At 45.7% G+C, this 226678-nt stretch overlaps 6 protein-coding genes across 12 annotated transcripts; 4 read left to right on the plus strand and 2 right to left on the minus strand.

The window, feature by feature from the left end:
- Nucleotides 1-42869: 42869 nt before the first annotated feature.
- Nucleotides 42870-101894, plus strand: HS6ST2 (heparan sulfate 6-O-sulfotransferase 2). Its single transcript, XM_039354781.1, has 2 exons — nt 42870-43499; nt 98471-101894. The coding sequence occupies exons 1-2, from the start codon at nt 42952-42954 to the stop codon at nt 99168-99170; spliced, it is 1248 nt and encodes a 415-aa protein (XP_039210715.1). The 5' UTR covers nt 42870-42951; the 3' UTR covers nt 99171-101894.
- A 7251-nt stretch (nt 101895-109145) lies between these two features.
- Nucleotides 109146-150427, plus strand: MBNL3 (muscleblind like splicing regulator 3). Of its 3 annotated transcripts, none has more exons than XM_039354784.1 (10): nt 109146-109383; nt 124316-125469; nt 135012-135176; nt 135922-136122; nt 136587-136823; nt 141712-141862; nt 142919-142954; nt 145248-145342; nt 146995-147064; nt 147155-150427. In XM_039354784.1, the coding sequence occupies exons 2-9, from the start codon at nt 125296-125298 to the stop codon at nt 147049-147051; spliced, it is 1116 nt and encodes a 371-aa protein (XP_039210718.1). In that variant the 5' UTR covers nt 109146-109383; nt 124316-125295; the 3' UTR covers nt 147052-147064; nt 147155-150427. The 3 variants fall into 3 exon arrangements, with proteins under 3 accessions (XP_039210718.1, XP_039210716.1, XP_039210719.1); XM_039354782.1 differs by having other exon boundaries at nt 109146-109338; XM_039354785.1 differs by lacking the exon at nt 142919-142954 and having other exon boundaries at nt 109149-109338.
- An 11273-nt stretch (nt 150428-161700) lies between these two features.
- On the plus strand, nt 161701-166916 carry RAP2C (RAP2C, member of RAS oncogene family). Its single transcript, XM_039354786.1, has 3 exons — nt 161701-162091; nt 162726-163043; nt 164475-166916. Exons 1-2 carry the CDS (start codon nt 161819-161821, stop codon nt 163002-163004), a joined length of 552 nt encoding a protein of 183 aa, XP_039210720.1. The 5' UTR covers nt 161701-161818; the 3' UTR covers nt 163005-163043; nt 164475-166916.
- A 4014-nt stretch (nt 166917-170930) lies between these two features.
- Nucleotides 170931-184450, plus strand: FRMD7 (FERM domain containing 7). Of its 4 annotated transcripts, none has more exons than XM_039354787.1 (11): nt 170931-171674; nt 176184-176226; nt 176643-176721; nt 177602-177699; nt 177990-178104; nt 178614-178761; nt 179831-179926; nt 180674-180837; nt 181100-181168; nt 181355-181430; nt 181951-184450. In XM_039354787.1, the coding sequence occupies exons 1-11, from the start codon at nt 171618-171620 to the stop codon at nt 182986-182988; spliced, it is 1983 nt and encodes a 660-aa protein (XP_039210721.1). In that variant the 5' UTR covers nt 170931-171617; the 3' UTR covers nt 182989-184450. The 4 variants fall into 4 exon arrangements, with proteins under 4 accessions (XP_039210721.1, XP_039210722.1, XP_039210723.1 ...); XM_039354788.1 differs by having other exon boundaries at nt 176688-176721; XM_039354789.1 differs by having other exon boundaries at nt 171599-171674; nt 176604-176721.
- Nucleotides 183307-202776, minus strand: STK26 (serine/threonine kinase 26). Its single transcript, XM_039354791.1, has 12 exons — nt 202668-202776; nt 202285-202375; nt 193880-194110; nt 191249-191305; nt 189131-189239; nt 188877-189034; nt 187573-187758; nt 186487-186635; nt 186216-186309; nt 185769-185831; nt 185540-185676; nt 183307-185276 (listed from the first exon to the last, which is right to left on the minus strand). Exons 2-12 carry the CDS (start codon nt 202324-202326, stop codon nt 185255-185257), a joined length of 1248 nt encoding a protein of 415 aa, XP_039210725.1. The 5' UTR covers nt 202327-202375; nt 202668-202776; the 3' UTR covers nt 183307-185254.
- Nucleotides 202777-207820: 5044 nt separating this feature from the next.
- Nucleotides 207821-219222, minus strand: IL13RA1 (interleukin 13 receptor subunit alpha 1). Of its 2 annotated transcripts, none has more exons than XM_039354796.1 (10): nt 219019-219222; nt 216328-216497; nt 215160-215289; nt 214420-214540; nt 212800-212963; nt 211778-211914; nt 210539-210686; nt 209740-209839; nt 209411-209538; nt 207821-208725 (listed from the first exon to the last, which is right to left on the minus strand). In XM_039354796.1, the coding sequence occupies exons 1-10, from the start codon at nt 219077-219079 to the stop codon at nt 208703-208705; spliced, it is 1182 nt and encodes a 393-aa protein (XP_039210730.1). In that variant the 5' UTR covers nt 219080-219222; the 3' UTR covers nt 207821-208702. The 2 variants fall into 2 exon arrangements, with proteins under 2 accessions (XP_039210730.1, XP_039210729.1); XM_039354795.1 differs by having other exon boundaries at nt 212785-212963; nt 219019-219220.
- Between the last annotated feature and the right edge of the window lie 7456 nt (nt 219223-226678).

Below are 226678 nucleotides of genomic sequence, written 5' to 3' on the forward strand. Positions count from 1 at the left end.
CGTCCACAGCTGAGCCCAAAATTTCTGTCGCTAAATGAAACATTTGTTAAGGGAGTTTTGCCCCATTTTATCACCTGCCTTAACGGTTGTTAATTGAATCCGGCTTCCTCATTTACTTTCTTCTCAGAAAGTCGCAAAAGGGGATCACGTGACCCCAGAACGCTGCGACCGTCATAAATAGGAGTCAGTTGCCGTTTTGAACACCTGATCATGGTGCTGCAAAGATCATAAGTGTGAAAAATGGTCACTAAATGAACGGTTCAGTGCTGTTGTAACTTTGAACGGTCACTAAATGAACTGTTGTAAGTCAGGGACTGCCTGTACTTGTGAGATTGTGATCAGTGGGAAGAGTTGGAAACGCTAAGACGAGTGTCGGACAGGATAAAAGTGGTGTGGGGAGAATCTGACCGTTGGTGGGGCAGATGAGGGCTGTGGGGCGATTCCCACATGCAGTCCATCGCTTGGCAATTTTAGCATGTGTGGACGTGCCAAGAGCAATGCAGCAGCACCGCAAGCTTGCAGGAGACTCGGAGGCAAAGCAGTCAATTACATATATTTAAATTGGATGTACTTTAAGTACCATCCATGGCCAGGAATAGTCCCCTCCCCCCAAACTTTCACAAAAACAGCCTTTCCCCTTGGGGTGCTTTTCCTGAACTTCCTCTTTAGCGTTTGTTGGCAGCATCAAGCATGGAAAGATGAACTCCATTGTAGGCGTGGTTGGCTTCCAAACTCTGCTTCCTGGAAACCAAAAGATCTCCTCCTCCTCAGCCTCTTGAGAACTGCTTGCTAGCTCTCTGCCCCAAAGTTTCCCAACCTCGGTGACTTTAAGAGGCCTAGACTTCAACTCCCAGAATTCCCCAGCCAGCATGGGGAGTTGAAGTCCAGACCTCTTAAAGTCGCCGAGGTTGAGAAACTTTGGGGTGGAGACCTAGAAGTTGGCTTGGTGGGCCAACCAGGCTGACCAAACGATGCTGTGAAGTGAAGAAGTCCTGGTCCTGGTAAACTGGGGTACGCTGGTACCCGCTGGTTTTCTGCTGCTCCAAACTCTTAAGTAAGTGTTGGGACTGGATCTCTAAATTGCTTTGGGCTGGGCTGCATATCTGGTGTCCATCGCAGGAAACATCTGCAGGGTGGTTCTTGGTGACGCGTCTTCGCACGGGTTACTGTTTTGTGCTGTCTTGTGCAATGTTAGGAAAGGAAAGGGGCATTTAAGGAGAGCTGGCATTGCCCCTGGAAGGATGGGCACGGAGTCGGTCTTTCCAAATGGCAAAGCCCTTCCCTCTGATTCCAAGCTAAAGGAATAGTTTCAAAGCTGCGTCTTTTTTATTATTATTATTTATTTACTCCTTGAACCGGATGTCCAAGAGAAGCAGAGATCCTGTAATCTGAACTGTTGTGTATCCACAAAGAAGCTGCAGCTTTTTATAGGGAGCAGAAAAGGAAAAAAATACACCTATCAGATACATCTTTATCTTGGGAAAGAGGATTGATTTAATCACGCATGCATTTATATTTCTGCAACTCTAAAATAGGGTGGATTTTCCTTGCATTGAGATTGCCCCCCCCCCAAACTGTGGTCACAGGTATCATTTTAGCACATTTTTTCTTCTTTAAAAGAAGTTCCTTCTTTAAAAAGGAGCTAAGTTGTGGGAAATGTCCCATTCCAGGGCAGGCTACAACTTTGTTGCTGTTGGCTGTGATCAAGGCCAGTGTGCCTTGTATGCAGATAGGATAGCAAGATTTCTTCTGTCTGGATCCTTTATGACATTTTGGAAAAATTTTAGGGATGCTGAGCAGAAATTCAGACAGGACAAGAAGCAACAGATGGAAACACATTGAGGAGAGAAGCAACCTAGAAATAAGGAGAAATTTCCTGACAGAACAATTAACCAGTAGAATGACTTGCCTCCAGAAGTTGTCAAGTGTTCCAACACTGGAGATTTTTAAGAAGAGATTGGAGAGCCTTTTGTCTGAAATGGTATAGGGCTTCCTGCCTGAGTAGGGGGTTGGACTAGAAGACCTCCAAGGTCCCTTCCAACTCTGTTACACTGTTATTCTGTTCTTTTCAATATCCCAAGATTAGAAGGCACCAGAGTAGGGCTAAACTCTGCTCCGTGGAAGAAGTCCACCCCTGGCTTTGGTTCCTCCAGCATTTCTGCTTAAGTGCCCATAAGGGACAACTTATTTTCTCAGTTTAGGCTGAGCAAACTTTTAAATCTGCCCCCCCCCATGTTTTATGTTCTGCATCCACTGCATTTTAAGCAGATGTGCAGAAGGTAGACCGTTCTTTTATTTCTGTGATGGTGGCATGGTATAAGTTTACTAGATTTTGCCAGCGAAGGCTGAGATGGCAGCCCTTGAGCTGATACTTTTCTGAAAGTCTGGGACCACTCAGCCAGTGCCTTGGTGTGACATTTCAGTAGACACTCCTGTATATTTTTAAAAAGTTATTTTTAAGAACGAGGGCTAAAATCTGTAGTTTCTCCTACCAAAACAAAACTCCACATCTGAAGTTCTACTTTCTTCCACAAAACCCCCTGATGGTGCCCAGTCCAGAAGATGGGAGTAGGCCGGCCTAGGTTTCAACCACAGGTTTCTTGGAATAAATCAGAAGCTGAACCCCAGTGAAGGTTGGTGGTGCAAGCAAAGATAATCCTCCTGTTTTGGCTGACTCTGCAGTTCCCAAAATACTTCGGTCCCCGTCTCCCTCCATCTGGGTTGTGGTTGCTGCTTCACAGAGGGCACTGGAAGGAATTGTGTGACATACATTCTGAGCGTGCAGGAAAGCCAACGCGTCTGGTTTCTTGCATGGCGACGTGGATGAGAGCCCAGGCTGTGCCACAAAGGAGTCCAGCTAAACCGATGTCGTAGCCTTGCCCTCTTCCTGGAGACGGGTTTGAGCCACGATGGGCTGGCTCAGCCCTTTTGACGGTCTTGAGGTTGGAGCGAAGGAACACCTGGCTGCCTGCATGTTTCATTTCCTCAAGGTTTTTCTCCTAGTCAGCTTCAAACTTCAGCTGTGAAGTCTGGAGAAGCCTTCTTGGGGGAGAATGTTGGAATTTTCATCAGTTTAATTTGATTCTCAATCATCCAGGTCTTGGTTGTCTCAAAGGTGCTTTTCCAAAAGGCAATTGGGATTTCTTGTTTTTTGTTTTTTTTTTTTTGAAAACGTTTTGCTTCTCATCCAACAAGCTTCTTGAATGAGAAGCAAAATGTTTTCCAAAAAAACCAAAAAACCATAAATTTAATTTTGGAAATTTGGGGTGGGTTATTTTTCCTCTTTGCACCCTACTCCAGAGTAGCAGAGCTGACAAAAGGGTCTCCTGGTGGCACCTTAAGGTGAACCAGTCTATTTTAATCTGATGCAGATTAAAATCCCACCAAGTTTTCCTTCTGGGTTGACGTTCCAGCCTTTGGAAGAGAAGCCATAGCAGTGAGTTGCATCTTTTGAGGAGGAACAGATGTTCAGTCCAACCTAGTACCACGGAGGAGAAAGTGTCTTAAGAGAAGAAAAGTGAATGTTTTCTAACAAAGCTTTCAGGAGGCAAAACATCACCACGGTGATCTTGACTGTGGAATGTGGCAGTTTAAGCCAAAAGAATTTTGGAAACTGGTTGTGCATTTGGTCAGAAGAAATGACTCACCCCAAGACATTTAAATATGTTTCTGTTTTGGGCTAGATGTCTGGAAATCTGAATCCTTGTGGCCATGTCAGCCCTTTGAGGTAGGCCAGATCAGGAAATGGGTGTTGCAAGGATTCCAGGAATGCTAACTTATTGTTGTAGGGTATGATAACAGAAATTTGAAAGGCTGCTGGAGTGTGTCTTTGTGTAGTGAGAAATGCTTATTTTGGCCACATTATGTGGGGGGGATTCACTGGAGAAAAGCAATTATGTTGGGAAGAGTTAGCAGTAAAAGGAACCAGTCTGACAAAGGACACACTGGCCGGACACCAACGAAGCTGACACTAGCCGGAGTATAGAACAACTCAAAGTAGTACGGCTAGATTGGAAGATGCGGAGAGACCTGGACCATAGAATCGCCAAGAGTTGGACACGGCTGAATGGATGAAATCACCATTGTCATCACCCTGGGAAAAAGGGAAAAAGGCCTTGGGGGATAGAAGAACTGCATCCAAGACAATTTGTCTATAGAGAGTCTCGGTCTTCCAGGTTATAGTTAATCCCAAAGGTGCTTTTTCATGAGGCAACTGGACTTACAAGAAAGTCCAGTTGCCTCGTGAAAAAGCACCTTTGGGATAACCAAGACAATTGTTAAATAAGAGAAACTTGAGTCTGGGGCAAAACTAATCTGAGATGGCGTCAGAGTGGAAGGAAGCGTATTGAGACTTGCAAGAGCTTTATCATAAAAGCTTGCATGACCTTGGTTTCCTAGACTGGTCTACCTTGCAGGGCTGATACTCGGCTTCCTCTTATACCAAACTGAACTAAGGTTGGGGTTATTTTGGATTTCTTTCCCGCAGTTCTGCTTTCCCAGCTGTCATTTATTCTTTCTTAACAACTCCTGCATAACTTACTTAGGGTTATCTCCATTCCTCTGCGAGTTGGGTTAGCGGCCTTGGAGTGATTTTGGACCCAGACAGTGCAGCTGAGTGCTTCCAGAAATACTGCTGGACCAGCAGGTAGCTGAAGGGCTAGCGGCTGCCCAGCATGCTGTCTGGGGAATTCTGGGAGTTGAAATCCACAAGTCTTAAAAGTTGCCAACTTTGAAGACCCCTGATTTAAAGGAGTGCTTTTAAGCCAAACTGGATCCAGACCTTCAGCTAAATCATTTTACTGAGTGCAGCGTGAAGTAGGTGTCAAGCAAGAACATCCGAAGTTAGCAATTAAAAAGATTCTTTAAGGTAAACAATGCCTCAAAGTTCTTTGAAGAGCTTCTTCTTTCGGAACCACGACAGAAGGCATGTTTGCAAAACCACAATCCAGAGTTCACAAATCAAGAGGGATGGTTCCACCCGATGTGGCAACCAAGTTTTGTTCTGCCCCGCTGCAAGGGATGAGCCCAGGACAGGCATTAGAATTTTTTTTACCCACACAAAAACTTGGAAATCTTTTGCAAATATTTCTGAATTGAGTAATTGTGATGGAAAAAGGCAGAATTGGGTGATCTTGGCTACAGACAGAATAAATCTCATGTCACCAACAGTTTCAATGAATTTTGACTGCCTTGAGATGCATTAGACCTGGAGTGTCTAACCTTGGCAACTTTTAAGACCTGTGGAATTCAACTCCCAAATTTCCTCAACCACCCAGCATGTCGACTGGGAAATTCTGGGAGTTGAAATCTAGACATCTTGAAGTTGCCATGGTTGTAAAATGCTGATTTAGGTATAGAAACTCCTTCCTTATATCCTTAAAAAATGTAAAGGCAGCCACAGGGAAAGCTTAATTTGTTTACAGTCCATCGTGCAACTTTAAATCGAACATTGAACCTAAAAATGCCTTGCAGGAACACTTTGTGGCCACTAGATGGCACTCCCCTGCCAATTTTCTAATTCAAACCAGCCCAGCCTGGCTTGAAAACTGTCTCTCCCTCCCCCGGGAGCAAATAATAACCTTTTGTAATGGGAAGAGTTTAAAGGCGTTGAATGCAAACTCCCAGGTCCCCGGAGGATCTCAAACTCAGTCTGGAGTTTTTCCACATGGTTCTGTCTGGCTTGTCTGTTAATCGTTGTCTTTGTAGGAAATCCTGCTTTGCATCTCATCTGGGCTTGCATCAAACGGTCTGCCTGCCTTGGGGACTTGGAGAGTCCCCACATTTTAAGCAGCAGGACTAAGCCATAAGCGGAGGGGGGACTTAAAGGAGGATGCAGACCAGGGCTCTCCAAACTTGTAAACTTCAATTCCCAGAATTCCCTAGCCAGCAGCACTGAAGTCCACAAGTCTTAAAGTTGCCAAGTTTGGAGACTCCTGGTCCAGACCAATCATTCTTCCAGCAGCAGCCTCAAACTGAATTTTGAACCCAGCTTTTGGCTCCAAAGGGGGCAGAACCAGAAGGCCAGGGCCAGACCCGTGGGGGCGTAAAGCAGGAGGAGGTTTGATGGAGAAGGAAGAATCTCTTCCCATTTATATTAGCAACTTGAGCAGATGGAACTAATTATGGGGTAAAACCATTTTCATGCCCCCCTCCTGGCTTTATTTCATTTTCTGCTCCCCAAAGAAAAAAGAACGTGTAGCTTGCAACAAGCACAGTCATGCCGGATTTGGGCAGAAAACTTGATCAGGCTGCCAAAATGGATGCACCTCTCATGACAAACCCAAGGGTTGTGTTTTGCATGCTTGTGGATTGTGGATACCATATAGGTCCTCGCATTAATGACCATTGCAGCATTGCCTGATCAAACTTTGGGTGCTCGGCAAATGGCATGTATTTATGAGGGCTGCAGCTTCCCAGAGTCCTGTACTCACCTTCTGCAGCCTTCCCAGGGGGCTTCTGACAAGCAGGGTGAATGGGGGAAGCCAGATTTCCTTAATGATGGCATGATTTGCTTAATGACCATGGCAAAAAGGCGATAACTTTAGTGGGGGCAGAGAAACAAGGAAACAAAAGGACAGAGGGGGAATCCGTTTATACACACACGTGAATAAAAGAATAGCATTCGCCTGCCATCCCTCTCTGATTAGATCCTCTCCCTCCCTCCCTCAGCTGAAAGTAAAATAAATTTACAAAAATCCCATCTTCCTCCTTGTCTCCAAGATATACAGCTGAATCTGGTTTATGGGTTGATGAAAACAAATTGACTTGATTGATGGCTGGAACAGTCTTTCTGGTCTCTGCTTGGCCTAATCCAGGCTATGAAATTGTAACACCGGCTCCTCACTGGTGTAAAATAATATTTTAAGACTTCAGTTGGCTAAAGTCATTAAAGACGGATGCTATCTCGGATGGACTTTTGGCCCCTGGAGCTGCAGACATTCTGGGGCTAGTCATTGGGAGTGTGTTAAGACCCTTAGTAGGAACAGCTGAAGGAATATTTGATGCCTCCAGAGATGGTCTCCTCCTGAGGAAAAGATTGGGCTTGAATGAAAACAATCTGAATTTTGCAGCACTGAAGTCAAAAGTCTGATGTGATTAGGGTACATAAGATCCCATTTCCTCCTAATGCCACGTTTAACCACAATGCCAGAGGCTGTTGCCGGTGTATAATTGCCTTGAAATGCAGTGACCAGCCTGCACCTGATTGGTAAGTAACTCCAAAGTTTTTCACTTCTAAAATAATAGGCTGTGTCCTTTATACCCTTTTTCTTCTCTGGGCTGTAGATGCATTCATGGCATCTGACTTGCTTTTCATTCTCTCTCCCCCCTCCCCCCCAATGTTTGCAAAACCGGTTCATGTTTTCATAATGTTATTCCCTCAGAAGCATCTGGTTCTCCTGCAGGTCAGTGTGCAAGTTGCATCTCTGCAGCTGTGTGTATTAAGGGCTTTGTCCCTCTGGCTTCTGTGCCTTTCAAATCTCAGTGCGATGGGGCCGTTCAAGCTGTCAAGAGAATTTCTTATCCCTTTCTGGAAAGTTTGATGGAAACTGCAAAGTGAATTATATTGGATTCACCTGTCAAACCAATTTATTTGCTTTTTGCCATGTGGCTAATACTTTGCTGTGTCTTTTTTTTTTTTTTCTTTTGGGAGAGAATCTCTAAATGCTGGTTGTGCCCTTCCTTCCTTCCTTCCTTCCTTCCTTCCTTCCTTCCTTCCTTCCTTCCTTCCTTCCTTCCTTCCTTCCTTCCTTCCTTCCTTCCCTCCCTGTCCCAGATCTTGGAAGCAGAATTTGCTTATGCCAAAAATGCTTCCTATTTTAAAAAGAGATTGTTTAGAAATTAAAATTCAAGGGGTAAACAGTAATCACTTTCATAATCAGACTGGGATATTTAAACTTTTGGTGCAGCTGCTTAAATTAGCAGGAAGAATTTAAAGAATTATTTTAGAACTGAATATTTATGAATGCTGGCCACAGCTGTCATAAAAAAAGGCATTTCCTCAGCTACACATTGAGAAACGTTCCCCAATTTTGGGGAGCCAAGGAAGACTTTTAAAAGCCTCTCGTGGGCTCTCTCACAAAATGGTTTCTGTAAGGAGATGCCTTGACTAGTCCTAAGAGTCAGCCAAGAGAATTATTCTGGGGGAGATCATTTATGTTCTCGAAAAGAAGGGCCAGGTGGATTTTTGGAAACAGATGAAGTTGGCAGATTGTTTTGTAGCTCACCTTTTCATTAAGATTAAAGTCTGGTGTGCATAAATTGAGAATCTGAACAGAATCTTGTATAATTTTTATGACATCCTCCACAAGTCTTTCTAAAAGGAAAATTTATGTTCAGTCAATCTCTCTTGGTCCGCACTTCAAGGAAGTCCAAATCAGGAAATCAAAACTAAGAATACTAATAATACACTTATTTTAAAGTTACAGCAACATAATCTTCCTGGACTAAAGCCCCTCTGCCTGCATTCTCTGTCTCTACTTTTCAGAGAACTGGGGAGGGTCTTTTCTGAAATGCTTCCTCCACTATTTTCCTGCTCCGGACTCAGATTTCTCTTATCTGCCTTGACTGCAACTCTTCCTCCTGTCTCCCAAGTTTATCCATGCAGTCCTTTACACAACCACACACGTTCTCACACACAATTAGTGTCGGTCCCAACATATCTGAAGGGTGCCCAGTTGGGAAACTCTAATCCGTGTGGTGTTTGCCCATTAATTTGGACATCATTAACGATTCAGTTAGTCAAACCTTGATGATCTTTAGCTCCAGCCCTTCTGGTGGTTGGTAGCCGATGCGGTTGGAGAAACGGTGTTTTATTCGACCGAGCTCTCACCTTTGATTTTCTTCCAAGTACAGAGAAATTAAAGACAAACATTCAATCTGCCCGAGAGAATGGCTTGATTTGTTCAAACAAGACGCAAGTAATTCTGGGGTGCTGAAGGAATTGGAGCTTTCATTAAAATTCAGATCCGAAGAACCTCTGCCAAAGGATTTAATTCTCCGGGCATGTTCTAAGTCTGCTTTCCCTTGCTTTTGGATTTAAATATGCCCTTGAATTTAAAACTTCTTCTGTAGCTGTTGCTATACTGCTGCTCATATTCAGCAGTGCCATCACGCTTTTAAAAATCAGTTTGGAGGTGCCGTTGTGATAAAACTGAATCCTGGAATGTAGATGCCCTGTTGCTGAGCTTTGGGGGATAAACAACCTCCGCTGTTTGACATATTAAGGCATGTTTTAAGGTTTGGAAAATTAATTTTTCATGACATGCAGACTTGTAATGTTAATTTAGCTATGGTGCCTATGTTACCAAAGAGGAAATTGTAATATTAGCAGAATGAATGCCTTGTAAGAAGGTTATATCGCTCCTCGATCCCTGCAAACATGGGTTGCATACATGATACGTGGCTAAAAATGAGCGCCGGAGTTTGTGTGTCTTGCGTAGAGAATCCAATTTGCCTAATTGTCTTGATGAAATAAATGCTGTAGTGGTGTTTTTGTTCTGCAAATATTGGTCCTGAGCAGAGTAAGAACTAGGAAAGGTCTGGAAAATTCTAGAGATTTCTATTTTAGCAAAGTTTTTTGCTTCCCATTTGGGTTCTGCCTGGATTGACTTTGCAGCCTATTTTCAGACCAATTTTTGGATAAAAGCTCTGAAGTAAAAAACACCTCAACTGAATTTTGGAATTCAGTGAGAATTTTATGTCCTTGCATTTTGTTTTCCAGGATTTTACTAGCAGGAACATAATAGTTGGAAGGGATAAAGTAAACAGAGAAAATGGCCTGTGCTTCTTAATCACCAGAAAGCAGAATAACAAGAGTTGGAAGGGACCTTGGAGGTCATCAAGTCCAACCTCCTGCTCAGGTGGGAAACCCTATACCATTTCAGACAAATGGCTGTCCAATCTCTTCTTAAGAAAGAGAGCTTGAGAAAGCCTTCTAAGATTAGAACTAGTGTGAGTAAAATACACTAAACAAGTATATCTTGCTTCCGAGTTGGATCTATCTACATTCTTCTTGATTGAGTGACATCCTTTAAGGAAGGCTAGATCAGATGCTGGCTTGGTTTTTATTATTTTAACACGAGTGGTCCCAACAAAATTATGTCTGTCTATACTGATCAACTCTTTTGCCTGAAATCTGTAATACAGCTTTCTGGGGAGGGAGAAAATGCAATAATTTTCTGCCATGCAGAATATTTAAATATTGAAATAATTGCTTGTGCGCACGCTGCCTTTTTTGCTTGCAGCCACTAGGGGGCAGACTTGGAATAGTAATCATGGTAACAGGATGGGGATATTTGCCTAGTGCAGGGATAGGCAACCTTGGCTCTTTTATGACTCGTGGACTTCAATTCCCAGAATTCCTGAGCCAGCACAGCTTATGAACCCACAGCTGGCTCAGGAATTCTGGGAGTTGAAGTCCACGAGTCATAAAAGAGCCAAGGTTGCCTACCCCTGCACTAGTGGGTGTTTCCCAGTGTTTGGGCCAGGCGGCATTTCCCCATGTTGTTGGCAGAGGGTTGTGAAAACTGTTCTTGTTTTCATGCCAGCCTTTTTTAAGAGACGGTGGGGGTTTCATCCAACCCTGAGGCTGTCCTATTTGCTCATCTGATTTTCTCTTCTAGCACAGTTTCTTCTTCCTTAAACTCTTCTCTGCAATTAGAGATTGTCTGTGTTGGTTGCTCTTCTCATACAGCTTTGCTTCTGAGTAAATATGACAAGCATACAAAACAGTCAAAACACACAAAGAAAGCTCCTTAACCTCACAACACCGGGACAGAGAATCAGCCAGAGTTCCAGCTGAGGAACTGTGAGCATTCTAGGCCAAGCTAAACCCGCAAAATGCTAGGGAATTCCTGGAAGGCTGGCATTCAGACAAATTGGCCATCAGCAGGCACATAGAGATAAACAGCATTTACACCCCCTTTAAGAGAGGCAGTTAAAAAAAAGCTAACAAGGAAACAAAAAGACCAGAATATCACTTTGCCAGAAATTAACACCCAGATAAGCAGGGATTAACACCAGACAAACAAGAAGAAAACAATACCCTAATCAAAGAAGCACCCAGGAGAAAACCACACTCCCACCAACACCGACAAGTCAAGTGACTGTATGTAAACATGGAGCAAACGCCACACTGGCTAGCGCTGATGATGTTTCTTAGGTGGTAATGAAACCTCTTCAAACAAACAAACTCAGTTCAACCCTGAGCTACAGCTACTCTATTCTACTGGAAGCACGTAGCGGTCTAAAAAGTTTGGTTTAAAGTTTTATTTTTGCATCAAAACGTGCCAATGAAGCAAGTGCATTTTTTTATTTTTCAGTTTGGACCTGAAAGCAAGGCACAACTCAGAATTCAGCTGCTTCTGCCTGAAATCAGTCCTGGTGAGGTTAGCTCCTTTCACCCTCTTGTAATGAGGAAGAGAACACGGCTTAACCTTGAGTAAAACTTGCCACATGCGTGCCTTGGGTAGCTCTTCTGCAAAGCTAGATTGCCTGTGGCCTCTTCGAGGAGAAACGCTAATTGGAGGTGTCATTTGTCCTAAATTTTTATCCTAAACGGTGCACTGCTGGGCAGGGAGCCAAAAGCTTCATCTATTTAAAAGGTTTGAAAATATTTGAAGAACAGGACATACAATGTTGCACGAGTCAGTTGCCAAGGGTCCAAATTTTGATCACGTGACCCTGGAGATGGGGCAATAGTCATAAGTGTGGGAAACGTTCATGTCACTTTTTTTCAGTAGTGTTGTAACTTTGAACGGTCACTAAATGAAGTGTTGTAAGTTGAGGGCTACCTGCATCTATTTAGACAACTGAAGGTACTAAGAGTTGGTTTCTCTCAGCTCGGAGAAGCTCTGAGGTCCTCTGGTGTCTCCATTGCTTTCTCTCTCCCCCCCCCCCCAGACTCTGCCTCCCTGCTGCGTTTTATTCACGCAAGATTTACGGACATGATTGGGCTTTGCCAGGTCCTTCCACCTCCCTCTTCTGCTTTCCTCCCTTTCCACGTTAAATAACTATTATAAATAGTCTAAATGAGGATGGGCATTGTGTGTTTTTACCCAGAACCTGCGATTTCTCATAATGCTCTCTGAAAAGGTCACCGTGAGTGATTATATTTTCAGCTTTCAGGCCATTCATTTCCGCCCCAGTAATGGCTTAATGTTGAATTCTTTTTTTTATTGGACTTCATTTGAAAATATTACTTTCTTGGAGAGTTAAATAATGCAATATTAGATGTGGAGCAGAATGCGCAATTATCCACTGTAGAGTAGGTGACACTTCAGAGCGATCTAGATCAGGCCCTCCAAACTTGGCAACCTTAAGACTTGTGGAGTTGGCCAGCTGGGGAATTCTGGGAATTGAAGTCCATAAGTCTTAAAGTTGCCAAGTTTGGAGACCCCTGATCCAGAGACATCTTCTAAACTCTCATCTATGTGGCTTGACCCAAAAAGATCTCCAGGGCTTCCCATCTTTGGCTTGACTAGAGTAAGATCTCTGTCTCTTTCTTCCCAAACCTGAAGCTCTCAAGACCAACCTCTAGCTTGCTTCTCCTTGGGCCCTTTCCCAAAGTCTTCAGAAAGCTACTATGGAAGTATGTAGCTTAGATTGCTTCTCAAGTCAAACCTTTTGGCCTTCCAATTTACAATAGCTACTTTGATGACCATTTCTGTCTAGAAGAAGAAACTTGTGGACATAGTTGGCCATCCTATGGAGTCTGGAGGACTTGGGGCCCTCCAGATGATCCAAGATATCTTCTGAAGATGAAGGAAATAGTTGGGTTTAGTACAGTGATTCTCAACCTTTCTAATGCCGTGACCCCATAATACAGTTCCCCATGTTGTGGTGACCCCCCAAGTGGGTGTGGCCACCAGTAAGAGGGAGTAGGACAGCTAGGGAAAAGGGAAAAAATGGCGGACAGCATGGTTTGGCGACCCCCGTGAAATGGTCATTTGACCCCAAATGGGGTCCCGACCCACAGGTTGAGAACCACTGGTTTAGTAGATCCCTTGTCCTCAACAGCTTTTTTAAAAAAAGTGATTTCCCCCCACTGTCTCAGCATGGCAATTTATCTGCTGATATGTGAGATGGGTTAACTGGTGGCTGGAGAATGCAGTGAGGTTTGCAGATCTTTGAACACGCCTTTCCTAAATTGGAACCAAAATTCAGCCCTGGAGTAGGAATCAGTTGCTTGGAAGCTGTTAGTGCGATTCAGTTGTGGGTTGATCTTTCCAGTCTTCTGCAGCAGACCGCCCCCCCCCCCCGCTGAATGCGACCCTTTCCGTTTTAAGGCCATTTTGTCTCGGGAGGACAGTATTTGAAGAGTATTTTGGGGACTGAAGGACAGTCTCTGATCCACTCCATTGATTCCTGCTTTCATTTAAATTGCAATTCATTACTTTCTTCCTGGGCTCGTCCGAGAATCCATTGCTCATTACTTTTTCATCACTGTATGATTGGAACAATTTGTATCTGTCGCTTGTACATTGGCCAGATAATGAAATAATCATTTGCGCATCTACAGCGGCATTTTTACATTTATTTTTCACAGCACAATTCACTTGGCTGGGTCATTTTATCACTCCGGAGCCAATTGCGATCTTGTTTTAGCATTTAGCGGTGGGGGGGCGGTTTGCAGCAGCTGCACTGGGCCATTTTGTCACCATAAAACTTGCTGATTGTCCACTTAAGGAAAGCAGCAAAGAGGGTCTCTTGAAAAGAGGGTGGAGGGATCCTGCCAAGCCCGGCAGGGAAGAAAGTGGTTGGAGCTCTCAGATGAAAAATCCAGGGAGGAAAGGAAGGAAGGAAGGAAGGAAGGAAGGAAGGAAGGAAGGAAGGAAGGAAGGAAGGAAGGGAAAGGAGGGAGGGAGGGTTGGCAGCCAAGTCTGGGCCTGTGCAGCTTGGAACCTGGTGGCTGGGAATGATGGAGCTCTAATTTCCTACCTGCTCAGGTCCCTCCCATCATCATCATCATTATTATTATTTCAACCCATACTGAGGAGGGACTTGACAGGGGAAAGTTGGTGGCATTGTCTGTTAGCTTCTGTGAATTTCTTGCATCTGAGAGGCCCTTGGTTGTTTTCTTGCAGACATTCCATGACCCAACTAAGTAAAATCATCAGATGTTGGATAATAAAATATCTGCAGAAAAAAAATCAAGCTCAGAGAGCACCAAGGAGCCCGCAGTTCAAACACGAGCAATAAGTATTCTATGAGTTGGGTCTTCCTGGTTCTAGAGTCACAAGGAGTCTCCAGCCAGCATCTCCGAGAACTTATCACTGTCTCCGCCGTCAATGTTCTGGATCCCCAGAGGTCTAAGCAGATGGGATGTTGGAGCAGAGTTTTGTACAACTTTAACTGTGGGGGCTTAATATCCTTCAACCCCTGATCTAGAAAGTCTGAAAGGTCCCCCCAGAAGGTTGCTGTGCTGCCCTGGGAAAAGGCTTCTTCTTGACTATCCTTATGGAGAGTTAAGTGATCCTCCTCCATCTTGCAAATGGTCAGCTGGCTCTGGAAGTGGATGAGGGTCCGTTGAGTTGTTTACAAGCTTTGGGGTCAAACCACAACTTCTATCTTGGTCTCTTATCTCAAGTGTGAGGGTGGGTGGCTGCTATGTTTTCCTGAGAGCCACCTTGGGGTGGGGGTGATCTTCTGATTCTGAACTTGTGTCTGGTTACTCCATCCGTGGGGTGCACCCTGGCATTTATTCCTCAGCGAGGCTCTGACTCCACGTTTGCTGAAGTTCCTCAATAAGAAAAGTTTGGTTCTAAGAAGTGAATAATGTAACTCGAGTGTCTTATCTTAGTTTCTGTATCTGTCGTTGTAAGAAGACATGATGGATGTGGAAGCGTTCTTCAGTGACGCTTCTGGCAATAAGGATTTCACAAGCCTCTATCTATGCATTTCCAAAACCAATCATACAAACTCTGGCTTTGTTTGAAAAATGTCTGTTCTCCCCTTTATCTTGATCGCTGCTTTTCTACTCGAAAACCTCCGCAGGCATGGAACACAAATGCATCCCCAGGCACAAGGTCTGGATTCAAGTCTGGCCATTGTAGCCTGTGGATTGAGAGCCCAGAATCTCGTTATCAAAAGCTGATAATTATGACATCAAAGAGATAAGAAGGAAGCCCCCTGATTGGTGATTTCTTCTGCTTCTATAAATCTATTTCTCTCCAATTAGTTAAAATGGCACCTTACGTTATGTTCTCCAAATATCACATGTATTATTATGTAAAGGTTGAGTTAGTCATTATGTTTGAAAAGGTCAGGGCTTGAATTTAATGCCGAAGAGAGGCAGTGTCTCCTGTCAGCTCTTGGTAATTATTATGCAGCATGTTAACTGGACTTCAATTCAGAAGGATTACCGTGTCCCACTTGTCATGAGGAAGGTGTCTGTTTGGTTGGTCAAACACTACGTTCTAGGATGCTGGGTGGAGGCAACAGACCCTCCTTGGCTGCATTTAAACTACGGCATTAAATTGACGTTATCTGTGGTGTCATAAATATTGAGAATATTTCTGTTAGCAGTCAAGGTAGCGATTGCGGGAGAAAAGAACCTTTGGTCTCAAAGAAGGTGGAGAGATACTACATGCAGGAGAAGTTTTCCTTTAACAATGGGTGGGGGGAATCTAATGGGGACCCATCCCTGCCTGATCCACGGGAGAGCCTTTCTGTGAGACATAGGAACAATGGGAGAATCTAGAGGGAAAATGACCACAGTGGCCCTCGCTCAGTATTGGTGAGAGAGAAAATATACGTGGACAATATTATTCAATGGCTTTATCACTAGGTGGCGCTGTTTGAGAAAGTCAAGGGCTGAATGCACACATCATGCTAAGGCAGCTAAGCATTTGGATGGCCTTGTTTTCTAAAGCCTGACCATTGGGGTTGACTAACCATGGCTTATCATGGGGTTCTGCAGAATCGGCCACTGGTGATCTAATGAAGCCACGGTGAAGCAAACAATACTTTGTTAGGGTGTGTGTGTGTGTGTGTGTGTGTGTGTGTGTGTGTGTATGTACCCTGTGAATCTTCTACGACAACTCGTATCTGAGGATATTTCCTTATTTGCTACAACAGTTGAGGCTGGCACCTCCCACTAACATCCAGGCGCTTCTTTTGCTCATTTATTCCATGGGCCCAACACAGACTGTGACTCAGCTTAGCTTTTTAATGAAACGAGGCAAAAAAAGAATTAACACAGCTTTTAAAGGAAAACTATTCTTGGCCTCTGCAGCTGAACTGTCAGTGCCGCTTGCCATGCTAATTTTAGCCTTCAGCTGGTAATGCCACCTATGCACTCGGCCCCTGATGGTGTTGTATAATCCATAGAATTCCAGTGTATGCATTGGACAAGTAAAACGATGGATATTGTGTTCTTTTACAAAATTTTACCAATTTACAAAAGAATGTTTCCCAAATGTGGATGCAGGGAATGGGCCACAGATGTTACCAAGGAGGACGGGGTTGAAATTAAAGACAATAACTATTTCGGTGGGGCTGCATTTGTGAGCGGTGGAAAAAATAATTAAACAAATGGAATAGTTGACAGGGACAGGTAGGAGAAGCAGAACCTGAGGGTGGAGTCAAAAGAGGAATCAGCCTAGAATTCCTACATAAGCACAAATAATAAGTTCAACCTCCCTTGAATTTAGTTGACTCTTATCTAGCTCTAAGCAAGTGCTCACTGTTAGTTAAGGAAATTCCTCTGCATAGGCTGTTTATAATAAATTAGTTTAATTGGGCCTTTAGATGTGGCTCTGGTCTTTCATGCCTCATAGGACCTGAAACATGCAGTACCAGAAGATATGAATGCCCTCAAACCTGTCAGTTTGCTCTAGGGCATGGTTTCCCCAGCTGAACCCCAATGTCAGATGTTAGTTGTCTCTCTGGTGGAGAGATAAGGGTTGATCCTCATCTGTTTATGGGTTCCAGCAACATTGTCGGGGCTGGTCCTTGGATGGCATTTTGGGCATGTCAGTTTAAACTCAAAGTGGTAGGGTCCATTGCAAACCAGGAGCTCATTTCAGAAGCGGCTACTGTGTCACTGTTCTTGGTTCCTCCTCCAGTTCAGATATTACAAACGAGGAGGACAAGTTAGGCAGGGAATTTCAGGGGCGAACCAGTGAAGAAAGACAGTATTGTTAAAGTTAAGTATTGTGAGTGTGGAAAACTCTGAGGATACACCGGTCAGTACACTGCAGAGGGGAATCATGGCTGGCCAATCACATCTGAATCTTCTGCCACCTAGTGATGAGACTGTGGTACGACAGTGTCCACACCACCCCACTTTTAAATAAACCCTTTAAATAAATGGGTGCAGTTGAAACATTTAACGATTTGCCTCATTGGTTTGGCAAGCCTCCAGATCTGAAAGACTGCCAGATCACTTGTCTGGAATGATTGACATGGTGAATCTCAAGAGTAGCTCAGCAAATTTTCCAGAAAAGCTGTGTAGATTTCCAAATAATTTACTGCAAAGCTCTTTGCAATGTCTTAAGTAGGGAGTGAAATAGGAATGTTTTCAATAAATAAATAAATAAAATGTTATGTGTGGCTCTGCCCATTGCATTTTCTCAAGAAGAAGATATCCTCAGTTTATTGTTAAAGATTCTCTGCTTGGCTTTTACAGATCATCATAAGCATTTCCCTTCCTCCTCCTTCCCCCCCCCCCCAATAACTAATTCTAGGAAATCTTTTCTCTATCAAGACTGATTTAATAGCAAAACAACAACAAAAATCCCACTTCTCTGTCTCCCTGTCCCAGTTGTATGTATAAAAGTTGCCTCACCAAATTGCAATGTCTACAAACCCATTTATAGCTTCTTTCAGCTTGCTGGTCTTTGAGAAGTGACTTTCTTTCAGGCCAAGGTGACGCTGGAATGAGATTTTTCTGCAAGGTTACAATGGCGGCTCCAATTCATCTTGCCATTAGCAATTTTCCTGGGCTACTTGCAAAGAGCTCTCACTAGGGTTGCGAATGCAGAATGTGGGTCATTCGGCCTTCATGTTTCCTTTGATGTACTGCCAACTCTGGTCTCCCTGTTGACTTAGCAGAGCAAAAGGTTCTGGTAATAGGGCAAAAGTTGGAACGTTTTGCTGCTGTAATCTGGGTTACATTGTCAGGTATGAGTTTTATCTGGTAGATCAAGAAGCTCAAAAGCATATTTGCCAGTTGTGCATGAAGGTTGTGGCTTGTATGAGGGAAGACAGAACTCTGCAGGAGGAACTCCCTGTGACCAAAATAATGTTGATTTCTTAATACACCTGGACCAGTGGCAAGATGTCACATTTAAAGTAGCTTCTCCTAGACTGGAAATCCCTGGATGGTCAATCAATCAGAATAGAACTAGAAGGGACCTTGGAAGTCTTCTAGTTCAATCCTCTGCTCAATCAGGAGACCTTGTACCATTACAGAAAATGGCTGCCCAATCTCTTCTTAAAAATCTCCAGTGTTGGAGCATTTACAACTTCTGGAGGCAAGCTGTTCCACTGATTAATTGTTTTCACCATCAGGAAGTTTCTCCTTAGTTCCAGGTTGCTTCTCTCCTTGATTTGTTTCCACCCATTGCTTCTTGTCCTGCCTTCTGATGCTTCGGAGAATGGGTTGGTCTAGATCATAGCTACCTGGAGGACACCAGTTTGAGGAATAACATCTTTAGGTCACTCACTGTCTATTTCATGTTGGTGTTTGGTTAGACCCGAAATCCCTGCTGGAGATTCTCTATTTTCCCAGATTGTGATGGAACAATATTGTAGCTGGGAGACCTTCTCATTCACTTATGTATCCACACGCCTCTGGATCTTTGAGTCCTTTTCCCAGAGCAGGTTGTAGACACAGGGTCCCATTATGAACCTGGGTCAAAGAATTACAACTTCAAACCCCCAGCTGGGTTTTTAGTTCCAGTCAGAACTGCCTACTTTGGAAAGGAAAAAAGAGCCCAGAGTTGCAGTTCCATCTTCAATGTAACCTATGCAAGACACAATTCTACCAGCTTTAAGGATTCCAAAAGACCATAAATTGCGCAAAAATATTTATGATGGTTCTTGGTAAGATTCCAGAGCAGCAACAGCGTTCTGTTGTGCCTTGTGCCACCAACTCTGTAGATGCTTTGGACATGTTGATATCTAAACATTGCAAGATTTCGGCAAAGAAGACCACTTATATTTGAGTGGCCATCTTTTGTTTTAATACATGCAGCCTTCTGTTATATTAAGCAAGGATTCTTTCTCCTCCGATGCCAGACTCACTTTCCTTGTCTTTAGATTCTTTTTTGGAAGATGCAGTGGGGTAACGATGATAGCCCGAGAAACAGAAACATTTCAGAAAGCATTAAATTCAGATTTGCCCGCTGTATCCTCAGGCATAGCAAAATTACTTTTTTGCAAATGGTTCCAGGAAGATGCTGGGCTACTCAGAAACACATAAATGAAAGTGTGTGTGTATTTAAGTATGCAAGAGACTATAGAATACATAGAAGAATCCTATAGATTTTTCCTGATGGCCTCAATTTTGCATTCTGTATCATTGCCTATCGTTGTTGCTAATATACCATGAAATCCAATTGCACAATAGAACGAACGTCTCAACTTCCTCTTTGCAAAGTTGGTAACCCATAATCCTGCACGAATCATTAGCTGAGTCAGTGAACGGGATGAAAAGCACTCTTGGCTCCCCTCCGTTCCCCTCCTGATTAATAATCAACGTTTTACATAACTCCGAACTCACGACATATTCTGTATATGCCTCGCTTAAAGCCGGCGAAGTTCCTGGGAAAACATAACTAGCTCATCCGTCTTGTTTTGTTCAGCCCGTTTGCCTTCCGTTGCACAGGCCATCGCCGTGACCAAGATATCTTCAGACAATTTCAGAAAAATGAGGCTGCTTCTTCAGTTCCAAATAGTTTGGGTGTGGAGAATGCAGGAATCTGGTTGGTATCCATCATTTTGATTCTTTCTGCAATTTCTTTAAGCAAAAGGACACACAGATTTTTTTTGTCTTTTTTTCCCCCTTGATTTCGCCAAAGCTTGAGGAAAGTAATAAAATGAGACCTATATTCTCTCTCGTTTTACCCAAATACCCTGCAGAAGAAAAGGAACATTTCTGCATATAAATCTGTGACAGCTTTGCTCCTTTTAGAGTCCTTTGTGGGTTCAAAATCTCTCCCGGCACATAAACCTGGTTCAGACGGCAAAGAAATAAGTTCCAGGGGGTGTAAATAAGATTTTTGCAGCACATAAATATTGGCTTGGATTTCTCATGCAGTGACATGTTTTTCTCCAAAGAATTTGATGCACATTTGTGCTTACGTGGATACACGTGAGCACACAAGCACCCTACATTTTGAATGGGTGACTTTCGTCCCCACTTTTCCTTTGCTCAGCAGTCCAACTGAATCCTTCCTCAGCTAACGGGTATAATGATAGCTTCTTTGGCACCCTGAAAATATCTGCAAAAGGGTGACCCGGAGTTGCCCGACCCCACATCCATCACTCCCTTGGAGGTCAAGGAGGGGATGAAGAACCGACCCCTTTGCTGGTCTCCAATTCTGGCGAGGGACACCTGGCTCACCCCGTTTCCATGGCAAGTGGCCAGTTGTGAGGGCTGGTTAGAAAAACAGCCCGGTTCTCTTCTTTCATGTCCGCCCCCATCTTAGGAGCCCCCCTCCACTTCGCTTTTAAGACCAGCTACAGGTAGTCCTTGAGTTATGGCCACCACTGAGCCCCAAATTTTCTTTTGCTAAGGGGAACATTTGTTATAGTGGGTTTTGCCCCATTTTACAACTTTTCTTGCCACGATTGTTAAGTGAAATTGTTATGTTAGTAACACGGTTGTTAAGTGAATCTGGTTTCCCCATTGACTTTGTGGTAGGAAGGTTGCAAAAGGGGATCACGTGACACCCCCCCGGGACACAGCAACAGTCATAAGTATAAACCAGTGGCCAAGCATCTGAATGTTGATTGCGTGCTCCTAGGGATGCTACAAAGGCCGTAACTTTGAACAACGGTCATATGTCACTTTTTTCAGCGCCATTGTAACTTTGAATGGCCATTTAATGGGCTGTTGTAAGTCGAGGATTTTCTGCAATGGCTTCTGCTCCTCCCCATCCAGTGGAAGCCCTGATTTCAGCTCCCTTGCCTGCCAGGACCTCCTTCCTTCAATTCTTTTGTCCCCACCACTGATGGTCTTCTTGAACGTCATCTGCCACCTTAGAGGTTCTCCTCAGATGCATCCCAGGGGTCGGGTGGGGCAACAGCTGCTTTCCACCAGGTCATCAATCAAGCCCCATTTATCTCTCCCCCCCCCAGTACTTCAGAATTAATTATAAACTTGGCAAAACACATTGTACCTGTTAAAAAAAGGCAGATTGGAAACAAATTACATTCCTACAATAGCTAATGATGCTGTTGGCAGCAGGCTGTTGATAAAAGTTGGAGAGTTTACTCAAAAGTGCTAATGACCCTGTGTGTGTGTGTGTGTGTGTGTGCACGCACTTGCACACACACACATGGGGAGGGGGCAGAATGTGCCAGAAACTTTCCCTTCCCCTCTTTCGACACCCTTTGGAGGTAGGGGAAGGTTGCATTTGGACCTGCTCCTTTGCATCTGTGGATCAGGGTACTTTAAAGTTGCCGAACTTGAGAAAATATGGATGAGGCTACAAAATGGCCACAGAATGGTTTTGTCCAGCTTGGGCATTTTCTTGTGAGGCTTTGAGGAAGACCAGCCTGACCATCTGGACCATCTGCTCTGAAGCTGTTCCAGGTTCATAAACTCCCCTGCCCCATGGAGCAAGAAACCACAATCTAGCCAGGTTTTCCTCCAGGATGAATGGCTTCCAGGTCGGGATAGGTCTCTCCCCATTCTATTTCCCATCCCAAGGCAAAGAAATTAATTTTCTGGACGTAATTTCAAGGCCTGTGGGACATTATCAGGAGGAGAGTAAAAATAGAAGATCATTACAAGTCAGGTAATGCGGACAAGTGTGACTAATAACCGGAGTGTCATTGATTTAATAATCTAATATAACGTCTCTGCACGCTCAGCATTTGGACTCGCCAGCAGGAGATAAAGATTTAAGCCTGCCCGCAGTGGGGGATTAGACTCACCAGCACAGCTTACAGGTTGCTTCTTGTGTCTGCCGGGGGGGGGGGGATGCAACCTGTGGCCGGATTCCTGGATGAAATAAGTAGACTTGGAACACAACCTGGATTGTCCTCACCTCTGGAGATTTGAGGAGAAAAAGACTGGAGAGATGCGATCTGTGATCAGATCGTTGCCAGTTTGGCCTCCCTTTGCGTTAACTTCATGCCTCGGCAGATTCATCAGATCTTAGAGACCCCAGACCAGCTGCTGAAGTTCAATTTATTTTTTGGTTTGAAAAGAACAAGCAGACTGAATAACCATCCTGCAGGACTGATGCATTCAAACCTGGGCTTTGCTTATTTTGATCAGAAAGAAACTTCCAAAGCCCCCAATTTCTACTGCATTTCACTGTTTGAAGCGACCTCGTATCTGTGCCTGCAAAATCTTTTCCACTGGGATTTCCTTGGGTGCAGGATCCAGCTGTTTTGTGGTGGCACAATTGTTCTGTGTTGTACATCCTGGGAGCACTTAAAAAGACAACAACCCATGCTTTCTCCACAATGCATCGTTAACTGGAGGAGGTAATGTTGTGACGATGTGGTTGGCAGCAACCCAGAGCCAGGACAGAACAGGGCAAAGGCTGCCAGGGGTGCTCCTGCCTTCCGGAGCCAGTTCCCCCCTCGGTGACGTTGGTTAGAATAGAACCGGGGCCTGCTGCTATTATCTCATTTTCTTGTCAGCTCTGCTTTCAGAATGATTGCCTTGCAGTCTTATGAAATGAGCCCACGGGAAAGAAACTAATATCATTATAAATCTCCTGGATGGGAGCAGAGGAGAATAAACAGGAGTAAATAACACCATGGGGATAAGCATCCTGTTTGCATCACCGCCATAAACTCTGGTGGCAGCCAGAGTGATGGGCAAAGCTTCATTTAGGCAAAGGAGGGGGAGCCAGTAAGTATATTTTAAAAAATGGTAAAGCCGAACCATCTGGTATAAATCACTGCTGGAGAAGGCAGGGCTGGGATGGCAAATGGGGACAGCGGAGCAAAAATGGCCGTCGGGCATCTTTTGCCAGTGAAGGAGAAGGGCAATTCTCAAACCATGGGGCGGCATGTACCGTAAACCAATACTGAGGTCACTTTAAGATATGTGGACTTCAACTCCCAGAATTCCTCAGCCAGCCAAGTTGGCTGAGGGATTCTAGGAGGTGAAGTCCACAAGTCTTAAAATGGCCACGGTTGGAGACCTCTACCCTAAACCAATACTGAAGCCACTTTAAAATGTGTGGACTTCAACTCCCAGAACTCTCCAGCCGGTCTGTATGGGCTTCAACTCCAGAATAGTGGCTGGGGAATTCTGGGAGAAGAGGTATAAAGCATCGTTTGGCCTACAGTGCTGAGTGTTTCCATTCATCTGTGTGGAACTGCAATATAGAGAATAGCTTGCGTCCTCTTTGGGATCCTTGGAGGGGCTGAGTTGCCCTTTGAGGGGAGACACATCCTGCTTTTCCTCAAAGCTTGTGTGTCCAGGACCATAACATCCCCGTCAGATGAACTGGGAGGTGGATCTCTTGGGGGGGGACAGCTTACCCATGGAATTCTCTCAAGCAAAATGCTGCTGTCTGTGGTACTGAAACACATTATTCCACTGGGATTACTGGAAGAGGGCGGAGAGAGGGGATTTAATGTATTCCTGCTTCTATCATCTGTTTAAGACTCCAGCATTATGAGTTGAGTTGTCAATCTTACTTCTTGACTGTCCCTTAATTGCTTTGAATGTGTTTGTCGTTTATGGGGCTCCTCGCAGCCACGTTCAGTCATAGGTAGTCTATAAATACTTTGAACAAATAAGTGATGCATCATAGCCGTGTAGAAACAGCAGGTAGCTCTGTTACCTTTTTACGCTCTCAAAATACATCTTTAGGTGTGTAACAATGAAGCTGTTCAGAGAGAAGATACTTTTGAAGCACCTGGAAACTGGCGAAATACAGAATGCAGCCTTCACTTTGAGCCAGGAATAAAAATATGTATAGCAGTGCAAGTGCCCTTTGGATGGAAGACACAGATATTTTTTTAATATATATATATATATATATATATATATATATATATATATATATATATATATATATATATATATATATATATATTCTCTAAAGTAAATTACATCTTCAGAAACTCTGTCCCTAATCCAGCTAGGAAAGCTGTGCAGAAGCTTTCTCCTGAGGGCCATCTCACTTTTGAGTTGCATTTCATTAGCATATTTTGTGTGTCATTTGCAGGAACCTGGCCAAGGCCGTGTTTCTCCGATGTGAGGAAGTGAGGAAGGTTATGTTTGGGTCCTCACGTTGCCTCTGTGATCGGTACAGATTGGACAGGGAGCTGCATCTGTTCTGTATCACATTTAGAAATCACAAGTTTTCTGTGTCCTCCAGCAAAGCAGAAACCGCTTCTTGTGATTGTCAAATAAGTACAACTCTCTGGCGGACTTCCTGCTGTTTCCCTCCATTGGGGTCTTGCTGTAAGATTGTAATTCTGAAACCAGCTCTGCTTTTGTGGTTGCGGAGCCATAATGGCACACCCAGAGAAATTGCAGGGTTTTTTTTGGGGGGGGGGGAACAGAGCCAACTTAAGGGAGAGGTTGTAAATGACCTCTTGACAAGGACAGATTTCCCCCCCCCCAAGGGGCCTACAGCAACCCTATCATGCTCCCCCAGAGAGGAGGCTGAAAGCTATCCGTGCTGGACCCATTGCAAGGGTGGCATTAAACTGGGTTGTCAAACGGGGTGATAAGATTTTCCTGAAATCCCCCCCCCCCTCCCAGCATCTCTTTGAAAAACAGGTAGGTGCTCACAGCTGATAGGCTTGTGGGAAATAGAGCTGAAGATCCACAAGGTAACAAATGGCCCATGAACAGTAATTATGCCTTTTTTTTTCTGCTTATCTTACCATGGCCACATTTTATGGAACTACTTCTCCCTCGAGTAAGATAGGGAGGGAAAGATACCCAGAAAACCACACTGGGATGAGGGCCACTTTCCCCTTCTCTTATCCCTTTTGATGCCTTCATTTCTTCTGCTGGTCCACCTCTCCTCCAAAGCACCTAAAGGCAGGACAAGAAGCAACCGGATGGAAATTAATCAAGGACAGAAGCAACCTGGAATTAAGGAGAAACTTCCTGACAGTGAGAACAATTAATCAGCGGAACAACCTGCCTCCAAAAGTTGTGGGTGCTCCAACACTGGAGGTTTATAAGAAGAGACTGGACCACCACTTGTCTGGAATGGTACAGGGCCTCCTGCTTGAGCAGGGGGTTGGACTACAAGACCTCCAAGGTCCCTTCCAGCTCTGCTCTTCTCTTATTCCCTTTCCTCTTCCTGTCCTGTGAGAGACGTCCAGTGTCCATGTAACTCGTGGTCTTCCTCTTAGGGAGCAGCACAGACCCTGCAGCCTGTGTTTGTTGAAAGGACAATTTTGACTCATCTCTTCACATTTTAATAGCGGAAAATAAATTTTGCATAATAATTCCGCTCCACTCTGCTGCCTGTAATCGTTATCGGCCCATCTCTGATGGATGGCACTATTTGTTTCTGATGATTTACATGGCCTGACAACTTTTTTGTAATGAGCTCGCAGGGACAAATATTCTAGGCTACACTAATCTATCACCCACCGACCTCATCAGGGGTCGGGATCATGGATTCAATCAGTAAAAATGTTTTGGGGTGTAATTCATTGTCTCTCATTGTCGCCCCCTCCCCCCCCACTACAACCGGTCCCTTAAAATGGGATGAAAGCAATATATTTGTAAAAAAAAAACCTATATCACCCACAACATTTCTTCAATATGTACGGTGTTTTGTTTGAGGTCATCAATCAGGAGATTCAGGCACATCTTGGCTTTTTTTTAGCAATTGTGAGTTTCTATGGCTCGGAACAGATCAACAATAACAAATGCTTGCTGGCTGGTGTAATTTAATAGTTTAATTAGCTGCAGGAAGAGCAGTGCATTTTGGGAAAGGGTGCCTCCTTCCTTGAATGATGCTGATGGAGATGCCAGTCACAGGATCTAGAAAATTGGTTCCGTTTCTGGAGTGGATTCACACAACCCCCAGGAGGGAAGGCCAGTATTCACAACCAGTGCACAAACCTATTTCAAGCCTTAGTTTGGAGTTTCCCAGCTTCCCTCTGGTTCTTTCTTGCAGATCAGATCAGGCTAGAGATGCAAACTAAATGTTTTTTGATAGAAAACCTGTAACGGTTAAAGGAATTGATTTTGCTTGGGAGTAACAGATAGATCGCTTCAACAAAGCTGCCTGGGTCATTAAAGTCCTGGTGATGAGCTGAGTCCCAAGAAGGGGGGAGGAGGAGTTGGCTTGCGAGGTCTCTTGGGTGTGGTTGTGGGAGGGTGCCTCATGGTGACCGGGCAACCCAAGGTGCTGAGAAATCCCCAGCCTCTCCGCCCTGCTTGGCTATCGTTTGGTTTTTTGCCCTTGAAATGAATGAAGAGCCGTGGCGGCGCAGAGGCTTCAGTGCCGCTGTAACCTGGGACGGTCACTAAATGAACTGTTGCAAATTGAGGACTACCTGTACTGGGAAGAATTCCACAAGTAGAGCTTGATGGGACGGGGGATTGAGTTGTCCGCAATGGGGCCACAGTGATGAACAAGAATCAGATCTCGGTTTGAGCACATTAATGGCACTGCCTGGGCCTCGTGGTGCAGCTGACCCCTGGGTGCCCTTCCTCTGCCTAGAGGGTCCCAGAGACCCTTAACCCCTCCAAGCAAGATTAACAATATCCCTGTACAGTTGGGCCAGAGCAGCTGAAATGGTCAGTGCCACAGCTGTCTTGCTCTTCACAAAGGTCAAGATAAATTACAGCTCAGAGCTGCTTTTTAGGTTTTATGGAAGGCATGGGCATTGAACCCGAGGCTGAGGGCTTCTCTCCCTGATTTGCTGAAGCCTGGAGATTAGCCTCCCCCTTCTGCTGCCTTCTGAGAACATTAAAAGCCAAGAACTAAGATTTAGAGCTGATTGGCACAACCTCACTTTTCTACTACTGGTGAGGGTGGGGGAGAAGGAGAGACATCTCTGAAACTGCTGGAAGAAGCCCGTGGTTCTCTCGCTAGATCAGCAAGCTTTAATGAGATGTGAAAGGAGAAGGAGAAAGGGAGGCTTTTGATCCCAGATTTGAACACTGAGCAGCCCTGCAAGTGTCAATCAAAAGGGAAGCCACTCCAGAGCCTCCAGCAGTGATTTAGTGGTATTTAAGGTTGCCCTGCAAAACAAACTAGCACACTTAAGTTGGCTTTTGGGTTGGAGTCAAGGAAGGGAAGCTGGGTTGAATCTGGGAATTTTTGCTGTTTGGAAGCCAGCTGGGAAGGTTGCAGTGCCTTGTTGGGGTCACCTTGCAAATATTTGCTGGTTGCCAAGCGACCCTGTTTTGATCCCAGGACTGTGGGGACGTTGAGATGGTCAAAGGGATATGGATGAGTCACGTTTTTCAGTAACTGTTCACCGTCACTAAATGAACGATTGTAAATTGAAAACTATCTGTTTATGAACAGATGTGTTGCTTTTACTGATATTAATCCCCAAGATTGATAGGCACAGCCACCTTAATGCAACTCTGGGATTCCCCAGTACTGAATTTTCAATGGGTCCAAATCTTCTAAGGCCCAGCTCCTTCGGATGTTCAGGCTGGTAAAAAGGCCACAGGATGTGGGCGGTGTTTAAAACAAGAGAAAAGGAGGGAGTGGGAATTGTGTAAATTCTTGCACATGGGGATTGCACATAACGTAGCATCTGTATCTGTCTGCTGTACTTAAAGGGAGGTGGGCTCAGCTTGCCAAGGGAATGGAATTTAATCCAGCAAAATCTAGCTGAGTCTTTCATTCTTCTTTCCATTCAACCCGTGACAATGCCCCATTTATTCAGCCGGTGCCATGGCAGAAGATGGCAGATGATCAGAAGCAATTTGACACCAACTTAAAAAAAATGGCTGGTGCTTCAGAGGTCAAGGAAAGCCCCCGATAGGTATGACATTCAAGGCTCACAAAGTTTGCCTCCAACAGCCCAGCTCTGGCTAGTCTAATTACACTTTGACAGAGCAATTAGGAGAAATTAGATACCTTCTCTCTTTTTTTTCCCCAGCATGGTGCCATTTGTCCAGCATGGAAAAGCTACAAAGGTCATTTTCAAACCAAGAATGTGTGAAGAATGTTGATTAGCCTTGTCTGGAGGAAGTGAAACGGGATCGCTTGGTGTGGAAGAGTTGAATTTGATCCTTCTTAGGGCTTGGGAGACAGGTGGGACACAAAGATCCGTTGTCTTCCCTCCATGCACAGTTTCTTCTGATGGTCTCTGATGTCTAGAAGATGTTTGTCCCCCGTTGTTTTGGGCCCAGGGACATCAATGATCCAGCCAGAAGGGAGCATGTATGGAAATCCAAATTGTCTCTTTCTTATCATAAGGCAGACAAACTATCGTAATCCTAAATGAAGTCTGAGAGTTGCAAATTTCCAAGCAAAAAGTTGGGGTCCCTTTTGCTGGATGATGGAATCCATGGGTTGATAAGGACCCTGGAGGTCTTCTGGTCCAACCCCCTGCCAACTGCAGGAATCCCACTCTGGGCACATGGCTGTCCAGTCTTTTCTTTAAGACCTCCAGGGATGGGGCACCCACCACTTCAAGAGGCAAGCTGTACCACTGCTTGATGGTGCAGCGTCTTTAAGAAAATGCTGGGCTGTCTTTGGAGTGACCTACAATGCTGGACTTAAAAGCGGGAGACTGTGCATCCCTTAGACACAGAAGCAGACTGGGTGACTTTGGGCCAGTCCCTTTCTCTCAACCCAGCTCATCTCGCAAGATTTGGTGGTGGAGGAGGAAATACGAGGAAGGAGCATTAGATCTGCCTCCTTGAGCTGTAGAAAATCAAGGTGGAATTGAAATATAATCCATAAATGATAGAGTCCTGCACCAAGCCAGGGGAGATAGCTGTGCCCTTGGTTTCTGCAGACAAGCCTTCGAAGACGCTGAAGGCCTGCAGAACTCTTTGGGTCTGGCGTCACACCGGTTCTTGTAACCTGATGCAGGGAGCCTTGGGTGCTTTTTCCAAATTAAAGCTTGGAAGGTGCAAATTGGTTGTGTTTACCAACTGCTGTTTTTCAAATTGCTTCTCGGTTAGACACCCACTCCCCATTGTATTCAGCAAATGTCAAGTTAGATATTGTTTGTGGGGAAATTACCTTGCTCTTTAGCAGAAAGGTTAGTTTAAGCTCATCAAGAAAATTAATTGCTAATTTAGCCCTAATATGGAAAATGTTTCAACTCAGAGCTGGGGGGAGGTGCCCCACTGTAATTCTTTCCCTGGATCCTCTTGGCTAATTGTCTACCCGTGCTCCAGCCAAGGGTGTTTGAACAAGAAGACCCATAAAGTGAAAGTTTTCTTTCCATGGATCAGACCTGTGCCTCAGGTGAGGACAGCACTTGTGAAAAAGCTGCTGGTGTCCTCAGAGAGGAAGACTTGAAGCTATTGACCAGGCATTTGGGTCTGGGTCAGGGTTGAGCAGAATGCCAACACTGCAACTTTGCTCCTAGCGGGAAGCCCTGGTTGGCTGTCTTACTCATTGTAGCAAAATATTAAGAAAATAATTCAGGAAGATTGAAAGCTCAGGATGCAGCTGAAAGATTGTTTGGAGAGGGGCAGAAATGTTGGCCGGCATCTCCTGTGTGGGAGAGAGGGAACTTTTGGGCATCTCCTGGCATCACCCAAACATTGTGGAACCGTTGTAAACCATCACCCTGTCCTCATTACGCACAGTGACGGTGGGATGACTCTTAACAGCTGAGAGGAAAGAAGGTGTCCGTCGTATCTCTCTCCTGTACAAGCCGAAATCCCTTTTCCCAGCCTTTTCCAGTTTCTTGAATTATTGATCATGCAAATTAATTAAACAGATTCTAATATCGATCCAAGTGGCGCTCAGTATTTGCAATGTGAAGTGCTTCTGCTAAAAACAACTCTCTCCCATCAATATCCAAGCCAGTTCATTATTCTCTGGAGCCAAAGCCCTGTCCGGGTTTTAATGACCTTGCTGGACACGCTCTTCCCAAATCCTCCCCTGCTCCAGGAGTACAGGGAGGCCTTCCTAGCAGGCGGTCCTTGCTTCGTTTTCCTTGCTGACCCGAAGCAAAGGGACTCCCACCAGCGCAGCAAAAGGCAGAGAGCTTCTGGGAAGTTAAAAATGGCTACCCAGGGAATTCTGGGAGTTGAAGCCCGCCCCTCTTCAAGTTGCCAAGGTTGAGAGATCCTGCTTTACTAATTTCTCGTCGTTCCATTTTCAAGTGACGGCTCCTGTGTTCACCTGCTCTCTCTCTCTCACCTTCATAGGAGAATGGGTGCCAGTTATTGCCGAGATAGTTTTATAAACTCGTTTTCCTCCACATTTCAGCAGGAGGAATAACTCACCAGAGAACAGGCTCAGCTTCTTTGAGCAATGGCACTGAAAGACTCTGCAGATCCGGGACTAGCCGGACGCTAACCGGACTTGCATAAAAATCCGGCCCCTTCGCTTTCGGAGTTCGTGTCAAAGTGCAGCATTTCTAAGGTTTGGGGGGAGGAAACCCCCCCCCTTTCTAAGCCACTACACTCTCTGACACGTACAGTTTGTCTGCGCGTCCCTTAGGACTGAAGAACAAATGGGAGATGACTTTATTATCTTATAAATGAGATGTAAAACCAAGGTCTTGACCACTGGTGATCATTAAAAATCTCATGGCACTCGATGTTAAATGGAGCACAGCCATTTAGCCCGATTTCCTGGCTGCATTCCAGTCGGCGTAATTCTAATTATATTGTAATTCCAGATTTTGAAGTCTGCTCTCTACTCGGAAAGAGAGGAGGGCTGAAGTCTCATTTCCGGGGGCTGGACCGCCTTCCGCAACCAGGCGCCCTTTGGAGGTGTAGATCATCGGCTTCCAGCTTCTAAATTAGCAGACTGGGGTGGCGCAGCCAGCCTCTGTGGAAGGAAAATCGGAGGAGGGGATGCATGCAAAACAAACCCCACAAACCAAGCAAAGTAACCTACGCCTGCTCTTATTTCCTCATGCAGCTTTAGTGTGTTGGGGGGGGGAGGGGAAGCAGCAAAGAATAAAAAGAGAGATTCTGTAGGAAGCCAATTCCATAGACAAGTATTCCTCGGCTTATGACCATTTGCTCAGAGACCATTCAAAATTATGACAGCATTGAAAAAAGTGGCTTATGATTCTCATCACGCTTATGACCGTCATAACCGTCTGGTGTGTGTGTGTGTGTGTGTGTGTGTGTGTGTGTGTGTATGTGAGAGAGAGAGAGAGAGAGAGACATGATCATCATTTGCAACCTTTCCAGCCATCTTCCAATGAGCAATCAAGGGGGGAAGTTGGGTTCACTTAATAACTGGGAAAAAAGGTTGTAAAATCAATCCCGGTCATGTGCTGACTCATTTAATGACCACATCGGTTAGTGATGGGAGTTTAGGCCCAAATGTTGGACTATCTGTATAAGTTGTTTCTTTTCCACACAGAATCATGTTAAGCCATTTATGGAAAAAGCAAGGTTTTGTGGCTCCTTTGCGTCGTTGGGAATCCCACCACCCACCCTCCTTCCTTAGGGAGCTGAGATCCTCAGCAGAAGGAGAAACTCTGGCTTCCAACCGATCCATGAGGCTGGCAACATTCAAAGGGGTTCAAAGGGGTTCAAAGGGGTTCAAAGGAATTTGGACCTGCTTGCTGAAGAATTCTGCCAGAGGGTTTTGATGAAGGCCTCATGAGGTCCCCCAGCCTTCCTCGGAGAGAAGAAGCCTGCCACGTTTTCCGTTTGAGCTTTTCTGGGGGGAAATCCCCTGGGTTTTCTTAACTTGATGTCCTCAGCAGGGCCAGACAAGGTATCTCTCTTCTGGAATTAAACAGGAGGAGACTGAGCCGGGAGGAAGCGATGATGAATGGGTTGGCGGAGATGTCACTGTGGAAAACACACTTCTTATGGCCACTTATCTCAATGACATAAGAGGACTCAAAGGCTGGAGAGGAAATAAATGGAAAGAGGAGCTTGTGTGAAAGAGTTGTCACTCAGGGAACTGCTAGTAGCTCTGGACTGGGAGAGGCTTCCTCTAAACATCATTGAGGATTAATGATCTGGAGGAAGAACGTGGCTCTCCCCCGTAAAAAGGCTCCTTTTGCAAACTAGAAACTTCTCTTTGAGTTCTTTGTCAAAAATTTATGGTTGCCCCAATAAAGAAGCAGATGGGCCAGCCTGATAAGTATGAGTGAAAAGTGCCAGGTCCTTCCTGAAAAAGGGCAGGGAGGGGCTGGGTCTGCCATGACAGTTCCATGGCTGAGAAGGGGGGGGGGTTCTCCAAGCTTGCTGGTTGGTTTCCAAATGTTTCCTTACCAGGTTAGGTAACATCGTCAGCAGAATTTAGGGTATGTCAGTGTCGGTGTTTGTCTGCTTATATCTGTCCATCACAAGTTCCATCACAAGACCCTCACTTGACGTGAGGCACACCTGGCCCATCACAAGACCCTCACCTGACGTGACCTCCCCATCACAAGAGCTGCTGACCACACAAGCCCTATAAGCAGAAGAAAACCAACATCCCCTAAATTCTGCTGAAGATGTTTACCTAGTCTTGTAACGAAACGTTCGGAGAACAAACCTCATCCTATACTTGGGCTACAGATATTTGCCGCTATTGCAAACTTCCATGCCTCTCATTGGAAGAAATTCCAGGCTGGAGGGGGCAGAGGCAGAGAAGGCCCTGCTAGAGGTGGCTGTCCTGGGTCCTTGTCTTCCTTGGAGCCAGTTTTGAGATGGTTCCCTTCCAACAGCAACTTCCATGGGAGGGCATAATAATTGCTTGGAAGCCACAGTTTTTTAGGTAGATTGCCCTGAAATGCAGAATTAGCTCTGGATTTGTTTCCAAATGGGCTTGTTTTTTTTAGCTGTGCTTTCTCCTCACTCATTCTCACACCTGAAGTTTGCCTGATGCATGGATGAACAAGCTGTTTGGTTTGTGCTTCTCGGAAGTCCTCAAGCACTGGAAAACTTGGGGCCATTTTATCCAAACATCTCTTTGCATTGGAGCAGCTGTGTCCTTAAGAGAAGAGACAGAAATAATAGCCACATTGGAGGCCAAGATTCCCTGCCTGTTGGGAGGGATAGACCTGGATGGTCCAGCCAGAATGGAGCAGTCCTGAGCTGATGCTGGAGTCTTGCCAAACCTGGGACCTCGAAGGCTTGTTTTCTAGAATTGTGGCTTAACTTCCCCCTCTGAAACCTTCAGCATCCTACTGGCCACTCCTGGGGATGAGGTGCATTGTTGGTTTTAGCCAAACATCCCAGCCAATTCTTGCAGACAGTTGACTTGGAATCACGTTGGAACATTTATAAAGTAGGTCACCCTCTTTTCCTTCATCGCTCTGAACGGGATGCTTGTCTCCTTTCATAAATCATCGACTTTTAGCGCATCTGGGGAGATAATGGCCAGGAAATGGCTCCTCCGACTCCAAGGGGAAAGAATGCCTCCCGTATGGCAGAGCTCTTCCCTATTCTTCACCACAAAACCTTCCCTCCTTGTTTGCTGCTGTGCAAGTGTGCTCCAGCGCCAGTTGATGGGACGAACAACAAAGGGGCGGCTGTGTTCAACAAAGCCAGGAGGGGAATGAGCACAATCTCTGCTCTCTTCAGCTCTGTGGGTTCCCGTGTCAGAGATTTTAGATTAATTTTGCCAAATGCTGTTTGGTGGAAGCCGTATTTCCAGCCAAAGCTTTACACTAAGGGTCCTCAAACTTGGCCACTTTAAGACTTGTGGACTTCAACTCTCAGGCTGGCTGGGGAATTCTGGAAGTTGAAGTCCACAAGTCTTAAAGTGGTCAAGTTTGAGGACCCCTGCCTTACAGCTAAGTCCTCGACTTACAATCATTTGTTTGAAGTTACAACGGCACTGAAAAAAGGGACTTTTGACTGGTCCTCGCACTTACGCCGTTGCCGCATCCCCCTGGTCACGTGATCAAAATTGGGGTGCTTACAATGGTTGAAGCATCTCCCTGGTCACATTTATTTATTTATTTATGAGACTTATATACCGCTTTAAGTGCAAGCACTCTCTAAGCGGTGTACACCAGTAAGCAATGTATGTATATATATTGACATTGCCCCCAACAATCTGGGTCCTCATTTTACCTACCCCGGAAGGATGGAAGGCCAAGTCAACCTTGAGCCGGTGAGATTTGAACCGCTGACCTGCTGAACACAGTCAGCTAAAGTGGCCTGCAGTACTGCACTCTAACTGCTGCGCCACCTCAGCTCTTATGATCGCCATTTGTGACCTTCCAACTGGTGTTTGACGAACATAGCTGAGCAACTCTATGATTCACTTAAAAACTGCAGGGATTCACTTATCAACTGTAGCAAAAAAAAAAGTAATCAAATTATATGTGACTCATTCTAATCTTGGTCATAAGTCAAGAACTATTTGTATTTCCAGCCACTAGGGCGATGTTCTTCTTGCAGTTGGTGGAAAAGCTTCACCCCTCTGTTGCTGGAGGACCCTTGGACCCGCTCGCCTGATTTTGTTTCCATGCCAGGTGGCAATCTGGAGGAACAAAAACAAGCACTTTCTGGATGTCTCTTCTCTGTGCAATTCTGCAGATTTGTGACCAGGGAACACAAGGATCTCTGATGGTTATTGAGAAAGGGATAAGTAGAGAGTAGCTCAATAGCGATCAGACATATTTCAGTTCCAAAAAGGAGTGTGTGTGTATATAATTAAGGCCTGCTTTGCAAACATATGGTACAGATAACCCATTAGTAAATAAAGCTGGATGCATAAACATGTGCAGTAACACAGCTAAATCACATTAAGAGAAACAAATGACATGAGCGCCTAGTTTTTGGGGTGTCCAGGAACTTCAGACTAAAAAAAAAATTGACATCTGGAATATATTATGATCAAGACTGCTCTTGTTGTTTTTGTGGTAAGATATCAATCATGCAAAGAAGTTTTAAAAATGCACTTTTAATCAGCACAAGGAAAAAACTATGAGAAACTGGGCAAATTCTTACTCCAGAATTGATGTAAAAAGATCCTCTTAGTTTAAAAAAAAAATATCCAGGAATCAAAGAGGAAACATTTTCTCATTTTGGTTAGATGCAAATGTTTATGGAATAGCTTTGGTGATTCCCTCCGTGGGTCTAATGTAGCCTGAGTGGCTTGTTTGAGCCATCTCATTTGAAATGGCTTCTTGTTTACGTTTGCAACCAAGCGCCTGCAGTCTTAGAGTCTTAGACACCATTGGCTGGGACATCTGACTTCCTCGGGGTGTCAATTCTCTGAAGAGTACATGGCAGGTTCTAAAGTTTCAGCTGCAAAAGTTGGCAGCTTTGTGTTTGTGATTTGGCGCACTAGAAACGGACGTGTTTTATGCAAAGCGGTATCCAAGGACAACACGATGGGTACAATGGCAGTGGACGCAACGGGGGAATAGCTTTTCTTTCTCAAGGGTAGATTATATTCTGTTCCTAAGCATCGCTGCTGGAAAGGCTTCAGCTGCACTTCCTCCTTTTTCTTGGTTATATTTATATCCAGTGTTCTTCCATGATGCTCAAAGTGGCGTATGTGGTTCCCCCCCCCCCTTTCCTAGATTTTATTCTCACAAACACACACCCCATGAAATAGACTAGGAGGAGTGATTGGCCAAGACTACCAAAGGAACCTCATGTCCAAAGGACTTCTTAGATTCTATCCTAACCCTCAGTCTAGCAAGGAATAGTTTATAAGATGGGTAGACTTCAACTCCCAGAATCCCCAGCCAGCTATCCTGACTGGGGAATTCTGGGAATTGAAGTCCACAAGTCTTAAAGTTGGTAAGATTGAGAAACACTACTAGAAGAAGCCATTGGCATCTAGCCTTCTCATATCTCTTCCTGGATTAAGTCATGCTTGTGGGGACAACTGGATCCCAACAGAGAGATCTTGCAATTGTGCAGGGTTGTCAAGGTCCAGGAACTTTCCTCTGCTTGAGGTTCCACCCAACTGCATTGTCTACTAAGTCTGGGGTAAGCCACTGTGTGGGGCTGAGATCCCATAATTGGGGGCTTTGAGAATTCTACCTCTGAACACATGCAAGGCCAGGACAACACGTCCCTGGACTGAAAGGCCTTGACGCTGAAGAGAATCAATACTGCTGATTAACTACAGCTAGACTCATTACTGGCCTGTGGACTGAGAATAATGTTTCCCTTCTGTCACTTTAGATGTTGGAATTTGGCAGGGGGAAAAATGGAGGGCATGCAGTTCTCTTTTCAACTGCCTCTGGAAAGGGGGCAGCCTCTTAGTAACACAAATGGGGGGGGGAGGAAGAGCTGAAGGCTGTGCCTTTCTCAGCTATTTTTGTGGGTAGGGGGGAATATTGTAGATGTGGCCACTGGATTTATCTGTAAAATGTGATGCTCTCCTTTAGTCCCTCTGGGGCTGTCCAGTCTTCAGATGCTCAAGAACAGTCTTCCCCAGGTGTAGAGAGTCAGGAAGATGATCTAGATAGAGATATTCGAATTTGCTACCTAAACAAAGGGAGCTAAAGCCACAAATGTCCAGCTAATGTTCGGAAGTTACTCAGATAGACACCTCCCTAATTCACCTAAGTATAAGAGGGGGAAGCAATGTAGCACAATCAGACTTGCAAGATTCTGTTGTTAGAGCCATATAAGTCTACGTGTTAGTGCTATTGCTATTTTTCCAGGCCCTCCCTCGCTACTATGTGTTTTAAATAAATGCCAGTTTTGGAAAAAGGAACATAATTGTGCATTTTTTCCAGCAGATTATGCTGAACTGTTTGTGTGTCCCTGTGCACTTTGAAATCCATGCATTTCTTGAAAGTGTGCCAGATGGCAGGAACGAAGGCGCGGCTAACTTCTCTTTGCAGACGAGTTAAACTAATTAACAGTAATCTCTTTCCAAATGATGCCAGGGTCCTAATCAGCCACAGCTGCAGCACCCTGTTCAAAACCTAATAATGTTTGGGGAGTAATTAATCCCACACCATCCCAGGAAGGTAGGAAGGTCTTTTTTTTTTCTCATCCTGCCTCCCAAGATGCCAACTGCAGTGTGGAGCTTTCAGATGCCCAGCCGAGGGAGAAGGCCTGAGACCAGGATCTCCAGCGGCAGCAGCAACATCGTCTCCCTCTGAAATCCTTTGGCATTTGGCAGAAATACAGCCGCGGGTATCCACTTTGCTGCAAAACAATCACGGTGAAGAAATGCTGCTAATTAAAACCCCAAGGATGCTGCCAAGCCTCCCCAGTCCTCGCCATTCTGCAATGCTGAAAGGTGGCTGGGTTAGCGGATTGTCTGAATGGAGTCCGTGGTGATTAATAAACCATGGTTGATCAAGCCCTGGTTCATGGGGGGAATTCTTCGAAGACCTGCTCTATTTCTCCCAGCGGTTCTAATTCTGGGCTTCCCAAGAACACCGCTGTGCCGTTTCCAGCCTGTGTGATCTGATCTATGAACGGCTCTTGGTTTTTTGTGTTTAGTTGAGAAAGTCAATATAATGTTTGAGTTGCAAACTGGATAGCCTAAATAAGTTGAGAACGAGGGCGGTGGGTTTAATTTCTGTCCCTCCTTCACTTCATCCTTAAGTTGCTCCATCTTCTGTTCTTTTGTCTTTCCAGGCTTGCAATGGCAAAATATCCGAATTGATCTCAGCTCTTGGTGAGTTTCTGAATGTTCGTTTCTCTTGGGATGGTTGTTTGTCAGTCTAGACTCTAGGAGGTGCCCCACCCAAGGATCGATCCTGCTCAGCCTCTGAGCCCCGTCCTGATTCAGTCAAATTTGGGAGAACCACCTGTCCTAGGAAGCCAACCCTTCCAGCATGAGGCCCCTTGCGATGTCCTGACCAAAGCTTTGGGCGAAGAAGAGTTTTTTGCAGTGGAATTACAGCTTGCTTCGTCCCTCCCCACTAGTCTGCTGATTTGAAGTACAGGAAGTTCAGCCAATCGGAGAGCCCTGCTCGGTCTGGGCTCCCAAAAGACCACTCCTCCCTTGGATGGCATTTTCATTCTGTTCTCTGCCGACTGCAGGTATTTCAGCTTTCATTTGACAAATCACCTTATGGTGTCCTTTTCTGCTCCTGTGTTGGGCGCTGGGAGAGCTCGCTGTTTATTTGGACTTTTCCCTCCCTCTCCAGTCCAAAGAGCAAATCTTGATGCTGCAGAGATAGCCTCCTCTCAAAGATGACTAGCTGCTTTGAAAATGCAAATAGACTCTCCTTGGAGATAGCAGACATGTTAAAGGTTGCTTCAGGCATCCGAACCGACCTCTTTCCAAGGCAGAATCAAAAGAAAAACCTTTTCTTCACCTGCCTCTTGGCCCTGCTTGGGGTTTTTTTTAAAAACAATAATTTGGTTCATTAGGTGTTCCCAAGATAGCGGGAGATGTTGTCAGCCCCTGCAGCGGCTTCTCTCCACCACTTCTAAAGGACTATTTTTGATTTCACTTTAAAAACACCCCAAAACAAGGAGCAAAAAAAAAAAATCTAGATTGTTCATAATTCATGAAATCTCTATTTCAGTATTCAGATGTTAAAAATGGATCCAAATGTTCTCGTGAGGTGTGGAGCTCTGGGGGAGGGTGTGAGCAAAAATGAGCTGCCAAAAGTTTGAAAATGCTGGATTTTACTCCATTTGGGGTGAGATTTGGATCCTCTGTGGCCAGAGCCCTCAGTCCAGGAGGTCTGTGCCCTGTGGGTTTCGTGAAAGTTGTTTAAATGAACAGCTGGGGCTGGATGCATAGGGCACGATCCTCGGGCTTTAATTGAATAAACCACAACTACGTAACTGGATTTGCACATTCTGAAAAACAGGGCGCTACAAACCACAACGTTGAGTTCACCCTGTGGCTGAGCTAATGTCAAAAAGAACCCCCTGGGGCTGATCTGGGCTGGGTGAACCGGCTGTCGAAATTGTATTTTATTTTTATTTATCAAATCTAGAGACCGCCGATCTCCCTCAGAGCAACTCTGAGCAATTAAAAAAAACATAAAACCATATAAAATGTATTTAAATGTGCATCTTGTTTAAATGGAGCATCCGAGTTTCCCACTCTGCCTTCCCCTGGCAGAGGGGCAAATTCACACCAACACAAAACATACATACGTTCAGAGAACATACACATACACACCGAGAGAGGTTCTCCCCCAGGCAGCCTGGAAAGGTGGAGCCTCCTGGTTCTCTTCCTACCAGGAAAATACCACTTGGACGCGGCTCGCTGGTATTTTACGGCTGTTCTAACAGCTCCTTACTCGGATGTGATGAAATTACAGCTGAAGGGATTTCTCAGTTATGCAAGGCTGGCGGTTCTTCGCGCTACTTTGCTAATAGGGCATCTTTATCTCCAGGCTGGCCAGGTGGAAGGGCTGAGGCTGCAAGACGCAGGGAGGAAGAATCTGACATTTCAGAGAGAGTGTGTGTGTGTATGGGGGGGGGGTCTTCTGGCTTAAATGAGGGTGAAGTTTGGGGTCCAGAGGCCTGGAGCACTCTGGGATGGCACCGAGTAAGGCAGAGGGTGTGGCAATGTCATGGGGATGCCGTCACTACAGCTGTTCTAATGAAAATAGCTTCAGGTCTACACGGTGTTTGTTTCGTGGTCTGGTCTACCTCCTACGGCTGGCATATACAAGGTCCTTTTCTATCTATTTATTTTAATGAAGTCTTGCAAAAGGTGAATTTAAGCCTGAGGTCAACAGATCCAACTCGCCAGGCTTCTCAGGAGGTGAAGGCTACGTTTTGCACCCTGGGAGAAAAGGGTCCCTCTTCTCATTTCAACCCTTTGACTGAAATGGTATAGGATTTCCTGCCTGAGCAGGGGTTGGACTAGAAGACCTCCAAGGTCCCTTCCAACTCTGTTATTCTCATAGCTTGGACCCGTTCCTTGTCTCTTGCAATTTGGTTCCATTTTGGAAAGCTGCTCTAAAAGGGCCTGAGCCCCTCTTAAGGTTCCTAGCCCCTCCCCAGTCATCCTTCAGGGGCCTCCAACCTCAGTCTGCTGTCCTCCAGATGTGTTGGCGCAGGGGATTGTGGGAAGCCGAATTCAATTAGAAGTCACCTCCTCAGGAAAGGATACACTGAGCAATGCTAGAGCCCATATTTCTTCTTGGTGAAAAATGATTGGCAGGCACGGAGATGAAAATTCTTGATCTCCTCCTCCTCCTAGACGGAAGGGTCCTTCTGGGACCCAGGAGGGGAACGGAAGCCCTGCCTCCTCCTGCCCCGGCTGCCTCATTCAAGGAGCGAAGCTGATGGTTCAGCCTTTCTGCGGCCCATTTTGTGCTGCCGTGAAGAGCAAAGAGGGAGGAGGCCTCCTCATCTATTCAGGGTTTGACAGCAGTCCAAGCGGCCTGGCGTCCATCCAAGGGCCAGCCCACCCTCGGGTCCTCTGGCAGAGGGAGCAGCCATCTCCGCTCCCAGGGCGAGCAGTGTCTCCAAGGGGGGGCTGCCGGGCCATTGCTCCCTGTCCCCAGAGGGACACGTGTGTGTGTGTGTGTGTGTGTGTGTGTGTGTGTGTGTGTGTGTGTGTGTGCGTGCGTGAGAGAGAGAGAGAGAGAGAGAGAGAGAGAGAGAGAGAGAGAGAGAGAGAGAGAGAGAGAGAGAGAGGGAGGAGCGGCTTTCTGCAAGGTCTCCTGAAAAATGGAGGTGGTTGGGCAGACGAAAAGGGCGCTTCCCCACTGGAGTGCAGGTGCCACCAGGGATAGGAGGATCCAAGCCGGACTTGAGAACGGGCCCTGCTGTTGTCTTGGCAGTGTGTGGCTTTGGAAATTGGGATTTTTTTCATCCACGGAAGGATCTTCCGTCTTTCTCTCTTCTGTGAAGGGGCACAGAAAGCCCTGGGTTCTCGACTAAGCACAAAGATATCCACAGCACGATGTATCAGATGGCAGGGAGTTCCACAGGGTGGAACAGGCCAGGGTGCATATTTGGAGCTCGGTGGGAAAGAGAGAGACTGAGGGGCGTGATTTTGACCCAAGACCTGGAGACCAGAGGTTTGAGGAGCAGGATGGCAGCAAGGAGAGCAAGCCTGTTCTTTCTGGGCAACCCCCTCAGAACGCCAGGCCTGAAACGCAGATATTCTTAGGTTGAATTAAACCAGCTTTTGAGGCTTCTTCTCCCCCCCCCCCGTCTCTTTCTCTCTCGCTCTGCAATCTGCCTGCCTTAGCCAGCCAACCGCAGACGGCTGCACCACAAGGGATTATTACTCATCTCCTCTTCTGTTATTGCATGGGTGAGGAGTCCCCTCTCTCCTCCCCCCCCAGTCACTGAATTCTGATGTCTCACTTTCTTCAAGCTCCAGTTTCTCAGATGAGGAAAAAAGCTGCTTAGCCAAAGTCAGGTGTGAAGGTCCATCATCACAAGAGTCAAGCTTTGCAGTTCAGCCTGGGAGGAAAAACCTTAATCCAGAAGCTCCTTCCTTCCTTCCTTCCTTCCTTCCTTCCTTCCTTCCTTCCTTCCTTCCTTCCTTCCTTCCTTCCTTCCTTCCCTGAGATGAATCCTCAAATATTAGTAGGGTCCCCGTGGTGACACCATTGAGGAGGAGTTAATTTAGACCTTTGTGCAAGCTGCTGTGTTACTGGTTTCTTTGTCCGCTTTGCATTTTAATTGGGGACATTCTTTTTATGCTGCTCTAATTTACCTTTTGCATTTTAATTAATAAGCATAACCTCTTCGAGGTGTGTCATGAAGGGAAGCATCACACCCTATGAAGACTGTGCTTGCCTGTGGAATTAGTTCCCCTGTTGGGTAACAAAACGGTTTTTAAGCCAAGGTTATTGATTAAGCCATTGTTTATTCAAAGCCAAATGCTGATAGCACTAACCCTAACATCAGCTCAGGAAAGAAGGTCAGAAAGTTACTGGTCTCTATCAAATCTTTGTCAGGGTCGTAGTCAGCTAGCCCAGGGGTTCCCAACCAGGGTTGTGAGACGATATTCCAGGGGGTGCGAAAACTTGGGTTTTCAAAACTATAGTGCATATGCATAATTCGTTGCTGTTATTTTGAACTTTTGTAAGGGGTGCGAGAATATATCAGAAGCATTTTAGGGGTGCGGGGTATAGAAAAGGTTGGGAACCACGGGTGTACCCTAAGAAAAACAAAATGCAAAAAATTAGTTATTTAAAAAAATAAAAAATACAAAGTTGGGCGTGGCAAGTTGTGGCTTCTGTGCAGGTTAAGACAGAAAGAGCACTCTGATCTTGGGGCCACCCTGAGAGCATCATAACGGGGCAAGACCCGGGGAGGGGCACCGGCAGGAGGCGTGCCTGGACGGGGGGGGGCACGGGGAGAAGGAGCGCCTGGGCGGGGGGAGGTCAACGCGGAGGGGGCGGGTCTGGGCGGGGGGGGCAACGGGGAGGAGGAGCGCCTGGGCGGGGGGCAAGGCCGGGGGCGCGCGCAGAGTCCCGGCGGCGTCTAGGCGGCGGCGCGCGCGGCGGGCTGGCTCCGGAGCGCAGCCAGGAGCGCGCCGGGGCGGACAAAGGCTCGGGCGGCGCGGCCGGGCTGGGCGGGGTCTGGCCGGCGAGGGCGGGCCGGAGGCGGGCGCTGGAGCCGCAGCGGGCGGGCCGAGTGGCGGCGGCGGCGGCGGCTGGGTTGGCTGGCCGGGGCCGCGCTCTTCCTCCTCCTTCTCCCGGGCGCGGGCGCTGCGGCCAGGCTGCTCCGGCGGGGCGCGGCGGGGCCGGGCCGGGCGGCATGGGGCGGCGGGCGGGGGCGACGGCGGGGCTGCGGGGCCGGGGCGGCCTGGGGCGGTGACCGGGCCGGCCGGCGGCGATGCGCCCGCCCTGGCCATGGAGGAGCGCTGGCACCGCGGGCTGGCGGCGCTGCTGCTGCTGCTGCTCTTCGGCGGGCTGGTGCTGCAGTACGTGTGCCCGGGCAGCCAGTGCCGGCTGCGGCAGCCCCCGCCCGTCCCCGGGGCCGCCTCTCTCCGGGCGGGGGGCGGCGGGGCGGCGGCGGCGGGGGGAGACCCGTACCGGGCGGAGGACGAGAGCCCGGCGCGCTTCGTGCCGCGCCTGAACTTCTCGGCGGCCGAGCTGCTGCGCCGCGTGGACTTCCGCATCGCGGGCGACGACCTGATCGTCTTCCTGCACATCCAGAAGACGGGCGGCACCACCTTCGGCCGGCACCTGGTGCGCAACATCCAGCTGGAGCAGCCCTGCGAGTGCCGCGCCGGGCAGAAGAAGTGCACCTGCCTGCGGCCCGGCAAGCGCGAGACCTGGCTCTTCTCGCGCTTCTCCACCGGCTGGAGCTGCGGGCTGCACGCCGACTGGACCGAGCTGACCAACTGCGTGCCGGCCGTGGTGGACAGCAAGCGGGAGGCGCGGCTCCGGCCCAGCCGGTAAGGAGAGCGGCCGCCCGGGAGGGGAGGGGAGGGGGAGGGTCTCGTGAGGGGGCGAGGAGAGCTGGGTCCCCCACCCCGCCCGCAGAGGGGCTCCCCGCGGCCTCCTGCCCCGCACCGGGCCCGAAGGAGCGAGCCCCGCGGCTGCCTGCAGGTCGCTGCCCCGGCCCATTCTCCCGCCCCGTCGGGGAAAGGGAATGTTCGTGCCCGTTTTTTCTCGGAGGGAGGGGGGGGGAGATGGTTGCGCAGAGGCTCCCAGGTCAGCTGGGGTCCCGGGGAGCCCCTTTGCGGATGCGACCCCCGCAGTTTCGCTCCGGAGCTGCCGTGGGAGGGCCGAGCTCGGCGTCTGCTTTTTAGGGGCCTTTTTCTCTGGGGAAGCCCACCCGCCCCCTTTCCCCCCTGGGCAGAATCTGGTCTGGGTGGGCTGAGCTTTTCGGCGCGCTTCGCTGGAAAGTTTGTGGGTGGTTTTGGGCTTTGGCAGCCTTTGGGGGGGGGGGGGGCAGAGGGGATCTTAAACACCGCAGTGTCCCGTCCCTGCGGTCTTTCCAGGGCAGCTGCTGCGCTTGATGGGTCAGCAAAGTTCTCCCTTTGGCCTCGGACCGCAGCGGGGAAACCGAGTTGATGCTGGTTAACGGAGCCCCGCCTGTCTCGGGAGCCCTTGCAAGGGCTGGACGTAGAAAAAGCCATTTTTACCCTCTGAGTATGGCTCTCCTTGAGTGATTCCTGTCTTGGAAAGCAGATCTGTGGATGCCGCTCAGTAATCTAATTTCATGCCTGTTTAGCAGCCCGAGGTTGGGACCCGGCTGAGGGCATCTTCAGATCTCCTTTTGGCAGGAAACTCATTTAGCCAAATGCGCTAGGAGGTTTTGCTCCTCGGATGCCTTTTTAGCCTTTCCAATGTGACAGATGCATAGATAAGTTGGATTTGCCTCAAACCATGAGACAGGTGGCAAATAAATTTAATAATAATAATAATTTAAACCTCTGAGGCTGAGAAATAGTCAGGCCTTTGGCGAAGATGTGAAACGGAAACAGGGCTTGTGAGCAAAGCAAAGATGGGGCAAAATGGATATCTGGAATGTAACAGAAGGTGTCAGGTTGCACACTGGCCAGGTTGTGTGTCTTAGGTATGTTGTCTTAGGGAGAATGTTGTGGCAAAAGGCCTGGGTTTAAGGGATCAATTCAAGATGGAAGAGATTGTGGGCCATGTTTGTTTATTATTTATCGAAAGTCTTGCAACATTGATAGACAGATAGCCAACTGTGCAAGATTTTTGCGCACACATTGTTTTCACTCTCCCCTACTTTAACTTTTGGTTTATTTGCTGGAGACAACAGATTCTTCAGTATTTCTGAGCCTGATTTCGTTGCAAAAAGCAGTGTTCCATACAGGGTGCCAAAAGGGTGACCAAGAGTGGTTCACAACAGTCTTGCAGAGAAGACCACACCTGATTCTACAAAATATTAAGCCACGCTGTGATTTATTTACTTTGGGCCACATAGGCTGCCACTGCGGCTTACAAACCTTGACTTATGGTTTAATATGTTGCATGGACCCAGCCAGCAATAGCTTGTTCAGCTAACTGGGATTTAAACAGATTATAGCTTAGGAAAATGTGTGACCCCAATCAGTCTCCCTCCTAGCATCCGGTCCTTGGTGCTTTCTGAGCTTGTTGTCTTGCAGACATTTCATTACCAAACTAGGTAACCTCATCAGTGTACTGATGTTACCTAGTTTCGGTCATGAAACATCTGCAAGAAAACAGCCAAGCTCAGAGACCATCAAGGGCCTCTTACTGATTTGTAAATTACGCTTTATTCAGTGTAGCGACATGGCTTGTATGTTGCCCATTTTTCACAGGTTCTAGGCACCTTATGTAGGAACCCGTCTCTTTGGGGTTTATTCTGCAAGCCACAGCTTAATGTAAGGTATGACATCCCCACCACCCCCTTGTTTATGACATCTGGACTAAGCAGAAGCCACATTCCAGCTGTGCCAAACCTTGCACATATGTTTCTGCCTCTGGAGAGACACAAGAGGGGGGGGGAAGCAGTTTCATTGCCCACCTTCCCTTTTTTTTGTATTATGATTTAATATAATAATTGCACAGCCACGGTGGCACCTTCCCCGAAACACTGTCTACTTGACAAGCAATTATTGTGATGGCAGTTTGTGCGTGCTAAAAAAGGAAACCTGGGTGTGAACAGGCATTTGCTCTCCCTCCTCCTCACACCTGTTGGCTGCACTGTCCCCTCTTTCTTGCTGCTGGAGGGGGGGGGGGATTCAGCAAGCGCCTCTTCCCAGAGTTCAGGCGAAGAAGGGAACTTTTCGTCCTCCTGGATGCTTGCCAGGATTTCCACAGATGCCAACTTTGCTCCCTTTGCTTGGGGAGGAGGGAAGTTCAGTGACGGAGACCGGATTTGGTTAATGGCTGTGTGACTCACTTAACAACTGTAGTGGTTTGCTCAACAAGCAAGGCGAAAAGGATTATAAATTGGGCACGGTTCGGTTAGCAAGCACCTTGCTTTGCAATGGAAAGTGTGGTTCCAGTTGAGGTCATAGATCAAGGACCACCTACAAAATGTCATGATATGATGCTCTGAGCCACCAACTAGCCAAAGTATGTCATGTAAATCTGGGCTGTAGGTTAGTTTCTTGTTCACTATGTTGTCTAAATCCAAGCCATGGAGTTAAGTGTGTAAACTGTGATTCAATGGTCTGTGGGGAAATGGGCTGTGTTAAACCATCTTCCCTATGATACTCTATTTGGACTGGCAGTGCATAAGATGGATTTACCAACAATTTGCAACTCTTTGTAACAATTTGTATAAACTAGTAACTGGTTTTGTAACAATTTGTATAAACTAGTTACTGGTTTTGGGTAGCTTACAAATTCTAAACCAAACAGCCTATTCCCTTCCAGTTCTATTGAATGCTACACACCGGAAGTTTTTAAGAAGAGACTGGACAACCATTTGTCTGAAGTAGTCTAGTGTTTCCTGCCCAAGCAGGGGGTTGGACTAGATGACCTCCAAGGTCCCTCTCAACTCTGTAATTCTGTATTCCTTTGGGACAGATTTATCCATCATGCTATTTTTTTTCCCAAGCTTGGCAAATTTTAACTTCCAGAATCCTCAGCAATATTCATACTGATTGGGGGATTCTGGGAGTTGAAGTCCAGACAATCGGATGCCCTTCTGCTTGGGAAACCCTGCTCTAAGCCACCTTGTGTTTCTTCGGACTTAGAAAAGCCTTCTCCAGCCTAGTGTCTTCTCTATGTGCTGGACTTCAACTCCCAGAAACCTTAGCTGCCAGATGCAGGGACTCTGGGTGTTGAAGCCCCCCTATGTAAGAGACACCTATCATCAGTGTGAATGCAGCTCCTGTTGACCAAGGAATCTGATCAGCCAAGTTTGCTTTCCAGTTGTTGGTTGCAATGCATCCCACTTCCTTCCCCCCATTTTGGAACAGCTTTGTTGGTGATGAAAACTTCACCCCCATGACACTTTCTGGAACAGAAGCAATTTGGGAATTGCCTCCCTGCTGCCGACATCTGCTTGGGTATCTGAAGCATTAACAAGCATCTGGGGGGCTGTTAGGGGAGAATGGATTAGAGGGAGATGGTAACTTTCTTTTGGGTAATTAGATTGCAGAGATATTTATTTATTTATTTTGGAGAGAGCAGAAAACAGTGTTTTTGCTTTAAAAGACCCACCCAGGCAGGAGATTGCAGCAGTGCCAAAGAGCCTTTTCTAAGCTGAGTTCATTGTTATGGAAAACATCTCCCCAAAATCTCTAGGAATGCAAGCAGGAGCCCCAATATAAAGCCCTGTTTCTCCACCTTAGCAACTTTACCGTTGTACCTTTGAACGGTCACTAAATGAACTGTTGAATTTTACTTAATTTTGTTGTGAGTTACACAGTGACAATAATACTGTCCTATCCTATCCTATCCTATCCTATCCTATTCATTCTATTTGAAAATCAAGGACTACTTGTGCATCTATAAAGTGGAGAGTCTGTGCTATCAGAATTATTCCATTTCTGTCGTTTGGGGTTGGCTTGTGATAAATGTAGATGAGCTGTAAATATCTCTCATTTCCTTGGCTGGGTGGGATTTTTTTGCTGCCCTCAGCAAAAAGTCTCCCCATCTGCTCCGTCTGCTTGTCCTTCTTTTTCCACTTGAGTGAAGATGGGAATCGAAAGGGTGGTGAGGACGGTGGCTGGATTTTCAAAGAAGAGCCCTTCCCTGCTGCATCACAACGGTCCACTCAATGCATTCAAGACTGACTTAGGTACACTCAGCGCACCAAGGTGAAATCATGGTTCCGGGATGCTAGGTTGTGTGAACCAGAGCAAGAGTGTGTAGAAAAGCTGGGTTAGCTTGGGCTCTTGCAATAGCTGTAAACAGCAACACTTCCGTAAATGATGGTTTGTAATGGTGCTGAAATCCATTGAGGGGGTACAGGAGATTCATATTTATAGCTTGCAATCTGTCCTGGATTTGGCATCATATTGTATTAAATTATCAACTATTCGGAGAAGAATGGGCGGATGATTTGATTTGGAGGACAATAAAACATGTGTGATGTTGAGAAAAGGCCAGGTAGATTTTCATTCTGGTGTGCGCGCGTGTGCCTCGTCTGTTCCTGGCGTGTTTAAGTGGGAATTGCCAAGAATTGTGTTCTTTACCAGGCAAATGTTAGTAAACTTGATTGCTTTTTAAATTGGAGGACCTGAGTGGCTTTGAGGGGCTGAGGGAACGGTTCTCTTCTTTCTAAGGCGCCTGGTCCCAAATGAAGGAATGACTCGAAGGGGCTGCAGTGTGCACTGAGCTGATTTCCATCAAGTGGAGGAGTCTGGAATAGCAAACATAATGCTTGAAGGAATTCCCGAAGGCTTTGCATGGAAATAGCGAAGTTAACATAATCTGGGGCTGGAATTACATAGACAGGCACACCAGAAGGCTGCTGGTAAGCTTGCAGAAACTTCTCCCAGCAGCTTCTTTACAAGTAGGATTAAATGCTCTGAGATAAGTAGAGACTGGACTCTCTCCAAAAGTCTGTGTGTGTGTGTGTTTTTGTGTTGTTGTTTTAGAGGAGAAATAAACAGCTGGCCACCCAGAAATTCAAAATTAGTTCGGGTCCCAGGTTTTAGGATTTTGTTTTTCCATCGGATTGGGGTGTTTTTTTTTTTTTGAGGGGTGGGGATGGTCCATCCAGGCTTTTCTCTTTGCTGGACTTTTTAAGCTGCTGCCCGGATGATTTATTGGCTCTCTTCCTGCCTCTCTCATAAATCTTGTAAGGCCAGATTTGCATGGCATGTGGGCGTTTGATGCTTCCCGTTGTGGAATTGTTAATGAGCCAATTCCGGGCCTTAGGAAGACATGGGGTGCAATTCCAATTGCATCAGTCTTCTTTCAGGCACCTGGTTTTTGAAGAGATAGAGTAACGTAGGTGTGACCTGGAGTATTTGTGTGTCCGAAGCACTGATCCGGTGGGATTAAGCTGGATGGTTCCTCTTGATGCAGTAAAAGACCCCAAGCATTTTGGCACTTGGGAGACATTCTGGGTTGGGCAGTTGCTGAGTTGACCCTGTGAGTTGGAAGGGTGAGGTGGTCTCCTTGGCTGGTGATGTTTGGAAGGGACCATCTGCTCTTCTCCCCCCTCACAGGAAAGTGGTTTGCATGGAGAAAAAGCAGTAATGGGCTTTAAGGGGGTAAGGAAAAGGGTGTGATCCTGGGCTGGACCTCTGACTGGCCAAATGCTCTGAAAGCATAGTCTCAGAGCAGGAGTGTCAAACCTTGGCAACTTCAAGACCTACGGACTTCAACTCCCAGAATTCTGGGAGTATTCTGGGAGTTGAAGTTCACAGGTCTTGAAGTTTGCCAAGGTTGGGTACCCCTGTCTTAGAATGACATCCTCTTGGGATGGCAGCCTCCTAGATTCCCAGTGTCTACCACCAAGGACATGCCATCCTGGCAATGCTCCTTGGGGTGGGTGCTTGAGGAAAGCTTTCAGAGAACCCCAGTAAACAGGAGGTGTTTGAGACTTTGCTCCAAGATGGGGCAATTCTCTTTCAACTTTGCTAAAAAAAAAATATGGACAGTAAGAAGCTAAGAAGCTTTGTTCAGTATTGGATAGGAGACTTAATGGACACATTGGTTCCAGGCATTGGCCCTGTTGGCTGGGGATGATGGTGTTGAAGTCCACCACATCTGGAGGAGAGGTTTTATGCATTCATGCAGGTGCATGGAGCCAGCCAACTTAAACTACGTGATTCTGGGTGGCATACCACAGTCACAAACAATAACAACCCCCCCCCAAATAACTGTACAAAACATTTTTTAAAAAGCTACCCAGCGTAGAACATACCCAGAAGAGACTTTAAATCTGGTGCCTTTGAAGATTGTTTTTGGTGCCTTCCTTGAATATATGGAGGTGCAGGATGAAGGGGGGGCAGTGATCAATGATAGAAGCTTGAGCTGGTGCAACTGACGAAAGAGAAGATCTACCAAAGGGATCTAGCACCAGTTTTCCGAAATGGGTAGGTCACAACATTATGCGACATTCCCCTTTTCCTCCTTTCCAAGATTGCTGATGCGTGATTGAATTAATGGGCCCAGCTGTTCCTTTCTTCTCAGAAGAAGATGGCTGAGGTCTTCTCCTGCCCCCAAAGCCACCACAACGTCTGTCAGGGGTGTTGATGCAGACTGGAGGACTCATTTGAGGAGGCCCTGATGCCTTTGGGAACCAGAACTGGTTCAGGAATGTCAAGCATTTACTTAGCCTGGGGCTGGACAGGGAGCTCCACATGCACACATTCCAAGCGAGCTATCCCAAAAGGGCACACCAAGGGCACACCGGGGCCCCTAGGAGTGAAAAGCGGGCTCCCACCCCTGAGCAGTGGGGAGGGGGCTTTGGGGCAGGACAGATGCCAGGCTTTCTTAAAAGGTTTAAATCTGAATGCCAGCCGGGAGGGACAAGCTGCTTTCTCTGGAAACAGTGATTGTCGGGATGATGGATGACTGCAGCTCACGCATGTGGTTTGTCCTCCTGGCAGGCATCCAGGAGGAACATAAGAGGATTGGAAGCTGGAACCCTTTTTGCTTCCTTGACTGGCAGCTGGGCTTCCAAGAACACATTAGTGTCCCCAAGGTGAAAAGGGAGATGTTTGGGGGAATGAGGACCTTTGCAAGAGTGGTCATGAGGGTTCATTCATCCAAAGATCCTCCTGGGTTTGTTTTTAGTTTTAAGGGAGGGAGGGTGCCCCAATTTTCTCTGACATGATACCCTCTAGATACTGGGTCTCCAGCCTTTCTGGAAGGACCAGATTTTGATCTACTTTACAGCTCTTCTGATTAGAAATTTACCTCTTACTGTATGGTTAAACATAACTTCTTCTCTCTATAATCAATCCTGTCTAATCATACAAAACCATAAATCATTAGTTCACTTTTTGCTATTTCTGAAAAAGAAATCCATAAAGGGTTTCCAGTCAGCAATAAAGGTAAATATTGGCTTTCCTCTGATCCAAGAAGTCAATTTGGCCGTCTCAGCAAGTTCCAGCATCTTCACCATCCATTCCTCCACTGTGAATATAATAATCTAGCTGCAATTATCACATACAAAAACAACTTCCTGTGACTTTTTCTCCACTGTTTGTCAATCCCAAAAGAAAAACCTCTGGTCTTAATTAGATGTTAATCTGTAGACTCCTCTGAATTGGTGTATGCATTTTTTTTTAGCCCTTTCGCAAATCCATCAGACATGATAGAATGTTCTTTTTTGTCGTTCGTGTTTCCAGCATGAATTGGAAATGGCTTTTTCTAAACATCTGGTGACAAATACCTCGATAAACTTTCTAGACTGTTGTAGGGCTTGTCTGCAAGCCAACACAATCACTAGAAATGATGGGACTTGTAGTCCAGCACATTGGGAGCACAGCTAAATTCTTCTAAATGAACCAGTGCAGGAACCTCAGATGATTATTTGAATATTTTGAGTGCTCCGGTTTTCCAACCATGCATTGAGAGAAGACAGGACTTCGTGCTTCTCTCATTTCTGTCAGTAAGATTATGTTTTTCAAAGCAAAGGCTTGTTGTGCTTGCATGTGAAGCCTGTCTCTGCTGCAAAGGATCTGCAATGGATCCAGATGGCTGTGGTGGGACTGAGGCTGACCCTGGAGCAGAGAAGCAGATGGCTTTGGTTAAACTAGCCTGTCTACGTGAGTTGCCTTGGGCCCCATCTGTTGCCCAGAAAAGGACCACAACCTGGGGTCCTGCCATCCTAGAAAAAGCGATAGATAGAAAAGAAAGCAGATGCCAGCTGGATGTTATCAAACCCTTCCTAAGAGAATGAACAGTTTCATAACAGAAGAAGAGACCTGGAGAAGTGGTGGGCTCTCTTTTCCTGGATGTGTCCTGCTGGGGATGGATTGATGTCACTCAAGGATGTTTTGAAAGAGATGCCTAGAACAGTGTAGATGATGGGCTAGATTTGTTGGCCTTAGCAGCCCTTCCAGTGAATATGAGGTGGTGGGCTTTCTTTTATGTCAAGAACATGCATTGGAGGTCCAAATACAAGCCATGATGGGTTCCACCTTCCTCTCTGCTTTTCTACCATACCCTGCTTGATGGCAGCTAGATTCTCTGTTCTGTGCAAGGACTCAGCATCTGAGTTCCTTAAGCCCATGGTCCTGATCCATAATTTCTGACCATAACCTTTCGTCCAGCATGGTTTGTCCCAGAACTTCTTTTGAAGATGTTGGTTACAGAATCCAGAACGTAGCAGAACGTCTTTGAGGACCAACAACTTGCTATAGACCTCTTTCTGGGGAAGCTTCAGAGAAAGGGTTGCCTTGGGTTTCTTGAGGATGGAACTGAAGCATCTGAATTGATGGTGCATTTCCTGTAATCTTTCCTCTGCGTCTTCCTTAATTAAGTTACAGCCTTGGATTGCATCCACTTGCTTAGATACTCATTTGGGGTTTCATTGTTGGAAAGGACCTTCTTGTCTTTCTCTTCCTCTCAACTCTTCCAGATGGTGACTCTTCTTGTCTTCATTTAGAAGCATTTCTTTGGCAGCTTCTGCCTTGGTTTTGTGTCTTCCCTTGCCTTTCTGTTCTCTGCCTACTCCTTGGGTTTGCATTTATGTTTTCCTGCCCTCAGAAAGGAAACTCTCTCTCAAAAAAAGCTCAGTTGTAGCCCCGCTTTTTGCTGACAAAAGAAGGAGGGGAAATTTGGCACATTTCAGAGACTCTGTTCATAGCATCTTGCAAGGGGAGTCTAGCATTCCCTTCATTTATTTTTAGATGGGGGACGCCAAGAGGAAGGAGGAGACGCAGGGAAGGCAGAGCAAAATTGATGGAAGAGGAGGGTGGGAAGAAAGCAGAAAACTGGAGCTAGTTTTCTGAAGAATTAGCTTTGTAATTGCAATCATCTGTTTCTGGTCCCCTCGGTTAGCCTACCGCAGTGTTTCTCACTTGTGGGAACTCTGAGACATGGGGACTTCATCTCCCAGAATCCACACAGCCAGCTAGCTAGGGAATTTTGGGAGTTGAAGTCCCCATGTCTTAGAGTTCCCATGATTGAGAAACACCAGCCTAGGATCATTGTCATTGCTAGCCCTCCAGTTATGAAATATTCTTTGCAGAAAATCTTCCTTTGATGCCTTCTGCTTTTAACGTCTCTAAAAACCTTTTACATCTTTTATTGTTTGGAAATAATTCCATAATTCTGCTTTGGTTGAGCAGGGCTGGGTTTCTCTAATGTACTATTAGTTGGTAAGCCTGCATAGGGGGCACTGCCAGTCTTCCAGGACCCACATATTAAAGGATGTACTCTCTTGTTTTCCCCTTCATCCCAGCCTTGGCTGGTCTCCAGGTGGGAAACTTTTAATGGGCAGGAAAAGATGTATTTTTCCATCAGCTTCTCTTGCTGGTCCCCCCCCCCCATGGCTAAATCTGGAATGGCATGTGTGTGTACAAACATACATGCAAACAAACACACACTGGCTCAAGAAGGAAGCGAAAGGCTTGGCACTGTGAGGTTTGACACCCACCTGGCAGTTTTATGTTGACGTTTGCTTGTTTTGAAAAGCAAATAATTGGTAATAATTAATCTCCCCACCTCTCGGGTTGTTTGTCCATCATTGCTGATTTCTGCCGAGCAGTTGGTGGGCCAGGGGTGGGCAGCTGCCTTCAGGACAGCCTCTGGTGAAGTTTATGAAATATCTGCACTTTTGATGGCCTCCAACGTCTGTGAGATTACCTTCGCGATGGCCGGCTTCAGCTTGGATGGCACTGGCCGTAATGACTTCTTCCAGCACTGGGATCCAGCTGCCCTTTCCCCGTCTGGATCGGTCTTCTTCGGACAGCACCGGCTTCCAAAATATATTCTGGAAATCTGCTTCTTGGGGTTCTGTGGAAGGTGGAGCACCTTGATGCTTCCCTTCGCGGTCCTGGCTCCTGAAAAGGAGGTTTGGTGTCTTTGCTGACGCTTAATTGCTAACTGCTCAGTCATGTCCTGTGAAATATAATTACACCCAATAATGTTTCACAGCCATGCGCTCCATTAAGCTGGAAGGGGGGGGAGGCTGTGATACATATTTTAAAAAAAAATTGGGGAGTTTCCTCCTATTTAGGATGGAAACACAAACGCTTATCTGTCAGTAATTCTTCCAGGGTAGCTGGGTGTAAGAGGTAAAGCGCAGAGCAAGCTAATGGATGTCAGAGCCTGAATGCTCCGAATAAAATACAGGGGGTCCTCAATTTACAACCATAATTGAGCCCAACATTGCTGTTGCTACGTGAGATGGTTGTCAGGTGAGTTTTGCCCCATTTTCTTCTTGCCATTAAGCAAATCACAGCTGTTAAGTTAGTAACGCAGTTGTTAAGTACGTCTGGCTCCCCCATTGACTGTGTTTGTCAGAAGGTAGCAGAAGGGGATCACGTGACCCCGGGACACACTGCGACCGTCATAAATACGAGTCAGTGGCCAAGAGTCCAAATTTTGATCACGTGACCAGGGGAATGCAGCAACGGTTGTGAAAAACGGCCGTAAGTTGTTTTATTCAGTGTTGCCATTTTGAACAGTCACTAAATGAACTCTTTTAAGTCGAGGACTGCCTATAGATCCACCAAAGGGAATAGGGTGAGATTCCCTTACTGACGAAGGAACTGGGAGCAAGGGAAAAGCACTGACTTGTCCTGTGATCAAAATTCAGGCAACCCGCGTATATTTACCATGGTTGTGTGTGTGTGTGTGTGTGTGTGTATGTATTATGAGATCACCATTTCCCAGCCAGCTTCCAACAGGGAAGGTCAATAGCAGAAGCCAGATCTGCTTAAAGACCAAGATATTCACTTAAGAACTGCAGAGATTTATTTAACAACTCTGGCAAAAAAAACAACAACAAACAAACAACCCATAAAATCAGATGTAACTGATTTGCTTAATAACCCTAGTTTTCCAGGGGAAATTCTGGTCCCCGTTGTGATTGTAAGTTGAGGACTAGCTGTGCTTGTTGCTGAAGCTCATGTCTCTTTTTTGGTCTCTTCTGCACATACACACACCCCAACTCCAAGTCTTCCCTCCGTGGTCTCCTTGATCACCCAGGTGATCACCCAGCCAAGCTGTGATGATCCTTGGCTTCTGCTGTTGAGAGAGCCACTCATCACATTGCCTCATTAAAATTTGATTAGGTCACAAGTGTGTGTGTGTGTGTGTGTGTTTGTGTGTGTGTGTGATGTTTGTTTACCCAACCTCCACACAGCCTCCTTTTTGTCTGTCTGGGGAAATACCCACCTTGTGCCTATTGGCTGGCACACAACACAAAACAGGAATGCAAAACTTTGCAAGAAGTGTTGAGCGGGCATTGACTTTGGCATCGCTGCAAATGCCTCAGCCGAGGTGGCTGTGGGGAGTCTGTTTAGTTCTGCTCCTGCTTGCCCCCCTTTTCCTTGCACACCCTCTGCAGCCCATCATTCCAGAGTTGATCCAGTTGATCCTCGAAGGCCTTTTCTAGACTCTGTGATTCTAGAACGAATTAGGTGCTGATGGAGGGAGAATGAGCCGGCTGCAATCAGCTATCGCGAAATTGAAGAGAAGCGATCGCTTTTTATCTGCCATTTTCTTCCTGCTCCATTTTGCTAATTTTATTTAATCCTTCAAGAGAGTTGCATTTCCCCCCACTAATGACTTTGTACCAGGACGTGGGTTTATATTGTGAAAGCGAAGAATATAATTGCATTTGGAAAGTTATTCTCAGAAAAGTAGCTTGGAGACTATTTGAAACAAATCAGCATTTATCTTCCTCCTTTTCTGAGCTCAAGGACAGTTTATGCAATAAAAATGGGTAAAAGCTGATTGAATTTTAAAAGCGTAGGATGAAGGCAGAAAGCATTTGGGTACTTTGCCAGCAAGAAAGAAAGGAGACGGCCCTTTAGGCTTGTGTTAGGTGGGTGTCAGCCTTCAGAAGTTGCCTAGAATAAACAAACACCCTTTCAAAAGGGCTCTGGAGGAAAAAGAGGATCACGACCTTCAGAGATGGCCTATCCAAAGCCTTGGAGGATAGCAGTAAATTTAACACTTCCGTTTGTAGTGTAGATTCATAAGGCTGCTCAATTGACAGCAAATCTGGGCAGTGGTCCAGTTCACAGGCTTTAGATGGCCATTTATTACTCAATTTCCGTGAGACTCGCAATTTTATCTTCACATCAGTCTTGTGAGGGTGGTCTAGACCAGGGGTAGGGAACCTTGGCTCTTTTATGATTTGTGGACTTCCAACTCCCAGAATTCCTGAGTCAGCATGGCTGGTTCAGGAATTCTGGGTATGGAAGCCCGCAAGTCATAAAAGAGCCAAGGTTCCCTACCCCTGGTCTAGACCTTCCCTAATCCCACCCAGGGATGACCAGGTCTAAGTGAGGACTTGAATCTGGAGTCCTCAGCTCGGCTGCATGGAACATTTTTATCCCTCCTCCATACAGTGGCCAGGTTCACACGACCTCATCCAAACCTAGCATGCAGCTGTTAATCTAGATTTGTTTTAAACTTGATTTGTTGTTTCCTTCTGTCTTGGCATGTTGTCTGAAGGATCTGTTTATCTTTTAAAGGAATCTGCAAATGCAAAGACATGGGCTCATTTACTGATGAGATGCGTTGAAAGTCTTGATGTTTTTATGGAGTTATCCACCATTACCATTAGTCTTTTTCTTGGTTATGGTCCATACCAACCGAACAGGACTTCATTTCCCTATTAGAGTTGACTCTAAAACTTGAGTTGCATCTGGAGAAGCAGTGGGTTGTCTCCTATTTTCAGAAGATTTGGGGGACTAAGGCCAGGAGTATTGATTTTCCATGATGGATCCAGTCCTCAGGAGTGGTCTCCTGTTGAAGGTCCACAGGTCTCCAGAATTATCAGACATCCAGAAGAAATGGAAAGCAGAGCTTTTCTGCAGAATTTTTGGGGCTCCTTATGCCATATGTTATTCTGGGATGTTTTAATGTATTAATATATTTTGGTTAGATTATCGTGTTTAATATTATGGCAAGCACTGAGATTCTACTATGATTGTGGCAGGATAAAAAGAATGTTAATATGGCTAGATTCCCCCCCCCCCAATACGAGTCTCTTAATTCACGGTTATATTGAATTCAATTTTCCTATTCTTCTGGCTTGAAAGGAACCTTTCTTTGCTATTAAGAATCTTCCATTTTCCAGAGAGGAATTGTCAGCGATGAAGGAAAGCATCGGAACACTTTTCTTTGTACGTGTCTTCTGCATTGGGGGCCGTGACGAAAGAGCAGTAAAATTTGAGCAGTGAGTGAAAGCAATGATTGCTGGAAGAAAACGGGGAGCTAAAGTGAACATTTGTTTAATTACTGTATGCATTCAACTGTTTGCTGAAGGAAAAATGGATGCTTTCATGCAGAAAGAAAAGTATTATCTCCTTTTCGACACAGTGAAGTTATTAATTAAGCAGTAAATCGCTTGTGCCAGGGGCACCATCACCACGCGTAAGATGGCTGATGGAAATATGTCGAAGGACCAGGAAGAGTACCTTGAAGGGGAAAAGCATGTAGTGAGCACAAAAGGAGAATAGAAGATACTCTTGAGAATTATCTGCTGAGAAAGACCCCAGGCAGGAAAGAAAATAGCTCTGTCTCATGTCCAACCCTTGATAGTTAAAAAGCCATGACGTGAAGGATGAGTCTTCTCCAACTCTTGGAATGCAGTTCTCAGAATTTGGAGGACAATTTGCGTGGCCAAATTGGGTTCCTGGAGGACTCTAGCATAACTCGCTTTGAATCAGCCCAAGGAAAACTTGAGTAAAAGGAGAATGGGTACTCTTCGGTGCTCACTATCATTGGTAGGTCTGTAATCCATGTTATTTCTAATGACTTGGCATCATAATTTATTCAAGCTCACAAGTATTTGTGGGGACCCCACACTGTAGGAAGAGATGCTGATGTGATATATTGACCCCTGATTTTGGCTCCCGCATTTGATTCAGAATTCACCCTCTTTGGCGGTTTTTGTTTGCTGCCTTCCATTTTTGGAATCCTCTTCCAAGGAAGCCCCATCAGAGTTGAGTAGATCACGTGTTGTCCAACCTGCCCAGGAATGATGCTTCCCAACATGAAAAAACAATTGATTTACCAGTCCCACCTGATATGAAGTCTAGTACTGAATGCTGGAGAGGTGTGTGTTTGTATGTGTGTAGAGCCTTATATTAGGTTAGCTGTGGCGGAAGTTCACGCTTGTCAGTAAAGTTTAGTTCTAGACATCTTGAGATAAATCAATATCTCTAGCTGGAAACATCTGTAGTGGGAAATCGTTGGTGCATCTGGGGTTCTGTGAAATTGTTGAGAGGTTGGGTTTAGGAGCCTTTGGGTTTAAGAGAAGATGATTAGCTAACTTTGTGGTTTTCCTGTTCTGAGTGAACTGAACACTGATCCTGGAATGAAAATGTGTGGATGTCTCTGTAGGATTTATTTGCCCTATTTAGAAACAGAGACTTTGGTTGTTTCTTCAGATCCTGTGAAATTCATTAACATTCTTGTTTGTTATGTAGTTTTTTCTTTGGGTGAATATAATAGCTGTATTCCTATTTTTTTTTAGTATTTCTATGTGGCATGATGGCGACAGTGATGATGATGGTGACGATGACGGCAAAGATAATCTCCTGGTGGGTTTTTTTGCACCAGCCCTGTTTTCCCAAAATCCTACTGAGAGTTATTGGTCCTCATAATATTAGACAGTCTTGAAGCTTGAATTCTAGCCATCCTGCCCGATTCGTCAACTGGTAGCATCCTAGGAGCATTGAAACTCTGTCTTCCATCATGTTTAGCGAGGAACCGTACAGATCTATCTTTCCCACAACAGCCTCCTTAGAGACGCCACTCTATTTTTTCTGGTAGTTGTTTTTTTCTACAACTTTATTGAATTTCAGAAAAATATAAAACACAAAGAAGAAGAAGAAAAAGGGGGGAGGGTTAAAGGGAAAAATTCTTCATTCTCTTGGTATTGATTGCAGACTGCTCAACACTGAAGCCTTGCTTCTCTTTCAGCTGCTCCAAAAATAGAAATTCTTTCATTCCCAGGAATATAAGCAGTATATATCCTGTGATGACTAACAGCAAATTCTTCCTAGAAGTGTTTATATACTTTTGTCCAGGGCACATTAGGTTAAATCCCAAAGCAGGCAAAATGTTTTATTATCCTGAGAGTCACTCTATATACCGTCCCTGTGAAGAGCCAACGGCTGCCTTCCTTGGGGGCAGACTGTTACGGCATTCTTGTGATAACTTTCTTGACAAGAGGGAGGGCGTGATTGCAAGTCAGCAATATCCTTGGGTGTCTGCTATACAGCTGGACTTCAATTTAAGTCCTGCCACAGAACTGTATTTGGAGAAACAGCTGTTTCAAGTTCGAATGAAGGGCATGTTCTCACAAGAATCTCCTTGTGATTGTCTTTTTCAATGTACATCCAACTTTGGAACCAAGAAGTCCATATTTGTTCAACCAGATGATCCCGCTGATTTGTAATTTCGAGCTGCACTACCACCCACCACCTCCCCAACTTGGAGTAAGGAGAAACAGTGTTCCCAATTACACATTTTATGAGTATAGACTTTTCTGCTTTGCATGCTCCAGAGCACAGGAATGTGATTAATGTGGAAAAATTGTCAAATGGCATTAATCATAGTTGATTTCCTATTGATTTTTTCCCCCTTACCGAAGATTTTGTCAGCTGCGTTTGTTCTCCTGGTGAACTCTTGCGCAACAAATAAAAGAGGCCCCAAAGGTGGAGAGAAGAACTGTCATAAATATGTAGGGTTTCAAAGGACATAAATTGGAAACAGGTCTTTGTGAGTAAATATGGAGAAACCTATGGGAGGTGTACATAACATGAGACTATAACAAACACCTAGTGGCTTAGGTTTTTTTTGGTCCATCATAGCTAAGGAACCTGGCTGCTTAACCAGATCCAAGATCTGCCTTGGCCTTCCTCAACCTGGTGTTAGCCAGTGAAGAATATAATGGACCTATTATTTTCTGTGGTTTGCAAATTCTGTTGCTATGGCCGCAACTGTTGTTCCCATTGTTTTGCATCAGTATCTCATACCACATTCATCTTGTGATCAGCAACAATTCTGAGATGCTTTGTCATGTCCTTAGAAATGTGGCCATTTCACTATTGACTTATTTAAGTTATTTATAAACTTGTTTTATATAGATTTCAACCTGTAAGGCCAATAGACCAAAACGGACATCCCATGATTGACAGTGGCATCCTTGAAGGGGCTGTGTGTACAGAGATAATACATGCACCACAATCTCTTTATTCAAATGCTGTGATTCCTAGACTTGCATCAGACAGGGGAACCAAAGTCTTTAACCTCAGTGTTCGACTGATTGTGCCATTGTGGATGCACCATTTTGTCATTGTTGTGATATGTACTGCTGATGAATATATGGCAAAGACCTTGCCCATCATGGCATTTTTTTTTAAATGGTGGCATGGGAGGGTTGATACCTTTGGGATGCAAAGCATAGAGAAACTACTCAGCTGGGTTTTGCTAAAAAGCAAAAAGGTAGAAAGGCAGGTGCAGAGTATCATAGCAAAGTGGCTGAGTCCTTTTGGACTCCAATATATTTAATTTGTACTGTAGATCAATGTTTTTCAACCTTGGCAACTTGCAGATCTGTGGACTTCAACTCCCAGCATGGCTGGCTGGGGAATTCTGGGAGTTGAAGTCCACAGGTCTTTAAGTTGCCAAGGTTGAGAAACATTAAGTAGATCTTTACAATCTGGCTGTCTTCAGCCCTGAGAAGTAGTTGGGGACAACTTCCACATGGATCTCCTCAAACTTGTTGTTACATCTGGAATCATCCAGGGTTGTGCTGGTCAGGAAATAAACCAAAGCTATGTGAATAAAGTCCTTATGAAGGAAAGAAAACCAGAGCTGTCTAGGGGTACTATTACCCTGTGTGCGGTGGCAGAGCGGGTGGTATTTGCAAAGGCCACCATAACCTTTTTTGAGTGTGGTACATGCTAAAAATAATAGATTCTCACAAGGTTTTTGCAAGAAACAGAGAGAGAGGAAAGAAAGAGAAAGAAAGAAAGAAAGAAAGAAAGAAAAAGAAAGAAAGAAAGAAAGAAAGAAAGAAAGAAAGAAAGAAAGAAAGAAAGAAAGAAAGAGAGGAAAGGAAAGTAGGGAGGAAGGAAGGAAGGAATACTCATTTTGATTTAAAAAGGCAAATTGAGAAAAATGCCGTAGATCTCTAGAGGGGTTCAGATATGTTTCCAAAATTTTTTGGATATCAGGTATATTTTTTTGTACGGTGAGGCATCCCAACCAGCAGTTTCTGTTCATAATGAAAGAAAATCAATTAAAGAACAAACAGAAAAAAAAAATCCAATACTGCAGTGTAGGAGCACAGATGCTGCATTTTTAAATTATGCAAATGGTGAGAACTGGTATATTTTAGGAGAACAGTTTTGGGCAAGGCGTTCTAATTTTAAAAAGACGTTGAAGCTTCCAAACAATATTTGAAAGAGTGGGGGGCAAAGAATGTAGATAGATAGATGAGATGGTTGTAGGGATCAGACACTTGAAATACCCCACAATGCAACCTGCATAGTTCAAATTTATTTCCTTTATTTGAAGAGGGCTAAGATTTGATGTGGAGAGGGGGGAACTCATCTCTTGGTTCCCAGGATCAAAATTTCAGTTTTGTGGCTGACAAAACCCCTTTCTCCATGACTCTGATCAGGTTGTCTCGCCCCTAATCCAAGGGTGTCCAACTTGGTAACTTGAAGACCTGTGGACTTCAGCTCCCAGAATTCCCCAGTCAGCAAAGCAAACCTGGTTGGGGAATTCTAGGAGTTGAAGTCCACAGGTCTTCAAGTTGCCAAGGTTGGACACCCTTACCCTAATCACTTTGATTAGAACATGCCATTTTCACTGTTGAGGACCATGTTAGTGGTGGAATGAAGCTCTCCATCCTGAAGTCCTTTCCTGCCTTCCACCTCTCAGCATCTGACAAGCCCATTTAAGTTTCAGCTTTCTTGAAAGACAATCACCACATTAATTATGCCTGGGGCACAATGGGAAGCCTCTCTGGGGCTGGGCCCTGCTCCACTCAGAAATCTGACTGGCCAAGGAAATCCTAGGACACAGATGGAAGGACTGGTGGCCCATCCTTTGGACAGCTCATCTTTCCTGGCTGCAATCTAAAGGCATCGTTTGCACAGCTGGATATCAAAACACCCGTTAGAGGCTCTGATAGCCATCAGAGAGGAAAGGAACCGAGCATCAGGCATCCGACAGGGTGTCAAACTTGTCACTTCCCTGCCTATTCTCTCCTGTCCTCCTCCTCCCCAGTGAACGTGACCCCCTTCCCTGACAAGGTTAGTTGCTGACTGTCAAGGATGCAGCTAAGTACCTCGGTGGCGTGAGCGGGAAAGGTGGGCACTTGTGAAAAACACAACAGTTGAGTTGAAACAGAGGGGAGCCCCCTGTTTTTTCATTGTTTTCTGCCATGATTGCGTTCAGAACCATCCCAAAAGCATCAGAGAGTTGCAAAGGAGGGAACGGAGTAAGGTTGGTCATCCCGAAGTCTTCACCACCATGTTGGTGACTCCGAGTGTTTCCTGCTTGACCCTCTTTTGTTCTCAAGGGGCGTGTCTGTGTGTGTCAGAGGATGTACATCCTTTCCCTTCTGTGCAATTTTTCTATGTGCTGCATTTTTCCCCCAAATGGGATGGCGCCCTAATTGGAGATGATCTGTTGCCATTTCAATATTTTTCTCTTGTTCTTCTCCATGTTGTATGGTACTGGTCTTCCGTTGCTGCCCGCTGTTTGAGTTCCTACAACCCTTTACTCTCTTCCCTCTGGGTTAATTAATTTTTTATTCCATTCAGTAACTGGAGCCCATTAATCCTGTCATTTTAATGCATATCCTTCCTGCCTTTTGCCTCCATATCGTCTTTTTCCATCCTTGCCGCCAAAGCGCTGGTAACTCTTGCAATGTACATCTTAAAAGGCTGAGTATTTGTTTCCCATGAAATAGCAGGCTCCAAACAACTTTTCTTCCCATCCCTGAGGACGAGGGGGGAGAGTTGTGATTGGCACGAATCGACAACTGCGTTGCCCTCCTTCTGTTTCCATGCAGGGAGCCTTCATATTTGCGATGCCGCTTTGAGCACCACTTGGCAGGCGCGGCGTTGTCATCTGGGGATGCCAGCCGCCAACTTGGAGAGGTGACAGTTAGAGGTTGCGCAGGCCCAGCCGTCTGCATTGTCTGCCGAAATAATAGGGAAGATCATAAACCCACCTGCCGATCTCGCCAGTTCAGTGAGGAGGAGGAGGATGTCGGAGAGGCAGCCTGTGTGTGTGTGTGTGTGTGTGTGTGTGTGTGTGTGTGTGTGTGTACGTGTGTGCAAAGGAGAGTTGCTGAATGCTCATTGTGAGGACTCTGCTACGGAGAGCTCCAGGTGTGAAAAGGAAGGGGAAACCTGAGCAGTGATATTGAAAAGAGAGAGAAAAAACTCTAAGAGGAAGAGTGCTGAACACGTGTGATAAGAGCAATACCAAGTTGGGAGGGGTTGTCAAGTACAAGAAACAGACAATGGATCGTTGAACAAGTCAGTCTAGAGCTCTTCCTTGTGAGGCACAAATTATAAGGCTAAGATGACAAAACTTTGGAGATGTTATTTGAAGACCTAGTTTTCTGGAAAAGGCTGCAGCGGTAGGAAAAGTGGAAGGAAAGAGGAGAAAACAACTAGCGGCCAGGTGGAGATGGGGGCACCATTGGAACACCTGAAGGACCATGTTTGGGGAAAGACCCTCCTGGAAAAATATCTATCCAGGTGGTTGCTAAGAGCAACCTGACACTGATTTGATCGCATGTAATGATTCAGTCCAGACTAATTTCACCCTAGTGAGAAAGGGCCAGCCAGTTACTGTCTGTAACTCTTCAGACAGTAATTTGAAGAAATAGCTGTCCTGAAGAATTAATGGACTTTGATTTGCGGAATCCCCTGGCAGATGTTTCCATGTCAGTTGGAAAATTTGCCTTGCATCACATACCAATTATTTGGGGGAAGGTGTCAGGTTGGGTTAGATGGGTCCTCTCATCATCCAGAGTGGCTCTTGGGCTTCAGGTTGGCTCAGAGCGGCTTTGAGCAGGAATGAAAGAGTTTGTATGGAGACTGTGTGTTGTTGGATTTATTTATTACCTCTAAAAAATTGACTAGGGTTTGATGGCTCCTGAGTTATATTCCCTTCACATTTCATGCTGGCATAATGGTCAGCATTGCCCATGCAAGCAGTTCAATAATCGTTATTGATATCACCTCCTATTTATTATGTCATAACCATAAACTTCTACAGCAATGATAGCTTTCAAGGGTTTCTTGTCCAGTCATTAATTAATACCAGAAGAAGCTTCTTAGTTCATGAAGTACAAGGGTTCAGGAAGCAACACTCTTCCACAAGAAGAGCAAAAGGTTCAGAATTGGGGAACTCAGAAAGTGGGTCTAGGGCTGATTTTGAGGTATCCCTGCTTGTTTCACATCTGCTTCTCAGATGTACTCAGATGTACTCAAAAGTTTGTACAACTAATGACTCAGATCCCCACCCACTATCCACTTTGAACTGGAGAATTGCTGTGATGGATAGTGTCTACAAAGGGAGAGGCGATGTGATAGACTACAATGAAGTAGCAATTTCCCAGGAAGGAGGCATCATAGACCAAGGGAGGAGGCAAGACAAGAGGCAGCACAGCCCTGAACTGGATAGGTGACAGAGGAAGAGAGTTAGGATACCCACTCCTTAGGATCTCCCAGGATTTATCCATCAGAGTTAGAATAAGTTTAGTCGGGCAAGATTCTGTCTATTGGGTGTCAGCAAATAATTGAATTTTGGCAGGATTGTTCTATGTCATTCTTGGGCTGGGCCTGTTAACTGCAGTATGTGTTGCTTAAAAAGAACCACAATAAATCCTTGAAACAAGATTGTGTCATTCCAAATGGTTTGGATAAACTGTAATACAGGTTTTGCAGAAGGATGTGGTGGTTTTCGCATTCTGTTTTCAGAAGATGTGGAAGATGGAAGATTTAGGATGTGGTGTCCAATCCTCTTCTTGGACAAAGCCACATCTCCAACAGACAACTATTTGGCCTCTCTGTGAACAAAGAAAAGACATCCCTCTCCCCCAATCTTCAGTTCCACTGTTGTGACCAAGGTCTTAGGTAGGCGAGGAGAGCTGAGAAAAGCAATTGTCTCTCCTTTGAAATATAATTGTGTCCTGTTCTTCAAATACCTGTGGAGGCAATTACTGGTTTCAAGAGAAAAAAAAATGCAGATTGTAGGACAAATCCTGGCTTCTCCACAACATCAAGAATGTCCTCAACATGGATGGGTCTTCCAGGCTCATGGTAACCAAGAAGCATGGAAGTCCTGCACATTTGTTGTGTTGTTTGGGCATTGGGAACTCTATCACTAAGCGGATGGAAAGGAAAACAGAGCAAACTGCAAGGAATCAGCCAAGAGAACCACATTGGCTTCATCAACATCCCACCTCTGACTGGAACATCTCTCCGCCAGGAAGATTATAAATGTTTTTCTTTTCTTAAGGGAGAAAAACACGCATAGACAAGGGACGGCTGAGTATAAATAATTTACCAAGCTGTTGTAGGCTGTGAATAACAAGCCTTCTGAATAATGAATTAGTCCAAGTACTGATTCATACGTAAATCGCTCTTGTCAAGCAGAACTACTGCTACTAGCTTTTTTTCTTTTTTTAATAAACTTCGCCACCTTTGAGGACCTGATCCCCAGTCTAATTAAATTATCTTCTGGCAGGTAAACATAAAGAGATCTTCAAGTTGATCTCAGGCTGCTGATTGACTCTCCAGAGAAGTGTCTGCAATTCTTGTGGCCACAATATAGACATGGATTTCCACTGTCACCTTCTCAGATTTTATTTTGATTTGGTCTCCCATCCAAGGAGGAACCGAGGCCGATGCTACTTAGGTTCTCAGTCCTGACCCCACCTGCCAGATGCTCCCACCTGCTAGTATAAATGCTCGACAAGCTGAGATCAACTTGGTAGGATATTGCATATTCTAGTAGGATATTGCATAAAGCTGCACCTTTCAGGGGCGGAAAATAAGAATTGTTTGATAGGAAAAGAAATTGGCTTCTTTTCAGTTATCTCTACCTTCTTGGCTGGCCATGTAGTGTATGCTTTCAAAATTCTGCTCTCTCTGTTGAATGCAATATGCAAAGTTAGGAGTGTTGCTTTGCTAAAAGGAAACCCCATAAATGTTGGCTCATTTACTTTAATTTGCATGTGTTTAACTGAAGACCTTAATGAAAGAAAACCAGCGCATCCTATTTGCAGATGATGTATGCACAGGCCAACGCAGATTTTGTTTTAGAAGAGGCATCCCATCCTTTAAAAATAAGGAGGAAGGGAGAGTGTGTTTTGGGAGGTACTTTCCTGTAATTTTTGGGGAGGTTCTTGAGAAAAGAAGAACAAATGTAAAAGACAAAACAAAGACTTTGATTTTATGGCTGGCGTTTTCAGCAGGTTGATTTGATTTGTACTTGGGGCTCCTTCAGCATAGCTGCTGATCTCCTGTCCACACCTTGTTTAGCACCTGTTGTTTGAGTTCTTTTCACCGTGAAGAGAAACGGTCTTGCAAACTTCACACAGGAAGGGTCCTGAGGGATGTTGTATCCAGTCTTCCATTCTTAGCCCTTGTTTTTGGACCCTGGAGGGAACTCTGCCCCAAGTAGGTGGCCCCTAGCATTTCTGGAGTATCGCTCTTGAGTTCCTTCATTGAAAATCTGACTGGGAAAAAGAGTGTAATTCAATGCGTTTGGTTTGCACTAGGTTAAAGAAAAATGTACCTCCAAAGAATTTTTGCAAACAGCAGTCCATAGCCTTGGAAGCAAATTAAATTTTGCAAGAGAGGTCCAGCATCCTTTATGAGTAAAACTGTTTCTGATTACAGATGTGTTTCTGGAACCAAAATCCGTCTGCCATTGATTTTAACCCACAAACTTGTGTCTCTCTCAACCGCCGGAAAAAACGTTTAGCTAATTGACTGCTTTTTTTTTTTCTGGGAGGGAAAACAAAAGCAATCTGTTCGTTAAACGATGGAGGGAAGTTTCCCATTTTTAAAAAATAGAAAAGAAAGACTCTTCCTTCTCCCGAGGAGTAGACCGAGATGTAAATTCGCTTCCTGAACAAGAAGGGAGCGATAAAATCAACCTGTCAGAAATCCTTAAGAGCTACAAAGAATAATCCTTTGGATTTAAAAGATACTGGCCTGTTTTTTTTTTTCAACCTTCAAATACCCCTCTTTATCTGGGTCCTCTTGCTTAAAGCCCGGATTTATCTCCGTCTTAGATCAGCCGAAAGTTCTCTTGAAGTCAGTGCTTTGGCCCATCCATATGCATGAGACGAAATGTTCTCCATGCTCTCTTTGAGCTTGGAAGTTTTCCCGCAGTCGTTTCATTACCCAAGCTAGGTAACATCATCAGTGCTAGTAAGGAGTGGGATTTGCGCTCAGCTGATATTCTACTGGCTTGCCCCAGAACAGGCCTTCTCAACCTTGGCCAGTTGAAGGTGGGTGGACTTGGGGAATTCTGGGAGTTGAAGTCCACCCACTTTCAAGTAGCCAAGGTTGAGAAACACTGTCCTAGAATATAAACTGAGAGCAACCCCCCCCACTCCCTGCTAGCTCTGATGATGTTACCTTCCAGCATCTGGAAGACAACAACCAGGCCTTGAGGGCACCAAGAACCTCTCATTTCAACCCTGAGCTACAAATATTCTCCTTTATTGATGTCTGGTTTAATGAAGTGAAGGACCAGGGGTGATATGATAGCAGTCTTCCAACATCTCAGGGATTGCCACAAAGAAGAGGGTGGTCAACCTCTTCTCCAAAGCACCTGAAGGCAGGAGAAGAAGCAACGGATGGAAACTAACCAAGGAGAGAAGCAACCTGGAATTAAGGAGAAACTTCCTGACAGTTAGAACAATTAACCAGTGGAACAACCTGCCTCCAGAAGTTGCGGGTGCTCCATCACTGGAGGTTTTTAAGAAGAGATTGGACAATCATTTATCTGAAATGGTATAGGCTTCCTGCCTGAGCAGGGGGTTGGACTGGAAGATCTCCAAAGTCCCTTCCAACTATTATTGTTGTTGTTGTTGTTATTTCCTTCTGCTATCAAGCCGCTTCCATCTTGGAGTTGTTTTTGATGTTTGTGTAATATGCACAGCAAGCTTCCTCAGGGCTGGACATGGCTGTCCGCTTAATATTTGGAGCCCTAGGATCAGGCCAGATGGACACGCAAGCCTTCTCTGGAACCTCTCACTGTTGTTCCAGCTGCTCTTGGTGTCATCATTTATGGTTAGCAAAACCATCTTCGGAGTTATCTGTAATCCGGTTTAGGATTTTGCTCTGTCTCCCATGTTAATGGTGCTAGAATAATGGTCTGGCTGCCGCGGCTTTGGGCCAGCAGCCAGGAGATGTTTCTTAGCTCTTTCCCAGCCAACTTGAAGCCGGCAGATCTGCTGGCTGGAGGAAGAGCTGCTTTGTACAGTGAAGGGTCAAACAGCAGCGAGGGCCTTTCCATCCCAATGTGCTTTTCTGCTTCCTGCTAATTGGAGACAGATGGAGGCTGGGTGTGATCCAGCTAATGTTCTTTGCATTCTTAATATTTTGCATTATTAATCAACGCTCAGCTAAACAGACAGAAAAGCCAGATTATTGTTTTCCCCAAGCTAGGACAGAATGTTGGGAGGAATCCGTTTTGTGCAGGAGGCCTTCATTCATGGACATTGCTGGGGCCAAAACCTTTTAATGAGTCAAACCCAACGTTATGACCTGCCTTGCCGTGGTTGTTAAGCAGATCACAAAGTTGTTAACTGAAACTGGGTGTGCTAGAATTGGGTATGTCTAGTTTAATGAAAAGAAGGACTAGGAGTGATGTGATAGCAGTGTTCCAATATGTGAGGGGCCACCACAAAGAAAAGGGGGTCGACCTATTCTCCAAAGCACCCGAAGGCAGAAGAAGCAACGGATGGAAACTAATCAAGGAGAAAAACAACCTGGAACTAAGGGAGGAATTTCCTGACAATTAGAACAATTAACTAGTGGAACTGCTTGCCTCCAGAAGTTGTGGGTGCTCTAACTCTGGAAGTTTTTAAGAAGAGACTGGACAGCCATTTGTCTGAAAAGGTAGAGGGTCTCCTGGATGAGCAGGGGTTGGACTGAAAGACCTCCAAGGCCCCTTCCAACTCTGCTATTCCGTTACTGTATTATTCTGAAACTGGTTTCCCCATTGAATTTTGCTCGTCAGATAGTCGTGACCGTCATAAATATGAGTCAGTTGCCAAGCATCTGAATTTTGATCACGGGGATGCTGCAACGGTCGTAAGTGCAAAGAGAGTCCTAAGTCCCTTTTCTCCGTGCTGCTGACCCTTGGAACGGTCACCAAAAGAATTGTTGTAAGTTGGGGACTGCCAGTAGAGCAGTCTCGTGGGGGTCTCTTGGGGGTCTCGATTTCTTGGGACAGTTCTCTCCTTTCACAAGTATGGTTTGTAATTCCTTAGCACCCCTCCCTCCAATCCAAGCCCCTTGGGGTTTTCCTTGCTTGTATCCCCCTCGCCTGTAATCACTGGAAATTATAGCCAGATGTAACGGGGGTCTGTGCATTCCTGTTTTTTGTTTATGCTCATTTCTACCCAGGGAACAGATCGGCCGTATCCAATCAATTTAATCTTTTTCTCCCTCAACGGCATCATGAATTTCTAATACTCTGGAGCTTCATTACTTTGTGCAGAATGCAAAATCTAACGCGGTGTGTTCTTCTGAACTTTGATGCTCCTGGATATAGTTTTTACTTATTATACCTTTTCCTGTGGGGACCATTTTAGGGGAGTTTTTCTCTATCCTTCCTTCATTTTGCAGGCAAAGGAAGAAAACAAGGAGTCATCTCGCAAGCCACAGTGGTATTGAAGCCAGTATTTCAGAAATATATTTATTTAAAATACTTGCAATTTTTCTTTTCCAGCTTGTCTCTGGAAATCCCAAGAGCCCTGCTCTTCATTCCCCAACTTTTGAAAAAGGACGTGGGGTTGAAAGTAAAAGCAGAGGCAGGAAATGAGAGATTGTGATGTTTTTTAAAAAAGAAATTGAGCTGTTGAGAGGCAGTAAGGGAATGTAGAGATAACCTTGAGGAAGGTCTGGATGAGCCATTCAGGGAAGAAATGGGAGAAAGAGGAAAAGGTGAGAAAGTCAAAAGGAGATTTGCCTTGATCCTCTCTGGTGATCTGATGGGGCAGAGAGAAAGTCGGACAGCCTTTTAAGGTTCTGTTATTATATTGTAATTCTTGCAGTGTCTGTTTCCTGACCTTTTCCAACCATACCTGATTTTGCACTGGTCAGAAGCACCGAGGTGCTTCCCAGTTGAAAAGATTAGCCATTGACATCATCTTTGCCCTGGGGACACCCAGTTGGGGGGTCCTTTCATGTTCCCATCAGGAGCTGGAGTGAAGGACGAGAGCTCAACCCTGCCCCACGGCAGCTCTGGGGTCTCGAACGTGGGCTTATTAACCCAGCGTGCCAACCACCCAAGCCCCCCCCCCCCGTGCTCCTTGCTATACCTGATTACCATATATGTTATTCTATTGTTATTCTGTAGTTCTTCTGCTATTCTGATTGGCCAGCTCTTTTTTCAAGTTCATTCTAAGCAGAGGCCTGAAGGTTCTACATAAGCAGAAGTTTGGGGACCTGGGGGGATCCGTGGTCATAAAACCTGCGTAATCAGGTTGAGTGGGATCCGTGGTCATAAAACCTGCGTAATCAGGTTGAGTTCCTCCAGTGTGTTTCCCCACCTTGCATCTGTGTTTGTCAGTATGCTGCTGTTTGGTGTTTGGATGGAACAATATATTGTGCAGTCAATCCAGTGACGATTCAGTGTATTGTATGAACTCTCTGAATATGGTAACTTAGTAGTCAAGCATGAGGAGTGAATCCAGGACAAAAAAGCGCCAAAATCCCGTTAAGCTCCAGAGGAGCCCTTGCTAACATCTGCCTTTTCCAGCTTGGGCCTCTTCCTCATTTGCGGAGCCTGATTATTTTCTTGCAGACATTTCATTACCAAACCAGGTAACATCGTTGCCAGCACTGATCACCTGCAAGAAAACAACAAAGCTCAGAGAGCATCAAGAACTCCCCTCATCTCAGTCATGAGCTACAAATATTCTCTTTTATTCTCTATTTGCTAGGCAAAATAAAAATGGCACCTCGTCCTGTTGAGATAGCAAATCATAAAATAAGTCAGTGAATGCCGGATCCCACCGTCATCGCTCGCCCAGAGAAGCCTGTCCCCTCTTTAAGTTAAGTTAGCATCCTCTTAAGAATACCTATCAGATTTTTAGCCCAGATGCCGCTGTTAAGCCAAACAAACCTTCTAGATCTCTTCTTTTGCCAAAGAGGTTTGCATCCTTCCAAAGGCAGATGGCAAGAGGGCTTTTTCACTGTCCCCCTCAAATGCCATTGTTGGTTTCTTTCTTGCTTTTTTTGCACTAGGGTTAATACTTGGTTTCCGAGTGTGCCGGAATTCCTTCTCTCTCTCCTTGGGAACTTGCAGCCCTCTGAACACACAACTTGCTGCTTCAAATGTGTTTCTTGCATTTGCCCTACAGTCATGAGCATTGGGGGAAAATAAGCCTTTGGTCAGCCAAGATGTTGTACATTGTTGCCTTCTTGCTGTTTCCATTATCAAAGGCGCCTGGATCCTTTTTGCTGATCCCCCTTACAGGTCCTTTGGGGACCTGGCGACTCAACATCTTACTGATTTCTTTAGTGACGGTTTCCTCTGAGCGGTGGACCAGAGAGAGACGCCCTTCTGATCAACGCGTGTGCCTAACATTACAGACCTGCCAAGAGGTGGGATCTGAATCTGAAAATCATAGTTTCTTCCTCCTGAAGCCCTTCCTAGATCAGCTGAGTTGTATTGCAGCCGCATTCACTTCGGAAGAGAAGGGCTTGTGGGTTACCACAGCTGGATTTTGATTTTTATGTATGTTCCGTAATAAAGTCAATTAAAAGATATCAGCTCCCAGCTCCTAAAGGCAGCTTCAGAATAGTTGAAATATTTTGGGGAGGTCTACAGAACAGTGTTCCAAACAATGCAAAACATCATTTGTGTCAATTGTTCGCTTAAGAGTGCTAACATCATAATTAAGCCGCACCTTCACCCCAATCGTGAAGATAAGTATGAAGAGAAGGAACAGGCTCAAGTACCTATAAAATTATTGTAGCTCTATTTATCAACTTGGCTGGAAGATGGATACAGGGACAGCCTCAGTGCTGTTTTTAGTCGATGGTGTTAAATTTATTGTGGCCAGCCACTCCAAAACACTCTGGCCAGCTCTCAACCTATTAAAATATACAACTATAACTGTTAAATATACAACTGTACTGTGTTTGTATTTAGAGAGATCAGGATTCGGTACTCCGAGTCCCATTGCACAGTCCTGGGCTCTCAGCCAAATGTCCTTCCTGTCCTTTTGAGGGTCAAATGTTAGGAACAGAAGACTGCAAATGCTTCCTTTTTGGAGACAGTTTAGAAGAGATGGAGACAGACAGACACGCCCACAGGTTAGAATCTGCTCTGTTTCAGCTGGAGAACAAAGGATAAAAACAATACCCGCTTATTGACAAGGTGCTCTGCCTTTGAATTAGGTTTCTCCTGCCAGCAAAGATGAAGTTCGCCAGACAGGATTTTTTTCTTAAGATTGCAACTCCCTGCCTGCAGCAGTCCTGATCTTTATTAGCCCCCACCCTCAAGGGGGGGTGCTGTTTGCAAAAGCTAACCAACTCTTTGTGTTACCTGCAAGGAGCCTTTTGAGTTCTGTGTGTTTTATTTTCAACAAGACAGGATTACATTGTTCCCCTGGTAAAATGGATATGCTGAATTGCTTTTGGGGGAAATGAAGGGAAAAGCAGCACTCAAGCAAAAGCAGAAAAAAAAAAAATACAGGCCAGAGAAGTCCATCTGAGCTCGACAGGGAAGTGATGGGAAAATATATTCCATAGTATTTCTTCCTTCATTTGTTCCCATTTATGTGTAGAGGAACATTTGCCTTTCTGATGCGCCCCCATCTGATTATGGGAACCTCAAGACTTGTGTCTTGATGAGAGGTTCATGTTTCAACCAGAACATCTCTCCATGGAAGTTCCAAGGATGCTTTTCCAAAAGGAACTGGACTTCCTTGGTCTTTTCCGTTGGAAATGTTTCACATCTCATCCAAGAAGCTTCTTCAGTTCTGAGCTGCTCGGATGAGAAGTGAAACGTTTTCAAGGAATAAAACCAAGAAAGTCCAGTTGCCTTTTGGAAAAAGCACTTTTGGGATAACCGTGACCTGAGTGATAGAGAATCTTTATAGACATCTCCCCAGGGAATGTGAGGGAGTCAAACAAAGTCAAGAAGTCCTCTCCTAAAGGCAACTGGTGTCTGATAGTGAGCATCCATCTTCACAACCATTGATGTTGAATTGGCTGCTCTTATTGCTGGGGTGTCATCCTAAACGTGGGATATTATTGGGGTCCAGTTGCATTACCCAGGGGTGATGGCTGTACCAGTGCTGGTTAAGGGATTGGACTAGGACCTGGAAGGCGGGATTCTGGAAATTGAAGTCCACAGAACTTAAAGTGGCCAAGGTTGTAAAACAGGGACCTAATCTCTCGGTCTCAGAAATTATCCAGGGGTACGACTGTCAGAAGCCTGGAGAAGGAACCTCTTTGAATTCTAGCATTTTGGTTTGTTTCCCCAGGTGACAAAAAGGCTAAATGCATCCGGGTGACCAGTAATAGGATCTTCTCAGCAGCGTGCCCAGCAAATTCATAGGAAGGGCAGGGTGGAGAAACGGGCCGCACACATTTCCAGGAAGTGTTTTTGTGTCATTTATATCTTGGCACAAACTGTGAGGAATGGACGCGAGCTTTTCTAGGAGCTGTAGCATTTCAAACTGCTTACGGCTGAAAAGTGGGGTGAGTTGTACAGTTGTGGCACAGGAGGGAGGAAGTGGGACCGCCGCCTCGGAGCCGCTGATGGTTGCTCATGGCTTCAAGCTCTACCTGAAGCTGGCTAGATGATGGGTGAGCACGGCGGGGTTTGGTGCTAAAGACAATGCGACTATTTAGCTCAGTGGGGCCACAGCTGCAAAGTGTGTTCCACAGAAGTTGTGTAGACCTGCTGAATGGTCAACGATTTGGGTAGCTTTGAAATCAAAACAAGAAAATCTAACCGGAAGAACCTCAGAGACTTAATTAAGCGGCGGGTTTGAAATGTTTGTTTGTATTGATACCCCTAATTGGATGCTGGGTGAGAGGTGCTGTCAGAGCTGCTTTTTTCTCACCAGATAAATGGAACAAGCCTGGCTGTAAAGCGCAAAGCAAACTCTGTGTGTGCTTCTTCATCGGCACAAATAGGAAATCTTGGGCCTTGTTTGTATAATACAGGGAGTCCTCGGCTTACGATCACAAATTTCTGTTGTCAGGTGAGACGTTTGTTAAGTGAATTCTGCTCCACTTTACAACCTTTCTTGCCTCTGTTGTTAAGTGAATCACTGCAGTTGATGTTAGTAACCTGGTTGTTAAGTGAATCTGGCTTCCCCATTGGCTTTGCTTGTTGGAAGGTCACAAAAGAGGATCACGTGACCCCAGGACACTGGAACCGTCATAGGTACATGCCAATTGCCAAGCCTCTGAATTTTGATCACTTGACCATGGGAATACTGCAAAGGTCATAAGTGTTTTTTCAATGCGATTGGAACTTTGAATGGTCACTAAACGGACTGTTCTAAGTCAAGGACTACCTTAGTGACAAAGACAGGAAGAGATTTTGGAGATATGAAATTAAAGGGGCAGGTATTACAGTACGCAACCCTCTTGGCAACAGGGGCCATTAAGGCTGCTGCCTGCTAATGAGCTGTGAGTTGTCTGTGCGTTTTGTGACGAATCGGCAAGCAACCTTTATCGGGAGATGCGTCACTGAGGCATGGAGGGCTGTGCGCACACAGGCTGGCTTGCCTCTGATGGCCGCTGCTGCTTGGAGTGCTTCCCACCCTGGAGAGGCAATTAGTGGTCCTCGTGCTCCTTGAAGACCAGGGAAATCGTCCTGGATGGACCATCCCTGGAATGGTGAAATGTGACTAGGAGGAGGCGATCTCACATTCTTTGGGGCTACGTCCTGCTGAGCTTTAACTGTGATTTATGTGCCCTAAAGCAGAGTTCACAGACAAAAACAGCTAGTTTGTAAGCAGGTGGGACTGGGATAAACAAAGCCAATTATAATTCAGTGTGCTGTGCTTGGCAGTGACTCACTGGCAGAGATCTTTCCCAAACTACCTGATCTTCTAAACGGAGACGCTCTTGATGAACTCCTGGATGTGGTCAAGTCTGACTAAAAATAATAGGGGCTTCTTCTACCCTCCCCACGTTGAGACCTGGGGCTGCCCAGCGAGGAACAGGAGCGAGAGACAGCATGGATCTGATCCAGCTTAGCTCTTCTGGTGTGTTGTCGAAGGGAGAAAGAGGCAACTGTCACCTCAACTCAGGCCTCCCCTGATGCTCTGATCTGCAGTGACCGTCCTCCCTTCCCAACCTCTCTGGAGAGGGGCTCTTTGCCTGATGTCTCCAACGGGTCGAGTGTCATTTGGGTTAGAGCATCAGAAAGCCGGTTAGGTTTCTGTCAAACAAAGGAACGGAAGGCTTTTTTGCAGCTCGAGGTGGGAAGCTTTCTTGTTCGGCAGGTGGAGTTCACCTGTGGCGCACGCTTTCATCATGGACATCGGAAGCACGCCAGCTTGCCTTGCTTACCATTTTCCAGGGCTGTTGCTAAGCTAGCTTCATCCCCCACTGTTCTGTTCTTCCGTTATTATATTTTTTTGTATCCCAGTACAAACCAAGATGTTTCTCTTTGTTCTCCTCTGCTTCGCTTGCTGAATAGGCTGAGGATGGGCACCGGCTTTGGATTTTTAAACTTGCGTATCGTGATATTTATAGTCCACCTTATTTGGGTGCTCGGAAGCGAGTGACCTTCCAAGTAAATAAGTTTCTTTCTTTTGAAATTACGTCCTTGGTTTTCTTTGCACCTTCAGTTCACGCAGCTCACTGAGAAAGTTTATGAAATAATCAAAGGCGATAGAAGCCGCTCAGATTCCCACTGAAACAGTTCAGAAAGGTAAAAATCAGTTTTAGAAGAGAAAACCAAAGGGTAGATAAAATGGGTACGAGAATCCTGCAGACTTTCTAAGTTTGTCCTTCAAGCGTCGGGGGGGTTAAATGGAGGCATTTTAAGCCCCCCGAGCTTAAGACCTGGAAATAGTTTTGGGGTTCCTGTGCGGAGAGAGCTGCGATCCTTGTGCTCTCCTGCCCCATTTATTCCACCCTCTTCAGAACCGTCTCGCTACTTTTTCTTGTCCTTAAAACAGCATTTTAATGCTGAGCTTTCCCCCCAAAATGTGAACATTTTTGACAAGGTAGATTTGAATTTAATGCCGAGAAGTTGCTTCCCACCTGTTCTGTTATTACATCGGCCTTCAACTTTAAAGAGGCAACAAATGAGCCAGATGTGTGGCATTTATTCTCAAGGTGGGCTGAGGCTTTTGCCAGGCTTTTATTCCTTTGGGCTGATTCAACTTCTGCTTGTTCTCTCTTCTGAAAAAAGCCATTTTGCCCTCTCTCCTGAATCCTCTGCACGTTGTTTTGGAGGGAATTAAAACCCCAGTGTTAGCAGAGAGTCAAAAGTCATCTTCCTAAAGATGTCTTCCTGAGACATTCCTCCTGGCAAATTTATTTATTTACCTCCTTGCAATATTTGTCTACTGCGCACCTCAAAGTAGGTGTGTGTAGGTATGTGGTATGTTTAAGAAAGCCAGTTTGGTCCAGTGGTTAAGGCACCAGGTTAGAAAGTGGGAGGCTGTGAGTTCAAGCCCTGCCTTAGCCATGAAAGACAGCTGTCTCTGTCTCTGTCTCTCAGCTCAACCCACCTCATAGGGTTGTTGTTGTTGTCGAGAAAATTGGAAGAGGAAGGTATGTTAGATATGTTTGCCACCTTGAATTATTTGTAAAAATAAGGAAGGAAGGAAGGAAAAGAAGCAAAGAAAGAAAGAAGAAAGAAAAAAAAGAAAGAAAGAAAAGGAAAAAAAGGGAGAGGGAGAGAGAAGGACAGGCTTTGACTGTGAAACCACACAAATTTTGTTTAGCTCCAGGTTCACACCTGTCAGGAAAAGAACTGCTGGCATATTCAGACGCCATCCCTCGGTGGCTTGAAGATGGTTTACTCTGGAGTAGTTTTCCTCCTTCTCTTCCCCCCAGTCTTGTTCCTGCAGAACGTGAGATATGGAAAGGAGTTTCTGCTGAGCTCTGCTGGCAGAGAGAGAGAGGCAGCAGCTGGGCAGTCCGAAACCAAAGGATGCTTTGGGGAGAGGTGCTGTGCTAAATTTAGCGAAGGAGCCAGAGGCAAGGACACTGGGGAGAGTCAGGATCTGCTGTTGCTTCAGAGAGGCAGAGCTTCCTCTTTGCCCATGGCAGATGCCAGGTGGAGATGAGAGAATCCACAGGTTCCCTTGGAGAGTCCACTGGTGGTTTCCCAAGCCAGCGCGAAAAATCAGACAGTCTCCACTGAGTGAAACCGGTATTATCCAGCACATGTCATTTAATAGGTCAGTCGTGTTTCTAGTCCTCGTGAAAATCAGAGGGGTTTGGGAGCATCGTCAAGCATTTCATTGTTACCCATGTTGGTGGGTCTTCAAGAAACCTCTGAACTTTCTTAGAGCACCATTATCCAGCTCTGGCTAAAAGCGTTGGTCCACTGCGTGGCCTCAACCAGGATCGGACTCAAGCTGTTGTCAGTTTTGAAAGAAAAGAGAATTTTCAGCATGCAACTGAGTCTAGTCTTTCCTGGAGGCCAAGATAGATAGCCAAAGCTTTTCATAAAACAGAAAAAAGATTTTCTCTTAGATAAATGCTGTGAAATATTTATCGCTGTCTCTTTTCATGTCATCCTACAGTGCTGGCTGTTTTGATGTGTTTCTTAAGGGTATCAGAGAAGTCCTTATCTGCCCTCTAAGATTTGCTATGCAAACAGATTCCAGGATAAAATAGGTAATTCACCCAGAACCACAAATGAAGAGAAGAAGCTGAGGTATCCAGGAGAGCTGAATATAGACGAATGAATATAGACCTGAGCTGTAAAAAGTCAGGAAAATGAGGACTTTGGGAAGTCAGGCTACAGTCTGTTTAAGAATGAGAACCAAGGTGGACATTTTCTAGGACCGGGGTGTCCAACCTTCGCTACTTTAAGACTTGTGGACTTCAACTCCCAGAATTCTCCAGCCAGTATGGTTGGCTGGGGAAATCTGGGAGTTGAAGCCCACAAGTCTTAAAGTTGCCAAGGTTGAGGACCCCTGTATTAGGAGGCATTTTGATAGTCACCCTGGATATCTTCAGCTCTCCTGCTCTAAGCAGTCAGTTCTGAACCCCCTAAGTTATCCAGCCACCTCCAAAAATTGTTCTTAAAGTTACTGTTCGATGTTCAAAGAGCAAAACCGCAGTAGCTTCTCAAGATCATATCAGCAGAGCAGGTTCAGAAAACCAACATCTTCCTGTTTCTTTCTTCAATTGCTAGACTTCCAGATTTGGATTTTGAGATGGGTCCTTCAGAGGCATGTTGGTCCAATCACCCTTGGCTGTTTTCATGCTCACCTTGGCTGACAATTTGTTCTGATATCCTGAGGCTTTATTTCGAAAATTGCCCCTCTTTCGTTTGCGATAATCCATGGCTTTGGAGCATATTTTTGCTCCAAGTGTTTGTTGCTGCTTTGGTGATCAGCAAGTCGAAAGTGTGATTTTTTTCCCCTTAAAAAATGGGATTATAAATGAAAAAGCCATCCATTTAGAGTTTTAATAGTAAGCATCCTGTTGCTAAGCTAATCTATGCAAAGTGGATTGTAGACAATATTTTTATTTGGTGTTTTAATTAAATAAGAGCCAGTAAGGATGAGATTGGGAATTCAAAGACTCTGAGAATCTGAAGTTTGACTTTCTTTCCTAAATTCCCTGACCTTTCAGCGCTGCTGTTTCCCTTTATCCATCACACAGCAGCTCTTTGAATCTGACCCTACCAAAATTGGTTTGTTCGTTGAACATGCAAATAAATTACTTTCCCTGGGCTGAAATTTGAATTGACATTTTGGCTGGGGACAAAGTCTCTTTTTAATTATGTAGAAGGGCCAGAAAACTCTCAGTAACCTTGAAGACCGAGTGATGAAAAGTGAAGTTTTCCTTGCAGCAGGAATTAATTTTAATCAGTTTTTCCTAGCTAGCTTTACCTGCATTAATACAGTATGGAAATGCTGAATAGGGACCTGTTGCCTCAAACTGCCAAAATTAATTTTGGGGCATAAAATAATTCCCGCAGATAAAAGAAATTTACCACAGTAGTAACTGTTTCCATACATGTAAACACACACACACACTCTGCCAAGTCAAGGTTGTGTAGAACGTATCAGAGTAATCAAGGCTAATTATTCTTCCGAGGGATCTTTGCGGTGACTACTGTATAAACCATATTTGGGGAAATCAAGGGATCCAGAATAGGGGGAGGGATGCGAGTCAGTTCTTTAATATTTCCCTACCCTTTTAACTTATAGCACAAATTTATTATTTATAACAATCATAGGGCTGTTCTAGGCGGCATACAAGAATAAAAAGGAAGAAGAAGAAAGGAGTGTAAACAGAAGAGAAATAAAATAATAGAACAATAAAGTAAATGATGAAAAAGGAACACAATAAGAATAATACTGTACTTCAGTGGCTTTCAACCTGTGGGCCACGATGTCGTCACAGGGGGTCCACAAAGGCTTGAAGAAATGTTAGGATTTAAATCTTGAGTTAAGTCTTGGGAGTCCGTGGCCAGATTCCGTGGCCACAAAAGGTATTTGGAGGGGGCCTGTGGTGAAGAAAAGACTGAGAACCACTGCTGTACATCAATATGATAACCAAAAAGATAGATGGAGAGAAGGGGGGGAGTGTGAGGACGGCGGGGTGTGTGTGTTTGCCATCAATCCAGAGTCCAAATCCAAATATAAGAATGACGGCATTAATAGCTATTGAAATCCTGTCTTTGTATAAGCAGAAGACATAAATTCTTGGTAGAAGTAAAATACAAAGAGAACAAAACAGGTTAATGTTAAAGGAAATGTCATCTTGTATAACGGGAGAACTTAGAGTTGATGGAGAAGAAATGAAGGCAATAGGTAATTTTGCTTTCTTGGGCTGAAGTATGAAAATCAACAATGCCCTGAAAAAGGAAAGAGATTAATTGTAGCGAAGAAAACAGTGCCAAGCTTAGACAAAATCAAGAAAAATAAGGACGTTTCAATCATGGTAGAAATCAGAATAGTTAAAGCAGTTTTTTCCCCCGGTGCTATTAGAGAAAACTCTAGACCAGGAGGAAAAAATGTTCTTGAATTAAGAATTTGATCATGGTTGCTAACAGAGTCACAGACTGGGTAAAGGCCAAGAAATCCATTTTGCATCAGATAAAGGCAAGACCCTCTTGAGGAGGCAATGATCTGCAAGCAAAAATACACCTATTTGGGATGTAATGGTCAAAGGACTAGAAAAAAGAGGTTATATGTGGGAGGTTGAGTGAAGTTGGGTGGGCAGGTCAAAATGCTAGCCAGTTGTCCATGCCATGATCAGAATTTGAAATTCATTTGGAGGCAGGTAACTAATTGGATTCAACAATCTCATCCATGAGCTTATTGGCTAGTCTTAGTTTCTGAACATACTTCAGTCATTTGAGAAATAATTGAAAACCCTTGAGGCTCTCAAAGTGAAGAATGCTTTAAGCTTACCGTAGTTCCAGAAACCATGCTTCCCATCCCTATCCCAGTTGAGGTCTATAGGTCAACTGCAAGAAGGCAGCTTGGACAGAAACTCCACCCTGACAAAATCTGGTTAAGATTGCAGAAGATGTTGACCATTGCTGGTGAAATGTTCTTCTCAAACAAGCTAATTCCAAAAAATTACTATTTATTGTAGATCTTGAGGGATTGAGATAACTTGTGCTTCTGATTTACTGTCATTCTTTTAATGTCATCATGAATATTTGATGGTTGACAGTTTTATTCTGCCTTTTCTCCTTTTCCTGTAGGTCAGAGTTGATCTGTTTTGCGTTTTTTTATCATCCCTTCAGCCTATTGAGATGCTGTCCTCGAAGCCTTTAGCTGGCTGACTCTCTGATTGCTATTTTGGTTTTAGATGAATTGCAATGATTTGGATTCATTGTTAGCGCTGCTTTTACTATGCTTGGATTAAAAACAAGAAATAAAAACAGGGGAGGCATCTCTTTTAAATACATGGTGCCCCTCTGGATCTGCAGAGGCAGACTCTGACTTTGGGGGGAGCAGATGGTGGGTTCTGAACCCAGATTTTGCACCCTTTTCCCCAACTAGTTTTAAAAAAGTGTTTCCAAAAGCCCGGTTCTGCAAAAACATGGAGTTTAATCCCAGAATCTACAAATATAGGTTAATATTCAGGAAAGGGACAGGAAGGCTGATTCTCCCTCCACCCCCCTTGCCCGTGGTCCCCTTGCTCTGCAGAGCGGACAGGATATGTGCAGGTCGTATTGAAGCTGACACATCTGCAGATCCGCCTCTTTCCATTCCCATCTCTTGCAAGGCAGAAGAGTGATAAATGCATCACTGGAGAATGTTTACTTGCAAAAATCGCTTGCTTGATGATGCCTCTCGGTGACTCCCTGGCATTTTTCACGCTGGGCTCCTTGATGGCTTGCGTTATTCGGATTTATTGGACTGTGACTAGTTCTGTGTCTTTTTTGGAGCTAGAGCTGGTGCTTTTTTATTTTTGGGTTGTTGGCTCTGAGGTTGGGGTGGTTAATTCTGACAAAGGAACAAGCCAACCCCCCAATGCCAATCCCTCCCCCAGAATAAACTTGGCTGCAGTTCCCTGCTGATAGGGAAGAGAAATGTTTATCTGGAAGTTTAATTAAGGCTTTCGGTAGTTTTAAGCTGCTGCTCCCTCTTATTAGCGTTTGGGTTGGAGGGGCACGGTGGGACTGGCAGACCCCAGAGTAAGGGATGAGAGCAGGATTTTTTAAAAAAACCAAGTTTTATTTAATTTGCATATTAAGCATTCCATACCGTTAATCTGATTTCTTTCCAGGCTCCGGTTCCCACTTCAGTCACCTTCAAAGTGGCAATTGGAGCAAGGTTTTGAGGGCTCCTGGCCTTTCCTGACCAGGAGTTCCTGGCCTCAAACTCCCAGGTCCCTTTGTGGCTTCAGGGGTGTATTAGGCAGAAGGACTACAGATGGTCCTTGACTTATGACCCAAAATGTGAGCCCAAAATTTCTGTTGCTAAATGCGACAGTTAAGTGAGTTTTGCCCCATTCTCTGACCTTTCCTGCCACCGTTGTTAAGTAAATGGCTGCAGTTGTTAAGTTGGATGTTAAGTGAATCTGGCTTCCCCATGGTCTTTGCTCATCAGAAAGTTGCAAAAGGGGATCACGTGACCCTAGGACATGCAACCGTGTCTGAAGAACTTGAAGAACCTCAACTGAAGAAGCTTCTTGGATGGGAAGCGAAACGTCTTCAAGGAAAAACAAAGCCCAGTTGCCTCTTGAAAAAGCTCCTTTGGGACCACCAGGATCTGGAGGGCTGAGAACCTCCATGGACCTTCAGATGGTGCTAACTAGGACCGGTCTTGCCTCAGAAGCAGGCTTAGGGTGAGCGTGAGAGAAAGGAGCTGCTTGGCAGGAGAACCAAACTCTCTCATAGCCCATCCCCGGCCCTTTAAAAGCAATCAACTCTTTTCATCCAGGCATGAAATCTTGCTTTGTTTTTTTGTTTCATTTCGTTTTTGAGAAGCTAGAAAATTGTCTTTCCTCGGACCGTTTTGTAGTCTTTGCATGCTTCGTTTTTGTGTGAATATTTATGATTGTTAAATGTTCACTTCGTTTCCAGTCCATTTTGGTTTTTTGGTTTTAAAAAAGAAATGTACCTCCCAGGGAGATCCACTGGGAATGATCAAAAAGAGTCAAGACTTATTTATCTATTTGTCAAATGTAAATGACTGCCCGTCTCACAAGAAGTGAGACTGGATGCCCTTCAGTGGTGTGATTGAAGCTCAGCGCATGCGATGGACATAAGAACTAGATTAGGGTTTTGTATCCTTCCTTCCTCCCTCCTTCCCTCCCCTCCCTTCCCTTCCCTTCCCTTCCCTCTTTCCTTTCTCCTCTCTCCCTCCTTCCCTCTGTTCTTTTCCTCCTTTTTTCCTTCTACCCGTTGGCTACTAAATGCTCTGGGCAGCTTTAAATACACATATACTTCGTGTGTGCATGGTTGTGCATTTTTCTCCTTGCTTGCATGAGGCCACCTTTGCAACTTGGAATTCTTTTTCTAGCCTTTTCAGTTGGGAAGGTGGTACCATTGGCTAAATGTGTGTTTAGGGGTTATAAATAAAGCCCCGTTTTACTGACTCTTCCTTTTTTTAGAGCACTTGATTACGGAAGGGTGGCAGGTGCTGCACCAAACAGTGGAAGAGTTGAAATAAAATGTTTATGCTCGCCTTCTGACTTCTTCTACCAGGAAGAGAGCTTGATCAGAATTTTACAAGCAACAGTTCAAGCGGTAGAGATTAAAAAGAAGCCAAGATTTATGCAGGCTGGATACTAACCCGTTAACTTGTATAGGAAGGAGGGCTTTGAATACTCCTGTGGGAGATTACAGGGACGTTCTCTAAGGACATTGACATTGCGTGTTCCTCGCCTTCATATTTATGGAATGATTTCTCAGGATGATGTAAGCAAACAAGTTGGAAAGGCAGCAGGATTTGACCAACTTTTTTGGAGGGAAAATGGATCTTGCTTTTGAGCCATGTGCACTTCACCCTTCTTCTAACTGGATGCAGATGTTCTAATCCCCCCAGGAAGGATCCATGTCCAGCCCAGACCTTTCAGGCAGTTCTCTGCATCTTGGCTAAGGGTTTTTTTCAGCCTTTACTGATGATGATCTAAAACTGTTAGGAATTGTCCTTCCCTCCCTAAGGGCTGGGTCCTTTCTTCATCTTCTAACTAATCACATACCTCCAGAGGACCTAAACGGTGGTTGGATGAAAGGCAAGGCAGTTGTTGGTCAAAGCCACAAATTGTTGAGGCTGTGATGACCTTGGAGTCAGTAATGCTGTGGGTGAACCTGTTCGTTGTGGTCTGGAAACTGTGATGTAGGGTGAAGCCATAGGCACAAACCTAGCTATTCTAAACTCTAAAGATGACGCAGTTACACATACTATAAGCCAGGCTAGTATGGCTCGTTCAGCAATCCATAGTTAGAGCCTGGTTTAGTGCAGTCCATGTTTAAAGTATGGTTTACTGCAATATGTGAATTGCACTGAGCTATCTGTCATTTTGCCAGTTTGAGTCATAATTTTTTCCTATAAAACTTTGGATAAATTTTAAATCCTTGCTATATTTCATTTGGATCTCCTTGATTAGGTCTTCTAAATAATAGCAAAATAATACTTTTCAGAATGTTGTTTTCCTTTCCTTTCCTTTCCTCTTTCATTTATTCATTCTCTCTCCCTCCCCCCCCCCCGCTTGCATTCATTCTGGATGGAAGTATGTGTTCCCCTATGAAAACACTGTATGAACAATCCATTCTCTTAACACAAGCAGGCAAAATAATGCTTATTTTTGGGAGATGTTTCTTGATGCCATCATTTGAGGCCATACTTGCAGGAATGAATAATTGCAGTCTATGATGGTGGTGGATAATTCTGTAATTGCTGCTGTGAAGCCAGGCAGTCCTTTGATCAAGACAGGCTGAAGCATTAAACATCCTCCACAATTCATAACCTCACCTGCAGGGAGACGACCCTCTCCCCACTCTTCTGACTTCTGCTTTTCTTACATCCTTCATTCTCCGCAAAGTGCGCAGTCTGACATCCAATATTATTACTATTGCTATTATGTTTGCTTTGGATAACATTGGAATAGTGAGACGCTTGAAAATTACCCGCCTTGCTGAGCTCTAATAAATCAGCAGAAAATATATTGAAGTCTCCAGCCAAGTATTGGATACCAGGCAGAAGTAGCAATTCAACGGTATTATCGCTGGAGAACAAAAGAGCTAAAATTGTGCTGAATTTGGAGCCAAGTGGTGGTTTTATTCCAGTTTTTTCTCTCTCTTTTTTGTCTTCCTAGCTGTTCTGAAATTAGCCTGAATTTTGCTGCAGATTGAAGGGAATAGGAAGAAGGTCTTGACTACATCCACCTGGCATGAATTTCATAGGATCCCAGCCTCATGCCTCACCCTGGATTTTTCTGGTTGGCTTTCTTGTGAATGATCCTAGTTAAGGTTCTGTTAGCAGCAGCACTAAGTAGTGTGAATGTTAATCATGGTATGGTTTTAACCATGTTTACAGCTCTTGGTTGAGAGACTATTGTATTTAACATTAGACATGTTTCCTGCCACTGGTAAAATAGCATAAGCCATGATTACAGCATTCCCTTCTAGCTAGACCTAGGCAGTATAGTCGCACTTAAGCTACGGTAGCTGGGTTCTCACCATTACAAAGCTCTACATGCCCATGACTATGTTTACCCATCACTCTAAGCCACAATAGAGCAACCACATTATGGCTTAGCCTGTGATATATGAACCCAATATGTAGCTCAGGGACTATTATTCTTGCTCTGTTTCTGAGCAGAGTCAGGAGAGATTTAAGGGCTCCTATCTAAACAAGGAAGGTCAGAGGAGAGATTGGCATTGCCAGAAACCATTACACAGTAAGAAAATATGCCTGGAATCTAGAAACAAGCTGGAGGAAGAGGATAACTCCAGGCTTGCCTTTTGTAGTGCGCCAAAGACATGAGCAGACCGGTATCGTGTGCTGTGCTTCGCTGTTCTTTTGAAATGCATCCCCGCAGCTGTTTGGGCTTGATCCGTGGGCATCATCGGAATGGATGAAGCTCCCGGTTCTTTGACAGATGTAGTGGAAGAAGGATTCTTAAGCATGCAAGCCTAGCCTTGGGAGCAGGGCAGAAATTACATTTCTCCTCCCAAGCTAGGAAAAAATAAGGGAGCCTGACAAAGAAGACTAGTGGTCTAACCATATCAATATTCTGCTTCCATTGAAGTCAGCCAGATGCCTCCAGGAACCCAGCCAGCAAGATGCAGGGACAGATAAATTGGATGCCGTTTTTTTTTTTAGATGCGGAAAGTGGGTGGTGTTCTGGAGATTCCATATAACTTTTGGTGGGATCGACTCAATTCAACATATGCATCTCATCTTCCCTGAAGCTCACTTAATAATGAGTTTTCCAAGAGGAAGGGAGATGCTAGCGGGATCCCTTTGGTTTTGTTGCCTCAATCAACTTGAATGTCTTCCTTATCCTAGGAGGATGGACCTCCAATGCTCGTGGTCCCTGCTGTGTTTAGCCATACTGAGCTAGAGATTGCCAAGTTGAATTCTTAAAACTGCAGCGTTTTTTGTTTTTTTTTAAGATGGAAGAAGAACTAAAGTGAGGAAACTGCTGCTTTGTTTACCCCTGTTGTTGTGGGCATGAATCTTCTTAAAAGGCACCAAATTACGATTATCCCTCCTCGTTCATAATGATCCATTTGCATAACAACTCACCATTCAAGCCCTATCCATACCTATGAAGGATTTATGTAGCTGTCTGGAATATCTCTTCCTGGTACACAAACTAAACAATGGAAATAGAAGCCATCCCAGGGGCCTAGCATTATTTCAGGCAACTTGCATAATTAACCGCTGGGCTAATTGTTCAGCACTAGAAACTCATTTTCCTTTGTATGGTTTAACTCTAATTCTGCCAGTGATTGTCTGGGGCGCTCAGTCCCTTCACCCACAGGCGAGGGAAGCAGGTCTGCAGTTCAGCAAAGGAGCCAGCTATGATTGCATCAGGTCTCCTGGGGGAGGGGAGTTGAGGCAGGGGACCAGGAAGGACAACTGCTGAAAGATGCCTTCTGACATCACCATGCGGACCTCATCCTGGTGGGCTTTGATGGATTCCATTCTTTAGAGCAGGGGTTCTCAACCTTGGCAACTTTAAGACTTGTGGACTTCAACTCCCAAAATTCCTCAGCCAGCAAAGCTGGCTGAGGAATTCTGGGAATTGAAGTCCACAAGTCTTAAAGTTGCCAAGGTTGAGAACCCCTGCTGTAGAGGCTTTCACAGTTTCAAGTTTCCATACCAAGCCGGGCTGTGGCTGCAGTGTCTCCTTAAACATCAGAATAGCCCTTCAAGGACATTTTTTATTAGCTCCAGTGACAGAAAATCAATAGCTCCTGTCCTGAACAGAATGGAATTTCTGTAAGTCCGGAGTGGAAAAATTAGCCTGACCTAGAATCCAATGAAGGTTAGTAGGTCATCTCCCACACTTGCTCTAATCTTCTTCTGCTGAATAAAATATCAAATGGTTGGCTTTGCAGTCTTCGTGTTTCTCAACCGGGGTCTCTTAAAGGATGGGTGGACTTCAGCTCCTGGAATCCCCCTGCCAGCTTAGCTCATGCAAAGTCCACCTGTCTCCAAGGGGCAAAATGCTGCTCTAAGCCCTGAGCAAACGTTCCCTCAACAGATGCCTCCAAGATTTGGACAGCTTTTAGAATCCTAGGATCAGGGCTGGCTGGGGATTCTGGGGTTTGGTGTCTAACACATCTGTGGTCATTGAGTTAGGAAAAATGGCTCCAGGTTGGAGAAGATGATGATAACGTTATCCATTCGGTTATGTCTGACTCTTGGTGATTTCATGGACCCAGTCTCTCCACATCTTCTGATCTTGCACTCCTTTGAGTTGTGCTGTGGCTGGTGTCCAGCCATTGTGTTCTTTGGCAGCTTGGTTTCCTTTTACTGCTAAGTCTTCCAAGTTGGAGGAGGCCACCGTAAACCATAATGTTCAAGCCGCGGTGGCTGTGATCATGTTCAAGGATTTTGGTTGTGGGAAAAATCAGCATCTCCCATGGGAGACCACCTTGCCAGCTGAAAGTCTTGGGAACCTGCAGAGGCACAGCTGTCTCTCCTAGATCTAGATGACTTGGCTTCCTTCTGGTTTCCTATTTCAGGGAACACCGATGGTCCATTTCAGCACAAAACCCTTAAAGCCAAATCAGCAAAAGGGAAAGGCTGGGGTGTTTTTAAAGAGGGGGGGGGGGAAATCTGAGGACCTTGAAGCAAAGCAACCTCCCTTTCGTTTAAGAAACAGATTGATTTAACATCAGATGAGCCAAACATCTATTTAAATGCTTGAGCAGGTTGCAGACGTGCATAAATAATTTTGGGGTTTGAGGCTTTGTGCTGCAAGCATCTTTTCAGCATGACTTTCACCCTCCTCATATAGGAACTATTTAAGGGGATTAACCAACCCTGCTGCCTTGCAATTGGGTCGCCCATCCAAGGAATCACCAGGCCTGACCCAGCATAGCTTCTGGGCCAGGCAAGGCCAACTATAGATCAATATCAGTTCAATAAAATAAAATGTACAATTCAAAATTAAATAAACCACCAAAGGTACTCCAAATGTATTTATTTCTTCTGTTGAATTAAAAATTGTATTTGACTGCCCCTCCTCCCTTGCCATACGAGTTTGTAGAGCCTTCTTGTGAAGGCTGGGATTTTGGGGGGCTTGAGTGTTGACTTCTCTCTCTGAATTGATTCCTTTCATTGGGAAGGCCTGGGTCTCCACGAGGGCTAGCCCAGGGGTAGGCAACCTTGGCTCTTTTAGGACTCGTGGACTTCAACTTCCAGAATTCCTGAGCCAGTCCTAAAAGAGCCAAGGTTGCCTACCCCTGGGCTAGAAGCAGCAGCGAATAATCTGGTGCTTGCTAAATGCTTGCCAAACTCCCGTTCCGTGGTCATAAAAAGAACCACCTAGCAAGAACTGAGCAAAGGGCTTCTACAAAGCAGAACGACTCTCCTAGGTTAGATTAAAGGGAGGAAGGGCCATTCAGCATACACTTGGCTGAACCTCTGTTCCTTTTGAGTCTCGACATGGTTCCGTAATTAAATGAAAAACCAGGGTGGCCGTTAACCTCAGCCATGGTGGTCACCCTCCTCGACCGACAGAAAGAAATCTTGCTTGGATGCGGTTGGGAAGGAGGTTTGCCAGAGAGAAATACAGCTTCAAGGTAATGCAAATTTGCTTTCCCTTGCTGTACTTCCTGTGCATCCAGATGATGTATTTTCCTGTTTTATTGGTCTTTCTTGCAATAAATAAATCCGGGAGGTCAAATATATTCCGGGGCCTATAAATATGGATTGGAGTGAAGAAACATGCTTTCCAAATCCACTGTCCTTGTGGAGAAATTTATAGGATCACATTTTCTGGGGCTGATTTCATGTGGACATGGGCACAGGCTGTGCGAAGGAGTGGCAACTGACATGCAGAGGCAGAGGAGAGGTTGAAGGTGCCAGGTGACTCATTGGTTGCCTTAGGCTGAACAAGTTGTGGTTTGCAAACCGGGATCCTTTGCTTGAGAGGAAGGATCCCTTGTAACACGTGAAGACCTTGGACGGGACCTCCTTGATGGAAAGACCTTTGCCTGGAAGATTTATCTTCTGGAAACTATTGAGGGCATGTGGTGGGTGGTTCCACAGAACGGTTGGCATGGAAGAAGAGCTTGCAAACGCCCGGTATGGGGATGGTCATGGTAGGCATGACCAGTATCTAAAAAGGTTAAATCGTGGCAACAGAACCAAAGTTTATTAAAACTGAGGTGTTTCATTACTCATCCAAGCAACTTCTTCAGTCAAAATGAACGTTTGGGGAGACATAAGAGTCGTTGGAATGAACCTGCTCTTGCATACAGACTGCAGGGGGTTTCTCCCAAAATGAAAAGCAACATGTAAACGTAGGCATGACCAGTTACCCAAAAAAAAAAAAAAAAAAGAAAAAAAAGAAAAGAAAAAAAGCAAACTGGGCGAGATGATCTCTATCTTCTCAGTTGCCTTTGAATATATATATTTTTTGTGAGCAGGCACTTTTCAAACAAAGCCACCTGCCATTTTTAATATCGGATAATGTCTTGAGGGCACGTTTGTTGGGGGGAAATGAGGAGGACGGAGAGAGGGAGATGCTGTGCTTTGCAGCACGACAGTTTCCTGTTCATATTTTTAATTAAAAAATTAGAATCTTTGGGAGTGTCTCTGTTCATTCCAGTGGAGCCTCTCCTTGCTCAGAGGACCAGGCTAGGGCAAACTCTTAGCTGGAGCTGTTGCTCCCAAACTAGGGGCCAAGAAAATTAAAGTCAGACGGAGCAGGGCAAGCTGTCCAGGATATCTTATTGCCACCATGTCCTCACCAAGTAAGAAGATTTGGGCATGGCCAGTCTAGAGAAAAGAAGGACCAGGGGTGACCTGAGTGTTCCAGTATTTGAGAAGCTGCCACAAAGAAGAGGGCGTCAAGCTATTCTCAAAGCAATAGAAAGCTGGAAGGCTCAATTCCAGAAATTGTGGGTTTTTGAGAAGAGATTGGACAGTCACTTGTCTGAAATGATATAGGGTTTCCTGTTTGAGCAGGGAGCTAGACTAGAAGACCTCCAAGGTCCCTTCCAGCTCTATTCTGATTGAGTGATTGAGTCATGATGGTGATCCAACCTTCATCATCCTTGTAGTTGTCAGTCAGAGGTCTCTGGGGTGAAGACCATTTTTGGTGAGGCCGAGGGTCTTCTCCTGCCATTGCTACACAGCATCTATTAATTCTGCGTCCTGTTGCTTATAAATGCAGCTCTGGCAAATTTGTGGAGGGACTTTTCCATAAAATTGTTTAATTCTCTTTGAACACTGTCTCAGCCAATGGCTCTCTTGAGTTATTTGGTGGGGTATTTTATAAATTAAACAAATGGTTGGTAGATAAATTTGCTCCATGCATACATAAATCCCTGCCAGATTTAGACTCGTAGCTAGGCATTTGTAATTGTGTGCATATATCTGTTTACAGAATAAGGCAAACCAATCATTTATTTTGGCTGTGCGTGTGTGTGAATATATGCTGGGGGAAGGAATTGTCTCTAAAGAGAGTTCCAGAAATACCATTGGTGTCTAACAGCTCTTTGTTTTTTTCCAGAAGCAATTAATGAATTAATCAATTACTCATGTCAATTAATCAGTGCCTTCAGCTCGGATCTCAGTGTCTGTTTGATGGAGGCACCAAAAGTCCATTCTTGGAGGTTCAGGTGGAAATGGGTGTTTTCCACATGCACTGTGTAATTAATGTGGAGAAATGTGTCAGTGGGTTGCGTTCCTCTCTTCACGCAGCTACAGGAACAGTGGTGGCCTTGCTCGGACAACTAGTCTTTCTGAGTTGTTCCCTGGGCAGAGTGGTCCTCCTGTTTCTCCTGCCCATTTTTTGTTGGTGCAAGAGTGTCGAAATTGCATCTACTCCTCATGTTCGACTTCTGTGTCATTTGTGATTGTGCTGTGGGAACCAACTGGGGTGAATCAACAAACCAAGTTGGAAGAAGCCATCATGCCTTACAGATCAGAAGGCTCTGCAGTCCACCTTCTGTTAAGTGCTCAGAGCAGAAGAGAAGCATAAAACAGTTGACAGCCCTATATGATTCTTCAGAGGAAGATGGAGCATTTTTCTTTCTGGTTTTGTCTCAACCGGGTTGTCAGAGGTGGGAGACAACTGTTCTCCTTAACTGTTGTTTTGAAGGATCTTTGGAGGTGAAGTTTTGTTCTCTGCCCTGGAGAGATTTGGTTCCTCTGAGTATTTTAGAGAGTCCATCATGGCGATCTTGGAAAGTTCTGAAGGGAAACCTCAAGAAAAAAGATCTGGAAGACAAATCCTCAAATGGAGAGCCTGTGTAGGGATAAAAGATCACCTGGTCTCTTCTGACCCATGTACATCACCAGTTCCTCCCATCTAGACCATGAGGGTGTCAGGAAAGGGTCCCCCTTTTTTAAAAAAAATCTTATTTGATTTTTATAGCTGCCCATCACAATGTGACTCTGAGGTCCAGTTTGAGGTGCTAGCTTTCTACCTTTGGGAATTAAGAGCAGGTTGTCTGGTGAGCCTAATGCCTCTGCCAGTGTGTGCTGTCTGAATGGGGCAATTCAGGTCAGTTTTCTGCTTTTGCTGAGCACCAGGATCAGAGGCTCAGAGCTTCAGGATTGGTTTTACAAAGCCGGCCGGCCAGCTTTCCTTCCTTCCTTCCTTCCTTCCTTCCTTCCTTCCTTCCTTCCTTCCTTCCTTCCTTCCTTCCTTCCTTCCTTCCTTCCTTCCTTCCTCCCTCCCTCCCTCCCTCCCTCCCTCCCTCCCTCCTTCTCTTCTCCTTTGTTTTCTGAAAGAAACACTTGAAGAGGGCGAAACTGACAGCTGCAGAGGTGTGCTGGTATTAATTAACTTATCCTGCCAAGAGCATCTATTGATTTGTTTTTACAGCACTGTGATGAGACTGATTAGGATTGCAGGGGGTAGCCCAGCGTCCCAACCCCCCCCTCCGGACGGAAGGGGCAAGCAGCCCATCAGGAGGAGAAAAGAGGAGAGGAGAGGAGTTGATGGCTCGGCTGCCTTCTCTGTTTGGGAGGGAAGGGCTCTTTTGTGAGCTGATGGATGTCTTGTTTGGACATTGCTGACAGCCTCCCCAAGTGTTTGTTTGTCAGCCTTTTATAATTTGCCCCCCTCCCTTGTAGAACAACAGTAGCTGTTTTTACTTTTCCATCCCTCCTTTTTCCTCCTCTTTCTCCTCCTCCCTCCTTCCTCCTCCTCCTTTCTCTTCTCCTCTGCCTCCAACTGCAGAGAGCCTCTGTGGTTAACCCTAAAAAGAGCCCAGATTGTGAGCTGTCAAGTGCAAGAGTCTGGATAAACAGCATAATAAACTCATGTACTGTACAGTGACAACAGCCACATTTGTGCAGGTGCTGCTTCTACTTGGGAAGAAATTTACGGGCAGACATTTAGTGGTTTCTCTCTGCCTCCCGAATGTTTCCACTGGGTTCTCTTAAGGTGCCTGTAATTATGTGGTCTCCTCCTGCCTTTCTCTTAAATTATCCCTCTGCCTCAGCAATGGTACTGAGAACACGAGGTTCTCTCTAAGGGCCGGCTCTTTGGATCCACCTGTTCGTTTCCCGTCCTCCTCGTCAGAAAGTGGGGAGGGAAGCAACCTGACCCCAAAGGTGCTTTTTTCCAAAAGGCAACTGGACTTTGGTTTCACTTCTCATCCAAGAAGCCTCTTCAGTTCTAACCGGAGTTCAGTTTTAACTCTTGCGATTCTGTTGGGAACAGATGAATTTTAGCACCTCGAGTGAAATGTACTGATACAGTTGAGCATTTTAAGTTAGGGATCAATCATCTTTTTAATAGGGTGACTTTGATGTGCGGGTCTGGGACGACAACCACTCTGACCTTCCTCCCTGCAGGCTTGAGGATCTTGTGAATTAGAAATCCGTCAAGAGAGCTCTCCCTGATCCAGTAGGGCTTTCTCCAGAGGATCCCTTCGATTTAGTTCCCCATTCTCTAAAACAGGGAGGACTAGAGGAAAAAAACCGAGGACCCCGGCATGCAAAAGGAAATGACTTCCCCATTTCTAGGGCTCCCCAAAAACTCGTCGCTTCAGTGTGAAAAAGAGCCCAATTCTTTTGGCTAAAGCTGGGCCTCCGTGCCAGCGGTGGGAGCTGGGGGCTCTGGTGCCCTGCGGTAAAACCGCGTGTGAAATATTGTAATTGTCGGCTTTTAAGATTCCCGTTTCCTCCCTGAGGAAGGCCAAGGGACTTTAGATCATTAACATCACAAGCCTCTGCAGTTCTTGCCAAACAGTTTGCAAGTGACTTAATCAGGGATACGCTGGTTGGCCGGCCCTGTTTTAATTTTATGGCGCTGATTAAGTTTCCTTAGCTAATATGGGTTGCTTTTTCGATTAAATTAAGCGAGAATCCCCTTCCGCTAGGTGGAAATACCAGAGGGCTGTTTGGTGGGCTGTAGTAATACATATTTCTTTTTTTTTTTTTTTCAATTGATACCAACTCCCACGTCACCTACCAGAGCTGCACTAAATAAAATCAATGGAAACTTAAATTAAAATTACTGGGGGCTGGCACTGCTGATCGCTGTCCTTTTTTTCCCCCTTTTTTTGCCACAAGGCTGAGAAGATATTAGTATTTAATGTATTAATTATGACGGCCAGATTCTCTCCTCTAATTATGTTCCCAGGGCCTGCATTTTCTGCTGGTGGGAGCAGAGAAACATTTGCAGAGCTTGACCAGAGTCACTTGGCTGGGAATGGAGAGGTTTGGGGGACGTTTTTTGAAGCACCCGCCTTGCTCTGGCATTTGGGAATGGTCTGTTTTTTGTGAGTTCAGTGCAGGGATCTTCAAACTTGGCAATTTTCAGACTTGTGGACTTCAACTCCCAGAATCCCCCAGCTGGGGGATTCTGGGAGTTGAAGTCTACAAGTCTGAAAGGTGCCAAGCTTGAAGAAGACTGGTTTAGTGGCTTGTTGGAGACCCTGCTAGCCCCCGCTCTTGGTCTGAACCAGTAGTGTCCAACCTTGGCAACTTTAAGGCCTATGGACTTCAACTCCCAGAATCCCCTAACCAGCCCTGAGACCGATCATAAGTCCTTTCCTCCAGCACTGTCGTACCTTCGAAGAATCATTGAATGAACAGTCGTAACTCAAGGACAACCTCCATAAAGTGAGTTCTCATTTCTTAGCCAAGAGGGTTAAAGGCCAGCCTTTTCACTAAAAGATTTGAATTTTGTAACGATGTACGGGTATTCTTGACTTACGACTGCAATTGAGTCCAAAGCCTCTGTTGCTAAGTCAGACATTTGTTAAGTGGATTTTGGCAACTTTTATGACTTTTCTTGCCACAGTTTTTAAGTGAATCACTGCAGTTGTTAAGTTATCTGGCTTCCCCATTGACCTTGCTCGTCAGAGGATGAACATGAACGCGGGATGACAACCGTCATAAATACGAGTCAGTTGCCGAGCATCCCAATTCTGATCACGTGACCCTGGGGATACTGCAACGGTTGCATGTGTGAAAAATGGTTATCAGTCACTTTTTTCAGTGCCACTGTTAACTTTGAACGGTCACTAAATGAACTGTCATAAGTCAGGGACTATCTATATTTCCTGGAACGGCTTTTAAGGTTGCCTCTGTGAGGTTTGCAGGTTTTTGGCCAGCTCCTCATTCTCCTGGTGTTTTTCCTTTGTTGCAAAGACTTTATGCATCCACCAGTTTAATTTCAAAGCTACAATGGGACGCCCCTCCCCAAATTTGTGGTCTGTATGGGAGGGGCTCAATGCTGTGGCTCCGCCCCATGGCAGTCTCAACCCAGGGGTCACCCGCCACAGACAAATCAAGAACTGGTTTTATCTGGCTTGGGCTGTGGCAAAGTGATGGAAAAATTGCAGTTTGTGCAAAAATGCAGCACCAAGGTGATTAAACGGAGCTCAACGGACAATGACAGTTGTGGGAGAGCTTTGCTACAGATGGAAAGCGCAGTTTTTTATTAAAACGCCCGGCGCTCTCACCTGTAATTAACTTTGGAACACTTTGCATTCTTCGGATGTGCTTAGATATTAACTTCTCTCTCTCTTCATTTCCCTCCCCCCCTTTTTAAAATTTAAACAGGGGAAGGAATACTGCTGCATTGTAGGATCTTAAAATAGCAACCTGAGTTTCAATAAAAATGATCTCCTGCTTTGAATTTGCTCGCACATCCTATTTAAACACACTAAGCTGCGCTTTCTTTATTCCTTCCCTTAATCAAATATTTGAAAAACTTCTAAGACAAACTGTTTTAATGAACGTTGCCAAGGGTGTCTGTTCCTGCATGCCAAAGGAGGACTTCAAAACTTCCTTGCTGTTTTAGGGAAGGGTTGCCTAAGGTCTCCCTGGACGCCCAGAATAATTGGGGATCTTGGCCATCTTAATCTATGGAATGACCTAAGGCAGGGGTCCTCAACCTTGGCAACTTTAAGACTTGTGGACTTCAACTCCCAGAATTCCTCAGCCAGCAAAGCTGGCTGGAGAATTCTCAAGAGTTGGTTTACCCAGCAACACATGGCCGCGGTTGGGAAACTCTGTTCTGAGGCTAGAGAGACCCTCCAGTGCAGGTGGAGAGTCCCAGGAGCAAAGACGGGACCTTCAACAGATGCAGCCATCCTACCGTTGCAGTGCTGGACACCAGCAGCATCTTGTTCAACCCTTTGCAGGAAAATTGATTCTGCCATCTTCCAGAGATGGATGTCCAGGCTCTTCCTAAACATCTCCAGAGGTGGAGAACCCAACCCACAACCTCCATCAAGAGATTCTTCCCCCCAAAGGTGAAATGACACGTGTGCCTGCAGAGTGTGGCCATTTGGTCCAGGTGGCCAAAATGGCATGACCAAACTCTGCCTATTTATAGGCATCACATCAAAAACGTGGAATTGTTTTTGCTAGGTGATATTAAGGAGGTTGTATTGATGTTAAATTTAATTACAGCCGCAAGGTTGTTAGTAGGGCAATATTGGAAGAAGGAATCTTTGCCTACTTTGCAAGAGTGGTTTTCTAAAGTATCCTATCTAGCGGAAATGGCAAAGATTTCAGCTTTTTTAAAGGATCAATCGCAAGAGAAGTTTTTTGTGGTATGGGAAAAATGGGTAGATTTTATACAACATAAGTTGGATATAAAAAAATATTATTTAGTTTTTCAATAACTCATATATAAATTTTAATATTTTATAGATTGTATTATTTTTTCTTTCCTTTTATATTTTTTATTATTATTTTATTTTCTTATATTTCCTTTCTTCTTTCTTTCTCTTTATTTTTTTTTCTTTTTAAGTATTTTTTTTCCTTTCTTTAATATTTATGTTTTTTTATATATATATATTATTGTTAATTATTTTATTAGTTGTTTAAGTAATGTATTTAGACTTATCTATGGTTTATACTTTTTTTTTAAGAATTCAAGAAACTTTAATTAAGCCTATATTCAGCTCTGGGAAGGCTGAGGGAGGGAATGGGAGGGTTGGGGTGGGTTGGGGAGGGTTGTTTTTCTCCTTGTAAAAATTTTAAAAATTTTCAATAAAAAAAAAACATGGAATTTCAATCACACCATTGCAGCTGCCATCTTTATTTTTTTTACTGCCCCCTGCAGGAACCATGCAGTGATGCACATTGTGCTACTGGTGTGCTGATGCATAGGAGGGTGCATTGTTGTGTTTCCTGGAGCACTGAGTTGAGAAGGTGCCTGTTGGGTACATGCCATTTTAAGATAGCGAGTAGAGTAGATCGGTCAGTACCATTTTTATCCCTTTTTCTTTCTGCTTCAGTGCTGCTCGATTTCTGCCACTCAGAAAGGAATTCTTAAAATCTCTGCAGTCAAAAGGAAAGTGGAATCTTCTACTCTCTGCAGATTTTCAGTCAACAGAAGGAAAAACATTTGTTTGGGATTTAATTTGTGGTGCTCGTAAATCTCCATATAGTGATCTGCTTTGGGCACTCCGAAGCCCATCAGGCGAGGCTTTTTGTGCATTTCAGCTTCTTTGTTCTTTTGGGGGGTGTCTGTGAGAAATTGTGCCTTTTGCTTCGGGTCTTAACCGAAAACTTCATGAAGTTTACTTGTCACTATTTCCTTCTGTTCGAGAACGCTGGGCTCTGCTTCCTCTCTTTTCATGGAACAGCGGCCTCTTGTGGCAGGCGGGCGCCAGCAAAGGGAGCAATGGGGGATTGGAATTAAAGAAGAATTTTCATTTTTGTGAGTTTGCAGTTATACTTTTGTGACGGGTGAACTTCTTTGGGCCTCAGTCTGGTTGAGGTCTTCGGTAATGGTTCCTTCAGCATCTCCTTTTCTGTCCATTGAGTAGCTCAACCTGGAACGGATAAATACAGCGAGTCCTCTACTTATAACCACAGCTGAGCCCAAAATTTCTGTTGCTAAGTGAGACATTGGTTAAGTGAGTTTTGTCCCATTTATGACCTTTCTTGCCACAGCTGTCAAGTGAATCCCTGCAGCTGTTAAGTTAGAAACACGGTTGTTAAGGGAATCTGGCTTTGCAAAAGGGGATCACATGACCCTGGGGGACGCTGCAACCATCGTAAATACGAGCCAGTTGCCAAGCAGCCAGATTTCATCACGTCATCACGGGGATGCTGCAGTGGTCATAAGTGTGAGAAACAGCCATAAGTCACTTTTTTCCAGTGCCGTTACAACTTGGAACGGGCACTAAAGATGAACTTTTGTGAGTCGAAGACTACTGTAAATTCATGAACTGCATTTGAACTGAGCAGTGATTGACCTCAGTCTTCCCAGCTGCCATCACTCGTCAGGGAGCGTTCCTTGGGGCCCTTCCTTCCTTAACGTGCTTTGTTCTTCTTTTCCTCCCTCAGGAATTACTACTACATCACCATCCTGAGGGACCCAGTTTCCCGCTATCTGAGCGAATGGAGGCATGTCCAAAGAGGAGCCACCTGGAAGGCCTCGTTGCACGTCTGCGATGGACGCTCACCCACGTCCGAGGAACTTCCTAGCTGCTACTCGGGGGACGACTGGTCTGGCTGTTCCCTGCAAGAGTTCATGGACTGTCCCTACAACCTGGCCAACAATCGCCAAGTCCGCATGCTGGCAGACCTGAGCCTGGTGGGCTGTTACAATCTGTCCGTCATGCCGGAAGAACAACGGAACCAGGTCCTCCTGGACAGCGCCAAGGAGAACCTCAAGCGCATGGCCTTCTTTGGCCTGACGGAGTTCCAGCGGAAGACCCAGTACCTCTTTGAGAAGACCTTCAACATGAACTTCATCTCGCCCTTCACCCAGTACAACAGCACAAGGGCTTCCAGCGTCGACATTGATGAGGCCACCCAGCAGCAGATCGAGGCCCTCAATTTTTTAGACATGGACCTCTACGATTATGCAAAAGACCTTTTCCTCCAGCGGTACCAGTTCACGAGACAGAAGGAGCACCAGGAAGCCCGCCGGAAGCGGCAGGAGCAGCGGAAGAACTCGCGGGCCAAGCAGGGCCACAGTAGAGAGCAGGACGGCCGAAACGCAACCACGGATTACATTGGAAATGTGGAACAGTGGCGATAATCAGGGCCCAGAGAGGATGGGCAGAGTCAGGCACTTCTCTGGGAGAGGTGGGGGGAGGGGTGGATGCGGGCAGCCTTTGGCATTCAGTGTTGTGCTGTAGGTGGGTGGACCTTTGAATCTCTGTGTTGTCTCGGATCTGTCAAGAAAGAAAGGAAGAAAGTCTGGACTGTTGGGTGACCTGGCAGGCCATCATTCTCACTCGCCAGGGATTGCCAAGTAGAAATGACGAAGGCTGCACTACAAGGACTCTGGGGGGGGGGAGAAGGTGGAGGGATTCCTGAGATGGGGAGCCATTTCCAGATTTTATAAGGTGGGCCTGAGATTCTGGTTGTTTTTTATATTCCACCCAGCTCCCGGAGAGGAGAAAAAGCCCGGGCAGGGAGTATTGGGCCATCGGGTAGCTGCAGATCCATTCATTTATTGCTTTCAGCCTTGCGTCTTCAATTGGAGAAGCCAACCATTGCATTTAATGCTCTTCATTGCAAAAATGCCTTTTGGCCATAGCCTAGGTGCTCTCTATTTCTTCCTGCCTTGGCGGGGTCTTTGCTGAGGGGGTGGGGCTTCCCTTAAGCTCCACTCCTGACATCCGGCCAACCCAGGTAGGATAAGGGGCTGCCGCCTCTGGCCACTAAAAGCGTGACCAGTGGTGGCCAAAGTGAGTCCAAAGACAGGATTGCCTGTCCAGGTCAGCATTGCCACTCACTGCTACGTCACGTCAAGTCTCCTTCTGCCTCTAAGGTCTATTACCCTATTGGGGAGGGTGTCAAAATCCTCACTTCCCCAATGGTGGAAGTTCAAGACCTAATTGTCACCCTTCCCCTCCCACCGAAGTGATTTTCAAAACTCCAAAAAGAACATTCAGATCCTTTTTAAGGAGTTTGGCGCTGGCTGCATCAACATATTTTGAAAGGCTGCAAACGGCCGCAGAAAAAACAAAGATCAGCTGGTTTGAGGCGTAAAAGGGGAAAAGCTTGAGAGAAGAAGCTGTTGATGAGTGTCTGGTGTAAATTGGCTTTTAGCAAAGAGGAGAAGATTTTGCCTATAAATATTTAATCACTTTTTAAAAAAGAAAAATCTGACTGCTGCTGCTGCTGATGGATCGCAAGCTTGTTTTATTTCGGGGTAGAAAGTGAGAGAGAAAGATTGACATCATACAACGCAACCGCGGGCTTTTCTGAGGCGGCTGAGTTTTAATGCATTTTAAAAGTATACGGGAACATTTTAACATTTTTGGAAAGAGAGATGGCCTTCCATGCCCTCTGTCCACTTTAATAATAATTCTTGCAATGTGTGTATTCTTTTAGAAAGGGGGGGGGGGTGAAGCTTTTATCCTGGAAAAATTCTCCTTTTTTTTTTTTAATTATTATGGTAGATGCTGTTTCCCAATAGAAGCAGCGTTCATCAGAGGGGGCAACTCCAACATTTGTTTTGCTTTTCGGACACTTTTTATGACCCAGCATGACATTTGAGCATTTGCGGGGATGGCTTCCAGTTATCATCAAATTTGGGGGGGGGGGATGAGATATCGCTTGTACTTGGAAGCAGCTCAACAAGGCAGAGCTTTGCAGTTACGAACCTGGCTTGCCAGGAGGAGGAGGACACCGATAGAGAGGGGCTGTTTTCCTCAAGATGCACTTACAAGGAGAACTGTGGTCTTGAGAAAATGTCCTCTGCTTGTTCTGATTTAGATTGCAAAATCTGGGGAGGGAAGGAAAGGAAAGGGGACAGTTGGGTCTTCTTGCTGCCAGGGCAGGGTCCTGCGTGAGGCATATTACAGGGTCTTGTAACTTGTGGACTTCAACTCCCAGAATTGCTCAGCCAGCCATGCTAGCTGAGGAAGTCTGAGAGATGAAGTCCACCAACTGTAAAGTTGCCAAGGTAGGAGACCCCTGTGCTGTGGGAATCATTTGCCAAGTAAGGTAGTTGGCTATATCTTGGTTGTATGGAGACACAATCCTGCATTTGTGCACCCAACATCCAATGAGTATGGGGTGCAAGAAACTGCACGCCACGTACATCTGTCAACAAGGGAGAGACAGACACCTGTGTGTGGTGTCCAATGGCACACAGCACTTTTTTGAGTGAAGGAATCCAGTTTTTCTGGTTACGTCAGTACAGTGATGGCTGTCTTGATGTAAAGGTAGGAAGACGGAACTCCTGGAAAACCAACTAAGCTGATAAACCCAGGAAGGTGTCAGCAGAGCCTTTGGGTACATAGAGGCAAAGCTGTTCTTAAATATCATAAAAGATTCTAAAGTGTCCAGCTGTGTCATTTCCAGTGGTCTAAAAGGAGTGGTCATCTTGAATAATGGTCGTGGTCCCTTTCTGAGAAATGGCCTTTCCTGTCTGTTGTGTGTCATGTCTGCTTGGTATTTGCAACAACGGAAACCAGCACACAATTCCCAAGGCAGGAATCCTAAATCTACACCAGGGGCGTCCAACCTAGGCAACCATGAGACTTTTGGACTTCAACTACCAGGATTCCCCAGCCAGCATGGATGGCTGGGGAATTCTGGGAGTCGAAGTTCACAGGTCTTAAAGTTGCCAAGGTTGGACATGCTTAGCCTTCAGCATTGGCTCTCCATTGGCAGGTGGGGGTCTAGAATATGGGCAGTAGCTGCAGGGTTCCAGATGTTTTGGAAGGGGTCTGGCATCAATTGAGGCCTTCTGTTCCTTGGTCCCTTCAAGAGAAGCTCCTGTTTGGTGGTTTCCCTCCCCCCCCCCTCTTCCTGATGCTAGGAAATAACCCAGAAAGTGGAGAACGGGGCTATTTGATGCACTTGGACAGTGTGAATCTCTATGCAAAACTCTTGTGAAGATTGCAATGACACATAGTACGTGCTCTGTGCTTTGAAGCATTTCTGTCCTGATGACCACAGTTTTATGAACTTTGTTGCTGTACTTCCTTCTCAACTCTGGGGAGCGGAGAGACTTGTGGAAGGTTTCCTTGTTTCAGGCATACTGAATATTAACCAGCCCCCACCTTCTTTGGAAGACTTAAATCTTTTAAAATTTGGACATGACATCATAATAAGCCTTGATGCAAAACACATCCCTCAGAGGATGGCCTGGACCAGCTGCTTCTTCAGATGTGCTGGGACCGAAGTCCTCAGAATTCTTGACCTGTATGACAAATCTGGAGGTCACAAAGTTAGCAAGAAACCAATGTAGAATTTTGGGTTAAGTTATCTGGAGTTTTTTGCAACAATCATTCCTTTAGAGCAGCAGCTTTAAGATAGGAGCAGTTCGACTTCCAAAATTCCCCAGCCAGCATATCTTAAAGTTGCTAAGAAACACTCTTTTAGATCCCTAAAATTTTAATGATTCAAGAGGAGTGGGGTGGGGCACATCTTGCTAAGAAGCAAAAAAAGGGGGAGATTGCATAGTGTTTTAAAATTGAAATAAATAAAATGCCATTCTAGCATCTAGCCCTGATTTTAACAGAGAGAGATACTCAGCTCTCAACAAAGAAGCTGGCCCAGTGCTGAGCCCTCAAACAGCTCTTTATCAAGAGATGCAATTTTGTCCTTATGCTGTGGTGTGCATGGTTTACAGCAGCGACAACAACATAAAAACCTTTCCTTTGTGTATACTGTTTGTTGTATATAGGGGTTGATATGCATATAATTTTGTCATAACCATACAAATTCTTCTGGTTTCTGGTATAGGCCGCTGTGTTACTGTATAGGTTTACAACTGGTGAACATGGGGGGGGGGGGCTAGCCAAATTCAACTGACCCGGATGGTGTAATTTATCAATAGAGTTGATGAAATAAACTTGAATTACTGTCTTTGACTGTGGGTTGATTATTGGAATAGCTCTGACTGGGTTTTTTTCGGGGCCCCACACTGATGCTACAGAACAGCTACCCTGTTTGCTGACTCAACACCTTCATAGCAAATCCAGGTGGCTAACAAAACATGAATCATTGTGGCTAAGAAGAACAATTCATCACAACCCAGAGTTTCTAGTGTGCATCTTGAAAAAAACAACACAACCCACTGCAGTCTAAATCTCCGAGCTTGGAAAGTGGTAAGACTTGTGGACCTCAACTCCCTGAGTTCCCCAGCTAGCATAGTTGGAAGTCCATAAGTCTTAAAAGTTGCCAAGTTTGGAGACCCCTGGTCTAGACAAACCGGAATCTCAAATCACGGGGATCCAAGCATTAGGCAGCTTTTTTCTCTTTTAGTAAGGGAAAAATTAGAAAATTAAACCTTGGCCAAATTTCTCTGTCCCATCTTACAGTAGACAAAATCAAAGTGGAGATATCCTGATGTCTATTTCAGGTTACCATCAAAGGGACCGTCTTAGTCAATCTTCTCTTCGCGACACCCAGAAATGATGTACCCGTAAGTCTTGCAACCTGGAAACATTCCGGCTCCTGCGCATCTGGAGAACAGCTGTTAAATGAAGCTGCACACATCTCCGTGGCCACAAGGGGGCAGGACAGCTCCGATCACAGATAAGATTTTATTACATCCGGTATGTATATTTTCTCCAGATGGCTAAAGTCAGTGGATGCACTTGCAAAGAGCTGCATTGGGACTTGGAAAATTCATCCATGCGATGCCGGTCTGCATTTTGTGTGTGTGTGTGTGTAGTGTTGATATTCTGAGCATTACTTATGTCTTTCTCTTTCCGACATTAATAAGTAGCCAGGATTTTCCCAAAGGTGCTTTTTGAAAAGACAACTGGACTTTGTTTTTCCTTGAAGACGTTTCGCTTCTCATCCAAGAAGCTTCTTCAGTTCTTCAGTTTCTTCCTCTTCAAGGAAAAAACAAGAAAGTCCAGTTGCCTTTTGAAAAAGCACCTTTGGGACAATCAAGACCTGGATAATTGAGAATCTCCATAAACATTTAGCCAGGATTTTATTCCCAGGAAGGGAAGTTGGATATATTAGAATTTCTTTTGAATCAACTTTGACGGAAGCTTGAGGGAAGAATTTGGCAACCCACAAGAGCATTCCAGAAGCCAATTCAACAGTGATCTCAGAGTCAAAATATTCTCCCTCCCCACAGCAAAACCCAAAATAAACAGAATTCCAAAGTGTGGAATTGAAGATAGGGGGGACATTTTTATTTTAAGTCTCCAAATAATTATTGCTGGTTTCAGTTCATTTGATGAGCTTTAAGAGGGGAAAATATATGTAATTATTTAAAACACTTATTTGGCTTAAGGCGTGTCCTATACACATATTTTATAAAGTATATAAAAATGCTTGAGGCATTCACTTTTTTTGCATGGAAAGATTTTCTTCGTTAGCTTTTTTTGGCAAACTGAAAACTCCCAGGTATCTTTCCCTGTTCCAAAGTTGTTGTTGTTTAACAGAAGTGTGTATGTGTGTGACAGATGGTTCCCTGGTTCAAGCAAAGAATCCAAAACCCACCCACACCCTGAAACTACATGCAACAGCCTGCAGGGGGCAGTAAAGCAAAGAAAATGTGGTTTACACTATTTTCATATAGGGCACTTTCCTTCTCCCCCTTCCCCATTTATCTGATTTTAATCTCATTGCCCCAAAGATGCAGGGATCCTGCAGGAAAAAAGGAAACAGCTAACAAGTAAGCACATATTAATAATGAACCAAAAGCTACAAAACCAACCATAAGAAAGCAGCATAACAACCGGCGGCAGGGTTTAAAACCATTATATGGAAAAGTTGCTCAAAATAACACTCTTTCTGGCACTGAGAGGACAAGAGGTTGGAAGGGAAGGACCGAAGGCTTCTGAGGAACCATCAAGACTCCCCGGAGGGGGGAGGAATATTCAATGAAATAAATGCGGGGGGAGCCGGCAGTTCCTTAAATGCTGCCGCTGCAAACTCGGATCATCCCCCAATGCCAGCAGCAGACATGGAAGGAGCCTGGGAACCAGTGCTGTTGACACAGCAGATGGCAAGATGGAAGACCGGTTTTTGGCATCCTGCCCCCGCTGCCTTTCCCCGACTGTCTTCCCCGGCAGCCCCCACAACAGCCTCCTGCAGGTGTCTCGCCCAGCCTTTTGCAGAGGCTGCTTTGCTGAGGCTGTGCAGACAGTGGCGTGGACGGAAGGTGCCACGCCTCGCCCTCCCCTCGTGAGCAGCAGCAGCAGAACCAGTTGGGCAGAGTCGCCCTGCCAAAAGCCCTTCCGTCATCAGCCAGGCAAAGGCAAGGCACACGTGCAAAGCCAAGACTCAGCTTCCCTTCCAAGGGAAAATCCTGCACGGTCAGCTCAGCTGAATGAGCTGGAAATCAAGCTGGAAATCACTAGCTTTGCCGGTTGAAGGCCTCTCTAGCCGGCCCCTACCTAGAGCTTCTCTCTGTTGCCTCATTTCTCTGCTGAAAAGGGGCTGATTGGTTAAGCGCTGGGCTTGCCGACTCCCTGATTGTGCCAGGTCTCGGCCCCTCTCAACTTGAGAAATCCATCCCCTGTGATCTAATGAAGGGCTTTGGAAGTTTTAATTTGTTTTCCCAGATTGGATTTGCAAAATAGCCTGAATTATTCCAATAGGCAGCGCGGTCCCTGCGGAGCTTGGATGCCGGATGATCCCTTCTCGTTTTGGACGGGCGAAGGAAGGCGGTTATCTCCACAAAACTCAGGCCGAGAAAGCAGATGGACAACACCGACTCTAGAGGAAATGCTTTAGGGAAAGAACAGAAAGAAAGACTATTTTATTTATTGATCCACATAGTTATTAAAGCTTGTATGCTACCTGGATTTAAACACTCAGTGTCTTGGTGCTTTCCTTAGTTGGCACCTGTCTAAAACATTGCCCTGAATTTCTGCAGTGACTTCCTGTTTGGAAGAGAGACTTGGGGTGCACAACATGCAAGAGAGGCCAAATTGAATGCCTGCCTTGCTGTTGAACCCAGGATCTGTGGTTCAGAGAAGCTTGCTAGGTATTCAAGGAGTTCTCTTTGAGCATATCTCCTGCTTCGTTAGAATCCGGACTACCGGAAGTTAATTAGCTGAAGCTGCTGGTTTCTGGATGAAGAAGGGAGAAGCTCCCATTATTATCAAGCAGGGCTGGGAGGCTCTAGCTGCCCCTCAACACCTGGCTGTCTGGATTTTCCGTGACTGGTGGCTGCTGGTGAGCAGACTTTGCCGCAAGAGGTGGTGGCACCAACCACCTGCAAGCCCTTGTCTCGCACACTCAATTGCTTCTCCTCCTCCTCTGGGTTCGGCCTTCCAGTTGTTCCTCTTCTGGTCAAAAGCTTGGCTACCCTGTCAGTGGCAGTGAATACTTTTGGACCAGTCTGGGTTTTGCTGAAAAAGTAATTTTTGCCTGCCCCAGAGTTGCTGCTACCAGTCCATTCAATCACACACACAGAGAGAGAGAGAGAGGGGGGGGGGGAGAGAGAGAGAGAGAGTTAGTTCTAGAAGTGGGAAATTAAATCTCTTCTTTGGCGCTCCCCAGTTGGCCCCGAATGGTCTGGCGTTTGACCATTTAAGCAAGTCTTTTCTATCCAGGGTTTCATCAGCATGTGGCAGAATTGATTTCCTTTTTCTTTCTCTTCTCCCAGCATGACCCATTTTGCCTCTAATGGGCTTGGAATCCAACTGCTCTTTCTACGGATTCAGAAAGCTTTTTTCTTCTCTCTGCACTGGTGCGCTTGTGCAGTCAATATTTCTTGGGCGTAAGGAACATTTGCTTACGTTACAGTTTTCAAAACAGCTTCCGTTTAGGTTAAGGGATGCCTGGAATAGGAGGAGTGCAAAGACACGGCAAGCGCCCTCAAGCCTTCCGTCCTTGCAGCAGAGTTTACGCACCACCCTGATCTCCCCAGAGTTGGATTAAGTCTGTACAATTCTATGCAAGAGCCCTTTGATTTGCAGGTAAACAAAATATTCTCTGGAGCCCTGGATCCCGTTGCTACCAACTCAAGGCCCAAATAACAGTTGGATGCCAAGTCGCCACTATGACAAATGTCCCAAGGCTTGGGTGGCATCTTGGGAAGTTGCTTTGTTTGTGTATCCTTTATTCAATGCCACCAAACTTTATGCAGTGGAGGAGATTCTCTGGAAGTTTATGGGAAAAGAGAAAAACGCCACATGCAGGGAAAATCTATCTATCTATCTATCTATCTATCTATCTATCTATCTATCTATCTATCTATCTATCTATCATCTATCTATCTATCCTATCTTATCTATCTAAAGTGGTCCATGGGAGGAATCCCCAGCCACGTCTCTTGTAATCACCACTGGGGTTCAAATTCCTTGAACTGCTATAAAAAAAGGTTCCAACTGATGCCGGATTCATTTTTTGCCCTCAATTAAATCAATCTGGAAAGCAAATAGCCCCCCAAGATGTGAGACTGATTTACCTGAGCTCCTGGAATTTGATGACCAGGCGAAATAAATCTCTCCTTGTTGGACAACCAGGAACAGCTGCCGGAGGAGACGCCAGGAATGCTCTTCATTTCTCAGGCCCTGAAGAGGGAACAGCTGGCTCTGAAGTGGTCTGTCCTGGGATGACCTCTGCTTCTGCAGAACGGGACAGCCAAGCAGGGGCCAGGCTGGAGGGTACTGAAGACCGTCATCCTGCCGTACAAAGGACTGGCTGACACGCTGGTTTTGTTCAGATTTTTCTGCTGCAGCGTTGCTATATTTAAGCCTGGTCTCACTTCTTTTCAAACAAACAAACAAATTCTTTGAAAGGGATCAATCCATCTTCTGGGGGAAAAAAACCTTGTGGGAAAAAATGAGCAGGAGCCACTAAAGCTGGGTAAAGGCATCATACAAAGCTTTTTGGTTAAAGGTTTGGGAGGTTGCCCAATTCAGCATTGTGATTTTTTTTTTTTGCATTGCTGGAGCTGGGGTGGGTGCTGCTTCCATATGATGCAACCGGCCTGCGGGCCGGCAGTTTGACACCCCTAGTCTAGGGTCCTTGCAGGGAGTGGTCCCCAAAGCTGTGACAGTGCAACTGAAAGTCCACCTGCAATGTATCTCAAAATCAGAGGGAGTGTCGGTTTCACAGTTGTGGCTGCCATCTTGACTTTCTGAACCTCACCTGGCAGCCTGGGAATTCCAGGTAAGGAAGCTGCCCTTTCCCTTTCACCGATAAAGAGAAAAATGGACTCTGCCAACTAGCTACCACCAACCACCTTTCTGTTAAAGAGGACCCCCACTTTGACAGCCCTGCTCAGATGATACCTGCACCTCGCAAAATGCTTGGACTGCATTTCAGGCCTAAGCAGGTTGCTTGAGGCCAGCATTTTTATCAGTTTTGCACAGAGGCTACTTCTATCTAGATGGTTTTGGGGTTGGAGGGAGCAGGTGTAATTCCTTTTCCTGACCTATGAAAACTCAGAAGGAAACCTAGTATGCACCCTTCACGTGATCGGACACGTCTGCAGATGCATAACTTGGATTGAGGAGGTGGGCCGACTTTTCCCCGCTAAAGGGGCAGGGAAAGGCCGGGGGAACAAGAGGCTCCGGGCAGCAACCAAGAAAGGCCGGCGTCGTCCGCAGAATCCCAAAGTTGGGGCGGGGCGTCCGTCCCTGGCCATGATGACGTTAAAATGACGCAACGCCCCTCCCAGCGCGCGTCTCTAAGCGAGGTTGCTTGGCAACGCCCCTCTCGACGCGCCTTGGCCTCCATCGGCTTTAGGCCGCGAAGAAGTGTGGGGGGGGGCGCATCTTTCTGCTGAGTCTTTGCTGCCTCCCCGCACGCCACGAAACCTGAGGGGGGCAAGGCCACTCCTTGAAAACTAGCCCCGGCCCCCCCTCCCCGGCCCTCGCGGTGGCTCCGGCGCGGGGGAGGTGGCGTTGCTATGGCAGCCTCTCCGCCAGGCCCCGCTGGGAGGGGGCGCGGTAGGAGGAGTGGGCGGGGCGAGGGATCAGATCCGCCCCGCCTCTGGAGTTCCCCGCCCGGCCGCGGGGCGCGCTCTGATTCGCTGCTGCTGCTGCTGAGGCGGCGGCGCGTCGGGCGGGAGGAGGGGGCGGCTCTGCGGCTTCCCCCGTCGCCTCGCCTCGCCTCGCCCGGCCTGCCTCGCCTCGCTGCGCCGCGCCTCCTCCGAAGATGGCGGCCCGCACGAGCCCCTCATGCTAGGCGCGCGCCGCAGCCCCAGCCCGCCGCCCGCGCCTCCAGGGGCCGCGGAGAGCTGCTCCCCTGCCGCCGCCGCCGCCGCCGCCTCAGCCGCTTCAGCCGGCAGCAGCAGCAGCATCATCGGAGCGCCGCGCAAGGTAGAGAGGACGCTGGCCTGGCGGGAGGCCGCTGACACGCGTCGGGTGGGTCGCTCGGACGCGCCGCCGGGCCCGGCCGCGGCGCCCCGAGACATGCGCACTGCCCGCCGCCGGTCCGCCTGGAGACAAAGGGCGGGCGGGGGGCCGGGGGGGTCGGGCCCGCGGGCGGGGCGGCGGCGGTGTGCTGAATCATGGCGGGACGGAGGGAGACGCGACCTTCCCCGGGCGGGGCCTTCCTGCCAGGCGGAGGAAAGGGCGCGCTCTGCACCTGCTCAGAGGCCCGGGCGCCGCCAGCTGGCTGGGATGACGCACGGGCGCTTGAAGATTTCAACTCCCAGCATTCCCCGGGCCGCGTGGAAGCCCGGGAGGGGAAGCCCGCCCCTCTTCGAATTAGAGACCCAGGTGGGGAAATGGGGAGCCCCCCCCGCCCCCCCCGCTCGTTTCCCCCAGCCAGAGGGGCCCAAAGAGACGGGCCGAAAGAAGCGGCTGCTTCGCCCAAGGTTGTCCCCAGGAAGGGAGCAGGAGCTTCTGCCTCTCCGGGCCTGAGCCTGGCTCCCTTGTGGCTGGTCAAGGGGGGAGGAGGAGGAAGAAGAAGAAGAGGAGGTTTTTCTTTCTGGCCTTGGTTTGATGAGGCAGGACTGCTTGTGTCCCTCCTTTGGGTTTATTAGCTCCCTTTTCTGTTTTGGCCAGGTGGTTTACTCAGAATAGAAATAAAATGTAAAAAAAAATAAAACAGCAGAACAACAATGAAAAATGCTTTCAATAGAAACCAAGGTTGGGATGGCAAGTTGGTGACTGGGCTTGTTCAGTATATCCCCCGTGGACGGTGGGGCAAAGTGAAGCTCTCAGAAAGGTGCCTCTCCACTCTGCAGCTTCCGGGAAGCTTAAAATCAGGATTTTCCGGGGGGGGGGAGGCGGCCTCCGTTTAATCACCCTCCCACTCCGTTTGGATGTCAGCAAGCGGTGCTTTCTTAGCATTGCAGTGATGGAACTGTGGGATGGGATGCCCTCCGGGGTGACTGTTGCAAGGAAAGAGCTGGGGAGCCCCAGAGTGGAAGCTGGTTCCCCCCAGTACAGTTCATTGAGGTTTTTTTAATATAAAAAAGTTGTTATGGTGCAAGGATTTCAGCAGCCAAACTTTCCAGTCGAGCATCAATCTATCTGGGTGCCTGTTAAGGCAGAGCTTCCCTGAAGCTTTTTCTCAGAGCTTGGTGGTGCCCCAGAGGGAAGGCGTCTCCCTTCACTGATAACGGGGACGTTTATAGCTGGTTGTTGCCATAACTCAACTTTATCCATCTGTAAACCAGTTTTTGCATAGTCCAGAGCGTCCTGAGGTGTCTGGAGGGCATCCCTTGCCATCATTAGACTATAGATTTTCTCATCCAGTATGACCCAATAGAATGCCCCCTGGAATTGTGGGAATTGTAGTCAGCCACATCTGGAAGTTACCATAAGGGGAAGACTAGATCGCCCTTGGATTGGGGGTGCCTGCATTTCAGACTTTTGCTAGGCGCTGCCAAGACAAACCCTGAATTTTCTTTCAATTACTTTTCATTCAGCCTTGATTAAAAATTGAGTGTTGTTGGTGGGATTATTCTGCTGTCAAATTTCTTTCACGTACCTAGCTTTAAAAAAAAAAAAAGTGGGAGTTGCAGAAGAGGCTTTTGGCCAGATGCAATTCTAGTATCTCAGGTTGAATATCTCTGGAAGAAATAGATAAATAATTCTGTTGTCTTACGGATTGCTTTAATAAACTGTAGGAGAAATATTTGAAAAAGGGCAGCTCCAGTTGAATATAAAATTAAGGGGAAGTCATTAGAGGTGACTGGGTTAATTTTCCACCTGCTCGGTATCAGACATACATTTTTGGGAAATGCTCCACTGGGTTTGTCTCAGCAAAAAAGCAGAGGATAAATCAGCAGATTTTCAGGTGGCCACGTGGATGTTAACATGAGGCTTGGGTGTCTGTGAAACTGCTGAAAATGTCACAATGAGGGTGGGAAGCTTAACCTTCCCTCTGACTTGGCTTTGTGCATTGCCACATAAATCACAAGTGATTGGTTGTAGAGTGTTCCCAGGAAACTTTGGGAAGTTAAAAACAAGTTAGGCTGCTCTTGAGTTAACTTACAAGGCATGATGAGGAAGTTGCATTCTGATTGATCTGGGCCAGGTTTTATTTCCCCTGGGTGAAAGCGGCAGTCAGTTGCTAATGAAGGCTGGGGTAGACAGATTTCTCCTTGGGCTCCAGTGTCCTTTGCTTTCAGTTTGGACATAGCTGCATTACATCTGGGGAGATTGTTACTTGATGCAGTGCAGACAGAATCCAGCGAAAGTTGAATGGGGGTTATTGCACGTGACTCCTAAACTCAGAAGCTTCAGATGGAGAGACGACCCAGAATTGTGCAGAAAAAGAGCATTCCAATCTGTATACATTTAGACAAGGCCACACCTAGTCTGGTGTCTAGGATCTGAGTACCGTTCTGCTGACATGTTTACAAGTCAGGCTCAGATCTACAGCCTGCGACCGGCTTTTAGGGACGTGAATATTAATTTATTAAATTTCAAAGCGGATGCAAGCAGTCTTTCTAAGTAAGAAACAATCTGCCATTATGCCAGAAGATTTTTTCACCTTAAGAGTCATTTCCATCCATGAGGGGAAAAGAAAAGGTGGTGGGTTGCATCTTTAAATCCAGACAGTCACATAAATAACTAGTATTTGAATAGTCTTTTGCCAGGATATGTAAAGTAAAGTTGAGAATCAAAAGCCACAATTGAAAACCAGCTTTGGCGTCAGTTGCCTTGCAAAATATTCAAGTTCTGCTGATAACAGTAATACATTTTAAATTCTTTAGCCTCCATGGTGAACTCTTGCTCACTATGTGAGTTTCTCCCCAAAGTGACATAAATGAGGTTTGTGACTCTGTAAGGCTGAGGGTAGAGTTGGTAAAATTGATATCTGTTAGAAGTTCTGCCACCCCCATTTAGGTGTGAAGTATTCCTGTGCACCCTTGGCTGTGTATAACTTATGGGCAAAATATTCAACTGTATCTTCAACACACTTTTCATATTGGCAAGAAAAAAGTGAGAAGAATGTTTAATAAGTGTGTATATAATTGCAAACTATATGTAATAGGGTTTTTTTGTCAGATGTTCTGGACCCAGCTTATTAGCATAATTGTGATCATTTATCAACAGCAGGCATTGTTAGAGGCTTTATAGAGCTTTGTAAACAAAGAATTAGGTTGTCTGTGTGCATTGTGTTTATATGAGTTAGGGATATGTGAGGGTTGGCTTTAAAGACAGTATTTGAAACTGGTTTAGTTGAATCTCTGAATCAGTCTCCAGAATTCAGAAAAATTAATCAAAAGTCCCAAATTGTTATTTGTGAGTCAGTCTATTATAGCAGGAGCACTTTCAATTTATTTATTTATCAAATTTATATGGCTGTCTATCTCACAAAAAGTGATTACAACAACACTGCAGTAAAAATTAGCAAATATATAACAGTCATGATAAAAATATTAAAAAACATTAAAATAAAAATAAATGCCATACATGTGGCATGCAATGCAAATTTTTAAAAAAGACATATCTCTACTCTTGAGCTGTTTCTGATGGGCAAATTGCATCAACTTCTCTTTGCCTGGCTGTCATTATTTTACCTGACAGGTATTCGTCTTTTGTCCTCCTGCAACATCTTTCAAACACACAAGAGAAGACAGAACTGCTGAGAAAGAGGCAGAACCAATGTTGCAAATCCATAAGGCTTTGCATATTAGGCTTGTCTGAACAGTTTAAGCCTTTCTCAGTGGGAGGGAAAAGAAACTGCAAGTAAAGTTAGGATCTGTTTTGTTCTTTCCAGATCTTTTAGGATCACCATTCTCCAACACTTGTTGGTCCTTTCCTGATGTGTTGGGATTCCAGTTCCCAGCATCCTCAGCTACAGTGGTCGAAGATACCCCTGAAGGGCTGTATTGGGGAAATCTGGCACAGAACTTGACTCAACTCACCCACCCTTTGAAGAAGCAACTGCCTTTGGGGCACAGGGAGAGAGTGGGTTGCTCCATGCCCAGAGGGCTAAACTGAGGCCGCATGCACATTGGGGGAGGGGGGCTGCGATCCAGTGGCTTATCCAGTGCCCTGTGCATCACTTGGAATCTGAAGCAGATTTGGATTCCTTTGTGCAAGCAGCTGGTGGTCAAAGGTTTTCTGAAGGGAAGGCCCTCTCCTCCTTGCAAAAGGAGTTGGGAATTTTGGCAGCCCTCCCAAAAGATCCTGGCTGCCGTTTGCCCAGTGCCATTTATTGTTCTGCTTTTGGCATCCCCTTTCCCCCCCAAAGCCAGTTCACCACCCACCGCCAAAGCTGCCAAAGCTGAAACCTTGGGCTGTGTCAAGAGTGTGAGGCCCACGGAAGGGTTTGTGGAGATGCAGGCCAGGGAAGAGGAGCAGCTTCTGCTGGGCGGGACGAGGGGGTCAAGTTGGGAAAGATGAGGTGGGGGAGGGGGACATTTTTTTCTTTTTGGGGTGTGTGTGCCACCCTGCACCAGGCAGCTCTGGCACTGGAAGAAACTTCTGTCTCTGTGCAGAAAAATAAAGTGGCTCTGGGAGCACCTTTCCTGACTTGCAGGTTCTAGTAAAATGCCTCTTAATAAAGTTTGTGAGTTGGAGAAAGCATTCCCAAGACGGTCCTCGTTTTTTGACCACCGTTCCTTAACTTAGCTCTCCTCTAAGTTTTTCTGAGTGGGAGTCTGACTTTGGTGCTGTCTGGCTGGGAGCACCGAGCCCTGACCTGGAATGGTGCACCATAGGCCAAATGCCCCATGTCACCGTTGGCATGAGCAGATGTGAGGCCTGGGAATGGGGTTGCAGATGTCCCTTCTCCACTTTCTGCCATTGCTTGGAAGAAATTCATTTTGTCCCTTCTCTGAGAGAGAAGCCAAAGTCAGATTGCTCTTGTGATTTTTCCTGCATTTGGACAATTAAAAAAAAGAATTAATATGCACATGCAGACATCAAATGCGGCAGCTTCTCTACAGTTCCTCTACACCATGGGGAACAAAACCAGCTAGTGACAGGAAATGCTGGTTTGGTGAACTTGTTTGCAACGTACATGCAAGAGTGGAGCTGGTTAATTTCTTTTCTCTCTTTCTTTTTTAACTTCCTGTTCACAGTCTGTTTGGATGAGAAGTGGATGTGTTTTTCCATGTAGCCATTCTGTGAATGTTCTACTGTTCAGCTAGCATAAATCTGACCATTTGGTACAGTATGTTCCTTACTATTACTTAACTTTTCTTTTTTTAAAAATAGATAGCCTCCAACTTTAATTGGGGGAAAAATGTCGACAGCTATTTATGGCCAGAAGTTCTTTCTCTCCCCCCCCCCTTTTTTTTTTTCTTTGAAACGCCCTTGCTGTTGGACAACAGGAATTGTGCAAAGCGCAGAGTAGAACAATTTGTATTCAGTCATGTGGAATCACATGGGCTTGGGTGCAGGCCTGGGTGAAAGAATCCTTGAGGATTCGTTTTCATTTTCATTTTTTATTTATTTTTTTTGGCATTCCAGACTTGGGTGAATGGGGCAGTAGAAAATACCCATGGTAGGCACATCACCCAGTCACAGTTATGCATCAGCTATGCAGGTATGCTTGCATAAAAATACAGTCCTTGACAGAAAAAAATAGATTTCAACTTTCAATAATAGGAGAGACTTACAAAATACCAAGTCTGGGTTTTGTTTTGGAAAAAAAAATCTCTACAGTCCAAATATATTTACTGGTTTCTGCAAACATTTATCCATCCATCCATCTCGGTGCAATAGACACAGGTTGTTTAATCCCAATTTGTTAAAGAGCTGTAATGGCTAGCTTGGCTTGCTTATGGCTCAGAAGATCACCAAAGGAATTTCAGATTTCCCTTTGTGGCTCTGGGTGGATGAAAACAACATCCCACGTTCCTGTGTCATTTCTGCCCCAGAAAAAGATCTGGCATCTGGGCTGTCTTTCAAGGACAATATTCCCAAAACTCAATTGCTGAACACAAATTATATAGGTTAGACGGCCTGAGAAAATCTAAAGCACAGAATCCCACTAGGTCCTTTCTAAATCAGGGGAGATAGTTTACACTTTAGACCAGGGGTAGGCAACCTCGGCTCTTTTATGACTCATGGACTTCAACTCCCAGCTATGCTGACTCAGGAATTCTGGGAGTTGAAATCCATGAGTCATAAAAGAGCCGAGGTTGCCTACCCCTGCTTTAGACCAATGTTTCTCAACCTTGGCAACTTGAAGATGTGTGGACTTCAATTTCCAGAATTCCTCAGCCAACATGGCTGACTAGGGAATTGTGGGAGTTGAAGTCCGCACTTTCTTAAAGTTGAGAAACACTCGCTTAAAACGTTCTTTGAAATCTAGGGGTGAATTTGACTAGCAAGCCCAGCATTTCTCTTCAAGGGGAAAGTCTGAAAGTGAATGCTTCTGTAAATAAACCCATAAAGGGGGGGGGGACTTTAAAAATAAAATGAAAAAGGTTGCCTACGAGGTGGGAAGAGAGATCCTGCAGAGCTTGTTAGCCATGATGAAGTAGCTAAAACCAGGTTCCCTTTTAGAAAACAGGATTGTGGAAATGGGGAGCCACCACACTCATTTCCCCACCCTGGCTGCTTTCAGAAGAACGGGAACAAGAGCCCTTACAATTTTTTTTAAGTGTCAATTTACATAAACATTTTAAAGCGGAAAATCTATATTCTGTATTTCTGGTTTTTAAGATTTTTAACATGTGCTTTTTCTTAGAGGAAGAACTTTGATCTTCTCCAACTTTATCTGAAGTGGGAGCCCTCCAGCCAAGTTTTAAAAGTTTGGAAGGCTGGAAACAGGCATGGCGGGAAGATGGAAGGGGCTCCTTCCCTAGCAAGGTTGGGATTCCTGTCCTTGGGAAAAGCTCATTTATGCGGGCTCCACTCAGATGTAGTTGGGGAAGATCTCTGTAAGATTTAGGGACAGCAAAGTCTCAGATCATTTCCGTTGGCCTGATTTTAGATTTTTAGGGTCATATGAAATGGTAATGCGCTGGAAGACAGAGTGGCAGTGCACATCTAACTAGCATCTTGCAAACTCTGAATTCCATCTTGGCCTCCTCCAATGGTTTGATTCCTTCCCATTTTCCTGCACGGTTGTTCTTCTCATCTCCAGCTCTGATTACAGGGTTCTCACTGAATTGTGGTCTGAGTGGGAATTCTATATAGCTGGAGAAAACACGTGGAGAAATACATCCCTGCACACAAGTCGAAACTTGTGCAGTGTGTCTTCTGCAGCAGATCAAGCAAGGTCTCAGTAACCTTGGCAGCTGCACAAGGCAGCCGTTGCGTAAGAACAAATTGTGTTTAGTATACTGGAGAAATTGCCCAGGAACAAATACGTTTCTTCGCTTTTACCCTGCTGTGTTTTATCTGTGGCGTGAAACTTGCACGTTGTAAATGCGACCGTGGAGAGAAATCCTGTCAAGTGGAGGACCCACTTCTGTGCTTCTCTCCAAGGGCAGCAGGACCTAAACATAAGAGCAGGAAGAAATGAACTATAGCAAATGAAGTAAGTGGCAAAAATGCCCCAGGATATAGTGTTGTCTCCTGTTGTGTCAGGTGATGGATTGTACATTTTCTGGAAGGGAAACCATTCAGTTTACACTGTGAGAGACCATAACTAAGGAGAAATTTCCTGAGATTTAGAACAATTAATCAGTGGAACAACCTGCCTCCAGAGGTTGTGGCTGTTCCAACACTGGAGGTTTTTTAAGAAGAGACTGAACAGCCATTTGTCCGAAATGGTGTAGGGACTCCTGCTTGAGCAAGGGGTTGGACTAGAAGACCTCCAAGGTCCCTTCCAACTCTGTTATTCTATTGCTGCAGAAGCAGTTGTTTAGTGTGAATCTCTGCAAGTCCCATATAGAGGTTCCTCAGGACAGGAGTTGATGCAGAAAGATTCTCATATTTTTCTCCCCACTTCAGAGAAGAATTTCTGCCTCATCTACACCTAGGCCAGAAATCCCATCCCAAAGACATTTTTCCAAGCTCTGTTCCAGCATTTTTCAGTGCTCAGAAATATTTTTTTTCCTTCCCATTATTTTTATAGGCCTGTAAAATGTCATTAGCAGGCTTTCCAAAAGCTCCGTGAAAAACAAATGTTTGGATTTCATCTGATAAGGAAAGGTCTGCATTCGTGATAAGTGAAGGAGCTGATCCAAAAAAGTTGGAGGCCGAAGGAGCTCGGCCACATTTTGGGGGATAGTCCACTACTATTGTTATGGGCCACCTTCATCCAGAAAACCTTAATTTATAGCAAAAATGCCATTTTGCGAGGGAAAAAAAATAACCTTTGGCTCTTGAATGAGACATTCTGTCCTAGGGCTGGATAGATTGATTTGCCTAAAAATTCTGGGAATTGAATCAGGGGTGCCTCTCCGCCCCCCCCGCCCCCCAAGGCTGTGCCCATTCTCAAAGCTCGACTTTCTCCTGGCCGGGACGGGCGTTGATGCCCAACATCTGTCTGTGCTGGAATCTACTTTCCATGTCTTTGTGTCTCTTCCCCCACCCCAACCGTTTTTGGCTTTCCGATGTTCACAGTGTTCGCAACGCTGTGGTCATAAACAAGTGTCGCAATTGTGGCATTTCCTGCAGGATGGAAGTTTGGGCTGGCTGCCGCCCCCTGGCTTGCAACTCTACCGCTGCTCCCAAGTTCTCGCGTTTGGAGCTTTTAAAAATGGTCGTAATTGGGGCCATTTTTGCTCTGCTGAATATTCCCTTGTCCGGTGATTGTTTCATTGTTTATGTTACTGGGAGATTGCTTTCCTCTTATGGCCAGGCCGTAGCTCTTCCCTCATGATGAGCACACCAGACACTGTGTTTGGTGGGCCAGGAATCTCCTTCAGAATTTGAAATGTGCGGCTTGCCTTTGGGGGGGGGGAGTTTGAAATGGTTCCTTGGTTAGAGTTGTGCTGAGGACTGTGGGAAGGAGAAGACCACCCCCTTGTGCTGCTTTGTTTCTGGCAGTGGGACAAAAATGACTCCTCCAGATGGCCTCTGGGGGACCCCTACATTGAAAAACAATTATCTATTACCATGGCCCAAAGTTGCAAAACCGTGACATTTGGGGGCTCCGGTTTGGAATGTTGCAAGATTTTGAAGATTGGGTGAGTTTTTAATTTTCAGTTATGATGACTATTTGGTGGTTACAGCAGTGGTCTCCGCTCTGAGGCTGGGAATTCTCGCCCATAATTTATAGTTATATGCACGGATGGGAATTGATCCTCTTTTTCTTAAGTAGTCAGGAGCGGGGAATGTCAGCATTTTGTTTTGTTTTAGCAGCATTTTGTTTTGTTTTAGCAGATTGTGGGCTCGGAGAACTGAAGTCAGGTCAGCTTCTAAACAAACGGACTTCGGAGCCTCGGCTCTGGTGTGGCCTGTTTTTATTTCCCAGCCGGGTTCTTGGCTATCGCTTCGCAACGGCCAGAAATCTGCTGTATTGAAACGGACGGTGTTGTTTGTCCTCGTGGCTGGGGCAGCCCCGAAGAGGGTTGGCAAGGCAGCCCTTGCCCTTGGAACTTCCCTCTGTGGGCAAAGCGCTTGGCCAGGCTGGGCACGGCTGTCGGCAGAATGAAAGGCATCCTGCCATCAGAGAGGCAAGAATTTTTAAACCTGGTGAAAAGTCAGCGGCCCTGGCCCAGGTGCATTTGAACAGGTACACACTTGTTGGGGTTTCCCCACCCAACCCCAGCTGATCCCCACATGTCAAATAATCTAAATAATTTATTTTAAAGATTGATAGGGCTGCCCATCTTAAACAACTCTGGACTGCCACAGTCACTGTAAGACCAGTTACTACAGGTGGTCCTCGACTTACGACCACAGTTGAGCCCCAGGTTTCTGTTGATAAGTGAGACAGTTGTTAAGTGAATTTTGCCCCGTTTTGCAGGCTTTCTTGCCATGCTTATTAAGTGAATCTCTGAAGTTAAGTTAGCAACACGGTTGTTAAATGAATCCGGCTTCCCCAGTGACACGGCTTGTCAGAAGGTCGCAAAAGGGGATCGTGTGACCCCAGGATGCTGCAGCCGTCATAACAATGAGTCAGTCGCCAAGCGTCTAAATTTTGATCACGTGACCATGGGGATGCTGCAACGATTATAAATGTGAAAAATGGTCATAAGTTACTTTTTTCAGTGCTCTTGTAATTTCGAACGATCACTAAATAAACTATTGACCATCTGTATAAAACAACCCTAAAACAATAAAACTGCTGCATTCTGGACTAGTTGTAACTTCTGAGTGGTCTTCAAGGGCAGCTCCATGGAAAGCACATTGCAGTAATCCAAACTGGGCGTGGCTTAAGGCATGAATGGCTGCGAGTGAGGCGGTTGACCACTACCGCTCTGTCCGTGCCTTTGACCTCCTTTGGCCGCCTTCTCTGAGCCCTCCTTTCAGGCACATACGGTACATCTTTGGGGCAGGGCCAGGTTAAACAACCGGGGGGGGGCCTCTTCATTTTTATAGGTTGCCCAACTTTACCTTTTAAATTAAGTAAACTTCCTCGGAGAGGAGAAACGTTCGTGCACAAAATGTTCACGGAGAAGTATTTGAAGTGTCTAGCCGCCTTATGAAGTATTTGTGTTAATGGAGTAGCTCCTTCGGTTTTAAGTAGGAATGTGTTTTCTAGCAATGAGGAGAGGAAAGAGGGTTGTTATCTCCAGATGCTTCTACCTGATCTCTCCTTTTGCCCCTCGGTTGCTGAGCACTAACTCAGCCTCTCCGCTACCCTGCATGCCAGCGGCTTAGATTTGCCCCAAACTGCACCATCCCTGCCCTTCATCCTTCCTCTCAAAGTGGAGATTCCTCAGAAGGTAGGAGACAGAACGGGAAAGAAAGGTTAACTTGGCACAATGCATTCATTGTTCAGTTAACTTTTTAAATTACCCTTCCTTCCGTTGACTCCTGAATGGTGCACGCAATGGATGCGACTTGGACCTCCCCCTCCCCTGCAGTCCTCTGAGGTCGGTTGGAGTAGGCAGGGAAGGCAGAGATGGCCTTGAAGGACAGAAGATCTGCTACCAAGACAACAGTCAAGTAAATGTGTCTTGAGCCCAGCCAGAAAAGTGATTTATGAAAATAAACCAGACAGCCCTCCTGCTAATTCACACTTTTATCTTAATAAGGAAAAGGAAGCACATCTTTCAGCCTTGGTGTCAGCCAGATAAGGTAGCCCAGACTGAGAAACAGACACGATTCAGACCTAAAGCTCAGTTGTTGTACAGGGAATCCTCGACTTAACGACCATAATTGAATCCAATGTTTCTGTTGCTAAGTGAGACATTTATTAAGTGAATTTTTGCTCCATTTTATGACCTTCCTTGCCACAGTTAAGTGAATCACTGCAATTGTTTAGTCACACGGTTGTTAAATGAATGTGGCTTCCCCATTGACTCTGCTGGTCAGAAGGTCGCAAGGGGGGGGGGTCACGTGAGCCCAAAATACTGTGACTGTCACAAGTATGAGTCAGTTGCCAAGTGTCCGAATTTTTGATCACGTGACCATGGGTATGCTGCAGTGGTTGTCAGTGAGAAAAATGGTCCTAAGTCACTTTTTTCAGTGCTGTGGTAACTTTGGTCACTAAATGAACTGTTATGAGTTGAGGACTAACTGTAGTGTGTCCTAGACCTGGAACAGTTGTACACACAGAACCTTGCAAGTCCCGAGGGTGCCTCCCTTCCTCCCTCTTTTACCTTCATGTGAACTGGGGGCACACAGTAAAGCCAATGTTGAGATCCTGATGTCCTCCCCATGACTTACGGTTGTACTAGCCCCATTTCTGCTGCTGGCCACCCAACATATTTAGCGTTTATTGGGCTCTTTAAAAGGAGGTTTCCCCCTCCCTCTCATTTCCGTATGTCTTGGTTAATTCAAGCCTTGTGTTTGCTTAGAGCCCCCTCTTCCCTCTGGTCGCTAAACGGCCCATTTTGACTGCCCAGGTATCAGCTTCCAGCTGCGCAAAGGCTGGGGAATTGAACAGGCCAAATGTCAGTTTAAAAGCAAAGTGTTCTGCAGGTAATCAGAGAGAAACCAGGCCAAGTTTAGGCAGTTACTGCCCAATGGGTTTCTTAAATATTTTAGCAGCCAACCATCTAGAACTAAAGTCCTTGGCTTAGGGTCCTCTGGATGAATTGAAGGGATAGCATCCATCATCCTGAGCTAAAGTCGCTAACTGGGAATCCTAAAAGGGCCTGGTGACTTGTAGAAGGCTGGGAGAGGACCGTCAACCATGGATCCTGATTCAGCCGAGAAGTCTTCGCTCAGTAAAAAGCTGCCCAGATCTTGCTTTGCTTTAAATGGGTGTGATTCCTAGAAGAATTCCACCTCATTCCAACCCATACAACAGCCTGTTGTAGCTTGTTTGCAGAGCTGCGCAGCTTTTTTCCCAACTCTCCACCCCTCTCCTCATGTACTGGATGGAAAGAAGTGGTGCCAGAATCTTCCAGGTGATGTATTGTGCTTTAATGTCCCTCTCCCACAAGAGAGCATCCATCAGGTTGACTATGCCTGAGTGTCTCTCCAAACCATGCCTGAACCAAAATAGAAAAGGGCCAGGATAACCATGTGCTCAGGAATGTTTTCAGCTGATAGACTCACCTTCTCTCCCCCACCTTCCCAAAATGGAGTGTTTAGGATTGGGCAGTAATTGGTGCAGTTCCTCTGGATCCAGTGAGGATTTTTTTCAGAAGGTGATTACCTTCTTTAAGGCTGGGGATATCACTGCATCACCCCCCGCAGAGATGGATTCATGTCTCCATGGATTCATCCCGTCACCATCCTCGGTTTGCTGGAATGAGCCAGGATGAGGAAGAGGCTGAAGAGCATAGGACAGGCCAGTCAACTATAAGCATTTGGTCCAAATCCTGATGGGTTGCTTCCTCTGGTCACATTGGCCATTTTGTCTTCAAAGATTCTCACAATCTATCACAGCAAGTTTGTGGGAAGGTCAACATAAATGGTGATGGTGGAGAACAGATAACAAGTCTTTGACCAGTTGGCAACTGGGGTGGTGGTGGAGTACTTGAGGAGGCAGTGGAGGTCTCAGGCTGTCTTTGCAGGCATGGCTGTCAGCACTAATGGGCATCTGACTGGCACCATACTGAACTTGCCTCCTGTAGTCCAGTTGTCTTTTGGCTTCTCACTGTGCTGAGGTCCCCAAAGGATCTGGGAGAAACTGGGGCTCCAGAGCATTGAATAGGACTCTCGGCATAGTCATGTCAATGTTCTCTGCTTGTCCAACGATGTAAACATCTCAAGCTTCTGGAAATGGCTCCAAAAGACCCCAAGGGTAGACTGTGCCAATGGTTTCCTCACTCCAAGGGGAGGGGAAAGGCACCCCGAAACCAAGTGTCACCTCTGGCCATGTCCACCAGGCTCCTTTTAAGTTGTGCTCGGTCGTGATTTGGAACCAGGTCAGGTTGCTGTTGAGCGCCAGATGCTGAGAATGAAAGAGAGAAGGGCTAATAATCTTGCTGGTTTTGCTGATGGGCTTCCTAGAGACATTTGACAAGGAAGAGTAGTGGGTACAGATGGACTCGCTTCCAGCCAAGGTTGCCATACCTGCGAGTTGAGCACATGTTTTGGAAGTAGATTGGTCCTTGGGATAGTTCACACAAGCTTTTCTGAAGTCCTCTGCTAGCAGTCGGGGAGAAGAATTACGGACAGCAGCCTCCCTCTTTAGAAACAGCACTGTCCCCCTCCCCAAAGTTGTGTATGTTGCATTGAGAGAAGAACCTGAACTCAAGTTGTATAGCCCAAAAGTACAGCTGGAGGTGAGATGTCTGCTGCAAAATCCAGCTGTTCCAAGAGTTAATTTTTCAAGAAGAAAAGAAACAGTTCCATCTCGCTCCTGAAATTTCAGCCTGCCATTAAGCTGATTTTTCCAGGAAAGTGGCAGGCGGGGCTGGGGTGGGAATGCCATTTGATGAAGGATGGACCTTGTTACTTCTCCTGAAATTTAGCTTCTGCTTCAGCGGGAAGGTGTTAAATGTGAACTAGGGGACGGCTGGCATCATGGTTATCAGAGGCTCCCGCCCTGGGCCTTTTTCATGCCTGGGCCCTCCGTCAACAAGGTTGCAGAAGCCAGCAGCAGTTTCTCTTCACCGAGAAGGGCAGTTGCCTTTTCCTTTGTCTTTGGTGGCATCACGGCTTCCCCATCCAGTTTCTTTCTTTCTTTCTTTCTTTCTTTCTTTCTTTCTTTCTTTCTTTCTTTCTTTCTTTCTTTCTTTCTTTCTTTCTTTCTTTCTTTCTTTCTTTCTTTTTGTCTAGCTCCAATCTGCGACCATTCTTCTCTCTCCGCCCCCCCCCCAAGCCTGGATTATGGGATTGGATGCAATGGGCGATGGGGAGGGGAGGTGTCAGGAAACGGGAGCTGTTCCCAACGTGTCTGGAGGGCCCAGGAGAAGCCCTGGTGATGGCACCCCTTCCGTGTGCCAGGAGCATATTTGGATGGGGACCGGGCAGTCTGGAGGCTGCTTGCGGGTGCCTGGGGAGGGTGGCTGTCCACTGGGTCAGGGCGGCGGAGGCATTTTGCATACAGTGGCACAGAGGGCGGAGGGAGGGGGAGGCAAGCACGAACCAGCTGGGGAAACGCGAGCCAATGTGTGCCAGGATGAGATAAATATGGAACAAGGTCCTCTATTGGGCGTCTGCCCAGATATTAGGTTGCAAGAAGAACTGCAATTGGCTGCTTCCTCTTACCATGTGCAGCTTCTGGTAGGAAATGCCCTTCTTTCTCCCTCCCTCTCTCCCTCTCTCTCCTTTTTTGCAATTAAAAAAAAAAAAATAAGACCAATAATCAGACAATGGCCGAGATGGAGAGGCTCGTCCAGGGGCTTCTCCGGGTGAGATCTGGGTGCGTGAGGCTCCCTCCTGTCTGAGCTGGTGTCTCTTCTCCTTTTCCCTGCAGGTTGCTGAAAAGTGCCTTCCTTGAAACTGGCATCGCTACAGCTGCTTCGACCCCCGACTTGGGCTTTCCCTCACCTGCACTCCGAAGGGGATCGAGGGCACCCACCCACCCCTTCCGCCTGTCCCCTTCTTTGGAAAGAAGCCCCCTCCCCGTCGCTGCTCGGTGTGCGTGGGGCATCTTGGCCAGCAGTTCAGCCGCCACCACTTTTCTTTTCCCATTTGGTTTGCTCAGTCATCTTTGTGCCCCTTCCTTCCCGACTACGTAACAAACTCGATTCTATACAAAAAAGGAAAGAAGAAAGACAAACACAAAACAAACCGAAGGGACTTAAAAAAAAAAGAGAAACATTTCTTCCACCGGTATTAATGCTTGCAGCTTTTGTAAATGTTTCAGGCACAGGATGAAAGGATAGAGACTTGCTGAAGGTGTCTTTTCTGCCAAGAAGCAAAACCATCCCGCTGTATTTTCTCGGACTGACTTGGTTTTGTGTGAGGGTAGTTGAAACCCGTAACTTGAGAGCACAGAGACCTGTGAGGACAGAGGACTAGAATGCGAGTTATTTTGAAATAGTTTTGGCAGTGGCACAAACATTACATATATATATACATATATATAAAACATATAAATATATAACATTTCTATTTTAACTTTGACAATTGCACTTTCAGGAGCTGGCCTCTAATTTGATTTTTTAGTTAATTCTGATGAGATTTCTATTTTATGATTGGCTAAAAGTTTAACCTTTTCTTTTCGACAAGCATAATTTGAGTTCGATGAAACCTAAGTGCTGACGAATAGAAATTTTACCAAAGCAACAAGTTATTTCTTCACATTTTTAACTTGAATTTCCTTTTGATAAAGAAATCCCCTCTCCTCCCCACACATACACGCATTTTCCCTTTCTTCAAAAGAAACCCGAAGAACATTGTGTTCCCCCTTTCCTCCCTCTTTTACCTCCTTTTGGAGGTAGTTTTTTAAATATGGCTCTGAACGTTTCCTTGGTTCGTGACACAAAATGGCTGACGCTGGAAGTCTGTCGGGAATTCCAGCGAGGAACCTGCTCTCGTTCTGACACAGAGTGCAAGTTTGCCCACCCTTCCCGGAGCTGCCATGTAGAAAATGGACGTGTTATCGCCTGCTTCGATTCCCTGAAGGTAAGGATGGGTTAACGCACCTGTTTTGCTGAAGTGCTTTGGAAACCGGAAAGGTGTTTTTTTTAAAAAAAAAAAAAAAATAGCTTTCCTGGTGTGCAATCAGTTCTTCCCCCAATTTTGGGAGCTGAGAGGTGAACAATGCGAGTTGTGTATCTGCTCAAATCCCTGGCTCAATTTTTATTCTCGACAAGGAAGGACCAAAGGCCTTGGAGGGCAGCCAGTGCAAATATGTAGGGTCCGTACAGAACCAGTTTGGTCTAGTTGGTTAAGCACCAGGCTAGAAAGCAGGAAACCTGAGTTCTAGTCCCATCTTAGCCATGAAAGCCATCTGGGCCAATCTCCAGGAGACTGGGAGTTCTAGGCATGAAAGCTGGCTAGGTGAATTTGGGCCAGTCACCAGGAGATGGTGAGTTCTAGGGGTAGGCATGTACTACTTGCTGTCACAAAGTGGGCATGAAAATAGCAAATACTGTTTTAGCAAAAGGGGTCCTCCTAAATGCCCTTGAATTGTCCAGCTGACTGTTGCTTAAAAAAAAGAAAAGCATCTCTTTTCAAAATGAAGCTGTGCACTCCTCGTATTTTAGCAACAGACTGCTACCCACCGATCCTGGTGAGTAGGGGAGTAAAATGTCTGGGCTGAAAGGATTGAAGCAAGCCCACAATTGCATCTGGAAAGGAAGGGAATGGGCTGGTGGTTTGTTCTCTTCAGCCAAATAACAACAACAATAATACAGGTCCCAATCCGCAGAAAGGGGGCTGCAAGGACCTTGGAATACCGGCTATAGCCTTACTTTGCAGAAAGGGAAGCTAGAGTAGAATACTCGGTGGAGAAGGAATTTTTGTCCCAGCTATTTTATGAGTGACAGTTGCCTTTGCCATCGGCCTACATGTTCTATCACCTTGTTACTTGGTACAGCCAATTTTAGCTGGAAACGCAGCTTCTCCTCCTTGTACTTCATCCCAATCCTTTAAGTTGATAACTCCAAAAATGGCCTGCTGACTTTCTAGGCTAGCTTCATTGAACATGTCCTTCATCCAAGAATGTAAAAGTGGGGGGATCATGTTGTTGATTTGTGTAAAATGGCTTCTTGACTCCCCTAGTCCAAAAGAGGGTTCATTTACTGGAGAAACAGAACGAAGGTGATCCTCTTTTAGTGACTGCCTCATTTAGCCATCGTTCACAGCGGTGATGAAAAAACAACTTTACTACCCATCCTTGCATTTACATCCTTCGCTGGCCTATAAAACAGAGGAGAGTTGAAGTCAGATTGTAAGATCAGTTGCGGTTTCACAGAATGACGGCTTCACTTAATTTTTGCTCTCCATTGTTCCAAGGAGTGTCCGAGGTTTCCTGACTTACTGCCCAAGAACCTTATCAGGTGTTAAGATGCAGGGGCATGTTGATCTAAAGCTTCATCCTGGGCCTTTATAGGAGGAAAAAAACTCCCCAATAGATGGGGGTGTTAATTAGTGTAAGAGAGGTTTCCTCTCCGGGATGAGGTGATCATTAATTCGTCTTATGTCTGTTGTGTATTTGGAAAGCGGAGGAGTTGGAAAGACCAGTCCTTTGCTTTCTCAAGTGGGCATTTCATAGCTGGTTCCCCAATCCTTGAGCAACATTGGATCAACCTGTTGCTGCTTAAGGGTTTCTGAATATAGGTTCCCCTGTTTTCTTTTGTACTGTTCTGTCCTTGAAAGCTGTGAGCTTCAGCAACCATACAAATACTTTGGATTTCAAGACTAATGTGTTTACATTGCTTTTCTGTGACTTTGTTCAGTAGTTGCATATTTCGTGTGGCAAATCATTTTGATTTCTGTATTTGAGATGCAGCCAACACAATGACTGAACTAGGGTGGGTTTTATTTTGTTTTTTTTTAAGAGCTGAACATGTTGGGTTTTGGACGTGAAAACAAATTAGCTCAGCTCACAAAGCAGAACTGATCCAGTTCACCTCCAAGAAGACAGCAGGGATTTTCCTTTGTCTCCTGTTAGATTTGGAGTTGCTTTGCCTGCTAGTTCTCTCTCACTCACTTCTGGGGATAAACTGGATTTATACTTACAACTTAGTGTAGAGCACATCTCTTCCCTTTATTGATGAAAAAACTCATTGCATTTTCTGGCTAATGAGAAAAAGGAAGATGAATCTGTGTATCAGGGAAAAAGTCGTGGCAATTAGGATGTTGTAACCAGCCATCTCTTTGCAGATCATGTTACATGGAGCCCAGCCATGCAATTAAGGTAATTGAACCGACAGTAATCCTTAGAAATGCAGGCAAGGAATTGCAGAGAAATGCTGGAGACTTCTGTGGGAGCAAGCTGTGACAATAATTACAAAAGAAGGCAGTCCTTCCTGCTAAACCATCTGATTCCTGAAATTCCTTCTTCTTCTTCTTCTTCTTCTTCTTCTTCTTCTTCTTCTTCTTCTTCTTCTTCTTCTTCTTCTTCTTCTTCTTCTTCTTCTTCTTCTTCTTCTTCTTCTTCTTCTTCTTCTTCTTCCTTCTTCTTCTTCTTCTTCTTCTTCTTCTTCTCCTCCTCCTCCTCCTCCTCCTCCTCCTCCTCCTCCTCCTCCTCCTCCTCCTCCATGGAGATGCCCTTATCTAAATTATGGCTGACTTATTTTGATGGTTCTCAGTTGGTTTTTTGTTTTCCCCTCTGCCTCAAGCAAGTATTTGTCGATATTTTTCCTTTCTCCCATCATACAGGTGGGTACAATTCCTATTTCTGTTAGTCTCCTTGGATCTGGGGAACAAGATGGTGGCCTGGGGTTTTATCCAAGATAGTCTTATCTTGAGAAAGGAAGCTGGTGCTCGCAACAGCTGTAAGGTCGGAATGTCTCTGTTCAGAGATGGGACACTACTACAATCACTAAACAGGAAGTCTCTTCTCATGCATGATGCTTGGTGCTGGAATTAGGATGCTAGTTTAGATGGACCTTTGATTTTGCCTGCAAGGTTCCTCTTAGGGAACTCGATACAGGAAAGCCATCCACATTAGGAACCTCAGTAGTCAGGCTTGTCTTGGGAGTATGATCAGAAAAGTCAAGCTATGTCCATGAGAATGGAAACTTGGATCATGCTATTGAGGCTGCCATCTTGATTTCTTTGAGCAGGTCCTGTAGACGCTCCTGCCAATATTTATTACCATTATCATAATCGCTTAACTAGGTAGCTACGTCTACCCACTTGGGTTATCTATTCCAAGAAGATAGATAGAAAGGATCTGATTGCTATGTTGGTACATTCTAGGGCAACTTCCTTGGAAGGACCTCCTATTCCTCTAATCTCGGGGAGTGGAGTGTTTTAATATTCCGTGGTGATCCGTTCTTTCCAATCCTACATATTTCTCTCTTCTGCAGCTCTTTCTTCTGGAAGGGTGTTACGTAGATAACCTTGCAAGTTGAAGAGCAGAAAAACGGCCATAGCACTGGGCTTGAAGCCACATAAATATTTCAGAAGCTCTTGATAATTTCATGCAGCATCTTCATGGCTTGCACGTAGGAAGCGAGTGGCACATTTTGCTGATTGGTTCCCGTGGACCACCCTGCATGGCGGGAGCAGCTCGCACCCGAGCCATTGGAAGGGAAAAAGAGTGCCAGTGGGCCCAGTATCTGCAGCAGCCTTATCTGTCCTCTGCCTCCGTGGCCAGCAATAAAATTAGGGGATTTACAGGGTTCTTTCAGCCATTTATTGATTTTTTGCAAAATGGGGCTTCCCCTCTCACTTTGCTGGAAAAATCATTAATCTAAATACCTTTTCCCGGCATTTGTTGGGCCAGGGGGAGAAGGGAGAGAGTGAAACTCACCACTCGTTGGCCCCCTCACAACTCTTCAAGTTCTTATTCACTGGAGTCTGCTAGAAGAAAGGCTGGTTGAGAGACTTCTCTAATTGGAAAAATTCCCAAACTTGTCCTTAAATGCACCAGTTCCGGAGAAATGCATTTGAAGGAGAAGAGCTGCCTTGGGACCACCCGTGGAGAAGGAAGTCCGGTGGTTGATGCCCAGCTGTGTGGTTGGTTTATTTTTTAACTTGAGTTGAGTAGCTGCAAGGCCGAGAGACGATTTGGCCCTTGTGGGGAACAAGAGATCTAGGTCAGGTTCATGCTTGGTTCTCCTTCAGCTGTTGTTCTTGGGGTCACAACAAAAATGGCAGCTTGCAGGTCACAGCTGGGTTCCTAAAACATACTCGGCTAAAGCTCATCAGGTTATGCGGTGGCTTGGTGCAACACGTGGATCTGACTGTTCTCAGCTTCCATCTAAATTTGCCCTGACCTGCTATATTCCTGCTGGCGGGGAGGTTGTCTCCAAGTGACCATTGTGCGTTGCCCCAGTCTTTGCCTGCATTTATATCCAATTGCTTCCATAATCCCCTGGTGCAGCCAGGTTCGTGGGTATGGTTAAGCCACTGGCCCCAGCTTAGAAATGGCTCCCGCAACTGGGCTTAGCAAATGACTCAACGACATAAATGTTGGGCTGAATTGTCATAAGTCGAGGACTATCCGTAGAGAAATGGTGGGGTCCAGGGTCCGAAGTTGACTGTGCAGGAAAATCCCCTTTATCTGTGAATAAAGCAAACACGAGCAGGCCTGATTTCTCCTTGGAGCGCAAGAGGGTGGGCAGCTAGCAGAGGTGGGTGGGCTGCCATGCTTTGTCCAGGCCAGATTTGGGCACAGCTTCCACCTGGTAATAACGGGCAGCACATTACAACCTGGGCTGCTTGTGCTTGTTCTCGGAGGGTTAATGAGTTCTTGAGAATAGAGCTCCTCCTTGTTTATCACATGTTCCACCGACTTGTTAGAAATTAGGGTCGGGATGGAAAACAAGGGGACGAAATGGTGGCAGAGGGTATCACAAGGGATTGATACGCATCTTTTGGGTATCACAATGCCATCCTTCCGATTTACATGCCAATAGAAGGACTGACAGGCATTGTGTGTGCCTGTACAGTTAATCTTGTTAAGTTGTGATTGCCACTTAATCTGCTTCTTTGTGCTGGGTAGAGAAAATGAGATGGGGAGCTTTGCAGAGCCGTGAAAGCAGGAGGCGGCCAAGTGTGTTAGCCAGGCATTAGCCACACTCCCTTTGTGTGGCTGGAGTTGCTGGCCAGGGTTTGTGCAGCCTCAGCTAGACAGTTGGATTTGGAGCAAGAGACGGCTTCAGCTAAGACATACACCCTGGTACAAAGGCTGAGCCAAAGCGGGCTAGCTGGCATTGTCCCTGTTGGCATTCAGCACCTTGGGAAATATTTGGGAAGACCAGGCAGTTCCTTTCTAATTCACCTGGCTTAATAGGACATGATTTCAAGGAGTTGCATTAAAAAGTTGTTTTTCCTACTGGATGGGCCTGTGCTTGCATTGGGGGATGATCTCTGAGCTTTGCAGCCTAGGAATCTTTTGCTGACCTTGAGAGCTGAAAGTTTGGCAGTTGGTATTTTTTTTACCCAACGTTGACTTCGTTTGACAGGAGAAGAACATTAGGAGAAGGAGCATCTGTTCTTCTCATAGGAACTGTGATTTTGGCATTTTGTGCTGGAAACAGGTGGGCCCTGTAGAAAACGAAACACGGATGGCCAGGAGCCCTCCGTCTTAAAGCATCATCCGGAGAGCAAATGGGGCATTTTGCCATCTCCTTAAGCAATACAGGACAGCGGAGATGGACATGGAAGGCATAATTTCAGATCTTAAACTCCTGCAGGAAAGAATGGCAGCCTGGGCACGTATGGGGTTTGTGTGTTTGTGTGTGCAGAAGTTTGTTTTTGTTTTTTTAAAAACAACATTTATACAGGCAGTCTACATGTTGGCAAGGCTCATTTTTACAGTCTCATTTCGGCCACAGGTATAAACCAGATTTTAAACTGGAGGATTTAATTCCTTGCCAGGAGAACTCTCCGATTCTATCTCTAAATTTCCCCATACAATCCACTTCTCGACAACCCCTTTTTGCAAGTTAGTTTTTGCGTATTAATCTCTATCCCTTTCCTTCCGTCCAGCTGAATCAGCGCGATTAGAAAGTATTTTTAAGTTTAGGTTCCCTGCTGCAGAAAAGTTTCCTTGGCTGATTTTTGTACAGAAAGCCATTTCTTAGACGTTCAGGCTGGGGAAATTCCATTGTTCGGTCTTCTAGTTTGTAAATTCATGGCTGCGGAGGGCTGCTTTGATTAATATTACAATCCAGAATTCTTTATGGTATTTCCAAAATAATGACCAACCTTCCAGAAGTTCTGTTATCGTATTTATTCAGTCGTTTATAGCCATTACCCCAAACCTCCCAAGGAAACAAATTTTGTTCCCCCGAAGGAAGGCCGTTAGCTCTTTCGTGTCATTCTGATTTCTTCTAAGACTGCTTGCAGGCCTGGCTAAAATAAAAGGATTGAGTCACTTTTGTGTCTCTCCTTCTGTAATCTGAGGGAGCTATTTAAAAAATGCAATACATTTCTTGGCGCGGATTTCTTTCCCACATTGAAAGCAAATTGTCAGCTCAGATGGGTTGTTATTTTTAAGTCCAGGAGCTGTTTATGTTAATTAAAGCAGTTGATTTTTCTAAATTATGTGACAACACAAACACACATTGGCCCTTACGATTTCAGCAACCTGTCCCTTAAATGAAATAGGGCTCCTTTGCACAGCCTTTCCTTGTCTTTCCTTTTGTCTATTTTGGCTGGGCTCTTCATAGCTGAGGGGCTCCCCGGGAGCTGAGCAATTAGCACCCCCAACTCTGCTGCACCAGGAGGGGGCTTTCTCTAAGTTACACCCCTGCATGTCCTTCCTCCGTTTTAAAAGATGCATTATCACTCTCAGCTCAGTGATCATTAATAGGACACTTTCTCCAAAAGCTGAACTCACTAGTTATCACAGGCTCAGGGTGGTCGTTTTGTGTGGTGTATGTATGTGTACGTGTGCACATCCATCCAGAAATTCAAAAATGCAGCTAAAGGCCTGGGTTGCATTCAGGCATGGAGCAGCTTACCGTCTCCAGTTCAGAGCAGAGCCAGCTTCCCTGGGCCAGAACTTTCTGCAGCCACGATAAAAGCAGAGAGGCCACATCGATTCTCTGGCCATTCTCTGCCCTGGGGCCGTGGGCAGCGGCTCTACCCTTGTGATGCTTATAGCAGCGCTGTCCCCAGATGACCTTTGGGGAGAATCAGGCAGGCAGGGGGAGCTGCAGGATGGGATCAAGAAGTGTCAGGCCAACGTGTTGGTTGGATGGGAGGGGAGCATCCCTTCCTTCTCCTCCTACAGATGAGGGGCTGTGCAGGAGTCTTGCAGAAAGTGTGGCCTTATCTCACATTGACGTCTCCACTGCAGCCAACGTTGGCCCAGATGGGACATAAGTGCCATCCCCTTGGCTATTCAAGGCATCCATCACAAGAGGGGTTGACCTCTAGCCAAGAGATGAACCAAAGTTCATAGCAAATGCCTAGTTCGTATTTGTGGGAAGAACACTCAGAGCTCTAGGCTAAAATGGGAAGGCTAATCCCCCCCCCCCCCAGATGGCCAGCCCTGTTGCCAAGATGAGCTCATGAGCAGACCCATGAAGACCCCAGCAGTTGAGCCGTCTTGAGCAGCCCTGGCTGAATGGCATGAAATTAACCTGTAGAGCTGTGATACCCTGTGTAATGGGAGATGAAGCAGCTTTATTTTAATGGATGTCTTGGATGTGCTAAAAGAGGAGCAGACCACATGTTTTCGAAGCTGACCAGAAAGGAGCCCTTGGAATTATTTGTTCTATTGTGCCATGATACCAGCCTGATAGCAGAAACGTCAGATGGAAGCCAGACCATCTGGGGGCCCTCCCAAAAGGCAGGAGCATTTAGCTTGTTGCATTGTTCAGGGAAACCTTAATTTAACTACAAATAAGGCTCATATTTCATACACAGTAGTTATGGAAATTCTTTCCTGATGGCTTCCAAACCTCTTGGAAAAGTCTGCTTGAGCTTTCATGACTTATATAATGTTCTTCTTCCACTTTTTCTCTACTAGAGCAACCTTGTGTGGTAGGCTGGGTTGCGAAAGTATGCACTTGCGTGGCTGAGAATGGATTTGATCTTCCCAGCCCTTGTGTAGGACCACATACTGTCTATTAGTAAAAAAAACAAGAACTTTGTTAAAGAAAGGCAAGTAAAACACAAGCAACACACATACACATACATGCTTTTCCTAGAGTTAGGACTTACTAACACCTTTGAGTCAGCAGATGGAGTAGCATTTTTTATTCCAGCATACTGATTCAAGAGGTCTGCCCTCTGAAAGCCAAAAGCCCCCACCCTCAGTCTGTGGTGTACCCTGCCCTCTCCCCTCCAGCCACATGGAACTGCCAAGCTGATTGAATGTTCTGCAGAGTTGCCAATTAAAACAACGGATGTTCCCAGTAAAATCTTGGCTTAGGAACTCAGTTGCTTGAAATGTTGATAGCGGATTTTCACACATCTAAGCCCCCCCCCCCCAAGAGGGTTTATTCTAAACGTGGCTGGGAAGCCTTATTACCTGAGTGCAGGGCCAGGGTGTCCATAAGCTTCAACCTTGACCAATTGAAGATGATAAGTGGACCAACTCCCCGGATTCTCTGGTCATCATGGCTGGCTGAGAATTCTGGGAGTTGAAGTTCATGACAGGCATGCTGTGCTAGTATTATCATGATTGGTTGTCCCGTCAGCCAGATGTTCAGATTAGATTTGGCATTTTTGTCCATCTATTGAGTCCTTCCCCTGGAATACTAGGTAGATGTGGATGTTTTAAAGCAGAGGTCTCTAACCTGTAAGGCCGCAGCCCATTACCAGTCTGGCCTATTTGCAACCCCTCCCACAAAACCATCCCCTTCCCCTCCTCCCCCCAGCCACCAACCCGGAAAGGTTGGGGAATGCATTGCAGGATGTAAGCTCTAAAGCTGCCTTCTGCAATTGATTGGTGGTGATCTTGTCGATGCCATGGTGTTCAAGTGGTGCTCCAGATATTTTGGGATTGCACCCAAGGTGCCTATTCCTGTAGGTGTTCTTTGCTCTCTTTTGCCACAGACATTCTACTTCTGCTTGCAGATCTTTGTATTTTGTGATTTTCTCCAGTTCTCTCTCTTCTGCTGTCTTCAGGAACTGCAATATCCACTATCCAGACTTCTTGATCTTTCTGATTGGCAATAGTTAAGTCTAGGATGTTGGGTGGCAGATGATTGATTGTCTGTTATTTCAGTTGGATAATGGAAGGGCCAGTGAGGATATAATCACAGGGTTTGTAGCCTTAGAAAGCTCATTTTAGTTTTGCAGAATAGCACACCCAAATTGTATATTACTACTTAAAAGTTTTAGTTTATTTTTATTACTACTATACATTTTATTACATCCTCCCTGTTGGAGTGTTTTTAATTTTTGTTTGTTAAATATATTACATGTAATTTTTTTAAAAAACCATCGCACCCTGTCATGAATTTTCTGTGCTAATATCTTGCATAAAATGCAAAGTAAACGTGGGATACACTCAATAATCCATTTTATCTTGGTCTCCCGGGATTTCTGCTTCTGAAGATCTGCCTTTCTTTTTTCCACAAACCCCTCAGGGTCGGTGCACTCGAGAAAACTGCAAATACCTTCACCCTCCACCACACTTAAAAACACAACTTGAAATCAATGGGCGTAACAACCTGATCCAGCAAAAGACAGCCGCTGCCATGTTTGCACAGCAGATGCAGTTCATGGTCCCTGGAGCCCAGCTGCAGCCGATTGTAAGTGGCAGGAATAATTCTTTGGGTAAGGGCCAAGCTTGGGGGCTTCTTGGGATAGAAAGGCTAGAGGTAAGATAGGGGTGCATTTCCACCAAGATGAAGATGAACGAGGTGACACCGTTGAACGGCACAGGTCGCACCTATCAGGGAGTCCTCAACATAAGTTCAAAAAATTGTCGGTGACTTCAAGGTGGGGAAATGCATTGGAGCAGGTGGAATGTCAGCAGAATCCCTGACCTTCCCCAAAGCCCAACATCAGCATTCAAAATTGGTACTTTAGTGAAGAGATCTAAGGTTGTCGTGTGCCATTCGCCACTTACCCCTCCAGGTTATTTCAGGACAATGGTCCATGCGTTGAACAAGTGGGACATAGTCCACAAAAGCTTCTGCCCTCATAAATTGGATGGTCCTTTGAGTACCACAAGACTCTTGGCAGATTTTGTTCAAGAGACCCAACATTCTGACTTTGTAGGCTTAGATGTTAATTTTCTGGACTGTGCTTTGTCCACGCAGACAAGAATACTGTGTGTTTCCAGTATGTGGCATCCATAAGAGTAGATGGAGGAAACAAATCCCCCCAAATGTAGGTGTCTGAGTGTTGGGTGAATCTTTTCAAAGCAGCATGGTGCGTCAGCCCTTCTAAAGAACGGGGAAAGAGTGGATGGTGGAGGCCCATTGACGAATATTGAAAGATGACCATCTGCCCAGTGATAACAGCCTGTCTTTGCTTGCTCTTCCCTTACAGACAACATTTCCTGTGACTCCTTCGCTTGCAACCAGCCCCACCATGGCATTCAGCCCCTACTTAAGCCACGTTTCTCCAGGGATGGGCTTGGTGCCTGCAGAGCTCTTAACAAACACACCTGTTCTGGTGTCCAGCAACCCTGCAGTTTCAGTACCAGGTGGCCCCGCGGGGCAGAAACTAATGAGGACAGATAAATTAGAGGTATTTGCGTTGGCTTGGATTTCATTGCCGTATTTCATAGGGAATTGATAGGAGAATTTAGGTGCGGATTGCTCTGTTTCTGTCAACCTTGTGAGGTAGTCCAGACAAGAAGCACACCCGGGAGAATTAACTATAATTTTATTGTAAGGCTACATTAATAGAATGGTGCCATCTGAAAGGACATTTCTTCCCTCTTGCCCTTTGCAGTTCCAAAAACTTAAGAAGGGTCCCTTCTGAGACAATTGCCATGCGCCTGTTCTGTGGGCAGGCTCAGCTGCCTCTTATCCAGATATTACCCTGTCTCCCAAAGCCATTTCCACATAGCGTTACTGTATAGTTTCTCTTTCTGTCTTGCAAATTGATATGGCCACCCTTCTTAAACAAACTGCGCAGAGTGATTGTCTTGAGAGTTACATCCGGGCCAGCAGGACCTCCCCGTCTGAATCCCACTTCTGCCTTTCCAGGTGTGCCGAGAATTTCAGCGTGGAAATTGCACGCGAGGAGAGAACGACTGCCGCTACGCTCACCCGATCGATATTGCCATGATTGACACGAACGAGAACACGGTCACGGTGTGCATGGATTACATCAAAGGCCGATGCTCCAGGGAGAAATGCAAGTACTTTCACCCCCCTGCGCATTTGCAAGCTAAAATCAAGGCAGCTCAGCACCAGGTGAATCAAACAGCTGCAGCCGCAATGGTAAGGGAGCCGCCTCCGGCGACGACTTGGCTGAATGTTGCGTTGCCCCACAAAGGGGGGACGGGGTGGGGGGCTTGGGGGTGCCCCTTCCCCTTTTTAATAGAGTCACCCTCCAAAGATTTCAGAACCCATAGAGCAAATCCTGCCATTTCTGTATCAGAAGCCCCTGGAGGTGTGTTTGTGTTTCAGACAGACGGAGCTCCTTCTGCAGAGCGCCCTCCTCTGCCTACTTTCTCTCTCTCAGTGTAGAAAGTTTACAAGAAAGAGCCAGGGAGAATTTTCTGTTTAAGATCAACCTGGTCTTTACAAAGCCGATTTATGCCATTGTACCCATACCTGTATCACCCTGTTTCACATTAAGATGCCAATTGTCCCAAAGGGGCTTTTTCAAGAGGCAGCTGGACTTTGTGTTTTGTTGAAGACGTTTCGTTTGTCATCCAGGAAGCTTCTTGGATGAGAAGCAAAATGTCTTCAAAGAAAAACAAGAAAGTCCAGTTGCCTCTTGAAAAAGCAACTTTGGGACAACCAGGACCTGGATGACCGAGAATCTCCATAGACATTAAGATGCCAAGCATCAACTCTGGGTTTTCGATGGGTCTTATTACTAAAAGAGAACACCTTGATGGTCAAGCTGCTCATCAGTGTTTGGAAGAATTGGCTCACACGTTCTTGGTTGATCAGGGCTGATTCCCGACATGCTGTAACATTTGTCACCCCACCTCACCCCAGTTCATCTTGAATTCATGCTGTCCCTTGTCAGCATACACTTTATTAGCAGTGTGCCATTTAACTCTCCCACCCCACCCAGCCTTAGAACATTTTACTGATTGCTTATTTTCAGAGCTGGGTCATCCGAACTGTCGCGTAATATTCACTAGCTCCCCACCCCACCCTCTCCCCAAGTCTCCAAACTTCTATCGGACATTATCTCTTTTCAAACTTTTCATCAGCTGCCAACTGGTGCTGATGAATGGCAAAGCCTGCCCTCCTGCGCCTTTTAAGGTAGTGCAGTAATTGGCTGGTGGGTTGAGGGATCAACTGGTTGATTGATCGATGGGCAAAACAGAGACAGAGAAAGAAACATTCACCGACAGATTTTCAAAAGGCAACTCTGGTTTGTTCCAGCAGCTGTAAGCAAGTGGGGTTCTATAAATCAGGGATTTGGAAGCCAAAGCTGAAAGGAATGGGAGGCAGGCCTCCTTCACACCAACTTGTGTGGGCACGGGGGTCTTTCAGTCTCATCTCTCCCCCAAGTCCCGGCATGAAAAGACTCCAGGAAAGTTGGTTTCACTCTGAGCAGTGTTTAGATGGAACACTTCCTTGGATCATGCTTGTGTTTGGGACTCACTTGAGAGCGGGCAACTGAATTTCATTTGTGCTATGTGCCATTGTGTCCACAGTAAAAAAAATGACAATAAAGATTATCTAAATCTAAATCTGTTGGTCATCTTGAAGAAAAGCAGGGTGTGGCTGGAAACACATCCAGAATTCCGGCAGGTTGTCTCAAAATTCTTTGAGAATAGGGGGTTCCTTCTTAAGTTTGGAAGAAATCTTGATATTTCAAATATTTCTGGACAAGTGCTACCTATGCTACTTACTAATATTTCACACGTCCAGTGCATCCCTTTTTTCACAAATATTTACTCAATTTGGTTACACGCCTCCAATTGCTTGCTTACACAGAAGTAAACCTCGCTGAAAACAGTGGAACTTGCTTCTGAGTAGGCTCTCTGAATTAGAACCAAGAATTCAGCCCGGTTAATCAGCCCTAAAAACCAGAAGCTATCCTCAAAGGGCAGCTAGGCAAATTGAGAGCCCAATTTCACACAATCTAGTCTTTATTCCCTAGTGTTCACTTTAAAAACGGAGATTTTTATCCAATGAATGTTTAAACCAGGAGTGCCCAACCTTGACTACTTTAAGACCTGTGGGCTTCAACTCTCAGAATTCCCCAGCTAGCTGTGCTGGCTGGGGAATTCTGGGAGCTGGTCTTAAAAGTTGGCAAGGTTAGACCTCTAGTTTAAAGAAAGGAGTGGGGGAGCATGGAAATATTTTTTTGCACATTACAGAGACATTAGATGAGAAACCAGGGTCTGTTCTGCAGAATAGCTGTAAAGGCCAGGGATCCATACTGGGAGTCCTTCAGCAAAAGAGTGTCCTTGTTCAGAAGGATTTGTGATGGAAGCTTCATCAGGACAGAAGCTCCACCCCTCGTTTTCCACTCACACTGTGATGTCATGCATGCCACGAAAGGGGCGGAGCTTATGGCGTGGTGCTGCTTTCATTCCCCCCCCCCCCCCCAGTGAAGGGTCAGATCCTACTGGCCTTTCCCCTGCCGCATGATTTGTGAAAACGGGAATGGAAAGTCCTGTGCCCAAGCTTCACACTTCTCCAGGGATGCCCCCTCCCCGCTATTCTTTGTCCAATTTAACTGTTGCAGACCTCTCTGTGGTGCATGCATTGTTGTCTGGTTTTTTGTTTTTTCAAAAAAAAAAAAAATTACTGTGATAATGCATTCATTTTATTTTATTTTTTTTTCTCTCTGCCTTCTTCACAACGTTGCTCTCCTTTTTGACACATCTCTGCTTGCTGTTTTTTGTGTTGTGCTTCAACCCCCCTTCCTCAATACCACCATGTACTCGCTGCCTGCTAATTAAGACTCAGCCAGCTCTCCGATCACAGAAGCGACCCCTGGAGGCAAACTTTGACCTGGTACTTGGAGCTTTGCATGTAACCATCCTTTAGATTGCATGGAATACCTTAGTATTCATTTTTTCCCCTTTCCCCCCTCCCTCTCTCTCGTATTTCCTCTCCTTTGTGTCTGGAGTCTGCCTATCACACGAGGAAAAACATATTAACGTGTACATACATACAGTAAAAAATAGGTTTGCTTAGGGCCTCTGATGCATCTCTATTTTTGAGGTACGTTTAGGGGGGGCAGTGAGTAGCAGATTGGGTGAAAGCCCTCACGGCAGGTGAGTGCCTTCTCCATTTAAGCGTGATGGTGAAACAAGTGTGAGGATTAGCGCCTTGTGATGCCACAGGTGTTCCAGACAAGATGAGCTGGTTAGAAAGTTGCCCAGCCAGCCCAGGGGCAGAAAATCCCAATGAAAGGAGCCTTTGGGCCAAATTCATCCTGTCGCCAGATCCACTAAAAGGCCCACACCTGTGCCTTATGACAGAACGTGAAGGGACTCGGCATCTTTTGAGTTTTGCAGCCTGGGAGAGAGTGTTGAGTACTGCTTGGGGCAAAAATATGATCCCCAAAATCATAGAGCAGGAACTAACTCAGGGGTGGGCAACTACAGCACGGTTGGCTCAGGAATTCTGGGAGTTGAAGTCCACAGGCTGTCGTTGCCCACCCCGAGCTAGCTTATACCCCAACTAGTGGATGTCAACTAGATTTCACATTTAGACAAGCATTTGCCAGAAGTCTCCTTCTGGCTTAAGTGAAGACTTAGCTCACCTTTGGGGTATGTTTTTTCTTTGTGCACCTGTCTTCTCTCAACCACTCTGCCCAGGATAGCCATGTTTGACTGGCTTTGCTTCTGCTCTTATCTGTCTCTCGCTCAACTCCCCTGCTGCCCTTGGCCAGTTTTTAAAGCCCCTCCCCAAAACATAAAAGCCATCTCTCCTCCTGTTGAAGAAAATTAAGTCTTACAGATGGTGTGATTCTTCAGGAACTCAAGTGGGGCAGAGAAGCTGCTGCTACTGCTGTGGCTTGCATGTGCACACACACACGCGCCAAATTCTGCTTTGTTCCTGCCCCAGATGCATTCACAATTTGGGTGTCAGGGTGAGAAAAAGACATGCCTGCAGACTGAGCACTCTACAAATTCTTGGCTCATTACGAGGAGAGAAAGTCTTGTCTTCTTCATCTACGCCTTACAAACATACCACGTAGGGAAGTGTTATTGTTTGTAAGCTGCCCAGAGTTCCTGAGAGTGAGTGGGCAGCCATATAAATCCTCTAAGTAAAAGAAATAAGAGAATTGAACAGGGGTGAAGGCCGGTGTCCTCCGGCACCGCATCGGCCCTCGAACCAGAAGCTGGCCCAGGAAGTGGGGTGACGTATACACCTGTAGCCAGCAGTCTTGGCATTAACACCTGGGCCTCCCCTGCTTCTGATAATCCTCCCCTGCTAATAGCTGTATTTCTGACCTTAGCTGTTAATGTTCCCTGTATGTGTCTTTCATGCTTGTTGCTTGCACACCTCTTCAACTGCTTCTGGGCAAATGAAAATTATTCTTGATTCCTCCCCCTTTCTTTTTTAATTCCCTCCCTTCTTTTTTTCCTTTGAAAATTGAACTGTTACCTACCACATTGATACCCGCTGCAGTTTGAGAATTCCAATAGCATCTTTGATAGTTGAAATTTTGTGTAAAGAACAAGTTAAAATGTCAGCGGGTTTAAAAGTTACTTAACTGTCAAAAATAACCCAGAGGAGAAGAAGACAAGCAGAGCTCCTTCAGTTCTGGGACTTTTACTTCTTTCCCTTAATGGAGCCTTCCTTGACCCAGACGTCCTCCAGATGTGCGAATCCCCCCTGCCTCTGTGGCCTTTCCCGACCTCTTCGGAATTGAAAGAGCTCAGTGGAGGGAGACCTGGGCCGGCCATGGCAGTTAAATTGGCTTTAAAAGCAATCTGGGATTTGTGGCGATGATGATTGCTCGCCCGCTCGTTGGTTGGCACAGTTTCACTTCTTCCGGCTGCCTCGGCTGTCAAGGGGTGAATTCTGTCCCAGCTCCTGTTTCTCAGCAGTTGCAGGTGATTTGAAGATCACACCAGCTCTCCTGGTCCAGCCATGCTTTGACTAAACCTGGTTTTCCCTTTTTCCTCCCTCCCCCTCCCCTCCCCTTTCCACTGGCTACGGCTCTTCCTTTCTGCAGGCGTTGCCACCTGGTGCACTTCAACCTTTACCAAAGAGGCCAGCACTTGAAAAAAACAACGGTGCCACCCCAGTCTTCAGCCCAAGCGTTTTTCACTACCAGCAGGCCCTTGCAAACATGCAGCTGCAACAGCCTGCCTTTATTCCCACAGGTAGGTGCCTTGGCTCTTCTCCCCTCGCCTTGCCGTGAGGTGGTCTGACTCTCTGCTGAGCTTTTGCCCAGGGCAGCTGTGCACGACTTCCCTCCCTGCTGTGAGCCTCCGGTTTGCTGGTGCTGCCTGAGCCAGGGCTGTCCAGTGAGGGGGTGGGCAGAGAAAAGGCCCCCTCCCGAGGGCTGAATGACAGGACTTCCTCTCTCGCTGCCTTCCCAGGGTCTAAGACAGTTTTCCAGTTGAATTAGTGGGGAAGCAGCATGGATTTCTTTGGGAAGTGGGTGGCCAGGAATGTCGCCTCCCTTTTGAATATCTTGGTCTTCTACAAGTAGCTTCTCCAATGCGCATCTAGATGCTTTCTTGGATTTCAAAGAGTAACGATCTCTCCTGCTGCTGTGAGTAACCATCACAGGCGGGCCTGTTTCCCTGTCTCCCTGCCAGTTTTTGATAGCAGCTCCTCCCTCCCTCCCTCCCACCCACCCAGGGGAGGCCTCCCTTGCAGGTGTGAACTCTGCTCTTCACCAAATATTCATTCAGGTGTTCCACCGGTTTTGTACAGCTAGCGTACAAAATTAACATGCGGCCTGTCAAGACTTTCCAAGAGGTTTAAGATAAAACATTGGCCAGTGGGCCGATAATGCCAGCCTGGCTAAGCAGAGGGGGCACCCGTTATCCACTCTCTCCCTTTGGGACGTGGCTCTCTCATGCAGGCTTCCTGCAGAACTGGCAAAATAAGTTTGCAAAATCTGTCCTGAGCGCGGGGGGCTAAATTAAGCAGGGATTCAGAGAGTGGATTCAAAGCTCACCCTGAACAAACCCCCTGCATAAAATCCAAGCATATGTTTCCCCTTTGGCCGTAGCGCCCACATTTAAACGGTTCAATTACTGTTGGATCCGAGTTCTGTGTGGGCATGCTGTGGGCACTGCCCCACAGAGAACACCCCCCTGTAAAATAGTCGTGTTACTCAGAATGTGTGCCTGTTAACCCACGGACGGCTTTACTAACCGAATGTCCCTTCTGTTCATCTTTTCCACGCTTCACTGCATGACGTGCAGGGTCTGTGCTGTGCATGGCACCCGCAGCAAACGTTGGTAGGTTTTTCTCCACAACCTTTTCCTAACACAAATGAGGCCTTTGGCTCAGTGGGGTCGCTGGTGGGGAAGGAGGAGGAGGAGAGTGGTAAGGGTGTGTGTGTGTGTGTGTGTGCCTAGCAGTGTCCCATGATATGTCGGGCTGAAAATCCACTGTCCCTGTAAAGGCTGAAATGGTTGTGCAAAGGTCTCTGTAGTGTGGCCACTGGGATCGTGCAATCAGCGGAGCTGAGCTTAGATGAGCGTTAAAAATCAATCCTCTCCCTGGTTGTTTTCCTGCAGCGGTGCCCGTGGCAGCGTTTCCGTGGCCCCTTCTCGTCTCCCTTGCTTGCCTTTGTTCAGCTCTTAATTTCTTCCTGAGATAACCAAATGATTCTGGCTACAAGCTGTCACAACGGCATCAAATCCATTCCATGATCCTTGCCCTTGGACCCTTGCTGACATCTCCCTGTAGCCCAGTCTGATGGGCTATGTAATGCTGTGATGTCACCTCCAATGTAATTCCGGCTGGACTAGGGCCATCCTGTGTCTTAATCCAGAAAGGAGCTGGACATAGAAGGGGAAAACTGGGGGGAGGTTAAGAGCAGGGACTGTTTTGTATTTCCCTGCCCGTGGGAGTATTTGGATACTTAGGATTCCCAGACATATTTCACCTCCTCTGAAAGTTAACTCTTATTTCACTTGGCTTACTGGGAAAACATTTGGTGGTGGTGCCTGAGGAGTCAACCTGTAAAAGGATGAATTTACAGCATTTCTGCTGGTTCTGTGAGGAGGAGCTTTAATCAAGCTTAGCCTTATGCTTCTGTGCAATCCTTTGGAGAACAAGATTCATTACAACTGCTGTTTCCTTCACGTCTGTCCGTTTGCTTTTAGTGCAGACATTTCCTCCCCCCCTGGATATTTTGTTTCCCCTTGACTAACCTTGATGAGGGAGAACAGAAGGCTGGCTGTGGAAGTTGACAAACAAGTTCAACAGAGAATGTAAAATTGGGTCACTGAAGGCAGCTTTCTTCCTCCAGACCACAAGGGGCATGTTAGTTGATCGAACCAGCAGTGACTTGCTCTACTCTAAACTACTTTGAAACTAGCTCCAGATGCCTTTGGGGCTGTTCACATCCCTCCAACCTAACCTGGGATAAGTAATTTGGTGAAGATGTGGTTCCAGGACGCCCAAGGCCCTTTTTAGGCTCTGAAGTTTGTGGTGACTTGATCTTTCTACCTAGTTTGCTCCTTGGGACAGGAGGTGGGCCTTTAAAGGTGCTACTTGAGTTATCAGCCAGGGCTTCGCGTTTCTGCAAGGGGCTTCCTGGGATCCAAAAGCCAACCCTAGTATTTGTCTTCTCCCTCACCCCTCAGACCCCTCACCCTGTGGGCAAGAGAGAGACTCAAGGTTTGGGCCCTCGTCCCTTGCCGTTAATCAGGCATCTCAGAACCCCCCTTTCCTTGGTCTTGTCAAATTGCAGCCCTCCTTATGCCTTACCTTAAAAAACCCTCAAAAACAAAGGCCAAATGCCCGTGTTCCATTAAAATCCACAGGCCACTTTTAGTCTTCCTGTTTTGTTATTTTTGAAAGCTGTTAGATGTTCCAGGCACTGGAGTTTTTCCCCCCTCTCCCGTATTCTGCTTCTGGGAGAAACTGGGGTGGGCTCAGGGGAAAATATCCGGACAGCTGAACTGGGCTGCATCAGCACCCACAACACCATTGTGACAGAACCAGCAGAAGTTTCCCCGAGGCTTATGGGGCGACTGGAAAGAACGCCAAGGAAGCCACCAGAGGGTGCACAGAGGCAAACAAGGTCCAAGAAGACCCTTACTCACAAGTCAAGATCGGTTGGGGTCCTGTGTGCCTGTAATTGCTATGTCTCCTAATTAGTTGCAGACAACAGACCTGCTTATATTGCCCCTCCCCCCTTGAGAAAACGTGGTTTGGCTATTCGTTCCTTTTCCACCCATCTTTGGAAATTTTGACCCCCACCCCACCCCCACCCCGAGTCTTCTATACATCATTGTTCTGCTTATAAATGTTTACTGAATGTTGAGAATATTTTAGTTTTTTTTCCTTAATTATAATTGTAATTGGCTTTTTCCCCTTTTTTTCTCTTATTATTTTCTTGTTCTCTTCCCCTTTCCCCGATGCTGTTTTGCTTTGCTCTGTGGTTGCATGCCGCATCCTGGTGTCTCCCTCCATGACGTCACCACGGCTTGTTGCTGTGACTCCTGACACGCCCCCCACCGCGTTCCATAAACGCTCCACCCTCCTGTTTTGTTGCTTCCATGGTTCCCTACCGAAAAGTTCCCATGATGCACGGTGCTACGCCCACCACTGTTTCTGCAGCAACTACACCCGCCACCAGCGTTCCTTTCGCTGCAACTGCAACAGCCAATCAGGTTTGCCCCCTTTCGATAGCTTTCTTTCATGGGGTCGGAGGGGCCAGGAGCTGGCCCAGGCCCACGGGGGGGCCCGGTGCTTTTTGCCAGGGGTCACGTAGAGGTGGGGACAATAAGGGCGCTGCTCAAACCCAGTTCGGTCAGGGGCTGCTCGTCCTGATGCTCACATTGAGGCCACTGGACTGGTCTGGAAACTCTGCCAACTGGTGTGTAGGGGGTGAGTGGTGCCCATTCACAAGGGCACCTCCCCAAACCCATCTGCACCCCCACCCTCTCTTTATGAGCCTTGAGGAGAGGCCAATGCCTGCATCCCATGAAAGGAGACTGGTCCTCGGAGATGCTGTGGATCTGCCACGGGGCACAGGCCTTCTTCATGCATGTGGGTGGCATCACTTTGAAGCAAGGGATAGGGAAGCGCAGAGGATCCAGAAGTATCACACTTCTACATCAGCCTTCCCCTCCAGATGTGCTGGGGCAGAAGCTCCCAGACCTGGCAGGCTAGGAGCAGCTGTTCAGGGGGCTCAAGTTTAATGAGGAGGAGAAGAGATTTCTGCCAGCTCATTGCATGAAGCTGGCGTCCTTCCTTGGAAGTGGCTCTCTTCCACCACAGAAGGAATGGAGTCCAAGCAAGGGTCGCCAGAGAAAAGAGGACCGCTCTTCCCCTCATACCTTTTAAAAAATGCAGTGGGCGCCTTCCCTGGTGCAGCCAGTTGCTCTGCCCTTGGGGTGCCAGTCTTACAATGGGGGGGGGGCTCCTTCCAGGGAAGCTAACCATCCTGTAAGAATTAACCAGAGACAAGATGCCAAGCACTGAACTTGGGGCCATGCAAAATATATTGATTAGGAAAGATCAGCTCCCAACCCATAACCAGCTTTCCTGACAGTCTGCCAAAACTTGTTGCTATGATGTAATGTTTTCATGGAAGTGAAAGGGAACAAGGATAAATCTGTGAAATCTCCCCGGTGTGTTTTCAGCTCATTTAAATTACACTTTAAGATGAAGGTCTTCTCCCCTCCTCCCCCCCCCTGGTTCTGGCCCTGGAGGTGTGAGCAAAGCTCCCTGATCTTTCCTAGGGATCAGTTGCTGTCTGGAGGAACCCAGTGCCCGGTCAGGGGGAGGGACCAGTTTCAGTCTGCTATGATGATGATGGTTTCGTACTTAATATTCCTGAAATTACTTGATGGCTCACTTGCACCATTAATGTTATAGCCAGGGCAGGGTTCCTCCACTTCAACCACTTTAAGAGGTGAAGACCTCAACTCCCAGAATCCCCCAGCCAGCATGGCTAGCTGGAGAATTCTGGGAGATAAAGTCCCCACATCTTAAAGCTGATACAGTTGGGAAAGACCGCATTAAAAGCGATGCCCAGCAACTGTCAAGCGATGCTTCCTTCAAGTGTGGTGATCCGAAAAGGCCCCCGACCTTCTCTTTTCTGACCATCTAAGCCAGCCGGCTGTGTGTGAATCATGGAGAGCGGAGGAAGAAGGGGCCATGAGGTCAGAGCAACATCACGAGGGCATTGTGGTGTAATGGCATGGCCCTTGCACTTTGCCTTAGAATTCCTGAGGGGTCTGGAACTTAGCAGAGAGCATTAACCCTTGAGGGCCTCTTTTAATGGGACTCCCTTCCTTGCTTCTTTGTTTTACTGTAGATCTCCCAGTTATCAGTCGATGAACTGAACAGCAGCATGTTTGTGTCACAGATGTAGAAGCAACACAACAGTAAGTTACGCTTCAGCTGTGTTGACATGGCTTGCTTGCCTTTGCCAAATGTCCCCGTTGTCACTCTTTTCTTTTCTCCCCTTTCCCCAGTGTGCTGTTGGCTTCCTGAAGCAAAAATGGCGGAATTCCCTGTGCGTTTTGTTTCCTCTCCTCTCCTCTCCTGGTGGGAAGCTGGAGTGGGCTCTCTGTGCTTTCTGCCCCCGCTTCTCCTCCTCTCCAGCATCGACCGTAATCCTACGGCAGCATCCATGTTAACCAAAAACTGATCTGTGGGAATGTCAAAACATTTTTTTAAAAGCACTATATAAAAAGAAACGAGTAAGAAAACAGTACTCTGTTATTTGAGACATAGAAGTAGAGAACTATAAAATAGACTTTTCTAATACCTTACTTTAACACACTTTTCAAAAAGTGGGTCTTTTTTCCTGTCTACCATCAAGACAAAGTGCTCTTGCACAGTGGACTTAACTAGGTTAATTGTTCTATTGTCAATGGATAAATGTTTGTCTGTTTTTCAAAGTGTTATCTTAATGTTTTGTTTACATCCTAATCTATATTGACTTTGTTTGGAGAGACAAAAAGTTGTACATCATTATCAAGTATATTCCACACCATTTTTTTCATGATCATGATATCTTTCCATAGATGACAGTTATTATCAATTTCCCCTTCTCTGCCTTTCCCTCCCTCTCTTTTAAACGATATGCTAAAAAGGTTACGAAGGGAAACAGGAAGGAGTTGCTTTAAAAAAAGACAACAGAAGATCTGAAGAAATTCAGACAGGTTGCAGATAATTTCTGATCCATTTCTGATTAGGTTGATTTCTAAACATTATAAATAATGCAAAAAAAAAAAAACTAACAACACTTGTCCAGAAACAGAACAGAAAGTAAAAAGGACCAGGGACTCAATGCTAAAGAATTTTCACTGGAGCACAGAAAATATTGGCAAAACAAAACAAAAAAATCACTTTTCAGTTACAATTCTCTGCAGTATGTGGCCCTCAACTTCTTAATCCTTTAGTGACCAGGTTTTAAAGAAATCATGTTGAAGAAGATTGATTCTTTTTTTTTAATGGGGCTTTTTTACCCTTAAAACCAAAGGTTAATCTGTAATATATACAGAACAAAAAGAAAGAAAGAAACCTTTCAAACATGCATAACCCAACCCCATATCTTAATCAGATAAGTAGCACCAAGCAGATGCCTCAGTTCTCCATTAGCTACTTCTCTTGCCAATAATAATGTTAATTCATTAAAGGGCACTTGGAAAGTCTGCGCATTTCTATTTGTCAATAGCAAAAGGCCACCCTGCTTGGAACCGCCTGTGTACATTATGATATTCCAGCTCCTTGGGAAGATGGGGATGGGTGTAAAGGCCAAAGAGCTGGCAGCTGTGATTTCACATAGCTGTGTATATAATAATGCATTTCCTGGCCTCCAATCATGTAGAGAAGCAAAACAAGTCTAACAGCTTTTCCAAAAAATTTTCATTTTTTTTAATAGTCTGTCTGTAAGCTACTGATTTACAATTTAGGGGGTAATTCTGGATTACCTCAGAGCTTGCTCGGTTGGTGCTCAGTTCTGAAGCATGAGAGTCTTTGGCCGTTTTTACTTTTGGGTGTAAGTCAGGGATATCCAACCTTGGCAACTTTAAGACCTGTGGACTTCAATTCCCAGAGTTCCCAAACTCCCAGGCTGGGGAATTCTGGTGGTTGAAGTCCACCGGTCTTAAAGTTGCCACAGTTAGACACCCCTGGTGTAAGTTGAGATGTCTCTCCAAAGTTGGAACTGCATAAAATCCAAAAACAAGGACAGCCCATCTTGGATGACACCCTTGATTGATGGAAACGTGGAGATAAGCTTCCAGAGAACTAAGATCTCTGGTGTTACTTTGAAGGCTTATCGAAATGTTCATCCAGCCCCTTGAATTTGGCGTCCTTGCCCGTCTGAATGTCCTTCAGTCCCGGTTGCAGACTTTCTGTTTCCTGGCTTTGTAACTGTGTTAATGGAGAAAAACAGGATTTGAATTACTCCTTAGGTGCAGATAGTTATATATTTAAAAGGTGGTGGTGATGATGATGATGATGATATGGGATTTGCACAACCTGTGGCAGTGCCTCTACAGAGAACATCCCTGATCTCTAGTTGGAAATATTAGACACATGCACAAACACACACCCACACACACACATTTGTGAATACACGCTGGTATTAGCTTTATGGTCTTCAAGCAAAGAGGTGGAGCATCTGTTTTCAGTCTTATCTGTGTAGATGGAGATTTGTGTAATCTTGTCACTTTAATGTAACTCTCTCTGCTTTTCTCTGAATGATGTTGAGGAAAAAAGAATTCTTGCGTAGATGTGCGCGGAATGTAAACCTAACACATTTCCACAGCATTCAGTTTCACAGCTTTTAAAGTGTTTGAAAGACTGGATATCAGGGGTGCAATTTCTTTCCTTTCTTTTCTTTTTTCTTTTTTTTTTGGCAAAACGTAGGAGCCAAAAAAACAGAAAAAAACAAAAGTAGGAAAACTTGACTCCTAGCTGTCATATGTTGTACTGCAACAGACCACATTGAAACTGATTATATGGTCACACACATAGCACATCACACACATAAACACACACACACACACACACACACACACACACACACACACACTTTATATGGCGATCCAGTGATAGGTGTGTCAGGGTAACTTTTCTAGGTGCCACAAGAATTTTTTTCTTATTATTTTTTAATATCGACTTTGCAAATTTAGTGTTTGTTTGTAAAAGAAAAAGAAAAGTTTTGAGGGGGGAAAAAGAGCAAAGCTTGAAGCTTTGGAAACTTCACCAAATTTCAACCTGAGGGTGGGAATAGAAATGCCATTTGTGAGGGTAGCACTATTAAAGATTGTTGTGCAATGACTTCTTTATTCAAGAAAGAAAGAAAGAAAACACAGTCGGCAGACTATAAATTCCTTAGGAGAGCTGCATTCTGTCTACAAAGTCGCTGAGCTATTGGTGACTCTAAATCAAATCTCCCAAACCTGGATTCAGGTGTGAACTTGGTTCCAGAGTTGTCTATAAAGATTGTTGAAATCTGTGTGAGTTTTAACGACTTTTTACAAGCCGGTGCAGGTTGATCCAAACCTGCCTGTTCCTTTTTAATTTATCCAAAGTTCTTTCTCTCAAAAGTATGCATGTGGTTATGGATTGATGTACGTGTGCCCATTTTCTCTCAGCCTTATGCAAATAATATGCAAGAAATGCAGAAACTTGAATAAAACGGGTCATTGCAGAGGGAAAACGGAAAAGCTGATTGGTCGTTTTTGAGGGGGGAAATTTGTTAGCCATTCCATTATTAAAAAAAAAAAAAAGAACATATGTTCCTAAACCTTGAACATACATGCACAAAAAAAGAGGGATTTAGAAGTCGGTGGATTACGATTCTTATCTTAAAGTACAGTGTTCTGATGGATTAGATTATTTTTTCATAAGCAATCCAGTTTGGGTTTTTTTTTTTTTTTTCGTTTTTACAAAAATTGTTTAGCATAAAGGGATTTTTTTTTTTTTTTTTTTTTTTTTTTTTTTTTTTTGGTAAAGTGGTGTAATTTGCAATACTGTGTGAAATTCTCTCCCGTTCCCCCCCCCCCCCCTTCCCAGAGCCAGCCCATCCCTGAAGAGCTTTTCAGGGTCACTGTGCATTCTGCCTTGGGGAATGTCTTGCTAAGCAGTTTCCCCTCTTTGCAGAAGAGATCCCAGCTCCAGATCCCTCCCACCTTCTTTTTTCAGTCTTGCTAGTCAGCCTGCCGTTTATCCTGGCAAAGCCAGGAAAGAGATTTGATACGGGAGCCAAGACATCTCAAGACGTGGTTTATTTTCCTTTCCATTCCTTCCCCCGGTGCATCGCCCCTTCCTCACACAGGCAGTCCTTGAAGACCTCAGTTGGGCCCAACAGTTCGCTCCCTAAGCAAGGCAGCTGTTAACTGAACGTTGCCCCGTTTGATGACTTTTCTTGCCACCGTTGTTAAGTGAATCACAGCAGTAAAGTTAGTCACACGGTTGTTAAGTGAATCTGGTTGCTCCATTGATCCAAAAGGGGGATCCCGGGACGCTGTGCAACCATCATAACTATGAGTCAGTTGCCCAGCGTCTGAATTTTGATCACGTGACTAGGGAGAATGCTGCAACGGTCGTAAGTGTGAAAAGCGGTCCTAAGTTGTTCGCTGCCATTGTAACTTTGAACAAACTGTTGTAAGTCGAGGACTGCATGTATAATATCAGGAGAGGACTTGAAAACTCCATTTCTGAATTTGCAACCAGGCTGAAACGCCGTGTGGAGTAAGATAGTTTTCCAACAAGGGCAGATGCAATTTTTTTTTTTTGTCCTAGTCTCTATCCTTGCTTGTAAGCCGCCTAGAGCAGTGGTTCTCAAACTTTTTAATGCCGCGACCCCCAACCGGTCGTAAATCGAGGACTACTCAACTGGTCGTAAGACGAGGACTACTCAACTGGTGCAGCACCATTTGCAGAATGGGACTTTTGGCAGGCTCAGCAGGGCAGAGACAGCCTGGACAATTCCTATTGGCTTTTGAAAGCCAATAGAATTAGACTCTATTCAAGAGAATCTATTCTATTGGCTTTCAAAAGCCAATAGAATAAAAGGGAGTAGCACAGCTAAGGAAAAGGGGGCAAAAAATGGCGGTCTGCATTGTTTGGCGACCCCCGTGAAATGGTCGTTCGACCCCAAATGGGGTCCCGACCCACAGGTTGAGAACCACTGGCCTAGAGTCTCTGTAGCAAGGAGAGGCCGTATAAATTTCCTAAATAAATTCCAAAATAAAACTGGCTTCCTCCCAAGTCTTTTTTTATTCCTCCAAAGCGGACAAACTGTTCGTCCACCAGGAGTTCGGCAGGCTGACTTCTCAGCCCTGCTTACTTGGAGAGCAAGCAGCTGTTGCTTTAGCAAGATATTTGAGCCGTGGTGTTTTTTTCATCCGTTAGGCATTGGGGGAAAGTACATCGGAGCCAGTTATTGCTAGGGAGGGAAGAAAAATCTTAGAAATTAGGTTTTATACCCTCTTTTGAAGGGGGTTTGCAGAGAAGCCACACCTATGTGAAGAGTGGGGATTGTGGTGCGATCCCCAAGCTTTAAGACTGCAGACATGCAATCCTGGCCTTTCAAAGTGACCCTTTTTACACACTAGATCAGGAGCCTCCAAACTTTAAGACTTGTAGATTTCAATTCCCAGAATTCTATAAGTCTTAAAGTTGCCACATTTGGAGACCCCTGTGCTAGATAGTTAGAGAAACAGTGGGCAAAAGGCAGGCTGGCCTCCTGGGGATCTCAGCCATGTTGATCACTTAATACAGGAGCAATCTGGCAAGCTAGGAAACTGGAGTTTCTTCCCCTTTTTTTAAAAAAAAAAATCCGTAATACATTTCGCTTACAACTGAAAGAAAAAAGTGAAACATGAGGAAACGTCTTAAATTCCCCCTTCCTCCTGAAAGGATGTACCGAAATTATTTTTACCACGTTGCCTGATCAAGGCCTTAGAATATATTGTATGTTTAAGACTGTAGTGATTTTTTAAAGGAAAAGATACCTATTATTAGTTGATAGCCTAAAAATAATTGTAAATAGAATTTAAAAGACGTTGTTAATAGGCTACAACAAGTTAATTCATGTTGCATTACTTTCATTTATTTTATTGTTCGTTTTAACAGATTTTATTATTGCTTTCATATATATATATATATGTGTGTGTGTGTGTGTGTGTGTATATATATATATATGCACACAAACATGTGCATGTATACATATATAAATATATAACCTTTAGTAACTAATGGATTTAATTTTTGAAGGAGAGTTAGAGAATGTTAAGATTTTTAAATACATGTATTCAACTCTTTTAGTTATCTTCTAAAAACAACAACGCTGAAGCGCATGCCAAGATATAGAAAACAGAAAAATACAGTCCATAATTAGTTTGTATAGTTTACAGTTTAAGAACAAACAGAAGAATTAACTTTATATGTAACTCCTTACAATGATAGATTCATTGTTAACTAATTATAATTAAGTTGTTGTTGCTATGGCAACAAAACTACAACATGGCTACCTTTGTATACATTATTTGTGAAATTTTCACATGTAAATTAAAAAAAAGGTAATGTGTAACAGTATGGGTTTGTTTAAGGTACAGTTCAATACTGTCGGAAAAATATATGACTGAATATTTTTAAAATCCCAAAGTCCCATGTGAACGCTGGATCTGTGTCTTTGATGTCACTTTTTCAGTCAAAAGTTTACAACACATGGATTTAGAGTCAGGTTTTATAGCTTGTAGAAATTGTTGTGTGGGTTGGGTTATTCCACAGTATTTTTTCTCTTGGTGATCGAAATTAGAGAAAGGGTTTCCACACTGTAGCATTCAAAATGTTAGTTTCATTTCCAAATAATAGATATTTTGGAAAGTTGAATACAGAATTTGGTTAACAGATTCCCAGAAGGTCCGAGCAAAATCAAGGGAATGTGGTATTCTGCAAAATTGAGTCCTTTGCTTTCAGTTGGACTTAATATCATTAAGTCTGCCTTGAATTTTGCAAGCCTTTTTTGTCCTTTTGTGAGGGATTTCCCTGAGGAAACCCAATAGGTTTTCCCATTCTTGATGTTTTAAAGCTCATCGGTCAATGTTCTAAGCCTATGAAGTAATGATGTCCAAATCAGGGCCAGGGAAGAAAGAGGAATTATATTTTTATTTATAAGCAGAAAGAGGAAGAGTAAAATATGTATGAGAGATCAAAAAAAAAAAAAATACCGTGGAATAACTCTGTGACAGTGTTGAAGAAACCAATATGCTGCAGTTAAACTGATTCAGTTGGTGTACGAATGTGTGAGACATGTCTTTTTGCACTTATGTACATAGTCCACGAAAGAAATCCTTGGAACTTATTTTGAATATATTAAAAAAAAGTCTGTAATAATACAAGGTAAAGTTTGTAAAAGAGATTACTAAGGCTTTGAAAAGGAAGAGATTTTTTGCTATAAAACTTATCTGAACGCATGAAGTTGCTTTGCTGTTCTCCAGGCTTTGTAGTTTGCCATATAGTTTATAATCCAGCGGACTGGTCACTTCAACCTGCAGCTCAGAAGAAAGGTCAACATGGGAAACAAAGGCTTGACATCAAAATCAGGGTCACCAGCAAAAGTTCTTCGAGGATTTTCTAGCCACCCCTTTAGGCCTCCCGAGAGAAGAAGCTGCTCCAAGGCTGAGCCCCTTCCCAATTCATTCCAAGCCAGAGTTTGAAATAGCAGATCTTGTTGCTGGGTAGATCTGTCCCAGCCTATCCAGGCTGCCTCTCCTGCTTCACCCTTAGCCAAGTCCAAATGGTGGGCCTGGCTCACTTGACCCTCTCAACTAAGGCCTCCCAAGGTCCAGTAGGGTCGTGCCAGCTGAGGAATTCTGGGAGTTGAAGTCCACAAGCCTTAAAGTTGCCAAATTTGGAGACCTCTGGCCTAGAGGGGAGAGGTTCTCCTCCTAACCCCCCGAGGGCCTAAGAATGGCTTTGCACAGAATGTGGAGGTGAGGGAGTTGAACCCACGAGCCAGGTCCAGTTTTTAAGACAAGGGAACTTGTGCATAGGCATGTCACAATCTCAGAGATAGATGCCACATTCTGTGTGGATGTGCACAGTGTTTACTTAAGAATCTGGAAAGATGCGCAGATATGAATTGTGAGCTCGGATCCATGTGCTAGCCAAAAATTGATAGATCGCAGTGGCTTAATGCAGTTTTAAAATGAAAAAGCACCCCAAACTAGGGATGGGGGGGGAGAGAGAGAGAGAAATCTTGGTCAAGCTGAGATGTGAGGTAAGGCTTTATGTGTGAGTTGGGTGGCTATATAATTTTGTTTAATAAATAATAAAATAAATAAACGTGCCATTGAGCCCTCACCGCCAATGCCCGATATTAACCTCAGTTAATATTAAAAGTTCAAGGAACTTTGGCCCACTTAACATCCTCCAGTTGGGTTGCCTTTCAATGTTCAGAAGCGGAAACTGGGCTGGTTGGGGAGTAATGTAGAAGAGCTGAAGTCCCACCTAATCAGAGGAGGACACGCATCTCCTTAAGGCCTCTTCCCCCCGTCAAAGGCCCATCTGGAGGTCCCAGAGTTGAGGAAAGAGGCCTGTTTTGGGGGTGGGTGTTCTTTGATTGTAAATGGAGGGAGAGAAGCTTAACTCTTGCAACCCCCGCCCAGCAAGCCCAGGAAACCTTTGCTGGTGACCCTCGTAGTCACGTGTCCTACAATCAAAAGCTTCATGCCTTCCAAAGAAGGCAATTGGAAACGCAAAATAACCCCCCAAACTGCCAACAGATAATAATAACAATTGAAATGTCAAAAAGTGGTCTTTTCCAAACACACAACAGAGGGAAATCACCTGACGTAGAATTTACATGGTTTCAGATCTTTGTTACTGTACACAGATGCTATTTGATAGTTGTGGAAGCCAAATGATTTTGTTGCCATGGCTCTTGGTATCCAAACAGCTGAGGGGATGACTTGTTCTCTTGTCTAATATGGGGAGGGGAGGATATTTCTGTTAAATTTTGCTTCGTTTTACCGTTACAGGGACCAAAAATAAAATCTTCCAAAATTCAGAATGCCAAAATTACCTATTAACGTGGTGAGGGTGATTTTTTTTTTTAGGAAGCCCCTTCAGGAGAAAAAGGAAAAAAAAGATTTTGGAAAGCAGAATTGCAGATTTTAGTGCAGAAATGTGAATTCTGCTCTAAGGAAATGCATAATCAACAGCAGATTTTTTTAAAGCCAGAAAACCTCAATCTTTGCCCTGGTTTCAAATGCTTAATTCAGACTTTTGCACTAAATCAAGGTGGGGGGGGGAATTATGATCCTAAAATTTAACTTTGTAATGATTGTATTTGGATTGATTTGACTCGGGTTTTCCCCCACCCCCAAAAAACAACCCTCCAATTTTGAATATTTGAAAATCCATAATTAATAAAGAAAAGGCTAAAATGGTTGAGTAAAAATATAACCTTTCAGGGACCAAAAGGAGGCTCAGTAGAAATCAGTTGATTCACTTTCAATCTGGTTCCATCCTGATTCGTCCAGTCTGTTAGTTCAAGACCAACAAGAGATCGATCATTCCCTCAGTTGTTATGGACGGAATATATGCTTTGATGTTTTTTTTTTCCTTTTTGCCACATTTATATTGCTAGAGTGCTTGTTTGTGCTTTCTAGAAACTTGCATAATGCAACTCATTTTACTATGTTACTTCTATATTGTTATTGTTTATTTTTTCCGGATCTTTTAATAAAGTGTATAAAATTCTCTCTCTATGTTTTTTTATGAACCTATATCAACACATTTAATAAATAGGACTTTACTTTTTAAGTGTCTGGTTGATTAGTCACAACCTCGAAATGGCTGTTCAATCGTTTTATATTGTAGAATTTTATTTTTTTGTTTTGAAAAAAAGGAAAGACTAATGCTGTTTGGTGGTTGCCATGTAAATTAAATAGGACAGCTAAGCTCCATTACTCTCCTCTTTGTGAAGGGAAGAGAAATATTTATTATTCAGTGCTTTGGCTTTTAAGCTAATACATTTTTTTTATTTTAACTGGTTTCTTTATAATTGATGGAGGTTTTTGCATTTCAATTGTATAAATGGAAAAAGGAAAGAATTTTGAGCATATTAAATTTCAGTGGGGTGTGACAGCAAAGAGACCATTTAGCTGATGGGCTTGATATCCATCTGCCAAAGGGAAAATCCTCCCGCATTGTCCTTTGTGTACAAATTAGATTTTAAGACAGGGATATTATTATGTTTCCTTCTTCATGTGCAAAGCCCTGTTTTGAGTAAGGTCTTCCAATCAGGCTAATTGGCCTGTTCTAACCACCCACTTTTTAACCTTTCTTTGCTAAAAGGATGCTGTAGCCATATTGCACATTTAACAAAAAACAAAATGCAAGGTCACAGTCTAAAATGATGAATCTGTTTACTTGACAAATAAGCTAGAGTTTTTCTCCAGAAGATTCCATTGAATGTTACCAAGTGCTAGCGAGAGCTTTCGTTGAGGAACACCAAGACAATCATACAAGTAAATAGAGCAAGAAAAGAAGGATAAAGTGACTCTAGAAGAATGTTGAAGAGTAAATCCTTGGACCTGTCGACAGAAACATTCTGCATATTTTGGAAAGTCTGTCTAGAGACTCTCCTAGAACCTTTAAATTTGTTGAATGGTCTTTAAAAAAGGGAACTCCAATTTTGTTTTAGTTTTTCAACCAAAGCATTTGCAGGACCTTGGAAAAGGTGCAGGATCAGCTCCTGCAGCATAATGGTGTCTGGCTCCAATTTCTGAATTGTGCAGCCAGAAAGTTACTGCACCAGTGGCTCCAGAAAAAAATGCTTCTGCTGCTGACATTTTCCTCCTAACAATCTGAAAAGAGCAGGCAAGAAAATGCACCATCATCTAGTTTCTTCTTTGGGGTGGGGGAAAAGCTTCCCATTAATTGATCCTGTCCTGTGACCTCTTCTTGGGGATGAATCTGCCAAATGCAAGCTAAAATCAGCCCCAAAACTGAATTAAAATGCCGAGGTGTATCATTGTGATCCTTTATTCATGCCTGGTAACTGTCCTGGCTCTTGGTCTTACATGGCCAAGGTCAAACGGAGTGAGAGGCACCAAAGGAAGCAGGATTATTAGATTTTAGAGGAGAGCGCTGGAGATAGGAAGGAGATTTAGACTTCCGGTTACTGACAGTGCCATTGAAAAATTCAGTGCCCCCCTCCTTGTGCTAATTGGGATTTTTTAGAGTTTCACACCTGCAAAGGGAAGATTTACATCAGCTGTCCTTCTCCAGATCTTCATCTCTGATGGTCAGTTCCAGAGCTGTGTAGAGGTTTTTCCACCATTGGTCGTCTCCTCTTTCACATTGGAAAGTGGCAGGATTGTAGGAGAAGCAACAGACCAGGCCACCTTTACCAGCCTGACTTCTGCCCACCTTAATTTGCCTTGGCAAGGGAATGTTTTTGCTCAGGGTTGCTGGAAAGGCTCTCCCTGTTCCAGAGTCACAAGTTGCAACCTATTTTTTACCTCTTGAAATCCTGCAGGGCCCAGTCTGCCTGCAGGATCACAAACATGGCACTCGAGGTGTCTGACCCGAAGAGAGAGAAGACACGCTGGCATTGTTCACACCAGACAACCCTAATTCTTGCAGTGCAGTGAGTGGAACTGTAGGTTGGTTTCACATTCACATCAGTAATCCTCCTTTTGGAGACAGCGAGTGGTCACGGAAGTCTGTAAGGATTGACCCCTGGAATGGAGGTCAATCAGAGTTTATCTGTTTCTGTTTTGGGGCTGGCCAGTGACCGTCCCCTCTCTGCCAGCAGGGCTCAGTTACAAGAAATCCTATAAGCTTCCTGCGTTGGTGCATTATTTAAACAGTCCACTGTGTCAGGATTTGGCAGGCCACAATAAGGAAGGTGTCTTTTTCAATTAAGGTGGCCTTCAAGGCAGGGAATTGGACAACGGCTGCCAGGGAAGAGATGTAACAAGCAACAAGGCCCCAACCATACTCGGAAGGCTTTGAGGGAAAGTCTTGCAAAATTAGTTAGGTCAGAAAACCTCCCCATATTCTCCAGGGAGGGATCCTTTCTAAGCAAAACACACACACACACACACACCGCTTTAGGCTCCCATGGTGGGATCTGCAGAAAAGCCCCCCCCCCACTTGTGTGCAATGCCCTCTGCCAGAGGGGGCCCTATAGGGGGAAATCATTAAAAATATGGAGAGCAACTCTTTTACTTAGCCAAGCCAATAAACAGCTGGGGCTTGTGATTTAGTATCATTCGGGTATGGAACAGATTTTGCTGCTGCATCTCTCGTAAATTTGCTCTGCTTGTTTGGTAGCTTTTCTGCTTTCAGTGATCTGCAAATCCAACCTGCTTAGCTTACAATTCGCTGTGATGAAGATTTGTAGAAAATGCATCCGATCAATACAGTAACTGAGTTAAGTGTAATTGTGTGAACCCAGCTCTAGAGCAGCCCTAATAAAGAGCAAGTCATCTGAAATTTGAACATAATCAGATCTAGCAATCAGCACATTTGGCCTCTGGGATTAGGACTCCTGCCAAGTAGGGGCCAAACTCAATTTAAACTGCATCATAAACAAAATTTGCTTTAGTCTTGGCCCCATTCGCTGCTTCACCCTGACCAGTATGACAGGCTCTGATCTGTTCTTGGAGAAAAACGGTCTCTTCCCTGAGCAGAGAAGCTGAGCTGGTGACACTGCTCTGAGTAATTCCAGCCACTCCCGACTAAAAATTGATCCATCCATGCCCTGCAACTCTCTGCCAGCCATTCTGTTTTGACAAGCTGATGGATGCCTTTGCAAGGGGGGGGGGTGTAACGGCTGCACTTTGCAAATCACTGCCCCAAAGAAAAAAATGCCTGATTGTTTTTAGTCCAACAGAGGGCGGAGATTGGAGATAAACAATGCATAACCCAACATCCACATTGGGTCACCGGCTTCCAAAATAACTCCAAGCCTGCCCCAAATTCTGCAGCACAGCCCGCAGCCCTTGCTCATCTGCTCCGTTACTTTGCTTTGCTTGCATAGTTAAGCAGTCATTAGAGGATGAACTGAAGTGACCCCCACAATCTGTTAGCATAACCTTTCTCGGAAGTGCTCCTTCCTGCCCCCTCAACTTTGCTGGTCACTATCATTCATGCTTGCGTCAGGGCTAAAATTACATGATAAGCTTGTCCAGATGGGACTCTGGGCATTCATTTCCTTGGCCTCCTTGAAGCTTATTTCTCCTGCTAATGTTCTCCCTGTACGTGCTGCAGGCTTAGCTGTGTGGCTGTTGAACAGAATAAATGTTTTCCAGGAGTTTAGCAGTGACCAAGTCCCCTTAAGGAAAAATTAGGAATGATTTAACAATATCATAGTATAGCTACTAAGAAAAGCACCTTGTGCGTGCGTGCAGAACATGCTCTTAATTTCAAGTGTTTTCAAGTGAATCTCTTGGCTGTGATTCCATGTTCCTACTGGAACTCCTCTACTTTTTATAAATGTATTTATAACACATAAGAGTGAATCGTTTGTATCATTTCTACTTCGGCCTCTTACTTTGAGGAACACCCGGTAACATTCAGTGAGTCCCAGGTATGTAACAGTAATAGGCTTATTGCAGTAATTTACAAACACCCCTAAAGCCCTGTCCTGCCTAAAGCAGTTTTGGAGGGTGTGTGTGAAAGCAGAGTATTTTCTTCCCACCAAGTAACAAAGAGGTTTATTATGGCCTTAGAGCAAAGTTGAGCACCCAAACCGGAATGGAGAGAAAAAGGGGTCACATATTTTCAGAAATTCACCAGCTTAACAAGGAATCTGGGCAGAAGCACTTAAGATCATGATGGCGGCAGGTCTTGAGGCCAGGAGGAAATAGTGGGTGGACCCAGGTAGGAAGCAGGACTGTCAGGTATGTTTATTATCATGACCATGTTTTTTTTTAAAAAAAGAAAGAAATAAAAATGTAGTAATAATAATAGTTATAGAAGGTCAGCAGGAAGGATGGAGCAAAGAGAAACACGGGGAATGATTAAATGGATTTTCAGGAGCAGCAGCTCTCGGTCCATTGTTACGAATGTTCTAAAGCCGCACAGCCCACCCATTTACATCACAATCCCAGGATGTGCTGCTGCCTTGCGGGGCGATTGGAGAATCGGGGGGGGGGGGCCTTCATCCTCTCATGGCCTGTTGCAGAGTGGTCCAGCCTCTGGATGAGCAGCCTGACTCGGTTTCCCTTCTGGAAAGGGCAGCAAAGGACCAGCGATGCCCAGGAAGAGAAGAGGGAACACTCCATGGAATGGCCAGGCTCCGCAGCCACTGTGGGGAGGAAAACGACGAAAGGCTTCTCGTTCTAGACTGAGGATTGCCCTGGGATCTCTTCGTAGTCTCCCATCCCTCAGCCTTCCTCCTGCGTTTGTGCCCACGGTCCCTCTGGGCCTGCAAAGCGGCCTTTCCCTGCCAGGGCTTCTCCTCAAACGGGGCGGCGGAAACCCGGGCAGTCCGATCCGCCCTGAGATGGCAGGCTCCGCTCAGCTGAGCGCGGCTTCCGCCTCGTGTTACACTTTTTTTCCCTCCGCCCGTTCCACACACCCCCGTTTTGAAAGTGACCCCATCGATCAAGCATTTCCGGGAGAGAGCGAGATGTCGCTCTGGTCGTTGCTTCTTCATGGTCGTTGAAGGCGTCGCTCTGTCCCTATCCCTCTCCCCTCCTAGCCCCACTTCCTTTCGTCGGAAGCTCTGCGATCCCATCCCGGAAGGAGCGACCGCCGCCCCGCATCTCTGGCCCCGCCCCCGGCAGCCAACGGCGGCGCAGCCTTTGTTCAAGCTTGTGGCATTGAGAGGCGGAGGGCTAGAGCGGCCCAGCGGGGACGACCCCTGCGCGACTCACGGCCTCGCCGAGCAGCAGGGCGCAGGCGCCGCGCGCTCCTTCCGATTGGGCGCCCTTCCCCCACGCCCGGAAGTGCCGTCATCAGCGCCGCTGCCGCACTCTTCCGGGCGGGCGGTTCCCCAGCCCGGCCGTGGAGCGAGGCGGCGACGGCCGGGCCTGGGCGAGGGTCGGGCGGGCGGCGAGCGCGCGAGGCCGGTGCGGGGCGAGGCCGGGAGTCGGGGGGGCGCGGGAGGGGCCCGGGCGAGCCCCCCTCCTCCCCCCTGCCGCCGCGGGGCCATGCGGGAGTACAAGGTGGTGGTGCTGGGCTCGGGCGGGGTGGGCAAGTCGGCGCTGACGGTGCAGTTCGTGACGGGCACCTTCATCGAGAAGTACGACCCCACCATCGAGGACTTCTACCGCAAGGAGATCGAGGTGGACTGCTCGCCCTCCGTGCTGGAGATCCTGGACACGGCCGGCACCGAGCAGTTCGCCTCCATGCGCGACCTCTACATCAAGAACGGGCAGGGCTTCATCCTGGTCTACAGCCTGGTCAACCAGCAGTCCTTCCAGGTGAGCCCCGCCCGCCCAACGCAACACAACGCAGAGCCTCGTCGGGCCCGGCCCTCCCTCCCTCGGCCGCTTCCCAGAGGGCCCCCCGTGTGGACTTCCAGGGAAGGAGCCGGGAGAAGAGCTGCAGGCGGACGATGCCTCCGCGACCTCCCGGGTCCTCTGGGGGAGGCAGGAAAGCTCCCCGGCCTCTGCCTCCCGCCCCCCGGGGTCCCCACCCTGCCCAGGATGAGGAGGGGGCTTTGACGAACCCAGGATTCCGACCCTGGCAGGGTGCAGCAGCCCCCCATCCCTTTGAACCCTTCTGGCCCTATTTATACCACACTGATGATGCTCCCTAGCTGGGCTGTGAAACGTCTGCAAGAAAAGCACCCGGCTCGGAGAGCACCCAGGACCCCACAAGTTCAATATTCCCTTCTATTAGGATATTTTATAGCAAATATGGCTGCCTTAAACTGTCCTTTGGGACCTATTGAGCTTGGCCAGCTTTCAATCAGATGCTCTGTGGGCCCTCTGGGGAAAAAAACATGCTCTTTGGCCCAGTATGTTAGCCTTGCAGACGTGGTGAGCCCCCCTCTGCCCTTGCGCCACCCCTTGAAGTATGGAGAGCATTCACTACTTTTGATTTCTTCCCCAGGACATCAAGCCGATGAGGGACCAAATCGTCCGTGTGAAGCGATACGAAAAGGTTCCTCTCATCCTGGTGGGGAATAAGGTCGACCTGGAGTCCGAGAGGGAAGTTTTGTCAGCGGAAGGCCGAGCGCTGGCCCAGGAGTGGGGCTGCCCCTTCATGGAGACCTCTGCAAAAAGCAAGACCATGGTGGATGAACTCTTTGCCGAGATTGTGCGACAAATGAACTATGCATCCCTGCCTGAAAAGCAAGAGCAGTGTTGTACAACTTGTGTTGTCCAGTGAAGGAGAAAGCAAACTCTCCATCATGGCCATGCAGAGCAGGTAAGTGCCCCCCCTCCCAAGAGACAAACAGACAAGGGAGCCTCTCGGCTAGGAATTGGGCTTGCAGCAGCGCCCGGAGTCCGTGCTTGAAGAGCAGCCCTTGGGCTTCCTGGCTGAGTTGGGGGCTGATCAGTGCTGCACTTGGGTTCCTCAAGGACAGCCTTTCCCCCCCCCCCCGGCTTTTGCTGCCTGAGTAGAGAGAACCAGAATCTGCCAGGTGTCCTGCCAGCTTAACTTTGCTGGATGCCTCCAAAACACGACGGAGCCTTTTGTGAATTGGTTGCGATTGAACTGGCAACAGCTCTCTTGAGTTCTTGGACTTTTCTTCTACCCTTCTGCCAAAATAATCTGAATCCAGGACCGGTTGCATTGCGGTGCTTGGTCCCCAAAAACACAGTGGATTTGCCAAGTAGCAGGGCAAGCAGTTAAACCTGCCTTAAATCCTCCTGGCTTAACATGTGATGCCCACAAGCCAGCTTCTCCAGTCTTTGGTAGAGAAAGTGCTATGGTGAGATAAAAAGGGGCCTTCCTGTTAGCCATCTCTTCTCAGATTCTACTGTGAATCTATGTAGGCCTGCTATAGTTGATCCTTCCGTGATGCCTTGTAGATAAATGTTGGTTTTCTTGCAAGGGCAATTTCCTCCCGCACACTATTCTGAAACGGACAAACTGCTTTGTTCCTTGAATCATTTGAAGAAAGCTAATGGTTGATGATAAGCCTCGCTTCTTAACCTGAAATGGCCTATTGGCTCTAATGGAGCGGGAGGTTGTGAAAATGTGGTCGTGTGTCAGCTGTCATTGAATTTTCCGGGCGCTGCAAACATGTTCAGCAAAAGAAGTCGGGCCACAGCTACATGGGTTGCATGAAATGAAATAAAACGGAAGCAGTGACGTTATTTTTTCCCCCAGTTACTTGCAGCCTTCCCTCTTTTGAGAGGCTGAATAGCTTCCATCTCAGTTTTTCCTAGTTCCTCTACCATGTAGCTGCCATCTTTTGAATTGCCCGCTTCAGTTGCCAAGGTGGAGAACCTCATCAACTCATCAAAGCATTAAATTGTTGAGGAGTAACAGGAGGGGGGAAAAAACCCTTTCTGTAATAAATTGAGTCACAAGCTGTTCCCCCCCCCCAACGGTATTACGTAATAAATCTTGTTCGGGGTCTACTGGATTTAACTTTTTTTAAAAAAAAACCCTGCTACTTCACTCTGTTCTGCTTGCATTTTCATAAAACAGGATCTTTGTGTGGTTTGGAATAATTTGTTTTCTCCAGCAGGTCCCCAGGAAAAGCTGTAAAAAATCTGCAGGTCAAAAATAAAACTATTTTGGGGTGATGGGAAAGCGGGTCCTCGTGTTTGGTGATGCCATCAAAACAGCTTCTTGTGCCCCAGGAGGTCCTGAGGCTCCCTGACAGATTCTTTGTCTTGCTTGCAGATAAAACTCAGAGGAAATTTGCACAGATGCTGCGTTGGAGAACCCTTTTAAGCCCAGGTTGCCGAACTGAGCCTTGCTCAATCTCGTCTCTGCCTTCAGAGCACGTTTTCCATGCATCCGGTGTGAAACAGGCAAGGAGCAGCCAGGGAGAGAGGCAGGGCCTGCTACAAACACTTAGCATGTTTACCATTTGATTTGGGAATCTGTTCTTGATCTCTTGGGGTGTTTTTTTTTTTATATATAGCTTTCTAAGTTCCTATTAATGGCTAATATGCAAAAGTTCATTTTAAACTATTTTATTTCTTGAATTGATTTCTAAATCTTGTATTTATTAAACTTTAAACTCAGTATTACCTACTCAATGCCTTTTTAAGAGAAAAAAAAATTAACGGAGAATAAAAGTGAGCCTTAAACACAAATGGTTACTTCTGTATATTACCTCACATTCGTGCTTGATTTGCAAAAACAGAGAGAGAGAGAGAGAAAGAAAGAGAGTGAAAACAAGGTTTCTTCTCCTCTAAAACGTCATTGATGGGAACTTTGAAACATTCTGTTTACATGTGATGGTGTCATAGAAGGATGTTTTAAGAATTGCCTGATACGTGAGGACACAGCATCCCTTTATCTCAGCAGCTGTGATTGGCCTGATGGGAAAGCTTTTTGGGTGGGGACTGGAGACATCCAGCAATTTGTATGTGTGTTCTCTGTTGTTATATGGTATTCGGGTTTGGTTTTTTTGAAAGATAAGGCTGTGTTGAAAATCACCTGTTCATCTGCTTATTGCATTATCTTCCAAATGCTGAAAAATCTTTTCTTGGGAAACGGACAGTGTGTCTTCTTAGGTTGTGTTCCAAAGCAAACGGGAACTTGAGATTCCTTGACAGGATTTAAGGTGACTTTGGGAAAGAAAGAAAGAAAGAAAAAAGTGAATTTATGCTACTGTTTAACTCTTGTCTCTGTCCAAGAACATTGAAACAATAGATGAGCCGGCCTGGCCTGCTGCTCCGTTGCTTGCCTGCCATTTTCTCTGGGGTGCAGCCTTGGTTGGTTCATTAGGCCAAGAGACGAAGCAACGGGAGCCTCCGTCACCCTGGCCTTCCATGGCCTGCATCTCACCGAAACGGCAGTTTAGCTAATTGTGGTCTTCGAAGAGCAACACCAATTTTGAGCAGAACGAAGAGTGCATTAGTAGAAATGGTAGCACCACGACTGTTGTAGGCATTGGAGACCTTTTCCTAGCACTGATGTAAAAAGTGTCTTTTTTTCCCCTGCACCAGGTTTAAAAGCCCACCTGGAGTCATTTGACCATACATCTAATAAATGTTGACTTCCGTAGCAGCCCAAAACTTAGTGTTAACCAAATTTCATCCTTAAATCATCTGGGTTGGCAGATGGCACTAGCATGCTGTGCCTTGATCCTGAGCCTTCCCAGCGTTTTGATCTCTAAATTCAAAATGTGCAGTGAAGTAAAGGTTAGGCTTGCACTTTAATAGAAGTCTCCAAACGAAAAACCCCGTTTTACAGTGCTTTTTACATTGGCCAAGTATCAGATGTGTGCCAAGGGAATGCAGAATTCACACAGTGACTGTACCTTATTTCTTCAGTGGTAGACACGTTGTGTTAACTTCTAAACTTCTCTGTTGGTTGACCTTTGTTTAAAAAAAAATTAAATCCATTCTTTCTCAATTGGAGTTGGGAGTGGCAAAGAGTTTGCCATCTGACCTGGGCTGCTTCAGCGCAGCTTGGAACAAGGGCTGGCCGTTTAAAAGAGGAGGCCTCCCTGGTCCTGACGTGCATCGCAAGGTTCAAATTCAGGCAGCCTTTGCGCTGTAGGCCTCCCCGCCTGCTTGCTTCAGGCCCTGGACTCCAGAAGGACTCTGGAGCTGCACAAGGCCTCTTCTGGTCCAGCTGAGAAGCTGCTGGTATGCTTGTCCCACTGATCTGGTTGAATCATGCAGCCCTTGGGCCAAGTTCCCAGGTGATTAATCAGGGGAAGAGGGAGGATCTGGTTCTGGGGGAAAACCCACTTCAAATGCCTCTTTCTCCACATTGCACAATGGGAAGCCAGACGGTGCTCCGGGGGGGGGGGTGGCCATCCAGGTGCACAATCCCAGCCATTGTCGGGAGTAATTCCTTTCCAGGGCTACTCGTGGCATCTCCTTCCTGGATGTGGCACCACAGCCCCGTTCTGCCTAAATGTTCTCACAATTTAATTCAGTGTATCAAATGTACTGTACCTCTTTTTTGGGGAAAAGTAAAAAAAAGTCTGGAAATTTGGCAAGTGCAAAACTAGGACAATGATCAAATGCTTTGTAAAGGTGAACCACCTTTTTTTTTCTCTCCTCGCCCTTCCAATTTCATTCATTCTTATTTTGTAAGACAACCCTTACAGTCCAGCTGTTTGTAACTTTTTTAATAAAATAGATACCTGTATTACCAAAAGTGGTTTTCTCTCTTTCCTGATTTAGCTACTGTGGAAGGGTGGTTTTGTGGTTTGTGCTATAATGTGTGTTAGCTTCTGTGCAGTATAATACGGCTGTGGGGAACACACCCATGTTGTCCTTCAGCTAATGCAGCAATTGCTTGCATCCCTGTTGTGCAATTTCAGCTTCTTGAATTGTGTGAACCCCTCAGAAGTTGTCACAAATTTTACTTTAGGGAAAAGAAGGGGAAAATGATGAAATAATCTGGGAGTAATTAGATTAAATGTTAATCTTTAACTCTTATACTTGGCACATCCCCTTTTCCCTGGCCCTGTCTGCTTTGGGGATGTGACCCATGAGAAGGACACAAAAATCTTCTGTGGCCTGATTATTATTTGGAAAGATGAGGGTAGAGATAAATATGGTTTTGGGGATGGTTTGGGCCTCGTCCTGAAGGAATTCTGCAGTCTAGACCTCTCCTTGTGAGGCTTCCCAGCTACACTGGTTCTCCTAACACCCCAAGCATGGTGGCCAAGCTTTATCCCTCCATTGTGATTAGAGGAGGCAGAGTAACTGGGAAAGAAATAAAACGTGCAGGCTCCTCACTGAATTCTTATGGGAACCATTGACCAACCAGGACCTCAGAAGGCAATTGGCCCATCTTGCTCAGCCGGGCTGTGTTGTGAGAGGACCAGCTGGAGAAATTGAGACAGGTACTCCCACAACGGCACTTTGGTGAGGAGATAAGAAGTCAAGGACTGAGCAGCTTGGGCGTGGCTGTATGATCTGCACTTTAGATCTGCAAAAGATGAAGAAGAGAGGGATCAGGCTGACTACCAAACGGAAATGTTATTTCCTTTATCGTTTCTAAAAAAAATCCAACTTCAACTTGTTCTTTTTTCGAGATCTCACACAAGCTCTGTGCCTGCATCCAGCTTAGCTTCACACCAGTCCTGTGAGATTGCAAGTGCTCCACCTGAGTTTCTCCGTCGTGAGTGAAATGGGGAGAAAAGACCTGCAAATGAGGAAAAAAAGATCTGAAAATAATAGAACCTTTGATAGGATCATTGCATTTAATCTCCCTATTGTTCCATAACCGACAAGGCCTTCATCTCACGCCTACCACCCAATGTCAAAACACAGATTATAGCAAACCATAATCCTTTTGAAAGCAAGCAGGAATTCCCTCGCACCACCAACAAAATCTGTTCTGAGCTGCTGTTGCAAGTTGTGGCAGCTGGGACAATCCTAGCCTTGCAAACGAGAGGCCCATAGCTTAGGCTCTGGGCCACAAGGACCACACTTGTCATTTTTTGAAGGTTTATTAAAAATGTAATAATTCTATGTACTGCATTACTTATTGTCAATTAGGTTAAAGGGTGCTTATTTCTGCTTTTTGCTGCTGAAGTGGCGGGGTCCCTGCTTGGTCACCCAAAACCCTCTCAAAGGCTGCGGGGTTCTTACAGGTCAATGGCAACTCATGTGTCTTGGGGACGAGTCCTCCGTAACCACCCTGTGGTTTTTCAGCCAAGTGCAGAGCTGCTCCAAGGGAGGGAAGCGGCCTCCTGCCTTGTCTCCCGCCTATCTGGATTGTGGTTTCTCTCCAACCTGCCAGGAAATGGGCACTGGCTGCCTTTGCTCCCTGGTGGGGGCAGGGCAGAGAAAGTGGCATGCAAAGTTTCCTCTTCTATCAAGTGAACTTTAGATCTGCAAAGAGGAGGAAGAGTGGGTGCGACCTGGCTGCAAAACGGAAATGTGATTTCCTTGGTCGTTTCTTCTAAAGAGGCCACCATCAGCAAGTTCTTCTTCCAGACCACATAGCAGCTCTGTGCGTATATTCGGCTCATCCTCACAACCGCCCTGTGAGATGGCAAGGGCTGATTTCGTGGCTGATGCAAGGCCTGGTTCTGAAACTCTCTGGCAAGGCCAGAAAGCCTTTGCTGTCTTACTCTGGTTCTTTTTTTTATTATTGAAAAGTTTTATACAAATTTTTAATACAATACAATATCCCCCCCTACCTCCTCCCCCACCCTAACCCTCCCCCTCTTACTTCCCAGAGGTGATTACAGGGTTAAAAAATACACAAACAAATTTTAACTATGCTTATCCAACTATATAAATATTAAAATCCCTAAAATACTTTAACTCAAATACAAACAAAACAGAAAAGAGAAAAAAAAATTTAAGCAAAAGCATAATTAACAATATAAATAATTCCCATTTTAAGCCTTAAGTTATTCAACTTTAAGTTATTCAAAAACTAAATAATACTTTCTAATCCCATATTTATTCTGTACAAAATTTATCCATCTTCTCCACACCGGCCTTACTCTGGTTCTTGAGATGGAAGCAGAAGGAAATGGGGCCCACCCAGGCGTAAGAAAAAAATCGGGAATCTCTGCCAATCTCTCTAAGAATTGCCCTGCTTTCTTGAATTCGCCCCTAATTTGATGCCATTGAATGACATCCATAGAATTAATTCAGCAAAGATAACAAATCTCCTGCCAGTTGAACTCGATGGGCACATTCATGAGGAGTTCTTAGCAGTGATAAGAATATGGTTTGCTAGTGATTTTTTTTTTTAAAATCCTTGGCCTCACCAATAACCCCAATCCCCAACAGCCCCCAGTAACTCCCCTCCAGGTGCTAACTGGGACCGGTCCTGTTGAGCTTCTGAGAACGCTCAAGGTTAATCCACTGTTGCCCCATGGACTGCCAAAGGCATTAGACCCCTTCGAGTTGAGCTCAATTCCTGGTGACACAATGAGACCCATCAAGCACAATGAGATCCCATCTGGGCCACAGTGCAGAAGTGGTTGGCCGTTGCCTTCTCCCAGTCTAGCCTTCAGCTCTCACGTCCCCCCTGGTTTGTTACTCAAGGACCAACAACGTCACTGTAGAGTTGTTGTAATAAAAAACATGGTTGGTGTTCAAGCCCTGGAGCAGGAATTTGCCTCGTTACAGTTGGGTCAACCCTGTGAACTTGGTGCTATTAATAAATGTGGGTAGGGAAAATAGTTCTTCCAAAGTTTCCTTCAGAATGAAAGCCCTTCGGACTTTGGGCTTTTCAGACTGGAACGTCATGCCTGCGTGGATTGGCTCATTCTTCTACAAACCCTCCTTTTCCTCAAGCAAGGGCTGCCTGCCTTTCCCGGCATATAATATCAGGACACCCAGCCAGTTAGGTACAAATGTCCAAGCCAACGCGCAATTCAGTTGCTATTAAACACAATTGAAATGGAAAGTGAGCACTTCAATGCCACCAGGAGATGGTGCTCTTTCCAAGCCAACGAGGGCCATTCTGGCTCCCGTTGAGCGAGTGGGGGAATCTTCGCCACTCCATCCACCAGAAAAGCAAAAAGCATTCTGGGAAGGAAGGAAGGAATGTTATGATTTTCCTTGATAAAAGCAAAATCTTCCCAGGAAAGTCATGGGCCCATTTTCAGGTAAGGAAGACACCTTTGCACAACGTCTGGCTTTCCATAGCTGTGTATACAGGTAGTCCTCAACGTACGACCACAATTGAGCCAAGATTTTTGTGGCTAAGACATTTGTGATCACACGACCAGAGAGATCCTGCAGTGGTTATAAGTGTGAAAAACGGTCATAAGCCACTTTTTTCAAGGCTGTTGTAACTTTGGTCACTAAATGAACGGTTGTAAGTCGGGGACTGCCTGTACATGACAGCAAGAGAAAAGGCATGTTTCCATAATCATTTTGTAAAGATGCTTCGATGCTCCTTACTGATCTTATCACGAGGCTCAAGGATGTAATGGCAGGCTGAAGTCTGGCCAGCCTGTGACCCAAAATTATTTCAAATTTTTTTTTTAGCTTAGGAGTGACATCTCAGAGCAATACTAGATCCTTGGACCTTCTGCATAAATGGTTTTCTGTTTCTCTGGGGAAGTGAAATTAGATTTTGTACAGCTAAGGGTTTTGAGATTCCTTCCCCCCCCAACTATTGTTAAAACCAGGAAGTGAAATGCAACACAAACACATATTGGGAGCAGATCCACTCCAGCCACCAGTTGGATTGCAGGCATCGGTAGGCCCAGTTAAGGGATAAGTTTTTAAGAGGGAAATCAAAAGCGAATAAGAAAGGAAACCCCCCCTCTTGCTAAGAACCCATTTGGATATGTAGAGATGGTTCTCCAAGGGGATTCCTACACTCAGCCCTGCCCTATTTGACCACACACTGACCTAAATTTCAGGGGGAAAGGACCCTTTTTAAGACAATGAAGATGCAGAAACCCTGCAAATTCTGAACCAAGAGCCCTAAACTTTAAAAATGGAGAGAGACGGTCATTCCTGTCCCTTGCCATGGCTTGAGCAAAGTCTTTTCATCTTGAGGATCGATGGAGCAGGGCGGACCAGCTCTGGAGAAAACCTGGGTCTGGGTCTCACACAAAGCAATTTTTATTTCTTTGTTCCGGGGAGAATTTTAGCCTCTCCGCAAGGAGGAACATGGAAAAGAGGTGAACACAGAAAAAGGCATGAACAAAAGAGAACCTTTTCCGGTTTTGTGATGGTTGACAGGGACACGTACTGTATCTCCTCCATCTTCCCTGTCGGTCTTATGCGCCTTTGCAAAAATCTGCACTCAAGGCTCCTGTTCTTATCCAACCAAGAATAAAATTCTGTCTGATTCGTAAGACGCCCTCCCTCCCTTCAGATTGCACAGAGCCTCATCCTGGCTGGCTGCTGAGCCACTCACCTAAGGATGCTACATCTCAAAGTCCAGTTTTTGGATGACTCTCAGAAGATCTTTGTGGTTGATGTAAGTATATTCACAGTTTCTTGTCTATTATTTTGCCTGCTGGAATTTGTTTGACCTTCTTGGACTGGGTGATGTTTTAATTTCAGGGTTGTTCTGTCTTTTTTTTAATCTAATTAGATGCCTGCATCTCCCCACATTTTGAACAATTGCTAATTCACAGTAAGGACTTGATTGTTTCTAAATATTCCTTGAACAAGACCCTTTCGGAGAAAGGTCATGGTTTTATCTGATAACAAATAAGTCATTTTAATGTTTAAAGAGCGTGTCCACAACTAAGTCTTTGTCTTGAATTGTAATCACCAAATTGTTAAGTATTTTAAAAATAATTATTTTATAAATTAATTCCTGTATCATTTGTTCTATAAAATTAATGTTCCAAAGAATGAATTAGATGCAGATGCTGAAAAACAGGCTTCCTGACAGCTAAAATCGCAGAATTGTAGTGAATCAAAATGATAGTTACCAAATTTTGGTAAATTTAGCATTGCTGTACTTCGTACACATCGTATTTGCCTTATAGTTAAAAGTGGACTACCCAATACTTTTATGTAAAGGACAGATCTTTCTGAAAGCTCTCTGTCAGAGAGAAATAGCTATCAGAAGATAAAGGTGTCTGGTTCAAAAGGAAATCTTCCAGGTAACAAAAACATACATTTTGGAATCAAAGTGCAGTTGAATTTTTCCTACATCCAAATGGATGTGTCTTTGCTTTTAAAGAAGCAACATAGTAAGAATAGCACAACAATATTGATGGTTTTAGTTCTAAAAGTACACAGGATGGAGCATAAGTGCAACATTTAGCTTTTTTTAAAAAAAACTCATCGTTTAATCTCCATCTTGATAGGCTGTTCTTGATGCTGAATGGTTAAGATTTATAGTTCAGAAGTCCTTGGAAACTCGTGGCAGAGACAGAGACACATTAAGTCTACCTTGAAACTGGGATTTCTGGCTTGTAATCATGAAACCCTACTTTTGTGGGATTATCCCTAGCGCTGAGTTTCCCCCTTTTTTATTTCAGTTTCAGCATTTTTTGCTTCCTTCCTTTCCAGTTCACCCTCCTGCCTCTTTGCTTCTCGGCTTTAGCTTTATAGGCCATGCTGCTGCAAGAAAGGACTCCATTAAAGCCCATGGTTGGCCTTTCTTTTCAAAACCTCCAGAATGCCTTTGAGGCATATGGTGCATTTGATGTCCAAGAGTCACAATAATGTCCTGGAATTAAAAAAAAAAAAAAAAAAAGAGGGAGAGGAGAGGAGAGGAGAGAGAGAGAGAGACAGCCTGGGGTTACTTTTCCAACGGATTCTCTTGCTAGTAGAACCAGCGGGATGAGCCGGGATTCTTTTAGATGGATTTCAAGGTCAGTAAGTAGAAGGGAGTTAATGAATTCTGCATGGAGAGGGAGAAAAGCAGAGGGACAATTGTGCCCCTTTTTTACCTTAATGATATGAAGGGGTTCAGGTATAACCCCACGAGAAGGTCTGGGTGTCTCAAACACTCATGCACAAAATACAAAAAAATAAGCTGCATGAGGGCAGGTTTGGACTGAATGGCAGGAAAAACATTGCAGGACAAGAATGGAACCAGGGACTCAGAGAAGGGCAGAGTGGGTGGACTTCAACTCCCAGAATTCCCCAGTGTCCCTCAACCTTGGCGGCTTGAACCTTGGGAGTTGAAGTCCACCCATCTTCAAGCTGCCAAGATTGAGAAACGCCGCCCTGAGCACTCAGGAACCAGAAATGTTAATGCATATGCGCCTTGGATGGTGCAAATAATCAGGAGGAATAGCTGCAGTTTATGCACTTCCCTCTCTTTGAATAAAGGTGCTTCCAGACTCTGTCTCCTGATTTAGGGCTACCCTCACCTGACACCTGCAGCACCTTGAATGGTGGCAGCACCTCAGAGGGCTTGAAAAGAGCATCTTTCCCAGGCAAGGAAGCACCATCGCCTTCATTCAGGCGGTTTCTTTCCTCTGGGAAAAAGTCCCTGGCTGATCTCTGGCTCCCAAAACTTGCAGCAGGAGGAATAAACAGCGATAATTGCTTTAATTGCTGTTGCCGCTCAGCTGTGGAAATAGGAGCCCCCCCTCCCCCCCTGCAGAAAAGGCAGTGATTACCCTGTCATTTCCCTAGTTGCCTCTTTGGTGCCAGGGTAGCAATTTAAACTTCCGTGACTGCAACAAGGGATTATCTGTAAGATGTTAGCATGCGCGCTTCACACCGAGCACAATGCGCCGTGTGTCAGCAACCCCTCAATTTCCCTGACAGCCCAAGTCAGAGGACAGGTGCGTCTGGATGGATGCCAGGAGCAATTTGCCCACCAGCCGGTCCAGCCAGAAACTCCGCTGGTTTTTCAAGAGGTGCTGCGGCTTAGTTTCCTGAATCTGGCTCGGCCCTGCAGAGGAGATTAATCGTTACAAAACATCATTCCTAGTTCTAGTGTGGAACAGAAATGTGCAAATCTATTTTGATTCCACTCAGATTTTTTTTTTTTTTTTTTTTTGCAATTCTGACAATTTTCAGGGTATCAATTTTGCAAATTTCCCAGTGGTTGGCTCTCCTATCTCTCCTTTTGAGTCTGAGATATTTTTTAAAAGTTTGCATTAAAATGTGTATATAATGTAGTGCACACTTCTTTCAACCTTTTAATTTTATTTAAAGCCTTTATATAGCTGCCCATCTTTACAATCACTGAATATCGTCTCATACCGCAAGATGCACAGCATATAAATTTGATAAATAGAATAACCAACTGGGCAGGTCCCAATTATTTATTTGCTTATTTAAAGTGTTTTTGTTTGTTACCAATTTTGTATAATGTACACAATCTTTGGAAATAAACTTCTTCAATAGAATACCTCGCTTATACTTTTTCCAATACGGTACCTTTATACAGTATAGACTTTTGTATTTTTTTTTATTTTATATTTTCTCCCATTTGAAATCTGGAAACAGAAATGAGTAGCATGAAATTAATTAATGTGAGATGCCAATATAATTTAATAAGTGTTTAAAAGTGGATAGCATTGGCTTGGGGAAGGGCTGCAAGCATGCAACTCCAGTATAAACAGGAATTCTTGTATCTAAATAAAGCCTGGAGGACTTCAGGTATGTCCTAAGCATTCCCAGCTTTGCAGTTTTGGAAGCTGGAACATGTCTGGAAAACGGGTTGGGAAGATGGCGCCCCTGGTTTATCAAGGATTAAAATGTTTATAGTTCTGAAATTGCCCCCAAATTTCAAAAACTCAAGAACAATCGGGTATTTAACTTTGTCACTCTTCCAGCTTATTGCTGCTTAATTAGCTTTAATTACTGATGGGTTTGTGCTGCTTAATTAAGATTGCCCTGGCTTTTTCCCACACTGGCTCATGTCAGCTGAGAGGCCAGGACAGAGTACAAGATGGCAGAACTGAGTTAACAAAGACTTCTTGGTCAGTTTTGGGCATCTGGCAATTCAGCAAATAAACTGGTTGAATCCAGGCTTGTTTCAAAAATCCAACTCTTGCAAGTATCTCTCAAGTTTAAAGACACAACTCTTGATTAAGTCACTTGGGAATGGTCTCTGCCCCACCACAAATCTTTAAGAGCTCCATGAAGACCCACCTTTCCGAAGGAGACATCTGCTAGGAGTTTGGGTTCCCTTCCCAGGGATTTCATGCACCTGTTCATATCATTTTCTGGGCATCCCCTTTTTACCCCAACCCTTCTCATACGCAAGACCCTGAGCAAACTGAAGAAAGCAGAGCCTGTGGGAGTAGGAGACATGACGCTCGTGCCTTTTTCTTTGCCAAGGAGCTCTGTTTATCTCTCTGTTTCTCTCTCTCTCTCCGTTATTCCTTCCTTCCTTCCTTCCTTCCTTCCTTCCTTCCTTCCTTCCTTCCTTCCTTCCTTCCTTCCTTCCTTCCTTCCTTCCTTCCTTCCTTCCTTCCCCCTTTTGGCCCTTTAGCAAAAGTCCTCTGGGAAAACATTATTTAACCTGAGCTGCCACCACTTGAACCTGGCAGAAAAGGAATATTTTGGACTGGAGTTCTGGAGCCCTACGGGGCATGCTGTAAGTTCAGGAGGGGGAATGACCACCTCTGGGGGTGGGGGTGGGGGTTGTATAAAAATGCCACATAGGCTGTGGGGAATGAGAATGCATTGAGCTTGCTTTAGACACACCCGTTTCCATGGATCTCTCCCTCTGCAAGGGGTCAGAAGCTGAACTCCGGGTGATGTTGCTGAGGTGGGCAGAAGCTAAAGGGCTCTGGGGGGGGCTCCTGGCTTTCAGTGGGCTTTGTCTTCCCCAAAGGACCCAATCCAGTTTTGGGGGGGCTCTTGGCTCAGTCAAGGTTCTGCAAGAGAAATTCTGAGAAGCTCCTGGCTCTGTTCCTTGTGCAAAAGGGGGTGTCTTCTGTGAGGTGGGCAAGAGGCCCCAAGTTGACCTCTTTATCTCCCGCAGACCCTCCCCAGGCCACCTCCCAGCCTTCTGCTAGTGTCCTTCCTATACATTAGTCTGCCCTTGCTCTCTTTGCAGGCCTGGCTGGAACTTCTCAAGCCCATCTCGAAGCAGATTAAAAGTAAGTTCCTTGGAGAAGGCAGATGTAGAAGTGGGGGGGGGTCCCATTCCCTTTTATGCCCCTCTGTAGAAAGCAGGGGGGGCAAGAAACTGCTCTCCAGCCTGGGAACCATCTAGTCTTTCTTGCTGCTGGTTGGGGGGGGGGGTGATGCCCGCACACCCCTCATAGGGCAGGAGGGGCTCCTGATGATGCTCCCGATGGCTGGCTGCGGAATTCTGGGAGTTGAAGTCTTCAAGTCTTAAAGTTGCCAAGTTCCCTGTAATAAAGGATACAGGGAAGGATGGATCCCCCTCAGGGGCCGGTGGAAATGGCTGGGCTGGTCTCTAGCGCAAGAGCCCTTTTTCAAATGAAAAGATGTGTGTAAATGTTCCCGACAGACTTTTGAAACCAAACTTATGAAGATGTTGTGTTTTAAGATCCTAAGGACATTCTTTTCAAATTTATGGTGAAATTTTTCCCAGTGGATCCGGGTCATCTGAAAGAAGAGTTGACGAGGTATGCTGCACATTCCTTTTCATTTCATTTCATTGTTTTTAATGCACTTTTTTGCTCATCTCCTAAGGTGTTCTTTTTAAAATAAACGAATGCATAATTCCATCCTGAAAATCTTTTTCTGAATATCTGTTTAAAAAGAAGGCTAACCAGGTAAAATGCAGCTCTCTTTGGTGAAATCGTTTGTATACAACTCAGCCTCCATGCAAAGAAGTTTATTATTCTTACTTGCTGTGACAACAACAGGAGGCAGGAAGTATTTAAAGGCATTAAGTATATCTAACAGGGCATTGTTAAATAATATATAAGCTGAGTGAATAATACAATAACAACAAGGGAACATTGTTGACAGAGAATCCATATCCTTAGAGAATAAACAATGCAGGACTCAGACTGGATTCAGCAATTTCAAGAAGCTGTTTCTCTCTCATTCATACCAGTCCTTTTAAATTCAAGTTTCTAGTCCTTAAAGCTGGCTATGATCAGAGAGGAGCAGAAAGAAGCATGTCTGTAAGTCCTCGACTTACAGCTATTTGTTCAGTGACCATTCAAAGTCACAATGGCACTGAAAAAGCGACTTACAACCGGTATTCACACTTACAACTGTCACACCCTCTCTATCATGGTCAGCTGTATTTGCCACAGTTGCATACGGCCACTTGGGATCTTCCCAGCCGGCGTCCGACAGGCAGAGTTGATGTGGGAAGCTGGATTCACTTAGCAATTATGGCAAAACTGCTGTAAAATCGGGCGCAATTCAGTTAATGACTGCTTGCTCGGCAGCGGAAATTCCGGACCCGATTGTGGCCGTAAACTGAGGACTCCCTGAGTTGCCTCTCCAGAGGGAGGGGAGCCCAGTGAGAGCCCTGACAATGTCTTTCAGGTACCTGTTCACCCTTCAGATCAAGAAGGATCTGGCCGGCGGGAAGCTCCCTTGCAGCAGCAACAGCGCCGCTCTGATGGTGTCGCATCTCCTCCAGTGTACGTCCCCCGTCCTGCAACTCGGAGGTTCCTTCGGTGGGAGAGGAAGAGGATGGCCACCCATAGGGGAAGGACGTGGCTGGGCCTCGGGGAGGGTAACACAGCTGCACCGCGCCATGGGGCGGGAAAATACATTTCTTTCCCCCTCCGGGGCAATCCTTTCTGCCATGGGATCTGGGCTGGCCCTGATGTTGCTCCTGGCTTTTGTTGATGGACTGGGCTTTGTGTGCTCCGAAGGGAGCCGATTCCATTGACCAGAAGCATCTTAATTGTGTCGCTTGTTCCTGCAGCTGCGCTGGGCGATTTCCACGAAGAAATGGATGGAAAGCACTTGGAAACACACAAATACTTGCTGAACCAAGAGGATCTGAGGAACAGCATCATGTGCTACCATAAGAAGCACATGTAAGTCACCGGTCTTCTCCACGTGGCTCTTTTTAATTTTTTAGGGCAACTTGGTGCTCTCTGAGCTTGGCTGTCTTCTTGCAGATATTTCATTATCCAACTAGGTAACATCATCAGGGCTAGAAGGGAGTGGGGTTTGCAGGGAAGAGGAGGAGGAGAAGAAGAAGGAATGTGGGGTCTTTGGTGCTCTCTGAACTTTTTTGTTTTTTTTTGCAGACATTTCATTATCCAACTAGGTAACGTCACCAGTGCTAGACTTTTTACTTTTGCTCAGGATCCCTTGGAGTGAGAGCTTAAATGAAATTAAAACTTCCATGTGTGGAAAGTTTCATTTCACATGACTTTCTGAACTGGAAATCAGAAACTTGAGAAGAGAGAGTTTTCCAGTTTCCAAAGTGGAGCAACAGAACTGGGAGGGAGACATTCTGGTTGAGTGCAAAGGCAAGGTCTGCAGCCTGGCCCTTCTCTCTGCCTCAGTTGCTGACACCCCCCCCCCCATTTTCTTTCAGGGGCAAAACTCCTGCTGAATCCGATGTGCAGGTCCTGGACATAGCAAGGAAGCTGGAGATGTACGGCATCCGCCCCCACCCTGCGAGTGACGGGGAAGGGACCCAGATCAACTTGGCGGTCACCCACATGGGAGTCCTGGTGCTGCGGGTAAAATGATTTTTCCTTACACCTTTCCAAAGAAGATACCCAAGAGGTAAAAATGCCAATGTGACCTCACAAGCGTGAATTCTTTGGGTGGGGCAGCACGCTGGTGTGGAGCCCTTTTGGCAGCTGCCAATCATTCTAGATGGAGCTCTTTGATAATTGAATGGAGCCTTTGGAAGCCAGTGCTGATCAGCAAAAGTCCTTTCTAATGTTAATTAAAAGCTTCCTGCTTTAAGTATGGCCTGGGAATTGCCTCCCGGGAAACCAGGCTGGGTATTTGAGAAAAATCTCGGTGGGGACTGCTGGGTTCCCTGCCATTTGTGGCTTTGCCCAGCACCCTCTGATGTGGGCGCCTCAACTCCTCTCTTTCCTTGCTAAACCAAACTGCTGCTGTGTCAGATCGCGGTGTTGTATAGTAGGGAGACAACTCTTGACCATATAATTTTCTGCCGAGAATAGCAGTCTCATTTTTGTGGCAATTACATGGTTCTGCAGCTCCCCGGCTTTGGTGAGCGTGTGCTGGGAAACGTGGGCGATGCGCTGCTCAGCAGCCTTAGCCTTCAGTGGGGAGGAAGCAAGGGAAAAGCGGGTGGAAGCTTTGTTTTCAGGATGCAAAAATGAGGCTTTTCTCCAGCAAAACTGTAGGGGAAAAAAAAGAATGAGACAATAGATTTAACTCTGCAAGCACTAAGCAGTTGTCGGTTAAAAAGGACTTCTAATTTTCACATTCCATTGCTGCAAAAGAGGCAGCTAGGAAGAGGACTAAGCAGCAGTCAGGAGATCTCTAAAATGAAAAGAATATTTTTTTATTTAAAAAATAATAATCCCCACTTGGTGCTGGACGTTGAGAGGCCTCATACCAAGCAACTGAAAATAGCTCTCCATGAGCCAACTTGTCAGGTGTTGTGTTCCTGGTGGTGTGTCTTCATCTACCTTGGTCACTTTAAGATCTGTGGACTTCAACTCCCAGAATGCCTGGCAGGGGCATTCTGGGAGCTGAAGTCCACAAGGCTTAAAGTGGCTAAGGTTGGACACTCCTGATCTATTTGCTTGTTGGCTCTTAATTTTGCAGGGCAACACCAAGATTAATACCTTCAACTGGTCCAAAATCCGGAAACTGAGTTTCAAACGGAAGCATTTCTTGATCAAGCTCCACGCCAATGTTTCGGTACCGGGGGAGGGGGGAATTGGGACATATGTGTTTGTGTCTGTGTGGGGGTAGGAGGAAAAGGGAAGAGTTCCAGGGCCCTCCTGCATTCAGAGAAGAGCAACAAGCAAAGGTGATTAGGGGACACTGGAGGCTAGAACATACGAGGAACGGTTGCTGGGATAGGGGATGTCGAGTTTAATGAAAAGAAGGACTAAGGGAGACAGGATAGCAGTGTTCCGATATCTAAGGGGTTACCACAAAGAAGAGGGGGATCAATTTATTCTCCAAAGCACCAGAAGGCAGGACAAAAAGCAACGGGTGGAAATTAATCAAGGAGAGAAGCACCCTGGAATGAAGGAGAAACTTCCTAACAGCGAGAGCAATTAATCGGGGGAACGGCTCATCTCCAGAAATTGTGGGTGCTCCATCACTGGAGCTTTTAAAGAAGAAACCAGGGAGCCATTTATCTGAAATCTTATTTGGTCTCCTGCTTGGGCAGCGGGTTGGACTAGAAGACCTCCAAGGTCCCTTCCAACTCTGTTAACAACATTCTGCTATTCCCTAGCCTCATTTTCCAGAAATATTGGGTGCTGGCTGATCTTGAGAAGTTAAGCAGGCATGAATGAGTGTCATCGATGAAATTCCAGGCCGTAGGCTAGACTGAAAATGAAGAATTCTGGGAATGGTAGTCTACCTATCTTAAAGCTGCCAAGGCTGAGAAACACTGGACTGGACCAATGCACTTTCCTTCTCCATCCCCAACAGGCTCTCTGCAAAGATACCCTGGAGTTCACCATGGCGAGTCGTGACACCTGTAAGGCTTTTTGGAAGATGTGTGTCGAGTATCATGCCTTCTTCCGTCTCTCCACTGAGCCAAAGTCAAAACCCAAAGCGTTTCTCTGCAGCAAAGGCTCCAGTTTCCGTTACAGGTAATTTAGGTGGAGCAAGGAAGCCAGCCACCTTCTCTAGCCTGGTGGCCTGTGGTTGGCTCTGTCAAGTTCTTCCTCTTTGCTTCTCTTGATTTCCTGCCTTTTCCGGGTGTGAAATATTAAGCTGTAAGTCCCCAGGAGGCAGCGGACTGTTCCTCCCCAAGGGACAGCCTCAAACATTTTGGTGGGTGCAGTTTGGGGTGCCTTTGGTGGGTACTGCAGAGGCAATCCTCTTTAACCACTCCTCTCTTTGCAACGACAGTGGGAGAACTCAGAGGCAGCTGCTGGAACATGGGACCAAAGGGAAGCAGAAGAGTCTGCCGTTCGAGAGGTATTGCTTGTGGAAAGAACATTTTTCACAAATGAAGGCGATTCTACTTGTCCCAGGATAATGTTGCAGGATCCCATCTGGGTCGATCGCCAGGACTAGAGGTTTGGCCTTCCAAGCTTCCGGACTCATGCTGGAGCCCATCCTCAGGGACCTTCTTTCTCACTGGAATGTGGTTTTCTCTTCCAGGAAACACTATTCCTCTCGCTACCATGACAGGCAATGCCGGTCATCCCCGGATCTGCTAACGGATGTTTCCAAACAAGTACGTAATTTGAGTCAGGGGGATCTGCTGGGGAGGGGTGATGGAATTGTGTGAAATAAAGATCAGGGATGATGTAGTTGCAAATGAGTCTCACCTTTGTGCACCCATGAATTTCCCACGCCTCTGATCTTGTCCTATGTTGGACTTCAGGTCCCATAATTGCCATTGAGCATGGCTGGGGATTGTGGGCTTGGAAGTCAAAAACATCTGGACATCTCCCATTATGAGGAGAGGTACTCCAACTGTGTGACAAAGGACAGGATCTTCACACCATGTCCTTAAATTCTGTCCTTCTTTGAAATAATTGCTTCCTCAAATTGAACAATTTCAGCCCATTTTCCTTGTGTGGTTGAAAGGATGGAGCAAGTGGGGTTTGCATGGATTCCTCCTTAAGATCCAGCCCAAACAAGCCTAAAATGAGTTTTATAAATGGCCTCCTGAGCCCTCAAGAAGGCAGGCTAAACCTTGGTATACATTCAAGCATCTTAGCTTAAGCATTGATGTCTCACTTTTCCCACAGATGGAAGACCTGCGGCTTGTCTATGGCACCATGGGGGGCTACTATGGCACAAATGGCATCCACACTTCTGAACCCACCCTAGACAACCGACGGAGGAACTCGGCAGTGGAACTCATCTTTGCCGATGAACTGGAGCGGTCAAAACCAGAAGCAGACCCAACATTGTTGCTGCTCCATTCCCAAAGCAGCTCTGCCTTCCCGGTTGTCTACACGGAGCTGGACCACGATTGGGAACCAGCCAGCCTCTATGGGCCAAGAAGCCCCCTGACCTCTTTCCAGCCTAGCTCCACGTTTGATGGCACCAGCAAGAGCCCCTCTCTGAGCAATGTGAGAGACTGGAGTCCAAGGCAGCAGCTGATGTACACTGATGTCCCCTACATGGCAGTGTCCAGTCAGCCATTGGAGGTGGCTTCTCCTCCAGTTTTCTTCTACGTGGACCGGCCACCTCAGTATCCCAAAAACCGTACCATGGACCGTGCTGAGGAAAGAGTTCTGGAGGGCAGCACCTGCGAGGCACCCATGAAGCCACAAAGGAACCCAGGCGCAGCCCACTCCAAGCTGATGGAGCCCCCAGCCACGGCCCAGGCCACCTACGTGACCCATCTTAGCATGGAGGAAGAGGACGACGAGAGCGTCTTTGACTATGGTGTTCAGGAGGTCCCCAAAAGATCTTGGAGCCAATCGGACATCAAAGCCACCAGATTCCCTTGTGGCTCAGAGTTCCGCCCTCTTGGGCCTTGCCCTGTCTTGACCAGCAGAAAGATTGACCTCTTGCAGTGCACGCTCACCCAGCCGCCCTTCCCAGAACCTCCCCAAGTCCAGCGAACTACAGAGCACTATGTGGGCAGTGGGACCGACTCCAGTGACTCCGATTCAGACCTCCTCCTGGACTACTATGCCCTCCATGGGCGGGTTCTCAAAAGACCCTGGGTGCAAATTCACCTCTCCTCAGGGAGCCTCCAGCTGGAGGGAGAGGAGGCCCTGGTTTCTGCCACCGTTGACGATCCTGAGAGGGGTGCCTCCAATTATTTTATGTAGGCAGCAGAACAACGGCACCGGTCAAAAGTTGCCGATTTGTGACTTGCCTCCTTGTTTGATCCTTGGCTCAGGTGTTCGGTGGGACACAATCACACAATGACCACAGAAGATTATAGAACTTAAATATTTATTTGTTTTTTTTTTTTAAACCATTTGACTTTTTGGGTCCCTTCCTCAAAAGTGTGAAAGAAGCTTAATCTATAAACAGATTTACAGAACTAAGAGACGCTGGGAAGAAGGAGCGCGACGGTTCTGCTCGGATGATACGGTTATTTTGTAAAGCTTCGGATCAACTGTATTTACAACTTGTACGGCTTCTACATTTATAAAAATATTTTATTTAATCCGTAACATTATTGTTTTCAAAAACTATGTCCAGACGTTTCCCCTCCCCAGATATAAATTTCTAATGGTGTTTCAGGTATATAGCAATGAAACAATTTTTTTAAACAAACATTTCTTTAAAATTAAAACAAAGGAGTTAAAAGTTCTTTGTGATTTTTTTTTTTACAGTGTAGGCACCATTGAAAATAATTGCCCTTGGCATTTCTATCCACCATCTCTTGCCAGTGTCTTTATATCTTTTTTTTTTTCCTTAAAAAGAAAAGGTTGTAATGGCAACTATTAATCACAATGACAACAAAAAATCACTGCTTGTTTGCACTCTTATATAACTCAGTTCAATATTTGGCTGATATACTTCAAATTCTTTAAAATGAATGTTGTGCAAAACCAAAAAAAATGTGCAGATCTGAACTATAAAATTAAACATATCCAGACTTATCAAAAATAAATTTACACCCACACTTCCACAACTGAAGACTGAAATACAATACACTTCAGTAGCATAATATACATACTGGGTTGAAAAGGAAAAAAGAGAGAACCTCATCTCAACAGTACCATAAATATATAATCGAAAGCAAGTTTATAATTTCTTCTACCTTTTCTGGAAAAAAAATCACTCTGTACTGCACAGTACTATCTTTTTCGTGAAAGAATATCTATAACTCAATTATTTGCATATTAACTGGTAAATAGATTTTTAAAAATACACTTTGGGATGGAGGGGGAAATTAAACAGTTGTGGATGCATGTAAAGGACTTCAAGAACGTAAGTCTATCAATATCTTACAAGGAGAAAAAATACACACCCCACAAAACGCTGGTGTCACAATTTCAATCTGCCAGGGAGGTACTGATCAGACGCCCCCCAAGACAGAACAGGTTCTCCTTTTTCTCCAATTTTACTCCAGAAGAAACAACTCGGTTGAATTAGGCCCATTATTGCCAACCCCCAACCCCACCCCATCCCTTTCAACAATATTGCTTCAAAATTTCTTATCACGGTGAAAGTGTCTTTTATATCGGGGCATAAGGGGATCAAGAGAACCGAAACGGTGGCTGCGTCTATCCGACTGCAGCCCACCCCTTCGTGTGCAATGCTATGTTGAAAAAAAAAGAAAAAAAAAGAGGAGTGGGCTTCAGAGAGAATGGCCACGGCTGCCATCTTGGCTTTCTTTTACACCCGGTCCCCTCCCCGTTGCTGCTGCTGCTGCTGGGAGAGGTTGCTCTACAAAGGAATCCACACAAGCTGTGCACGCAGCTACAGGACAACTCGCCAAGCCGTTGACGTATTGCTTTCAGACGGAGGTGACCCCACATAAAATACCCAATTTCAAGTGAGCGGATGCCGCGGCCGGTTCCTCCTGCTCAACACGGGCCGAAAGGGCACCAGAGCGACATCCTGCGGGCAAAGGGCTTCCGCACAGCCTCTGCCTCTAAAAGGGAGGTGCCAAGTCTGGCTTCAGGAGACCTGCAACTGGGGCAGAGGAGAAGAAAAACAAAGTACTCCTGAAACGTGTTTTCTACGAACTCGAGTAAAAAGGCTGCCCATCCACCAATCTGGGGAGGAGGCCGATCCACCCTTGGCAACTGCCTCTGGAAGGAAACAGCACAAACTTTTTTGTCTCGTTTGAGCTGGGTTAAAGAAGTGGGAGCTAAAATATTAAAAGTCGCTCTGTACAAAAAGAAGAAGAAAAGAAGGAAAAAAGCAAGTCCCGGAGATACAAAAAGAAAAACAAAAAGCACGTCTGCCATTTACAAAAGAGTGGAGTTGAATCCTTTCCGATCCGCGATCATCAGAATCTATTGCGATGATCCCAAAAGGCACCAGGAACTCAGGAAAACAAGGAGCACAGTCGAGCCAGAGGAGGGTGGGCAGACCGCGGGGAGGTCTGTGCGGGGCAGCACCCGGGCACCTTCCTCAGGAGTCACCGGCAGAGAACCTGAAGGGGGGGGGGGAGAAAGGCCGGGAGGAGAGACTCGGTCAGGGCATCAGAGCTGAGAGGGCCCCCACAAACACGGGCAGTCCTCCGTTGGGATTCTCTTTTAACGACAGTGTCAAGAAAGGTTGTAAAATGAGGCAAATCTCACTTAGCAGCTGCCTTGCTTAGCAACAGAAATTTGGGGCTGCACTGTGATCCTAAATAATTGAAGGACCCCCAGTAACTGAAAACCAAATAATAATAATAATAATCCCACAGCCTACTTCTGAAATTTCTCCATCAGCTTCTTCACCATCTTGTCCGTGATGCCCGGGCTGGCGGCTTCGGCCAGGCTGATGCTCTTCTCCAGCTCTTCGATAGCCTGCCTCTTGCCGGCGCTGTTTGCGTCTTGCTGCTTCAGCTGAGCAGGGGGAGGCGAAGGGGAGAGGGTGAGGGGCTGCAGCCGTAGCTGCGCAGGGCTTTGAAGGGGTCTGAAGCGGCCAAGAGACTCACCTCTGCAAACACGGGATTGATGATCAGGGTTAAACAGCCCAAGGTTTTCATGAGATCCTGGTCCTGGAAAGTTAGAAGGGAGGTTTTCAGACAGAGCCCATCAAGTGCCCGGAACCTCAAGGGAATGTCGGTGCAAAGCATCACCAGGTGAGTTTTTTATCCAGCCTGGGAAAGCAGGTAAGTCCCAGCCGTTTCCTTTGGAGATCTCGTGCCCACAAACAACTGGCAAGTCTCTGCCTTAATTTGGGTATATTTTAATGGGAACGATGGCACGGTTTTAAGGGCTATTTAAGTATATTCTTTGGCCTGAGATACAAATAATTTGGGGATGTACAACTGACAGTATGCAATAAAAAAACCTCAGAGGCTCATTTTCTCATCTAATAAAACTCAATAAACCCCTTTCATCACAGCCCCTTTTAAAGTATACATGCTGGCTAAACCTACTGTCCCATTCTGCACTTTCTTGGCATCCGGCTTCTTCCGCACGGTGGTAAAACTCCATTCGGGGTGGGAATTGTTCTCCTTGTTGCTAGACTCGCTAAGAAGCAAGAGAGGGGAAAGGTAAAATCAGTCAATAAATTAGAGAACCCGGCTAGGTGAGCTTGTTAAAGTTTTACAAGAGCGCTCAGGCCTTCCCGATCTGGACCACCTTGGTGCATTGAGACCCTCTGGGTCCATCTGCCCTCGTAGCCCCCTCCCCACCATCCGGACTCACGAATCCGAGCCGTCCGAGTCCGTTTCATCGCTGCTGTGTCCTTCTGCTTTCCATCTTTTGAACCTGTCGATCAGCTCTGTCAGGTACGAGGTCTTCTTGGCGTTTTTCAGGATGAATTTGTGCTTCAGCAGCTCCTTGGCTGTGGGACGCTGGAAAAGATAGCAAGCGTCAAGTTGTTTTCCGGAAGTACCTCACAGCACTGGAGATGATGTGGGCAGGAGAGCAAAAGGATGGCCTCCTTCCGCTAAGATCTGCTTATCAAATTCTCTTCCTCATCAACCATGGAAGGAAAGCCCAGGGATGGGAAAGGCCTTCCTCTGGAGAAGGAGAGCGCTCCAGAACCCATTCAAGACATGGCATCTTGGGGAGCCTTCTAGTCGACTCCTGATCTTCCAAGCCCACCTTGCTTTTTCCTGCAGGTGTTCATTATTAATTTACCTTTCATTCTGCAAAATTCATTCAGCATCCCAAATAACATAAAAAAATTAAAAGCTGATGCTAACCACTATTCCAGAAGTTCAGATCCCGACAGTGAGACATTAGAATGCCGTGAGATCGAAACAAGTCTACCGTTCGCGCACTCCAAAGCAATGACCCAATCTTTTTTGGCCTGAACAGTACATTCTCCAACAGCAACGATTAGAATAAACTTCTTAATGTTCTTTCTCTGGCATTCGTGAGTCAACACATGTTTTCTTGTGATCTCCAACAGCTCTCCACCTACATTAGCTTCTGAGTAATACTTGAGCCTTACAAATCCAACCAAAGAACTACAAAACTTCTACTATGTGTTTCATCTAGAATCTGACTCAAAGTTAAGCTTCAACCACCTCTGACTCATTCTTTGGCATGCTCCAAACATCCTGTGTGGTTTGAAACATCCTAGGTCAAGCCACAAAAATAACAACATGCGTAAAAGTTATCCTGCTGTTTTTTTGGGTGCAGAGAAGACTGCATCCCTCAAAACCCTGCAAGCATGAGGATGATGATGCATCAGCATCCATTTGGCTTTTTTTTTAGAAGGCTGCCCACAAGATGGTCTTCCCTCCAGATCCAAGGGCTGGGAACAGCCAAAAGCACACTCACAAACGTCGGGTCCTTATTCAGACAGGCGTCAATAAACTCTTTGAAGGGTTTGCTGAACTCTCCGGCCAGGGTGGGGGGGTTGTTTTTGGGGATGAGGAAGAGGACTCGCATCGGATGCATGTCTGAATTCGGAGGCTCCCCTTTGGCTAGTTCGATGGCGGTGATTCCAAGAGACCAGATATCAGCCTGCAGAGAAGAGAAAGGACAGAGAACCTGGCTAGCTATTTTGAACCAGGTCAAGAATTCCCTCTACACAAATTGTGGGTTTTAACCCGAACTGTGTGATGTGGGTCAAGGCTCTTTCAAGTTTCAGGAACACCTTTAAACTCTTACTACGTCTTTCAGTTTCAGCCCTGGCAGTCAGGCTTATGATAAATTGGGGAAATGTTTGATCCCGGGGAAGAACAAGCCGAGCTGATGGACGCAAGGAGGTTATGGGAAACTGAGATCAATAGGAAGCCTGGAAAATGCACTGTTACAACTCTGCTCTGGAGGAGGAGGAGGAGGAGGAGGAGGAGGAGGAGGGCCTCGCTCACTGCACGGGGAGAACTGCAGACCCTCCTCTCAGTTCTATACTGGACTGGCTTTTCGGGAGAAGATCCAGGAGTTTTTCATCTCAAAGCTTTAAGGCACGGATGGCAAAAAAAGCTGAACCTCACTGAACGTAAGATAACAGCCCGAAGATGCAACGGGCATCCAGGCTCCCTTGGCACTTGATGTCATCACCCCGTTAGTCAGTCCCATGAACCATTTATTTATTATCTGTATATCAATCAGTAGGAGGGGTAATTTCCTCTTAAGATTTAAGAGATATACAGGTAGTCCTCGGCTTATGATCACAATGGAGTCTAAAATTTCTGTTGTTAAGTGAGACTTTTGTTAAGTGAGTTTTGCCCCATTTTACAACCTTTCCTGGAACTGTTCTTAAGTGAATCACTGTGGTTGATAAGTCAGCAACACGGTTGTTAAATAAACCGGGTCTTCCCCACGGACTTTGCTTGTCGGAAGGTCACAAAAGGGGATCACGCGACTCTGGGACACTGCGACCGTCATAAATACGAAGCAGTTGCCAAGCAGTTGCCACGGGATCATGTTGTAAGTGTGAAAAACGCTCATAAGTCACTTTTTTTCAGTGCCATTTTAACTCTGAACTAAAGGAACGGTTGTTAAGTCGAGGACTATCTTATTAAAAAAAAAAAAATCTCACTACAAAATGAGCTACGGTTCTGGACTGTGGCCACCAGGCTCTCCCCATGTTCCTGCATAAATGGAACCAACCCTTCAAGGCCTACAAGGGACCTTACTTTGGAGTCGTAGGCCGACTGCTGAATGACTTCGGGGGCCATCCAGAAGGGCGTCCCTACGAAAGTGTTCCTCTTGATCTGAGTGTCGGTCAGTTGCCCAGCTACTCCAAAATCCGCAAGCTTTACATCTCCTTGCTCAGACAGCAACACGTTGGCAGCTGGTTGGGGCGGGGGGAAGAGAAGAAAAACTTCATTTGACAACAAAAGGAACTTGGGGTCTGAGGGAAGCATCTTCCCTCCCTGTGTGTACCCACCTTTGATGTCTCTGTGGATTTTCTTTTCGGAGTGCAGGTAGTCCAGCCCTTTCAGGATCTCCTTGAGCATCGTAGCAATCTGGAATTCGTCAAAGGGGCCAGCACGGAGCTTGAGAGGAAATAAGCAGAGTTTATACGCTTTAACGGAACCCCGACTGCCTTGAAAGGCACTCACCTTCAGCCTGAAACACCCATTTTGTTTCCTTTTTAAAGGTCTTAGGACAATAGAAAGAGTCAAGCTGTATTTCCATTTCAGCAGAAATGGCTCTTCATCAAAAGTTCTACGTAACTAAACTAAATATACCTGGAAAGAAAGCTAGGCCATTATCACAAATAAATCTGGGTGTTGTGAACATGCTAGTTTCCTCAACTCTTATCTTCTTATCTCTTACTTCATTACCAAGAAAACCTCTGAACTTGTCAAGATCAGGGGAAGCACTCAACCTACGACTGGTGTGCAAGACTCGGGAACCAGATCAGACTTCAAGGCAACAATCTGTTGCCCACAAGCCACTTCTGTCCCCAGGGGAGCTTCTCTTGGCAACGAAGCCCATCAGAAGCTCCAGAATCAGAGCAAAACCCACCAGGAAACATTCTCAGGATTCAGGGGACTACTCTGCGGTGCGTGCCGGATCCTGCCCGTAGGAGAAACGATTCCTTGGGGCTGCAGACAGACTCTCTTCGGCTCTCTTCACATCAGTTCCTCTAGCCCAGGGCTCTGCAAACTCAACAACTTTAAGACTTGTGGACTTCAACTCCCAAAATTCATCAACCAGCCATTTCTCGACTTCAGCTACTGTAAGAGAGGTGGACTTCAACTCCCAGAATTCCCTAGCCAGCCTGGAGGATTCTGGGAGTTGAAGTCCATATCTCTTAAAGCAGCGGAAGTTGAGAAACGCTGCTCTGGCCCACGTGAGCAGGTCTTTGCTTTCCTGGGTGCCAGCCAAGAGCTGAACTGGGCTGCAACAGCAAAGCCAAGCGTAAGCAGATGCTGACGTCCTCAGGAGACACAAGCAGGCTTCAACCCCCACGTTTCAGGACCTCCTAGATGTAACTACTGTAGCAGAATTATCTCAGAGGAAGAGGATGGGTCTCCCGGTGAGGCCTGTGGTCAGGCTGGCCTGGGGGGATAAGGGAAAACCAGACGTCTCATTCACAGCCCTCTGCCTTCTCAGCCCCTCCTAAGCTGCAGCCACTTTGAAGGCTGCGCCTGTCATCAGCAATGGGCCCTTTCAGCTTTTAAGTTTACAGGAACTCAAAATGGAAATGCCAGCTCAGTTTTAGCACTAAATATTAGCCGTGTTTGCTTCCACAGCAAGCTCTCCGGCTCTCCTTCCAACAGAAACATCTCTCTGTGTTGAAAGCTATTTTTTTTTTTTTAAAAAAAAGTCCACTTTTCAATTTATTAACTGAAGTGGGTAGCTTTTCATAACTGCAAAGTTTCCTTTTCCTAAAAAGTCAAGCAGCACATTCTTTATTCTAACAGATGTTTATTTACGTCCTGAGCCGGACGGACGGCAACTCTGTAGCTCTGCCACCAGACTCAAAGGGACCCACTGAGTCCCTGCAGAAAAATCTGCGCTAATAGAAAACATCTTTGACTCGGGCGAAGGAATTCCGCTCCCTGCCCAAGGAGTGAGTCACAAAGGACGCTCAGTCGAGATTCACACCCTCCTGGGCCCCAGTGGCAAAGAGAAGCGACACTTATTTGTTTCTGCAAGAGGTCAACACTTATTGCCCCCGGGTCTTTGGGATGGACCGCCACCATTACCAGGTCTCTCCCTGGAGGTCCTGCAATCTGGAGAAAGTGGCATAAAACTGCAAACAGTGAAAGCCTGTTACAATCCACCACTAACAGAGCTTTAAAATGCAAACTTTGGTACTACACACAAATAACCAGATGTATCTTTTAGTGCAGCACACATTTGGAAATGACCTCTTCGCTCAAACATGAATTATATTTAGACTGCCTGAAATCAAAAGCATCTTACCAAAAAGGCCTGGAAGAGTGACTCGGGCTGACTAGCAATTCCAAAATTATGAAATGACACCACCCATAAAAATGGGAAAGCTTACAAAACAAATCAACAAAATTCATAAAGTAACTGGAATACTTACCAAATCCAGGGCTGATCCCCCACCTAAATATTCCATTATTATCCACAACTTTGTGCCCTAAAAGGAAACGCAGGTGAAGAGTTAGCTTTTCCTTCTTGATTTCTTTGCATCAGGGAAAGGGGGGAAGGGGTAGGAACAGTGTGGAATTTAGGGTGCTACAGTGGTAATATATCTGGAAGTAGCATTAAGCTGGCGAAGAACGGGACAAACGATCCACTGTGACCACAAAAAGAATGAACTGTGGGATCCTTGGGGCTCTCTGAGCTGGGTTGTTTGCTGGGAGACGTTTCATTACCCAACTAGGTAACCTCATCAGTGCTAGTGAGAGAGGAACCACACTAAGCCTGGCAGGGTAAGCGACTGTAGAAACAGGGACTAAATCCTGCACTCCCTTGCACTGATGATGTTACCTAGTTTGGTCATAAAATGTCTGCAAGCAAACAACCAACAAAATAACAGAGTTGGAAGGGACCTTGGAGGTCTTCTAGTCCAACCCCCTGCTCAAGTGGGAGACCCTGTGCCATTCCAGGCAAGTGGCTGTCCCGTCTCTTCTTAAAAGCCTGCAGTGATGGAGCACCCACAACTTCTGGAGGAGAGGGGTTCCACTGATTAATTGTAACCAAGCTCGAGACCAGGTGCGTGCAACCTTGGGAGATCCAGGGATTTCTCTTCTGGAACGGCACCACTCTGAAATTGCCTGCCAGCTAAAATAGGTTTGGGGTCCTGTTTGGGCCACATCGCCAAGGCTGAAGGGCTTTTTATTTGCATGTTAGTTTTGCTACCTCACTTTGGCTCTTACCACTCTTGTTAATACTTTAAATGGCAGTTGCGTGTTCTAATCTGCCCGTTTTAGAAAGCGGTGCTTATTTGTAGTGGGACGTTTTATTGGTTATATTGTGTGATTTTTATAATTATACCTGGTGTTTTCAGAAGAACCACAGGAAGCACCAAGACAATAATTTTTGAGCCCTCTGTCGTTTGAACCAACTTGAAGAAAACCTCTGTGTACATTCCAGAAAGTTGCTCTGTGACTGGGGTTATTTGTAGTAAAAAAAAGGTACTTTCATCTTTCCAAACAATGCGGTGATCCCAAGAAAGAGTTTCACCACTCAAGTATTTAGATCAGCAGCCAAATATGATATTTATAGCTGGGAACTTATCAGCCTCCCACTTTCCATTTAGAGATGAAGACAGCCGAGTTTCAGAAAAGGGGACTTCGGTCTTAAGCTAAAAACTAATCCAAACATCTGGGCAAATAGTCATGGCAGCCATTACCCTTCCCCTAGTCAAAAGGCTGCCAATCAAGGCCTTAGAACAGGGGTGGGGAACTATTGTATGGCCCCCTCTATAACTTGTAGACTTCAACTCCCAGAATTCTTGAGCCAGCCATGCTGGCTCAGGAATTTTGGGAGTTGAAGTCCACAAGTCATAAACGGGCCATAGATCCCCACCTCTGCCTTTGAAGGAGGAGAGGCCTCTGGGTGGAGGGGCTTGTAAGGCCCCCTACAGACAAGATGTTCTCCCATGCACCCATTAACAGAAAGCCCACCCTTCCTTTGTACCATTTGCTCCCTGAAGCCAACAAATAATGCCAATTGGAAGATTTGGGTCAGTTTTTGACCCAGAGCCTCCATTACAGATGAGTTTTAACCCAACAGCATTTCTCATGACGGATCGAAATCCAGGCACCACCAAATGAGGCATGTTGTGGCAGACTGAGGACCAGCTCCTGAACAGAGTACACTTTGTTAGGCAAACACACACTGCATTTACCCTCTACAAGTCAGAGGTTGGAAACTGAGATGTGAGGTATGTGCGCTACTTCTAGCACCTTCCATAAAGCTCATCTGTGCTAGTAGGGAAAACTGGAAACAGACGCTCATTCTTTCACCTGACTGGCGGCTTCATGGAGGCCTTGGGTGGGTACAGGGTTACTTAGACTGCCCTGCACGGAAAATGCCTCTGAGAATTTGCCAGTGTAAACCGCAACTGGGTGTGAACCATTTGCCCCTTGGCATCCAGCAGGCCACCTGGCTAACCGTTACAGACCAAGAATGTTTAATGCAGGTAGAAAGACACGTTTAATCTTTGGAGGAGGAGAGATGTGTTAGTCTATCATTCAGAAGCCTCTGAACAATGTTTGTTGGTCAGAAAAGGTGCAACAATGGCTTCTCCTCCTGATTTTTTCCATCACAGCCTTGACTCCACAGCAGAACTCAGATGCAATTCTGATTATGTTTTGGCGAGGATGACACAACTTAGACGTTAAAGAAAAAAATCTTTGTATTGCAATTCCTGTGGAATCTGGAGACTGTGACAGTCTAGACTGGAAGTTCATACATGAACTCTTCCATACAGGGTTTGGGATGGGTTGTGTCTGGACTGAAACATGCATGCCTAGACCATACCTGGAGTAAAACAAGGTGAGCTGACTCCAGATGCGGAGAGAAAACGCTTGCCACCTTCCGAGTTAGAAGGTAAAGTATTCGTGCTCACTCCAAACACAACCAACCAAAGCTGAACGGGGTGTACCACGTTCCACACTATCCATGGCTCCATGTGTGCCTGGACTCCCCCCCCCAACTTCACCCCTCCCTTGCAAAACCACCCATGTTCAACGGTCTCTGTTACCTTCAAATAGGAGCCGTAGTACTTGGTGACGTAAGGGCTGTCACACTGGCTGAGCACCGTGATCTCCTGCTGGATGTCTTCAATTTCATCCTCAGCCTCTTCAAGGTCGATGATTTTAATGGCCACCACATGTTGCGTCCGGTTATCAATGCCTTTAAAGACTTCTCCAAAGGAGCCTTTCCCGATGCGCTCCAGTTTGGTGAAAAGCTCCTCAGGATCTGCTCGGTGGTTCTGGAAGGGGCCAAGAGGACAAGCTCGGCTGAAGAGGCCAGGCACACCACTTCAAGGGGGATGTTACCAGAACTAAGGGGGAGGGTCTCTTCCTGAAAATCTGCAGGGAAGCTATTCCTAATCCTGGGAACAATTGTGTGGCCAATCTCGTAATTTGTATCCAAGTGTGCAACTGCACATTTTTAAATATGTTCACTTTTATTTTATTCATTAGAAGTTTGGAAGACAGACATACCCTGGGGTGGAGGAGAACAGGTCAGGTAAGAAATGCTTTCAGTTTCTCTTTCTAAGTATCACCACACAAATTACTCTTTTAATTGGCTCTCCCTAATTAGCCACAGGGGCGATTGGAAGATCTGGATCCCAGCCACAGCCCTGGGGGCACCGCATGCCTGCAACTGCCTTGACACCCACTGCAGTGCTGGTTCCATCTGACTTTTTCAACATTCAGAAAATACGTCGTCATCAACCGGAGGTGACCTTGGTCAACGACAAAGTCGGGCGCAAAGGACCATCCGTAAGACTGAGCTACAGGCAGTCCTCAACTTACAAGAGTTCATTTAGTGACTGTTTGAAGTTACAACAGCACTGGAAAAAGCGACTTATGAGAGTTTTTCACACTTATGACTGTTGCGGCATCCCCAGAGTCACCCGATCAAAATTCAGACACCTGGGAACTCGTACTTATGGTGGCTGCAGGGTCCCCAGGGTCCTGTGATCCCCTTTTGTGACCTTCTGAAAAGAAAAGTCAACGGGGAGGACGATGTGCCCAGCTTAACAACTGCAGTAATTCACTTACCAACTGCGGCAAAAAAGGCATAAAATGGGGCAAAACTCACGTAATAAATACCTCACTTAGCAATGGAAATTTTGGGCTCAATGTGGCCGCAAGCCGAGGACTCCCTGAGTAGATGATTTATTCAAGCCTCTGTACAAGAATGTGACCCACTAAAGTTCCACACTAAATTAGCACCAGATCAGGGTCAGCGGAATTCAAGAGGAACTGTGGGAAAGCAACAAGTCGCTTACATCACTGGCCTTCGCCAACATGTCCATTTCCAAGCATGCCTCAAAACAGAAATGGTGGATGGTGGCAATTATGACTCTCTTGCCCGGGAAAAGGACAAAAGAAAGCAAGGATCTTGATAAGGACTGTAAGGTCACAGGTCTGGGAAAACTGAGTTGGGGGCTCAGTCCAAGGTCACGTTCCAAGTCACGGAAAAGGATGGCCAGGCTAGAACAGAATGGCCCACCAGGCAGTCCAGAGGAAGTCAGAAGCTGCTACGTTAGTTGAACCTACTCCCAAGTAAGTTTAAATGGCTGTTTGAGTCTAAGGCAAGGCACTCCAACCTTGGCTGGCTGAGGAATTCTGGGAGTTGAAGTCCACAAGTCTTAAAGTTGCCAAGGCTGGAGACTCCTGGTCTAAGGTACTAGCCAGGGACCATGAGAGTTGTGGTCTACTCCATCCAGCTCTATTCTGGCTGAAGATTGGGGGTCTACTGGTGATCCCACAGTGTTTGCAGAAGATGGATGGGCCTTGATGTTCTGCAGCTCAGGGCTTCTACAAAGCCTCAGGGATCCCAACCTTGCCGAAAAGAGCCACTTTCCCAGAACAAGTTCTAAATTGTCCCTTTCGTGCACAAGCACCAATGGTTATGCAACACTTCCCGCTTGCCTAATGCTTTCTCTTTAGAAACCAGCTGATAATTACACAGGCGGCGGCCTTCCTTTCTCGCTAGAAAAGCTCAATATCCTCATGGAAACTTCCATTTCTACATCTTGGGCTTTGGCTCCGCACAACTGGCCAAGGCTACTCATTGTACACAGACAGGCCATTGCAAGATGTTCTGACAGAGCACCCCAAACATCTGAGAAACAAGCACATTCTTCCAAGGCAACATCGCCCTCCCCCTTCTCTCTCTCTCTCTCTCTCTCTCTCTCTCTCTTTCTCTTCTGAAGCAAGTCAGGAGGTGTCAGTGCCTTGGGTTCCAGGCATTTGGAAGTCAAGCAGGAATTTCCAGAACTTGATGTATTTTTAGAACAGCTGCCCCTGAAAATCCTGTTTAAAAGCGCAACAGCAGCTCTATGCAAAGATTGCTCCAGTTGAAAGAAACGTAAGCACATTAACTAATCCAGCATTCAGACCAGACCGGATCTTGGAAGCATTTACAACCCACATTTGCATTCGTAAAGCTGTCCCAAAGCCTTTGGGACGCTGAGAAAACAGTCAAACTGAGAGAGAAAGCAAGATGATTGATGGTGCTCTTCTTCTACAACAGGGGTGTCCAATCTTGGCAACTTTTAAGACTTGTGGACTTCAACTCTCAGAATTCCCCAACCAGTCATGAATGATAGAGTTGGAAGGGACCAGAAAGATCACCTAGTCTGGTGTTTCTCAACCTAGGCCACTTTAAGACTTGTTGACTTCAACTCCCAGAATTCCCCAGCCAGTCAGCCAAGACTTATCCTCTACCATTCTACACCCATGATGTCTGAATTGATGGTTTGGTTCATGCAATGTACTGATTACTCCATATGATGAACCAGTTATTACCAAACCCTGTCTGGGTCACCTATAAAATCTTCAGGCTTAACTAGATCATTTATCATTAGCTCTGCCTTGCAGAGAAATAATTGAACAATTTCATTAAGTCGCATCACTTGTTTAAAACTCTCCAGTTAAAAACAGAAGTCTGACATGCACAGAAGTTCCTCCTCTGTTTTAGGTCCTCAAAACAGAAGGATTGTTAGCTGTAACCGCACAGCCTACGCAAAATTAAGTTGGGCTCTGAAATTTAACATGCTAACAAGTCTCAGAATTACAGAGCCATCCATCAAACTAACATCAGACTGGCTGCTTCAGAGGCCAAACCGGAGCATAAAGCTGCTTTTCAGAGAGGGCTGTCTGAGCTTGAAGTCAAGAACAAGGCGTTGTGTTTTCCAAGCTCTCTGTCTTTTGTAAAGACACACTTTAATCAACAGTGTTTGATCCTCCCAGTTATAAACGCAAAGTAATCTGGAACTCAAGAGGAAAAGTGCCTTTTTTCCTGACAAAGCTTCATCAAGATGACAACAAAGCAAGCACAACAAGAAGAATCTTGTTCTTATAAAATGTACAACAAATTGTTGCCCTTCATTAAAATAGCGCCCAGAGACTGCAAACTTAGATAAACAGAGATCTCTCAGCAAGTTAAGATTCTTGAGAAACTGTTAAAACACTATTTGGCTTTCCACCTTTAATGGAGGTTAGTGAGATCCATTTCTGAGTACTACTTTTTTAGTCAATGAAATGTCTTGGAATCTCAACAATAGAGACAACAAAGGAGAGCGCTGAATGCAACTAATGGTCTTCGCAAACTGAAAATAGAAATATTTACAATCAACTTGTGTGAAAGAAATGAATCAGCAGCTTGTTTTGTGATCATTTCTGCCTGAAGGTACACAGTGGTGCAGGCTCAAAGTCTGTACGCTCACATTTTTCCCACAGGGAAACTATTAAGGGATCTTGAATTTCAGATCAGTTTACACTTCCTGAAAACAAGCCACAGGGACTTCAACACCATCCAGAACAAAGTAACAGGATAAGCAAACAAGCTTCAATAATGGTAATAATTAGAAGTGGCCAAATCCTTTCCTATCTTTTAATCATATAATGGTCCCTTTCTTTATTAGGAGCGTGGAGGAAGAAAGATGGCATGAGGAACAATTTAAATACTTGGAAGAAAGGATTGTTTAGATCATCTGTCTTCCTTTTAAATAATAATCCAATCTAAGTTAAAGATCTAAAGACAACAAACAAGGAGATGTTTCATTAATAGTATTTTGTTATCTTGATAGTATGGTAGAATGCTTTGAGGGAAACCACCAAGTTATTCTAGAAATTCAGAAGAGCGCAAAAATAAAAATAATTCAAAAAGGGAAAATTTGGGCAAAACAGATCAGATTTTAAAATCTGAACATCAAAGGGGTGCCTTGAAATTGCTGATATTTATTCACTGGCAAATCCACAAGGTAAACTGAGGAAAATGGGTTTTTTTCCCCCTTCACCCATTCTTTTTTCACAATCTTTTAAGCTGAAAGAATTTGTAATGAACTATTCCTTTTCACATACATACATACATACATACATACATACATACATACATACATACATACATACGCAATGCTTTTTTAGGAAGGGGGAGAGAAATTTCAAGGTGAATATCAGCTTAATATCAGCCTGATCAAGTGACTTTGTGTCAAGTTCCCATATTCCTCAGTGTACATTTTAAGATTACAAAAACGTATTTTAACTGAATTACCTGGCTAACGCTGAATGCTGCACACATGGAAAAGAGTTTTATACAGCACCAACATACGATGGACTGAGCCTCAGCAGAGCTGACAATCAAGTTAAGACTTCATCTGAATTTAGAAGACTGTTTCAAGCATTGGTGAGATGTCACATCATACATTACTCACATGTTAGTACATTATTCCTAGACAGGTACGTAGTTCTAAGGAGCTGGTGGGGGAAACCTGGGGGAGAAACATCATGGCCTGCCATTCAATCTTGGTTATAATTAAAAGGGGCCGTGTAATTGTTGTCTAGATGTCAGAAAGCCCAACATCACTCTCCATTTCTCCAACTTTAATAAACCAAGCTTTGCAATTCCAGACTCTTTGGACATGTTTTAATCCATCAGCACAGCCAACTGGAACTGTAAAGTTGGGCAGAAGCAGGCCACAAATCTATGGGACACCCGGTAGCTTCACCTTGGGAGGACAGGTGGTGTGTAAAAGGCAAAGCTAAGTTGTGCAAAACTCAACATACACAACCAAGATTAACCCTGATAATACAAGTGGAAGCGCAGAGATCAGCCTGCCCTGACTTGAACCAAACAATCTACAAGTTAAAACATAGATGTAAATATAGCCATGACATAAACAACCGCTCGCTCCCTGAAGGATCACGGTGCCTTAAGAACTGAAGGCTTTAGTGTTCCACAGAAAGCAACAATGAAAATGTCTGTTTCAACACCTAATTCTCTGTGATTGTTCCAGATCCTCCTGGTGGCTCTCCTGTCAAATGTTGCCCACTGGAAAAGTTCTTGAGTGCTCAACATTTGTGGCATCTGAGCAGGGCCGGGCACTGGGCACAATCGCTTCTAATCAGCAGCTTCAAAGGCCCTAATTCTCAGCAGAGAAGAAAACCAACAAGCCTTTTCTCAGTATTTGGCACTTACGGCGTGCTGCCTTGAACAAACAGAGAGCTGGATTGAGCTACACTTCCTGCACGCAGGGTTATGATAAACTTGTGGCCAGTTCACAGGAGCAAGTAACATGGGTGGAGATACTGTAAGGCATAGATAACCTTCATCAAATACATGGTGACTAACAGAGAATTATCCCATTCACCAGAAGACAGGGCAATTAATTTTGTACACAACTTCAAAAATACTGGAAATACTCTTTTCAAAACAACATTAGGCTATGGAATACAGGAGGCCCAAACCAAGATTGGAAAACTGGCAAGCCACTACTTAAACTTCACATCTATTCAATGAAGAGTGAGTACACTGATGTTTGGTGAATTCACATGAAAAACCAAACCAGACTGTGTTTCAATCATCCACTTCCTGCTTTCGGATGAGACACTTTAACTTTGCGTGTGTTGGAGACGTTGTCTTTGCCTTTAAAAGAGGGGTCCTGAAACATGCACCAATTCCTAGTAAGAATGGAGCAGATCAGCCAACGATCTACCAAATTAAGGAAGCACTTTGCAAACTTTAACAGGGTTTTGTTAAGAACAGATCCTGACAGGCTAACTTTATTTCAAGTCTTGATTCGGTAACTGCGCCGTAGTAGATTGTTCCACATTTGCCTTAGACCTGATGTATATCCTCATCCAAGCAAAACCTCTGGCAAAACATACTGCATCTCTAGGTTTATCAAACTAGATAAGCATTGGCTGGGTGGCATACAAATTAAGTGAACAGTTAGCTCAAAAAGCACTCTTCATTAATCGTTCTTCCTCAGACTAGAAGGAAATACCATGCGAGATACCAAAGGTTAAGTCTCAGGCTGTGCACATTCTTATTTATTGCATGAAGGAACGGGAGGGGGAATACTTATCATATTTATAGATAACACAAAATTGAGGGAAGTAACTAGTATCTTATTAGACTATAGCAATAAAATTCAAAATGATCTTGACAGATTAGAGAAAGGGCCTGAAGATGCAAGCATGAAATTTAACAAAGAACCTGCTCCAGATTAACAAAATTGAAAATCAAAAGCACAGGTAGAAAAAAAGAGACACCGTACTGGACAATACTTGTGGAGAATGTCTAGAGAAAGGGGTGGCTTACAGACTTGAGTATGAGGAAGTGATGTGGTATGGCTACAAAAAAGGCAGATGGAATTTTAGACGGCCTCAACAGAAGAACAGTTTTGAAAACACAGGAAGTCACCATTTATGCTGCATTAATCAGACTGCATGTTGATCACTGTGTTCAGTTTTCAGCGACACACATAGGAAGGGTTCAGACCAACTGGAGTAGATCCAGAAATGGCCAAGAGAATAACCACGGAACTGGAAAATAAGACAGAAGGGAGGCCCTAGAAATGTTTTAACCTTGAGAGGAGAAGAACAAAGAGCAATTTAGCAGCAGCTATCAGGATGTCACAAAGGGTATCAAATCATGTCCCCAAAGGACATCAAAGCCTGTTCTCGAATCATCCCAGAACACAGAACCCAGAACGGCTCAAAGGGACAGGTAAGCAGATTCCAAGTAAATATCCTGGAAAACAGTAGCGACTTCCTAAGAGCCTGATAGTGGAGCCAACTATCAAGAAAGATCACAGACTTCCCTTCACTGGATGAGCTCAAGCAGAAGGAGGTCAACCATCTGTCAGAGGTGGTTTACTCTGGATTTCTGCACAGAGCAGGTCCTTGGCCTGGGTGGTTAAAGCTCCCAGTAGCAAATTATCATTTATAGGAGGATGAAGAAATGAGCTGGAACCTAAAGGCTTAAGAAGGGGAAGAGCAGGAAAGAAAATGTGACTTGAGGCCTCATCATGACATGCCATGTATAGTGAAGAGTCCCTGACCTGGAAGTGTCTAAATGCGCTGCCTTAATTCCCCCCCAGGCTAGCCGGGATAATGATAGTTTCTTTCCTGCCTTATTATAAACAATGGTTAATTCAGCTGTCCATCCCTTAAGAGTCCTGTGGATTAAAGCTGCATAAAAGGCTCCTAAACAAACTAATAAATACATTTCCGATGCTGAGTTGCATGCAAAAACTAAAAAGGATGAGGAACAATCCCTGCTCTTTCCCGCCTAGGCATCTGAACCTGTTTCATAATAATAGGAAGCAAAACAAGATGGAATTAAGCAAGGATGAGAAGAATGAAACATAACATTAACTAATTTAAACAACCTTTAACACCAAAATTTAGAAATTAGCCTTTGGGGAATGTAACGTCTGGTTATAAACAGATTCTGCAGGAGATACAAAACAATCTGGAAAAGTACCAAAGTCTGAACTGCATCAAAACACTTTCAGGAGAGTTTCCAGCAATACTTTCAGGATCCTTTTTGCTCATCGGCCTTTTTGGGGGCTGGGGGGGTGAGGGGGGGGCAATGGAGAAAATAAAACTCACCTGACGGTTTATTGTCCTTTTGAGCAAAGTCAGATTGGGAAGTCAGGAGGGACCCAAGGCAGCCTTTGGCTTGGCTTCCCAAGAAGCCCCCAACTCTTTCCAGGGGAGAAAAATACAAAAAAAAAACACAAAACCCCCCACTCCAAAACAACAGCAGCTGGATTTGGGCTCTGCCAGAGTTTCCCTCCCGCCAGCAGGACCCCCTCCCCTTCCAGCCCCTCGCCCTTCCCCGGGCACCTGGCCTTTGCCCAGGGCTCCCCAAGAAAACGGGGGACAATTTATGAACTCCTCCAGGCGCAAAGGAAACCCCCATTTCAAAGACCCCTCAATGAAGGGGGAGGGAGTCGAGCCCCGGAGTCCCCTCGCCCACCTGCCAGTCCCGCGGGGGGTCCCGCCGGCGCTCAGCAGCCCCCCTGGCCCGTGGGGACCCCCAGCCCCCCCTTTCCAGGCAACCCACGCCCCCGACAGGGCCGGCGACCCCCGCGGGTGGGCAAAGACCCCAGCCAGCCCCCCTCCGGGCCCCGCTCACCTGCATGCCGGGCACCTGCACGGCCACGGGCGAGAGGGCCATGGCGGCTCCGGGGAGGAAGAGGAGGAAGGCGGCTCAGCTGCAACGGGGCCTGCGGGGGAGGCGGCGGGAGAAGCAGGCTGGGGGGGCTCCGCAGAGGCCCCGCCCGCCCAGGCCCACCCCGGACCCGCCCTCCGCCACTCCAGAGCCCATCCTCCTCGCCCGGCGGGCCCGCCGCCCGCCCTGCCCGGCGGGGCGGCGGCTCCGAGGCAGGGAGGGCCTCGCCGGGCCCCGGGCCTGCTCCCAGGGCGGGGGGGGCCGAGGCCGACCCCCGCCGTGCTTGGGGGCCGCCCGCCCGCCGCCGCCGCCCCGGCCAGCCCGCCCGCTCGCTCGCTCACGCTCACCTTTCCGCCGCGCAGGGGAGCCGGCGCCCGCCGAACTACAGCTCCCAGCGGCCCCCGCGCGGGCGCCGCCGTCTTTGCCGCGGGGGCTGCCGGGAGTTGTGGTGCGGGCGAGGCAGCCGGCGCTCGCAAGCATCGTAAAGCGGACTGAGCGGGCGGGGGCGGGGCAGGGCGAGGCAGGGAGGGGGGCTCCGCCCCTCTGCCCCCTTGCCGGGCATCCTCCCCGCTCCCCCTGTATTGAGCAAGGCTCCCTGGGGGCGGTGGGGCTCGGGGGTCGCTTCTTTGCCCCGTATCTTTGCTCTGTATCTCGGCAACGGGCCTTGCAAGAAGGAAATGTAAAAAAACAAACAAAAAACAAAGGCAGAACTCCCAAACTGCCTGGTCAGTTCAGCCTGGCTAAAAAATAGCATGAAAAGTGCTAATTGATTTTGTAGACTTTGGGGTTTTAGCACTTTAACAGCAGCCCACAGTAAAGGGGGGGGGGAGAGGAGGCATTCCTGGGAAGCAAAGTACACTTCTCCAGAAATATTAATTAAATGCAGGTAGTCCTCAAGTTACGATCACAAGCCCAACATTTCTGTTGCTAAGCAAGATAATTGTTAAGTGAATTTTGCCCCATTTTTCGACCTTGCTTGTTAAGTGAATGATTGCATTTGTTAAGTTAGCAACATGGTTTGTTAAGTGATTCTGGATTCCCCGTTGACTTTGTTAGAAGATCGCAAAAAGGGATCGCGTGATCCCAGGACACAGCCGCTATCACAAGTATGAGTCAGTTGCCAAGTGTCTGAATTTTGATCAGGGTCATGTGTGTGAAAAACAGTCATATGTCACATTTTTTGGTGCCGTTGTAACTTCGAACAGTCAATAAATGAACGTAAGTTGAGGACTACCTGTGTTTATGAAGACAGAATGTAAACGAGTTTCAAATTCTGGAAACCTGAGAAGAGCCGAGGTGCAGAAAGGGTTGTTCATCTTAAAAGTGAAATGTTGGGAGTTGCTCTGCAAGGCTCCACCAGGACAGTGATGGTGGACCTATGACACACGTGTGATGGACCATAACATGTTGGGTGACATGCCAGCGTTCACCAACACCCAACATTATCAGTGGCTGTGAATATGTAAAGAATTGTTTCCCTTTTGTTGGGGTGTGTGTGTGTGACCCAGCAGCGCAGTCAAACATTTCCTGAATTTTTGACATGCCAAGCCCAGAAGGTTCACCCTCTCTGTTCCAAGACGTTTCCTCCTGCTCTCTCCAGCGCCCAGAGGCTCTTCCTAGCAGCGTCATTCTCCCTGGAAAGAGGTTGGGCCACTCTAGCATGGGCACGCTGCTTATGCCCCTGGGGTTGGCCGCTTAATGGAAAGAATGCCCTAAGCTTGGATTTGGGCATCTGTGCATCAGCAGCCATGGTGGCTGTTCAGCTGGCTACTTTGAATTAATGAAGTCTTCATCGGAATGGAACGGGGCAACCCATCACAGTCAACTCGTCACGGCCAATTCTGTGCGGTCAACTCGCTGCAGGACGATGTCTTCCTGGCCAACTCACTGCAGGAAAACCAGGATTCACCTGGTTCCTTTTTGTTTTGTTGTCGACCATGTTTTTGTCAGAATTATTTTATCTTTTATATCAAAGGAAGATACTCCTATGACTACCAGCTTTTGTGATGCTCTGATGAATAATAAAAGGAACTAATCCCGCATTGAATTGTCCTGCGGTGAGTTGCCAGCAGTCTCTGCAACTCAACAGTGTCATTCAGGCCAGGGATTGATCCAAAGGAACCTGAGGCCCAGGTGTTTCTTCCCTGTTTATCAGGCAGAAATCCAACAGGGAGTGTCTTTGCCCATCTGAACGTGTCTTGCTAGAAAACATAGCATGCTGGTCGCTTTTTAAACAACTTCCTGAATCCTCCCCCCCCCCTCCCTGCACAAGAGGCTTCTAAGTATGTGTAAGAGAGAGATTGGTTTAATCATATGGGACTTCTTGCTGCTTTCTCTGCTTCCTTTTTCATGAAAGCTTCACCTTCGTTCATCCACTGCCTTCTAACCGCCAGGACATTTCTGAGGCACAGTAGTTACACCGACTTCCCACCCTGCAGGGCAGATCAGGAGAGGTGCTTGTGAGGAATAATCCACCTTGTCTGGGATCCAGTTTGATGCTTAGTGTGGTGAGAAAAAATAGCCCTTTGGGAACTGATTGGCCACATCAGCTGCCCTTTGCAACTCTTCCCATGCCAGTTTTATAATATGCGCTCCCTCTTCTGTTAGTTCAATTTCTTATAGATTATGACAATGTCTGCTCTCATAATGGTTGAGCGCTCCTCTTTTCACCCCCATGTCCATCATAAAAATAGTTTCTGAAGGTGGGATTGTTTTTGTCATATGCATGCAAGATTTTTTTAAAAAAAAAGTTTCCATCATTAACAGGCAAGATATATTGTTTCACAGGCAAGGTAAAGTTTACAAGATCTTAAAAAGATGCTGTAGCACTTTACATCCACCTTGCTAAACATTCTTTCAGCTGGAAGTTCTCCACTCATTATAATAGGTACTGGGGTGGTGGGAAGCAGTGTCCATTCCTAATGGCTCCGTTCTGCCCCCTGGCGTCTGATGTTCTTCCTATAAAATTTGTATTTTAGCCCATGAATCTCTGCTGCTGGCTTCTTACAGTTAGCTAATAGGTAGTAAGTGGTGACTTTCCAACTTCATCACATGTACAAAGCTAACAACATACAACATTGTATCTCTTTTTTCACAGAGATGGTTCAAAGGGGTTGAGAAATTACCTCTTTTTGTCACCCTTATTCAACCAATCAGATTTTAGGCTGCCCTTCATTTCTTGCACAAGACTTTGTTTTTATTATCTGCGATCCATCCTGTGCAGATCTCCCAAAATTGCACGTACATTTTAGAATTAAAAAGAAAAAAACCCTTCTTGAGGTTTCAACATCTCAGGATTCCCCAATGTGTCTCATTTATCCATTGTTTAGGATTGGAGCAATTAGTTGATCCTGTGCCAGATGCTGCTATTCCATTGGTATGTAACTGGCTGCCTTGTTACCATATTTGGAAGCTGGATACAGATGAAAAACAGAGAGACTCTAAAAATAAACAAACGAATAAATAAATGGGATCATGTGGGAACACACTGGGGCCAATCTGAGGCCCGACACCTCTTTTTTGAAAAAAACAAAACAAACAAACAAAAAAAACCAAAAGGGATTCTTTACGTTAGAAATGGTGTGGGGAAAGATATAGGCTGCTCCAGTTCCTGGCAAGTAGGAATCACTAGTTTCTCGAAAGAAAAAAAGAGAAAGAAACCATAATGTGATTTGTACAGTTTTGACTGTCTGCTCTGTGAACCAACCATGTTTACACCATGGTTTATGGCTGTGTATACGATAGAGGTGATTACCTGTAGCTCTGATATAGGATGAGGATGGAGGTTGTGGGTTGGTTTCCAAACATTTTACCAGGCTAGGTAACATTTTCAGCGGAATTTAGGAAATACATTCCCTAAATTTATTCCCTAAATTCCGCTGAAGATGCTACCTAGCCTGGTAACGAAACGTTTGGAAACCAACCCAGAAGCTCGGAGAACGAAGGAGAGAGAGAACCTCCACCCTCATGGCTGAGCATGTTAGGGGAACCCAGCCTATTGTGATATATTCAGCAAATCATGGTCAAGAAAACCAGGACATCACATGACTTGTGACCCAACCTGCATATTGCTCTGTGCATAAGTATGTTAAAGATGGGGATGTACACTGAACAATTTAGCAACCCTGCGGTGTTTCCATCTTCATCCACCTCAAAACACAACACCTCAAAGAAGAAGAAGTGTAAGACGTAATTCAGCCTGGCAGGTTTATGAAACAGGAAGGGGTCTAGAAGAAACAGCAAGCAGAAATCAGAAAGAGGAAGTTACAGGAAACAGGTGAGTTTTGAGCTGGTGTTTTAACACTTGCTAAGATACGGAGCAAACCCCGTTCTTGGAGAGCTGGATTAGCCAGTCTATGGCAGCCAAAAACCAGAGTCTGGTAGCAAAAGGCTTTTTTTGTTTTTAGATTTTTATCCTGCCTTTTTTAAAACAAAAAACAAAAAACAACAACCTCAAGACGGTAAACATACTTGACACATACCTGATACCGCTCTTCCTCCTCCTTTCCCCACAAGAGATAAGTTGGGCCAAGAGAGAGCACAAAGTCACCCAGCCAGTTTTTCAAGCCTCTGGTGGGACTAGAAAGCTTGATAAGAAGGTGGATAAAACGCATTGGCTGGCAAAACTGCTACTTGGCTCCTGCTGATTTTGAGCAGTTCCAAGTATCTTGTTTCGGACTGAAAATCCTAGCACTAAGCTCTTTGATTACAGATAGTCCTCGACTGATAGCTGTTCCTTTAGTGACAATGTGAAGTTATGACCGGGTTGAAGACAGTGACTTACAAGCGGGCCTCATGCTGATAATTGCCAATGTCTCTGCACTCATGTAATCAAAATTTGGGTGTTTGGCAACTGCCTATATTTTGGACGCTTGCAGCAACCCGGGGTCAGGTGGTCCCCATTGGGACCTTCCCTTTCAACAAGCACCTGTCATCATACAGATTTGAAGCCCAAACTGGAATCACGGAGGGGGCCTTGAAAACCCTTACAAAGCGAGAGACCTCAGAATTGCCTTGAGTCACAAGATGGGCAGCAAATAAATTTGATTAAATAAAATAAAGTAAAACCAAAAAGGGAGAAATCTAACCATCTTGGATTTAAAGGGACTTTCCAGAATCCTTTCCTGGGTGTTCCTGCCATGTTCTGGATGAATAGCCACTTGGTGCCTACATTTTTATTCATCAAGGTCCTGAACTATCATTGATGACTTTTCATCAGACTATTATTTTATAAGCTGTGTTGCGAATGTGTTGAAAAAAAGCGAGGGAGGGCACGACTTCGTTTACTGAGAAACGCTGGGTAATTATTGTCAAAACCCCCCACAAAAACCAACCTTTGTTGGCTGGTCTATGAACTTGAGAACAAATCAATGAAAAAAAAGCTCACCAACCACTAAGAACATCAGCCATGGGGGCCTTACAAGTGCTAACCCGCAAAGTATATCATAAAATGAAAGTAGTTTCTTCTATTAGAAAAAAGTTCATTCTTTACATAAAATGGTTCAAGCATAACAAACTTTTTATAGAATCTGAAAAACATACATAAAAAACATAGTCTCAAGCCTTTTCATAGTTTCCTAGGAAAAGAAAAGTTTGCTGGTGAAGATAAATTCAGCAGTTCAAAAATACCACTGTAAACATCAATTTGGACACACACGCAAGTCCTTTAGCGTAATTTGCTGGCTTGGGCTATTGCTCAACATTTGGGGTCTAGCCAAGCTAACAATGACCTTGTTCAGCTTCAGATCTGTGGTGTCATCTTATCGTTTCCAGTGATCTGAATGGGCTTATCACTGCTACGGCATCAAAGCCTAACTTAGGCAACTAAGACTTTCAACTTTCATGTGCTTGTAACAAGCAAGTGACATGAAAACCAGGAGAAAAAGAATAATAATAATGGATGCAAGCATCACCAGTCTTGTCTGCTATTTTGTCTCCTCTTGAGAAATTCTGGATTTATCCTGACGGGGCTAAGTTTCTACCACACCATTTGTGTAAGGCTAAAAGAGAAGTCAAGCTTTGCCAGTTGGATTGCAGATAACCGTGTGGCTGTTGAACTGACACATTTGTATAAAACCACCAGTCCTTTAGAGCCAATGTTACTTCACAGAAGCTACCATGTGGCTTGAAATTCAGTTTTTGATAACTTTGGTGACAAAGAGGAAGTTGCCGGTGAAGATTGAATTTCCACTTCTCCTGTCTTTAAGTGAAGGCGTGCAAAGGTGCTTCTCCAAAGACACTGTCCGTCACCTGTGAGATCAGTCTCTGTCCTGCAGTGTTGGACTTGCTTGTTTTACATTCAAAAGTCATTTGATATAAAGACAGCAACCCAATTTTCTTGTTTCCTGTAGGCATTGCAAGTAGAAGCACACGGTTTCCTTGGCTAGCTCATCTTGTGGTCTGTTTCTGGAACAAGAGACAAACACAAGGCCAATGAAATGGGGCAAGAAGTCCTGGTAGCAGGCAGAAGGACAACAGAAGATTCCTCAACTACCCTCAAGTGCATGATAGCCCAACCATACCCTTGAAGAACTAATTTCTACTTAGGAGTAAACCTGATTAGATTCCCTCAAAGATTGTTCTTGAAGATATTGGGTGGGACAGGCTGGGTCATGAAACAGACTCCATAAGGACTACTCTATTTATTATACTCTTTTATCTCTACTGTTAAAGGATAATTATTAAACAGGGTTTTGAAAGCCTAACAGAGTTTCTTCTCTCCTCTTATACTTGAGAAAATGAAGGGTGTGTGTGTCAACCTTGTGTTCCTTTCTTCTCTTTCAGGGCTAAGCTGGTGTTGATGTAACTGCTCTTGCATACTGTATTCAAGGTTATCTCTGTGTTTCTATACACTAACAGTTACAATTACACAAAGTACTAAGCTTGCCTAATATTACTTCAGTTTTACATTTCTGTGGCTTAGCACATTGAGTGAAGCCAACCCACAGGCTTCAATTCTGGGCCAGTGTCTTCTGTGAAATGGATTCATTCAGGAACTAGTTGTTCAACTTTCAAAGGTCAGTGTATTCCACAAAGAAACCCAGAATTCATCCCCACTGATACACCTCCCCATATTTTTTAGTCTACCTACTGATGGTATCGGGCTTAATGAGTTCAGATGAATAGTCAGCGGGCAAATACTCCTCTCTTTGTTCTTCAAACATTCGTTTTAGAACTTTTTCAGGGTCAGGAATTGTTGGGAAGATCAACAGCTGAATTCTGCAAAGTGGAGAGAACAAAATAATTAGAATATTCCAGATTGAAAAGTTTGGGGTTTTCCATCTCTTTTCCATGGGCTGGGCAAAGTGATGTAGGTCTTTAACAAAAGCCTTCATTTTTTCTGTCTTCATCACAAATGCCCAGCAACTATGCAGATTCAGCAGAAGGAAAGTCTCTAAATCTCTGCAGTGAGTTTCTTACCTCTTCAGATAAACGAGGAGAATGATAGTCAAGATTGCAGCACATAATGGAATCATGATGAACAAAACAAGCTTCAACATTTCAGACTTGTCCCGGTCATCTAAAAAGGCAAGGACAGTGACACTGTTTCTAGATGAAGCTAGAATGATGCAAGAACAGCCCATTGTTGCTCCCCTCCTGTGCTAAACCATTTCCTTCAGAACAGTCAAGGAAGACAGTGGAAACTTCACATGGAACTCCAATTTAGAGTTCTGGTCAAGAAAATAGAGATGTCCTCAAAGGATATGGTTGATACTTCGCACAGCTAGAAAAGGACATCTGGAAACATCCTGGGTTTGGAGCATGGATGCTCAGTGGACGCCTCCCTGGAATGGAATCATTGAGAGGGGCTGGCAAGGAGATTCTGGGTTGGGGGAGGGGGTGTTTGCCAAGGCAGCTCTCCCTGCTGACAATCTAAATAATAAATTGGGTGTGTCCAAGCAGCCACATGCATATATGAAGTTCTGATTTGCAAAGGGCAAACTACAGTGAAAGAAGACAAGATTCTTATGCTGAAAGCATTTCCAATTAGAAGAACTGGGAAGTAGTTAACAGGGAAAAAACTGTTTCCACCGAGTAATAGATTACAGGGAGTAGTAAACCAGATCAGAAGCTACAAGCTCAGAGATGCGATGCCCAGTTCCTCACTCCCATCCTATCAACTACTCCAAGGTCAGATTCCTTTGAGGAACCAACAGCTTTCATTCTAGGTGACCTCAGCAAAGACAACGCAGGTGAGAACTAAAGAAAACGGACTTACCCCAGAGAACCGGCTCGCTCCATTCACTCCAGAGACCTCGTACTTTTTTGCACTGACTGCCGATCTTGCCCAGCACAGCCCTCACTCTGAGAGTGTGATACTTCTTGGGCTCAAGGGGGATGGTTATGTTGGTACTGTCTTCGTAACTCTTTAGAAAAAACATGTACAGGTTTTCATTGTCTACCCATCAATCACTAGAATGGTGTTTCTCAAACTTAGCAGTTTTAAAATGGGTGGATCTCAACTCCCAGAATTTCCCACCCAGTCATGGCTGCTGGGGAATTCTGGAAGTTGAGGTCTGGTCATAGACCCTAGAGGTTTTAATGGATTTGATAGAAAAGGGTCTTCACATCTGTCTTTGAGGAAGAGGCGGAAGAGTGAACTCCACAAATCCATAACCTGACCCCTTTGTGTGAAATAGGATTTTTGTCAAGGAGCAGGATTAGGTTGCTTGAAAAAGAGACATTCATCATCTCTCAGGTCATCTTTCTCTTTAAAGGAGAAGAGATCCTTCACCTCATGAATAGTTAGAGTAGGGCCCCATTAGGTCCCGTTTTATATACCAAGAGCTTTAGGGTACAGGGACCCCTTCCCTGGATCAGGACAGGGGGTCTTCTCAACCATGAATCAAACCTGGTTCTCTCCATTTCTGTTGGGATGATGGACACCAAGAATTCCCTAACCAGAATGACCCAAAGGAACTGGGAATTTCACAGAGAGGATTAGAAAAAACAATCATGGATGAGCTAAGTTCCCCACGATCTTCAGAGAGGATATTCCACCAAGGGACATATACAAGAGTCTATTTTCAGTCTTCCTGAGTGGGATCTCCCTGGATGAGGTTGGTGATCAGACTGTTGTGGTCACTATCATCATCATATCATCTAATCTATGTTTATATTGCTTCCTACAGAAACCACAACATCACCACCTACAATTTGCCTCCCACTGTTCTTAATTTCTTGCAGCATAAACCAATCTAAGGTGGCAGAAACTTTCTATCCATGACAACAATGGAGATAAACGTTATCCTCACTTTTGCCATCCTGATTAGGAATTATGGGGATTGGAGTCCCAATCCCTCTGGAGTGGTCACAATTAAATCCTTGTGGTTTAATTGTGCCTTAAAGCAGTTTGTAGACAACTCAGATGCCAAGATAATTACACGCAAGATACTTCAAGTGGTACAATGCTGCTTTAAAAAAGAAAAGAAATAAATTAAACACAAAGGCAGCTTACCTCTTTTTTAATGCCATTCATTTCTATCTGATAGCATATGCCATTCCAGCTGCTCGGAGCTCGCCATGTTAGAAAAATAACTTTATTGCCCTGCATGATGTTCAGATTTATTGGTGGGTCAAGTTTTATTGGATAATCTGAAGGAAAACAGACAAGCAGGTGCTGCACTCTTGTTTAAATGCCATATTTCTCATTCCTACAAATACATGGAGATCAATCAACTGTAATTTCCATTTCACTCTCTTCTAATTTTCTGCTGACCTGAAGTTTGATGGGTCAGTTTCTGTTCAATTATCCATTTGAATGTGCATCTCTCCTAAGATAAAGGGTTTATACCCATTTGTGCATCTCACCTAGAGATGCTCAGCTTTGTGTGGGCTCTCCTCAGAAGATACTTGTTTTTGTGCCTTCAAACACAGGGCCACCTTGGCAAACAGCAGAGACTCGGTGCCCAAATTCAGAAGAGTTTGCAAACCGTGACGGGAATGAACTGTCTCCCAGTCTCATGTACTTCCAGTTTTCGGTAAAACTTCACCCGTAATGAAGCATTGGTTGGCTTACCGATCAACGCAAAAAAGGTAATAAAATCCTGTTGGTCAAATGGCCAACCTCTTTTTAGGACAATTACAGAATGCAGCCATAATGAGCAGGCTTCATTACTATGTTGAAGACTACCTGTAAAATGTACATGACAGGGTCTTCCAAGGGGCCCTGCACACCTTGTAAAGTGCCGCAGGTGGGGAAGAGATTTCCTCAGGTTGTGGTGGGACACTTTAAAGGTTAAAGAAAGGGGGGTGAGGACGGTCCTCTGCTGGAGGTCCCAGTTCTGAAGGAAGGTCTCCTTCAAGCTCATCTTGACGGTTCTAACTCTAAAGGTTAGAATTGGGACCATCAGGATGGGCTAGAAGGAGATCTTCCTTCAGAACTGGGACCCTCCAGCAGAGGACCATCCTCACCTCCCTTCGTTTCCTTACAGAGGCTGGACCACATCAAGCGGGAAAACCTACCAGACTTTTCTGTACCTTCTTTTGTAAACATGCACACTGGCTGGATGTCTTCAGAATTGCTACGGACAGAAAGAATGATGACACGTTCTCCCGAACAGTTGATTGGAAAAATGCATCGGAAGGTGTCTCCACTGATGCTGTGATTTGTGCACAGCTGCCTTTTTTCCATGCTGTCGTGCCTGAGGGTGGGAGGAAAAACAGAAGTGGGCAAGTTGATCTGCTCTTGCTGACCAGAGAGGACAGATGGAAGCAACGACAAAGTGCAATGGCAGGAACTGAGAAAGGAGATGCTCAGTCCATGGGGTTTTCTCCAATGTTTGGACCAACAGATGTAGCCACACAGTGTTAGCTTGGGTGATGCAGAGAGTCAGGAAGATGACCTTGATAGAGACAGGTGAGAATTCTTGCCTAGACAAAGGGGACCGAATCTTCTTTTTAAGATCAAAGCGACAAGATAATATTCAGAAGCCTTTATAATTGACTGTAGCAATATTTGTCAGCACTGTTTCTTTAAAATCTGGGGAATTCTGGAATTGAAGTCCACCCATCATAAAGTTGCCAAGATTGAGAAACACTGAACTACAAGGAGGAGGAGGGGAGCAGCACAATCAGACTTGCAAGATTGTGTGATTACAGTCAGACAAACCAAAACAGTTTTTAGCCTTCTAACAGCAAGCATTTCTCTTTTACAGCTAAAAATCTATCACAACATCAAACATAAATAATATTCTAATATCTCCATTTTCTCCAGTATGGTTCAAAAATAAAATAAAACTTTGAGAAATATTATGAATTGCTAAAGAATTTGGAATGCAGATGTTCTATTAAGAGGCAATTCTTCAGAAATGCTACTCTGAAATCTAGCAACTCGTCCTTTGAACAAGCCGTGGAGATTGGCAGTCTGTCTGAAGACGTACAAAGAACATTTTGACACATCATTAACTTCCCCTTAAATAAATAATGTCATCATTTCATTTAAATTTATCCAAGAGAATAATCTGCAGCATAATTTTAAGGACTGGGACAGGGCAGAAAACAAAGCAAAAATTTAAACCAGATTTTTTTTAAAGAAGATGAAGCTGGCCGCCTCTGGCAGATGTGAAGTGTTGTGTTGGGAATCAGCTTGGAGGGTGTTACTAACAGTCCCAAGCTGCAGAAAGAGAGGACAACTGTGTTTTTCGTCCAATCTCTCCCTTGATTTAATCTGCCTCTTATTGGTGAAAAGCTTGGCTATTCCTGGATCTTCTTTCAGTTTCCACTCGAGCATCCAAATGGATTTCAAGAGTGATAAACAGTAGATTAAAATCTTTTTCAGTTCTGTCCTGGAACTTCGGACTGTGAAAAAAAAGCAAAAGCCTATTGAGTACAGATAGTCCTTGATTTACAACAGTTCATTTAGTGACCATTTGAAGTTGTAACAGAACTGGAAAAAGTGACTTACGACCGTTTTACACACCTAGGACCGTTGCAGCATCTCTATGGCCAAGTGATCAAAATTTGAATACTTGGCAACTGCATCATATTTATGACGGTTGCAGTGTCCCGGGGTCAGGTGATCACTTTTTGCAACCCTCTGACAAACGAAGTCAATGGGGAAGCCGGGCTAAGAAAAGAGCAGGATTTTGAAATACAAACCCGAAGTACAGATGGTAGCTGGTGTCACGAGGTGCTTTCCTTCCTCGCTTCCATGAACAGGACATCCATTTCATGTTATGACACACGCAACTGATATTCGTAGCTCCCGTCTCTGCTCTGCCTGCAAAGGGCAAAGCCAGAAGAACCATCTATGCCTCTGTGTATCAATTCCCAGTTGCCCAAAAGCAAGGAGGAAAAGCCTTAACATTCCCCAGTTCTGAAATTCCCAGCTTCAGCCCAGATTAAATTCACCTGCCCAAATGGCCTTGACTGTATTCATTCATTCTAAGGCAAGGGTCTCCAACCATGGCAACTTTATGCCTTGTGGACTTCAGGTAGGGAAACAGCAATTCCCAAAATCCCCCTCCCCTGGAGTTTTCTACTACAGAGACTGGATCTATGCTAATCAAAGCATTTGCACCAGCATCCAAGTATGTGTGGGGTCTTGCTTGTGCTCCTGTCAAGGCAGCGTGCAAACTGATCCCTGGAAGCAAGCCTACTTTTGGCCCTGCACTGCTTTAAGGAGGCTCCCAGACTTCCCCCACCCCCAGGCTCTCATCCTGCACCCTCCCAAACTCCCCTGCGCCTTTGACTCTCAGGAGCTGCCCAGCCCAGTTCATGGGCTGGCCTTGAAAGGCCCCCAGCCTCACAGCTCCTTTCTAGGAAAGTGGCCTGGGATGTTTACTGGAGACATCAATCTTACAGGAACATCTGCGTAAACCCAGGGGCTGAAGATTTACCATTTTGTGCCAGTGGGATCTTAAACCATTCCCCTTCTGTCTTGTCACTGTCACAAGACGTCTGTAGCCCAAAAAACATATTTCTCCCTAGAAGGATCGCCATTTTCCTGGACAGGTCTTGGCTCCAATTCTAAAGATGGGAAAAGGAAGAACATTCAGTTGTAACAGGATGATCCCAGCGTGTCTCCTGGGGGGAGTTCCCTGCCCTGTTATGCCTCTTTTCTTTCTTTCTCTCTCAGCTTCACCAGGATCCATTAGATTAGGGGGTCCCCAACCTCCAATCCACAGCCTGATACCAATCTGTGGCCCATTGGGAACCAGGGCACACAAGTGTGCAAAGCTCCATTTGTGCAAATGGTAGGCGCATGTGTGAGAGGCAGGCCCATCCTCTCTCCGCCAGTCCTCAGAGCCAGAAAGGTTGGGGACTCCCACCCTGGATTATTTGCCCCCAACTCCAAACTCCTTCCAATTTTTCAGCTTCTTCAGCGGCCCTTTCCTGAGGATGCCCCCCCCCCAAGTCAGTTTAACTCCTAAGGTCAGAAAAAACAGCAACTCCGCTCTAAACTCTAGAGCAGGGGTCTTCAAACTTGGCCCTTTTATGACTTGTGGACTTCAACTCCCAGAATGCCTTGACTGACAGCCATTCAAAGCCGCAGGGCCAAAGCAAGGCGCAGCCCTTCCCTGTCGCAGCGTCCCCAGAGTCAGGGGACCAACCTCTGGGCCCTTGGCGGGGGTTATGTCCATCGCGGCACCCTGGAGTCACGTGATCCCTGTCTGAGACCGTCCCAGCCGGCTCCCAACCAGCAAAGTCAAGGGGGAAAGTTGGATTCACTTAATGACTATGTGATTCACTTAACAACTGCAGTGATTTGCTTAACAACCATGGCAAAAAAAAGTTGTGAAATCAAGCGCAACTCACTTAATAACTGTCTTGCTTAGGAATGGAAATTCTGGTCCTGATTGTGGTCATAAGGTGAGGACGCTGTAAGCTATTCACCAGAGAGGGGCCACTCCGAAGAAGGCCCTGCTGGTTCCCCTCAGGAAATTCCTTCTGAGATCTTACCAGAGGGACCCATTCCCTCCCTTCCTCCACGGCAGCCGGGCCTCTTGGGGACCATCAGCCTCTGCCCCTCTGCCCCGATTTCATCCAAGGAAGGAGAAGGCTCACCTGTTCGATCCACGTTTTGCCATTGCACAGAGCAGTGTGATAATCCAGCTCCCCAGAGCAATTCTTGGGGGAACTGGGTGGGTCCCACTGGACGCTTAAGATGCAGTTGCTCTCATCCAAGACATAACTGATGTTGGCAGGGGAAGGAAGGCTGGACAGAGCCCCTAGACCTAGAAGAAAAGGGAAGTGAGAAGGAAAGAAACGCCTGGGCTCGCTTGCCATGGGGACCCTCTCTTCCTTTTCCTTTTCCCCTTCCTTCCTTCCTTCCTTCCTTCCTTCCTTCCTTCCTTCCTTCCTTCCTTCCTTCCTTCCTTCCTTCCTTCCTTCCTTCCTTCCTCCCTCCCTCTCCCTCTCCCTCTCCCTTTCTCTTTCACTCCTCCCCCATTAAAAGGCAAGGCAGGGACCGTGACTCAGAGCGGAGTGATTCAGAGGCTTTGGTTTCCAAGAAAGCTCCGTGGGACCAACTTCAGAGACCTGATCTTAGAGGATTTGCCACAGGATGGGTGGGGAGAAAAGGACAGGAAGGGCTGAGGTGTGGGAGTTTCAACCCAGCAGAGCTCCGTGGATGGGCTCTGGAATTGGGGAAGGGAGCGGGGTGAGGGGAAGACCCCTTCCTGCTTACCTACAGGGAACCAGGAAAATTAACCACCTTGAAAATATCTCTTCCCCACAAACCACCATTAAAATAAGTTGTAGTTTAGCAAGCTAGGTGAGTTTGCCCTGTGAATCTCTCTGGTGACCCCTTCTTAAGATTAGGATCGAAGAGCATCCAAGCCTAATTGTGACTTTGTAATAAAATTTACCTTCTGCCTTTTTGTCCGGGTTGTGTACACCCTGCATGCAAAAAGAGGCTGCTCTCTGTGTAAAGCCCAAGGTAACTTGGAAGAGCTAAGAAAGTGGCTGGGTGAGCCCCGGAGTTGTGCCCTTGGCCAGGGCAGAGGTGGCCAGGGACAGGAGCCAGGCCGAGGAAGGATGGGCAGGGGGCCTTGGAGCAGCTGTTCCTATCTCCCGCGTCGTCTCCGGGACCACTGACGGGCTCCAGCCTGCCTTCTGCTTCCTTTGAGCGGCTTTCCCAGCTGAAGCCCTCATTCTGAGCCAGAGGAGGACCCTTTTTATACAGGCAGTCCTCGACTTACATCCACAATGCAGCCCAAAACTCCTGTTGTTAAGTGAGACATTTGTTTAAGTGAGTTTTGCCCCATTTTACAACCTTTCTGGCCACAGTTGTTAAGTGAATCACTGCCGCTGACAAGTTAGTAACCCTGTTGTTATTGTTAAGTGAGTCTGGCGGCCCCATTGGCTTGGCAGGTCACAAAAGGGGATCACCTGACCCCGGGACACGGCAACCGTCATAAAAATTCAGCCAAGCCGCTGAATTTTGATCATGTGACCAGAAGGGGAGGCAGCAACAGTCGTAACCGTGAAAAAGGATCATAAGTCACTTTTTTTCCTGTGCTGTTTGAACGGTCACTAAACGAGCTGCTGTAAGTTGAGAACTACCTGCCGTTGCCATTGGGTGAAGCCCCTTTTGGGGGCAGCCCCTGCAGGGGCACCACTTGGGAAGCTCTCCCGCCAGTCCACAGCCCGGTGAAGACTTTGCAAGAGCCAACTTGGGCACCAGCAACCAAGGGCTTTGCCCCGGTCACGCCAGGGCACCGGAGCTGTGTTTGCTCACTGCTGGAGGGGAAGGAGGGCAGGGAAGAACTGGGTGTCCTTCCCAAACTGGGTGCCCTCCAAGTCCCATCAGCCCCAACAGGGCACCCGGGGACAGAGACTCCAGCACACCCAGATGGCATCAAGTTGGAGACGCCTCTCTTTCAGACTCCTTCCTTCCTTCCTTCCTTCCTTCCTTCCTTCCTTCCTTCCTTCCTTCCTTCCTTCCTCAATCATTAGGCATTTTTGATAGCCAGTGTTTGCAGGATCCTCCCCCCCAAACGAAGCAAGAAGGAGGGAGAGGAGCCCCCAAGTTTTCTCCTGGATGGGGGAGAATTGCAGCCCTGCTTAGCAACTGCTCCTTGTCTTTATTTATTAATTCCATCAATTTATTTGTCCTATTTCTGTAGCTCCCCCCATCCTTTTGCTTCTGGGTGGCAAACAGCATCACAATAACTGATGCCATAAAACCAGCTACAGTCCATCCAAACGAGTCTGCTGGGGAAAGAGACCATTGCCCTGTGGTCCCTCCCATCCCCGTCAGCCGGACATTGGACTACACCACCCATCATTTGGGAGAATGGCCAGAGGCTACGTTCCCTGGGCTGTTTAGAGGGGGGGGGGTTCTCCGGGGAGGGAGGGTTAACTCTTCTGTACTGCTCTAAACTGATTTGCCATGATATTGTTATTGTCGTTACTACTATATTACTTATATTATTACAACTACTATTACTACTACCGTAGTACTGGAATTACGTCCTAGGGCAGCACTGAAACACACCCCTAGTAAATAAAATTACAGTAAACTAGTCTTTGAGCGCGTTGCTTTTACTTCTGGGAAGCAGCGCACTTCACCTGGACGCCTGGCGAGGAAAGGATGGGCTTTGTAGTCTAACCTCCACCCCCGAGGACGGTAAGCTGAGCAAGGCTGAGATGGACTTCAGTTCAGGAAAGGCAGGGGATGATGGGAGCTGCGCTCTCTCCCCGCGAGGCAGGCGGAGCCCGGAGGCGCCCCTCCCCGCCCTCCAAGCCCCTCACCTGCGGCCAGCACCACCCCGGCCAGGTGAGCCAGCAGCTGCGGCTGCCACGGGACCCCCATCGGCGCGCCTGGAGCTCCTGCCGGATCGCTCGTTCGCTCTGGGCTCCGGGGCGGGTTCAGACGGGAAGGCTGCGGAGATGGGGCCGCCCCGGCCCGCCCCGGCCGAGGTGGGGCTTCGTTGCACGGGGCGGCTTCCCCAGGAAGGGCTGCGAAGCCTCTGAGGGCGCGCAGAGCGCCGCCCCCTCCCTCTCTTCCCCCCCCCGGCAAGTCCGCCCTTGGGGTGCGGGGCGGCGCGGAGGGAAAGCCCCTTCCCCAGGAGAAGCGGCGGGGCCGGGCCGGTCTGCGAGGAACCGAGACTGCGGAGCGGGGCAGCCCCAAAGCCTGGAGCCGCCGGCGGGGTCCCTGCCCCACCTCGTTTTCGTGATAATTTTGTTAAAAATTGCAATTAAAAAGCTACAAACGAATCCAAACGAATCGAAAACAAAAGAATCAAGAGAAAAACAGAAAGTGTAGAAAAGAAAAAACGTAAGAATATAGTAAAGAGAAAGAAATATATAGAGAAATGTATTCACCTTCATCTGGAATATAAACAATTTTAATAATCTATCTATCTATCTATCTATACACCTTGATCTAATAAACCAACTTTATGTTCCTTCTTTTTTACTTTTAACAATTTTGATCTTTAATCCCTTCAAATAATTAATTTCTTTTTCTTTGTCCCTTCTCACAAAATTCTTCAAAGGTTTAACAAGTCTCTTTTGTAAACCCAATTAGAAAAGTTATCCAGATTTATTTGTGCATCACTTTTAATTATTAAGACTGGCTGGTTTCACTTGTGCATCCAGTATTGCATCTGTTGCCTGTCATTTTAAATTTACTTTTGCATAAATCTTAAGACGTCCAGCGAAATTTGTTCCTCTTCCTTAATATCTTTTAAGCACAGTCTATCTATAGTGGCAGAAATTTAACTTTTGGGTCTGTTGTTTAAACATAACCTTCAACATATCCATTGTTAAAGTGTTTTGCTCTACTCTGCATTTGTCAATCAAACTTAAATATTCTTCTCCTTTAATTGTACTGTGTAGTTCCTTTTGTTTCCCTCTAGGTGTCCAACCTTCAAAGTCCCATCCTCCCATTTTTATTTTTTTTTTTTAAAAAGAATTCAAAACAAAGATCCCACGGGAAGAATGTTTATAATTAATTCCAGAATCTTATTTCAGATTCATCTGGTCTGTTTGTAACTTTCCAAAAGGAAAGTTCTAACTACCCTTTGGCTGCTTATTTCAAAAGAAAAGAACTTTCCAAGTCCTTAAATTTGTATTTAAAACCTCTTTTGTTAAGGAATGAAGGAAACTCACCTGGTGTCAACCCTAGTGATCGAAGGGCTCCCCATAGTTGTAAAGCAATTAAGTAATTTCTGAAAATCATTAGAAAAGAAAGTGGGAGAACTAGTGTCCTTCCAAAGACACAGACCACAGGTAAAACGAAAAGATGGCCTTCCCTCACCTGCAAGGGCTCTAAAGATGCCTGAGGCTGCTGTATTGCTGACTCCTGCTGGGGAGATTCTGTCTGGAGCAGTTGTGGTCCATCTCAAGCCCTCTCCCTATCCGGAGAGGAATTGCGTAGGTCCAATCTATTTACTAACTCTTTATTCTGCTGTGGTCATCAGCTCCACTTTTAACTGATGGGTCTTCAGATCACTAATTTCTCTACCTGGGGTGCCCTTGAAGACCCCCCCCCAAGGACCATCTGCCAGGCCAGACTGCAATGGCAAGGCAGTGATGGTCAGGTTGCACCCCTGCGGCCCAGTTGCTGGTTGGCCTCCAGGTGCCATCAAGGAGGTGCTTTATCAAGCAGAGTTGGCATGTCCTGGGTCCCGTCTCTAAAATTGTGCCATCTGATGGTACCCTGGAAATGGGTTTCTCCAGAACAGCCTCCCACCAGGCATCTGTGCAGTTCCCACCTGCCTTCATTGTAAAGGTCCTTTGAAAAACAGCTTTTCCCCAGGTCATGGATTAAGATGGCCGATGAGCCTTTTCAGAGGACTTTTTCTGCTCAGTGGGTTGGTTTTCTATTCTGAAAACCGTTCTGCTTTTACAGGGCTCTTCCCATGGTGATTGCTGTCAGTGGGGCAGGTAGCCTGACGAAGCTTACGAGCCCATATGTGCCCGCAAGGGCATCTCTTTTTAAAAGGGACTCACTTCCGTATGACCAAAGGGAAACATGGAAAGGACAAACAGCCAGGCCCCTCTGGTTGCTGAAGCACCCATGAATCATCTAAAGGGATTTGCAGAAGTGAAGCTCTTCAGGAAACCCACCCCCACACTTCAACAAAAACAGCTCTTGTTATAGAACTGTCATGAAATGTCAGGATTGGCCCCCCAAATGGTGGTGTCTTCTGCGTAACGTTCATGGAAAACTCTTTCTGTGTGTGGCCTTCGGGGGGGGGGCAAGGGCAAGGCTGCTTCAGGGGCATTTTCCCACACAGGATATGGCAGGTTGCACCGACTTCAGTGGGTGAAGTGTTCCACTGCAGAATAACTTCTGCCCACCTCACAGCTTAGCTGGAGGCACCTCTTTCTTTCCCAGAAACCCCCGCCCACCCTAGATTGCCACCAGAAGGCAAACACATCATTTTTATCAACTTAAAAACAAAGGTCAGCACGTTGAAGTGCCAAAGGAAACTAGAGAGGGACAACTTCCCGAAAGACAATGTATTCTTGGCAGCACGTTGCGTCACTGATCCTAAACGCAAACTCAGGACCTCGTTGACAGCCAGACAAACACTTGGCTCCCCAACTTCAGTTCGGCCTATATTGACTTTTGCAGAATTGGGAACAACAGGCAAGGAGAAAAGAAAGCACGGGAATAAGAGAAGACCTGAAAAAACCATAAGCTAATTAGTAATGACACCTCCAGGAATCTCCAAACTGATTTGGCCTGCAAGAAAATCACACATTTCAGGATGCCTCTCCAGCTTACTGGTGTTCTGTAAAACCCCAAAAGTATCTGTCTTGTACTGGTATACTGGCCCATAACAGTTCTGCCCTCTGAGTTGCTCTGCTGTATAGGAAGAAAGGGGCTGGTCTGCTTTCTTTGGGGCTAGGAAATTTCTCTCTGTTCTGCTTCTCTCTTCCTAATCGTGATAGCTGGGAATTTCCAGCCTCGCAGGCAAAAATTACTCTCCGCATCCTCAGAAGCTGCTTGTTTTTTCCCCAGGACCACTCTGGCAGGGAGAAGTTGCTGTAAATTAAGTCAGATGTGGCTCTACACTTTTGTACTTGCTGGCCCTGAACTTCTCAATCTCTTTATGTTCTGTGGCAGGGCTCTCCAACCTCGGCAACTTCAAGACTTGTGGAATTCAGCCCCCAGCATTCCTCAGCCAGCTATGCTGAGTTGAAGTCTACAAGTCTTTAAGTTGCCGAGATTGGAGACCCCTGTGCTATGGCATAATACGCTGGTTTGCTATCACGCTACTCTTTCAACAGCGATAGAGACTCACCCCCCCCCACTCCCAGCTCTTTTGCAGAATGCATACCCAGCGCTCCCAATGCTTCAAGTGGTTCTTGCACAAATGTTCACCCTCCATCCAAATTGGAGTATACATTCTGTATCATCTGAACAGTTGACAGAAGTGCTTGTCTCCACCCTAAGCGACGATCTGGTTTTCTGCTAAGGAAGCTGGGAAAAGTTGAGGACAGAGATCTGAGCCCCATCTCCTCCAAGCATCTCCCCCCCCATAAGACAGGACAACCATTTGTCTGAAATGGTATAGGGGGTTGGACTAGAAGACCTCCAAGGTCCCTTCCAAGTCTATTATTATTACTACATTATTATAATATTATTGTTCTCACGATCTTCAGCTCTTCAAGAAAGTGAATCCAGGCATACTTGTGTGGGCTTTCTGAGATTGACTTAGCTGGTTGGGCACACCTAATCATTGGGGTTTAGGACTCCGTCCAAAGTATAAGCCAGCCAACTCTGTCCTGCGATAAACCTTGGTCAAACAATTAGGCAAACCAAGCAGTGTGTGAATATCATAGCTGTGGTTTTTGCCCAGTACTTTTTATTTTTCATAATGCTGATGTTATCTTCATCCCAACTGCGATAACACTTCCTGCATTTGACAGCATACGGCCTCTGTGAGTTTACATAATACCACATAAGCTGTTTTAAAAATGTCACAAATGATCTTCGCTTCTTTGGGGGATAAATTGTGTGATATTCCGTACTTCAATCATGCAGAACGGGAAGGAGAAGAATTCAGTGCACATTTCACACATTCTAGGCTGATTTCAGAGCATGGACATGACATGGCGATGTTTCCCTCTGCCTGGGATGAAGGATACCTGAGCACTGATGCAACAGGTGTCAGGAGTCTCTCCTCCCTTTTAGCCTTTTAAAACTTTCCTTTCCCATTTTAAAACCGGTGAGGAAAAAAGTCGGAAAGCCCAACAAATGGCTGAGCTAGCCCAATGTTTTCCAAACTTGGCAAGTTTAAAATGTGGGGGTTCCAATCCCAGAATCCTGGCTGTGGCTGAGTTGAAATCTTCACATCTCAAAGTCGGCAAGTTTGAAAAACGTTGAATAGCTGCTAGGCAAAAGGTTCAAAGCCAAACATGGCAAGGAAGGAGTTTGGTGAGCTATTCTCGGGTAGGAATTCCACCTCACCTTAAAAACATGTTTTTTTGCTGCCTTCGTTTATTTTTCTCATTTTAACTTAAATTTTATTTCGCAGGAAGGTCCTCCCTGAAAGCTGGACTTTTTAACATGTTCATGATTTTTAACATGTTAAAATCAAGAGTGCCCACAACCTCAGAGAGGGCGAGGCCAAATTCCCCCAACGTTCCTGGATTGAGCACAATCACCTCTTGTTATTCATGTGCTGGGTTTTGACAAGTGTTTGATACAACCCAGGGCTGCCCCCCCCCCAAAGGCCTTCTTAGGCATTAAAAAGGAACTGATTCATTTCTACCAGGAAGTGAAGTCCTTCTGCCCTTTTATTTGAATAATCAGCTTTGGAACAAAAGAGCAGAAGAAAAAAGAATGCCCTGTTGACTTTGATAGAAAGCACAAGACTTTTGCATTCAGCAAGTTGTTGAAAAGCAGAGAGGTGCGATAGATTGCGCAAGCCAGGAGGCGAGAGCGTGGCAAAGCTTCTGAATTAAAATGTGGGTTGTCAAACTAAAACTTCTCAAGAGCCACCTTCTCCTAGGGAAAAAATGCTTCTCCCTGGGTGGGTGTCTTTCTCTTCCAGCGTCTGATTATTTCTGGAGGGTTTTGTTTTTCTGGTGAGGTTTCTGAGCTGACTTTAGTTTTGAAAGCAGGCAAGGCTCATTCTGTTGCATCGCTCTCTCTCTCTCTCTTCCAAGCTTCCTTAGATGCCCTTTTCCTAACCTTTTAAGGACCAAGTCATTCCTAAAAGGAGATCCTCCCCAATGTCTTTTTTGGGAACTGGACAGCAGTGGGGACACTCACACAGGCTACAAATTTTGGGAGGTTGCTCAGGTGAAAGATGGGATGTGCAAGGCTGCACCATTGCCCATATTTCCCCCAATCATTGGTCCTTTGAAGCACGCTTCAAAAGCAAATTCTCACTGGATTGATGAAGAGCAGAGGAGAAAAGCCAGGGATGTTTTCAGCCCAAGATTGTTTATTCAGGTTGGCTGAAGGAGTCACAATGGCTGGATCCATGGAGGGAGGGGAGGCTACAAAGACGCTCCTGTCTCTGGCCTGGGAAAGCCTGGGACCTGACAGCCAGGAAGATGTGCTGAAGTCCAGAAAAGAGGGACCGGCCAGCCTTGCCGCAAGCTAAATCTTCCACCTGTTCTTGGAGTCATAGTAGATTTTCTGTAGAACTGCTAACCATTTGACAGTTTTACCTACGCACACTGTCAAGGCACGGCATTTCACAACCGGTGCTGGCTTTGCTAGTGCAAACAACTTTCAGCTGCAAAAATTACTGTGAAGTAACAGGCAGCAATTGTACTTTGCAACACATCCACGTTGGAAAACAAAAAGGCTGACCTTTAGAGCAGAGGTCCCCAACCTTTTGGGCACCAGGGACCAGTTCCATGAAGAGAGGTTTTTCCGTGGACCCCAGGGGGTGTGGTTTTGTGTGCTGCCTGCATTCCACAAATGGGGCTTTGCTTGTTTGTGTGGCCTGGTTGCTGGCATGCCGTGGCCCGGTGCTGGTCCATGGATCAGGGGGTTGGGGACTCCTGCTTTAGAGGCATGCATGGACTAGCCTACCCTGAAGTGGATTGGTTTGAGTCAGAAATTGAGGTCCTCCAGTTGGTCAAGAAATGCCTCCTTTGCAGAACTGAAGGAGGGGAACTGGTTTGAGCAATTGTGGGATTAAAGGAAGAGACGAGGAATGCAAAGCCGCGGCATAAAGGTTTCTAAAAGGGAACTTCCTAAAACAAACTGCACAAATTGTTGGTTTAAAAGCAGCAGTTGGTCTTCAGAGACAATTCTGCCCATTGAAAAGTAGGAGAAACGAAGCCAGAAATTTATTTTCTTGGTTGTTTTTCTAATCCATTTAGATAGTTTTTGAGTTCTGCGATGATGAGGTCACGGCTGCAGGTCTGTACTCATCGCATTCTCTCATGCGTATTAAAATGAAATTGCAGTTGACAGCATTTGGAAGCCACTGGCAAAGTTGAAGCATGACGACTTCACTTGTGCATGTACACACCTAGCAGTGGCAGTTGCGCAATATGGCAGGCTTGATTTAGTCTTTGGGCTTAGTTTATGGGCAGTCTTGGATGCAAAGCCAGGATGTGAGCTAAGCAGGGAGAAGGTGAAATGCACTGAATCATCCCCAAATAATTGGATTTCCTGGAAATAATTAAGGAAATGCGGAGTAAGATCCATCACGGTTGGAGAGATGTGGACGATTCCACACTGAAGTGTTAGAGAGGTCTAAAGGCCTAGTCACAGACTCTCCTGGCCCAAAACACCTGGCGCTGTGATGCCCGTGGAGCAGCTTTGCGTGGGATGGGCAGAAGAGAGGAAGAAAAGACGCAACCTGGCCTTCATTTGGTTTGGAATGCTTTTGCACAGTTCAAAAGTCCCAACACACACACAGACATGCACACACGCTTCCTGTTTTTTTGCAGCTACAACTTGGTCTAGTTGAAGATGCTGGCCTACAAATCAGGCGACAGCGAGTTCTAGTCATGCCTTAGGCATGAAAGCCAGCTGGGTGACTTTGGACCAGATGCCCTCTCAGCCCCCAGTGCCAGGCTCTGGCAACAAGCCAGCTTGTCAAGGTTGGACACCCCTGCCTTAAGGAATTGGGCGGTTTTGCCTTTGTGTGTTTTCTTTTTCAAACCGGGGCTTACAGATTCAGGCCTGATGCGAACCTAACTAACCATGGCTTATTAAAAAGTTAACTAACCTGGATAAGGAAACCACAGCTCAATGGTAGCCAGGTTAGGCAAACTGCCAGGAGGTTTGTACCCGGCTTTTCCTTGCCGCACCATCCAATTCCTTCTGAAAGAGAAGGCTGGTTTCAGGGGGCTTCTCTGGCTGAGCTTCACCTGGGAGCCCCACCAGCTTTCTCTCCTTTGTGGGCTAATTCCCCATTTCAGGGCTCCAGCCCGGAGAGTGAAGCCCTGTGGTGGCAAAGCAAAGCAGATGGGAAGGCAGCTC

This window comes from Crotalus tigris, unplaced genomic scaffold, assembly GCF_016545835.1.
Source record: "Crotalus tigris isolate CLP2741 ecotype Arizona unplaced genomic scaffold, ASM1654583v1 scf7180000018585.330925593:3314079, whole genome shotgun sequence".
Lineage (NCBI taxonomy): Eukaryota > Metazoa > Chordata > Lepidosauria > Squamata > Viperidae > Crotalus > Crotalus tigris.

Bases quoted from the DNA above. Each gene is read 5' to 3' on its own strand.
- STK26 (XM_039354791.1), bottom strand. From the start codon at position 202,326: ATGGCCCTCTCGCCCGTGGCCGTGCAGGTGCCCGGCATGCAG. The intron at 189,035-189,130 runs GTGGGTACACAC...CGCCCCAACCAG, and splicing joins AATCCACAGAGACATCAAAG to CTGCCAACGTGTTGCTGTCT. The intron at 185,677-185,768 runs GTGAGTCTCTTG...CCCCCTGCTCAG, and splicing joins TCAATCCCGTGTTTGCAGAG to CTGAAGCAGCAAGACGCAAA.
- FRMD7 (XM_039354787.1), top strand. From the start codon at position 171,618: ATGCTACATCTCAAAGTCCAGTTTTTGGATGACTCTCAGAAGATCTTT. The intron at 180,838-181,099 runs GTAATTTAGGTG...TTGCAACGACAG, and splicing joins GGCTCCAGTTTCCGTTACAG to TGGGAGAACTCAGAGGCAGC. The intron at 181,169-181,354 runs GTATTGCTTGTG...TTTCTCTTCCAG, and splicing joins AAGAGTCTGCCGTTCGAGAG to GAAACACTATTCCTCTCGCT.
- MBNL3 (XM_039354784.1), top strand. From the start codon at position 125,296: ATGGCTCTGAACGTTTCCTTGGTTCGTGACACAAAATGGCTGACGCTG. The intron at 141,863-142,918 runs GTAGGTGCCTTG...CATGACGTGCAG, and splicing joins GCCTGCCTTTATTCCCACAG to GGTCTGTGCTGTGCATGGCA. The intron at 142,955-145,247 runs GTAGGTTTTTCT...CCTACCGAAAAG, and splicing joins GGCACCCGCAGCAAACGTTG to TTCCCATGATGCACGGTGCT.
- RAP2C (XM_039354786.1), top strand. From the start codon at position 161,819: ATGCGGGAGTACAAGGTGGTGGTGCTGGGCTCGGGCGGGGTGGGCAAG. The intron at 162,092-162,725 runs GTGAGCCCCGCC...TTTCTTCCCCAG, and splicing joins TCAACCAGCAGTCCTTCCAG to GACATCAAGCCGATGAGGGA.
- HS6ST2 (XM_039354781.1), top strand. From the start codon at position 42,952: ATGGAGGAGCGCTGGCACCGCGGGCTGGCGGCGCTGCTGCTGCTGCTG. The intron at 43,500-98,470 runs GTAAGGAGAGCG...TTCCTCCCTCAG, and splicing joins GCGCGGCTCCGGCCCAGCCG to GAATTACTACTACATCACCA.
- IL13RA1 (XM_039354795.1), bottom strand. From the start codon at position 219,079: ATGGGGGTCCCGTGGCAGCCGCAGCTGCTGGCTCACCTGGCCGGGGTG. The intron at 212,964-214,419 runs GTTTGTATTTCA...TCCCACCCTCAG, and splicing joins AGCTACCATCTGTACTTCGG to GCACGACAGCATGGAAAAAA. The intron at 208,726-209,410 runs GTAGGTAGACTA...CTCTTGTTCCAG, and splicing joins CATTAAGCCCGATACCATCA to AAACAGACCACAAGATGAGC.